The sequence below is a fragment of the Leuresthes tenuis genome, unplaced genomic scaffold, assembly GCF_036924035.1.
Source record: "Leuresthes tenuis unplaced genomic scaffold, fLeuTen1.0.hap1 SCAF_20, whole genome shotgun sequence".
NCBI classification, from domain to species: domain Eukaryota; kingdom Metazoa; phylum Chordata; class Actinopteri; order Atheriniformes; family Atherinopsidae; genus Leuresthes; species Leuresthes tenuis.
Window position 1 is genome coordinate 15165218 of NW_027325374.1, and position 230247 is coordinate 15395464.

Genomic DNA, 230247 nt, shown 5'->3' on the forward strand with positions numbered 1-230247 from the left:
TTTCACGGTCTCTTCCAACAGTCCATAACAGCAGACAAAACAGGTGGACCTCATAGATTAAGTAAATAAAGAGGGTCCTAAATAAAAGCACAACATTTTAAAAAAAATTAACTTCCCTTTTAGGCCTAATTTGTCAAATTAGCAGGTATATATGTGTGTGTAGCTTTCTTAGAAATTGTGATGTGATGACTCCTGAAAACTTCTTTTGAGACGGATTATAGTTTTAGAAGATTTGAGTGGTTCTGCAACACACTTCCTGGAAAAAGGGAAACAGAAATTTTGGCGAGACTGCTGCAAGTCATCAGAAACAAAGATATCATCCCGTAAACAGAATCATTATGTGTGTTTGAAATGTTGAATGTAACTAGTTGCCAAGAGAGGCAAAATGCTAACAAATGTCAAGCATGTACTCACAGAATATAAGTATGGCGCAAAGCTGTCTTTAGCGGGGATTTTTACTACTCCAGAGTTTGTCGGATGTGAAACTGAAGCTTTGTAAGAATATACAAAAATGCTGTGACCTCAACTTGTTTGAAAACCTCAGTTTAAAATATGCTGTTTTGTTGTATGCATTTATGGCTTAATCTTTATTATGCTTTTGCTGACTTAACAGAGCAGTTCCCCATATGGGACTGAGTGTAAGGTCCTGACTCCTCATCTTTTGAATCTGGTGCCTTCTATCGGCCTGTTCTTTGTCCTGATCTACCGATTCTTGAGGAACTGAAACTATTTTAGTTATGTATTGTCTATCATTAGAAGTAGTTGTAATTCCTTATGAGCAGCTTAACAGTCTTAAATTGCGCTGTCACTAGGCAAAAAAAGCTAAAAAGAAAAAAAGCCGCCTGTACAGCCCTTTGTGAAGTACATTTGTATATTCAGCACTTTGTGTTGTTCACAAATTTGTATCAATTTCTGCTGTCAATCTCTATCTGTAGGCTGATTTGCAAGGTTGGTTTCGGCCTTGTAGTTCACCCTTACTGGTTTGAAAACTCAAGTCAATGCACCCGGAGCTGAGGAGTTAACTATAGTTTATTAGAACCATTCTTTATATTGTAGTATTATATTGTACTATCTTTGGTCGGGAGTGTTTTCAAACCTGTTCTAGTCCTGTCTGTTTTCATTTGGTGTACATTTCATTTTGATCACTGAACTATAAATTACTTTACTTGATACATTCGTTTTCAACATACTTCTTCTTTTCTTGAATGAGCTGGATTTTAACCACAAAGCTAATTCTTATAAATCCCACAAGAGGTAGTTTTGCAATACAGTCAGAGGTCAGAGACGACAAAGCTTTTGTTCACTTCCTACCATCTCCTCCTTCCCTTTTTTTTATTGTAGACACCAGAGCAGGGTGCTGAATGTGAATCTATGAGAGCTTTCTACAGGCCAAGGAATGTTTGCCCTGTGTTTTGATACCATCAATATTCACTTTTCTTTATCATATCCATTTTTCTTGTGTTTTGGTTCAGTGATCAATACGCAGTCTGCAGGGGTGGATTTGGAGTAACATGAAACAGTACCACAGGGTTAAAGGCTTGCTTCATATGTGCCTGAACATAAAGTATGAAGTTAAGTTGTGTTTAAAAAGGTGACATATCAAAATACATTCCTGCAATCTAATGAGAGCAAGATCATATAAAACCAAACACTGCAAGCACAACAATGGCAGACATATGCCGGTGAAAACCAATAAAAGCATCTTCAAGTACTGCACATAGATTAACGCCTCTATATTTTATTGTACAATATTTTTCACATGTACATGATGTTCATACAGTTTTAGTTTACGGTCAACATATTTAATTACAAATCAATGCAAAATGACGAGAACAGTAAAAATTCTAACATTTCAAATTGACTCTTGGAACAGTACCACCCCCATCACCTAAGACAGGGACATTCTCTTTTTTAAATCCCCCATTCAAGAAGCTATATACATTTCAACATCTACCAACAGATTTAAAAAAAAAACAATCAAACAAACAGACAGCTAACCGCTCATGAACAAGGAATTGTCATTGCTGTATTGTAGATTATCAGCCATTTTGTTCGGCCATTTTTGATTGGCTTTGTATGTATTAATTTGACCAATTTGAAATTGAATTGATTGGATTTGATCAGATTATGATTACGTTACAATGAATTGGATTATAACAGTCTTGAATTGGATTGTGTCTTTGAAGCACTTTGAGGCGAGATTTGTTGTAATCTGGCGCTGTATATACATATAATCAAATTAAATTTAATTTAATTTAATATTATTTTCACTGTTCTTGGACCATCTACAGTCAAACGAAACAAACTGTTATGAAAGTCCACCTTAAAAACTGAAACGTTTCCCCACTCCCTCAGCTCAACGCTTTTAAGGGGTTTTGCCCTGCAACAGAGACGAGAAACTAGCTTGTGCTGGTGCTAATAGTGGTGACACAAACTGCTTCTCTGAAAAACTGAACATTAATGAAGCATATATGACATGGAAAGCATATGGTACAAAATTTAGATGTTGGATTTGGAAGAAAAAGTCTCAAGGAGGCCCATCAGACAAACAAAAGGTCTTAAAACTAAAACTTTTTTTTGTTGCTTATTGACATTCCTTAAAGTTCTACGTGAGACATTTTTAATCCACAGTTTGCACGCAGGCAGACAGGCTAGAGGCCCACTACATAATGTTGTGTTTTTTTGTTCCTATTCCACAAAGAAATAAGGACTCCATCTACTTCAAAGAAATCTGCGTACAGTAAGAGGTGTTCAGGTGTTCATTGCTTTCTCAGTGAGTAAGTCAACCAATACTACAGAACAAAATATTTTGTTGTATTGGCACAATGCTTTTCTTAAATGTGTGCAGATTAAGGACAAAAATAAACACTGTTCTTAGGAGAACCTTCTTGTTTTATCGTCGGTGGAGTTGCTTACTCTACTCCGGGTTGCAGATACCCCACATCTAGAAACAAACAACTCGACTAACACAGATGTGAGCGTGACATGACTTTTGCAGTCTTCGATATTTGAAATATAATACCAAGACTTGTCAGTTAATATAGAAACTTCTACAATTATTTAACATAAAATAAAGCCACATCAGGCCTAAAGCACAGCCCTCCTTCAACAAAAAAAGGCTACTGAGTCCTAAAACATACAATTTCAAGCACACACAGTCACACATTTTACATTTGCTAACATCTTCATCTCCTCGGTGCAGTCTCTCTGAAATCAGTTCAGTTGTGTTAATAAAGTCAGACTTGCTGAGGATCGCCCCACACTTCCAAAGTGCCATCAGGCTGTGATTCCACACTGTCAGTAGACTGTTTGTGCCTCACTATGAGGTTGTGTGCGGAGGATCGACTGATTTTATGTTAAATCTCGTTCGCCCTCTCCTCCATAAAGATAATTGTTGGTCCCAGCTGGTTGGACATACTCTTCGGTTTTCTCCCAGTCTGAGACCCAGCCTCCTCCCCCTCCGCCGTTTGGATCAGATCCCTGGTTCATGGCTCCATAACCCGCTCCACCAGTAGTGCGATACAGTTCCTCTGTCTCATTTGCAAGCTCGTCCTCATCCAGAATGCCGCATTTCTCATCGCTCAGCTCCTCTGGCTCGGCCCAGGGTTGTTTCTCACCAGATGCAAAGAGACCTGTAAAATCAATTACATGATTCAGTTACAGACAGGGCTGACGGCAAATACACAGGATTTGTTTTCTAGAATTGATTGTGCTGAATACAGCACACTGACTTCATCAAATTTATTGAAAGGGTAGAAAATACACACACCATAGAATATAACACCTCCATAATGAACAAGTGAGGCGATGAGAAATACACCCTGCCACTCCTCTCGTGTCTATCAATGAGAAGTGACAAAAAAAAAACACATTGTTACTTTAGAAATAACATATTGTGGTGTCAAAATGTATTGACAGATTTGCACATGATGACTCAAAGAACATAGAGTCAAGTTCCTGGTATACTGAGCTGCTCTCACTGCATAATTAAATTAATTTTCACCTCTTAGAGGAAGCGACACAGTTGTCTTAAATAATTTAAGACACATAACATATCACTGACCAAACATCACCATGAAATAAGAAGTGCATCTTCAGACAAACAAAAACATAAATTTCCATCTGGATATAAAATGTCTGTGTGCAATGTACAAGCAAACACTGATGAGAGCTAGAGAACATGGATATTTAGAATTTGCTCTCACCTTATGTTTCGTCATGGCACCAACTATAAGAGGGCAAACCATACCAGACAGAGTTCCCACACCGTTGGAGATACCCATGAGGATACTGGCATACCGTGGTGCAATGTCCAGGTGGTTGACATTGAAACCTTATGGGGGAATGATAAACATCATCAGCTTTTAGGTGCTAAAACAATAATTGATTCTATGATAAACCTCCAAAATCTTTAAAAATTTGTCATAAGTATTTACTATGAGGAACACACTGTATATCACCTGATATGGCAAAACCAGAGAAACCCACTGCCAGGACTAAGAATGAGATGGCAACTCCCTTTGTATGTGAGAAACCGACTACGAGCAGCAAGGTAGCCTCCATCCCAAACCCTGATACGGTTAAGGACATACAGACAAACACAGTTAGTTTAATATTTTACTTTTTGACTGAAGGCCATTTTTTGTTCTCTTTTTAATCTTGTCATAAATTGCAATTATGTCAAGTTGCACAGAGATATGCACGCTACATGCTTGCACTACACTTTGGCATCAATTTCTCTAAATAGATCAAAAATAGCAGTTAGAGGCAGGACTTCTACTTTGCACTGAGTCATCATTTGCTCTGTGCGAACGTTTTCACACCAAAGCTCACATATATCTATGATAGGGTTTATATGACTAAGCTGTTTCACTGTGTGAGTGTGTACTTTAAAACTTTAGATAGATTACTAGATTAGATTCATGTAATGTCAAATCAAAATAATCTTAGATCTCAATGTATAAACAGAACCCCTCATTAATTAGCACTCGGCAACAGCACAGAGGATAGATTCCCTTTTAAGGAAGAAACCTCAGTAGAGACAGACTCAGTGAAGCCATCATCTGTCTCAACTGGTTGAAGTGCACTGAAAAATTCTGTCATATATAGAAAATGCAGTTTCAGTCACATCTTAGGTATGTGCTAATCTGAGAACAAGTTTGATGTCCAAGAAGTCAAAGAGGGGATTTTAGCCTAATCTTCATTTCTGTTATTTCTTACCTCCACAATTCATGAGTTTCCTGACATTGGTGGTGGTCATGATATGGTTAGAGCGCAAATAATCAGCAATTTGGCCACCAATAGGCACGATGATAGTCATAACCAGATGGGGAAGTGCAGAAACTATGCCGACCTAGATATGAGAGGGGAAAAACACAAAAACCATTTTGTATGCAAAAACAACTACTGTGAGACCTCTGGGGAAGGTCCATCTACATCAATAACAAGGGGAGTAGTGTATTGTTTTATTATATGTGTAGAAACAAGCTTCTTCATGTGGTACGCTGTATCAATTTTTGGTTTCTGTTACCTTGCTAATCTCAAACCCAAACACTTCCTCAAAGTATGCAGGCTGGCTGATGAGGAGCAAGTAGAAAGTCCAACTTCTGCAGAAATTAGCCACAATGATGGCGTACACTGGCATGGAAGTGAAGAAGGCCCTCCACGGTGTGTTGAACTTCTGCAAATCAAAATGTGTTGCTTACTTTGGCAGTTTCGATCAGAATTTCCAATGCCTCTGAACTCTAACAGAATAAATGACTAATTCATTGTTTGAGGTATTCATTTCAAACAAACAAGCATCAGAGACTAGAACGTAGAGGTCAGTGGGAGGGTGGTAAGAATTTTCTTTTATTATTTTTGCTTGAATGCAGACACAGAGAATATGAAATGACTACTGTTGGTCTGTGGTAGTTGCACTGTGACTCAGTATGTCATTTAGTACCATCTCTGCACACTCAACTTAAATGTGGTCAGTTTGTTATTTTAGTGTTTAGAATGGCACAGTTTAAAAAGTTACCAGCACAGTGATCCTCCACACCGTTCCCACGCTTTAGAAGAAATTCCAAGCATCTATACTATTTTATTCACGACAGTTTGAGGTGATTCAATGCCTGAAATACGTTTTATCAGAGAGCTTTGCTACCTGCACTGACCGTTATTGACTGTTGGGATGAATTGCCTATGCTCTCCTCGATATAGTTCCTCTCCTCTTCAGTGATGGTGGGATGGGCTGCTGGGCTTTCATATGACACCAGGATCCAGAAGCAGTACCACATGACACCAAAAGTTCCTGGGAGAGGAAAAAAAGTCATGTTTGGATCTAAACTGGAGGATAGGTAAAAAATAACTAATTTTACATGGTGTGACTTTGACTGTAGCAGCTGCTTTGGAGCACAGATTAAGAACATGTTGAAGCCTCAAAGTGGTATTTTAAGTATGTCAATTTTTTTTATTCTACTCATTTCTGCATGAATGTGAACCAAACCATCATCATATTTTCTCTGAAATCCTAAGACAGATAGACAGATAGACAGATAGATAGATAGATAGATAGACAGATAGATAGATAGATAGATAGATAGATAGATAGATAGATAGATAGATAGATAGATAGATAGATAGATAGATAGATAGATAGATAGATAGATAGATAGATAGATAGATAGATAGATAGATAGATAGATAGATAGATAGATAGATAGATAGATAGATAGATAGATAGATTTAATACAGACTCGAAGACCACATCACATAAAAACAAAACAAAAAAACCAAAACAATCAATGATAAGATTAAAAGAAAAAAAGAAGAACAAAAGTACAAAAATGCAATGCAAAAATGTTGAACATTTTGCAAGGTCCACAAGATTTCAAGCACGGGTCGTGTGCGTGAGAACTTCATTTATTCTGTTTTATTTACAGTGTTGGTCGGCTGTGGTTTTCCTGTCCTCTGCAGTTTCATGTGTTAGCTTCTACTGTGTTTCAAAAATGTGTGCGCAACAAAAGTATCTACATTTTGATTAGCTCAAACATATCCCCAACTCATGATTGTAGTTTTGTATTGCATGCATCATTGTTGTGACTGTGCACTCTATGTCTCTCCCATAGAAAATCTGTCATTTAAGTGAGGTGAAAGTCATTTTTCAAATAATTGCTATGTCGAAATTTGATTTAAATTCCTCAAAAAAAAAAAGAAGTGTCAGAATGAACGTCTGTGCATGTAAAGGTCAAAGGTCTCTTACCATAGACATAGAAGACAGATGACCATCCTGAGTACTGGACTAGGATTCCAGCAAGGGGCATGGCAATCACAGCACCTGCGTAAGAACCTGAAAAAGGAATTTAAAAACTTTTGTTTTGTACGTGGTTTATGTTTAATACATTGTGCACATAATGTAGCTTAATGTGCTGCGTCTCTCTCTCTGAACGGAAAAGTGAAAAAAAAAGTAGCAATTCCTCACATTTGAGAGGCTGAAACCAGCAAACGTTTGGCTTTTCTTGCTGAACATAACAAAATAAAAACTGTTGCTGAGTCACTCTCTTCAATTTGTTTGAGCTCCATGATGACTGCATATTGACAGCAAAAAAAAAAGATGATAAGAGATGGGTGCGGTGATGCTGTACCCACCACAAAAAGCTGTTGTGGCCAGGCGACTTCTTTCAAGAGGTGGGGCCCATTTTGCCCAAATACCGTGACAGGCGGGATATGAAACACCCTACAAGATAGGCACATTTAAGCCGTGATACAGTTTGCAAATAGAGATTCTGTAAATTTTCCGGTATTATGTAAATAAGAGGAGAGCTAATCACCTCAACAAGACCCTGAAATATTCGGACAATTATAACACAGCCAAAGTGCATCCGTGCTGCTGCAGGAATGAGCATATTCAGGCAGGATGTGGCCACAATAGCAAAGCCAAACACCCTGCAAGAGAAAAGAAGCAGAGAAAGTGGATTTTAACCAGGGGGAACCTTTGTAAACCATGCACAGTATAGAGGATTAACAAACCTGTTTGCTGCAAACTTTTGGCAAATGAACCCCCCAGGGATTTGGGTTACTATGTATCCCCAGAAGAAAGAGCCATGGATCATTCCCACTGTTTCTGGATCCCAGTCGAACTGTGCTTTCTGTTGGGACAGTAACTCAAAATGTTTAATCTGCACATGTTTTGTTAAAGATTCCTGCAGTGCTCAAAGGTAACATTGGGACTGTCAGACAATACAGTTTCAGATGATGGACATTAGTAGCAGCTAAGATGAAGGAATAAAACAAGAGAGGTGGCCCTATACTGACACCTACTGAACACTCACCAGAACCCCACCACATGTCTTATGACAGTATAAACCCAATTTCCTGAACTACTTTGCTCAAAGCAGCCAATTCAATTTTTCACCACCTTGACCTGTTACGTCATGTCAAAATTTGTGTTGTGAAAGGCAACACAACTTCATGAACTTCAATCTCAGACAAGCGTTTTTGCTTTCACAACAAAGACTGCTCTAGAAATGGTACATGTGGACATTAGGGTCAACTTGAAGTGGAGCCACTCACCACAATGACCTCCTTGTTGTCTCTGAAGACGGTGTGGCTGTTTACCATGCTGACAATGGCTACGCCCAAGTTGCATCTGATACCAAAGGAGATGCAGAAACCAAGACCAGAGAGGATGGCGATGATGTAGCGCCTGGGCAGGCCAAAGCACGTACAGTCCACCACGGGCATCTCCTTCTCCTGCACCAACTCTGGTCGGCCCTCCGCCGACAGCTCAATGGTCTCGCCATTTTCCTGTTTCTTCTCGAGCGCTCTGTGAGGAAGAGATCGTAAAAAGTGAGTGAATTAAAAACGTATCTTTGACTTTTACAGTTTAGTGTCGAGTCGAGTCACTTTGAAGATCCACTGTCACACATGTACACTCTCATGTGAGTGATTATATAAGTCATTCTTTTAATGTTAAGGTTTTACATATCAGGACATAATGAAAAATATTCTGGTCCTGACAAGATCTTAGGTAAGATTAGGCAAATACATCATCAGATGAGTAAATATACGTGTCATTTTACACCATCTTTATTAATTTAACAAAAGAAAAATAAAGACTGAAGTGAACTCCACGATTTAATAACTGGTAGAATCACCTTAAGCTGCAATAACTTGAAAAAATATTTTCCTGTCTCACGTTATAAGTCTCTTACATAATTGTGGAAGAATTTGGGCCCACTCTTTTTAAGTTTATCGAGGCTTGAGGACCCATCTTTATGTCCTGCTCCCTGAAGGTCCCGCCACAGTATTTCAATCAGGTTGAGGTCTGTACTTTGACAGGGGCATTACAACACATTGATTCTTTAGCCACTCTGTTGCAGATTAGCGGCTGTGCTTGGGATCATTGTCCTATTTCATGAACTTCAGTTTCAGCCAAGCTTAGATGCTATTAGATGGCGTCACATTTGATTTTGAAATACTTTGGTATTCAGAGGAGTTCATGGTCGACTCTGTGACTGCAAGGTACCCAGGTCCTTATCTGCAAAACAAGCTCAGACCATCACCTCTAAACCACTGTGCTTGACAGTTGGTATGAAGTGTCAGATGTAGTGCTGCACATTGTCATTTTATCTAATATCTCCACTTTGGTTTCATCTGTCTAAAGGACATTGTAACAGAAGTCTTTTTTTATTTGTTCAGATGCAGCTTGGCTAACCTAACCCATGCTGCCAACTTCTGCTATGAAGTTTTCTCCTGGCAACCCTTTTAACAGACCATACTTATCTAACAGATGTCTGTAGAATCTAAGATGTAAGTTTTTTTTTTGTTTGTTTGTTTTTTTCAATTTCATTGAACATTTACATTACTCCTAATTGCTAACTGCCTTGGGGGGTGTTTTACCTGTGAATAATATCCCTCACTGTAGAATGATCAGTTATCAAGTACATTTGATCAACAGCAGCTGGCTGCTACTTACGATTTTTTTGAAGTTGTATTTTTCCCAATTTTAAGACAGGTGATTTTATGAAGTCCGAAAAAAGATTTTTGAAAAATGGAAAAATGGAGGTTGAATTTTTAAAATTTTGGACAAGAAGATAGACTTCACTTGAAACATTTTTTTGAATGAGAACAATATGCAGATCCCTCTCTATCTGCTGTGCTTCACCTCTGCCTCCAAAGCTCCTCTCTGAAAGGGAGGCTATCCTGTATACACAAGCTCGTAACCCCAGTAGTTGTTAAAGGGAAGCTTCAAAGGGATAAATGCTTTCAACATTAAATCGACACCATTCAGTGTTACCATCACATTGTAAATCAGCTACAATACAAGACCTGACCCTTACCTGCTCAATGTTTCTCTCAACATAAACAACATTTTTAAAAAAGTTTGACATTTGGACATTTCAGAATCCCTTCCTCCACCTGCATATTAGTGTACTTTTTGCCAAATGCATTTTATTTCTAACAATTACTGATCACTCAGAAAAGTCAGAGTTTATGTTCGGTTTCATTTTTACTGCTGCTGTCTACTGTTGATTTTCTTTCTTTCAGAGGATTCACTCTGCGAGTCTGAGCTTTATCAAACTCCTGCTGCTACAGGGAAACCAGATCGTGCTGTAAGGGGCTTGTTCTCTGACAGCATTTCTCAGTGAAATTGTGAATCTAGATGTTGAGACATTCTCTCTCCCTGTCTCACCCTGTCAGAGCCTTAACAAGACACAGTCAGCATGGGTGTCTGTTAGCTTCTCTCCACCAGGGCTTGCTGAAAAGGCTTTGAGTTATCCGGTCTTCTCATGATATTGTCATACTGTGGATTTTTTGTTTAGCTGACTTTCATCTCCTGGTAGAACAGGCTAACAATGAGTACAAGAGTACAGGATACTGTCCATCTCTTTACCTTGCTGCAGGTTGAGAAACCTTGAGAAACCGTGACCTCTGTCAACCTCTTGCCTAACAAGCATCAAATATGTATCTAAAAGCAAAGTCATGAATTAAACATGACATGTGCACTGCTGAGTTCTCCGATCCGACTGGAATACTGCAGGTCCAGCAGATGGAAGAGAGTTTCTTTCATATTGCTGCTTTTCTTATTGTGCAGATTTTGGCCTTCATGTGTACATCTAAACGCTATAACCATATATCCCAGCGGTGTTTATCTAGCAAATAGATTGTTTGGATATTGTATGTCACACATCAATACATAAGACTGATATCATATGAATAGAAATAATCTGACACAAACAGCAGTTCCTCAGTGAAAAGAAACACACGACAACAACACAACAGCAAAAACCTATTGTAAAAAAAAGTTAAAAAAACAAGCCATTTCTGTGTATTGTCTACATGGTATGCAAACCATATGTGTTGTATTGAACCAACCAACAAGTTCAATGTTTCATCCACTATAAAGTCCTTTATGTGTTTGGTGAAAGTGAATTAAATCTCCACTGAAAATTGTCGTGCTGTTACCTACCATACTGACACATCAGTTCAGTATTCACCAGTTCAAGCTTTAACAGGAAAACTAAAGGTCTGTATGAGACTTTACTTACATAATCTCATGTCTGTAAACAACATATTTTCCTTCACTAAATTGTGATTACCCATCTTTCGGAGTACAGACAGTCAAGTGAAATACAAGTTTGCCATATATTAACAATCTTGATGCCAATTTGAGTTTTAAAGAATGATGTTGTTTTTGATATCTTGGCTGGTTTGTAGAAGCATAAATAATGGATTAATTGGTTCCATTTTATAAAAAGGACACAAATCATACAATTAAGTGATCTATGAATAATGTTACTAGCTGTTTTACAAATTCCAAATTAGCTAGTTTAAAAAAAGACGTTCATTTGGAATCCACGAGCTTATCTGTACCTGTTGTTACATATTAGAATTTGAAGCCATTTTAAAAAATACAATGGGTCATCAGAGGCAAATTTCAAGTATCTGTTTCACACACTGATCAGAAGAAGCACCACACTTTTCTGGGTAGACCTGTGGTGATTTTTTTTTCATCAGAGATGCAAACACATAAATATTTGCATAGTTAGATTTTCTAAAATGGCTTCAGATTTTAAATAATTCAACAGCAGGTACAGTTCCTCATACAGTCAAGGTCATCAAAGGAACAGATCTGAAACATATAATTGTGGAAACCAGCTAATTTGGTGGCATGATGTCAGTTCATGTATGAAGTAACAGTCAATCGATGTTCATAAACTGATGGTCTATTAGGTATGAGATAATCACTACATTTAAACGTTGGAGCTCACGTGGACGCAAAACATCAGATTCATCTTTGTGTTGACAAAATAAAAAACAAACTGTGTGTAATGCTTGAAGAATCAGTAGCCTTAAGAATACGTTTATCATGTGGCACAAATCTTCATACCCTCTCTGCACCTATGTTGTAAGCCACAGGGTTAAGGGGAAATCGGTGGTTTCTACTTCCATTCAAATCACCAAAAAGCAGTAAACAATAATGTTTGCAGTTGTCTTGTTTTATAAGAAGTTCTCCCTTCTGAAATATGATATGGATACTATTAACATGCACAGTCACAGAAAATAGATTGGGAAATAACAGCTTCACAAGTACAAAACATATGAGTTCTTATAGTTAATCCAGGTCTGCTTACATTGGTTTCAACAATCTTCAACAGTGATCAAGTATTCATGATTCTCTGTTTAATTATTAAAGGCTATCTCTGGCTCACTTGGACTATTTTTGTCTGGGTGGGACTCTCTCTTCATCCTTCCTGTCTCCTCTTCATCTTTATTCTGCCTTTACTGGCAGCTCCCCAGACTCACTCACAGTCTCACACACAATTCACTACATTTATTTCTTCTTCGACACCAATTCATTTTCAGAGATCAAGAGGATATCCAACAAGAGTTTTTTTTTCTCTCGGCTAAATGCTTATTTGCCTATACCATAGGTGTCGCAGTGACTTTTCGTGGCTGTTCCTGTGTTAAGGAAAATCCGTTGTAATCCTTAAAAGCTACCTGACCTCCTCCCAGATGCTCTTGTAACACATCGATGAAAGAGCCTTAGCACCTAAGCAAAGGAATTCTGCAGTGGACCTTGACTCATCTGGAAACAACCATAGGTTTGAGTCGTGATGACAAGAAAGAAAGTTAAACTTAAACTACACATTCTGTTCAGGGAAGGCACCTGGTTTTCCCTCCGGATTAGTCTCTTAATTAATACGTCAAGGACAAATGCCAGAGCAGTTCAGCTGAGAGGTTCGGAGTTGGTTTAGCAGCTTGGAATTATTGATTGTATAAGAGAGAATCAAATAACTGCCATAGATTGTTTGAAAGGGTAAAATCTCTCCAGAAACAAAGACTTGCTCATAGCAGTCTTGCTAAGCCCTGTGGAAAGACAAAATCTGCCAGATTTGTTATGTGAAAATATCACTCTTGAAACTTCTGATAAACCAAACATGACAAGGCATGCACTCTACACTACATTCTTTTCTACAAAACTCCAGTTCCGTATACCGTAGATGTAATAATGAATTATTACTGAGAACTATTTCTTCAGGTAAAGGCTTGTAGAAAACAAGTGACGCACACGGTAGTTGATATTTATGCATGGATGAAAATAGACTGTTTTATATCAGTGGCATCATACTGTGTTGTCCTCTTTCTTAGTTTTAAGATCAAGACATCAGGTTGCTTAGATTATATGGTTTTCTGCGGCAAAGCGAAGAATACAGTAGATTAAGATTTTTCCAGTCTACATAGCCATCTTCCAGTCTAACCCTCCTGTGTGCCCGTTTAGGGCGTTGCGTGCAGAGGACAGGACGGAGGAAGTGGCTGGTGGGCGTTACGGACAGAGGCGGAGGGAGCACCTGAGAGCACGTGCGTTCAACGGAAATGTCAGCTTACTGCCCACTGCGGGCTTTCTGTCGTAGGTCGAGTGGCCTAATCCTGGGCTACTTAGAAGGAGAGGGAGAGGTGGCCCAGGTGTACGGTCTGCAGGGATTTACGTGGGCCGACAGCTTGGAAGAGGAGAGGCTATTTCTGGAGAGGATTTAAGTGTTTAGATGCTGCATCAAATCCAGAGAAAGAGAAAGGGGAGTCCATCAACTCCCCGTTTCTTTCAGATCACTGATCGTGCTCCTGGGTGTAACTCACTATTTCTAAAGTCCCCACCCCACACATTTAAAGTCAACAGGACTGAGTGTATAGAGGTCACTACAATATGGCAAGTTATATAAAAGACATGTAAGTTTTTATGCCATGCTCTGATTTTGATTCATCGTCGCAAATTTGTTCCTCTCATCTAATCCTGCATAGAAGTGCGCAGAAGACACGTTTCATTCTTTGAAAAGGCTTCTCCGGTGGCAGTGTCAGTGTCAAGGTTACTGTCCAGGAATGTCGGCTGAGACAGGCCGCTCAGGCCTGCTCTACACTACACTACACGGTTACTCTTTGGAAAAGTGAATAAACCACGTTATCAAACGTAATTGAATTTGTTTTTAGTGAAACACAACATTTGGGTGCTCAATAATAAAAGTCCAGATAACTGCCACAAGGCTTCTGTAACTTGATAATGTGACAGCGCTGCAGAAAGCTTGGAAGAAATTGATCCAGTTATCGATCCAATGCTTCACCTTACACTGATAGAACAGTCCGGGCTTTATATGAAACTTAATTCTGTTTTTGTGCCAAGGAAGCAGATGAGGATAGTATTACTTAGCGCTGCGTGCACGAAAAAGACTTCAGAGATTTTTTTTTTTTTTAGACTTCAAAGCTTCTGTGCGCTCATAATTCTAGCTGGAAATATGTTGTTAAATTCCCACAATGCCTTATAAAATGACTGATTATCCGCCTTTCTTATGTGATAGATTAAGTGGTCTATAGAGACAGATGTGCCAGATTAACCAGACCCGTGGACACCTTGATCTTCTCCTCTGCTCTGATCTTCTCAAGAAAATGAGTTAAATCTATGTTTCAGCGGCAGTAACTTCCCTCCAGATGCCTAGATTCATTGCCAAAAATAAACTATCTTTTTATAACATCAAAAGGCAGCCGGAAGCTGTTTTCTAGCGGAACTTTGTCCCACAGGAACGTTACATACCCGTATATTTTCCCAAGAGTCTTGGCTGCGACGGCCTTAAACCTGTCCGGCCGGATCTCCATCCTTACGACTCCAGGACCGGAACAATGTGCAGTCTTTACGCGCCCCTGTTTGAGCGCACAGCCTTCTCCTCTCCTTAGTGCCTCTCACTCACATGAAAATATGATTATACTTAGTCATCAGCGTCCTCAAGCCGAAGTTCCGGGGTCTGCAGTCGGCAACAATGGTTGTCCTGAGATTTATATCACTTCAACTACCTATAATAATCCCATCAAACATTCTCAGTCCCTGTTTGCCGGAATCCTTGTGGTCCAAATTAACTTCTTTACACTCTTTGGTGTCCGTGAAGATTGACAAGGCGCTGTGGGCAACTTTCGACAGGATTCATGGCCAAACGGTGTCTCTGGCCATGGTCCTGAAAACAGATTACTGCTGCCTGCGCACTAATCTCTCCAAGTGTATGTAGTGAGTGGAAGGTAGCATGTCACTTCCTTCCACGCAGACCGGCTTTTTAAGCAGCGACTGTTCAGGCAAAGGCTATTTTCGGACCACACAAGCCTTGAATGGAACGAGCAAGAGTAAACACTATCCGATCGAAGCATATTGACAGAGTTCCCTGATATGCTTAAGAGGAGATGCGCTGACTGACCTCAGTATGGACAGTCGATTATCTGCGCGTTTGTGTCTCGAGAGTAGGCTATTTAAAAAGAACGATAACTCACAGTAATCACTTATGTGTGATTAAGAGCAGCTTTAAAGCCATTTAACAAGAAGACTGGGATTTTATGGTGAAGAAAGGCAAATTCCAGATACCATGGTTCTACTTTGTTGTGCGTTTATTACAGGGTCTCCCTGTGCGTCATACCAAAGTCTAAAACTGTAACCACTTACAGATGCGTGCGAGAAGATCTTAAAACCTTGACTCTGACGATAATTTGAGATACGAGTCATGATACCGAATTGTAACGAACGGCAAACTGCGAGATGCTTTTATTTTCCTGTATAACTTAGAGATGTGCAAGCTAAATGGCGCCTGCGCAAAGAGTCTTGTAAACATTCCCGACACATTTCGATATTTCAGAAAAACTTAATTAAATTCTTTATCAGGTGACGCAAAGTTTTACAGAGAGGATGAGATTTGAACATTTTCAGTGTAAAGGCGCGAAAAAAAGGTGTCAGAATTATGTTGTTTTGCTTATGGTCACAGATAGCTTAGTCTATCTTGGTTTGGGACATTCCATCAGAATATTTCCCAGGTACAAGTAGTGGGGGAAAAAAGATTGTAAAAGTCTCAAATTCTATTCTTTAATTTGGAAAATAAAAAGTTGTATGTGAGATGAATAGAGGAAAAATAAAATACTAAAATGCTTTAATCTGGTGTTTTAATAATGCAAAGATTAAAAATATAAGCTTTTTCTGAAGGCTTGGAATGGGAGCATGAGCGGTTCAGTTGTTTACAGTCAGCACTTCACACAACCAGATGTCACTACACACTGGAGCTTTAATTGAATAATACCCCATTGGCATTTACCTAAATATGACATTTCATAACATTGTTACATAGATTAAATGTTTTATTATATGTAATTAAATGGTTTCACTGTGATTCCTATTCTTTGATCTCACATGTAGTTTCTCTCCGTAAATATTCAGCATCTAATAATTTAACGTTACAGCAGCAAACAACTTCTTAGAGACAATGGACTGGGAGCTCCCAGACTTTTTGAATTAAAAATAGAAATATCCATAGTCCTTATCTGTAAGTATGCATAAAATACATTCCAGGCTGTAACAAAACAATGGGAAAATGATACAACTGGATCAAACTCATCTATCAAACCCATGTTTATGTCCAAATGCGTAACGGTGTATGTATTGCACAAAATAATGGATTTGCTTTTTTATACTTCACTTGAAGATTGGGTGTTTTTTTTTTCAATAATAATATTATTAAATGGAAAATAAAGCATGGTAAACAAAATACTGAAAGGACTTTCTTTTTTTTGTAGACTTTTATAACACATCACACTGAGAAATGCACACCTGAAAATGATAACCGTTACTGACAGAGTAATTCTATTAATCTTCTCAAGATTCATTCTTGCCTCTTACAGGGACACATCAGAGCAGAGCATAAAAAAAATCCAGATTTCAAGCCAGAGTCAGTTTGTCTCTTGTAATTTCTAAATCAAGTCCGTTCTGTATCTGTATGTAAATGTCTCTGGGCATTTCATGAAATTAAGCAAGTTTATAGCTTTTTAAAAAGACTACTTCAAAATATGTGCTTAACTTTTTAAATTTACATGAACAGATATGTTCTTTATTAACAAACCTCTGATTAGTTTGGTGCATTTGACTGCATTAAATTTGGGTTTTCTCCAATGTAGAGAACCTAAATAAATGAGTCAACTACTACAACACTACTTTTTCCCAAACTTTCAACACTCAAAACATGTAAGGGTTTTCCGGGACATATTTCTCTTTATTTAGAGCAAACTTGTGTGGGTGTCTATGCAGTGTTATGGCCACTAGTGGTCAGAAATGCATCTATCATGGCTCCAGACTGAGAGTGTCAGCTTTTGAAATGTGTTGTTATGTTCCCATCTGTAACTTGATACATAATTTCTGGGTCAGATTTCCACATAATTTAGATTAGTCTTCCAACAGAAAAAAAGGAAAATAAATATTTTATTAACTCTATGAATGATCCCATATGACTTTCATAGCTAAATTTTCAGTTATAATTGTCTACACAGACATCAGGGGACATTTCTGTTATCATTAGACAGTTTATTATCTAACTGAGAGTGTTGATCAAATACAGGAAAGTTCTCATTAACTGTATCTGACAAACATACATAAAGCACTAATGACAAAACGTAGTTCGAGCAGATGTCGTGGTTAAGACAGCGAGAGGCCGACAGGCTGTGATGAACAGCAGTTAGGGACAGATATGAAAGCTGCGTCCGTGGAGTCCCTCATTTTCCTCTAAATTGCCTTGGTGTTTAAAACCTTTTCAGCAAAATCAAAATGCAGTTGGATACATGTAGTTGCTAGAAAACACACATTAAACACACATCTAATATTTAACAGCTACTTTTCCTTTAAAAGCCGTACGCTGTGAGCTGAACATTCAACATCAGATGCAGCTCTTCTCTAGATCCTGAGCTGATATGGTTCTCAGAGAGCGCGAGGAGAGGAAGAGGGGAGGGAAGGGCATGGCAGAAGGATGAGGGGACAGGCAGGGGGGGACAGAAATTATGGATGGGGTGTCTGAGAGTGAGCCATATCCGCATTTCTTTACATCCATTACACTGGAGGCGGCAGAGGCGTGGAAAAACACAGGGGGAGGGTCCATGCAGTCTGTGGTTACATCTGCAGACAGAGATGTTGGAAACCGATTTCGTCCTGTTTATGAATCTACTGCATGTTGAGTATAAATACGATCCCATTAACAAGGGTAGCTAACTGGAAATACTTTGGTACCAGAAGTCAAATGAGAAGAAGTTAAATGATTAGATTTTTTTTATGATAACCAACTTAACGCTCATTTTTAAATAAGCAAAAGAAAATCATGCCCATACATGTTTCTGATCATTTCTGCAGTAAATCATTCCACAAGTCTAAGTCTTAACAAGCTTTTTGACTCGGCAACAGTTAAGCCCTACCTGGGTCATCGTTGAGCTGGGTGTGCAGGTACTGGTGTTTGGTGTAGAACTTGTTGTAGATGCAGTACACTGCAGCCATCAGAGCGAAGGTCCCGACGGATGCAGCGATGAACAGAACAATTTTGGCATTATCTTTGTCCACGTGTGCATCTGCGGAGGCGCAACACACACACACACACACACACACTAAAAACCATCAAAGCAGGCGTATTCTCACACAAATCTCGTCAGTCTGTCTGATATAAACAATGTGTAGAATGGATATAAATGTTTGCTGTTCTATTAAACAAAGGTTTGTTAAAAGTGACTCACATGTCCGTTTAGTATTCAAATGGGTGTTTTCCTCTTTGCTGAGAAGGTCCCGTATGTGTGGAGGAGGAGGGGCTCCTGGGGCCTGATGGGCACTGATCTGCTTAGACTGCAGAGTGCTCTGAGAGCTGCTCAGTGGAAGCATCAGCAGCAGGCACAGAGCTGGCAGAGCCGCCATGAGAGTCATCCACTGGGACAAATACAAAAAAAAAGGTGTATTTCTTGCAAAACGCAGCTAATTTAAAAAGAAAAAGCATCTTAACTGCATGGATTTGCGACTCATTTCTTTTGAAAGTTGCCAAATGTGACCTGTGAGAAACTTGTTGAGCTTTCTCTTAAAACATCTCTGTGATTCATTACTTCTCATAATAATACTGCAGCTGTTTTCCACATCGAGTAGCTAGGATACTCTGTTGTATTTAACAACGGTCCTCTGCCTAAAAAGAGGTCCCTCAGTCCTTGAACAGCACAAGCACATGCAGTTCTACAAAACAAAACTGTAAAAAATGTGAATAGATCTGTTGCGTTTACCTGAGATCGGAGCGAGGAGATCATCGTTCCCTCTGTCGGGTGTTGTCCTATCTGTCGAGTGTTGTCCTCTCTGTTCTCTGACTGACTAAAGTGAGACTGCATCCAAGACAACTGAACTCCCCAGACACATCATTATTTCTGAGGGCACACCTGTGAGGAGTCCTCTTCGCAAGCGTTTGCATGTAGACGGCGGATTACAGGTGTTACGTTAAGTTACGGAAAGAGGTTCTTAGAAATAAAACTTCTCACGTTTGGTAGAGGCTTTCCTTTCCCACATTCTGCTCTGGCACAATGAGTTGAGAGCTTTCTGAAATCATGTCATTAATTTTGTTGATTGAAAAGGTTTAATATAAATGGAGATTACAGTGAAGAATAGGGCTTCATCATTTAGACTAAATGAGAGCTTAAATCTTTTAAATTAGGCCACTCGAGCAACTGAAACTTGGCAAAACACTACACGAGTGCAACAGAGCTCCCTACTGACACACAGATGTACTGCTTCAATCTTATCCAACCGGCTTATTGTGTATTGTGTTTTAAGCAGAGTCCATCAAACGTGAATTCCAAGCAGCTGCCGTGTGGGCAAAAACCCGTGTGATGAAAACAGACGGCAAATGCATTGTGAAACACATTCATTCACTCACCCATTAACAATAAATCAGACAGATTAGAACTGTGCTGTATATTAAAAAAAGAATGTTTAATTGATTAGATTTCCTCCTGCTCTTTATTCTTCATTATAAATAGACTGTCTGGACGCAGAGATGTGCTGTTCAATGCTTATCAGCTTAGCAGTCTGATATTTGATCCTGGTTTGAAGCCCTTTTCAGTAACAGGAGTCTAAGTTTCTTTTCCATTCCCATACTTCGAACAGTCCTGCATGAACTCTCCAACTGTTCAAGGACTGACGGATACAACAGAGAAACGGTGAAATAGTAGAGCCCGATCGCTGCATCCACTGAGCAAAAACAACGTTTGCGAAAGCAAAAGCTGCAATAGGTCAGCTGCCTCGGCACATCTGAAAAACCTTGACGTTCACATTTCAAGCCACCTGCGCCCAGCCGCAAATATGAGCCAGACTTAAAGACACAACAAGAGACACTCAAATCGGACTTCGTTCTTTCAGAGAAAGGCCAGATTCTGATACTGACCTGCGATTAAACAGGGCTGTAGGAAAAACAAACCTTTAGATTTCCTCAACATGCCGTCCTCATTCCAGCTGTTCAAATATTGAAGTTGGCCCCAAGTCTTGATATGCTTCAGTTTTCCCAGGAAGATAATGGCGCAGATGGGCAGAGGTATGCACAGCAGGTACTGGAGATGTGTTTTGGTTGTGAACAGGAGAGCAGAAATGTTCTTTACACCCGCCAGCATCTCTGGAACTTTAAGCTAGCGATACAACCTGCTAATGTCGATCCTCGCCAATCTTTGTGGGAGAATAGTGTGAATATGACTGACCATCATGGCTGCTTTTTAAACAGAGGGGAAGGAAGCTGACCTCACTTCTCTCCTTAAAGTTCACTTTTCTCCCTTCTCTAAAGATGAATGTAACCACAGAGTCTGTAGCGTTTAGTATGAACCAAAATGTGCATGTTTGAAAAAGCAACGGCTGACTGGAGTTCCATAGAAAAGGATTAAATAGCATGCTGAAGGTTCTTTTATTAAAAAGAGTGGCAACACATGAAAAATTGCACATCTTTAAAAAATATCTTACTATACACACACTCACAACTACACAATATACACCTTTCAGCCAAGATACAGTTTTAAAACTATACATGAGCAGGAATGATTTTAATACTTTGTCCTCTAAGACCGATTAAAGCTGAAGGCACTTGAGATACAAAAGTATTCAGAAAATGAGTTCATTTTGAGGACAACTGAACTTGCACCTTCAAACGAAAAAAAATTGTATCTGAAAACTTAAATACATCAACTGACAAGCAATCTTACAAATCAAGACATTAAAGGGATAGTCCTTTAAATGGGGCTGTATTGATTTCTTAAGAGTAGTCAGTATCTTCCTAAAGCAGACTGATCAGAACAATCTCAGTTGATGAGCTTCAGCTAAAAGCTTCTCAGAACTGGAACAACCAGAAGAGCACATTTTTCATAACTCCAAACTGAGAGCGCTCTGACCGCTTCTGCAGGTAGAACCGTGACCACTCGCAAGTATTTCACAAAACCCCGCATTAAAAAACGTGAAACATCCCTTTATTACATCATATACTGCAATTACATGTGAGGTAAAGGAAGAACGCGTCAGGTCAGTGTCTCACATCGCCAGTTTCCTTCCATCTCAAGCTGCTTTTACTTTTTTTTTTGCTTATTCAGAACTAAAAAAAGAAGAACAAATGTGCTGCTAATTTGATCTGAAGATTCTTTTTACATGAGCTATATACATATTTACATTAAAAGTAAACTGGCTCATCAGCATCCTTGTAATGCTGGCTTTTCCCCTAAAAAAATGCACCATTATGAAAATGTGGATTTAAAAAAAACCAAAACATTTAGATATTATCCAAGTGCTGCATGTTTCATGAAATGCATGTTTAGAATAAACTGTGCGGCTACACCAGTGGGCCGCGTGGTAACATCTCTGTAAACAGCGATTGCATTTGGGTTCGACGTGTCTGAAGCAGCTTTAACGTTTCACCATGAAGCGCTGCTTGATTTCAACATAAGGAGCTGAATTTACTCATTACGGGTGTAACAGTCCAAGCAAACATGTACTTTTGTAGAGTCAGATTTTCAGAAAAGAAAAAAAAAAAAGATTCAAATAGAGGACATTTGCAGACTTTTGGCAGCGATGAGCTGAAAGTGTGTCTTTGACAAAACATGCTGTGAAACTGTCATATCTGAAACCAAGTAGCTGCACTGAGACTATGTACACATGAAGCCTGAAGTGACATATTCACAGCAACAATTTCATTTTTTAGTATTGGATTGTAGTATTTGTATTGATAAACATGGAGGTAAAAACAGTCTGTACCTTGGTTATATTCTAACATTAGCCCTTTATGCAGCCCCTCTTCTTCTAAACAAGCCTTCTGAGCTCCTCTTTAAAATATTTACATTAAACAAGAAGCCCGTAGCACAGCAGTAGGAAGTTTAACATGACCATTCAATATTGTAACAATGTATGAATGACAGAAAATAAGTGAAGCATACCAGGTCACCTTTAAAACACTCAATAAAGATAATAACATAAGACATTTAAATAAACCGGTGTGTGAGATAGGACAGGAACATACAGGCCGTTTATGGCTCTGAAACACAGAAACATTGCTTTAACTGACAACTCTGTTGTCGACAGCTGTGGCAAATCCACACAAAAATACATCACTTGTTCTTTTTTTTTTTTCCATAGACTTTTCAAAAGTTGTTCTTGCTTCAAAATGAATAAAATCCCAGATCAGCATGATCCCCTTTCATATGCATGAACTTAATTTAAGTAAATAAAGAAGGGAAAAATCTTTTAAATATCAAAATATTCAAGCTTTTGTCACACCTGTGCGCTAAAAGCTGCGTGATGATTGAAATGTCTTTTAAAATGGCCCTTTAAAAATCTTTAGTGCATACTTGAGGTCGTTTCTATGCGTCCAGTGTTCAGGAAACGGAAGCAGCAAACCCGTTCCTATGGTCCAGCTCAGACATGTCAGTCATGGGGGTTTCATCAGTGTTAACGATGCTGTACTGACCGGCCTCTGTGTCTCTGGATGCTGGCCTCCTGCGGTCCAGCAGAACAGAGTGGATCAAACCCACCGGGACGGGCATCATCGCAAATATGATCAACAAAGCCAAAACAGCCAGAGCCCAACCAGGGTACAGTAGATAACCATCAGAAGCCTGAAAAATAAGGGAAGAAGAAACGCAATTAAATTAATCAGTCAACATCTTCAACAGCCGAAACGGCATTTATTTTTCATTGTGTTATTCCTTTCATGCAGTAAAGCAGGAGTGGAGATGAAGCGAGCGGTAACTTGCTTAATTTTGCCGCTTTTGTGCATACATTTTCCGTCCTCAAGATGAAACGTGTCTTGTTGCTGAAGCTTTTCATGTTTTTCGATGGCTGAGAACATTGTGCCACATGCAAAAACAACAAAGCACCAATGCAACACCACATCTCAGATTGCTGTTCTGTCAGCATCAGAACATCACGGACGTATTTCTTCCCATTTCAGTAAAACTCCTCATACCGTTTTCTGGTTCCATGCCATGTAAGTGGGGCGCTGGATGATCATGCGGATAGTAGTGGCTCCCAACAGTCCCAGCATAGCCAGCAGGCAAACGTATTTCCACAGGTACTTGTAAATGACACTGGGGCGCCAGCCCAGCATTGCCTCTATGTCGTCTAGGAATCTGGGGGGGGGGTATTAAACACATTGCTGATCAAGACTCGTCATTCTACACACATGTACTCAAGTACGCAATTAATATTCACACCGACTTGACATTAGATACCCGCAGAGGGAAAAGAAACCTCACCTATCAGCTCCGTATAACCAAGACACGCTAAAGGTCTCGAAAACCACCACAATGATGAGGGGCAGCGTGGCAGAGTAATCGTCGAACATCGTCACAAAGTAGTTCCCACAGCGCTGGGTGAAGAGCAGGCCAATCAGAAAGCCAATGATGCAGCTGACAACTGCAACAACAACAACAGGACCGACATGTTAGGGTAAAACAGAGCACACCTAATGCTGAAAGAAGAGCACAGACGCAAAGCTGATTAAATAAAACGCATATTTCTCTTTTTATTGTACGAGTCTTACAACTGAGAATATGTCGCATGCAAATGCCAATGCCTCGTAGAGGAAAACAGATGTTTACTTGTAAGTTTGGTCTTGTTTCTTGCCAGAGTTTTGAAGCGGTCGCTGAGGGGAGCAAGGATGCCCTCCATAGTGCCAAACATGGTGCTGAGTCCCAGGTTGAGCAGCATGAGGAAAAAGAGTGCAGACCAGAAGGGGCTGCCGGGTAGGAGTGAAATGGCCTCTGTGAAGGCAATAAAAGCCAAGCCGGTGCCCTCGACGCCCTGCACATAAACGGAGCTGCCTGCTTTAGTTCTCATGTGCAGCACATTGAAAATGCAATAATTCAACACAGCAAACAGAATTTAGTTGCCTAAAACTCAACTTCTTACCGTCTGCATCTCTTTTTTCAGGTCACATTCTGTAAAATTTCCAGGGATCTTGTGCCCAGACTGTTGAAACCAGGCAGTGTAGTCCTCTACAGTCACGGATTTGGGATCAGAGTCGCAGAATACTGGCATCAGGCTTTGGTCCACGTAACTGCAGTTATACAGCTCTGATAACACTTTGAGGTTACTGAAAGTGACAAAAGATTATGAAATCAGAAAAATATACATTCAAACATTCCTTGTGTTGGAAAAAAAAACAAATCACGATCTGAGATGTTAGGGAAAATTAAGCACACATTTTCTGACCCTTGGGCTGAAGTACTTTCTAATATCTGCTCCGTTTACTCAAGCCCCGTCAACAGGGCTGTAGATGTCAAATAAAGAGGTTTGACCTCTCATCAAGCATACCTGGCTATGCATGAAATGACCTTGTTTTTGGCACGGAAGCCGAGGACAGCAAACACAACCAGAGTGGCCAGAACTGATGTGAGGAAGTTTATAAAGGAGACAGTGAAGGCGTCACGGTGGCAGTTGTTGTTCTTGGGATTGTAGGAGGAGTAGGCGATGACAGATCCAAAGCCGAGGCCCAGGGCAAAGAAAACCTGCGTGGCTGCCTGTCGCCACACCTGCACATTTGCCCAGATTTCCAACTGTGATGAGCAGAGCAGAAAGAAAAGGCGTGTCAGCGAAATAATCACATCTCATGCCTTCTCATCTCTCATGCTCACTCAGCAAAATATTTGGTCTCCGTGTACCTTTGGGTAAAACATGTAGGTGATTCCCTCCAAGGCTCCATCCAGCAGAAGTCCTCGGATCAGAAAGCAGATTAGCACCACGTACGGGAAAATGGAGGAGAAGTACATCACCTGGCACATGAGGAAACACAGATTAACTTGTGAGAGTTCAGTGCTCCTGTTCTCCTTAAGTGGTTCCCAATATCGCATCTTAAAATCATCTCATTTCTCTACTGAACACTGAACTCCTCCACACTCCTGCCCTCAAACTGCTCATTAATGATCTTTCTATGTCAACGGACTTTTATTAGGAGAATAAGATTACCAGGTTCACAAGCTAATTCTATTATCCATGGGCAATAATGCAAATAACATATTTGCAAAAAAGCTCGACTACAATTATGTCTTCATACGATTGTGCAACATATGACTCTTGCACTTACGTGAATGAATCTCTATAACCAGATGTTTGCATATGAAAACATTATGTAGCAACTGTTTGCACGGCGTAAGATTATCTCTTTACATTGACTCTGTATTTTGTGGAAAGGAGCCATTTCAATCTGCCAAATAAAGAAAAAGTAAAGACGACCTAAAAGCTACTGCGGCTCTTGTGTGTTGCAGTACAAACAGGGGAAAGAGTTTTTCTCCGAGGGACCCAACCAAATAGAGCTTTTAAGAAGGAATAACTGTGACGGAGGCATTAGCAGAAAAATCCCGACTCTCAGTATACTACATGTGCAGCAAGCATTTTGTCACTGGTAAGTCATACATTTTAATCTTAGTATTGATCTACAGAATTATTGTATGTAAAGCTAAAGCTTTCTAATAGTACTTAAAAATCCATTGGAAAACATGGATGCATTAGAAAGCAATGCAGTAACAGTGTTAGGTTTGGAAGTGCCTTCACGAACTACAACATCCACTAACGCAAATGTAACAATTTGCCTTGTAACTACTTGTCACCATTTACCATGACATAATAGTATCTGGCACAGTGAAATCTCCCTGAAATCTCTTGTTATAGACACTTTTACTAATTTACTACGAATTTCTTCACACTGTGGTGTTGTCAAACTTCCCCTCCAGTCACGGTTGTTTTTCGGAGTATAGCTCCCCGCCACTGTGCTCATTGTGGTGTGTAAATCTCTACACAAACTGGACTGTGTCATGCATCAGACAGAAAACAACACAGTAGAAGAGGAAAACAAGATCTGATGCAGGTCAGCTCCGATAAGCCACACATTCCATTACGTATAGTAACCCTGAAATTCAAATCCCACACATGACAGGGATTTGACCCAGCTGAGCAAATCCAAACAGAGTGAAAAAGGAACCAAGTTTGTCAATAAGTTAATGTTTGTCAGATAAATTAAGAGACAAAAGTTTCATGATTTTGTCTTTTGATAATATCATATAAAAAAAACAAGGTGCTGCTACGTTATGTCATGAATATCGTGACTGTGGATACATTTTTCTTTCAAATATAAACCATCCAGCTCCAGCATGCATGTCACCAGAGAGCAGATAAACTGACTGACACTAACCCAGTCGTAATTCATTTGTAATAACTGCCTAGTAGCTGTTTAAGTGAAAAACAGAAAACTGCAATTTAAACGCACTGCGTCTTTGACACTAAGACTAAATCTTTTGAAAGCCAGCTCCTATAAGAGATCGGACGGGTACCTTGACAGAGGACTTGATACCCTTGAACATTCCCAGGCACACGAATGTCCAGGCTGCCAGCAGACAGCAGACGATGTAAGGGTTGAAAGAGCCCACCTCATCAATGGAGTCTGTGATATCCAAAGCTTTGCGGAACCAGAAATATGAGGTGGGAGAGCTCTTTTCACATTCTTTTACTGCCATGGAAAGAAGAAAAAAAGAAGACAAATTAATTGTTTTACATGACGTACAAATCTCATGCATTTATGGTTTAATAACTGATCGTATTCTGGTGGTTTTTAACCCAAATGCGGTGTGTTTACCCGTTATATTCCCCTGTGTTGGACAATGTTCCCAAGGCAAAGGGTACTGGAATGAGTTCCCGAGATAGAAAAGACTCCATGCGAGGATCACATTGTAATAGAGAGCCACAAAGAAACAAACCTGAGGACAGATAAGAAGAGAAAAATATGTTTAGTTAAGTGTAAAACAGCTGTTCAGTGTCCGAATAGTTCTTATCAGACCAATAAATGTGCCGCTCCTCCACCGCCGTAAACAGGCAACACATGTCCCTCTCGAGCAGTTGGCAAAATGTGGCAAACAGGAAATTACTGACTGAGGCATAAGTATGTAGAACTAAAGGAGTCTTTTTGCTCTGCAAGAATGTGGCACTGTTTCCTTAACGTAATAATAAGGAAATGGGAAGCGTTAATCATTTAACAGTTGCTGTCTTACCACACAGCTGGAGTAGCCGATGCCCGCGAGCCTCGGGGAGATGTATTTCCACACTCCAATGCTGCCCTGTCGGATAGCCTGACCGGCTGCCAGCTCCAGGAAGAACAAGGGAATGCCCACAACCAGCATCAGCAGCACATACAGCAGGAGAAAGGCTCCTGAGGAGAAGCAGCCAACACTCTGTGAGCAATGGACAACCACAATCTGCTGCTCAAAACCAGAATTGTTTGGACAAGATGCACTCCCGGGAAAACAAATGTAGAACTCATGAGCGGATATTATTTGCATGAATGGATAAGCACAACAGCAACAGTGTCTCCTTGATCACGTGCCTCGCAGTGATGATGGCGCCAAACACCCACTCTCCCATCGGGTGCTCAGCACCCGCCACAACTGCATTTGGTCGTTTGCAATCTACAGTTCTGCAGCAGCCACCTAACACAGTCAAAAGCAATATGCACTCACCTCCGCCATTCTGATGGCACAAATACGGAAACCTCCAGACGTTGCCGAGCCCGACGCTGAATCCCACCTGAGCCAAAAAATACTCGATTTTACTGTTCCATCCTGCTCGAGCAGGAGGCTCAGAGGGGCCCCGCTGCAGCTCCTCACCAGCGTCCGGCTCTACACCTCCTGTCTTGTCATCATCAGCTGGCAAAGGCTGCTTCTCCATCTGGGAAAGAAAAAGGCAGCAGAATACAAAAGAAACGATGATGAACTGAGACCGTGGCTGGTTGTCTTTGATGTTTCATAAACCAATATAGACAAATGCCTTTTTAGCAACTGTGCAAGTTTCCCAACGTGGCGAGAGGTGGCCTTTAATGTGATACGCTGCAGACAAGTTTATCACTTCCCCATTACTTTGAAGTTTTAACAGCAGTCATTATATAGCCGCTCAGTTTCTGTTTCCACTTTTTTGTTTAGTTCTTTGAGAAGTGTCGACTGATATTTCAAACTTTAAAGAGGCTGTAGTAAAATGTTATTGGATTATAGAAGTTTTATAGTTTTATAGTTAATTTTGCCCACACAACAATGAGTGTATTATTGGCTGAAAGAGGATGCACATTCTCAAATTACAGATTTACACAGAAAATTATTTACACTGACAGGAACACAGAGGAGACATAAACATGGGATGCGGATGTATGTGTAAAAGTGCTACAGCACTTTATCCCATGATAATTCGGAACGTACGTTTGCTTCTCCGACGTGGAAAAGTTTACAAATAGGATTTGCTGTGTCATAAATTATTGTGTGTTGTTCCACTTCAACAATAAAGTGTCGTTGTCCATGTTGAGACTATTTGATTGACTGACAGCTGACAGGCGCCACCGGTCGTGACGTAACGTCGATGTGAAGTCGTGATAAGCTACGTGAACAACGTATTGTGTTTTATTTTGAAAGGGGGCGGAAGTTTATTTTGTTGATTCTGTGTCGGATTTCCTGTGCTGGTGCAATCCGCTCTGTTGAGCTTGGCGCGGTTCAGCAGCTCCTAGAGCCGTAGCTTGGACGGCGGGGAGCCCGGTGGGTCACTGTCATTGACGAGAGTGGCAGCGGCGGGTTATGCAGCCCTTACGTTCCCGGTAACAAACGGAAGTAAATTGAAAATACATAAGACCGATCTCTTAACAGGGTTCATAAAAGGAGAACATATATTTTACATATTTTCTGCTGTATATTGGGGGACAGGTTGGTATTTACTCAATATTTGGGGGGGGGACACGACCCCCCCCCCCCCAAAGAATGAGTGGTTACGCTCTAACACAACTTTGTAAGTTTCCTTCCAGTTATCCAACCAGATGGTGAATTACGTCAATTGCATTTGCTTTGTAGCCCAGGTTTAAGATAATCCCTACTTAGAGAGCCCAGAAGTCCAATAAGTATCCCCTCATACATTTCGCATGACTAAAATTACCTTATTAAATATGCTCGGTCATACGGCTTTTGCAGCCTACGAATGCAAACCACAGAGCAACGTGGCAAAGCGCATCCTCAAACTCCTGAGCCCAAAAAAATAAATAAAAAAATATGTGATAAGGACAAAAAACAGACACTTTATGTTAAACCACCTTACCTGCTGACCCGCAAATGTCGTCGCGGAAGAGCTGGACGAAGAAGACTATAAGAGGTAGAAAACCGATGATAATCTTTTATCCTTCCGTCTGCTCAGAGATAACTAGCACGTGTGTCGGCGATTTCAACTGTCACAAAGATGCGAATCATGCCGCGCGCGTGGTTCTTCCTCTATTTCTATATTTCGAATTAACTGTGAGAAAATTTGGTACTTAGGTGTAGTTTTTGAATTCTTCTAAATATAGACATGTAGTATATAGACGTATAGTGCAGCTACAAGGTATTCACCCGCGTATTTTAACTCGAAGCAGACGGATATCGCCAGTGAAGCTTGTTTCTTCCGCCTGATACAAGCAGCTTACCACACCCACTACTCCAGTGCTGCGTTCACGGGAATCATGTGGCACCGTGTATGTGGGTGTGCCACGGACACAAGTAAACCTGATAGCTAACAGTCTGTCATTGACTAGAGAGGTATTGCCCCTTCTAAATCACAGGGGACCCCTCCAACCAGTACTCATCACCCTTACAAGCATAGATGTCGGAATTTAAATTAAATTTGTCTGACTTCCATTTATCTCGTTCATATAATTAATGTCTATGCTTTTCGTGTGATAGGCAGCCTGCCTGACTACATACAGTAGCCCAGGGAGAGAGCAGGCAGTAAACCAGTGGATGTGGGTTACCCAGAACTGACCCCCTTTCCATGAGAGCGGCTAAGCCTTGAGCTGGACATACTGAGGGATGTGTGTAGGGGATGAGAAGTTAGCACCATCCAGGATGTTGTGTCCATCCTGCATACCTTGCAGCCACAAACCCGCTCCATGCTGTCAGAGGTGGAGAAGCTCATTAAGCTCTGTCTGGTCCGGCCCATATCTGTCGCGGCATCCGAGCGCTCTTTCTCAGCCTTGCGCAGGCTGAAAACCTGGCTGCGTAACACCATGATGCAGGAGAGGCTAAAACATTTGGCTATTATGAACTGTCAGTGGGTCTACATGATGAGATTAACTCGATTATAGCTATAGTTGGGTTATGCTCCTTATCTGAGCAAGGGTAATTATCCTTGGATATATGGCGGTGAATGAATCGAATCACTGGTACAAAGCATGTCATACCCCAGCACGATAGGTAGCGCTGTACTAATTTCAGCTATCGCTAATAGAGCCACTTCCGATTGACATCTTCACCACCACCAACAACAAAACTAAGGCATTCGAGAAAGATGGCGAACAAAGAGCAAGATGAAGCTACGTCCCTCTACATTTAGTTTGTGATGAACTGGTTATGGCAAAAACGCGATGCACAACAGCGCATTCTCCATTTCATTTTTTATTTCTTTCTGACGGCGGCGACAACAACAGTAATATCGTCTCCTTCGACTTCCGGTTGACAATCGTGGGAAAAAATCTTGAGCATGTGCAGAACGCTCGATCCGATCCATTGTCGTCTACATGCATGTTCAGTCGGCATTTGGATCGAGTTATCTCGGGGACTTAATTCGATCGCAAGTAACCCGGTCCGATTAGATTTCTTGTCAGATTAAGGTGTCTACATGAACTGAATAACTCAATCTTATTGTAATTTAGCCATATGGCACGAGTGTAACTGCATTGAGTGACCTTATGGATGAAAGCCATGTCTCCCTGCATAAAATTTTCATCATGAGGTCAACTGAGAGAAGGTCCACTTTTGGTAATGCATGAAAGCCCTGAGTCATGAGCGCAGACATTTCTTTTTTTCATTTGTGGTATATTTGATCGGCTATGCCTGGGTATGTTCAGTATCGCTACTAAATAAACGACACATTCAAGGATACAAATAATGCTGTTATGTTCCTTAAATGGCTTGATTTAGTTATCAAAGTTTAATTTTCTTAACAATAAAGATGCCATGTTCATCCATTCTAGTTCTCTTATAACTGCATGCTATTATAAAATAACTTCAAATCGAATCCTTAATCATTGATAAGTGTGCGTGCTTCCCCCGCGCCCCCTCTCAGAAAATAGTTTCGACGTCCATGCTTACTTGTGAAATAACCTGACCCTCACAAAAAATGTGAAACATACACATCGTTGTTGTAGTACTGACTTTCTCAAAAGCAACTGCTGAATGTTCTCTGGCATAGCTTTCACTACTCTTCTACTTACTTATTCTTCAGTATGTACAGTTTTGATTTAATTATGATGGGGCAATATTATTTAACATGGTTACAATACAGAGGAATAAACTATGTGCTAAAGCCTGCATTATGAGTCTTTTAGAGTACATTTACAGCATAACACAGCACATAAATAGATAGCCTACTCGACACATATGGAAAATCTTCTTCTTCATTTTTCTTCTTTTATTGATCACTGCCAGACGGATCATTTCTGACTTTTGATAAATCCGCTCTCACTTTGCTTTCATAAGAGCGCCGATGCTACTTGCAACAGAGCGGGGCCCCTTTAAGGAGTTCTGCGCCAGCCGACCACTGTCATTGCAAACTCTCCCCATTGTCACTGCTTTGTAGTGACTCGAAGTTGATCATCCCCCCGGGGGCTCCCTTTTGGCCAGGGCCCCCAAGCATTCACTGGCCCCCTCTGTTCGCAAGCAGCGCCTCTGGCAACAAAGTACCGCCTCCTACACGTTGGAATGAAAGGCTACCGTCTCTATTGGATTAAAAATGTCTCCACTTAAATACACATAGCCTACACATTTTCTTTTCTCCTACTTTTTTATTGTTATTTTTTCTGTCCAATCAGAGCGACAAACACCTCAGTCAAATGAGTCATGTACGTATGAAGTATGTAGTCATGGACAATTAAACTGATTCAGGTTTTATCAGATGCCCGTTTAGTATTGAAGCTCTATCGCACGGGTAAAAACGAGCCACGAACGCAGCATTCTGACAACACAGCGCTTAAAATGGAATATTTTAACACGTGTGATTGTTTGATGCCGGGTAAACACGAACTTTCAGTAAAAAAAAAAGAAGATGGGATTAGAGGAGTCACGTATGGTCATATCAAGAGACAGTTGTGAAATAAGCGAAAAGTTCCAACTGTAAGGACAACTTTTTTCTATTTGAACTAGGGACATTTAAGTTTGTCTAATATTTTTTCTCCGTGAACAGTTTCCATGCTTTATGTAGAAGAAAAAAAAACAAGAAGAAGAGGAAATTAAAGAAAAAGCTGATGTAATAGTCAGAGCTTGAAACTCTACACAGAAATATTTAGATTATGAATTATTTTTAATGATACTGACCGCGTGACACCAAACACGAGCACGCACATACTGTTTGCCACGTATGCCTGCTCTGGAGGTAAATATCCCGTAACCTCCAACTGAGAAATGACAGTGTCATCTAAGCGCATGGAAGTGCCGACATGAATTCAGTCATGGATATTACATGAATATTGCGAATAATAAATACCTTGTGTTATCAAATTGTTGACCTTCTTGAGAAAGTTTCCCAAATGTCCTTTAGCAAAAGTTAACTGGTAACCTCTCTCCCAGCTCTAGCCGACTCCGCCCAACATCTCCTATTGGCTCAAACTGGGGCTCGTATTCAGATTTATAAAGTCCAACACTACATCATAGTGGGAAAAGGGTTTAAACCCTTTCGCATGAATCGGATAATGTATGTGTGTATACTTTGTTTTGTTAGCCCGTTGGGACCTTCTCTAAATACTCACCTTTTTAAGACCAGCAGACTGTTATCTCTGGGGCCCTGGTTAAGTTCAGAAGTAAGGTGTGTATGCGTGCTTTTAGGGTTGATTTATTCCCCAGGACACACAGCAACAACAGCTAGGTTGTAAGAAGCTAAATCACTGCTGTCTGACATGTGAAATGTCACACAGGGGAACTGTTACATTCACACTTTTAGAATAGGTTCTATGATTTAACACTTTGGGGGAAAAAAGAAGACTTTTTCCTAGATTTTCCTTATGCACTATTTTCCAAAAATGTGGTCCTTTTTGGCAAATATGTGCCAGTGTCTGTATTCTTGTTGGAGGGGCCCAGGGTAAACATTTTTATCTCTAAGGTGAGGTTCTAAGCTGGGCGGGACAGGGTGACACACCTGTGCTTTGTCATTACTTTCAAGAGGGGAATGGTACACCTGCCGTCACACTGAGGCTCAGCAGGTTTTTAGTATCGCATCAGAAGCAGAGCGGTGGGAGATTTCAACCTTGGTAAGCTGGTTCAGTGTTTTAAAAGGATTTATCGGTAGTTTTGGGCACTTTTCGCACTGGGTACTTATGGGATTCTGTGCTGTAACTGTGTTCCAAACACTGAGGTGGAAGAGATTCAGAATTTCAATGTAACATTCCTCTTTTATGACTCTTGTTAGGAGAACTTATTGAGCTTATATAATTTAGCCACTGCCAGTACTGTATTTGTGTCACTTTGATTCTCAGAATATCAGGATATTCCCATTCCCATCTCTCTTCTCGTCTTTTTATTTTTATTTTAATTCTTTAAAGATTTTGCATCACATAGGCGCATAACACCAACAAATCGCTTGGCACAGATCGTGTAATTCCATATTTTGGCTGTTAGAGTATGACGTACATGATGAAACTTGTCTGAGGGAAGTGTCAGTGATGTTTGCTTTCTGTGAAAATGGTGAGCCCAGTGCTGATGGAAGCTGAGGGCCGGGAGATTGAACGGTGAGATTGTAATACTGTAGCCAGACTGGTTGAGCAGCTCACGCATTCACACAGCACGAAACTTGTGTCACTGAAGCAGACACTTGATAGGCTGACGCAGAGTGATATAGGGGAAGGGCATATTCAAATATAACCTGTTAGTTCAGAGACAGGCTATCAACAATGATCTAGTCTTTCTCTGAATTATGTTTTGATCTGCTTTCCAGCGTCAGATTAATAGGAAAGCTCTCTTTTTCCTCTCCTTAAAGCAAAGCAGCTGACACAGAGACCAAAGGATGACAAGCACCGCAAGACATCTTGTGAACGTGAGTCATTTCTGCTGTACATTCACGTTAATTAACCCTCTTCCTCAGAGAGTATGTGATATGTAGTGCTGTTTTTCCTCATTTCTCCATCGTTGCTTCTTCCTCGTTATTTGCAGCACCTTGTGACATTTCCGCTCCAGAACGGGGGTGTCCAGAGTGTAGAGGAGGCCCAGGCACGTTTCTCCTTCCTGGCTGAGAACAAAAAGTTATGGAGTCAACAGATGTTCCTGGATGTCGGAAGAGAGGCCATTCATCTCCGGGATTTACAGAGCCAGGTGAGAGCAGAGCCTGAAGGGTGTGTGGATAGAAAGATGGCCTATGTGACGATCAAATTCATTGTTTTTTTTCTTAGTGAGGGAAGGAAGGTTGAAAAGGTATAAAACACATCATCATACTCATAGGGTACATCTCTGTGGTAACTTTTGTCCCATTCTGTCGAAAATGCCCTGTGTCTGATCAGAAAGGCTCAGGGTGCTGTATTTGTTTAAAAAAATATGTGAGTGCAGGGCAGCTCAGGATAAGTTTCTTGTGTGGGAGAGAGTAACGATCTTTGGTGTGGACTTTTGTCTTTATTACTTTGCAGTGATTTTACATACATAAAAAAACGAAGTTAAAAACACAGCTGGGGAATGGTAAAAACTCAAAAAGCATTACTTCTTTTAAATATGTTCTCATCTGGGAGGTCCTGCTCATTTGCATTTATAATGACCTTCTGTTTCTATGCAGGATGAGCTGGAGAACTACCCCTTAAAAAAGGTCTACCGCTGCGACGCCATTGAAACAGAGAAACACTTCCCCTCCTTGCTTCGACTAGTCTGTCAAAGTGCAGATCAGGAGAAGCCGGATGTTCACTTCTTCAACTGTGAGACCGAGAAAGTGAGTATCTCCCCAGTGTTTCCTGGCTGACTCAGTGAGACAGTTTGCGTGGTATGCTGCTTCAAGTTTGACAAGTGACGCCATTTGTATTCACAGGCAGAGCAAATCTGTGATGACATCACACGCGCGGTTTCGGCTTCCACCATCAGAAACAAGAAGCTGTCAGATGCCCTCAGGTACAGTAAACATAAGGGTCTTCAGCTCTGAAAAAAAACAGAAAACAAAAGGGAAAACCACTGATTTAATCATGTTTCAAGCACTCAAGTGCCAAATGCCATGTCTCTATTTTAGTGTCTATAATTTTTTCTGTACGGGAGGAGGCTGATGGAGCGCCACATATTGACAGATATGCAACAGTCTCCGTTGAAACTGTTTGGTTTTCTCCTCTTTTAATGCCATCGCGTCTCATTTACCACTGAATCAGAGCCGCATTGTGTCACGAATCCACCTGTCCGATGGGAGGGAGGGAGAAACACAGGCAGGACAGTGTAAACAGCTGAGAGAGACAAAGACTCGTTTTACCGGTTTCTGCATAACTTAAGAAGGTGTGACAGAGATTAAAAAGGCCGTTGTGACAGAAAGCAGAGAGAGAAGAGGAGAGATGACCGTAGCAGCGAGAAGTCTCAGGACTTAAATGGATTATCTGCTTTGAAAAATTTTGCCTTTAATGATTGTGAAGGACAGATTCATCTGGTACAGTAAGTAGGGCCAGTGGTGGGTTTTTGTATTAAGATGCAGAATCATGTTGTAGCTACCTGAGGTATTTGCATATGAGTGAAATGTCAATCTAAAGTGATACATGACTTTTAAACTGTTTTGAGCATTCTAACCTATGTAAAGCAATTGTTTGTGGTATAAAGTAAACCCATGATCTGGCACGATCATGCTGTTTACTGTACTCCCAAAGAAGAATAAGGGCTGCAGGGTTGAATTTCATAGGCAACACATTATTAATAGAGACGTGCACTTTTTGCCCGGATGAACTGATCAAAGATATATGCTGCATCTAATCGAGGCTCTCAGAATGAGGATGAATCAGGCGGACATTTAATGTGTGTTTTTTCACATGTTTGACTTGTTATGCTGAAGGGCGTTCGAAGCGACAGTACTGAGTCATCGGCTGCACCATCAAAAACAAGAGGCTTGCTTTCACTCTTCACCTTATAGTCCAAAAATTTGACAAGTGTTGAACTTCTACTCTTGTCCTCCAGGCTTCCTCAGAGTGGAGGAGAGATGTTTGCCCCATATGAGATACCAAGCCACCCCATCCCACACGCTCCAAATGCCCCTCCAGTTAACCCCCCACCTTACCCTGGACCCAGAGGTAAACAATTTTTTTGGTATTTTGCAAAAGAATTTAGAAAGTTTAGGCATGTTGGGAGGTCAAACAGGAGAGAAGTAGGACTCAGCGATGGGTATTTAAGGTAAAGAGCTCTCAGGAACACAGGGGTCGCTTTGTGAATTTGTGTTTGTAAGGAGCTGGCACTCAGGGCCAAAAAGGGGGCAGGAATTCCGAATGCAAGACAGAAAAGGACCATGAATGAAAATGACTGACCTGAATCCTCTGCCTCCTTTCACAACAGCAAACGGCATGAACGGCGGCCCTGACATCACTTTCCTGCGAGCAGAGAGAGAAGTGGTACGCTCTCGCATCACATTTGTGTTTTTGGTTTGTTTTGGTTTCCCATGGTTCCCTGGGTTTGTTTTGGTTTGCCACATTTCAACTCTAAACAGCATGATTAAAATTGGTTCACCTTTCCTCAGGGGATTCTCAATCACTGTTTCGATGACATTGAGAGCTTCATGGCCCAGCTGCAGCAGACTGCTGAGGCGGCAACAGTGCTAAACCAGAGGAAGAAGAAGAAGAAGAAAAGTAAAAAGCAAAGTGCTGAAGGTAAAAAGGAGGTGGAAATATCCCCTCAAGGTGTCTCAACACTCCTATGTTTACTCATGAGAACTATTTTGTCTGTCAATGTTGCTGAACAACAGAGGATTTACTCACTGTAAAGGCACGCCCACCACCGGAGGAGGAATTCATTGATATCTTCCAGAAATTTAAATATTGCTTCTGCCTTTTGGTGTGTATCCACTCAAGTCTCATTTGATTTTTTTTTTTGGTCACTTTATCTTGCTATTAAATTCTTTTGTTGAACCTTTTTGTTTCTAGGGTCGGCTTAAATCAACCATCGCCAATCCTTCATCAGAGGAACTTGTACATCATGTGTTCAAACCTCTAGATATGGTGAGTCAGACTTAAAAGCGCTACCTCAGCACCTGCTGTTGTTATTGCTGTAAACATGAGATTGTATTTTTGATAGCAACATCGGAAAATAAATCTAGCAACCATGTATCTCATGGTCATGGGCAGAGTACCGAACAGGTCCAGCAGACACAGGCCTGTGGGGTCCAAAGAGTGAGGGGGGGCCCCTGCTTTCAGACCATGTCTAAAATATATACCGCCTGTAGAAAAAAGTTGGACCACCTTCAGCTTTGATTACAGCATGCATTCACCACAGTTCTCTTTTCATGAGTTTGTGCAATGACACAACATTGATTTCTGTCCAACGCTGCATTAATTGTTCACCAAGATCTTCTATTAAGGATGGTTGAGTCAGACCACTGCATGAAGTCTTTCCCAGCACTTTTGAAATGTTCTCTCCATGGGGTCAAGGTCTGGTGGACTTTCTTTTGTTTGATTTCACCAAATGTTTAATTCATCTCAGATCACGATATTTCAAGATTTTCTTCTCTGAAGATGATGGTTCACCATTTTTCTTCCGGCTTTTAATCATGCGTTTAGCAGTTCTTAACCCAGTTGTTGTAGTTCCGACAGTCTCCTTTGTGGTTTTGTGTCCTTGGTGCAGACCCCTCTAAAACATAAACGCAGTTAAATGGATTGTTGCCTCCTGTTAATCACAGCAGTACTTTTCCAATTTGAAGCTCCTAACTATTTGCTTTGAGAAATCCAGGTGTTGACTTTTTTTCTCTCTCTGGCAGTGGATGTCTCAGAGAGAAAATATAAGATGTAGATAAAGAGGTGTAAAATATATGGTAAAAATTACTCCAAAAATTAAAAAAAAGAGCAAAAACAAGCAAAATGTGAACAAAAGTGAACAAAATTCAATGTGGATGAGAATATAAAAGTTTTTTTAGTACCTTGAGGTACTTTTGGATGTGTCATGTCAAAATAATGGAAGGAACTCAGTGTAATTCTGCAATGTTGTTAGAAACCACAAGTTTTTTAGTGTTTGCACAGGGCAGTTCCCAGTGGGACCGCCTCACTGAAAGTTCACTCAATAAATGAAGCATTTGTTTGATCTGGTTTGCATGGCAGTATTTGTATGCAGGCATGTGTCTTTGGTGCACACTTCACAAACACTTGGTTTGGATTTTTGCTGCATTCTTCCAGATGGAAAGGATATGGTCCTGTCCCCTGACTGCTGCTTCAAAGTAGAGCAAATGTCTTTCAAAAATACTGTCAACCGAAGCGTAATCAAATGTATAAAATCATGTGACAAAGTAGTTATTCAGCTAACCGCAGCTCAATACATTTCCAGTTGATTGTGCCCCAACGATTCATTTAAGCAGAAGCTGAAAGGATTTGATTAAAATGTAGGCACTGCCTATATTTGCCTATATTCCCTTTCAAGGCAGTATTCATTCCCATGGCTGCTCTCAAAAGCATCAGATGTGGAATTTTAGGTGTGCCTCAGCTGATCTTTGAGAGATATGAATCAGGCCTCATCAAATAAAGAAAAGCAGGTGTGTTTTATTTGTGTGTACTGGCACACCTGAGTGGAACCATGCAGTGTTTATATCAGGGCCTGTGGGAGTCACCTCTCTGTTTTAGTTACGTTTGTGTGTAACTGTACCCGTTAGGCTCTTATTCGTGTCTCTGCCTCTGACCGCTGTCCTCTAAAAGAGAAAAGGGAAGTAAGGTCAACTCCATTTGGTTTGACTCATCCGTGCCTTTTCGTTGTTGAATGTCAGAGCTGTCTTTGCAGATTTGTGAGCATTAGCACTATTGTGTTTTTTTTTTTTCTGATCTTGGTGGGTTACAGATGGTGAAAACGACGGGGGGACCAGCTCTCGGAGCCTCGGTGTCCAGCCCTGCCCTCACCGACTCTGCTGTGTCCCTGCTGCGAGACAATCTTAACGAGGAGGAAAAGCAGCTGTGGACGTCTCTGGGTCCCAACTGGACGCTCCCTCGGTTAGTACCAAACATCACCGACAGCTGAGGCCTCTGTAATCATGGCCAACAGCGACGTTTTATACTTTGCAAGACATCTGTATTTGAAAGATGTTAGTGTATTTGTGTATTTTTGTGTGATCTTATCAAATCTATTTATTTCTCCAGAGTAAATGAAGGTAGATTTTCTAATTTCATGTATCAAACCATGGCTGCATATATTCTTACCTCCCCACAGCTGCATGTAAGCTTGGAAACACAGTCCTTATTAGATAATTCATCCTGATCACCTCTTGAAAGTATTAATGGGGAAATTTGGTGCCATCATGATGATTGTGTATTTCCAAATTTGGTCCAGTGTTACAATTATCAGGTGCCAAAAGTGTCCGCTTACACCTTAAAAAAAACTCAACTTAGGCATCAATATGTACACAAAGAGTAAAAAAAGAGTGTGTGGAATCTTGTTTAACAGTGATCGTGGTGTTGGTTTCACTGCCTCTCTGAGTAAAATCCAGCTGCGATGAGGAATGATTCAGTGACTCTCTGCTCTCTCAGCTCTCAGCTCAGAGGACCTGTTGCTCCATACACTCCTGTGTTCTTGGATGGCTGGAAGCCGGAAGCATCTAGGGCGGACGGGCAGGTTTGGGAGGATCCGATCGAGTCGCAACACAAACTTGAAGCCCTCCCAGTAAAACAAGAGGTATGGAATACCTGCATAAGATATGGCTTAGAGCTCATTGCTGTAAGGATAACACACATGCCACAGTAATGTATAATTAGCGAGCGCAACAAGCATGTATATAGTAAGTGCTGAAAACCTTTTTTTCCATTTGGACTGTGTCTGCACTGAAATCGTCACATCTTTTGTTTACAGTCCATTCAACCAATGTGGCTCAAACCATAACAAACAGCAACAACTGGCACCAGAAATCTTAAACTTTGGGCATGTTTTTCAAGATGTTTGCTCTCAAAAATACGACCGCACTAAATCTGGATGAAATTTAAACCCCTTTCATTTTCTCTCTGGTGTTCAAGGCTCCACTTTTTGCTGATCAATGTGAAAATGAACCCAAAGATGATCAAAGAGCTGTTTGTCTAATGGGCTTGCTTATAATGGAGAATCCTCACATCTCTATCAGGACAAACTATGCGTTTGTTTGCGAAACTGCCAGCACGATAAAGACTGGCATCTTGTCTATTTCCTTGCATTTTTAACTTTTTAACTTTTCTTGTGTTCACCCGCAGCTACAGGAGCCCCCTCAGCCCCTCGGGCCTCCAGATGAGGAGTAAGTCGTCTAAGATAAGCTAATCAGTCTGCTGCTCTCATTGACCTCGACTGCATGAAAACTTTCCTCTTATCTTTTCCGTGTTCTGTCATCTCAGGGATGCCCTCCCACCAGAGGCTGACAGACTTTACAGCTGCAGTTACGACTTCATAGCCAGGAACAGCAGCGAGCTTTCAGTGCAGCAGGGGGAGTCTCTTGAGGTGATAAAGTGAAATAATCTCGTCTGAGATTTTACAGCTTCACATGTTATTGTTGTTTCAAGGCTCCATCATGAAGCTTCTCTGTATTTCCGATCAGATTTGAAAGCTGGAAATGCTATTTGCACTTGTTGACACACTTTGACAGCGACTCCTTCATCCAACAGGTGATTGAATCATCCAAGCGCTGGTGGAAGTGTCGAAATCGGTTCAACCAGGTCGGCTTTGTGCCCTTCAACATCCTGGAACCCATGGCTCACATAGACAGCCCCGTCAGCAACAGACCTCCTAGTGTAAGACACAGAAATGCGGGCTGCCCACAGGTCACAGTTGTGCTCTCACCTGTGCATTCCACAATGAATTCCAGCATAACTTTCCCTCTGCCTTCCTGGTCCTGCAGGCTCCAGCTCCGCCTCCCCTCGCCAAGAATTTCTCTGCAGTGCCACCCAGCCCTCCTGCTCTGCACCGCGCCCCCTCCCACTCCCCACAGCACCCTCGGAGGTTACCAGCATACAACCAACATGTGCCAGCTGGGGATGAGACGGACAAAGGTGCCAAACTACATGTTTTGTTTCATATGAGTTAGATGCTGTGATGACCTTGACCTCATGGATTGATCATCTTTGCTCATCTTTATGTCCAAGAAATGTCAGATTCTGCACATGAAATTTTCAGTCTCACGGGAATATAACTACAGAAAAGCCGAGCATTACCTGGCACGTCGACTAAATGAGCAGAACTTTGTGATTTTTGCAACACTTCATCTGAGCTTTACGATCTTTTCTTTTCGCCCTTGATCTTTTCAGTCATGCTGGTGAACGACGAGCTGCTTCAGCGGCTGACCAATGGAAAGACCAATCTGAACAAACCGCTCATCATACCTCGTTCCTCGGAGACCTCGGTCCCTCTTGATTATCACTCCCCTCCAGAGGAGGTGGCCGAGTGGCTCAGAGGGAAAGGCTTCAGCGAGCCGTGAGTTTGAATTCTCGTTGCGCTTGTTTATTAATTGAGAGCTATTGTCTGAAAGTTGGTTGTGGACTCGTGTCTGTTTTGCATCCCCAGGACGGTGACTTGTTTGGGCGTGCTGACAGGCGCACAGCTGTTCTCCCTCAACAAGGACGAGCTACGAGCTGTGATTCCAGATGAGGGTACCAGAGTCTACAGTCAGCTCACTGTGCAGAAAGCGCTGCTGGAGGTACATTTCTGAGGATTATCTGCACTTTTTTAACCAGGTTTTATAATACATATTTATAAATACATATTGAATGTATGACATGATTATGAAGGGATTATTCTTATAGCCGAGTCATACAATACCGTTCTACTCAGAAGTCTCTGCCTCTGAAGCAGCTGTTTTTTTTTTTTTTGTGCATCTAGCAGATGTTTTTCATCTCCTTAGCTCACGTTTTTATTAAAAAGCCTCTCCTCAGTCTGTCTGAATCTGGTTCTGCTTGCTACAGGATGCCAGAAGGGCCACAGAGTTGGAGGCAGTCATGGAGAAACAGAAAATGAAGGTTGATCTGAAGCTGGAGAGCAGCACGTTGTGAGCGGCAACATCGACACCATGAAGAATTTCAAACGAAGGATCGTGTTCTTCGGGTACAAGTTACCACTGAGGAGTGGACTGTGTAATTATTCGTTGTATTTATCAAATAACAAACCTGCAACAGGGACTTCACTTAGACTTAGCATGTTAGGAGCTAAAAAGGACGCCATCACTTGCATGTTAAAGCTTTCAGTGGCCAATAAGAAATGTAAGTGTCCAATGCAGGCGAGCGCCGAGCAAATTAAATATTTGAATGTCAGAGTGGTCTTTCTGTAATTATTTTCCCTTGTTTTGCTTGTCAATCGTTCATCAATTCAACCTCAACTCCAAAATCAGTTGGGACACCGAATAAAATGTAAATAAAAACAGAATGCAAAGAATCTCACGGGCCAACGTTTTATTTACAAAACAGGATGAAAATATGTCAGACGCCGAAAGGGAGACATTTTACCGTCTCATTGGAAGTGTGAATGCATCTTGAATTTGACGGCAGCAAGACGCCTCAAAAAAAGTCAGGACTGTTTTCTTTGTTTTACTTTTCTTTAAACTACTCATTTATGAGACTGACAAATCATATGTTTTCATCTCGTTTTACACTGTCCACACTTTTGAATTCAGGGTTGTACTGAAATAGTACATTCAATAAAATTGATCAATTGATCTTTGCAACATACTATGAGTGCTAACAATTAAAACAATAACTAACATGCTCTGGAAAAAAAAAAGTCAGCAGACAAGTCTTTTTTAAATTTTTTTTATTGAGACTTTAAAGAAAGAATTCCAGCAGAAGAAATGGCTCCACACGTTAGGTAAAGCAGTGCATCCATTCAAATCTGTTTGCATTCAATTACAATTCTAGTCACAAGTAATTAGGTCGACGTTGGGCCAGAATTTCCAAGCGTGACTTTAGTTTGTGCAGTTTTAGCACTGGATTTCCCAAATGTCTCACTTCTGCACCTACCGCCTCACACGCCAACCCTAATTCTGGTGACATTATTTAACTTCCTGCTCAATAAAAATAAATCAAGACTGAGAGAACTTATAAAAACAAGAAACTTGCCACAAATACAATTCAAAACAAACCTTTACTGAAACTGACCAAACTCACAACCTTCACTACTGGAAGCATAAAATTAAACTTACATTTGTTTTTGTTTTGTTTTGTTTTTTATTTTAAAAGAAAAATACAAACGGAAAAAAAAAAAAAAAAAATAGTGGAGATGGAAGTCGGATACGAACACGAGCAACTTTGAAACCTTTTGTGGTTTTAATTTGAAAATTCAAGTGGGCTTCGTGAACTTAGCGATGGAGACGTTTACGTGGACAGACATTCGAGAAACTGCATGTTGTCATTACAAAAAAAGAAAGGAAAACTTTGAGGTGAGAGGAACAAAAACTACTCGACAGGACGAGGCTTTTCAGACCGTTACGATCTGTAGGGCCAAAACATATTTACACATTCCTTTTTTTTCTCTTAAAAAAAAAAAAAAAAAAAAAAAGACCATCGGCTCATAATAAAAGATTACTGATCAGTTACATTTTATGCTCCAGTCCAGTAGACCACTTTATGTTTGTTTTCCCCATTTGACTGATTAAAAAAAGGTATTGTAGAACAAGACGAAGGATGGATTGGATACAGACAGCCACCAAATTACAGATGTGGTTATTTCGATATACACTCCACTACTGATCAATAACCAGCCTCTCAAATCCAGAAGTAATCTCATGTATTTTGATACTAGAAAAGTGATTCCATATTACAGTTGATATGAGGGTCGGTCGCGATGACAACTAAAGCAAAGAAAGGCTGGAGAACACAAGTGTCAAGGCAGGGACAGTGTTTAACAAGAGGGGAATATAAATGGACACACAGGTGAAAGACAGGAAGAGACTGTGTGTCTTAGTGGATGGTGTTTGGTCATTAGAAGTCCCCCATGTCTCTGTCGTCTGCTCGGCGGGAGTCCGACCTGCCGTTCATCCTGTCTCGCTCCCGTGATCGGTCTCTGGACGAGCGCTCTCGGTCCCTGGATGACCTGCGACATAAAAACACATTACGAACTCAGGGACTCACAAAAAGCACCTGTGTCCAGGTAACATTGCTATCATGAGGACTCGTGTCAGTTTGCTCTGTGAAGCAACAGGCAATCAGCACCCAACGTGTGGATCTTAATCTGCTCGCTTCGGATAGAAAATCAGCCTGGTCATAACGGACAGAATCAATCTTAACGAGGCGGCTTAAACATTTCATCTGAAAAATATGTTTGTTTTTTGTTTTTTTTTTAAAAAAAAAACAAAAAAAAACAAAAAAAGGAGAACAACTCACAAGAAATTAACTGGAGCAGCTTTGAGGAAGTTAAAGTAAGAGTTAGGAGGAAATGTGCCGTGCTTGTGTACTTACTTGTGTCTTGAGCCCTGCTCGTGGCTATGGCTGTGACGGTGTCCACGGCTGCGTGAGCGGGATCGGCTGCGATGCCGCCTCCTCCTCTCCCTGGAGCGAGAACGAGAACGCCGCTTGTCTCGGGATGACGAGCGCGAGCGCCTCCTTCTGCGGTCACGTGAACGGGACCTGATAAGAGCACCAGAGAACACCTTAAAGTTAGAATCGATCTCACTGCTCATTTAGAAAATCTTTCCCCTCCCAATTAGTGTGAAACTGGCGGGAAAAATACGATCTAAACAGATGGGTAAGTTCTCTGCCTTACCTTCTATGCTCTCTGCTTCGTGATCTGGTCCTACAAAAACAGAACAAAAATTAGATTGATGATAAAATGCACACTGAACCTCCACTAATGCCACCAGGATTTATAGAAGTCTGTCCTCACCTTCTCTTCATCTTTTCCTCTTTCTCCCTCTCTTCTCGTCTCTTTAAGCGCTCCTGGTTCCTCTTCTCTTGCTTGTCGACCACAGTTTTCTAATTATTAAAGATGAAAACACACTCTTTAGTGGTGAAACAAAATTGGAAAACATTCAATCACCTGTCCTTTGTCTTTTCTGACAGCATGCATGGTGCTACATACCTTTAGCTGGTCCAGTTTCTCTCTGATCTGGATGAACCCCAGGTGAAGCTTTCCTCCAAAATGGTCAGCCAGACGACGGTCGTTGTCATGGAGTCCTAGATAAGCAGAGCACACCTCACACACCCGGAGCTTCTGCTGCTGAAAGCTGGAGGCTGGCATGGAGTTTCTGTATTCTTCCTGAGGCGGAACAAGAAGGGTAACAAAAGAGAAAGAGAGACATTGAAGGATAAAAGGAATGACAGAAGGAACGAAAACACATCACTGAGCTTTTAAATTCCTTCAAAGCACTCATTACTAACCTCTGCATCCTTCTTCCTGGTGCGGACCTTCTCCACTTCCTGCAGGACCTTCTGAGCTTCATCCACGTTGCCTTCAGCTCCGAGCTGCTCAGCCTTGGCCAGGAGCTTTCCGATTTCCTCATTCAACTCATGCACCTTCTCTGCCTATAACATAGTCAAACCATCACAGCTTAGGTCAGGTTATATGCAGAGCCGAAACATACATACAGGCAAAAATGCATAAAAATAAAAAAAAAGACACGAGCTTCTTGAGATCTTGTGTCATTTACCTTTGCTGCAACCTCAGCACTGATCTCTTCTTGAGTCTCTGCCAGACGCTTCTTGGCCAGTTCTGTCCTTCGATCACAGTCAGCAATGAATGACTCAAGGTGATCCACGGCCTTCAGATGTGAGAAAATGAGTTAATACCCAAAGACTTGCATATCTGACCAAGTAGAAAACTTCAAATCAGACCTAAGATTGATCAAATCTCCATTCTTGAGCTTTAAGTTAAAAAAGAAAGAAAGAAAAATATATCCGCTGAAGCAACAGTCCAGCTTTTAACACTTAAAAACAATTAAATGACAATTTCTCTCGCAAAGCAATCCACAACTTCATCTTATATGAGTTGACCTGCTTTTTAATTAAATTAACTAACAAGTCTACAACCAGCAAACACAATATCTATCGTGGGATATCACTCACATCAAGCTCAAAGAAAAGATCTCTCTCCTTGGAAGCAATTTCATAATCTGCCCGAAGTGCCAGGTCATGGATCTTTGTGCACTCCCCCAGGTCCATACGCTGTCATAAAAACAGAAATTAATTATTTTGCACAGGTTGAAGTTACTAGAAGCAGATATTTTTAGCTTTTTCTCAGTATTGTAGTGGTGATATATTCTTCAGAATCAAATGTGTTTTGTCTATATAGCATTTAAACAGCACCAGAGGACAGATATTGAACCCATCTTCAGTGGCCCACTTACAGTTCCAGACAGGATGTCATGTGGACAGCAGTTGAGAAGGTGACTTTTGCAGACTCGCTCGTCGGTGAACTTCACCCTCTGCCGCGTCTCATCCCCTGAAACAGTCCAGAATAACAACAATGAGGAAGATCTCACATACTTGATAGCAGGGGCGAGGTATCCAGTGCTTTCATATACATTACTGTAAATGCAAAGCATTCATTTGGAAAATATGTGTCAACGTAATTTAATTCAATGACTTTTTGCCCATCTAAAAGAATGAAAAACCAAATCTGATATCACAGACAAAGCTTTTATTACCGTTTCTAAACAAATGTTATTGGTGACAAACAATAGGAGAACAGTGCTTCTGCTGGGCTGTTGCTTGTCTATTTCTGTGTGAAGTTGAAGTAAAACTAAATGTGGTTTCTTTCTGCTTACCTTACCCAAGCCTCAATAAAAACACGGAACTTTAAGAACACCATTTAACTTACTATAAGGCTCAATCTCCACTATTTAATGCAGAGGATCAAAGGATTGTGCTTGTAAGGGTGGAGCACAATGCTAAAATAACAACATGACTGGAGCTTTAAGTAACTAGTGTCAAAAGAGCTATCTTGTATTTGCTGACATTTCACTGCACTGAAACTGACTATGCAGGAAAGATACTTGTTGAGACTGAAGCCAAATGTAAAGCTGTCATGTGAATGTTCCATTCAAATCCTATACAAGTATGAAACATCGAATGAAAATTCAAAACAAAAGGAAAAAAATCCAAGGGAAAAAAGTTGTTTATACACACTGTGATCTGCACCACATACTGTACCCTTCTGCATCTTCAAGACCTCAGCTGCAGAATTTTAAACCCGCTGTAGAAAAGTATAAATGGAAACAGTTTTCTTGCCCATACCTGTAGTAAGAAGTTGGGAGTCATACACAAAGTCAGATTGTAAATTATGTTTTTCAAAGTTTTTTTTTTTGTGTGGACTGCAACAGACTGCTTTCTGAAAAACAGACGTGTAATGGATTGCTCTACGTGTAACAAACTGAATTGCTCGCTGGGACAAAACGCGACAAGACGTCTTAGCTCAAGCTGTGCATCACTACTCCAAGTTGCAAGTCAAGTAATTTCCTATGTACTTGTGTGCCACTGAGGAATTACCAACTTCTGTTTTTGTATGATTAAAAAAATCATATCTACAAATAACTTTCCGGTAGGCAAACATATTGTTTGGATATTAATCATAACAGCTTTAAAAATTATGTGTGACTCACGGCTCGATGAACATGAGGCTTTTCTGCAACTCCTTTGCAGATTGATGTAGGCTGGCAATGATACACTGAACCTTAATGAATAAAATAAAGGGGCCACAATTGTTCAGTTTGTATGCAACAAATGTATGGGAAGAATTTGATATCATCACACATACACCCACAAACTCACAACACAAATTCACTCTTACTGCAGAGATTGAATTATCAGCTTGGTAAAGCTGATCCACGGGGCTGCAATAATATTCAAAATACTGACCGACAGAACCTCTTACTTAATCAACGGCAGGACTGCAGTTTACTGTCATTTTCTACTTGCAGTAATCAGCCCTTAATCTGTTTCACACATTGAAGCCTGTATACACATGGATCAATGGACAGCAACACGTTGGTTTCCGGCAACAAACACGATTTGACACGATTTTAATCTACACAAAGCAATAGAGCTGGTAAGTTTGTTCTGATTAACGTGAATAAACAAGAAACATTAAAAATTCTGTTTAAAAAAAAAAAACCTTGACTACATAACGTTATATACTATTATACTCAGTTCTTTATAAATCATCGTATGTATATACTCTAAAACTTTAGTTTGTCAGATGATTACACCTGTGCTTGAAAGACTACCGCGCAAACTTGATTCTGAACATTTTATTCAACTTATCCATTAACCTGTTAACTTCTCAATTAACAGGTACGATAGGCAACGTCAGGAATGTGCGTCCTTTTATTTACAGACGTGTAAATACTAAGAGTGTTTATCACCTAACTATTTAACAAGGGGTCAACACCAGAGATAACTTGGATATGGTCCAACGTTCGGCGTCATGGCGCCTGACAGTACCGTAACTTCACAATAAACATGAAACGAGCAGCAGCTAACTTAGCTTAAAGGCTAAAAAAAAAATAAAAAGACAAAACTAAACCCATGTAAATACAACATAGGAACAGTTTTTTTCTGACGCCTTGGATCTAATGTTACTGTAATTTAATCAGCCCTCTGCGGTACATCCATTCATGCAGGTCTGTCCATCACACGCCAACACAAGCCAGCCTCAGCAGAGCCTCCATCTTGGCTAGCTAGCTAGCTCAGTTAGCATGCTAAGGCAACTCACCATCCCTCGCTGTTCCCATTAGCTGGTCGAGCAAAGCTCTCATTTGAGCTTGGGCCGACATTATTGTGGATGTTCCGATGATATTTCTATACAGAAATCAAGCGGCTGATAACAGTTCCTCAGTTAGCAGGGTTACTCGAATATTTTATTCATCCAACCATCACCCCTCGAAGCTTTCCTCTACTTCGTAAGCTCGCCAGTTTCCGTCTCAAATTAAGGAAATGACGACACAGCGAATAAGGAACTACAGTTCCGATAGAGCTGCTGCATATCTGCAATCAACCAATCGTAATGCTCAAGGACAAGTCGCTCGACCAACCAGAGCGCACTGAACCCGATACTACAATATGTCCTTTTACCCAAACGTAGCCTCTCAGGTTGAATTATTTTTATAGCCTGTCGGACAATGATATCACCAGTAACGATATTATACAATTTGGATGAGGTTAAATTATATTACCGTTAGAATTAGTTGTTTGGTTTGAGGGTTGAATTTACAAATATTTAAGCCAGGACTACCTGTCAGATAAATTCAGGGTTTAAATAACAACTTCAGCTGTAGGCTTTAGTGATTTGTTTACGCAACTCAAGTTTGTCTGTCGGGCCTGCTGCTGCTTGTTATCAGCCACACCAGTGACCGCAGGGAGCAACAGCAAAGTAAGGAAAAACTTTTCTCCGGTTTGCGTTAATTATGTATGCGTATATATAGATATTTTCACACAGATGACGGGTATCTTTTGCGGTAACGTGACCCATAGCTCAACAAGTTAGCAGATTAGCATAACCAGTTGTCAAACTTTTCTTGACCAATCTAGCCAACAATATCTCTTTCCGATCAGAACAGTTTGAGGACTTGAGGTGATTTTGGCTGATTTGTTTGCTAGGTCTTGGTGGCAACGTCTATTGTTCATATCTTTATAATTTTAGACGTTTTAACTCTTATGATCATAGAGCAATTAACAGGGTGTGTTATCCTTAGCGAGGATGGCAGTCACGAGGTTTGCCACCCTCCCAGTGGTGGTTTTGTGTGGGTGTAGGGGTAGGAGGCTAGTTGAGAAATCTCTGGAGTCATTGCTGGCCCGTCTGAATAGACGCAGATCCACAAAGGGTGATACAGCAGAAATAGCTCGACTGTCACGCTGCTGCCTCCAGTATTTATCTCTGTTTTGTCTGGTTATTTTCATGCATGTAGATCTGTAATCCACTTCACACTGGGACCAGGTGCAGATATATGCCGTGTGCCACAGCAGTTGCATTCACTCTAATGAATTAACTTGATTTTGAGTCAACATAATGTCGAGGCATGGTTTTGCTCTTGTCTCCTCTCTTCTTTCAAGCAGATCTGTGTGCCAGTAATGCATTGAAAAAGCAGCAATGGAGACCACAGACCATACCACTGAGGGCGACCCCCTCAAGAGTGGAGACGAGGGGGTAGAAACACTGACAGCACCGTCAGCAACAGAACTGAAGAAGTCTTGTAATGAAGGCTTGGGTTTTGCTAAACTGACTCACTGGAGAACCGCAGTCTTCTTTCTGTCCGTGTTCCTCTGCCTCATTGTAGTGTTTGCCTTCTCTTTCATCATCCCCTGTCCTGTAAGACCACAGTATCTTGTTACCTGGAACAAGACTTTCTCTGAAGCAGGTGTGTGTCCGTGCATGCGCTTTTCACCCCTTGTGAGAATCCAAACTGTGAGACTTAACTGCAACTTTCTCATTTCCTCTGCGCAGCAACCTATGACTTCCTTGCAGTTGAGCATGCAAGCGATGACAAGGTGAGGGATGTCCTCTTTGTCCTCGAAAACACAATGGGCACGCAGAACAAATCATGTGCTGACCGAGGTATAAAGCGTTTGTCATCTTCATTAAATGAAAAAGACTGTTTGACTGGCTACGAAGTGACTGCGCTGTACTGTTCAGCTGTAATTCAGATGAACACCGTGTGTTTTCCAGGTCTGTCGTCACCGTGTGTGATCATGGTAGCAGTGGATGGCACAGATGGAGAGACCCTGTGGGAGAGGCCGCTGGATCCAAAGTTTTACTGGGCCCAGTGTGGGATGGACAAGGACACAGAGAGAGCCTGGCACTGTCTGCTATCCCATGCTGACAACATCACAGCCATTGACAAATACACAGGTTAGTGACTCGCTGCCCGTCTCCTTGTTGTGTATTATGTACATTATAAAGTATGGTAAGTAATATACAGAAGTTTACTCCTAAAAGAAAGTGTTATCTTAACGAATGGAGAAGCAGTTGAGCACTGTAAATGGTGTAAAGAACCACTGAATCAAGGAATAAGAAAGCCATGTTTTATAAACCTGGTCAAACCGAATGAAAAGCTCTTGGGTGATGTGTTTGATGTCAGGTGATGTGGTTTGGCAGCAGCCGAAGCCTAACGTTCTGCAGAGCTCGTTGCCTGTTCTTAGTGTCCCAGATCTGGATGGGGACAAGGTCAGGGATGTGGTTCTGGTGGCATCTAACAACACACAGGTGAGCTCCAGTCATTTTATTCCTTAAGTTTGTAAAAAGATTTATTTCCTGCCTTGCTTTTTTTAATCTTATGGTACAACTAATGTATTTAGTTTGTTACAACTTGTTTGATAATGGAGTATTTTTGCTCTGCCCCTGGTTATACTGTATATAGATGATGGGAAGTGGCAGTGGAATCATCTTTATATTGAAGCAAATCAGAATCCACTAAAAAAAAATGTCATCGTCACTGATGTCATCTGCAGACTCAGCTGGTGTTGCTCTCAGGGCGGACGGGTGTCCAGATTGGCTCCACTGTGATTCTTGACTCCATGAAGACGAGCGGCCATCTTCTCCATCGCACTAAAGAGGGTTCGTACTACATACTACTGCAAAAAGGTACGTGTCTGAAATCATTCGTCACATAATAATAATAATAATAATAAATAAATAAATATGTGCAGTCAAACGTGTGAAGTGGAAGATTTACAATCCCAGCACAGGGACAGATCCTCCAAAGCTAATTGCATCCATATCCCTGAAAACATGGCGTCTTCCTCGCCCCAAAAGTATGCAGCCTTCCGGTTCAGCCAGGACGTGATATTGGGATTATAGCACACTCCTCATAAGATTAATTTGATGCGTGCTTACTCTAAATATGGCCTTATTTTGGCCAAAGTAGTCAAACAATGGTGTTTACGTGGCAGTGTCTTATTCAGAGTGAGGCCATAGCCACTTATTTATTATGCCAGCTTTGGTTTTGGTTACCCAGGGCTGATACTAGGGCAAGGAACAAACCAATCACCAGTACGGCAAACTGCGTATGTGTACACTTGGATATTTGACATCCGGTGGCAGTAGTGAATAAGTGTGAACTCACTCACAGACACTGGAGTGTATGGACTGGCACTGGGGAGGATTGCTGCCAAGGCCAAAGCCGGGATGGACGCGGGCCTCAAGTCTGACAAAAACTTGGAGGAAAACGCCAGCGCGGAAACTGGCCTCGTCCCCATCTACGAGTAAGAAGTAGCCTGCACTGAGCCCTCCGTTATCACTCCCAGCATATCGGGTCACTGTGACTTTAGCCGAAGCCTTTTGAGGCCGTATGCAAATATTTGTTCTTACTCCATAGGTCTGAGGCAGCGAGTGTGTTGAGAACCAAAGAAACGGACGATTCATCCGACCTGCTGCTTGTGACGGGGACGGGGGTGGCGTTAGTCGATGGAAAAAAGTTACAGCTGCGGTGGAGAGTCAACACCAGCTCAGTCCTCAGGTAACTTGTCTTGGCCCGTTTTTTAAATCTGTCACATGCTCAGTTTCAGATATTAGAAATGAATGCGTGCGCTTGTGTGTCGCCTCTTCGCTGGTTGGCAGCTGTCGCAGGGAAAGGAAGGTTTGTTGTTGCTCATTGTGGGATCGAGGCCAGCCATCCCCGACGAGGCAGAGGCACAAGCTGATAAACAGAAGGCATTTTAACACTTGCATAGTTTTGTTTTGTTGTCTTCAAAATCTCCAAAACATTCTGCTCGGGTATCTAAAATGTAAATATTTGTGGCTTTTCTTGATATCTATCTGAAATATTGTTTTTAGGAGACAAAATGATTCATTGGAAGAAAAAAAAACAACCAACAGTCAATTTACAGCTCTAAACTGAATATAAAACTGTACATTATGTTAATATGTAATGACATGGAGTATGAGTTTGTTGCTATGACGCCAGCGTCTCTTTTCTCTTTCCATACGTCCCAATGACTCAATTCTGTGATTATTTCTGCTTCATATTGATCATCAATCCTGTAAAAGCCTTGGGAGTGCACAGTAAATATAACCGTTTGATGCTATGAGGCATATACCATTTCCTCTATTATTCTTTCAGCCAGCCGTCTTTTGGCTACTTTAACAATGATGACGTCCTTGATGTTGTGGTCGAGGAGGACGTAGGCAACAACACAAAGAGGGTAAGTACACTTTCTGCGTCTCATACGGTGAGGAATTGAGAGGAATTAAAGGTACCGCTGTGTGTCGTCAACGTAGATAATCATCCTGGATGGGAAGTCTGGTGGCGAGCTGTGGGATGTCAACCTTTTGGCTGCTGCCAACTCGCCGAGACCCGCCTCAGTACACACTGCCAACTACTTCTCAGTCTTCATGTTTTGGGGCTCGATGCGTTCAGAATCCAATTCATCCGTAAGCGCACTGCTTCCACCAACACGATGCATTCAACTGTTTGGTTACTCAGAGATTCACAAAGGAAACCTGTTTTTTGGCTTCTCGAACGTCTCTTTTCAGGAATCGTTAACGATGGATCGACGCGCTTACATGCTGCATCCTCTCCATTCTAAAGTTCTCCTCGAGTCCCCTAGTGTGATGGAGCACATTGTAACATTCAGAGGTGCTCTTTACTCTTGTATTTTAAACCCCTTCTGACTGAACATACCAGCACGCTTAAATGGTAACATGCCGCTTACTGATTGGAGGTGCGGTGAAACGCAGCTCTCAGGTATTTTGGTGACTGCGTTTGTTTGCTTTCTTTTATCTTAGCCACACTCATGGAGCGTGGACGCCATGCTGCCTACCTCCTGCTGATGGGTCCTGAACATTACGGAGCTGAAGGCACTGTGGTCCTCAGCAAGCACAAGCTGAAGCAGGACGTCCCTTTTTGCAAAGTACTCCATATTGGCGCTGGCGGGGGTTCAGAAACCAATGACGACATCATAGAGGCCTTCAATCGACTCCGCTTCAGCGACAACTGAAAGGGCCATCTGTAACATATTCAGTACTTCCTCAGATTAGTGTTTTTTTTTTAACTTACCTGGACTTTAAAACCAAAGCTTGAACACTAGTTATGACTTTCCACCTGCTCACCACCAAAGAAAATCCTTCATAGCTAGAAGAACTGAGCTGTCGACTTTATTCAACAAGGCTCTTCCTTTAATCTTTTCTAGCCAAAGTGGGCGTTGCCCGATTTTAGACTTGACCGCACGTATGCTGTCAGAAGTTTAAGAAGCTGCCGTTCGCTGTCAATCACACCACGCAGATTGCTTGTCTCCTGCTGAAAAACCAATAGAGCCTGCCTTGCTGTATTATTTCTTGCACTTTTTAGGTATCGGTGCAATGCTCTCTGAATGTTTAGAGGCTGGGTTATTATTTGGATCTATGCAACAGCGTGCCACACTGTGCTTTAAAGGTAGTGGGCGCATGCTTCTGCAGGGGTTAGTTCAAATGACTATAGCCTTAAAGAAATTGTCTCACAGTGATGGGGCCAGTTCAGCTGGGAAACAGTTGCTGAAACGAATGTAAAGCAGTCAAAAGTTTCGACACACCTGACCGGTTTTTCTAAATCAGTCGGTGTGTTTTGACTGGGATCATATGTACATACTGAAACTTGAAATGCAACAGAACCCCACAAAGTATACACTGAAAGTGACTGTTGTTATGTGAGAGCTGTGTCAAAGTGTTTAGATGTCGGTCTCGTCAGTGATGCTGTTGTCAACAATCAAGACAAATGTTGGTTTTTTTCCTTCCTCCAAGATGCTGTAACTGGTGCAGTCAGTTTCTAGGACATGTCTCAGGCCTCGTCATGGAGTAAAAGAAATCTTCAAGAGGAGATCTTTACCGGAAAAAGCTTTTAATCTGTGACCAAGCCTAAGCCGTGTCTGGGGAAAATGAGGCGCAACGATCGTCAACGCGTATTGATTATACCTTCGCTCTATGCTGAGTCTCAAAGGTTCTTGAGTTATTGCTGTTGGTTTGACAACTTCTTGTAAAGCTGTTTTTTTTCCCCTGTTTTTTTTATTCGGTAAATAAGTGAAAATTAGTTTTTTGGGGTTTTTTTGCTTAACATTAATATATTGATCCTGTGGAGCAGGCCTATATTGTAGCTGATTTTTCTCTGGCTTGAGATAAAATGTTTGACTGTGGACAAATAAACCATTTTAATATAACGACTTTTGTTTTCGTCTCAACATTTTATGTAAAACGCACAAAAAAAAAAAGAAGTTTCCCAAACAAAAAATGCAAAAACGTGTTTTGCTGCCATCTTGTGTATCGAATAAAACAGCAGCTGTCCGGGTTCCATGGATCTGTGGAAGTAAGTCACGTACAGCAGGGGCGGTAGCGTCCGGTTTAAATTGCAGCGCATCATTTTATTAGATTTTTTTTTTTTACAGTGACGCACGACGCCAGACAGATTCCTGCATACATTTCAGGGGTGGGAAGTCTGTCCTTTTAGGGAATATCGGGACAAATCATCTAGCCGGCATTTAGAAATGTACACATGGGATAGAGGGGAAGCTGACAGTCAGCTGGAGGGGCGCAGAGCCACGCGTCTGCACGGAACTGACACATGTGCTGGCGCGTCATCAGTATCCTATAGCGGGAACTTCACTGCGCCGAAGTTTAGATGAAAGTCCATACGGCGACATTGTCCTGTGAATTCTACTGAACAGAAAATAAAGCTAGCATCCCATTTCTTCTTGAAAGGCTGTCCTCCCCCTGCAAATAGTTTAAACATTTCAAAAGCAGAACTTTCTGCGACTCCACAGGAGGAGAAATTCCAAGATTCCTGGGTAGAAAAATGAGCACTTATAGTCGCCTATATAAACTATTACTTCTTCACCGGGGTGTCAAGAGGGGTAAAAGGGCAGTCCGTGTAAACTGCGCAAACCCACGTCTATTGATGATTAACAAAAAAACACCGAGAAATCAAGTACTTCCGCCTTGATGAACAAAATGAACATCTGTGCGCGGAACATGAGCTTAAACTCTTAAAAATAAAGCCACGCTGCTCATGACCGGCTCCATTCCAACCCATAACATTTTTCCATTACCCCCACACATCAGTTCACGCGGACCTGGGTGGAGGTAGTCTGAACTATGCGTGAGTCTCATTTCAATGTGACCTGTGTCCGCCATATCCTTATGATAGGACTGCACGGCTGCAATATCTCCAAACCGGAGCGCGAGCGTGTCGTGCGCGCTGCTTATCAGAAAGACACACTTTAACCGTCCGGTATAAAAGTCACTTTGAGCTCGAGCCAGCGACTGCGACAAAGGTAACGTTCACCTGCATGTCTTTAGAATATATATAGAACAGCCTTTATTGATTCGGAAACCTTACACCCTATCAAATATCAGGATATATGCGTTATGTGAGTAGATGTTACAAATTGCACTGTTGCTGCGTCTGAAAAATGTATGGCTTGGCTGGCAGTATTTGTTTCTTCTTCTTTCCCCCACTAGCCATTTTCGGAGACTGATATATGAACCAATCACCCAGATGGAAATGCGACGAGATAATTAATTGCCTTTTTAATTAAAAGAGAAAGGAAAAGGAAAGTGCTCGAGTGCGGCCTGAGAGGCTGTGCTGTTTCTGTTAATGTCGTTTAATACGCATTTATATGTAACAAAAGTTGGGTCAAATACGTTATGCGGCGTTAGTTTATTCGATAAGTCTACTGTATTTATGTACTTTGTCATGAGCTTTACAGTAACGCTTTATGGAGGGAGTATGTGACGACAGCGCCATATTTCTGCTTTGGGTGCCGCATGCAGCACCCCGAAAATCTCCCCCAAATTAATCCTCTGCGGAACCTGAACATTCCGAAATAGACGTCGATCCTTTCACTGCGCAGCTTACCGACACACCAAGGGCCAAAGATAGAAATCATTACTATATATATAGACATATAGATATACATTTACCGGTCTGCCTCTGCCTGACACACAAACACGACGTTGTTTTTGGACACGGGTGCTGGTAATTAGGACTTTTCTTTTCCATCTCAACGGTATTAATTGACGATATTCTCTTGGCAGAGGTGAAAATGGCTGATGGGATTCAGGAAAAAGTCGAGAATTACCGCACTGCCCCCTTCGATGCCAGATTCCCCAACCAGAACCAGACCAGAAACTGCTGGTCCAACTACCTGGGTAAGAGTTCAGTTCAAAGTTGTGCGAGACACTCATCCGCTGGCCCGGTAACTCTGGAGCTTCTCTGCTGTCAGGTTATTAAAGACGCAATCAAAGTTACAACGCTAACACAGCACACATTAGCTCTTCATTAGTGTTGGGCCCCTTAACTCTAAAGTGGAGCTGATCTAGGTCGAGTTTAATTGAGGGTCACTGAGGTGTTTTTTTTTAATACCCCTTTTGTCTCTCTATTAATAGACTACCACCGCTGCCAGAAAGCCCTGGATGCCAAAGGGGTAGACACCGCCCCTTGTGAGTGGTACAGGAGGGTCTATAAATCTCTATGCCCCTTATCTTGGGTAAATATATCCTATCATTTTTCAACTTTTTATTTTTATTCTTACGAAACAAAGCCACTGTGCAAAAAAAAGTTCAAGTAAGTTCAGGGGTAATGGCCCCCTGCTATCAGTGGGCCAAGTTTGTTTGGAAAGGGGTCAAGAAACTCCATCCTTCCCCCGCATTCCTGAGAGTCTGGCTCAGTCTGGAGAATGAAAACATGGAAATCAGACAGTCTAGACCTAGTACAGAAAATGGATGGATGGGTCACTGTTGTTTTCTTTCTTTGCGCTTATGCTGCCTGTATACATCAAGAAGGGCGGTACTTCCTGTATATTAATTTGGGGGGGGGGGGGGTCAAACAAACAATTAATAGAAAAAATGCTTGTAATCTCTCTCATCCCAGTCAGTAATGTGGTGGAAGGGGTTTTGCTTTTGACAGTGGAGTTATATTCCGATCACCTGCTTTGACAATGATTCATAGAAATATATTTTGAGTCACTTTTTCAATACAAGACACGACTACTTGTCACAAAGTGAGTTTTCCTCTCAAACTTTTGTCCTTTTAGACCCAGAAGTGGGATGACCAGCGAGCAGAGGGGAACTTTCCTGGAAAAATCTAAGTCAGCCCATCTCCAAAGCCGTTTGTCTGCAAAGATGTAATCTTCCCGGCAAAATGTTTGTGGAAGTGGCACTTTTCCACTACTAATGCTCCGTCCCAGGAGCATACATACAACTGAATGGTCATTCCTTACAAATACCACGAAATGTACTGCAGATTCTGCATTAAAAATGTCTCAGGATATATTTATGGAGCTCGTCTGTCTCGCCTGAATTTCCCTTTTTAAGGCATGCGCTGCTTTCCACTAGATAATAATAGATGCACTTTTGTTGGCTTAGTTCAGAAAGTGCATCGTGGCAACGAGGAGCGGCTCATTCGCTCAACGTTCACATTATGAGGAGAAAGCAACGATTCAGAAAACTGAAGATGGATCGATTTGAAGATTTTATTCGTTCAAATGAACCTACATCAAATATACAGATATAATAAAGATTAGAAAAATAAATATTTGAAAACATTGAATGTCAAACACAACAGTAGCCACGGTCTCAGAGCAGATTTGATAGAAATTGCAATGACTTCTTGTTGTTGTTGGGCGTGTTGAAATTAAATACATAAAACTGCATTTCATGTACAGTTAACTCCCACGAGTGAGGAGTGGGAATTCGTACTGGGAGTCTTCAAAAAACTCCTCCAAGGTTTTAAGCTAACAGCTAATGCTGAGGAGACTCTTCCATGCAACAAGTAAATACAGTAAATATTGAATGACAGAAAAGTACAACACTGACTATCAAATGTCATAGGGGTGGTGAGACCATGTTTATCCCTTTTCAAATACAACACTTCTCCAGTTGAGGTAATTTCATAGTATTTGCATATTAGAAGTTGCATGTTCTCTATTCGAAATCAAATAGTGTTTTCTACCAAAGTGACTAAAACTGCTTTAGCAGCTCAAGAAACAGTTGCCTCCTCAATAAAAAGGTCACTTGGACTGCAAACACGCTTTCACTGACCGACGCCTGTGCAGAAAATATATATATATATATGCTGACTGAATTATGAGAAGCCAAATACATGTTTTAATATACAGCAAAGCGTTGCATAACTTCAGTTCCTGTTTTAATTCAATTTAAATTTCTACTAAAGTTTACAGCTGTTTTTAATGATCATATTAGCCTTTGATATAAATCTTAGGAAGGTGAAAACCTCAGAAAGCAGTAAAATCATCAGGATTCGAAACACATTAGCCTACAGATGTATAAACTATCAATAGATATAAATTAGTGGCTGCATAGCATTTAGATTAGTTGATGCATTGGCATTTTCATACCCATTCGGCCATGAGCTAATCGGCGCAGAATTAGCCACATCCTGATGTGGGTGTATTCGTCTGGCCTGTTTTTTTTCTTTTCTTTTTGGGATTATTTACAAGCCACAAACAGCATTAGAATATGCAGCACAAAAGTCACAAGCAGCAGCCACAGATAAGAGGGTTTCATACGAGGCACAATAACAGGGCTGATAAAAGGCAGCCTCAGAATTCTCCTGGCACTGTGGGTTCAGGGTTACATGTATCTGTGGGTGTTTTCTCACAGCAAAGAACGAACAAGTCGTCCAACCATGAAGCGCAATCATGTATGCGCGTGTGTGTGTACAAACCCAATGCCCGAGCTCGGGTTGCCGCTGTGAGACCTCAGGTAAAGGAGGTTATTAAAAGTCCCCCTCCGAAAGGTGGAGGCTAACAGTCAGCCAAAGGTCCCCCCCGTTCAGTTCAGCTCTTCCGAGTATGAATATTAAATTCCGTTAGTACCTCCTCTTTCCGTGTTTCCCACCATCAGTCATGCAGGTTTTAGGCCGAAGAGCTAAATTAAATAACAAACAAGTGTTAGGTTTACAAACTGTATTCTCCAGTAATTTATCCAAGTCCGACCATTTCTCCGAATCACCTGGATCTGCGGTCTGCTTCTTTTTGTTGTGATGAACTATCTGATTCTCATTGGTCATCTTCACGTCCTGATCCTCCACATGATTACTGCAACACAGCAAGAACAATTAAACACAGCAGATGGATCTCAGATAATCTGCCGAACCTGTGAGGAAGAAAACACACAACTCAGAGCGAGTGGGTCTCACCCTTATGAGACCACAAAAAGGAGTAAAAGAGGAAACCAGGGAGAGAGGAGAGACTGGGACATCACAAGTCAAGCATGTGGTGCAGAAGGAGAGGGATGCCAGAGGGATATCTGAGGGCACTGGACAAATCGTCATTACAGGGTTTGACCACACGGGGGTGCTGACACGAGGCTTTCAAGGCTCAGTTACTCACTGTTGGTGAAGTCTGCTGCCAAGAGGGCTGAGGTGGAGAAGAGTTGCTCAAATCAACTGAGTTACTGGAGCAATGAGGTTTAACCTAACCCTCTTTGTTTATCAGTTCATTTGTCTACCTTGGATTGTCAATAATTTGACAGTGAACTGTAAAGAAAGCATGCATTTGGAAAAGAAGGCAACCACCCGAGATGGCATCTGAACAAAAAAAAGAAAAAGAAAAGGGTACCTGATGACTGTGTTCCTCTCACGGTGTGTGATGTAGACGTCATCTGTGAAAAGGATGGTGTGGTATGGTACCACTGGGTCACACGTCGGCAGAATGCCTCGTGACAAGTGGCTTACGCTGTCCAAGATGCCATTATACACCAGGAGGTCGTCCACCAGCAGCTGTGCACACAGACAGACAAACAGAGGTTCAAACGTAACAAACAGGACTGGCGTTAACGCCATATTCCACAGCAGAGTGTCTTACCCCAAACTCTTTCACGCCTCTTTGAGGTGTCTTAGAGTAGTTCCACAGCTTGATCATAGAGACCGTGACTGGCTGGTCAAAGATGACGTACACACGGTTTACCTACATGGAAACGACATGCACTCAATTCTCCGCCAAACTTTTAACGTGGGTCCAGTAAAGTGTTACAAACGGTCACTCCAGCACACTTCCTCACCAGTCCAGGAAGCACCGGAGCTAACCACATATGTCTGCCGTCGTGGGTATCGTTCACGCCGTCAGTTAATTTATCTGGCGTCCTTACGTCCCCGCTAACATTGTCCAGTACGTTCACACTGTCTGGAAAAGCTGCTATGTCTGGAAGTCACAGTGTTGAGGACTGATTAGAAAGTCTCTTTATCGATTTTCCGACATGAATATAAACATCATATAAAGCTCGAATACAATTCAGGTTTGTAAAAACACAAGGATTACATTTAGTACATCAAAGTCTCAGAAAGGATACTGTTGTCGCTGAGACTGATCTTCTCATGGTGCTGGTTGTAAAACTCCACGCCGTTCAGACCAATGTAGTATGGGTCTCCCCAGGTTGTTAACAGCTGCAGCTGAAAGATGACTGACAGTTGGCGGTCAAGGAATATACAGTAAGACAACTAGATGTTTTATACAGGTAAATAAGTGTCACGCAGCTGTTTGTTAACTTTGGCTTCTTTTTTCTTTTTAACCGGAAAGAGCAAAAAAAAAAAAAAAGAGAAACCATCTCAGACTCCATATCATTTCAGATCACATACAGAACTAAATTAACTCGAGATGAACTAAATGAGACGTGAAACACACACACACACACACACACACAATCATGTCTCTATCATTCAGAATAATAAAATTGTTTCAACAGGACAGGTAAGAAAAAAAAAGTTTTTCTGGTCTGGTGTTGATCTGAAAGCCAATTGGTCTTTGCAATCTGACATTTCTGACTTTCACATAAATGCCAGGTGACATCTGGCTGCAGGACTTTCACATAAATGAATGCCAGGTGGCATCTGGCTGCAGGACTTTCACCTAAATGCCAGGTGGCATCTGGCTGCAGGACTTTCACATAAATGCCAGGTGGCATCTGGCTGCAGGACTTTCACATAAATGAATACCAGGTGGCATCTGGCTGCAGGACTTTCACCTAAATGCCAGGTGGCATCTGGCTGCAGGACTTTCACATAAATGAATGCCAGGTGGCATCTGGCTGCAGGACTTTCACCTAAATGCCAGGTGGCATCTGGCTGCAGGACTTTCACATAAATGAATGCCAGGTGGCATCTGGCTGCAGGACTTTCACCTAAATGCCAGGTGGCATCTGGCTGCAGGACTTTCACATAAATGAATGCCAGGTGGCATCTGGCTGCAGGACTTTCACCTAAATGCCAGGTGGCATCTGGCTGCAGGACTTTCACCAGACAGGGGAGTGGCCTCTGATTTTGACCACTTAATTGTGTAACCACACATCTTTGAAAAATACATCAATGACAAAGCAGGCCTCTGGCACTACAATAATCAGGTAGGTCTGCAACAATAAGTTGCAACAGACTTAAGACTTCATCAGTTACCTGGCTTAGTTTGAAAGAGGGGAACGTTGTGCTGTCGGTGAAAATTCGACCTCTCAGATTAGCTGTTGTTAGAGATATGGTTTATTCACAATCACAGTTACAAGAGAGGAGATGATGCAAATTTTCAAGGCTGCAAAAATTTGGGGTAAGTCTTTTCTGTCTGTAGGATTGCCAGAAAAACTAATCAAACCCCCCCCCATTTAACTTCAAATGACTTTGAGGAAGATTTAGTGACTCTTGAGTGATGATGAAGTGTTCTACTTTGCAGCATAAAATAATCATCATCAGGACAGTGATCACATTCTAAAAAGATTCCACAGACAGGATGCAAAAGAGCACTACATGCTATATGGCTAAATGATCTTTTTATAAAAAAAATAAAACAAGAGAAGACTCTTAGAAAGTGGTAAAAGCTGTGATAGTTACCTCAGGGAGTTCTAAACACTGAACATACAGGGAACACAAACCCTGGTTTTATGCTTTTTTTTCCTGTGTTGTTATTTTAAAACTGCAAAAGATGGAATACAAAAAAGAAAATAGCTTGTAATATGAATTAAAAAAAACTGCAAAAAAAGCTATTCACTTTATAAACTATTCGCTATTCAAACAGCATGAAGAGCAACGCAGCATTAGTGTGACACACCCTCTACATGGTGAACCTGCCATTCTTCACAACAAGCTCCGTGTCCTGTTATAACCTCAGCATCAATACCATGTGACTCATGTCACAGCAGCAATTACAGGAAACGTGGCTGCATGTATGTTATTGATCCATGCATAAAATATGTTACTGATGCTTTCCTTCTCCGGAACAGTGGGTAAATATTAACTTAATTACCAGAACATATCTTCATTTTTTCTGGATTTATTGAATTCAACTAAGAATGTGAATGTCCATGTTGTTAGCAATGCAAGTGAGACAGGTAACGGAATGTTTCTTGAATTAAAATCTGACCAGAGAATTTGCAAATATCGTAATATTATCTTGGAACAGACAGAAGCAGTAAAAGAAGCTGTCCAAATAAGAACTGTATGCCGAGTCACTGCATAAAAAAAGGATACACCCACAAGGCATGATGGGAGCTTCATAGTCCATGCTGGCCTGTTCTTGTTTCTTAGTGCTTGCTCTAAATAAGAAACAACACAATAATAAATGAGTAAATGCCACTTTCTAATGTCCAAATCAAACACATAAGAGTTTGAATTCTGGTTCAAACCTGTGGGAGTCTTCTATCATCTTGTTTTCAGTGGGAGTCTGAAGGAAGTCAACGAAGAGGATCTCCTGGGCAAAGTCAAAGTGACAGTTCCCTGGTCCTTTCCTGATCAGAAATCCCTCCGTTGGCGAGATGGCAACATCATCCATGAACAAATGCAAGACTTTCACCTGAACCAAACATGTAGCCATTTTTTTTGTTCGTAAGATTTCTCCATATAGGACCTTCCTTGCTAAATAATTTTGCAATACCAAAACCACGTCTGTGCAATACTTCAGATGTCTTTGAAGTACTTCAAATGTCTAAGTTTATTATTCTGATAGCTTCAAATCTGTTTCCTCTTATTTACTGAAAAACAAGGACTGATCTCTAACCCCACTGAAAATAATTCGCACTCTCATGATAGTATTTCCTATTTCAATGTTTCATAAATGATTACATTAAACTTCTGATCATTAGTGTAAGGAAAATATATTTGCTTGTAAATTCTGCAGCATAATAATAAAATGATTTGAGGGCAGCAGTCAAGTGTCTCACCCCTCTGTATGAGTCCTCAGGTGACTTGTTATAATTCCAAATACGGAGGCCAGCGACGGTCTGGGCCTTGCTGAAGGTAATGTTCAAAACGTGGGGCTCTCCATAGGAGAAAGGGATCAGCCACATGTGCTGGTCGTCAGTGGTAATGTTATGGCCATCAATGAGCCTGGTGGATGAGAGAATGCAATCAAGACCGCAGCAAACACAGCAGTGATGTAATCTAAGTTATTTTTTTTACTTATTGACATACTTGTCAAGTGTGCGCAAGTCATGTCCATACTCAGGTAGGTCATTGAGGTCCCTTGGTGAGGCAGCCATCATACTGAGATCTAAAGGTAAGCCTCCACCATCTTTCCCCACAACTTCCAGTCCTGTCAGGCCCATATAATGGGAGTCACCCCAAGTCATCATCAGTTCCAGTCTAAGGCCTGGAGCAAAAGGAAACAGAGACTCTAGAATTAAAAAAATGTCCAAAACACACAATGAGACGAGAAACAGATGCGATAATACAGTATCATTAGTATACTCACACTTTCCAGTGTACATCCCAGGAATATGTTCCAAAGTCTCCTCAGATTGGCTCACAGTGGGATTGAGTTGAAGTTTCAACTAGAAATATAGCACACATTAAACATTAATACACATTAAAACAAACCCTGTGAAACCTGAACGTATTGATCAAAGAGCCTGTACTTACAGTGAGGTCTTCCTCTCTGAAACCGGCCTGTGTGAAAGGTCTTTCTTCACCCTCTCCATCTGCTGTGCGCGGTCTCTGCAGCTCCTCTTCATACACCGAGCTGTCAGGACCCTCACCTTCACTGAGGAAGGTTTCATCGTAGCGCGACATGGCCTCCAGGATCTCATCATCAGTAGTAAACAGGATAGTGTCCCCGAACTGGTCCAATCCTTTTGTGACATTAGAGTGAGGAAAAGGCTAAGTAAGTAAATGGTAAATACAAACAGAGTATATGATGTTGTGCATTTCTGGTCAGATACCTCCAGAAAGCGTTCCAGAGGCTTTGGCAATTTCTCCCCTGAAGATGCACCTTCCATCCAGCAGCATCTCCACCTCTCTCACACCACGGAATGAGTGGATGCGCGACTTGTTGTAGTTCCATACTCGGATCATGGCAACCTGGTACGGAGCTCCAAAGTCCAGGAAGATGGTGTGGCTACGACTAGGGGTGAACGGGGCTAGCCAAAGATGCATGTCATCCTGAGTGCGATTGATGCCATCAATCAAGTTGGTGACAACCCGTGGATCCTTACCATATGCTGGAAGAATGTTGATATCTGGAGGGTCAGCACGAATATGAGCAGGTCGAAGAGGCTCTCCACTAGAGCTGAACACCTCCAGGCCATTGAGACCCACATAGTGGCGATCCCCCCATGTGGACAGAATGTTAATGACCAACCTTTGGCCCTGCGGCAGAACCGGGATCTCAAAGTCATCCTCACGCTCTAAGAATGGATCATCGTCAGGGCCTTCACACAGCGGCCCCTGACTGGTAAGTGAAGACAGTGGACTCCTGGGTGCAGCGGAGGGGTTAACTGGGACTGTGGGAGGACCACGTCCCTGGCGCTGAAGGAACTCATCAAAGATGTCACCTTCGAAACCCATATTAGAGATGCGTCCACGCTGACATTGGTTGAACTTAGTGAGAGAGTCCCATGACTCCATGAGGGTGTCATCCTGGTGGCTGTGCAGCTGGGCCCGAGAGCTGCTCTGCCTCCTGCTTGCGTTCACCAAAGATATCGGCTCCTCTGGAAGACACACACAAGTATTAGATTCAGAACTACAAACAAACTAAAGTAATAAAAATCCTTTAGTTACCAAACTCTCAAGATGAAGACATAAAAAAGGTACTTCTTATAAACCAAAAAAGTCCAAAGGCCATTACGAGTGTCTGTTGTTTAACAAGTCTAAGAAATGGACTTCCATTTTTGTAAAATATTTGAGAGAGCCACATCATGAGGTATTTAAAACCACATCATCCAGACAAGAAATAAACATCCAAAAAAGTTTAAAAAAAACAACTAATGAAAATATGGTTGAAAATTCCCTCAAAAATGATCACTGAAAGCTGCTTTTTTGGGTTTACTTAATAAGAACATAGCATGAACTATAATTAAGGTAAATTAAAACTAGAGGTGTGCAAACCTTTGAAAGCAGACTATTTTGAAAGCTGGTTGATGCAGAGTAACGTCTCTGGTACACAATTATAACATTGGAACAAGGTAAGCACCACCTACCAATGTTTGCAGCTGACGTAGCTCTGTGATGTTGCTCCTCTGCCTGCCTGCCACTGACTGAGGCGTTTCTGAACGAGCTCCTTCGTCCACTGATGGGCCTCTCTGGCTTTTGCTCCCCAAGCTCCTCGAGGAGGTTGCAGCTCAGGTCCAAAGACTCAGCCTTCCACTGCCCTCCATTCATGGCCCTATCCACCCCTCGGCACACCCGGCCTGGGTTACAGGGCAGCTCTGGGAGCATGGATGAGGATGAGGCTGGGGATGCTTTAAGTTCTGTTGAGTGCTGAGGTATTAGCCAGCGTGGCCTCTCCCTGCTGGCCTCACAGCCTTCAGGTGCACCTCTGTTCAGGGGCTGTAGCCACTGAGGGGCAACCCGAGAGGAGGATGGCTGGGTGGTGACTGTCTGCTCCATGGGTGCTGGCTGCTCCACTTGCTGTCTGGGGGAAATAGGCTCTTCTGAGGCAGACAGGTCAAAAGAGTTTTTTTGTATGGAGAAGTGATGAGTGGAGGACGAACCAACCGCTGAAGAAGTGATGGGTGGTAGCGGAGTATGTGATTTCTCCTGCATGTCTACCATAGCCTTGTCTGCTGTGTCTGACAAGGGATTCAAACTCTGGTATCGCTGAGTGCAGTTGCCCTCTCCTCCGGTCCTGTCCTCATAGCGATGGGGGCTTGCACCCCGAAGATTGTGTCCTGAAGACACAGGGCTGGAGAACAGCGAGTCTGAGACCTGGAAATCCTGGAGATCAATTGTGGTGCTGTAGTCAAAGACTTGGTTTCCACAGCCCTTCTCCAGCTCACCTTCAAAGACCAACGTGCTGTTAAGATACAGCTTTATGTGGCGCGCACCAATGTCAAGCTCCTGCAAAAGAAATAGAGCCCTGATTTACCAGCATTCCCAGTTTGCAGAGATATCTAACAGTTTTTTCTAGATTACAACTTTAAGGACCAGTTTATGCTGCAACATGTCCAAACAATGCAGATTAACATCTTAAATCTATGCACAAAATAAACTCCAAATATTAAATTAACTGAAAGACCTTACGGGTGAATTGTATCACATGAAAAAGTCTTGAACTTTACATTATGTATTTGTATACTGAAGGATATTCAAGTTTTAAACCAAGCTGAATTCAAATGCAAAAAAAAAATGTCATGATTCCTCACACAGACTACAGATTAATTCCCCATTCTCATACAAGAGTTTGTTTACAGGCTAGCTGTAATTAGTCCGATCACAAACAACAACTCAAATCTGCTCAATCCTCCAGGCAGCAAACCCCCATAAACCCCATTCAGCTTAATATCTACTTCTCACGAGGGATTCCTTACCTTGCATGTTCAAGCCCCCGTTCGCTAATACAAATATTCAATCATTCCAGATGGTTAAGTGAACAACAGAGAGATATGAAGGGGTCTCTTTACCCTTCCATGAACAGCAGTGACGCTGAGAGGCAACAGCCCATGCTACACTAATCCTCTGGGGTTAATCTCTCAGTGTTCCACATTTGGACAAAGTGACAGGCAGCTCAGCCAACCACTGCTTAAAGTGAACCCCTGACGTAAACACCATCATCTCATAGAATGAGAACATAAAAGTCTAGGATCGTCTGCGAGCTGGAGACACCAAAATCAACAGCGGGATAAACCCAAAGATTTGTGAAACAGATTCCAGTGAATAAAAGGTCCTAAAAAACACATAACAACTCATAAACTGAAATAAAATGCACTTACATTGAGACTTCTGTTGTAGTTCCAGATTCTGATACAAGATATTCCAAAATCTGGGGAGCGCTCTGTGTTCCTTATGATAAAGTAGAGCTGGATGGGAGGGTGGGAGGGACACGTCCACATGTTGCGCTCTTTTGTGGTCTATTAATCCAAGCGGGCGGACCCAAAAAAGACAAAGAAGAAAAAAAAGCAAACGCTATGTCAATTCACAAATGTCAAGAACCGCCTTAAGCATTTCTCTCTGCAGTCAGACCCTTTGTAAATTTGTAAAGACCCTGAAGCTGTTTTTCTGCTTCAGGATCCCGTAAGTGTTGATAAAACCCGAAATGATATAATAAAATGAGCAAATCTACATAAAAAGATTTGTAAGCTGTTTTTTTTTTTCAGTTTAATCAACAACACACAAATATTACAGTTCGTACAGTAAAGCTTTCTTATGGCAGATATTTTATATGTCATAGCAGGAAAAGCACAACTGTAACTAATAACAGTTTTGACAGTAAACAGGCTTGCACAGATTTAAGTTAAGCAGAAATCATTCCAACGGGGTGCTGAGGCAGCAGAAACCCACCTTCACCTTTCCATTGACAAGCGCCCCGAGATTCCCTGGGTAGTCAGCATTCCTGATGTCTAGGTCATGAGGTGACACGTACAACTTCTTGTGTCTGAGGCAAAAGAACTGCAACTCAGTGAGCCCAACCAGCAGCGGGTTCCCCCAGTTTGACAGGATCTCCATAGTAACATACAACGCTGGGGTGACCTCTGTTGACAACTGCCGCCTCTTCAACAACAACACAAAACCACAGAGTGACACCCAGCAACATGAGGATTACTCATTTTGATCTGCGAGACGGTGCTACTCACTAACCGGCTGCCTGCTGTAGTCTGTTCTGGCACTCTGAGGATGGCTGTGGCTGGGTCCAGCTTCGAGTTTCTCCAAGGCTTTCAGCAGTTTTTGTTGCTGCCTGAGAAGAATTATGACACAGTCAGCTCATCTGCTTAGTGTGTTGTGCCTGACCTTCATATTACTGGCGGGGTGATGGTCCAGCACCATGGAAGCCACACCAATAAATAACTCTTCAAGGTAACATGGCGTGCGCATCATTTATTTTTACTGTCAGGTTCAAATGCAATTATAGAACACCGAAAACTGTGCGTGGTTACCGAAAGCACCAAGCATCTTTCTATCCTCGTGGTGTTTAAGTGCGAGTGTCAGCATACCTGGCGCCCATGAGCGTTATTCTTTGCATGGCCAGAGTGACATTACTCTCATCCTTGTCATGTGTGTTATGATGCTTTAAACCATTCATCATCTGGTGTCCCCGGCCCTGGAAGAAAAGGAACCAAAACAATCATATGGAAGGCAACTACATAAGAATATACCTGTTGATACCAAAAGCACACCTAATACATGTGTAGAACTACAGGTGAAGAGCGAGAGGAAGTACCAGGGAATAGACGGGAGATATTGCACATCAGCAATAAAACATCTGCTAACAGCACAGTAAAAGCAGCAGCCTGAGTCAAGTGAAGATGCAAGAAGTGTAGTAAAGACCAAGCAGACCGTGTTGCGACTGAAGATCTCGGCTTTCTGCACAGGCGTGTTTTCTCTCTGTATGGCCTGGCGCACCCTGTACGCAACCTCATCCGAGTCTCGCTCTTCAAAAGAAGTCTTTCTGGCTGCTGACAGGGGCCTCTCCACCCGACTCCTTGGCCCTTCCAAAAAAAACGAAACACTTTGGAGAATTGAAACACTTTTCATTGGACCTGTACAAAAAGGTTCATTCAGTGTAGGTCAGATCACACCTTTTTTTTTTGGTTTTGTTTTTGTTTTTTTTAAATGTGAACATTAAGCATTAACCACACTTTTCTAAAAGGTGAAAGGACTCACTCTGATAATCCCAGCTCTCTTTTGAAGGTGGCCTATCTAATGTTTTGCTCTTGACCAACATAGGCTTGGTGGGTATAAAGGTGTCAATGCTTTCTTTCCTTTTTGCAGAGAGAGAACGTTCAATCTTACGACCTGCAAAATAGAGAACATTATTTTAGAACAGGAGCAGAGGTATCCATCGATCCGTATCTCACGTGCTGATGAACAAAACAAGAAAACTGGACTGTAGCAGCTGATGCACTGACGAAGCAGATAAGGAATCACATGGTAAAATTTCCATAAAAGCCAACCTGTAGGTGAGGGTCCAAAGTCCAAGACGATGAGGTTTGCTGAGTCAAAATGACTATGAGTCCCACTTGGTCGAGAGTTAGAGGACTTGGAGGAGGAGAGAGGCAGCCCCAATTCATCAAGACTCTCGGTGCTCTCCTCCCTTTCAATCTGCTCCTCTACCCACTCTTCGTCTGACTCCTCCCCCGCTGAGCCACTGCTGGTCCGTCGCATGCTAACCTCCAAGCTCCGACGTAAAACCTAGTTTACGAAGCTCAGTCTTTACGTATGCATCAATACTCATCAGTCATCAATCCAAGCCCCAACAGGCACATACATAACAGACAAGAATGCTGACAGTTTAACTGTTGCCTTGATTTGAGTGACGACACCTGAAATCTGTCATAAATTAACACCAAAGGGTGTGGAACAAATTTAGATAATTCATCACATCTCGTGCCATCTTGACCACATGATACAAAAAAGTGCACATCATTTTTTTTGATTACCTTCACTTCCTCAAGGTTGAGTAACACCTTTTCACTGTGCTCCTGGTTTGCTGGGCCTCCCTGGCTCTCAGGCCTGGAGCTGAAGGAGTGTGAAACTTTGCAGGCGTCTCTTTGGCAGCAGGGACTACGTGGAGTTGAGCTCTGCATTAACGAGGACGATTGGATAAAGGGGGAAAATGGCAGAGACAGAGAGATGCAAAGCAGTTCAGACAGCTGCATCTGACACATAGCTCTGGTCACATACTGTCCTAGTAGGAATCTTCACTCTACCTCCATGTCTACACTTTCGTAGGGCTCAAAATCTTCTGAGTAGCGCTTTTCCGGAAATATATGCAAACTCGTTCCATTCTCAGTTCGAATTTTAACAGAATCCTACAAACAGCAGGAAAAAAAAAAAAAAAGGAACATGCGATCATCACATATACTGTTTTTCATTTAAGGCAAACTCACAAATTAGGACGCTGTAAGGCCATACCTGCACCCATTCTTTCCTCTGGACCTTTTCTGGGGCGGTTTGGCTCCTTTTCCTGTTGGTCTGATCCAGATTACGACTATCTTCAGTTAGCTGGTGGGCACTTCTACAGACATCTGTGGATGAGTCACAGCGCAGAGAGGAGCATGAGCACAAACAGCAGACTACAGCCTCGGAGGAGAGGGAACACACGGTCACATGCGCAGATGGTCCACAGCACATAAAGGAAGAACTGAAAAAAAATATATAAATAAAAATGGCTGCCAGCTACAACTGTCACTATCACTTATTCATTGGGACTGGGCACGGGATCACACCATGCAAACTACAAGCTGAGGAGCGGTGGCCATTAGCTAGGGCCCCATATGGTCTACAGATGACAGAAGCTACGAGAAATAGGATGGAATAGTACCTTTGACTTCAGGGATATAACAATATTTACTTAATTCTCTCCTATGCACAAGAGGTAAAAAAAAGAGAAACAACAAAACAATGTGGTTTTATACAACAAGATGTTGCTCAGAATGTAGGTGGAAATTAGTCTAGCAGCGTACCGGCTGTACTGGCGGGCTTCCAAGTAGGCACAGAAGGGACTGACTTGTTGTTGGGGCCCCTGAGGTGCTTCTTACTGGATTCAGCATTGGCTCCGTTAAGGTAAATCGAAAAACCTTGCTCAAGCTGCTCCAACTCAATTTCTCTGGGGTTTTTCACTCTGAGGCGCTTTAAGACCCTGAAAAGCAAAGATTAACAGATAACCATCCAGAAAGAAATTACAAAAAATATAACATATTCAATTTTATAGTTAATATATATTTTAACATATAATATTTTTTTCACAGGATAAGAAATCATTTACGAGACTCATGTATATTCTTTAATGAAAACCATTCTCCATCTTCTCCACCCTATTTCAAACACAGATATCCTTTCGCCTCTCATTGGAGGGAATCCAACCAATCAGTGTTGTTGTTGAGCACCACTTAAAAGTCATGGCGGAGTTGTGCAGCTCCTCAGTGAAATCCAATCTGACCATCTGCAGCCGCGTGTGCTCACACTTCACCTGTTTTTGTGCTGGAGGGCGATTAAATATTCATCCAGAGTGTCATCTACAGCAGAGGCAAGCTTCTCCCCTTGGCACGTCTTAGTCTCCTTCAAGACCACATACATCAATAAACACACATACACACAATGAAGGGTCAGAAAAGCTGCTACTTGAGGGGGGGGGCAGTCCTATTGGACATCATCCTTGCACATGTGCACACATTCACGACCTAAATCAACTGAATTCTGTGCACCACAACATCCATGCATGCAACTTGCTCCTCCAGTCTACAGTATCAGTGGCGTGTAAGTAATATGTCAGGTTGCTGAATGTGTGTTGAGTTCAGTGTTACCACGATATGCATCCGTGAAGGCCTGCAGAATAGTGATTGCAGAAGAATGCGCTGCTGAAAGAATGCATAAAACCGAGGGTCACTGCTGACTCAGCGCGACCCAAGATCTTGTCAAATGTCTGTGAACATAGGCTTGCTTGTGTGCTTCGTAAGAATCGAGTTGATCTTTAAAAAGGTGGAGCTACCCGGTGCTCATTCGGACTGACAGCTGCAGCAAAGTAACTGAAAGAAGAGTGTTCAGATCCCGCACTTATATGCCTCTGTATAATGAAATGGTAGCCATTTCTCAATGACGCTGAATAAATTGTCACACATATGAAATGCTGTGAAAAACAGAAAGGTTTAAAATGCAGGCAAGCCAGTCAAAAGCCTTTTGTTTAAAATAAATGTGCAATATTCAAGGGTAAAATCACTCTATGCCAGAGTTGGTTTAAGATTTGTGTCATTAGTAGCTTTGACCACCATCCTTTTACTGAAAACCTGACTAATTAGATCCTGAATTCACATTACATCCATCAACATTCACTCAGTTTAATAGCAGAGGGTAAGGGCTTCAAGATGAACAGCCGGTGTGTCTAATCTATTTTAGGAGCAGGGGTCACAAATGGTGGCAAACCATGGGGAAGTGCTGGTGAAATGTTGACATTGGTGTTTGCACAATCGAACCGTCTCCATATATTCAAATAGAGAGACAAATCTACCACTGATGCAATAGGATCAATGTGAAATGCCTAATCCTTTCCTCATATACTTGGTTCAGACACCACTGGACTAAACTAAAATGAAATCATCCCCCACTAAAGCACCGGATGCTGCCTGCGATCAATTGAACAGCTTAAACAGGAGTGTGTCTTGGAAGGAGGATCAGATGTCTGCCTAACAGTCACTTCCAGCTCATGCCATTCCTAACACAGATAATCATGCAAGACAAACACATAAACCGCAAGGCTCTTACTTAGTTTATAAAAGTCAACTAGCATCTGTCAGTGTCAGGAGCAGAGGAGAGGCAGGGAAATGTGAAGAAAACAATTGAAAATACTTGTTAGTGACAGAGTAAAGACACAGTGACAGCTCAGACACTGCTGTGAAATAAGGCAAGCATGACAGCGGTTAACGCCTACATGTTAAGAACAGTGAGTATTGTAGTGAAATGACAGATGATGTGACCTTAAAAATACAGTTTAGACGGGCAGTTATATAACCCTTCTCTTACCTTTTTATCCATTGTGTGCTGCAGATGATGTTCTGTAAGTACTATCCCATATTTTGAAGCGGGCAGACCATTCAAATATATTTAAAATCTGTGCGGTGCTTTTTCCTCACTGCAGGGTGACACAGATGAGAACACCAAGGTTAGCCTTACAAGAATGAGCTCGTTTTAGAAAAAAAAAAATGTCGCCACACCCGAAGGGGCGATTCAGCAGCACAAATATAGAATATGCGCTGTCTCCGTAGCGTTACGCGCCTTTAAACCTGAGATTTCTTGCAAAAAAACTATTTTCAACAAGTAAATACACCGTGAACCTAAGTAACCGCACAGGGGGGGTTGACGTGTGGCAGCGCGTGCCATCGTTGTTTGCCATTAACAGCTAACTAGCAGGTTACCGTTACAGGTAAGCTAACGCTTTTTGCTTATTTGCTTATAACGGTGAACAGTTGAACGCACAAACCGGTTCCTGTGGTTAGAGACAGAGGACAACGTTTTTTTCAGCTGTCCAACGAGGCTAACACTGACGCTAAAGACAAACCGAAAGGCTAGCATGGGTTAGCATGTCACTAGTTTACATGGGAAACACGTAAAAAAAGTGGGTCTTGCTTTTGTATTTTCGTACACGCTTTACCCAGACTCCGATAATTATAAGGAATGTACTTACTGTCGTTGCACTACTTTCTCAGCCATTGGCTTTGGAATTGCCGTTGTTTATTTATTTATTTTTCCTCTTTTTTTGTGTTTTCTCATGTGCCCACTGTTGTGTTGGTTGGTAACCAGGATAGTTATCCACCAATGCGAAGAGTCGCATCCGTGTTAGACACGCCCTCCGCCGGCCCTCTTTGCCCTCTCCTCCGACGTCAGTGCGAGCTCCATCACTAAACCTTTGTATTGCTGGCATGAAAGCGTGTTTTCAGTTTGAATAACACAAATGTTCATGGTCAAAACTTCAACACTGTTTTTATTCAATATAAATCAGTACATTTCATATAAAAAAACAAAAAAGAAAAAAAAAAGGAAAGGGGGTGAAATAAAACCACTGTAGATGTAAACTTAAGAAATAATGTAATGGTCATGCTCTTACACTGAACTCTTATCGCAGCCTTTTGATTAATCAGCATGTTAAATTAACACTCATTCCAAAAGCACCCTAATCTATGGTGATTGACACAATTTGGAAAAGGTTTCAAATGGTAATAATGAGGTTAAATTTCTCTGCAATGTTCCAAGTACAGCAAATTAACAAGCCATTAGTTTCTGTGCAATTTATTCCAACCATTACCAGCAGAAGTTAACGTTATTTGTGAAATGCACACTTTTTTTTTTTTTACTTTTTTGACGTTTGACAATTGAAACTAGTGCAATATGACAATATAAGATTTGTGAGGCAACCAGTCGAACTGTACTGAATGTAATGCAGATTTAAGTTACCCAGACCTAGCTTTATTATCATTAATATCGTCTCTTTTTTTTTTTGTGAAACAGAATTCCTTAAGTCAGATCGAGTGCATCTGAGAAAAAGCCAACATCATTCCGTTGGATACACTGAACTACAGCTTGAAAGTAGGTGGACATCAGTACGGTGGATGCTAGCGTTTAAAAAAAAGAAGCATAGCAGCCGCTTCACCAAACTAAGCTGCTCACTGTTACAAGAAGCACTTAAAAAACACTTGATGTAGATAAAAAGCTGGGCCTGTGACCAAGGAACCCAAGTTTGGTTTAAAATGATTCGTCAAACTAATACCATATGCAGAAATGAAACTGCAGTTTGTTTTCCTTTTAAAAAATAAACGCTCTCAGTGAATTATGAACTATTACTGCTTAATTGCATGGCAACACAATTGTGAAAGCAACGCCAGTGAAACCAATCCATCCACACTGCAATGCAAAATGTAACCTTACAATCTACCTAAATTAAGACCAATCCAGATAACGTTGATGATCCTTATGCTACGACAGTAAGAAAATATTTGCATGCAGGCTGCCAAAATGTCCCTTTTTCTTTATTAGAAACCAATTCCTTGTGCAACTCTCACATGCTTGAGTTAACTGGATCTAAACTGTAAAACCGTGGGGAAAGGTTATGGCTTTCTGTTGTTCATTCTTAAATACCGAGCTTTTTCAGAGCTAATTCTGCTGGATTATGGTAGGAAGGTGTACATTAAAATGGACCACATGTCCAATTCCTAAAAAACACATGGGAGGAGGGGGAAAGGTAAAACAATAACTTAAGTAGAAGTGCTTAAAACAGTTATTAGAGCCCTTTCAAAAACAGCAACAACAACAAAATAAAATAAAAAAAAAAAAGCAGAAATCCCATCCCAACATAAAAGGAGAGCTAAATGAACAGCTGAAATGATAATACTAATATTCATCCAATGATTCACAGATATACAGTTCACTTATAGGTCATTTTCTGGTCAGTGGCCTCCCCACGTCTGTGAGCCTCGGCTTCCCTCTGTTTCAAGTCTATCAGTAGTGGGAGTGCACTCTGTCTCAGTACACCTGCCCTCTTCCTCTTTTGCCAACAGGGCCTTTTCTTCCTCTTTTTTCCTGCGCTCCAACTCCCACTCGACAAAGGTGTCAAAGAGGCTGGGCCAGGCCTCATCCTCGCTGTAGTTGCTGAGGTCAGGCCCAATAGTCTGGGTGAAATTGAGGAACATGTTCCACGTGTCCCTTGAGATGCCGCGAATCCCTGAGGGGTTCTCAGCTAGGAAGTCCAGCCAGTGCTCCAGGATCTCAGGCATGTCCTGTGTGAAAACCAAACGCCACAAGGCGATGGCGATTTCGCGCTGCAGCGAGCGCTGGCCCTCCTCAGCGTCCAGGCCAAACTGGAAGGTGAAGCGGTAAAGGTCCTTGAAGTTCTCTTCACCCTGGGCCTCCAGCAGCATGCAGGAGAAACGTGAACAGATACCCTTGATGCTGTCTGCTTGGATGGCTTTGCAGCCCTCAACAAACTCCCTCCTGATGACATAAAGAAAACAGGACCAGATGTCAGAACAGACGAGCAGTGGAGAATTTCTCTCAACAACAGGTCTAGAATAACACGATTTACTAGGAAGTAACATCAAATTTGCAGAACCAGGCCAAGCTAAAACACTGCAAAGATATATCACTAAGGGTGTGTATCTCTGCTTCAGAAGACAATCCAATATACACCTAAATACATGGGGGTATGATACAGTTGAGATATAACAGATTTCTTAACAGCACAATGTATGTTTACATACATTTTAAAAGTCCAGTTAAGGTCAGAGTACCACAATAATTCCCTTTTTTTTTCTAATGTCACATAAATGTGCTTTGAGTTAGTTATCAGACATTTTGAATTTGTTTTTTTACCTTGGATGCAATGACAGCTGACATAAAAGCTGCTAAAACTGCTAGAACTAAGCAGAGGTTTCCGGCATGTGGGCGTGCCGATCGCCGTCTAATGATATGCAGCTTCTATCCACCAATCACGTGCACCATCGCGATGATGGTACGAACCAATGTATGGACAGAGTAAACCGACTTAAAACTGTAGCTTCAGGTCATCGAGCTGTAGACATACCAATGTAGTTACATCTTCAATTTTTAAAATCCTATTTTGATTCAAATCAGTTCATCCTCGCTCCCAATAAAGGTTACAGGCTGTATTTCTCCATCACTACAAGAACTAACAAAGGATACAGTGTTGTGGGCTTTGACTGAGGAACATATATTTTGTTATTTGAACGCAACAACAGTGCAGGCTTTTCAAAGTCAAATGTCATATAAAGAGCTTCAGTAAGCATCACTTGACAATGAAGCATGTTGGTTACCAGAATGTGGTATTGTCCAAAGCCTCTGGATAGAAAAGTGCTGAGTTCAATTTCAGAGAGGGGGGGGAACAGGGACAAGTGACCAAGCCACAGCAGGCAGCCCTATTCTCCTGTGACACCGACTGCAGCAGGGGGAGGGCTTTCAGAGCAGGATCCACTTCCTGTGTGCCACCTACCTGACAGTAAAGCTTCTTTTATAGTCGACGTGTGACGTCAAAATGACGGATTTCCGCGCCTATGACAAGGCGGCGCGTAGTCGTGCACCAGTCAAAATTTGTAACTTGGAGGGCGCGGAGAACGACAAACCGGATGGACCAATTCGAAAACAGGCTCAGCAAAGAAGTGCGTCTGTACAGGCACCTGTACGACACTGCACTGAAACAGCAAACCCATCTATTATTATCATTATATCCTGAAAGGCAACGATAGTTCTCAAGAGTGTCCATTGAAGCACCATATCAAACAAACAGCGAAAAGGTAACACAACACACTTAAAAGTCCTATAACAATATTCTAAGTACTATAATCAGACTATATTCAACTTCTGCCGGCTCATCAGCTATTATGTAAGCAGAGGTGAGAATGCTGATCACTGATGACAGTGCTACTCTTCCTGCTCTTGACGGGGGCATCGTTTTCTTCACCACTTTCGTTGTTGTAGAGTAGTTAGCGAGCCATCCCGGCAACCATACTGGGCCCTTAACTGTCCATTCATTCATGTGTTTGTGGCTATATTTGTGTGGAGCATTTTAAAACACCTTAGAAGAGAACATTTGGAGAAGGAGAGGAAAAACTGACTTGGTGGCACGCATTCAAAAGAGCTTTTTGTGGGCTAGAACTTGGTTTCAGGGTTACGGATAGAACACAACAGGATCTGGGGGAAGAGGTGCGGGTTGATAATTAGTTGCAATTGATCCGGTCAAGCTAAAGGGCTACGAGGTGCATTATGTCGGTGCAAACACATATGTGCACGTTCCCAACTGTAGCGCTGAAACAGAGAGAAACTGAAACAGAAGCAGGGTCCAGCAGCCTGCAACGAGCCATTTATTGGATGTGAACAATATGGTGGTTGTAAGAACCAAACAATATGTGCTCAACACAAAAATACGTCATACCTAAACTTGCAAACCACCTAAAAACACACGCAGGGAAATAATAGCTGTGGCGTTTGTCCAACTAAAATCAGCCTTTTACACAATACATGTAAACATGTTAGTCTGACTTAGAAAAGTTTGATTCAGTACAATTTCAGCATGACTAATGACTGAGACATATTACCCCTGCATAAAATGATTCAGTGTATTGCAAGCATACAGACCCAGTCATTATTATAGAACTGGTCTAATTCACCGTTCAACACGGTATTAATATGCTGCCGGCTGAATTAGTCAATAGTCTTGGTCCATGGCACAATAGGTCAACTGGAATAACACTAACTCTAGCCTAATACTGACCAGCTGTCAGGGGGCTCGTTGCCACCTATCAGAGGGGAGTTGAACATACTTTAATCAAGAAATTGATTCCCATCTCATGCTTGTATACTGGGACAAGGAGAGTAGGCTAATAAAATGGTCCAGCTGAGCTACAACCATTACCTTTACATACATATATATATATATATATATATATAGTGTCAGAAAAAAAAACAAAAAATGTTTTGTTGCTTAAGCTTATGTATTTATTATTATTTAATGGTATACTAAAATCCACGATTCTCACTTTTTTCAGGTCAAATATTTATATGCGATTAAAAATTCGATTAATTAATTATAAAGCCTCTAAATAATTAGATACATTTTTTTAATCGAGTCCCCACCCTAATATATATATGTTTATGCATTTTTATGCTTTTATCCAAAAAAAAAAGCGATCACTGATCACTGATCACGATCAGTCAGTGATCGGAGTTGGTTGTATTAAACTTTCTTCTTTGCGCACCCATATGGATCCAGGGTTTACGTGCCGCACTCTGTTTCTTTTCGGAGCCGTACAAGCAGCAAGTTTCACAAAACAAGGTGAAGACCATGTCCAGATTCCTGAGAGCAAAGCTAAATGTTTTACATTCTCAACACCTTGGCAGGATTCTCCAGAAAGCCATCAATAACCAGCATACGAGCGTGCATGTCAGCGCTTATATACAGCGTCTATAAGACTACTCTTTCTAATAATTTATAAATGTTGAATTCAACCAAGTCAGCCAAGTCAGAGAGAACTGCTTTCCTTTGTGACATCCAACAGAGCAGGAACCTTTGTACGTGTTTCAGGTCATGTGGAGAGGTGTCAAGAGTCGGAATTAATAACATGAGGAGTGTGTTTGGGAGTGGTGGCTTTGTGAGTCACAGTAGGTGAAGTAAGTCTACCACTGAAAAGATGAGTTTGTCCCGTGGTGGCTTTGTCACACAGGGCGAGTTTCGAGGCTCTTGGCTCTTTGTTTTAAAAATGAACAATATTATGGAGAAAAAAAAAGAAAAACTGCTATTTATGTGCCTCTGCGCATATGTGTCCAAAGAAGCTAAAAGCTGAGGAAGTTAAATGAATAAAACTGTCGTTTGGACCCCGCCTCGGTCTGAAATACCATTCAGAGAGAAATTCAGATTTCAAACTTAGCGACGTCACAGCTGAGTTAGAATCATCAAATTTAGCTGAAACATCTTATCATTTACTTAAAATAGAAACAGGAATATTTTTGGGTTATCTGGAATAAAGAGAGCAGTAGTCATGGTAGTGAGAAAAAAAAAAACACACTCCATTCCCCAAAACGCCATCTTACCTTGTAAACTTGCACATTGTGGCTGCTTGAAACTTCCAGGCAAGAACAAGCACGCGAAACTCTGCCGGGTCGACGCACAGATCAATACAAAACCTCTCCATGCCCTCCTCCAAGATGGCATCTTCCTGTTCATCCTTGTAGCAGCAGAACAGCTCCTCTATACGTCGCATTGACAGTCCTTCTCCATCCAGACATTCCTTGGCTGAATCCCCCGTCATGGCTTGGATGATGGGTGTCTCCACTGTGACCTCTAAGGGCTTGGTGCCGTTTGACAGCTCACTGGTGGCTTTGCTACATGGGGCACTGAGCTCTTCTTTGTGGCCCCCACCACCAGCACTGCCACCTTTCTTGTGGGACTTGGAACCGCTCTCCTTGTCTCCACTCTTACTGCCGAGTGAGGACGTCGGATTCTTACACTTAGTGACACACTGGCCCATGTCTTCCTCCCTGGTCCCTCGTCTGTCTTTCCTCCTCTCCTTCAGTCCCCGTCCGAACCACCAAGACACCTCTGCTTTGGCCTGCCAAGACGTCTCAACATACCCTCAGGCCTAAGGTGCAGAGCAATCAAATGTTGATTATCGCGGCGTGCGGCATTCAACTAAATCAGTCTTGCTCAGACTAAAAATATCAAAGTGTAAACATTTGCCAAAACATCTGAAGTGTACAAGGAGTTTTTGAACTTTTAAAAGGGCAGGAAGATGAGCTACCTGTGCCAGATCAGTCACGAGCGAGCTCCTCAAACTTAAAAACCCTAAAAAGTGAAGAAAAAAGAACAGTCTATATGTGTACATACAATCTTAATAAAGTGCAAATTGCCATAGAAACAAGGACAAATGCTAAAAAATGACCAGTAACCACAGAAACGCAGTGAGGTGGCTTTTTGTGGTTTCGTGTCAAGACACAAGATCAACAAACCTTTCAAATGTCACTATGTGTTTGTACCCCCCCCCCAAAGATTTAGCCACAAGCAATAAAAATATGACATCAGAATGAAAATACACCAGCGTGTTTCAGAACTTCAACAGGTACACATGACTGACCTTGACCTTTGTGACTTCACTGCATTTCAGTGTCATAAAAGACTTGTGAACAACTGGGCAATTGTGTTCATAGATAAATAAAGATCTAAAGGCCGGCTTGACAAAAGAAGCGCTACCAGCTTTTGTAGCGCGTAATCAACATAGTTTACTATATTCCAGCAGTAAAAGCAGCAGTTGCAAAACCAATGCTTTTTCAGTAGTTACGTTTATTACATGGACTACAGAAATATGCACAGGATTGAAGTGGATGGTAAACAATCCCATTACTTCTTTATAATATTTAAGCATTTTAAGTATTAATTTGGGTTCACGAAACCTTTTCTTTCTTTCTTTTTCTTCCATCAGACTTCAAATTAATGCAGTCTTTATCTTCAGGGAACTTTACAGACAAAGCAAGCAGTTTCTCTGGGAATTGTCCCTTTACTTCCACAGGGACCTGGTTGTGTTCACCCAAATTCAAACTTTACTGCTCCACCTGAATTAAGCAAACATTTGATTCGTTGCGACATAATCTGAACAACCTATTGTGTATATCTAAATGGCGTTTCCCTCTCTGGAAACACCATTTATAACTTATTAGTAAACATCACAGCATGGCGGACAAAAACCAGATAAGAGTTGACCTCATCCTGAAAGACGCCCCGTTGTAAATTCCTTTCAGACGCAGCGGACCGTGAGCGCAGATAGTTACTGTTTATGCATGTTGCGCAAGTTAATTACGTGGGTCACGTCTCTGGTGCAGTGTCTGCATTTTGTGAAACCTCTTAACAGATGCAATGATGAGACTTTTCCCTGTTGGGTTTAAGCCGTTTCTTTCTGGTGATGAGAGATCCCTGCAAGATGTCAGCCTCGAGCATCACAAGAAATGTAAAAACAAAATGCAGCTTGATGTACGAGGCATTTTCTGCCGTCAGTATTGCGAAGGCTGTGGCAGTGAGAGAGCGTGCACTGGAAAACGGTAACTGAATTTAGTCGGAGAAGACGCTTACTATACTCTTTAGTGTTTTAGTTTCAACCGATTCCCACTGTTCACTACAATGTTGGCCCTTTGTATCCAGGCACAACTGATTATGCCATCACTGGAGTTAAACTGAATCTGCTGGGAGAATTGTGGCTCAGATTGTCTCTCTACCCAAAAAGATCATAATAGGATTAACAAACCCAGTGATACTACGTCTGAATGGTTATTTAATTTTCATATTTTCCCAGGAACACCCCCATGATAAGTCGGGTTTCACCTGGCAAGTGAAATAACAACAAATGTGACATCAGATACTGTTGTCATTAGTTGACACAAAATTGTACGTGAACCAATCCAACTACTCAAAGTGGCCTGATGTACGTTATCTGTTGCCCCATCTATACACACACAATTCAAGAGATGATCCAGTGTATCCGAACCAGCAGAACAGCTGATGAGGATGCTACTTACAAACACTTCTTCAGCCGGCATCGTCTTTCAGTTCTGCTCCATCGTAGTGACCTTGAAATCACCAATGCTGAAAAGACACATTATCTCGTCATCATAAGCAGAAAGTGATAGCTCATCATTCTCAAACCTGCAGGGACTATTTTCGTCAACATGCTTTGGGTATGTAATTTGAGCCCAACTAAACTGCTTATCTTACTACTGTGTTATCCATCCAATCGTTTAAACAACAACAACAAAAAAAAGAGTAGTATTTCTACAAAATATATGCTGAGCACTCGGGATTCTAGCAGGCCTTTTACATCTCTGGGTCTGAGGTTTCCTGTCCGACATCACGTGCTCAGTAAACAACATCTCTGACACACTTTTTATGCTCACAGGCTGTGCTGCCAAAGCCAAAACTTCAGGATACCTCTGAAACCAACCTCGACCCTGTGTCGTGACCAGCGATCACGTAGAGCCACGAGTCTTGCTCTAACAATAATAAAAGTATTCAAGATCAGAGCAAATCAACCGCGCTGGTCGATGCGTGGGACATGTACAGGCAAGTCTCTCACGGGTCTGTTAGGTCAATTTCATCTCACTGACATCGAATGGACCTGTGAAAGCCTACTTATACCCAATAAACTGACATGACAATTTAGCAAGCCTCAAGTAACTTATCCAGCCATGACTTTAACCAGATTAGCCTGTCTTAGAGCTGTCCGAAGAGAAGTAGAATTGGAATACAGATCTGTAACATCTGCAACACTGCTGTCAACAGACGTCCTCGGCTACGTTTCTATGACTGATCTCAACTAAAGTCAGCTTTAACGTTGTTTTAACAAGTTGTGTTTGTTGGAAAGAGGCGAACACTTTAACAGGATCAAGCGAGCTTAACAGCACATGTACAACACTTAGAAATGACACGTAAACAGTGTTAGAATAATCATTTTAAATCGACAGTTGGAAATGTCATACATCTAGTCTGGCAGCACTTGCAGAGCAGCTATCAATCAACACTATATAGTCGTCACCGGGCCATTTAACAGCTACATCTGAACTGCCTGGCCCTGGCGACGTCGCCATAGCTAGCTAGCATCAGCTCGGTTCACTAAAAGTTAGCTCTCGGCTATGCTAGGTCTTTTTCGATTGATACAGCGGAAAGTAACATAAATGTCCGAGAAAAGAAACTTACCCTTGTGGAAAAATCCGATGAGAGGAATTTGGATCTACATCACTCCAGGAGTGCCAGTGAAAATGAAATAGTTAAATAAGTTAGCCAATTGCGTCTGGAAACGAACTGAGGCAAACTCGTCGCGTTTACTCAGATTGCTAGCTTACTAGCAGTCAGCGACAGAGAAAAAAAAAAGCCAAAAAACTTCCACATCAATGCCAAATTCTATTCCGCCATTACAAAATGAATAAACAGAAACCTAGCTGCCGCAGTTTGCCTTTAAACCCATTTTCAGTTGCGTTTTGTCTTTGAAATTATTGAAAAGACCAACTCGGACTACAGCAGCCCATTTCTTTGTGCTTCCCCCTTTTAGTCATTCAGTGTAGCTACATTATGGACATTTTCCTGCATCACTTCCTCCCTACAAGCAGCCAACAGCTGATCTTCATCTGAGTGACTGTGTAACATCATATTCCGTGACCCATCAGACTTTCTGACCTTCTTTGGAGTGTTGGGAAGTCCTACAGAATGTTTGAACAGCTATGTTTTTAGATATCTATTTTCATTGATGTTTTTCCAAGCATGTCAGCACCATAATATTCAGAAAGGAAGGTAAAATGTCATTAAGATGATATGATAAAAATGTTTCCCATGCTATTCCTATATCATCCTATATCAAGCGAATATGACACAAATGGGATAAAGCATTTCTGCTATGACAAAATAAATTCTAGGTGTTTGGGTCACAGAATTTGGCGTTATATATTCAGCTATTATACTTTTTTTTTTTTTTACCAAGAAATGTGATGAATAGATGAACAAGTTTATCATTGTTATTACTATTATTAGTAATAGTACCACCAAATTGCTTTTTTTATATAATTCCAGTGCACCAGATCCTTGAGTGAATACAATAAAGCTGCAAAATATGTAAAAAAAAAAAAAAAAGACAGTTCTTACTTATTTGAAATAGCTAAATAAGACCTTCAACAGTGAAATGTCGACATGCTGTTTGTCGTCCAATTAATAAGCGAGACACAAACTTTTTGTGTGGGCCAAAAGTGTATGTGTTTATTGCAGATTTTTGAGGGCAGCAATTTCGATTTTTTTTCTTTTTTTCTTTTAGGTTGATTGATAATAACAATAACATGAATAAATAACAAGAGCATTTTTCTTCTAAGATTACTGTCACTCCCCTTATCAAGAACATTAATTGGACATTGGATGTTACAATAAGCGTACTTTCTTTCCGAGGTTTACTAGAAATGGGGTCGTGCCTAAGTAAATGTGTTTCTAGTTGAATATCGCAACGTGCACGACAAGGGTTAATCTTTTGCTTGAGTCTTGTGAGGTTGTGTTCCTTTAAAAAAAAAATCGTGTGTAATATTTCTTCGGGGAAACGTCATCATCAGGCGACAAATGTGTTGTTGCTGCCCTAGCAAGACTGTCTCTGGTTTAACTACAGCCGGTAGGTCACGTTCAGTACCGTGTTTTAAATTAATTGCCATGGGCTCTCGTGCAAATCCAGGTCGTTAATGTAAAATAAAGTCATGTTACTATTATTAATGTTATTGTAGAGTTCAGTTTTTTCTCGCGTATAGACCCTCGGGCTTTCGGAGATAGCGCGTCATATGTGTGTAATTTAGCCCAGTGGGCAAACAGAGGGAGTACCAGTACCCTGACCGAAAAGCTTTTGTGTCTTCTTTAACTCCAACACATATTGACAAATACACACAAGAAAACTCAGTCATGTAACAGTTTATTACACAGACCAGCCGTGGTTTTAGTGGCTTCTAGCGGTGAATGATGGGAACACTCAAAGTGAGGCAAAAAGCCGCAGCCACTGTAGCCTTAAATGTCCTGGCTTCTCTGCATGCCGGTTGGATTTGGTTGGTTGATGAATCTCAGGCCCGGCTGAGGCATTTGTATGTTGAGTTTGTATCTTCTCTCCGTGCATGCGTGGGTTTTCTCCGTGTAATCTAGCTTCATCCCACATTTAATGTTAGCTCCATTGGCGTTTCTAAATTGACCTTGAGTGTGCATAATTTGTCAACTCGTTTGTCTCCTGATGGATGGATGACCTGCACCCAAGATCATGACCCCCATGATTCTGTAGTGGAAAATCAGTGCATTGGTCATAGAACATTACTGAAAACGACAGCAAAGACAGAACCCCCAAAACACAAAGAAAAAGCTGAAAAACCCAGGCTTAGTCTTTTTCAAATGTTAAATTCTTGTTGGATATTGTGGAAACAAGGTTTCATATTTAATTAAATAATGAGTTCTGCTTTTATATAAGTTTTACAGTCCCAAGTTTTTCTAAACACAAACTAATAAACTACTAAGAACATCAAAATGGCAACATCTGAGTGAAAACACAAGTAAAAGATTTATTATACTGTAGTATGCTGTGCAATAGTCAAAAAGTGATGTCTCGCTGATGGGTTTAAGACTAGCGACCACTAAGAGTGCGAGTGAGTGACAGAATCAGATCATGCAACAATATTATTCATGTTTGTAATGTCCTCACACTTGATTTCCCTAATCTCGCAGGTAGCAGCTGCTTCCTCCTATTTTCGAGTCCTGATGACGGCGTCTGCTCGCAGTACAGTGCTGTCTTTGTACATGCGTGTGTTTCGCATTGCCCGGACCTGGCAGGCACAGAGTGGTGTTAAAAGTGACACAGAGACTGAGAGAAAGTACATTGTGCAGGAGGCCCGGACTCTGTTCCGACAGAACCAACAGGTGTGTAAACGGCAACGCTGTGCTCACGCATTTGGAGAAACGATCATTTATAGCACGCTTAAAGACTAAAAACGTTTCTCTTTGCTTCTTTTTCAGCTCACAGATCAAGACTCAATAAAGAAGTGTCTAGAAGAATGCGAAGCAAGGATAGAAATAGGTATGAGCGAAGAGAATCCACGAGATTTCCATAAATCTTACGTTTCAACATGAGCTGGTAAAGGGTCAAAATAACACTTACTGGATTGCTTTTCATGTTGTATGAATTTCAAAATGCCATCATGGTTTTAGTCTTGTTCATCCCAAACCTGTAGTGCAGTTGGCCAAAATGAGTGAACCATCTGCCAGGTGCTGATTTGTTAAGCCGTGCAGCACAGCTGTTCTTTCACTCAGTCTTACGATATTCTGATTAAGGATGCAAATGTCTAAAAGCTGTGCAACTCTCTGAAAGCTGAACCCCCGTCTAATTTTTTCACTACATCAGATTCAAATCTAGCTGAGAGCCCCACCCAGGATTATGATGAAAGATTAGCCACTGCGTGACAAAGTAAGTTCAGCTGGAAGTCTTGAGTGTTTCAGCATGAGTAAGCAGAGGAACTGACCTAATGAAATAAATATTTTTGTCCAAAAGAAGAAGTAATTGATCCAATCTCCCAAATGGCCCAATCGTTAAACATTCACAGACCGAATTGTGCAACTGTAGGGCTTAAACGAATGAGTTTATGAGGACTGTTGATGGCATCAACAGTTAGAAGCGCTTTGAGTGGTCAGTTAGACTAGAAAAGCGCTATACAAGTACAAGTCCATTTACCATTTACCATCAAAAGAAGTAATGGGACACATAAACTGTTTGAAAGCAATACATCACCATCAAAGCCACCTTTTTAGTATGCATTTAAGGTTCTTGACTGCTTTTCAGATATGGACTGCGAATACAAACAACAAATAGCCTGGCAGCAAGTGGCCAGAGTGGCTAGTTTTTTTGGATAATATAGAAAAACTGTTTCTTGCATACCTCTTCTGTGCTTGATATGAATAAATTTTTTCGGACAGTGTGTGGAACCATTTTCATACAAACTTTACCATGAACTATTGGCACATCTAAAGGGACACTCCTGTCCATCTTATTAATGGGCCTGTGTGAAGTACTCTTGAGTAATAAGCGTCAATGTCTAAAGCAACTCAAAGGGAAGCGAGCATTTTTTACACCGTGTCTCTTTTACATCAAGTGATTATTTTCTTTGCTGCTATCTTCTCGACCAAAGACAGTCCAAGTTTGGACACAATCTGCGATTTGTTGCAACAAGATCCAAGTTGCAACATTGTGTGGTAATATGGACTGTGTTGCTCCGACCCAGTTGTGTAATGGTCTAATGCAGAAGTGACACTGTGTAAAAAAAAAAAAAAATCTACAATAAAGTTCTCACTGGAACCGCCACGAACATTTTGACTTGTTTTAAAAGGAGGAGCTTTCAGTTTAGTTCAGGAAACCTTCCGATTCTCCACACTCTCCACTGAAGATAAGACACTGGCTACTCTCGTGTACCTCAGAGAACCTCGCTTTCAGTAAAACCAAACAAAAAAAAGAAAAATGGAATGTCCCTTTAAGACGCACTGAAAGTCCACATTAGAAGCTTCAGGCAGCAGGACAGCATTGAACATCCACATGGTGAGAAAACAGCTTGAAATGTGCCAGTGTGAAGTTGTGTTCCTGGATTTATACTGAAATTATGTCTTGTTGACTCTGTTTTTGCATGACATATTCTGTTCATTTATTTTTTAAATTTCTTTTCCTTTCCTTTCTTTTTTTGAACAGCTCTACATTACAGGAATCCATACCCAAGAGCTGTAAGTAATAACCACACATTAGAAAGATTGTGTGTGAGCTGTGGTGGTGTTGAGACATTTTTATGTAGTTGGCTAACTCTGCTCTGTCGATCTTCTTGTAGACCTACCTTCCACCGCTGGGTCTGGCCACGCAGAAGGGCAGGAAGCTGCGAGCACAGCAGCGTCTCAGGAAGCAGGCCAAGCCGATTTACTTACAGTCACATGATGAGACCTGATGACTGATATCCTCGATCCTCATCTTGAGGGTCAAGTTACCAAGGACAGGAAAACGGAGTGCAGTCACCTGGTGATGTTATGGCCAAAGTGCTCACTGATGAAACAAAGAGTCATCATTCAGGGGGGAAAAAACGCCATCTTTCATTGTAATTTCTTACAGCAAACATGACTTCTGAGTGTCTGTGAGGAGAGTCACTGGGTTTAGTTCGGATGGGCTGCCGCCGTGGAGTGACTTCTGTTGCAGATCACGTTGTATGTTTTATTTATCACAGTATTTTGTTTAAATGTGAAATAAAGCGTCTTTAAGTGAGGAACAAACAAAGTGCAACGTCTGTGGTTTCAGGATAAAACCCACTGATCGACTGTAAAATCAGGGGGTCCAATGCTTTGCTCCATGTTTTAGGATGCTTACAGCGGTAAAAAAATAAATAAAAAAACATTTTCAATTTCCAAAATACTTTTCAATGAACAGAGCAACAGAAATAATTACTGGTTTCAACAAACAGGAAATAATAGATCAGTTTAGGCTTGAATTGGCTTCCATGCAGGTGACAGCTGTTTGGTGTTTCAGCCGCTTTAGCGTATGTTACACTTCTTTCCCTTGAAGTTTTGAAGAACAAGGACAACCGGGTAAGTTGTCAGAAAGACAAAAGAAAAGCCTTTAACTGTATCCGCATCACTGCCTTAACAGACTTCTGCACCTTTGCAATAATAACACACCTGTTTGCTCTGAAGAGCTCCGGCAACTATGACAAAGACTGGAGAGAGTTGTTGTTTTTGTGGTTTTTGGTAACGTCAGCAGATTGAGTTTGGCCTAGAATTGTAGAGTTTGTGCCTGAAACTCGAGTCAAACAAAGGACGTGCCGTATTTTCTGCCTTGAGGGAAATAATTTACGCCGTTGTCCTTTAACATTTTGGGCCAGATGCATAAATGTCAATCATAGTAAAACTATACGCACGTTCCATTAGTTTGACTTCCGCTCCCAGTTTTAACTGCTGACACTTTGGCAATGAGGCATTTGCACGCGAAAATAGTGTTTGCACCACATCGTAGACATGACAATGACAGAAACGGCAAAGACGAGGCCCAATTTTCCAGAATGGAAAATTAAGAAAACTCCTCAGTGAGATGGAGAAAAAGAAATACGTTTCAAAAACTGCGGATTAGAAAAAAGAACAACAGCATCAACTTTGTAAATCCAGAGCAAAGGACCCTGGTTATTAAAGATTGATAAAAAATAGAATCAAAGGTTATTAAAGGGAGAAAAGAAAAGCAATGGTCAGAAAACAAACAAAAAGGGCATTAGGGCTGCGGACAGGCAATTTCCTGCTTTATGAACACACATCCTGTAGTATGCAGTCAAGAAGGACAATGGTGCGTTGGCTTTTTTTTTGCTACATATCCTTTGGAAGTAGAACATCAATCAATCTTGTGCCGGAAAACCAGAACAATCCCGTCACGCACAGCTGCTGTTACTTATAGCGGTCACAGTTTAAAACAGAGGCTAACAGAAAAACGGGTTGGGAACAAAATCAGGAAATAGAAAAATTGCGCTGACAGTGTTTTGTTCTACGTTGCCTTTGTTCCTTTACACTTCTGCACATTCAGTGACTTTCTTTTCAGCTGGACTCATGTTAAAATTGTCTACCGACTGTTTACTCACGCTGCTGTGTTACTGAAAGTGAGTATTACAAAAGATTGCAAAAAAAAAGGAAGAATGGGTACCATAAAAAACTAATGATGTTTGATGGGCTTCAGTTACGTAGTAGAATTCAGGGAGACGGCCACAACTCAAAAGTACTTGAAAAGCCCTCTGCAGCTTCTATAGTCAGTGGGGACTAAAGTACATTTTATGTTCTGCCCCACTTTCCAGCACTAAGTGGAAAATGAGAGATATGGATCAACAACCACAACCTCTGATAATCTCAGTGGGGCATGCATTCTTAGTTCAGTATTGTTCTTTGCTCATACAGCACAATGCTGTCTTTGGCTGAGCTGTGACGCCTCCAAACTCAACGTATAGACTTTATTCGGATCATTTTTATGTTGCACTCTGCGCTGAGTCACCTAAACAATAAAAAGCCTCCTCTTTGCTTGTGCCTTCTGAGAAGATTCTTGGTACTTACTCCATGGATGGAGTCCACTGAGCACCAAAGTAGGGGAAGCGTGGATGTGCTGTTGGGTGACATCAGTACAATGGCTGACACACAGAGGGCACCACCTCAGGCCGTCTTGAGTGTGGCGTCTACAATCGTGAACGGAGTCCTGGTCGAATGAAATGGCCTTGGTTTAAATGTGGAACTTACTTGTCGTATGTAGACTGCAGTGTCCTCGCACTGCAGGGGACTAAAGGACTGCTACAGGACCCAGGGAGTGACGCACACAGAATATAAGGTTTGTAATGAAATCCTCGAGGGAGACCGTCTGTAAAGTAATCTCCAGAATGACAAGGAGGTCAGACAAGGAAAGAGAGCCTGTAACAACATCAGTTAGCTAAACCTAGAAGACAAAGTGAAGACATACTACACCCATTCTGGGCATCGACTGTCATTATGTCAACATTTGATATGAAACCTCAAGGAAGGCTGCACTAAGAGGACTCTTCCAATTCTAGTCAAATATAATAGGACCAAACCAAGATTTAACAATGATAAGAAAATGCTGAAATCAGTCTACCTCCTCTTTATCCACCAGGGGGCACACCACTCATAGAGTTGAATCATGCTCAGTTCAGTCCAGAGAGCCAAGAGTGGATCACAGCTGCTGCCACACATCAAAATCTTTCAAGTGACACAACAAATGACAACAACCTAATGGTCCAAAATTTGTCAAAACAATTTGCCACTGAATCACTCATTGTAACTTTTAATATAGGCCAAACCACAAATATTTATTTCCACTCCTCTACACGAGGTAATGCGTCATCTGTTTGGTCCTCTGAGGACTCGATTTCTCTCATCCCCACTCACCTGCTTCTGATGCACACAAAAATCTGGTTCGAGTGCAGTGATGTTGTTTCTCTCTGGATGAGCATCCCGAGAATAAGTGACCACTGACGAATAAGCAGAAGGGGTAACAGTGGGTACTCTCTCCATGTGTTTATATGTACAACGCAGCATTTATGGAGAACAGTGACTCCCCTGTTTGACAGAACGAGTCTTGCTGGAGTGACATTACATTCATCTGAACAATTCAGTTCTTTGTTGGAGCACAGGTTATGTATGTCTGAAGAATTAACACTTTTATCTGTTTATCTTATCCCAAGCAGCTGAAAATGACAAAACAACAATACATTCACATCTGTCCTAAAAGTAACATTCTCTTAATGATGATGATGATGAGTAAATGTATCAGTCCATAAGGAGCTGTGAGGAAACATGGGGAAAAATGACAAAGTCTGACGTCATTTGCATGTCTCCAGGTGTCAATTAGCATTAAAGCAGGTTTTTAAGTGAACAAAGGACGGTAACGATGTGATACAAACTGATGTATGTCATCAACTTAAACGCCAATTACTGTAGCGTTTTGATAATCAACCCTTTGATTTATGTTGTGCCACCAGAAGATCAAGTTTTACTCTGCAATACTTAGAATTATTTATAGTTTCCTGCTAAACTAAATACAATACAACAAGAAGATTTTTTTCTGGGAGTCCTGTCGTTGTGTCTGGACCCGAAAATACAGCGATGAAGGACTGGATATCCATGACTACACTGAGACAGAGACTGTCGTGTTGGAAATGTATGAATTAGAGAAGGGTTTAGATTACAAATAATAAGACAGAATATAACCGAACCTCGGCCAGTGGAGCAGTACATGCTGTTGCTACAAAAAGCGAGAGTCATAATAAATTTGACTCAATTTCCTCTCTTCACATGGTCACTCTAAATAAATATAGTACACTTTTAAGATTAATTTCACCATTTCATCAGGAAGAAAATGATTTCTTTTCCTGAAATGAGCGCTCAATCTTTACAATTTGCCGTGGTCTCATACAGCGGACTACATATTGTTCCCCATGGGGATCAAATCAGGTTTCACTGAGCTGAAACGGACGTTATGTAGACATTGTGTTTGTTTGAGTCGTTATCAATGCTGCTGAGACCTGCTGGGGACTCATCTGGCGGGTATTTTCTTTCCTCTCTCAAGCGTAAAAGTTATTTGAGACTTATTTGAATCAATAAACATTCTCACAAATAGACAAAAATACACTAGCTGGATTTCTGTCAGTTTCTTTGTCTTTAGCGTGATTGATGGAATGAGTTCAACAGAAAAGTAATGGGTTTTGTTACTGAAAGAGCTTTGTTCTACACTTATCAGGGAGTGAGGGATACTGCTGCCATCTATGTTTCCCAAAAATCATTTTAAAAGCAAACAAATTATTTGAGGGCAGTTTTGAAACAGAGATTCTTTTATTTCTTCTTTTTTTTTTATTAGTGGTCAATAAAAATGGTTTGATTTCGACTGAACTCTCATTATCAACTTGCTTTTTTTCCCCTTAAACTTAAACTTTCCCACAATTTAAGGATATACATGCAGCTTTATATAAACCTGACTATTTCTAAAAATGTGTCCAGTCCATCAGTAAGCAAACTTAAAAAAATCAAAGGTCTTAAAGCAGTTGGATGACCCATTTCTCCTGTGATGTCACACACTGGAAACTGGATCATAGAAAAGAATGCAGCTATTATTAAAGGACATCTGTTGTAAATATAGATATTTAGAGATTCACCTGAGAGTTGTGTCATTATGGAAATGATAAATAAGCTTCAGCACAAGAAGAATACAACAGCTCCAGAAGGAGGAGAGTGATCCATCATACAGCAGCCCCTTTAAGCCCTTCGCTCGCTGTGCATTATTTAGGGGCTTCAGAAAGACCCTGGGGGAAATATGGTGGAAGAAACAGTGGGAACATGGAAAAAAGGGAAACGGATAGGGTAAAGAATAATGCACGAGCTGGAAATCTAACGTTGTACTTAAGGAGCTACAATAAGGTAATTAGATGCTTGTAATTGGGGACATCCATCTCCTTGTCTTACTTAGTTAACCTGCTGCTTTGATGTAGATCACCTTATCAGCTATCCTGCCAACACTCGAACCATCATTAAATAAATATCAAGCTTGTTTTCTCTTCACAACGCAGTCAAAAGACACATGATGAGGCAAATTATAGTGCCCCGAAACTAGCAGGTCATCTCACATGGGGTAATAGTAAAAAAGACTCAAACAATCAACGACATATTGGACTGTTGAGACAAACAGAATTTTTCTATTCATCTAATGTTTGAGCATTTTTGCTCTACTACACCCACTGACTTTAACTTATCTTCATATTTTCTGATCCAAAATGGCCAACTACACATCTTTAATGAACTCTTTTTGAATTATGCTTCTTTATTAGATCGGTAGATTAACAGGTACATCGTGTCCTGTTCATGTACCGATTTCAAAGTTTCATTTGTACAATTTCAAACAAATTTCTTCATGCATCACACTTGCATGATGCTATTAGTCCTACATTTTATGGCAAAGTAATTCCTTCATATTCGTACTGGATGGACTGCACACTGTGGTTACTATTGTGTAACATCTGCATTAGCCCCCATTCAAAACACGTACATGTTTTGAATGACCACATGGGATTCAGTACATGAAGTGTCATCTTTCAATTCAGCAGCAGGGAGGAGAAACAAATGGTTTCAGCTGATCTTGAGGTAAATGTTTTCCATTAAGATGGTTTTAGTAAAGCCCTCTAATCAATAAAAAGTGCTAAACAAAATAATCAGTTGGAAGGCTCCTTAACTTTTCCATTTAAAGTCTTATATTTGGAGTAACGCGTTAACAAAAAGATGAAAGAAATCAGGATGAGATGACTAAGCCCTTAATTGCTCTTTCATGCTGCTGCAGACTTTTGTCTCATCTCCAGCTCTCTTGTTCACTCCTGTCCCACTCACTTTTTGTCTTCACTTGGCTTTTGTTTGGACTATATGTTTCACATTGTCTCAGCTCATAGAGTAGCTACTGTGCGATAGAAGGTGGAGGATTGAGCTGTGTGTGGGTTGACTTGAGTAGTGTAGCGAGTCTTTCTGGATGCTTACAGAATGAGGCAAACAGGTGCGTATACATGCTTGGTTAAGCTCTGTCTACTGGGACGCTGCATGAGAAAGTGTGCCAAGGAGTCAAGGTGAGGTCAGGGGCGACTGGATGATGATTTGCATATGATGAACATAACAGCAAAAGTAGGACAATCAGATGTTTTCGAGAGCACATGCTTGTAATTACCTCATAAAAGATGACAGAACATCTATAAGTCACTGTGTTGTTTCAGTGCAATAAGAGCCACTGTGTCCCCTGTTTCAATACAGAGAGCAGAGCGAGCGCGACAGTGTGTTTTATTCTTTGTCATCCTGAGTCATGTGCCTACAAATGTTATCCTGTGCTGTGTAGAGGTGTTTAACAATGACTCTGAGGTGCTGAGGTCCAACTCTAGTGTTGGGTCACAAGGTTCCTGAGTAACTTGAAGAAGCCATCAAATATTTAGCTGGCCTCCTTTTCATGATCATAGTATGTAAACAAACATATTATCTGTGTGATTGACACACAATCTTTTAGCCTGGCACGCCGGTGAAAGCCTAGACAGCTCAATAGTGTTAAAAGGAGAAGAGGGTCACAGAGGAGGATTAATTACCAAATTAATTCCAGCAAGATTTGATCAGACTACTGGGAATATTACACTTACACTACGGGCACCCTTTGTAAAGCACGATTTTGGTTTCTGCAAAGTAAGCCAGCTAGGCTTAGTTTAACTAATTGTGACTGACAAAAGGGAATGTAAAATTAAAATCCTTCTCAGAGCAGCTCCTTGTGCTTTCCATGCAGTGGCTGTAGTTTTTAAGACCCCCTCTCTGTTGAAAAGGGTACCCTTGTTTCTCAAGTCCATTACTTAATTCTACCTCACTCACCATGATGCTTCACATTCAGGGAAGCACATCATGCTGGACAGATTTGTTGCATAATACTTAGATTAGATTAAACAAATTTGATCAAACACAATAATTGTTTCCTTTAATTGAGGTGGATGCTTGGCGGTGAATGGAAAACTCATTAAGGGGGTAGATGAATAATGGAAGAGGGCATGTTGGTGTTGGACTAGCTTAGTTTACATCTTGCTGGGGCACTGATGTGGCTGCTTTTCAGGGGAGGGGGTTGTGGGTTTGGGGCAGACACAATGCAGGGGGCAGGAGGAGGAGGAACAGGCGAGCAGGAAAGAGAGCTACGTTGTCTGCATGACGGTGCGGTGAAAGTGAGGAGATAGCTTCGCTGATATCAGGCAAAAATGGAAAAAGGTTAGTCAGCCAGACAGCAACCTGCAGGGATGCAACTATGACCACCGGCTACCCTGACAGAAAACTCAACCTTCCTCATTGTAATTGTTGGAACAAAACATGGGTGGGACCTGCTACATGCAATAAGATAGGGTCCCCGATTATGCAACATTATCACAGTTTAAAGTCAGCTATATGCGAGACTGTTTGAAAAGTAAAGATTATTTCTTCTCTGATTCCTTTTCTAAAATGCGTGAGAGAGAGTAAACATCTGTTTGCAGTTGATTGTGGTAATTCATCAAGACCTTCAGGGCGATAAACTATGCATCACACCCTCACCCAGATGAACAGAGCATGTATTACCAGGCTAAGGCGATTCATGTATATATTTTTTTCATGGGCTGTGCGGATCCTGAAATCTAATGGTCAATTCCTGATGTTCAAATCCCATTTGTGTTGCTACAGTGTGTGGTTCTAGATTGGCTATATGGTGCTGGTTATACAACACAAGTATGGACACACATCTGATTTAATGCAGCTCTTTTTGTTGGGAATCGTGTTCCCATTAAGGACAGATGCAAGAGACACTTGTAGTTATGATGCATGAACCATCAAATCCAGCTGTATTAAGTAAAAATTTAATAGAAAATTAACCATGTGGCTTGTAATGTGAATGAAGCCCAACTTCAAAGGTGTGCGGTGAAAGTGACAAATGATGCTGACTGGTGGAGGTTGCTGCAGGTGTTGGGTTTCAGTGACCAGTGTTGCATGGTCAGTGTGGTAACCAGAGCGGGAATCTCCTTTGGATTCCACTCTCTACTGTGATCAAAAGTGTGAAAAATTCTGATGCAAAATTGTCACAGCCATGGGAAGAGTTGCATGGAAATTGACTAAACTGAATGCCAGGATTCTGACGCACACACCAAATACATGTCAGCCATGTTCAGAGCTACTGCACCTCCAAATTTGCCATGTTTCCTTCTCCAAGGTGTTAAGCAGTGCTGGGAAGTGAAAATTAATATCACAGGTCTTAAAGTGTGATGTTCTGCACATCCTTTACATATGTTTTGTTACGAGGGACAAGGCACTGATTCACTTCTCTAATTTTAGAATATAACTACTAGCTTTTGGAAAATCTTGTGGCAGAATTTTAAAGTCAGACTGCAGGGGTTGAGGGGAGAAGATGACATTGCAGCGTAAATCACACATTTATTCTAGGGGAACAGTAAGAATGATAGAAATTGTTATTGTTATTTCATTCCTAAAGTCTTGTCATTACGACATCAACAACACTTTTAACTGGATCCAAGCATGAAGGAAATATTAGTCATTCTCTTTCACAGAAGCACGCTCCCTTCAGTTGCTTATTTGGCTCATCAGCTGCTTCTTTTCAGGCATAGCATATACAAAAGCCTTTCATTCTGCCACTCTGTTGTTTTTATGTCTATTCAGAAAAGAAATGGGTCTCTCGTGTGTTGTTCGTCACCTGTGGATTAACTCATTTTAAACTGAGAGGAGGGCAATGGGTGCAAACGGAGAGAATGCGGGTGGCAGAGATGAGGTTCAGCCGGGGTTTGTTCTGTAGTAGCACCAATGCCAGTGCAGCATGTCACCCGGTCAGAAACAATGCATTCAGAGTGGCAGATGATTCATTTTGAGTGTGATTGCGAAGCACTGAGAGAGCAGACAAAGAGAGCGTGGTTGAGAAAACACTCACCATGAGTGGGAAGACTAATAATTCACAGTTCGGCATTTAAATCAGAATCAGATTCATCTTTACTGCACCCGTGTTGTCATGTGTACATTAGCATTCTGAGCAGTAGCATGATTTCTTTTTAGGCTTTTGTTTTGCCCATTTTAATGTTAGAAAACATTGTTTGAGTTGTTTATTTTCCCATCAAATAGAGAAGAAATTATGAGGTCATACATGAACAAATACTGTTGCTTATTATGTTTCCAATAGCTTGAGAACTCTGAGTTTCTGCACAATGCTGTATGAAAGACTGCACCGAGACTAAACAACACTTCAATAGACACGAGAGCCAGCGTTAAGCACTTTCATTTAATGATGTAAACTCTTAGGGAAAAATACTTTTTTTTTGTAGTATTAAGTTTTGGTACACCTATGTAGCTGTTTGTTTTATGTCCTCCACCCTCAGCAATTTCAAGTCGTTATCCCCGACAGCTCGAGGAGACTCGCTACAAGGTTTAAAGAGTCACAGCATTCACTGTCACAGTTTGCATGACAGTAAATGCATTTTTAATCAGCTCCTCTTTCGCTTCACAATTTACACAGAAATGAATTTTGTCCCTGCTTTTTTTGGGGGGGGTAACTTTTGAATCCTGTGTAGGCGTCACACCTGTTTTGTGTTTAGCTGATTGCTCCACCGTACCACTGCTGGCATCCACACCTGGTTGTAATCAGCCACGTCTCACTTTGCAGAGATACTCCCAGGTTTCCGTATTTTCCCTGTTCCCTGAGACGAGGGTTCCGGCCTTGAGCCCTCGTGTTAATTCAAGAGAGCGTATAACCCCGGTTTGTTGTTAGTTTTCCCCTTTTGCATTGTTCATGTTGTAATTCTGAGGTCTTGGAGACTGTTGCAGGATTTCACCTCTACTTTCCAAATATATTGCCTGTTTTTTTTTTTTTTTTACCTGTCAACTGTCCTGCGTTTGGGCTCTCATTTAGTCACCCACACAAATATCAACTCAGGAGTCCTCATCAGCATCAGCTGCCATCAGTGGTTCCTAATGACAACAGTGACCTTGCTTACAAGTCCTTATAAGTGCATCTATCATGTATATATAAGTAGAAATTGAAAGGTGTGACATTGGAAATGCAACAATAATTATTTAATTTAATAAGAAGTATAATACAGACTGATGGTGCATTAATGTCCGAGTACAGGTTTATCTTTTAATTTATATTGGGAGAACATTAGCATAAATTTGAATAATTTGTCCTTGTTTATCGAGTTAGACCCACTGAAAAGGTTGGAGTCAACAAATCTTCATTAAGCAGAGGTTCAAGCTTTGGCAGTTTGAAGGAAAAAAAAAAGGGGGGTGGGGGTGTTTTCATAGCTGCAACTGTACACTCAAAGAAATACTGAATTCTGTAAATTTATATTATGATAAAATCTACTCTATGTAGATTTTTATTTACGTGTTTCATTCTTAAGGTGTGCTGGTTACGTTGACTGCTGTTTGCACAACCTGTTTTCATCTCCAACACGTCACGGCTTCACAGCTTCTTGATGCAGGTTCAGTTTTCATTTCATTTGGAAAAGACACTATGAGACATGTAGTTATAGAGACATATAGTCTGCAGGTGACATCACAATCATTGTGGTATCTAACCTGGGCAACCTTGCAGCAAAAGGGTGAAGTGTGCTAACTAATGTGTTAGTGTCAAAAGATTGTGGTGAATCTGATCAAGCAGATTTGATACCTTAAAGTGCATTACAGAAAAGTTAGGAGCGAAAATATCTTAATTTGAGAGCAAAATCCCCCTCACGGACAATAAAGAACCCAGATGACAACAAATAAAAGAAGTCAACTAAGCATTTGATGTCAGTTTATAAGGCATCTCTAACAGGTTCTGCAGGCATCAAAACAAAGAGCGGGGAGAACTGGAACGTATTATGACTGATTTGAAGTTTGTTTTGGGAGTGAACAGCCAAAAGTCTGTGTCAGTAGACTGTGTCAGTAGAAAAAAAGAAAAAAAAGTGGTATTTGTGACTTTAATAGGCCGAAAGAATTTCTTTTGGGAGGTTTATGGACTGGATGTTTGCCTGTGTGGGCAGGTCAGTCCTGTCGCTTCACATCACTCTTCGACTGCCTCTTGGCTGCCTCAGATGTGTCTTACTGAAGGTCACTGCTGGTTTTGAATGGAAGGAAGACACTGTTTATGACCAATACATGACAAAAATCTAAAAAAAAACTAAAAAAAACTGACTTATCAACAACCAAAGTTTAGATAAACTATAATTTGCTGCGTTTTTATCTCCAAACAATCTTTGCTCAAACTGCTCATTGTTACAAAAACTGTTATAATCACTTGAATCGTTACTTAGCTGTATTGCTCAGGAAAAGAATGGGGTAAAACCTGCCCTTATCTGACATAAAATGTCACAGATTATTACTTGGTGTCCAGCTTCACAAATCTAGCCAGTCAATACAGGTCATACGGACACCAGGCTGTCCTAGATGCTAAAAATATCTACAGTTAATTACTGAAGTAATAAGATTAGATAGCTTGATTGGAGAGGAATAGACAAGAACTGCTGCAAAGGAAGACTAATCCTGCTTGGCAGCTGTGAGCTAAATCACAGATCCATACACAGCATTAATGGAGTTTTGATTCATTCAGCAGATAAGAAAGTTGTTATGTTTAACGAATAGCTACAACATATGAGCACTATTGCAATAAATCAAAGTGCTCTTTTTATAACTGGCAAACAGAAACACAGCGAAAGCACCCAGCTTTGCTTGCATTTTGATGAGACGTCTGGACGAGTCCATCTTTAGCCATCGGCTGAGGTAACCAGCGTCCATAAAAAGACAGTCAGGAAGGAGGCAGATGGCAAATGTTGGGAATTTGCAATGAAACGATAAAAGAACAAGAAAGGATAGGGAATGTTTACCTGTGCTTTTGAGTGGGGCTTGTGGGTGTTGATGATTCATGTTTATCCAGTTTCACCACTGCAGTGGCTGTAAGCCCCCGGTTGTTTCATATATGTAGAATTCCTGGTTGGTTATAAAAACAAAGATCAAATCTTTTGACACTGAAGTGTAGTCTGAAACTAGCATACCCAGCTCTGACTCATGGTAGGTAAAGAGAAGGAAAAACCCCACTGAGCCATCAAAATACAAAAAGTCCCGTTGGACTCTCACTTCTTTGACAGTGCTGGAGTTACTTTGCTGGACAACCGCACGCTCAGCAGTACTGTGGTCTATAAAAGCACAGAGCACTTTATAATTCCTAAGGGACAGCGCAGGAACAAACACAAAGTGACACCCATTTTTTGGATCTCAAAAAAATCAGTAAAAGAACTGGGAAGAAATTAAATCAGTCTGACCCACTAAGGTGAAATTGGTCAACTGCCACGAAAACGCAGAGCTTGGTGATAGTAGATCTTTGCTAAACAAATTTAAAAGCGATTTGAAAACATCATTCAATTGTAACTTAGTTTGTCAGGATGTTACTCTTGAACATAGACAAAGACACAGAAAAAAAAACATTTAATGGACAATACTCTCATTTTCTTCTCTACAAGTAATTTGCATTAAACTTTAACTTCATAGTTTTTAATAAAAATTACGTAAAATTGTAGTTTTGCTATTGGTAAGAATACATTAAAAAAAATCAGACATCAGATGGGGAAAAGACCACCAAGTCTGGGTAATTAAGAATTTTCTTAAAGGTTATGAAGAGAAGGAGTGAGAAAATCTACTGCATCTTATTATAAGTCCTAACGCCCTGTGGACACGCCGCTCCTATTGTGACCAAAAGTTCTACTGGTGAAGTAATAATTGCTCTGGCCTGAGCGCCACAGTTCACATTGTGTGTGTGTGATTAGAGCCGACATCCTTACCCCTGCAGATCATCTTAACACAGCTCCAATTACTCAGGAGTTGATTAGACGTTCCCAGAGGAAAAGCCTGCGATGAATACAGAGTACTCAAAGAAACAAATAAAGCGTCTAGAATATGCCTCTGATTATCATGAGAATAAAAAGCTTAGGCTCAAAAGGTCTCCATTTGAGACAGGTGATAGTCAAAACACAGTTTCTGTCATTCAAATGTATGAATATTTCAAGTTTAAGGGCTGTCGTACATCAAATAGACAAAAATGACTGTCCTGGACTTCAGGCATGTTGATGAACATCTGTCCCTCATCTTATTGGTATGTAATGCACTTGAGCTGAAGGCTAAAATGCTAATCACAAGAAACATAGACATTCAGGCAAAGAATACCAGAAATCTATTTATCTATGTATCGATCTATCTAGATATAGATATATCTATATCTATATATACAGAGAATGACTGATTATAACCAGCTCTGTAATTGAATGTGACATTAACTATGTTTTGTTTTTTTAATGTGTGAAGCTTAAATTCTTACTAAAAGCACCGCTAAACTATATTAAACAATACAAATGTTCCACTGCTTACAATTAAAACACTGCATGAATACACACCTCAGGGTCAGCCCCTCAAAATGAGAATGAAGGAGCATCTGTCTAGAAAAGCAGCTTCTAATATCTGTGCAGAAGAAAATCCATCACAGAGGGCGTGAACGTAACCATCTATCTACAAACAGAGGCCTCGAGACACCAAGATGCTAAGCAACAAAGAAGCAATTTGTGTTTACTAAGGGGTGCTACTCTCAGCTTTTATCGGCTCAAAATGTCTCTCACTTGATACGTTTAATTGCCTTTTCTGCCTTCTATACACATGTTCATCGCAGCTGAATGCATTCAGTTCACACCCTGATACTGGAAGCATCTGTGAAACACTCAGGAAAATGTACAGTACCATCAATGTATGGAGAGGTAAACTTCCACCATGACATATGGTTAAGACAAACAACTGTGTAACACTGTAGTCAACTTAACTGCTTTATGCCCAGTGTGAAGCGGATGTGCAAAAAAGATTGCAAATGAGAAGTAAATGACCACTCCTGAGATGCCCAGTGGAGAGGGCAGTCCCGGGTGACTTAGGAAAAGGTTGCACGTCTGCGCGTGTCACCGCTCTGCTGGTGCCCTGCCTTGGAGTCTCACTGTAAAGGCCCTGACACTAAGCCAGGCTGACAGCCCCATACACTGCCGTCTTTCCTTCCCACCCCTCCAAAAAGTCTCTGCTCCTCAACTATGTCAGCTCCAGAATCAAATTGTGTGGTTACTGAGTCCTATAATCATCCAAGACCAAAAAGAATAAAGGAAATCAACTAAAAGGTGCTTTTATTTTGTTTTTGTTCAGGGATGGATACAAAAATAAATCCACTCCATTCAACAGTCATGTCTTCCAAAAGATTGTTATAAAGCTTCAAATACAAACTGCATGCTATCCTCCCATATGGAAATTCAGAAACCCTCCCTGTGGGGTTGTCATGGGGGGGGTTGATGTAAAGTACACAGTGCTGAAACACAATCCAGCAGGATAGTGTGGTTGGAGGTGATAAAGCAGCTGAGGCGATGACGCTTAGAGGACAGTCAGAGGCCAGTGATCAGGGTGCCACCATGGTTCTTCCATGCCACCACACCCGCTTCTTCACCAGCCAATTATAGTAATTAGAGGATCGTTTCCAGTTGCTAAAAGATTAACCGCTTAATTTCCTGGCTGATAAGACACTGAAGGTCTTTTTTGACAAGCTTCAGTATCAGCTTGGAAAGTGAAACAGTCATGCAAATAGCTTTGAGACCTAACAACACACTCATCATGTCAATATTTTACTATTATTTTGTGAAAATGTGATGTAGGATTTGTCTATTATCCAAGTCGCTGGTGAATCAAATCCACGTCCGAGATAAAACTCTGTGTGGATGAAACAGTGGTCTGTGGCACTTTTCACATGGAATCAAATAAAAGCTCCACTGACCAAGCAGTTTTTCATAAAAAACACGAACCAAGTCAACATCATTTTGTAAACGGAAATGACAAATGCCTCTTAGCAAAGCGTGTTCTGTCTGTCATGCATTAATAGCCAGGCCACTGAGGTTACTGTACAGTGCTGGTGGCACACCCACTTGAGCTCTTGTGTGTGGTGAAGGAGCCAAAAATAAAACAAGTCCTCCAAAATGAGAGCATGAAGCATCACCACTTGGGATCTTTCTGTCCTCTACCGTTATTGCCTTCTGAGGCTCTAATGCAGGCTGCGGATTAGTCCGGAAGCAGCAGAACACTTGCAGGATTTACATATGACAAAAAAGTCACCCTGGAAAATCAACTGTAAAAAAAAAAAAAGACACATAATGCATTTAGGTTGATGAAATGAACACAGAGATGAGTATGAGAGAAAATATAGCCCAACTGTGCTGACCTCCTCTCAGTTATGTACAAAAACTGCTGTTACAGAATTATAGTGGAGTGTTATTTGAAAGAAAGAAAGCACATTGTTTAGAGAGGATGAGATGGAGTTACAGGTGAGACAAAACCTCAGGGGGTGTTCTCCGTTTCTAATCTTTCTGCCGTGCGTATTGTCAGGTTAATAAGAGCCTCTCTCCGTCAATGTAACGGAGAAGAGTGGTGACTGCCAGTTTGCACCTCTTCTGTCAAGGTGCTGTGGGTCTAAGCCAAATGTTGACATGAGGTTTCACCCAGGAGGGCGACTGCGGTAATGAGAGCACCCCGTCATGGTGTCTTCTGAGTTGGATAATGTTATGAGCATACAGCTCGAGGTTTAATGCTTCAAGAGTAGATGCACACAGGCTTAACGTTGCATAAGGCTGAGTGCTTCATCTCTCAAGTCTCCACTGTGATGAAACCATCTTCTTTTGAGCGTGACAACAAGTCAGAAAAGTCCCAAAAGGTATGGCAACTTTGGGCCTGGATGAACGTAAAGACATAAAATGTTTGGCAGACTTGCTTTGCTAGACCTTTCTTGCATTTATTTTTGCAGTAAAGCACCTTTTAATACTGTTTTGACAGTTGTGAAGGAGTAAATGTTTTTTGGTGCACAGATACCAATCTTATCTCATTCCCCAGGCATGAAAGACTAAAATATTGTCAAAAACCTGAAAGCCAGACGCATAAAACTCCGTGTAGTCTTGTTTTCCACTCTTTAAGTATGAATGAGTGTAGACAATCACTGAATTAATCATTTACATATAAAATCAAGATTGTGGCTCAGGTGGAAGAGGGGTTGTTTTCTAATTAGACGAATGATGGTTTGATGTCCAGGCCCTCCACACACTGAAGTGTCCTTGGGCAAGACACTGAAGTGTCATGTTGCCCCCGATGTGCTCCCCGGTGTGTGACAGTAAAGGAAAAGAACAGCACCACATATGCTGAGTGCAAATACATAATAAAAAAGGGCTCTCTAAGTGTTTATGTGAATTTAGGCAAATGAGAGTCATTGTAAAGTGTTTTGTTGAAACTTGATAAGGTTAATTTGTGCTGTGGGTCAAATGAGGGTAATTTACCGTTTGGGAAAAGCAGAAAATAAGAACCGTCAGTCAAAGTGAGGTTGAGACATGGACTGAAGAAGTAGGGAAAGGGAAATTTGTTATTAATTACATGGACTTGTGTGTTTTCAATGCAGTTTGTGAATAATAAATTGTACAATGCTAATCTAGGAGTGTAAAACTAATGTAAATAAAAGCAATTATGACTTTGTACTCGTTCCTCTACACGGTGGGAGGCTTGACATTGCTCTAGATGGTGTGTATGCATGTTCCTGAAACTCACCGCACATTCTTTAAAATTCTTTGTAAATATACATTTTTCAGTGGGAAAAGAAGCATGATTGGGTTGTGCCCTGTGGTGATATAAAAAAAACCCCCACAAAGTACCAAGCTTATTGTAGTCTGATGCTAAGGGGTCCAGACAAAGTGTTTTGTTTAAGTGAGATCAACCTGCAGATGCACATCTGAATGTCTGATAATCTCATTACAAAGAATACTTAAATTAGCAGGAACTGTTGTGTCTTCTCTGGTGTGGTAAATGTGTAGTTTGAGATGAATGACTGATGTAAATCCATGCACATTAAGTAATTCTCAGAAATAAAATGAGGGCTGCCTTTAATAATTTCACACAGTCTATTTCTCACTTACACAGGCCCACGGTTAGAGCTGTTAAAAAGGGAAAGCGACTCAGTAAGCTCGGCCTCACACAGAGACAAAGTGAGCGGTCTTATCTTAGGTTAGTGACACACACACAGGCACACACAGTTCAGAATCCATGACTTCTCAGGACATCAATAGCTTGGGGACTTACTATCACTTAACTACTACTTCCCTAACCCTATTTGAACTACTTTTATCCTTTTAACAAGATCTTCACCTTGAAATAATGATCTATGTTTTGGAATTAATTTTGTCCCTGTTAAAAAGACAGATACGAATAATGTGACTTTAGAAAAAGATTTAGGAAACAAAAGCATGAGGAATACCTGGGCCACACACACACACACACACGCACATACACACACAGCTAAATGTACTTTTCTTTCAGATTTTCACCAACAACTGATATAAAGTACTGGTAAAACTCCCTCACGCATATGGTGGCAGTCCAAAAAAGTTGCTGAACATCCCCTTCCCCGGCCATCCCTTTAAATCCGGCCTCTCTCAAGGGAACAATGACAGAAATGTTTGGCCTCTGGAACCTGTGAGCGGGGCCATTGAGTGCCGGATGCAGTGAATTAGCGTAAAGCCTCAGCGGAGAATACAGCTGACGCAACGACACTGCTGTGGCCTAGCTATCAGCTCTTGCCATGCAACACTGGGACACACAACAACTGATGCTGTCACGCTCAGGTTGAGGGATATATTGATATGAATGCAAAGTAAACAGCTGCTTTGGACTCAACCTTGGGGCTGTGCTGGAATTTTTTTAATTTTACAATCAATGACACACATCAAACAATTTATCTTCGAAAAGCACAATATGTTGGTCTCATGTTCATGACAGCTACAAAATACATATGCGTTACTGCCAAACATTCCTTAAATCATATTCCAAGGTTTTACGTCAATGTGTAACTTTTGTTTGACACCTCAGCTGTTAATGACGCAAATCTAAAATGAACAGAAAGGTTCCCGATCAAATTGTTTTTCTGCATCTGTCTGACTGAGTCACGGCATCCAAAGACGTCCTCACCTCCCATCCTCTCTTCTTCTCTTAGTGTAGTTGGACCTTCTTGGACGATTTCAGCGTCAGCGTTTATGATCACAAGTTCCCAACTTTTGTTGTCCCTCAAGTTAGGCATTTTCTCTTTTTAGGTCTTCGTGTCAAATGACTCCTCTTCTCCCCCATCTTAGGTAGCTCCTCCCCATTCTTTGTATTCAGGCTCAATAGACGTACAGAGTTTGAACATGGGAGTTTGTATCTTATACAAGTGATATAGACATTTGATTTGTTCTACACAACTCATCTATACATTTTAAGGCTGCTGAGTATTTGTCAAAAAAGGTATACAAAGAGGTACAATTTTAAAACTGATGGAAAATTAAGCTGGTTGCGTGTCCCTTCAAGTTTGACTTTCATATAACAATTTGAGCGGAAAATAGTGGCTTCCTTTTCAAGTCCAATAATCTCATAGCTGTAAAGACAATAGACCCGTTCATTTAAATAAATACAGTACATGGAACGAGCATGTCCTCTTTAATCCAGCTCTTACATAAAGCAGAGCCTCTAAGCCCAGTCTGAATGGCATCTCATTGCATTCTCCAAAAAGCCTCAAGCTAAAAGGGCAAGTGGTATTTCACCATATGCCTGCACAAACCCACCATATGCACCACTGGTTAATTCATTTTTCCAGTGCCACAGGCCTATTTTTCAGCTTCTCAATATGCCAGTCATAATACCACACGCAGAAAATTCCTGCATGAAATGTCAGTCATCAAATGATATCTCTGACTTCAAAAAGCTCGTTCCCATTTGGTATAAACCTGCTGTTTCTTGTGTCTATTCTAGTGACAGTACAGATGAGTGCGTGTAGGTGTGAAAGTGACTGTGCCTGACTGTGTGAAAGAGCATACGGAGAGTAAAGATAGGTCTTTATAAGTGTATGTGTTGGTGAGAAAGAGGAAGATACTAAAGCGGCGAGAGCGTGTGAGAATTCAAGGAGAAAGTATTAGTGATGCAAGGGGATAACGGGGTCTGCGATGCCGCTGAGAAAAAGGGTCAGCTGCTGGTAAATTTAGGGTAAAATTAGGGCTTTGCTGGGCTCGGCTGTGTGGAACTGACAGATGGAGGATGGGTTCCCAGGGAGCCAGACCTGCTACAAATATCTATGTGCACATACATGCAATCCTGAAAGAAGCTCAGAACAAGGAGACGAGTTCTAACGCAGATGTACACCCACCCACACAGACAAACAAGTACATGCAGCATTTTACATCTGAAGTTTACCAGCGACACTCAGAAGCTTTAATTAACCTTTGTCCAATGCAAAGCATAAAAAGGGATATTCAATAAGATAGCAGGATAAAGATGTCATGTTCAGTCCCCTCCCCCTCCTGTACTACATTATAACACAAGGTTTTAGGCCCCCCTCTCCTCGTTTAGTCTAATGTCACACAAGCGTTTAGCCCTTAAAATTAGAACAAGCTCAGAGGCATCTACAAAAAATGCCCAGTCACACTGCAGCTTCATCATCAAGGTTAATGGAGAAATTAGGTAACATATACAATAACTGATGAAGACAAAATGTGTCTGCTGACTCCTTACTGCTCTACTTGCCCATGTTCAGCCACAGTAAGCGAATTTTCAAGAAACACTGAGGATTTTTATAACTTTGAAGACTTTATTCATAACAATATCCCTGTCTAAAACTTGGCAGCGTGACACGAGCTGTTTTCTCATGCAGTGGTAACACTGTCAGAGCTCCAACAGCATGATTAAATAAAATCAGACGTTGGGTATCACACATGGAGAAATGAGGAGTACCTAGATTGTCAATAAGAAAGCAATTATGCTTGGTAAATGGACTCCATTTATGTAGTGTTTCATTAGTTTTATCAACAACTCAACCCACTGTGCATCCACCTGTTGTCCCCCACTTTGCACTTATTTGACTCAGTACCACAAAGCGATAATTACAATGCTCATCCACGCGTCACATCTGTAGACACAACAAGAAATCAAATTTAAAAATAACTTTAAATCAGCTCAAACTAGCTCATCCCAGAGCAACAGTTCCAGCTATTTTTTGTAAAGTTTATGACAAGTATAAAGTGTTCTTTGCCATCTTGCCAAACATTATCTCACTGCTGATGTTGGTGAATTCTGGACGTGAAAGAAAAAAACGCTTGGATGAGCAGAAGATGTAAATAAGTGTGATATTCCTGAAATTACATCTACCGTTCTAGTCTTGTTTAAAAATGCAGGATTTCTAACTACCGGTATGTTGATACTGTATTTCGAATTCCAAAAGTCTAGCCACAGGATACAAGATGTTTCAAGACATCACTGGAAAATCATACTCAGCGTAGAGAAGTCTGGTGTGTATGAAATACTGAGCAGTTGATTTGGAGTTGAGTTTTCAATTAGAAAAGTTTTGCTGGTAAAGACTTGCTTGCTTGTGTTTCGGTATCAGTCGTGACTCAAGCATAGTCACTAGAAATTGTGATAGATGTCCCACAGTAGAAGACTAGGAGGCTTAAGCGTTGGTGCGACGTGAAAAGAATACCAGAAGGGGAGATCTTCCTTTGGTGACTGATACTGTCCATCCAGGACATGATCGGACTGTCAGCAGAACAGTGAACTGACAATTACACAGAAAGGTATATTACAAAAGGGTTACAGCGCATAAATACTCATTATAAAGATGGATGCACGAGTGCACAAGTGGGTGAGCTCATGTGTCGCCCCACACCAAGAGGTACATCTGGTGTACACCTGAATGCCGGACCCCTACAGTGAAGGGATCTGATGGCTGCGTGCGCTGAGGGCCAAACAAATTCCCCTGGAGGAAAAGTTCACTTCAAATCAACACATCAGCAATAGGCTGTTTTTTCCAGAATGCCAAGGCCCCCACCCATAGGCAACAAAGGATCACTGAATGGTTAATAAGTATATATACTATGTGAATCGTATGCCATAACCAGAGCTCTCCACCAATGTCATTAAAACACCAAATAAGAGAATATCTACTACAGAAATGTAGCCCCAATCTTCCAAAAAGTTCAAGAGACTTGTAAAATCAACACTGGACTGTACTGGTTGGTATTACACCTTATAAAAACAGCTGGTTGGTCCTTTAATGTGTCACTTATCAGCATATTATACAATACAGTCTTATAGTTTCCACATACTGCGAGGAGAAAATGACCAAACAAGTGATAAAAATCCAACAGGTGCTCCAACTAGAGAGACTGTCATGTCACATTGCTCATACCGCGCAAACCATTTGATCTAAAAAGCCACAGGGTCATCATGGAAGGATCATCAGGTGGTCATCAGTAGGTGCATGGAGTGCTTTTTGTGACTTCCCAGTGAGCGCTTGATGTGATTTCTGCACTACTGAAGTCTGTGTGAGTACGACAGAGCCAGTATTTCAGTGCTGACTTTGGTTGAAAGTTGTTCTATAGGCCTCTGGGACATTGTAAAAGCAGCAGCAGAATACAAAAATGTATTGCAATGGCAATCATTTGGCACTGTTTTAGGAATTCAACAATTTCATAAACACTGTTCACCAGAATCAATAATGACACAAAGTGATAGTGCCTCCTGGAGCTATTTGGCTGATAACTTCTCTCACCCACTTTTCAGCCATTGAAAACGCATCACCGTGTTAAAAACACACGATAACTTTGTTGAGCTGCGAGTTGAAAAAGAGAACTATGTTTCCACACGCAAAGTGGTCAATAGACGTGTTGTAGGAATGTGGAACTCAGGCTAAATGTGTCAAACTGTAATGATTTGTCATGATTTAGGAGTAACAACCTCGTCTACACTATAAACAGACTGCCCACTGGAGTCAGTGATGTTTAACTGATGGTTATTTGGCCAAAGTTCCTGCTTTTGACTCCAACATATAAAGATTACATATAGCCCAGAAAAACTTTCACTTTTAAAACAAATCTAAACCAAATTTAGGCTAGATGTCTATTGTCCAAATAGATTTCTTTTAAACATCTTTACAATAAAAAAAAAAAAACTCAGTAAGTTGAGATTTTGTAACTTTTGTAACTTTTGTAACTTCTCATTTGATTGGGGTTGGAAAATAATCTTGGTTCACTCTAAAATACCTTCTTTTATAATTCAGTCATCATGGATGCCAATTTGATGGTTGTAATATATGCACTCATTATGCGAAAAGCTGTCGCTTTCTGGCTTGCTTTAAAAAAACCACATCACTCGGTCAGGGTTGGAAATAAAAACCAGTCCAGTTGAATTAGACAAAAAAACATTTGTCCTGAAGAAGAGTGGTTAAGTTAGAACAATTGCATCAATGCTAAAGGATTCTACAGCATTGATCACTGCAGCGATGATCTGTCATTTGGGTCGAGGCAGAGGTCAGGGTCAGCAGACGGAGAGGTTGCTGTGAGGACACTGGATCCTGAGCCGATTAATTTCGTACCCCCCATGTACCAGTGGAAAGGCGGACAAGAGCTTTTCTCCACATGCTGCCAAGGTGCGGACACACTGAACCATAGACACTCAACTGACACCTCCCCCAGCCTTTCGCTGCACAGCACATTAGATAATGAAACTTGTGTAAAAAAGGGAGGATTCAAGATACAGGCAAAAGTGTAGAGTCTGTAGGATTTGTCTTAGGACATTTGTCTGTAGGACACTTAATCTTGTAGACATTTATCAGGTGATTTGGGAACTATGAATAATTCTGGTGTCGGAGAATAAAGAAAAGACATAAGATAAACCTTTATTAGTCCCACAGAGGGGAAATTCACAAAATGTCATGTGATCCTTTCAGAAATCAATACTTGCCCACAAGCAGCAACAATGACTATGATTGTTAGAGCCAATACATTTCAACTGTGAAGATATAATACAAAACTAAGCTATAACATATATACTTTAATTGTAGCTATTCTTCTGCAAGTATAATGCATTGGTGCATATGTTAATGTCACATACACAAAGTTGTGTAACTAATCACCCAAGTTGGTATCATTAGAACTTTAAAAGTCTAATTAATCTTCTTTAATAACTAAAACAAACTAAAGGTCATGAGGAACAACAGTCAATAGGTACCAAAGGATCCATTACTTGAGTACAGGTACCCCAAGACACCCTCCAATGTTCTTTGTCCATGCCCTAAGTTGTTAAAGCTTCTTTGGCAGAATGACCAGCAAGGACCTGCTCAGTATAGGATGACTGGTCAAAACGTGAGGACTGATCAGTGTAAAGAGAATAGGTAAATACATTAATTAAAATGTATGTTGAAATCAATTTTAGTCAACTATGAATAAATCGTGACTCTGAATTTCATATAACATGGTGAATGTTTGTCATTACAACATTGTGAAACCACTTATAGCACAAGTATTTAAGTACCAGGAACAATAAGTGCTGAAAGGTTATTATTTATATGTAGAGCAACAAGGATTTCTGTTACTGCAGCACATTAACAGAAGTAAAACCAAGTGTATGCTGCAGCTTTTATTGAATATAACTGTTCTCAATGGAAATTAATGAATAAATGAGCAGGTAATGACAAGAAGTGACAGAGGTAAAAGAAAAATGGATTCTGTTTAAATGGATTTACTTGACAAGGAGCACATGTCATGTTGAGAATTGTTGCTGCAGCTGGCTGCAGTTTAATGTCATTTGAGAATTACTGATTAAGTAGTTCACTCTTGCAGTTTGTGGTATCCGGACATACAGTTTTAATGAATCCATCAAAGCCAATCAGGCAGGTTGCCTGCTATTCTTTGGTCACCTAACCTAACCTAAACCTAACCCTTAGGTCAAATCAGGGGAATATAAGCCTTGGTCACGAAGGGTTAATTCTATAATGTAAGATTGACTAATGTTAACGAAGGTGATCAAAATGTCTATCACATCAAATAAATGCGTGTTTCCTGGATTCGAAGAAGCACCAGCCGCCCACAGTGAGGGATGGAGAAAATCCATGTTAAGCACAGGTGTAGGGAAAAAGCATTAATAGTCTCTGTCCTCACATGTCGCCATGGCTCCTGTGACTGTGACAGTGTAGGTGTTGTGGAAGGCATTTCTGTGGTGTTGTTTTCTTGGACACATTTATTTTTTTTTAGCACAAATCTAACCGTGTCTAACCTGTCTTAAAATGAGCTGTGGGTTCGGCCAACATGGAGCAGGGAGGTTATATAATGCTAGAAACTTCTACTCTTTTATGACAGGTGATAGATAGCAGGGCATACAACCGCACATTTTTCCTGAATTTTCCTGGCGATAGCATGAAACAGATCTAAGACAAGCATGTTGAACAAAGGAAAATAGCAGCATTGTGGGCAATGTGAAAGCAAATAATGAGGTCATCGGTCAAAACGAAAGACTGACAAAAAACACAAGAACTCAAAACCAAACGAAGCTTTAATTTTAGCACTCTGGGTGTAAGATGTTATTACCACGCAATCCAACACATGCACACTCCACCACTGCCACACTAAACAACAACCAGCTGGCCCAAGAACAAGAAAGCCTTTTCACAACTGTTTCAGCCAGTAGGAGTACAGTAATATCACATTCCTAATCCCTGCTGACAAGAAATGAAGTTGCCGAAATAAAACGAACAGGAATGGCTCAAAAGCCTGAAATAGCTGCATCAGACAGGGATCTCAGAGAATAATGTAATTGGGGTGCTTAGTGACAAGCTGAACAAGGAGGGAGGGGGAGAGTTCATGGCTCTTCCGGGCTTCCACACAATAAAAAGATGCATTAGTGTGGGACAAATGATTGGTACGGTGAAAGGTACAGAGGCACAGCAAGGTTCCATGTCAGCATCTAACTGTGGCTTTTCAGGTCTAAAATAACAATGTGTAGGTTTCCTCATCTTTAAAAGTATACAAAAAGTGTGACATACTGTAAGAGCTTTGCATTAAGAGCTTGAGAGTCAAATTATAAAGTAGGTTTATCCCTGAATTTATCTTTAACCAAATCAGAATTAACTAACCATGAGAGTTTATTACATTTAAAGTATCATACATACCTAGGACAGCGAATATTTCCTATGTATATTCCCCCTCTGTGTGTCAAACCCCTTAAGATGATGTTTCTTGATTATGATGGAGAGAGATTGAGCTGTCAGCCGCAATACGTCAACAGAGCTCCTGAGCAGTGACCGCCTTAGGCTAGTGTCATTGTAAAAAATGAAACGCCACAGTCACTATCAGCAGAGAGATTATGAAAAGTTTATTCTTAGGGCCCTTCTGATTAATGCAAATTACACCTTACTGCACACGACTGGCAGTAGAGAGACCACACTATCACCAACTCCTCGTTCTCTTCACACCCAGCTGCAGTTAAAACACCTGCGGATGCCACCTGTCACTGCCATCTTTATTTCCAGTTCAACAGTAACAATGGTTCTTTTTGATCAATCTTATCAATTAAATGTCATCATTCTCCATCGCCAGCGAAAGAAACACACTGCACTTCAATTACACTGGCTAAATAGAGGGCTCACTGAATGGAGATACTGTAATGGTCTACATCTACAGTCTTTTCTTCTCTCTCTGTCTTTCTTTTTTACTTCATTTCTGGCCGCTCTTACTGGTCTGAAAATAGTGAAAAATGTGTTATACCTGTAGCCATGGAAGCAGCAGTGAATCCTACTTAGCCATCTCCCTGGGAGGCAAAGCCCTCTCATTTAGACACAGACGTGCAAAGGATATCTGAGCAGCCACCTGTGATTATGGCGCAGTTACATAACGAGGTTTACAGTCTGGATGTGTGAACCTTGTGATCTACTGTTCTCCAACCTTGCTGCACTATGGCGTCAAAGCCTTACATTATGCGGGTGCCAGTACGGTACCTGTTGCCGACACAGACTGAGAGACGCCTGAAAAGGCCGCTTTGAGCTCCATTAGTTGACGGACTCGGCCAAACACAATAGCCTGGTGATGATCGCACACAGGCTATTGCAAATCACCCTCAGAACTCTCAAATCAGAGGCTGGAAGGGAGAAAGAAAAAAAAAACAGGAGCACACAGAGAGAAAAAGACAGAGGGTTTCTGCACTGATGAATCATTAGTGATAAAGCTGGGCTGAGCCAGTATGGCTGTATTTAGAAACTTCTCACTCTTTAAACCCCCTCCCTTACTAATTGTCATCTCTTTTTGCGTTTGACTGATGACTGGTTCTCTGAAAAGATGTGAGAAAAGAGGAGCTGGCACTCAGCTCTGAGGATAATGTCACACTTTGAAGCTGTCAAGGGTGACAGTAAAGTACTCTATCGTGGCGGTGACTGAGGAAAAAGCTACAGCCTGCTTCCAAAAAAAAAACTGGTTGAGGCAGAAAAGAGAGACACTGAAGAATTTTACAGACATAGTGTCACAACAAGATTCTCCTTCAGTGTGGACACAGAAAGACAAAAACCGTCTTTGGGAAATGTCTATTTTTCTAAAAGATTTCGAGAAGAAGAGAGCTAAATACAGCTGACTAGAATCCTTCTAATAAATTTAAATACTCTGACTTGGGAGTCCTGGCATGGCAGCACTGCCATGTTGTCAAACACACATGTACACCCTCAGGTCAAATTGTGGTTGATTAGTTGCTGGTGACAAGTGTGAAAGGCATTAATCTGCAATAAGACACAGCAGCATGATAGTTCGGACCCCATAACATCTTTCATTAGAGTAACGGGCGGTCGCAGCTCAGAAAAACACATGGAGACTCAGTCATGTGGCAGTGAACAGCAGTAAATACTCTCACCTGCCGCTGCAAGGACCAGACACCAAATTTTTTAAATTGTTCGATAACTGGATCTATATCAAGAGGAAAAGCACACCGTCAACCCAAATTCAGTACAATCATATGAAAGTTATAGGTGCAACTGACTAAAACTAAATGTGTCACATGAACAGTAAGAAATATATATTTTCTCAAATCAAACAATAAGAAAATTCTTGGAGCTGAGAATTTGATATCTTGCTAACAGGAATAATATTGCTTACATGGTATAATATGATCTAAATGCTCATTTTTATGCTAACTGGGTTCAAATTAAATTACGTTTAGCAACCGAGTCCGATGAGGGGCAAAAGAATATACGCACATTAAAGTTTCTACGTCACATTAAACTAAAAAAGCGTGGTTCTTGAGCTAAACCCTAATTCACTCCATCTATTCAACGGTGCCGTAAATGCTGCAGTAATTCAGTTCAGTTCAGTTTATTTTTATAACGCTAATTCACAGGAAGTCATCTGAGCCCACTTTACAGAGAAATTAAACAAGTAAAGTGTAATTACGTACAGTCCAATACTTTGCACTATACTTACCTAAAAGCCATAATCGCATTCATCCCTGCTCCATACTCACTTAGTCCTCCTCTTTTGGTGTTGCTAATACCTATGCTGGTTACTTTAAGTGCAATTAACCTCTTGTGAGTAAGAAGTTAACATCACTTGAGCAAGCCAACACTTGCAAAAGTAATATTCCGAATTGCCTCCATCTACCACTGGTACATCATACTCAACATACAATATGCTTATTAGGCACGCAAGAATAAGATCTACTATTTAATCTCATAGAAACGCAAACTATTGCTTGCATACCGTCAATCTTGCTGCAATGATGTGCCAAGTCTGAAATAAACCAAAATGACCTCATGACTTGTGCGCTAATGCCAAAATGCCATCACTTTAACTGATTATAGAAGCTGCTAATATTACACACCCAATGTCTGAAAGGGGCTGGAATTGAAGAAACACAAACAATTAGTTTGTTCGCGTCAACTACGCCGATATTTTATGATTACCATCGACAATCCATAGTTAGAAATGAATGCGTCCATAGCTTGTTGATTTATGTGGGACAGCATCCATGTGCGGTAACATGACCCATAAAGAGTACAAGTGTAACCCCGAAGCACGTATGTTTCAACTCCTAACCTTATTATTTGCAGCTGGGAGGGAAGTAGAAAAGCTGAAAGGAAAGAAAGCATTGTGTGAGATCGTTGTCGATCTTGGCTCTCCAAGATGGGAGTTGGGGGTCTACCGCCTAAACCCGACAATCAACAGTGTTGAACATGTAGATCATCGAGCACCAAGACACTGAACATGTTGTCGCAGTTACAGCGAGACATCGAGCACTGATGTAATCACGCAGCGTGAAGTGATACGTTCAACTTCGCTCTCATGAATTAGCTGTGTCAGGAAAGCATAGCCAAATTTGCAAATTTATTGGAAAATTTGGACTTTTACGGGAAACCGTCATGTTTTGTGGTTTTAAACCAAGATATTCTTTTTCAGTTCAGTCAACAAGTAAAAAATGTTTCTTATAAATATAATCACACATTGTACTGAGCAGCACATTATGATACATAAGCAATGAACTCAAACTTGGACTTAGTGTAAAAAATCTTCATGCAAAAATTTGGCATTGAGGACAAGTTGGGATTTATGGTGCAGAGCAAATGTGAAAATACAGCTCTTGGTTTTGGGTGGGAGGTCAGTACAAACACGTAATGCTGCCTCCATCCACTTTTGATTACATATGATGGTGTTCTGATGATCTACTTGTGTTTTCTGAATGATGAGTCTGTGCATCAAGTTGTTGTCAACTGGTAGTGCCATGATGTGGGAGGGAGGGTGAGACAACAAGATAGAGAGAGAAATAGAGTAGAGGAGGAGAAAAGAGAGGGAGGGAGGGAGGCTGCAAATGGCAGCTTCTGTGACACCACACGAAGCAGGGGAGGGAGAGAAAGAGAGAGGAGAGAGAACAGCAGTCCAACTAGATCAGATTGCAAAAGATTGATAGAGAGAGCTGGGGGACATTAGAGATTAGACAGTTTTTTGTGAAGGATAGGCTTGATGAAAAATTTGGCTAAAGACAAAAAGGACCGAAAGTACAAAGACCAGCTGAAGAAACTGACTCAGAAGATGGAAATACAAAAATCTGAATTCAAAGCTTTGCACCTGTTTTGCAAGTCCGGCAGAAACTGAGTAGCACTGACTCGGCCCAAGGTTCTGCTGTGATTCATCAGGGCCAGAACTGCATTACATCTGCGCTGACAAAAGCTCCTGAAAAAAAGGGGGAGAGACAAGAGGACAAGCAAGGATGAAGAAATTCAAAGGTGCTCTGTGCCTTGTGCTGACGATGATGGAGTGGTTTTCTTCAGTATTCGAGTAGCACACAAAGAAGGAATAGCTGTAGTGGCAGATGCTAAGAATGCATCAGTTTGGTTAACAGGGACACTGGGAGACAAGATACCACCTTGCACTTCTGCAGCCTGGTGTAGGACAGGTAGAGACAAAGGTAAGAAAAGGAGAGAAACCTCACCTTCAACTTAGAGTCTGCTTGTCACATCAATATCTGTCAGATGTCATTGATCTGTGGTTTTATAAAAGTGGCAGGGGAAGGCTGTATCTTCAGTAGAGAATATTCGCACTGAAATTTAACAAGACATCTTATATCAGAAATCATTTTCAAAAGGCCTGTTCTGAAACAGCACAACTGTAAATAAGACTGAGTTACACTGAGCTGTCGAAGGCTTTGCAAACAAAATCACATACGATGGCTGTATTTAAGTCAGTTTTGTTCAAACATGTGTCACCTGCCATAGTTTGTCTCACTTCAGATCCACAGTGCTGCATCGAAGAGCCAAGACTACGAATATGCATTACAACATGTAGCATTTCTGCAGAGAGACGATTGCAAACGATTGCAGTAATCTAGATTGAGAGTAATATTTCTACAAATCTCGAATGCAGGATTGATTGTCATGAAGTTACACCTCAGATTGATTTGGACTAACCAAGAAGGCCTTTTACTGGCAACAAGCCTCGAGATCCTAAAGGGTTAAAGCATTCACATTACCCAGAAGGCAAAATAACTTCAGAGTGTTAACTGAAAACAAAACAAAAAGGCAGTAGATTGTGTGTTAACGGTCATGAAATGTTAAATGATCAAATAATTGATGTCCTCATTTTTTTTAAAAAAAGAGAAAAATGTGGTGAGTAACTTCTTTTCTAAACCTTTCTAAATGTTTTTCCAAATTACGACAGGCCAAATGGAATAAGTAATCTTAGGCTATTGTCTTGCAAATCTGGTAAGCTATCAATGTAATTTCCCTTTACATCTTACATTTGATAGAATGAATAATGACAGAAATAATCTTTTTTATTAAACAATCAATAACCATGATTAGTTTAAGGGGTGGCAATTTTATAAATATAGCCAGTACACTGTCTGCATTACTTATTTCAAATTCCAGTCCAGCAAATAGCTCATAACACCCAGTGTCCTGGGAGTAGAAAGCAGCCATCTGTACGCAGGTTTGGAAAAACGTGTTGCTGTGCCAGTGTTCTGCACTTTCTGTTAATATGTAGAAGAAATCCCTGATGTGCAGGTAAAAAAAAGACGCAGGATGAAGATTATGGCTGATACTCTTCTTTCGGCTCGATTCAACAATTTGCGCAAACTGGATATTCGGAATACTGCTGGCCAAAGCAAAACCACAAAAAAATACACCACATCTCCCCAAAAGGCACAGTGTTTGCAGCTTATTCTTCGTCTTGAATGACTTAAGGCGACTGTAATCTTTAAAAGCGTCTGTCAAGTTATATATCCTCTTGAATGTGTAAATCACAGCCTGCAGGTGTAATATTGGTGCTTCAGCCTTAGTGAGTGGGTACAAATACTCAAAAAAAGTTAGAAGGTACTGTGGTTGTGATCATTCAGTGGGAACCAGGTGTTTGAATAGGGAGGGTGGATGGCTACAGGTGCCGTGGATAAAAAAGAGAAATTCCACTTTCATGGAGTAAATCAGCTGTTACGATAATGTGAGAAGTGAGAAAGTTTTGTGTTCTGTGATGCCTAAAATAGCATGTGCACACAGAGGACAACTTATAAATCCAGTTTAACAACCTCCAGGCTTAGTCACTGTTTGAATCAAGTCATACTTTCCCCGACTTTTTAATCTGCCAGTCAAAGCCTTTGAAATGTCAAGCACAGATGAGAGCATTGCATCTAAAGGCAAGGGAAACAAGCTGTTAAACCAGTTCGCAAAAGTAACTTCCAATCAGATATCTCTGCTGTCTTGAGGGGGTTTTACATTCTGTAGGAAAATACTTGTAGGTCACTCGAGACCAGGTAAGGTCCGTGTGGTAAGCTAAAGGAAAATACAGTGACACCCGAGCCTCGGCTATTCCTTCACAATGGCCCTGGGAGGTAGGCCGGGATCGTACATCCTCAGTAGCTCAGTTTCCTGCATGCTTGTCTTGAGATGAAGTACCCTCTCCCACTAGACTTCATTGTTCCTCCTATCCCTTCCATTATTTTGCACATCCAATTATTCATTCTATTCATGCTAATCAGCAGCAAGCTTATCGTCTCTCCTTTAGTCGCTCCTCTCAAGCCCTGAGAACACACACAGCACACTAGGTCACCCGAGGTTATTCAAGAAATAATCAAACGAAGTGCAAATAATGTACTTTATCTATGTTGATGCATGTACTCCTGTTATGTGTTCATTCTACGTTTTCCATCATCTGGAGGACAACAGTATGTATGTGTGAAACAAACATCTGTACAATCCTGGCAATTCATCTATATTTTTACCAGTCATCTTTTGTTAATTCCTTTCTTTAAAAATGCTTCTTCTGTGCTGTCTTTTGAGTATTAGGTGTGAGGATATTTGCTTCATTTTGAAAAAATAGAAAGTAAAAAACAGAGCCGATCCAAGGTTCAGATCCATTGGTAAGAACATTTTTCATCTCGTCTCTACTCTGTGTTTCTCATAATAGGTAAATTTTTTTGTTACTTATATATGGCCAAAGAACTACTTAGTGCCACTTTAATTTCTTATTCATGAGAATGGGGGCGCTTAAGATTTATAGTTGTTTTATGGTCAAGTCTGTTACACGATGATGCAGATTTTTTGGTTTGTTAAAAATCTGTCTCAAATAGCTGGTGATATAGATCAATCCCTAAGTACAATCTGACTTAAAGAGCTTCATATGTGTCGACAGAAAAAGCTTTCTGCATGGTTTGGGATTTTAAAGCACTTATCTAATGACTCCAAGGATATTAGGAGTAGTTTTACTTTCATTTAACCAATTGACTGGACACCTGACACTGCACAACTACAGGATGATATAGATACTTCATACTGTGTAAGGCTACTCAGGACATGCCTGTGGAGACTGAAATGTATAATGTGACATGCAGAGACAATGTTGAAGCTCAAGATTAATTTCTATTATATAACACAGTCAGAGTAGTTACTATGTGCGTTCTCTATCTCTTAATACAGCTGAGCCTTTGTGTCCCAACATGGGAGATCCAAGAAGGGCAAAAAAGCCCTCTTTAACAGTTTGTGTAACGTACAGTGCTTGTGTCACCTAGATTTACACATTTGACAGCACATATAGGCCTCTGCAAGTGTGAAAATAGCAGATTTAGCTACAGCACGTTTTCATGATAGAGGATTTTGTTTGACCCAAAGGGACAAGTTTAAGATCTGTCTCCAGATCAGGAGAACTTCCATCTGAAAGCGTGCGAGCGAGATGGGATTTGGAGTGTGGCAGACGGCAGGACACTCGGGATTTGGGAACGCACATCAGTGAACTGCTGGGTCTTTAGGGTCCACATCAGACAGGCGGATGAGGCCAGGCGCTAAGAGATGTACGTACCCAGAGGGGCCTCAGTCTAGCTCCCATGAGTAAAACGCTTTGACCCCAGGGCTCTGCATGAAGAGCACTGGTTGTCTTGAGATGAAAGATCCCTCCTGCCTGACCGAGGCAATGATCTGAAAAAGGTTCTGACAAAATCCACAGTCACTTCTCTCTAAACTGACATACTGGTGCATACATCATGAACTGCCTTGTATGTCTTAAGGAATATTCATGAGAACTAAAAATTCCTGTGTGTAATTACGAATAATACAGGGCATTGGACAAGGGAGAAATCTACCTCCTACATGTATGCAGCACTGAGGAAAGAGAACATAAATATACTGCATCGTCACAGCATGATTAATAACACTGCACATTGTACAGAATAGGGTCAAATAAACAGTCCTTCTATCTCCATCTTTGTGTGCAGCATCGAGAAATGCATTTTCAATGAATCAGTGGCACACACTTATGTCCCTCAGGAATTTAGAAACATACATACACACACATACAAATAATCCCCTCTATTTCCCTGATAGAAATATTGTAATGAAAGAACAATGGCAAATTTGGGCCACTGGAGAACAGATAGAGGAGTGCGGCCAGTCTGTTAGATGTGTGATGACTGCACAGCATGCTGCTCAGAGACTATAAATACACCCAAGACGCACTAAAATCTAACATGCGATCGTCTTCCCTATTTTTGATAGGGCTAAAATATGACAGAGTAACCAAAATAACTGCATCTATACTGACACTGCAGCACTTTTAATGGAGATTGCAACAGGGAAAAATAAAGTTCGGACAACAGTTTTGAAAACATCTGCCATCGTGTCTATGTAGTTTGGTAGAAAACAAACCAAATGCAATGGCCTCCAATAATACAAACCTGTCCATCAGGAACGTTTCCTCATCCATTTATCTTATACTTATGTGATACTCTACTTTCCTACTTGCTCTCATTGGCGAATGGTTAAGGTTAGGAGTTAAAGATACAGGTTCAGGATTGGAACTTATATATTAAGTAAGTGAATGGTGAGCATCAGAAAAATTGCATTGTTATGAACTATTACTTTATTTTATTATTTTATACTCAGAACGCAGAATGATTGCCTAAAAAAACATTCTTTTATGTATGCGTTAGACATGTGGACAAACTTTCATATTTTACAATTTCTAGTGAAACTGTGAAATTTATGCTATTTATGCTTCTTTATGCTTCTTCAAGATTAGTTTTTGATGAATGGAAGGCTAGATTAGCAAATACCTACAGATATATATATATATAAAGCTTATAATTCTCTTTTTAGATATATAGAAAAAGTTCAAACACTAACTCAAAATCAGTATCATAAGCAACTAAATCTGTAATATCACATTAACTTAAATGCATTACAAAAAAAATTCATGTCAAAATCAACATTTAAACAACAGGGTGAGCCTTTTCAGAGGATAAATTGAATCGTTTTTTCTCCTTGCAAATAAAATAGCAAAGTTGCCTCCTCTTGGAGGGCGAGTTCCTTTTACACTCTCGAGATACTTTAAAGAGGAAATGGAGTGGTTCGATTCCCGTGACAATCCGTGCCGTTACTGGATAGTTAATGTTTTTTACATCTAACAGTACGTTTACTTTCAGTAATTCTGAGTCTTCCTTGCTCTGCTCATCATTCCCACATATGATTTACCACAAGAACAGTAATAATAGATATTATTCGCTAAGTATGACAAAATTTTTATAGGATCTTTACCTGTATTAGGATCTTAAAACTATTGCAGCATTAAGTGTAGGCACACTGGCTGCAACGACTATTAATTAATTAGTTAGTTAATAGTTGTTCTTGGTGTTAGTTCTTGGTGTGTTATACTTTTAAGCAGAACACCTGAACAATGTTTTACCATTTTCATTCATTAGCTTGCATGGCTAGTTTCTCTGCTTATGTTTAATATACATGATGGATGGTGTGATTGGACCGGCATGTCACTCATACATGTTCTCTCCTGACACTCTCAACAGGGCTTGGATTCGCGCACAAAGCTCCCACCCTCCTGCCTCAATGACTCACTAAAATGCAGCTTAGCCAGTGATCAAACTGCGAGGGGCCCTGATCACACACTTGGACTCCAGGCCTGCCCTTCTGCTCTAATTCTGCAGCTGGAGGTGCTGTCAGGAGCATGAGTGTGGGAAGGATCAACCGCTACAGCATTGTGTCATCTGAGGAGGAGGCCCTCCGCCTTACCACCATGCATGGCATGAACGGCTTTGGCAATGGCAAGATTCACACACGCCGCAAGTGCCGCAATCGTTTTGTGAAAAAGAATGGTCAGTGCAATGTGCAATTTGCCAATATGGACCATAAGTCACAGCGCTACATGGCAGACATCTTCACAACGTGTGTTGACATTCGTTGGCGATGGATGCTGGTCGTCTTCACACTTGTGTTTGTTGTCTCCTGGCTGGCCTTCGGCCTAGCCTTTTGGGTCATTGCTTTGCTGCATGGAGATCTGGATAACCCAGCTGGAGATGATAACTTTACCCCCTGCGTCCTACAGGTCAATGGATTTGTGGCTGCTTTTCTATTCTCCATAGAAACGCAGTCTACCATAGGTTACGGCTATCGCTGTGTGACTGAAGAGTGCCCAGTGGCTGTCTTCATGGTGGTCTTCCAGTCGATAGTAGGTTGCATCATTGACTGCTTCATGATTGGCGCCATCATGGCGAAAATGGCAAGGCCTAAGAAGCGAGCACAAACGCTGTTGTTCAGCCACAATGCTGTCATTGCCATGCGGGATGGAAAGCTATGTCTCATGTGGAGGGTAGGGAATCTTCGCAAGAGCCACATTGTAGAGGCCCATGTCAGAGCACAGCTCATCAAACCTCGGATAACTGATGAGGGGGAATATATTCCTCTGGACCAGATAGACATTAATGTGGGTTTCGACAAAGGATTGGACAGGATTTTCTTGGTTTCGCCTATCACTATTCTCCATGAGATAGATGAGGAGAGCCCTCTTTTTGGGATCAGCAAACAGGATTTGGAGACAGCAGACTTTGAGATTGTCGTCATCCTGGAGGGCATGGTTGAAGCAACCGCCATGACCACGCAAGCTCGCAGCTCTTACTTGGCTTCCGAGGTCCTTTGGGGTCACAGGTTTGAGCCCGTCTTGTTTGAGGAGAAGAACCTGTACAAAGTGGATTATTCACACTTTCACAAAACCTATGAGGTGCCGTCCACCCCACGCTGCAGTGCCAAGGACATGGTTGAGAACAAGTTCCTAGTCCCTAGCTCTAATACCTTCTGCTACGAAAACGAGCTGGCCTTCCTAAATCGTGATGATGATGATGAGGAAGATGTTGGCGGAGGGAGCAGGGCACTGGCGAATCTCAGTCCAGGCCGGAACAGCCGACATGAATTTGAACGCTTACAGGCCACCAGGGTACTGGATCAAAGGTCCTATCGTAGAGAGTCAGAAATATGACCCTTATCAATTGACCCGAGGTCAGGTTTCAATAACTTTATCCAAGCGTAAAAATGCAGAACAATGCAAAGTGCCATAGGAAGAGCTGACTACTGTGAATGAGTGGGAAGATTTATAACAGTTAAAGGGACATAACTGGAAAGATTTGGGGAGGACAGGAGAGCACAGCTTAGAAAATGTGGTAAGGAATGTCAACAATCAAGGAAAAGGCTAAAGAAAGACCTTCTTCCTACACAGAAACTTGAATCTTTTTTTCACACGGTCATTTTGAGTTAAGAGTGCTTAATGCTAGTTCATCAACAGCTATTATGACAGAACTTTATAATCAAATCTTAGGTGTAAATACATTTCTTAGGTAAGCTATGTTTTGTGTGCAGTATCAGTCTCCAAAAACACCTCTGAGAAGTAGAAGTTGTGATACAAACTTGTTCTAGGCCACAAATATCATTATTATGAGGCTCCTCTTAAGCTCATCTTGAAATGCTGTTATTTGCTGGACAAGCACTCAGTGACTTGTTTGCAATTCATGCAGCGCAGTTTTCAGATACACTGAGCCAGGATTAACACATCTGCCCATGAGCCACCGAGATAAACACAAACCAGCAGCTTCATTTCAGCATTGATAAAGGTCCCAAAATCTAAACCCAAGATGTGAAGGGGCAGGCAAAATGAGCTGCACTTTGAATAACAGAAAAGAAAGTATTAAACAGCTGAAATGAAACTGTATGAATGCTCTGTTTATAATCACTTAATGCCTCTTTGGAGGCCATTAACATCCTGACTTAGCTGTAGATACGGGCAAAGACTACAAGGAAAACTAACGCACAAACGATTAACAAACAACCTGAATAAAGATTCTTTCAAAATGTTCCAACATCCAGGTTTGTATGGATCTAGTTGAAAAACTAATAAAGGAGTTGTGGCAATTTGTGATCTCACGAAGAAATGCCCTTCAAAGTGTACCTTTACTTTTTCTAAATATATAACAAACACAGTTTAAACTAATACTTGTATATTGGCAACCACAATCTAATTTTGTTCTCTACACAAATTAGGACCAGATTAAACAAGGTGATCACACTTAATGTATACCTGTTCTTGTTAAATAAATTAATCTATGCATATTAACCATATCAGGGTCTTATTACGGTCTACGGGAGATTAGATAATGTAACTTATATTAAATAATGTATTGGTTTAATCAAAATTCAGTGCTTACAGACAAACAAAGAAAAAGTCGATTTCTAAGAGTAGCTGTTTCATCGAAGCGCTTAAAAATGTACACGGGAAGATTGCAAGAATGAAAGAGTAGCGGTGAGATCAAAATAAATTGGAAACAAAAGACTTTATCCATCCAGAAGCACCCATCTCAAATGCTACATGAAAAAGCACATAAAGTATCTGCAGCGCTCTGGTTTCTGAATGGTCCAAATTTAATAGTAAACCTACATTAATTCACCCTATATTTAAAGCAATCCACCATTAATGTTAGTCAAATTCACCAACTTGTTCTACTGTTATTAAGAGTTCATCTCCTAATAAACTATAGTTGGGTTGCAGACTGGTTACTGCATTCTCTTTTTTATCATATTTATAAAAACTGTAATCTTCTCAAAAACCAGAGAACACATCAGCCACAGAAAAACCATTTCAGACTCTTTTTTTTAAACCTTTGATTCTTGCAACTACAAAATCCCATTTAGATATTAATCAGTTTTTACTTCACACGGGCAATGATTTTCCAGGTCTTCTCTGACCAATTCAATGGTATTTAGTAAATATGCAAAAATCTTGTGACCCTGGGATAGGCTCCAGCTCCCCTGCAACCCTGAATTGGATTAAGCAGGTCTAGAAAACGGATGGATGGATAAAAATCTAGAATTTGATGCCAGTAACACACCTTAAAACAGTTTTTATACAGGCATATTCACCATTGTCTTCATCACCCTTTTTCAAGTGTTTGGGAACTGATTTTTACTAATTGATGGATTTTGAGTAATTTGTGCCCAGCAGATTTCAGCTGCTCAACAGTCCATAGTTGTTGCCGTCTGATTCCCTTCATCATGATGCTCCATACATTTTCAATAGGAAACCGATCCGGACTGCAGGCAGGTCGGTCAAGCACAGACCATGAAGTCATGCTGTTTTCAGTTTTTTGCAAAACGATGTCTGGCATTGTCCGGCTGAATAACCAAGGAACTCCTGGGAAAAGATGCCATCTTGATGCTGGCGTGTGTCTTTCCAATTTTCCAACGTTCTCTTCTGCATCAGCGGTGCTTTCACACATATGCAAGTCACCCATGTGGCCACTGATGCACTCCTATACTATCACAGACGGTGGCTTTAGCACCTTTTATCCAGACTGAAATCTTTTCACAACATTAAGCACTTTAGATGTTGAAAGACAACTTTATTTAGAGAAATATTTTTTCCGACAAATGGATAATCTTCAAGTTACCAAGTTTAGCAGAAAATAACTCCATCCTTGTTTGGAAAGACTAAAACGTCAGTGGACCTCTCCAAGTTTGTGCACAGCATCCTACGCTGTTTCTGTTTTCTTTTCAAAATACAGTGAAGTTGGTCGGTGAAGGCACTGAAAAATTGTTCCTTTGTCCTTGTGTCTGTCAGATAAAAGTTCAAACTAACCAACAAATAGCAGATTACAGTTTTTCTTACATTCTAAAATAACTTCCCAGCTTCTCTGGAAATGGGTTTTTCGAACAAACATCACACACATGCATTTAGCTGTGTAAATGCATTTTGTTAGCAATATGCTACGAAAAGTTGAGTCACAGGAGTGAGGCCTGAATAGAAGCAATAAACACTAAAGCACACCGTTCTTCAATCCATTGTAATAAACATATGTTAATGTTAATGTTAATGTTTCCCTTGTCATGCACTATACTTACAGAATCAGAAATGTGAAGATGTTTCCAAAGGTTCGAAGAATATTACCATGTTTTTGTTGCTTTAGCTTTTCATTGTACTTGTATTCGTTTTATTTCTCATATTTGATACCAAAGCAACGAAGAGTAGCGCAGACTTTAGCTTCGAAGTGATTGTTCCAATGGCAATCTTCCAGAACCAGCTTAGATATTTACTAAAAAAACTGGCTCGGCACATTCTATTTGGGTCTTGTCATTACAGATTTAAATAAATCTCGATCTAAATACGTCATTCATTAAAGCAAATCCCCGCTGAATTAAAAGATGTGACCAAATCGAGTAAAATCCAATTTAAGGTCGCATTTGCTATCATTTCATACAGATGTTCGACACAAATGTATTATGCATGACAACTTTCTTTCTTTGGCATGGACAATAGATCTTATTAAATGATCCCTTATTCTAGATGCCTGGTCAGAATTTATAATTCATTCCTCAACATGTTTATGGTGTGTCACAAAATACCATTCACCATGTCCAGTTTATCTATTACCTCGCTAAATATGGATGTCATTATCCTGTGAGACAATTTAAGTTAACTTTTGCACATAAAGGATTACCTATGTTTAAGAGGGAAACTATTAGAATATGGTGATACGTGAAAAACAAAGAGGAGAACCATAAAATGGTTGTTAAGTTGGTCACAATGACTAATATTTTCTCAATAGTCATTTAACTCTATTGATATGTTAGAGTCTATGATAGCACTTACTCATATGTTGCCCTTCTAGAAAACTGTAGGATGTAGGACAATATACATAGAATTTTTTGGCTAATAAGTGAAACATTCTCGCCCAATCCTAAACAGTTGATATGCTCATTACCTTCTGGGAAGGTTATGTACAGTAAAGTATGAACCTTTGCACCAACTTACAACATTTCAATGGATTTAAAGGTGAAAAGTCAACAGCTGCATCACTGAAATGAATAATTAAATCATTTCTACTGAATTTTTTTCAGATGTTGTATTAGCTTTGAAGTTGCCCACCTGAGCCCTTAAAAAAAGCACACTTAAAGGTTTTAGCGAAATATAAAGGTTTATAGGGTAAAAAGCGTAGTGATGTTATAAAAATCATAGGGAGCAGCCAGGCTGATCAAACCTGCTTATTTTTATACAAGGTTCTTTTTGATAGAATGCAGCAATCGATATTTATCTGTTTTTACCAGAATACATAACATGTAATCAGGCTATAGAAAGACAAAATATATTATTGTTTTCTAAATTTCCATCTGTTTAATTTCTGCTGTTTCCTTTCTGCACAGAAGCTCATGATTAAACAGGTATTTCTCTTGAGGGGATAATTGTGGAAAAAAAACCTTTGACCTCTGTAGAAGTCTTCCTATGTCCAGTAACATGTCTACTGGGCGTTTGATTTTCATTCAAAGTCATTTAAATTATTCAATTAAAAGATAATTACTGTGAAAAAACAAGACTACTGTTTTCAATCTTTCATTGAAAGGGATCTGCCGTGCATCCGTCTGCAATATTTTGGGTAATCCTTTTCGAACCACGAACAAAGTGGTAGCTGGTGTAAAACGTCATCACGAGGCGCAAAACTTTCTACGGGTTTCTGGAGTGTCGGAAAAAAACTCGCCACGTCAAACGATTTCCCGGTCTTGGGCCATTCATTCAGGAAGGCGCATCAATTAATCACTGTGACACACAAACAAGCAGTGGAGCCAGGGGTCTGTTTGGCCCCATAAAGCCAATAAAGAGGCCTGCAGCTGAATTTGTCACATCGATTACATCACAACACATGACGGATCACAGCTACTGTAAAATACCTCAGAAAGGAGGAAGACTTAATGCATTGAACAGTTACAGATTATTCTACAAGGTTGTCGAGCATGACACATTCAATGTGTGCTACACACATTGTGCTACAATTGCTTTATATCACATTTGGTAGCGTTACAGTTGAGATCTTTTAATAATAACATCAGTATCGCGGATTTGCAGTAATAACTCTCTGATTTACAGCTTTGGTTAAATAAGCAGAAGTGGAAAAGTGTTTGAGATTTAAGGGTTTTGAATCTAGTTTATCTGCTGTATTATTTCCTCAGGACATTTTGACACGTTAAATAGACCACTGCCTCAGCTTGAGGGTTGTGGTCTAATGTCTACTCAATGAAACTCCCCCTCTGCTCGCAGAGACACTTGAACAGTACAGAACAATCATCAGTTATATAAATAACATCTGTGTTTATCTGTCTGTTTTTCTGCATCACAAGTCAAAATGTCTGCTGCTGAGGTAGTGTGGTGTTATTTCAATCGGAGCATCTTTGCTTGATCCCCAACTTCCCAGTCTCCATGTTAAAGCACCCTTACATGGATCACTTTAGATATGTCTGTAAGAGAGTAACTTAGTTTGGTTGTAAAAACTGAAGAAAAAAAACGGAGGAGAAAAGTTGCTGTAGTTTTAAAAGCAAAATGTTTATCACGCTTGTTTGGAATTTGATTAGAAATGGATTTCAACTCACAGCCAAAAACTATCACGATGACAATCTAGAGAACAACGCCACCTTAGATTCAAAATATATAAGCCTGAATACGCTATCTTTGGTCACGAGTTCTTTCTAAATAATTGAGGTTGGTGTGACTCATGTCACCCACAAAGAGTGACAGATGTAGGATTAACACGCTGGCCATCGGTTGTGCTGAGCTCAGGCATCGAGTCTCAGCACTAACTGACTCTGAGATCACAAAGGCTATGCTGGAAGCTTTTGCCAAGTTTATTATGTAACATAGACTGGGCAGTGTGCATCAGGCTTTGTGAGGCTTAGTATCACACACACAGAGTAAAAGTGAAGCTTTCAGGATTTGTGGTGGACAGTGTCAATGACTGCCTAATACAGGCGAGCATAATAGATTTTTGGATTGTCTTCTGATAGCTGTGACACATCAAAAGTTTAGGGATAATCAAGGGCATGTCAGTATAAACTGCCTTCAAAGTGAGACATTTACTATAATCCCAAACACATGCTATCCAGATAGGACCGGGGGTGTAGCCTGTTGGGACGGGTAGACTTGACTTCAGATACTTTAATTAGTCTCAGCAAGCACAATCCCACTGAACTGTTGTTAAGCCATGTATATGGGAACTATTGTTAGTTTTACCAACACAAGGGTGAAGGTTTGAATGTAAAGCTGCTCTGGATGCTTTTTCTTACTGGTATAATGAACAAATTCATACGAAAGAAATGTCTGAAAATGACCTTTTTAATACTCTGTCTTTGAGACAAAGTCATTTTTAAACTTTGAGATGTGACGGTTTTTCATCATGAAGATACTATGTGTAATACACGCAAAGCAAAGCTAAAAAAGAAAAACCTGGATCCCGTGGGAACGTCCCTTCTGTGACTCCCAGGGAGCAGTTGATCAAGCCAGCTGGGGTCTGTACTTACACATTTGCTCACATGATGACAAACAAAAGCGATTATCTATAAAATCTTGTGGAACCAAAAGATGTGAAAGGATGCATGGGAATGTTGCCTGGCCAGGCTTTCATTACACCAGCCTAGATAAGATTAGTTATAATTAGTGCTGGAAAAAAACGCCTTGTAGCCTGAACAGTTGATGAGGGGAAAATGAGGGGAAACTGTTCTGAAGGGCCTATATAAAGCTCTTTGGTGTCAAACCACATGTGGCTTTTTTTCTGTGCTTCTCAGCATATTGCCGGTTAGTCTCGGTGATAGTATCACTCAATCAAAGATACTCAGCCGTGCTCAAATATATGTTAATATATGCCTGGATTGAGAATATTACTATAAGCAATTCGTATCCTCCTTAGTTATGGGCAGTTTAGTCTGAATCCAGTTCAAATTAAATCTAATTTAATGTCACCCTCGCGCAACAGTTTCATTGGTTCTTACATGTAGATTAAGATCTTTGTGTTATACAAAGTACAAGGCAATGCAACATAGTCTGAGTGACTGGTCAAGTACAGTCAAGTAAAAAACAAAGTATACACTCTTTCAGTTCTGAAACTTTATGTGTAAAGGCATGATGAAAAAAAACACATCTGGTCCTTGAGAGGTATTACATTAACCTAAATGCAACCTCAGACGATAAACAAAACATGACATATTACACATTTTTGTCAGTTAACAATAACAGGCAGAGTGAGAAAAACAAAGCACACTTCATGATGTGCCTCCTAATCGTTCTCTGTATGATGAAATTCTGGACCACTCTTCTTTGCTACGTTGCCTCAGTTCATTGAGGTTTTCAGGTGTTAATTCATGCACATTTGACTCCAGAATATTTCAGGTTACAGAGGAGCTCGAGGTCGACTGAAAGTATTCAGGTCCTGTGGCTGCAGAACAAGCCCAAATCATCAGTCCTCCCCCACCGTGCTTGACAGTTGCTGTGAGGTGTTTGACATGCTGTATTTAGATTACACCGAATGCGGTGCTCTGCATCATGACTGTCCTTCCATGTTCTTTTTAAAGAGAGGTCTTTCTCCTGCAACCCTTCCAAATAAGCCTTTTTAAAATTGTACTGTCATGAACTTTAAAATTCAACATATTAACTGAGGCACGTGGAGTCTGAGATGTAGATGTTGGGTTTTTTTGCAGTTTCTCTTAACATTTCCCGGTCTAACTTTGGAATGAACTTTGCTGACACGTTCACCCCACAGGATGACTGTCAACTGTCTTGAATGTTTTCTAAATATGAACAATCTTTCTCACTGTAGAATAATGGACTCTAAATCGTTTGGAAACGTTTTCTATAACCATTCCCAGATTACTTCTCTTCTGCTGACATCTTTCCTCTCTGGCAGTGTGTTAACACCCCCCTGAATGGTTTAGACCATCAAAACTTCTGCTTTTATACAGGTGCTCACACTTGTTAATTATCGTTTTCTTTTGATTATCAGCATTACTTGCTCCCTTATACCTATGAAAGCACAAAGGATATACTTAGTTTCTTACACACTGGCGCTGCATTTTGACAGTTTTTGTTAAATAAATAATGACTCAGTGCTGTTCCTCGCCTGAAGCTGTATTTACCTCATTTAAGACCTGGGAAGGACTAGAACATTTCTTTTGATGCCATGATGTGTAAAACTTTTACAACAAAAAGAAGGTGCACTTTCTTTTTCATACAATGCCAAAATAACACTAATAATATCTCGAAAATGAAGTGCAGTTCTGCTCTAAATGCAGTTCTTACGTAAAGAGATTCAGACTGATACAGGTGTATATTTGTGAATCACACAGATTTTGAGTGAAAACCCAATTGAAAAGGCTTCTCTGTGATATAAAAAGTACAAATCGGTCCTTCTGAGATGCACGGCGCGATGGGAATTCATCCAGTGACATGTTTTGTAGTCTGTTGACCAAATGGAAGAGACACAACAGCCTTGTCCTACTACCCACGCTTGTCATCTTGTGTAAAAAGCCCCACTGGTTAGCTGTTAACACTGCCTGTGTACACACCAGAGGACTGAATATGTACTGCTATAAATATTTTCTTAATCATTATTTTTGTAAGCTCGACCATATATCTTTGCTTGATGGCATCACCACAACGTGATAATCTTAACCCCTCTCTGACCGTCGTCCTTCTTTTAAAGAGGATATTTTGATGTGTCACTAAAGGGAAAACACGTGTAACTGATAAAAATTGGGCTGTATCTGCTTTGGTCTGCTTTGGTCTAACAATTTTAATTTCATGCCATGACATGTGTATTTTCTTATTCTACATGCTCTAACTTTGAAATACTCCAACTATTAAATGAAATATGACTTGTTTCATACAGTGGGGAGTATTCTCGTCACACTGTACATCATATAGGTGGGAAAAATTCCGTTTGTCAGATATTAATTTCCGCTACAGGATTAGATGATATACTGAGATGAAACATTACAAAGTGACAGCAACCATATATTTAAGAAAGTGCTAAACGTCTAATACAACCGTGCTTTTTTTCTTTTAAAATGATCCCTATTTTTTATACTGTTAACCAAGTTTTTTCTTTATAAATAACTCAGATAAAGTTCATGTTCGTTGCGGCTAATGGTGTAGATTTGACACAAGATGATGACAACCAAATGCTCATGTCTCTCACCATACTGGCATTTCATCCTTTTTTGTTTTAACAATCATCCGCTACTTTAGTTGCATCATCGTCCCCTAAGGCTGTCTTTTGGAGCTTTAACCTGAGAACGGATCCATGACCAACACTGAAAGTGCTGACATCTTTTGTGTCTCATCGTCTCTCACGTACAGTAAGTTCTTCTCAGCCTGCTCAAACTCATGAAGCAACGTGAACGAACACCCTGAGGCGACACGAGGGGGCCACTCTCATTTCCTGGCTCTTAATACTTGGCAATCATCTCAGTGTGCCTGTAGTCCCTCAGTGGGTCTCAGGGAAAGAAGAAAAAACAGACAGGCTATAAATAATATGATGAATTAATTCTATTTGCTTCGATTAGTTTAACAACATTCTCGTCTGACTCACTGTAAACACCATATCGATGGATATTTTATTGGTTAGCTATCAATTCAGACTGACAGATTTGCATGACTGAGACAAAACGGTGGTCAGAGGTCATGATTACAAGGTGCATTATTACAATAGAGTTCAGAGTAGAAAGAGCCAGTCAAATTAGTTTTGAATAATTGATGAACATCAGAAACTGATCATCAAAAATGATCATTCATTTTGTTTGTTTTTAATGATCTTTTAAGAAAATCAACAGACATGTTTGAAAGAGCCTTTTATAGAGACTTTGAATACCACAAATGAAATGCTACTAGGCGCCATTACATTGGGACAGGTCAATAACTTGACACTTAAATGACACAGTCACACAGAGGAAAAATAAAAGTCAGCAAAACTGGGTTTGTCCCTGCAGTGAAGTCATGAGAACAGACACTGAACTGCAGCAACAGTCTCTCTGGTCTCCCCTGGGGTAGACTCAAATCTGTCAGCACCATTTCTTAATGCAGCTCTCAGTGGAAGGCAAGAGAGATAAAATCCTCCTCCTCAAATACATCTCAACACACACTCACACACACACCTCCAATCGCACCCCCCCTCCAACACATGCCTACCTAAACCAATGCGCATCATCTCGCGCAGGCTTGCATGATTTCTGTCCCAAGACACAGACCTCGCTCTAGCCAGGACACCGTCTCCAGTATCAAGCAGAATGAAGGCCTTTGTAGTTGCAGACTCAATACAGGAACTTCACTGTAGTACTTAGGTGATTTTGAAAACAGTGTCCATTTTACCCTTGAGGAGAAGGGAAAGCCAAAGTGAGACAGTGACAGAAAAACTCATCAGATCATGCTTGAGTAGAATTTTTTTATGTAACAAATTAACACACTACAAATCTAACCTAAAAGTGGTTTGTGGGGCACTGTTGTAAATAGCTTTCTGCTTTCTTTCAACCAATTAGCTGTAAATAATGGGCAAAACCCAGCTGAAAAGGCCTGAACACTGTAGGGGTGGTTACATAAGGCAGCAAAGGATTTGATAAAATGCATTGGACGTGGGAATGGGTCAAAATCATTTTTAGTGGTGTAAGTGGTTGTGCTAAACTAATTTTTTCTCATCTCTATATCAAGCCAGTGTTAGCAGCTTGGTAGCTGGCAGTTCTCAAAGTCACTTTAAGGCAATGGAAAAAATGAAAATTACGAGCTAACTTTTAATGTCAGTCTGGTCTGGATTCATTTTGACATTTAAAGAAAAAGAAGGAAAAAAAAGAGAACCTAAACTTCAGAGTTTACCACTAATTCACCAAATCACATCAAAATCCACAAGCATTACTACCCCCTAACAACGTGAGAGCTAGACTTAGGATTGGCTATAATTTGTTTATTTGGCCAATTTTGTTGGTTGGTTTAGTGTTAAGACAGCAGGGCTTAGTATACTTTTTTGCTTGCTTTTCTCCCTTGCTTTTTGAGTTTTCTCACAACCACAAATGAAGTTTCTTGGGCTATGTAACTTTGTGTGGTAGCGACACCTTGTGACCAAAATAAGCCATTACTCTGCAATCTGCAGTTGGGCGGTTACCACTCTCTTCATCCAATCACCGATAAGAATACATTGATGCCGTAATATCAACCAATGAACGCTTACGTCTTTCAAAGCAATAATTATGCCCCTCGCATTGTGAAGCGATCTACGAAGCAGATCTGTAAACACATATTTTACGCTTCATTAAAGCAAAGAAAAAGTCAGGTAAGCATTACACTTAACCTTAACCAACTATTGATATATTTGGCTATGTCTACTGTGAAACTGTGAGTTTTTGCACGCGGCATGACATGTTAGTTTGATTTAACTCGTTAGCTAATGAATGGCACCACTAGCTAACGGCTAATACGTTATTAAATAGATTAATTAATGCATGGAGATCACTACAATGTACAGCTGTTTTAAATAGTTTTTTTCTCTATATATGCCTGCAGTATGATTTTTTATGTAACTAATTAACACACTACAAATCTAACCCAAAAGTGGTTTGTGGGGCACTGTTATAAATAACTTTTTTTGTTATACTAGCTCTGCACAAGACTTCTCTTACCCCTGCAATTGTGGCTGTCTATGGCAACTACCTAAATTGTTTGCAAAATTAGTCTCAAGTTCTTTTTAACCAATTAGCTGTAATATAATGGGCAAAACCCAACTGGCATTTTTGTTAGTTTGATCTAACTCGTGAGCTAACGAATGGCACCGCTAGCTAACGGCTAACACGTTAATAAATAGATCAAAGTCAGCTTGACAGTTTGAGATTGCATGGAGCTCATCATGAAACATCGTAATTACTGCTTCTTGAAAACACAATTTTTTTTTTCCACAGGTCTATGTGTTCATTTCTACCAGGATGAAGGTAGTCAATTTGAAACAAGCCATTCTGCAGGCCTGGAAAGAACGATGGAGTGACTATCAGTGGGCCATCAACATCAAGAAAAACTTTCCAAAGGGGGCAACATGGGACTACCTCAACCTTGCAGGTTCATGGTTATTATTTGACACAACACCTGTAATTGTATTGCCAATTTTTGTGTGGCTCTAATTGCTCTCTGTGTATTGCAGAGGCTCTGATGGAGCAGGCGCTGATTGGTCCTTCCCCCAACCCACTTATTTTGTCTTACCTCAAATATGCTATAAGTTCACAGGTAAGAAAAGAGGCGTTGTTTGAAGTCTTTTGTAGATAAACAGTATTTTGTAAATTGTTGATGTTATCCATTCTTGTCTTAGATGGTATCCTACTCCAGTGTTCTCACAGCCATCAGCAAGGTAATTTGATGTCTGATAACAGTTGTGGTAGCTTGAAGATCTCCAAGGTTTCCAATGACATTTCTCTCTTGAAACAGTTTGAAGATTTTTCCCGTGAGTTGTGTGTCAAGTCACTGTTGGAGATAATGGACATGTTCTGCCATCGCCTCAGGTACGTTTAATTATGTCACTATATCAAAGCTTAGGCGTACATTTTGTATATTTATTACTCCCTAATCAGATAGTCACCATAACTGTAACTCAAGAGTTTAGCTAATCGTCCAACTGCATCCTTTGAAGTTGACTGTACCAGACATCTATAATCACTGATTGGCTACTAACCATTAATGAACCTGTTAAATGAGCTATAAAGCTTTCGCGATGAAGGAAAAATGAACATCTGGTGTAGTTTATTTCATTTATAGTCAAGCAGTTTTTCACAATTAAATTTTTTATGTAAATATATGACTTTCTTAAGATAACTTAGAATAATGGCAGCCTTTTTACAGTCAAGTTGTCCTTTGTCTTCTGTCTCTTGCCTGTTCCTCACACAGCTGTCACGGAAAAGCAGAGGAATGCATCGGGCTCTGTCGTGCCCTGCTCGGGGTGGTGGACTGGCTGCTGCAAGGCTGTGCATGGTACTGTGAAAAACTGAGAGAACTGGGCCCATCAGCCAGCACAGAAGCCAGTCTCAGAGCCTGCCAGGAAAGGCTACAGTACTTAATGAATAGCACCAAGAACAGAGCTCTGGTCAACATTGCCCGGCTGGAAGATCAAGGTGTTAGAATAGGATGTGACACTATTTTCTTAGGTCTGTTGTGAATTGTAATTGTTTTATAATGTAATCAGATGCTTATTTCCATAGTGGTCACGCTTTGGTGAAATTATGTGGGATTAAATGTTCAAATTATTTAAATAACTTAATATCAGAGAGCAACCGATATAATGACAGAATGCCCTCATATGCTGGACACAACAGTTTTTGTCAAATCTTTAAGGATTGTGGTTGTATTTGGCATGTGATATTACAGTGTTTATGTTGCCTCTCCCCTACAGGTTCCTGGGGCAGTGTAGATCAAGCAGTTCTCAAAGTGACAGACGGCCTTGGCAGTGTATCTAACCAGACATTGAGGACCAAGTTAGAGGAAAGCTTGTCATTAGTAAAAAAGTGAGGGTTCCTTGACAACCCATAGCCATGGCTGTGAAGTCTCAAAGACAATCGCAGTCCATCTTCCCGGGGTTAACTCTTATTTCTTTCCCCAGTATTCCCCTGATGCTCACCGTGCAGTGTGACCCTCCAGATCATGCCTCCTTCCCATCAGTCCATGCTTTTATCATGCTGGAGGGGACCATGAATTTGACAGGAGAGATACAACCTCTGGTGGAGCAGCTAATGATGATCAAGAGAATGCAGGTGAGCCTTAAGTTTGTTGAGTATTACGCTTTTTTATTACCCTGACCAGTGCCAAAAGCTATGAAGCTATTCAAAAGCTTAGAATGGAAAAGGCACTACTGATTTCTAACTAAAGGAAGATAATTGATTTTTTTTCAGTACTTTAGTATTAACCCCAAAATAGTTCATTAATACACTTTCATCTTATGAAGACGAGGTGGATTGGATGCAGGATGGATTTGTGGTAGTAGATCTGAATTTTGCAAGAGTTCACGTTAGGCTTACAATTGTAGTCTGTCTCCCAGACGCAGCTTTCAATAGAAGGTCATTGAAATGCACTCAAATAATAAACGATAAGCACCTCCAGATAAGCTGTTGTTTGTGGTCATCCTGGGTACGTCGGTTGGAAGGAAATGATTACAATCAGGCAATTATTTGATAAATGTGACACACCTTTGCGTGCTGTCAGTTGGAAGCATTTTTTTTATTAAGCAAATTGTTTGTTCTCCTCAGCAAATTCCTGCCCCTCTTTTCGTCCTGGAGATATGGAAGGCTTGTTTCACTGGTCTCATAGAGTCACCAGAGGGCACAGAGGAGCTGAAATGGACTGCCTTCACTTTCCTCAAGGTGTTACAGAGTTACAAACAGGACTCGAGTCTCTTATCTTGTTTTTATCTTGCCTTTCTCTTCCTTTAATGTTGGCATTTATTTAATTTCTGACATGTATCCATTTTTCCTTTCTTAGTTGTATTCTGAATATAATATTTTCACTGAGCTCTCCTTTCTTGGCTCTGTTTTGAGTTTAGAGCTGTAATCCTTTTAGTACTTGGGGTGAAATTAAGTAAGGTCATACGTTAGTATTTTTAATGTGAGTTATAGACACCAATAAACACCCCATGTGTGTTTTATTACCATATTTCTGCACAATCAAAGCAGCCTTGAGGAATGCGCTTCTTGTTTGTTTGTCTTAGATCCCTCAGGTTCTACTCCGACTAAAGAAATACCCTCAGGCTGACAAAGGACAGGTAAAACAGTTTACTCACTGATGTCTTTGTAACAAATTACAGAAACATGGGCATTTCGTATTTCAAATGTCGTTTGTAAACCTTGACCGTCGCTTATAAATGTGTTTTTCCAGGATTTCATGGAGGATGTCAATGTTGCATTTCAGTATTTACTAAAGCTGACCCCACTGTTGGACAAAGCAGATCAGAGATGCAAGTAAGTGTGCAAAACTCTCCCCACAACCGTCTTTGTTGCTTTTAAACGTATTGTAACACAATGCTGTTGAGGGAACCCCAGAGATACCTGGGAAGCCAACACGAGAGATGATCATCCTTCATTTCCTTGTCATTCTTTACATAGTTGTGACTGCCTCGGCATGCTCTTACAAGAGTGTAACAAGCTTGGACTGCTCTCGGATTCAAATACAGAAAGCCTCACATCAAAACGGTATGGTCGCCTGCGATATCAGCGCACATGCATGATGCAGAGCATTTCAGGAATTTCAGTCTTATGCGGTCCTTATCTCTTTTTTTTTTTTTTTTTTTTTTCTGTGATTTTTGTTGAAAATGAGAATGAAATTTTAGTCCCCACACTCACACAGTACAATGCACCCCGGCCCCCATCCCTCCCCTTGCCCCTTTCCTCCTGTCCCTCTCCCCATGCACATTTGATTTAGGACCGAGGACAGGGAGTTCGCCCCAAGGCTAAAGACTGCAGAAAATGCTAACATCCAGCCTAACCCAGGCCTTATCCTGAGAGCTGAGCCCACTGTCACCAATATTCTCAAGGTACATGGTGCGAAGTGTGAAGGTAGTCTTGGTAATTACAAATCCAGATGTCTTACTGGTGTTTCACAACAGTAAACATAACTTAGGAAACAATCTCTGAGTGTCAAGGGTGAGAAGAGAATTGTTACATGCTGAGAAAAATGCCTTGTTTCGCTGAAAATGATTATAATAAACATAATAGTTGAATCTCCTTGTGTATTAGACAGTAGATGCAGACCACTCGAAGTCCCCTGAGGGCCTGCTCGGCGTCCTTGGACACATGCTTTCGGGAAAGAGCCTGGATTTGCTTTTGGCTGCGGCAGCAGCGACTGGGAAACTCAAATCCTTTGCCAGGAAGTTCATTAAGTGAGTAAATGCAATCTGGATGTGTAAGTAGTGCCCTCAGGCATCAGAACATTGGCATTAACAGTGGCGTATTGCAAAAGTTTGAGTTTTGCGGGGCTGGATTGTTAAGACAATCTTTCAAACTGTTTTCCCTTTTTTTTCTCACTAGGCTTAATGAGTTTCCCAAGCACATCAGCGGCGAAGGATGTGAGTTCAATTAGAAGAGATTTCTTCCTCCTCTGACATGATGTTTGTTTTAAAGGGTGTTAACTTTGCGGATATCTTTTGCCCTTTCCCATAGCCAAGTCTGCGTCTGTGCGGGCGCTGCTCTTTGACATCTCCTTCCTCATGCTCTGTCATGTGGTTCAGACGTATGGTTCGGAGGTATGTTCATGGCAAATTTATACTTGACCAAAAAGTTTCTTTAAAAGCTATGTTGATGTTCAAAGGCACAGTATTATGGATGGGTTTTAGAATAGCTTGTGCTTTCAGTTAAAGGCCACAAGATGTCCTGAGAGGACTGGGCATAAGTGACTAACATTATGTGTGGCATTTCTGTCAGATTGCTGGTACTCTTGTTTCATTAGAGATTGCTTCATCTGTTCGTTTTCCTTTTCCCGCTCCAGGTGATCCTGTCAGACCCCAGTCCTTCAGGGGAGACGCCCTTTTTTGAAACGTGGCTACAGACTTGTATGCCCGAAGAGGGCAAAACTCTAAACCCAGACCACCCCTGCTTCAGACCCGAGCCTGGAAAGGTGGAGAGTCTGGTGACGCAGCTTAACAACTCCTCAGAGATGAGACTAGTGTAAGTTTCAGGGTAGCCGACATAAATTTGGCTTGTTGACGCAACTCTGTTCAAATCTTTTCTGATTTTTATCACCCATTATAACCATTCAGATCACTGAGCAACTTTTGCATCACTTCATTGTCCAAGACTGAAGGTTTAATGCTAATTGGAACATTCATTTGTTTTTCCTTTTTTTTTTTTTTTTTTTTTTTTAGTCAATGATTTCACTTTGCCAGATTCCATCCATCCATTTTCTATACTCGCTTAATCTGTTGCGGGGGGCCTGAAGCCTATCCCAGCGGTCATGGGGCGAGAGGAGTCTTTGCCAGATTATTTTATTTCAGTTTTATTTGGTTAATTTCTTACACATGGCCAGCATTGCTCTAAGGGTGGATTTATTTTTTTTTCCCCTCTGTTTTAACAGTCAGGTGAAATGGCATGAAATTTGCCTCAGCATTCCAGCGGCCATATTGGAAGTTCTTAATGCGTGGGAGAATGGCGTGCTTTCTGTGGAAGCAGTACAGGTCTGTCATCCCCTTACAGTTTCCTTTTTTGTCCACCCCTTACTGAAAACGATTTTTGTGGTATTTCTTAGTGTCTTAGTGGCTCATGTGATGCTTAAACATCACAGATCCACCCTAGATGTTACACATCAAAGAATTTTCTCCTTGCTACTTCTGTGGTATGACTCATTACTCTGCTGAGCATGACGTATTCTGTGGAAAAGAGTGAATGAAAACCTACATCTGCGATGACTTCACAGATTTAACGGACTTCTTCTTTCTTTTCTATTGCATTCAAGTGCTTCAGTCCTTCTCACAACGTGGAGGGCTGTCATTTCAGTCAGAACCACTCCTCTTTTTCCATGTTACGCAACCTTTTAGCTACATCTTTCCTTCCTCTTTTTCTTGTTATGGCCGTCTCCGCGAGAGCAGAGGATAACTGATAACATCAAGGGCAAGGTGTGCAGTATGGCTATTTGTGCAGTGGCTTGGCTTGTGGCTCATGTCAGGATGCTGGGAAGGGATGAGCGAGAGAAGCCCCAAACTATGATCCGACAACTTGTGACCCCACTGTATGCAGAGAACACCCTGCAGTTTTACAACGAACGGTACAAATCAATTCAACCCATTTCAAATACTCCTTAACCAGATGAACCCTTCCATATCTGAACAAGTCTCCTTCAAAGTCTCCTATTACTTGCATTTAATACCATGCAATCTCTTTCCTAAAATATTAACAGGGTGATCATTATGAGTTCCATCATGGAGCACATGTGTGCCGACGTCTTCCAACAAACAGGCGCAGCTCTGCGCTCCCCAGTTGAAGGCCAAGAGCCGATCCCCTACCGCAACCTGCTGCCTGCCAAAGAACCCATCCATAAGGCCCTGAGCAACCAGTTCCAGGTGGTGCTGCGTAAAGGCTGGGTGGACAGCCGAGCTCTGCATCTGTTCGAGAGTCTGCTCAACATGGGAGGGGTCTTCTGGTTCACTAACAATTTGGTCAAGGTAAGAAGACTGAGTAAAAAGTGCTGACAGCGCAAGACTTGACTGTCAGCAGCACAAACTGTGTATAAAGACAGCAACTAACCCTTGTTTTCCTTATCTGTTCATGCATGGCTGGTCTCTGTTTTAATCATATTTTCTACAATCTACAAAGTGACATCAGCAGATATCTTGCTTTGAGCATCCACCAATTAAAAAACAAAGAAACTCTAAGCTTCGTTGCTAATTTTGATGGAAAACAAGAAAAAAACTTGGCGTTATGAAATGTTTGCCGAACTGTATGTAGTTGTTCCTGTTGTGGTCAGTCAGAAGGCCAACTTGCATCAGAATGCATGGGGGAAAAACAGTTCAAGTGCCGCTGAACAAAATGCATTTCTTAAGCCCAAAAATTGCTCAGTGAAACCTGAAGTGGGGCACAAACACACATGGGCTATAGATATGCAAGAAAGCAACAAAAAAAAAGACTAAAGGTCTATTCAAATTAGGCCCACGTGTTTGTGTGTGAGAGAACTGAATGATACTAAGTCAAAGAACATCGTATTAGAATTAAGAATCCATCTTATCAGAACTGGCTCAGCACACGGAGATAAAAAGGATAAAAAGAGCAAATCGTGTGAGTGGAACTGAGCGGAGCCAATGAGAAGGCTGTGGATGGATATAAGATACTACTTATGCTCACGTGTATTTCTCATGCATTTCCTTCCTCATAAAAAGATTTCCAACGCTCATATCTTTCCTCTCTTGATACATTTAAATCTTGTTATTCAGCTCACGATGTTTTTGTTCCATATTTTCTGTTTGCAGCATTTGTTTTGCTTTTATTTCTAAATTTTTTTTTTTTTTTTTTTTGCCCGCTACCGCTTTTGCAAACAAATCTTTGCAGGAGTGAGGCTAACAGTGCACCGTGTGTCATTCCAGGAACTGCTGAAGGAAACGCGTCAGGAGTGGGCCAATCGGGCTGTGGAACTGCTCTACAGCATCTTCTGTTTGGACACCCAGCAGATCACCCTGACACTGCTGGGCACCATATTGCCCAACCTGCTCACTGACTCCGCCCACTGGTGCAACCTGGCAGATCCTCCTGGAAAGGCTTTAGCCAAGTAAGAGAAATCAAACGGCAGAATCCCGGATGGCGGCAGTGATTAAGTTGTTTACACAACTTGTCTTGACTTGGCTCTCCCTCAGGTTGTCTGTGTGGTGTGCGCTCAGCTCTTATTCCTCTCACCACAAAGGCCCATTCTCAGCCCGTCAGCGAAAAAGGCAGAGAGAGGATATTGAGGTAAAACTGTTAACGCAAGTGTCGTGACAAATGTCATAAGGCCAGTTTATTGTGTTGCTCATAAATATATAGTGTCACTAAAGGAAATGACCACACATTGAAGTGCTGAAATATTGTGATATAATTCCCTTAAATGAATATTGAGGCTGAAAATAAGGCATGATATTTATAGTACGGTGTTGTCTTTTCTTTTTTTTGTATGTTTTCGGCCACAGGATTACAACAGCCTCTTTCCCCTGGATGACACTCAGCCATCTAAACTCATGCGACTGTTGAGCTCCAATGAGGATGAGCCCGTAGCCCTCTCCAGTCCAGGTCAGTCTAACGATGTGTGGATTCTAACACACACTTTAATTATGACCCATTTGATATTTGGCCTTTTGTCTGAGCTGGGGATTGGGCAACTGCAAGACCATTTTCAGAAGTACGCAGACTTTAAAAGATCCTGTTACCTACAGGCTACTTCTTATAAGCCCTTTAAGCTCTTTCTAAATCAAGAAGGGATACATTTGACTTTATAAACTCTGTGTCTGCATGACATTCACTGGTGATTGTCTTGCCAATCAGCAAGTTCTAACTTGAGCACTCCGGTCAAATATGAGGATTTTCTTTCAACGTTGCAGTACTCAGGAGTAGAGCTGAGACTAATAACTGTATTAGATGGTCTCGTATAGTCTTATTATCACTCCATCCACGTGACTCAGGTAATATTTTTTCAGATTATCTTTGGAAAGTCTCACTTTCCAGAACAAAGCGAAATCCCCAGACTAAACGTCTTCAGAGCAGTGTTTGGCATGGCTTAGGGAAGATTCTTGTAGTAATCACGATTGAAACAAAAACTATTGTTTTTTTTCTTTTTTTTCTTTGGGGGGGGGGGGTTTACTCCACAAAACCCACATCCTTTTGAAACTGTTTGTCATGCACAAACCAGTCATTACATTAAAACCACCAACGGTTAAAGGGAACAACCCGTTGGAAGGCTAGATTCTGCTCACAAACCTTGTTGAAGATGAAGCTCATTCCAGGGTATCCGCGGGGTATTAAAATGCCTAAAATCCAATCATTTGAATTTAAGGCCTTAAAATGTCTAAAATGATCTTAAAATTTCATAATATGTCTTTAGGTATGATTTTGAAAGGTCTTAAAAATGTATTAACGTTACTTTTGTTTAAAACAAATGCATAAACTTCAGTCTTGCTTTTAATTATTTTGAGTTTTGACACTATAACATAACAACAAAACGGAACTAAAGTACCTTTGCACCCCGGTCAGAATATATCGAGCACAACTCGTTGGTGTGTTGGCGCATGACATCTTTTTTCTGTTATTGCTTCATTGCGGTGTTTTGATGAAGCGGCGGCACAGCGCACCCGGCAGGTGTCTCTCGTCATTATGCACCGTTACCGACACGTAAACTCCGATCTGACTACTGCTGTTGCATATAAGCAACGTCCCGTGTCCCGGTAACGGTGTATTTTCCTTAGCTGCACCTTAAAGTAGCATTCACAGTTGTTTGAACTGAGGGAATGACTCCAAGACACATTCCTAACTTGTAAATCTGCAGCGTTCTTTCCCAGATCTGTGCTAAGCTCCTTGGGCTTTCTCTTTGTGCTAACCCACTGGGTGCAACCAAATCTTTTTATGTCGTTGTTACAGGCGGCTGTAGTCAGTAGTGATCACTAACAAGAAGTTAGGAGGCCATAACAAAGACATTTCAGGACCTGCTGAAGTAATCATGTGGTTTTGTGTAACTGTAGGTTTAGAGTAGATATTCTAAATAGATAATAGATGCATTTTACAATCATTTTACCAGGTAAAAACAATGATTAATGGAAATCATTGCTGAAATAACATTAATTCCTTCCTTTGATGATATCTGAATATTGAAATTAGTACTGAAACTGAAATGTGCCTCACAAGCATGTTTTTTAATATTGTGTGAGATAGTGGTGGAAGAAGAGCGGAACTCTTGCAACCTTTGAAATGCATGTAGGACAAACAGCACTGATAAGCTTCCTTATTCTTTTGTTTTGTGTATGTTTTCTTCTTTTTCTCCAGTGACTTTGTACAAAATCCTTTTTTTTAGTTTAGCAATCAGCTGTTTCTCATCTCTCGTGTTGCCTCACAGGAGACCGATCTATGAGCAGTTCCCTATCGGCCTCCCAGCTCCACACTGTCAACATGCGAGACCCTCTCAACCGAGTCCTTGGTGAGATTCTGCTCTGTGACCTGTAGATGCATGTGCATGCATACATGTTTATTGTTTTGCACAAGAAACTAACCAACTTCAGCCAACTCCACCTTCATAAATAGATTAGACGTGTCAGAAGTGACGAATTAAAGAGGAATCCACAATAAATGAATGAGAGACAGCCATTAATGCAGAATTAACAGGGGCTAAATAACTGATGAATGGATTTGAAGAAACATAAATGATGTATTTTTGGCTTCACAGCCAGCAGTTCCCATCTTCTATATCTTTAGCAAGCAGCGAAAGCGTTGGAGCTGTTTTCTCACCTCTGTGTTAGATAGCATTCTTAAAACAGATAATGTCTCGTGGAAGAGTGGTTCTACTTCTCCTTTTATTTCCTCCAGCAGAGCTCTACAGACTCACAGAGTCTGTGCCAAAGAGCGCTGGCTGGGTTTGGGTGGCTGCATCGGGCCAGCCACATGCAAAGTTGTTTTCATGCTGGGATCTTTCTCAGTTCGTTAACCTGGTGAAGTTTGGACTGACTTCATTGGGAGAATGTTTTATCGCCCCATCCCTAACCGAAACGCAAAGATAAGGCTTTGACTTATTTGAAAATAAATTACATGCAGGGCGAGTGGGCCTGGAAACTGTGAGAATCTTGCCGAAACTACGGTGGAACAACTAATCATTGCATTACTCATGAGGCTTTGCGTGAGACAGAGCCTCTGGTAGTCATTTTAACCATTAGATTAATGTTCCAAGAAAATGGGTGTTGATAACATTTGACTTATGTTTAGAAATATTTAGTTTGAATTTCTAATTCTATAAGATTCTTGTAATAACCATCAGACATAACTACCGTATTTTCCGGACTATAAGTCGCACTTTTATTCATAGTTTGGCTGGTCCTGCGACTTGTATTTCAAAATGTAGAAAGGTTTGGAGTGAGTGAGAAACTTGGGAGGGACTGGCGAAAATCAGATTAATTTCACTGCAATAAAGAAAACAAAGAAAGCTGATCGCCGGCTGAAAGGGAGATGAGTCCACAGGTGGGTGCATTTTTTGACTGATGCGACTTGTGCTCCGGAGCGATTTATAGACCGGAAAATACGGTAGCGTACCAGCTTGCTCTGGAAAAGGATGGATGGCATGTAAAACAGCTATGACAGTCCATGCATTCTGTTCTCTTCTTCCCAGCCAACCTTTTCCTCCTTATTTCCTCCATCGTGGGCTCCAAGATGGCTGGACCTCATACCCAGTTTGTGCAGAGTTTCATGGAGGAGTGTGTTGAGTGCCTCGAGCAGGGAAGCCGGGGGAATATCCTGCAATTCATGCCTTTCACAATGGTGAGTTATGAGCGGGGAGGAGAAGAAGCAAGGGAGGGCAAATGGAGGGGGGAGGCTGGATGGGAAAGAAGAGGAGTGACCGTTGCATCATTTGAAAGGGTTTGCAATTCATCCTTAAATGTTGGTTTTGCTCGCTGCAAAGTCTGTTTTTTATAGATTAACTACTTGATAAAGTGTGAGAAATCTGGAAAAGAATCAAAAAAGTACCAATCATTAATACTATTTTTTTTTTTTTTTTTTTAATGAGCCAGCACTACGCTTGAATTTATAATTCACCCTTGCATAGTTGTTCAGCTTATTTATGACTCACACATTTACAGTAACTTGTAAGACTAATGTTTCGCAGTATTTTCGAGAAGGAAACGTGGAACGAAAAGTGGTTTATGTATCTTGTCAGTTAAAAAAATAAAAAATGAAAAGCACATCCAAAGAACTAGAGCAAAGGTCAACCATCTAGCTTGAGCAACTCGATAACAACTGGATTCTTTTTTCATTACATCTGAAATTGATGGGGTTTTTTTTTCTAGATTTCAGAGCTGGTGAAGCTGCCTGCTCTTGCCAAACCTAAGGTCGTCCTGGCTATCACTGACTTGACTCTGCCGCTGGGGAGGAGAGTTGCTGCCAAAGCCATCTCTGCTCTGTAAACCCTGTATTTCAGTTTACTTCAGTACCAAACTGCCAGATTTGACAAATGTATTCCTTGTTGGCATCAGAAGCACATTTGTGGGGGTTAAATCCAAAACTTTATGTTTCTAACCTCCACGCATCTTCCTTTTAAAGTACTTTTCTTTGATGGAAAATTGTTGATACTCATGTCTCTGTAAAACACCCTTTTTCTGTTTGTCTTATGTACTTTTTCACACTTTAAGAATTGTGTAAGTAGCTTTTGGAATAAAAAAAAAACAAAAACAAAAGCTCATAATGAAGATGCTCTTTTTCCTGTTTGCGAGTATTAACTTAACCACGATGATTAGACAACTGACCACTGTGATCACGGCCCGAGTTAGAAAGATCACATGCTGTCACCGCCACCGCATGACACGACGCGCATGGGAATCATCCTCTGTGTGACACCGCTGGTCATCCGCCCCTTGCGACACTCCCTCGAGGAAATATGTCTGGACAAGTAGCAAAACTTGTGACACCAAAAACTTCTGTTTCACTTTTCATTGCACTTCCCTACTTTTATTTTTTTTTCTCCTGCTTCACCGGAATAAATCGCAAAGGCAGCATGATGTGTCATTGGTTTTGTCACGTCATGGTCACAAATGAGCAAATCCCTTTCCAGGAAATTTTTTTTTTTATTTTTTTTTTTATTCAAGGTTAGAAAAAAACACAAACGCGTAGCGGAGTTTACAGAGTCGTCACAAAAGGTTCATAGAATCTTTTATCAGCCTGTGCACAACCCATGGGTGCAGGCCTGTGTTAAATGCAAAACTTTTATCAAAAATAAACTTACTAAATAAATACTTAATATCCCAATTATATACACAAATGTATAAATAGAAATAAATAGAAAATAAATAAAGTATAAAGAAACACCATCGTAAAAAAACGTCAACACAAGGCATGTTTTGGAGTCAAAACATGTATGACACCTATTGGTCAGCTCTCTGTGTCCTCCTCCTTGCTCTGGTCCAGACTCCTGAGGCAGCGGACCATGTCCTGCCCGAAGGACTGTAGCTGCAGCAGAGTCAGGTGTGCTGCCACCTGGACCTCGTAGTCCCCTGGAAGATGCAGCTTCACAGGAGTTGGGCTCGGCTCCACTGCTGCTTCTGCGCGGGCCATTTTTTGCATCTACAAAGCACACAAAAACGCATTAGGAAGGCAGTAACAATGCAGTATTTCAGCAGAGGCAGAGATTTAGAAGGTTTATTCTACCTTAACGATCTGAACTGCCAGATCCCTGATGTCAGCTATCAGATCGGTCACTTTATCTTTTACTTCCAACCGAGGAGCGACTTCGCTCAGTAGGGCCTGGTGCAGCTGCAGACCCTTGTTCATCCGTTCCAAACCATTCTCCTGATAGGGAAGAAGCAAAGTAAACACATCACGACATGTTCTCTCTGTCTTTAATCCTCATTCAATTCACATATTCATCGCATTTCGATGGAAGACGCCTACCAGAGTGAAGTTTTCTGAAACCGCTTTGACCACGGGGGCAGGGGGGATGCCAATGATGGATGCCATCGTTACAAGCTTAACATTTTCAGAAGAGTTGAGCTGTAGAGTCTGTGGTAAAGAGATAACATGTCAATGTAAATGACAGTTAACAGCCCGGCATGCAAAAGAAAACCAAATACATGTAAGATTTATGTTACATATTGCGCACAGATGGTATTCAGATTCTATCAGTGTAGAAATGCTACAATACAGGTACAATTCATACATTTAAAACATTTTGAATCTTAAAGTAAGTAAAAACAGTAATATTGCTTTGTATAATACTGTATTAATTTCTATTGGGGCCACTTTTAGCACTTTGTAGCTGTGAAAAATTAACATTTTCATTAGTGAGCTATTTAAGCTATACTTTTATGATGATCTATGGTGGTTATTACAGAATCATGTCATTCTATATCAAGAATTCGGTGTTAGACATGTATTTTATAACCAGTAAAGAACAAAAGTACAAGTACCTAAAAGTTGTATTCGTATAATACTTGTGTAAATAGGTTGTAGGACCTTTTTAGCTGTAAAACAACTGCATGAAAACATATAGTGACTGTCAGGTTTAGTGATAGAGATAATAATGTTCTTTTACTTGTTCCCTCTAGTTTCATTGCATCTTAATCTCAAACAGAGAAAACTCTTTGTAGAAACAGCTTAATGCTGCTACCACCCTGAGGTATAAAGTGAACTGCGACTGCACATCCAACGGTGAAGAAATCGCAGAGCAGGAACTGACCCGTGGTCCCACAAACTCTGCGGACTCTCATGTTGATGGCACTGATAGCGTTGATTCAAATCAGTGTGACGCAGCAACGTCAAAATCTGATTTAAATGTGTTCAGCCAGAACGAGAAACGCGCCTCTTGTGCGCACATGGCAGTGTGCAACTTCACTCACCAATGCAAGATTGCAGGAATTGTGCGTGTCCGGTATAGAGAGCAGGATCTTTTGTGTCAAGCTGCGGCTTCTCTGCAGAATCTCCTGAAATTGCGGATCCTCAACGAGTGCGCTGCTGCCCGGCAGAGGTGCGCTGTTTACGACGGTGGCCATGTAGCAGGCGAAAACTGCAGGACAAAAAGCAACAGCGCCGAGGCATGAAAACAATCCTCTTTATCCACTCAGAACGACTTGTGTCTGTGTGTGTCTGTGTGTGGAGGATAACAGGCAGAACAAAGCCTGGCTCTTTCCTCAGCAGCCCGACTCAGTGCGCAGCAGAACTGGGCACGTCCCTCACCTCAGGGTAAGTACACTGACTGAGGCTGCATGAGTTGAGAATAGTCACTGTAATATGAAACCCCAGCCCAAAGTAACTGCAGTTGCATTTAGCATGTGTGAACAGACTAAAGTAAAGCACAATTTCTTCTATCCATTCCCTAAAATACCTGCTGCTCCTGTAAAACAAATCCTTCTGAAATACCAGCTTATTGGTCCAAAGGCTGATCTCCAACTACACCTCAATGCTGATTTGTAGCTTAACTTAACTGCCTCTGGGGATGGTCAGCAAAGATGAGAGGGCAGCATTTTACAAGCATTACTTCACTACTCACCAATCAGGGTGTACATAGCCGTAGTTGGTAAATGTCTTAGAAGTATTGACTTCAAGTGAGCACCGCTAATGATTTATACTACACTTATTGACATGTATATATAGCAGGTCCCTTTAGAGGGATTTCCCACTTAAGAAATCTTATGCTGACACAAATTTTCCTTGAACCTGCACATTACACACAGGCTGCAGCCTGAACGGGTCGCCAGTCCATCATGAGGTCAACATAAATAATCATGCATGTTGATACTTTCTGTCAGTTTAGAATCACCATTTCTAATTAATCTGACAGTCACAGTTTTTGGACTATGGGCTATCCATCTACAGGGAACCATGCCAACTCCACACAGTGGGAAATTAAACAGGGAACCTTCTTGCTGTGAGGCAACATTGATAACTCCAAGACCATTTTACTTGAATCTGAATAGGGCAGCTTGAATGAATGAATGAATGAATGAATGAATGAATATTTAATGTAACCTGAGGATAATGTTGTGTATTGATTCAATAGTGTTGGTCCCACTAAAGAATGAAAAGAGTTTTTATTTTTATTTTTTTAGGTTTTATATTTCGGATTAATTTCTTTGAAATAAGCAAAAATGTAGAGAAAATCAAACAGCAACAAACAAAAGAACAACAGAAGAAAAGGGATGAAGGTAGCCACAAAGCAAGTCTCCAAAGTCATACAACTCCAGAGTTTTCTTTTACTACATGTAACTCCATAATGTTTTTTCTGTATTGATGCAACACAACAAGAAGTTTATGAATGAGTGGAGGGAATTGCACAAAACCTTTTAAAAGAGAACTGGAGAAAAGAGGCATTTCCTTTGAAATTAAAACCAAAACTACTTAAACCCTTTAAGTGCTTTCTGAAATGTAGGATTTTTTTGAGAGGAACTGTTCCGTTACTGTGCTGTATGACGCCGTCGTAAACATTTTTGACCATTCTGTAATGTCTGTGGAGAAAATTGTTTGTGGCTTTTTACATAATGTAGGTATGACATATGTGTTGTAGGTGTGGAAATTACGTCTATTTCAGACGTATGCACATATAGCTGCGTTATCTCGACTGGAAAAACAGTTGACATTTAAAGTTGTTTTTTTTTTTATCTTAACTGATCCAAATAGGAAATTGCTGAGTAAATCAGTGAGTTCATTAGGCTTTGTATGCAAATGAAAAGAAAATATAAGAGTGTATGAGTGCCCCCTGGTGGAATCACAAACTAATCCTCACTCTCAGCAAGAAATTCAGAGCTTAAATTTCACTCACAGACCTCTGAAATTGACAAGTGTCGTTACACAATGAAAGACGCTTTTGTTTGCTTTCAAGGTGAGAGTTAGATTTAAGTAAGAGAGAGATTATCAGTACTGATAACAGACAGAGGAGCAGGTTGTTTGGCTTTGTCCAGATATAATAAAATCTTTCCTGCAGCTCCCCTACAAGTGGCTGATTATCACAATGCTTCACGGTTGTGTAATCCAAACAAAAACCAGCGACAGAATTATGCCAAAACCACAAAGTCAAGGATAAACATGCATAAATGACAATAATCATCAGCTTTAAAAGTGTAGTTTTCACAGCTTTTGTCAGTTTCTCCTTACTATTTTTCTATTGGCTAAATTGTTATTCTAAATGCATATGAGTAATATTTTTTTCCCACCTATCAGTGGGTATGGCAATAAATCAGTTCCCAGTCTTTTTAGGTTATCAACTAAGACCTAATTTCAGCGGAGCCAAGAATGTACCATGTAAGTGAAACATATGTAATCACTCTCTATGTCAGTCTTGTCATTAAGAGGATCAGTTTACTTCTTGCTCTACCGAGAGGCCACTTTTAATCAGTCGGTGTAGCTCTGATTAAGCGTTGTTACGTGTGATAAGCCAAAAAGTCCAATCTGATCTCTGAAATATCAAGCAATCCTGAGCATGAAAGGAGAGCATCAGTTCATACAAATGCTTTTTCTAAGTCTTCCTGGCGACACTTGTTTTTCAGTACACTGACCCATCTACGCACATTCACACACAAACACACATGGATGCATCACTTTTTATTGCACTCATTCAGTGCATCCTCCAACGAACACACACCCACGCACAGTCAGTGCGGTTACATGCGGGCAATCGGATCGGATTAATGGCTAAATTACAGTCAGTCAGTGGGTTTACATGATGAGAGTAACTCGATTATAGCTATAGTTGGGTTATGCTCCTTATCTGAGGGTAATTATCCTTTGTTACATGGCAGTGAATGTATCGAATCACTGGCAGAAAGCATGCAATACCACAGTAGATAAGTGGTGCTGTACCCATTTCAACTATCGCTAATAGAGCCACTTCCGGTTGACGTCTTCATTCGAGAAAGATGGCGAACGAAGGGCAAGATGAAGCTACGTCCCTCTACATTTGTGATGAGCATGGTTATGGCACAACGGCACATTCTCCATCGCGTGGTTTGTTTCCTTCTGACGACGGCGACAACAACAGTAATATCGTCTCCTTCGACTTCCGGGTGACGATCGCGGTAAAAAAGAACGCTCGATCCTATCCACTGTCGTCTCAAGGCACGTTAATTGGGCAATCAGATCGAGTTATCTTGGGGTCTTAATTCGATCGCAAGTAACCCGACCCGATTAAGCTGTCTACATGAACTGAATAACTCACGGAAATTTCATTTCTCATATAAATGACATTAAATCACTCATTTTGTGAGTTTCTCTTTCATCATAAATTCACATGAAAATCTGCGATTGATATGTTGAGTTACCGAAAGAGATTTGGGAGGTCATCTCGAATCAGAAGAATAGATGTAATGGTAAAATTCACCACAAAAAGTGTAAATATCAAAGGTTCTACAGCTCCAAAATAAACACATGGCTTATCTGTGATCCTTATTCATGTCACAGTTTAGGTTTCATGTCACAGTTTATGTTTAATCATCTTGTTTTCAGGTTATGTTCTAGTCATGTTTTTCCCCTGCCACCTCGGTTCACTCACATCACCTGCGTCATGGTTCACAGCTGCACCTCGTTCACTTGTCACTCCCACAGTATTTAGTCTCCTGGTTTGCTTTCAGTCATCGCAGAATCCTCACTAACCTTTCATGCCACAGCCACGATTGCCTAGTCAGGGTTTTTGCCACCATAGCCACAGTAATTTCATAGTCTTGTTAATCATAGTTCTTTTGTTATTTATCCATAGTCTTGTCTTGTTCCTCCACGTTTAAGTATTTTTGAATCCGGCTCTGCCGCGCCTTTTGTTCTTGCTTTTGCTCCCTGTTGTTTGGAAATAAACCTTTTTTTAAGTTAAAGAGCTGCATCTGGGTCCTACCTCACCAGCGAACCCTGACAATTCATGCATTTTATTTTAAATCACTTGTGCTGAAAGGAACTGACATTAATGCAGGCACCATGCGAGAAAACCAGTCCTTTAGATTTACTTTCCTCTGCTGAAACATTGTATTTTTTTCCCCTTGTTAGGTTTTTTTTCCATGTGTTTATCAGAATCTACCTGTTCAGAGTTTTCTTAATTTTTGAACATTTGGATAATTTCTGATAACATCCTCTGCTGTGGGTCTGATCCAAAGACAAGGAATTGTGTTTATGTTGGATAGCCAACACCATTTATCCAGCAGAGCATACAAGTCATCTCGGTGACTGATTTTGGTATTCGATTTCACTTGAGGTGAAAGTAATGCCGAGCGATTTTGTGTGTTGGGAAATGATTGAATGTTTTTCATCAGCACGGTCCGGATGATGAGTGTTGAAATTGAGTAATTTGAGATAAACTTTTCCTTAGATCAAGGATGCTGAAACAGGAAGTGACATAGCTCAGGAAATGATTTCACAGCAAACACGATGACAGACAAAAACTAACAATTTCCCATGAATTCTGAATTGGATACGAAACAACAGTGTCAGCCCAGTTTTACATGTCCTACATCATTGTGCAATAATATGATGCTGATTTGCACAGATTAAGACCTTCGATGTGATAGAACTGATTCATTATTTTGATTGTTTTTACAACAGATTTTTAAATATTCAGACTGAAATCTAACCCACACATTTGTGTCTTTCAGTTTAACAGTTATACGTGAGTGTGTCAAAGCTGTGTCTACAGTTCTGCTTACTTCAGTATTTAACAAACTATTACACAGAATAGCACAGTGTGTCTGGCCTTCTAACCAGACACGAACAACTGTGGCCCACAGGCCCTCGGGTTGTTTTTGTGGTAAGTACTTTATGCTAATTGACCTACGGTTGATCAACACAATTAATGGACATGCTTTTATCTATTTATTTATTCTTTATTTTGGTGTTTTACCACATCTTGGGGAACTGTGTCAATATTAGATCAGATCCCTTAGGTTATTACGTTGATCATTTTCTTCACCTCAAATAACAGTAGAGTAAAGGTTGATCAGGGTTGGGAGATTAGGTGACCGAGAGCTTCAGTAGATGAATTGTTCTGGTATTCGAGAGTACTGTGTGTTGTACATTTCTTATGTGTGCAAAAGCAGATATGACATTCTAATGAAAATTGCGAAAGGAAATATCTACTTCCACTTTCCTCACAGTCACTCACTGTCCACCACAGGGGGAGCTGCATAATACAAAATGAAGGCAGACTCCTGAACCTACGTTTTTTTTCCTCAGTCAGTTCTCATCCGTTGTCTCCAAATCAGTCCCTGCGGGGGACCAAAAATCTGATGAGCTTCTCTGAATTTGACAGAGGGATGGTGCTGTGGGGCCAACCCTCTGCTCTGTTACAAACAACCCAAACACACACAGGAATGGCAGCTTTCTGTCATTTTGTTGGTAAGGCGTATGGCATCCGTGCATAAAGCTCAAGTTGTTTGTCACTCTGCTCTGATGCAGCATCTGTGTCACTTACCTTTTTGCCCTAAAGAGGAAATTGACGGGTATCTCCTCAGGCCCTCATGAGAGACACCACATGATCTCAAAGCCTGGAGACATTTTCACCTGCAACCCAACCCTTAACGCGGCTGTGCTCTGTGGGATTGGATGTGTTACCCTATCCCCCACTTTGTGTCCCCTTACCTTGCAGTTGTAATGCTCACACCAGTGTAACGTGTCCAAGGCAGCAGGCGGGGCAAACTGAGCTGGCTTGAAATTTAAATTAACCTCAGCGACATTTCTGTATGCAGGGGAACAAAAGTGTTGTATTACCAGCACCCTCACTCCCGCCATGCACACACACCTGTCGTACATACTGTTGAACAAAAGAATGAACACATTTGCATCAGCTGAAAGAAATACCTACACTGGCGTCCGCTACTAGTTTTATCTGTTCTGGTGGTGAGGGTTCCTTAACAGTGGCTGGTTTCAGAGAAGCCACCATGTGAATCTGTTATCAGAGGAAAGGAAAGACAGGAGGAGAGAGCTGTGTGTGTGTGTGTCAGGAAATGTCAGAGAGAGAGGCTTACCATCTATTTTTTAGTACTGTTGAACCACCTGTTCGTCACAGGTGGCTGTCCTTAGGCTTCCTTAAGATCAATATCCTTGTTTTCTCTAAAACAAACTCCAGAAAACTGCAGCATTTAAGCAGGTTGAGTCAGAATGGATAAAATATATATATACATATAAATGAATTCATTAGCATTTAGCCTTTTATTACGCTTTTCTTACATAAATTTGTTGAGAGATGTGGAAACTACTTTTTATTTTCGTTCAAATGTTAAATTAAAACCACTTTAATGTTTATTTGCTGATGCCGGAAACACATTATTCTAGCTTAGCATCGAGGCTGGAAACAAAGGGAAACAGCTACAACTGGTAGCCCATTAGTTTAGGTTAGTTTAGAGAGCCGGAACGTGGAGAGAGAAGTAAAAGGTAACTAAATATATCAGTTAGCCCCTTTAACCTTTACTGATTAAACTCCTGGCGTCTGTTATAAAAGCCAAGCACTAATCTAGCACAGAACTCGAATTGTAGTAGGTACACTTTGAGTTATGTTCAGAATAAAAAATGTGAGCCAATGCATTTTCTTGAGAGTGGTATTAATCTTCATATTAACTTCCCAGGAAGAAAGTGAATAAGTGCATTTCCTTAATTGCCTCTCTGTTTAGTTAGACAAAGTGCTCCCAGTATGAAAAAAATGTATTGTGGTATTGGTATTACGTACTCGTACTGGTATTATGAAATATAAAATAGTATAATGTATAAATGTATAATGTATAAATAGTAGACATGTGTCATTCATTCATTTTCCATACCACTTTCATGCTGTTGGGGTTCACAGAGGGAGCTGGACCCTACCCCAATGTCTGATGTTCAACAAGTCCTAAATGAGTAGCTTTAATGCCTCTGTTTAAGACACTGTGCATGGTACAGTCCGCTTTAATAAACTGATAAATGCATTTAAAAAAAAAGCAAAAAATTAAAAGCGTACCCACTTCTTTGGGCACTACTACAATACAGGCTCCAATCCTCAGATCCACATTTTCTTTGGAACGTGTAATTGGTATGTGTCATTTGACTCTGCTGTATCTTTCAAATGTTCTTTGCTACATGTGCGTTGGTTTAAAAATGAAAAAAAAAAACTTTATGTAGCCCTCTTGGTTCAAACAAGCACATTTATCCTAACACACAACATTACTTTGGATGTTTTCTAAGTCACATAATTAAATTTCAGAGAAAGGCTGTCCTCTAAAGATGGGATCTTTGTCACGTGTGCTTCATCCGGTATCTGTTGATTCAATAAAGAAAATGAAGGGGAAAAAAACTGCCAGGATAAATGGGCAAAGCAACCTGAGACTAATTTTGGCTTTGGTCCAGGCCAGGAAACCAAACTACAAGTGTGAACACATTTTATGTGCTGGCCCCGTCTCCCTTCAAACCATAATGGACAGAATAAAGATGATTTCTTAAAGCTGCAAACTGATATTCTGATCTTGTTTGTGATTAATTCTATTAACATTTTATAGAGATTGATGATAGATTGTTAAATAGATTTGTTACTTTGCTTTAGATCCCTCACTTATAGAGAAGATAAATTAATTGAATACATTTGATAAAGTAAGTTGTTCCACTTTTAACGATTCAGGGTTTTTGTTGCTGCAATTGTACTACTTTTGTCTTTATGTTTTGATATTCCCTTTATGCACAGATAAAATCATCCTTCTATTGATCCATCCATTCATCATTCAAATAATAAAAGATTAAAATCAGTTAATGGATCTTGTTTTTTAATGGGCAATCAGATTTTCCAAGAGCTAACATCTCATCTGTTGTTTTTGTGATATTAGATTTATGGTAACAACAGTAAAACCGAGAAATGCATTCGGTTTTTTTTTGGTGTCCAAATTCTTGGCAGCCTGGCAACTTAGAAAAATGGAAAACTGGGGGTTTCTAAAAGTAGGTTAATGGTAAAGTTTTGCTCCGCAAAAGAAGCACACTAATAGAAAACCTAAGTCAAACTAAGACATTTTAGTCCTCGACACAACAATGTAGCTTTTCCCCAGTTTTGGTGTGAGGCTGGGTTGTTTCATGTCACGTTGAAACCAGTTCACATATAAAAATGTGAAAAATGCATGGATCTGACCCGTGGAAATTAATTGAGATGGCATGCTACTTATACATAACTCCAAGACATTCTGGTAATAGAAGGCAGTTTGAGAATGAGTTGGTACCGACAGAGAGTCCACTTTGTTTCTTGTGGGCCCTAGACCAAGGGCATTTGGCAAGTGCTATACCCTGGTAAGTGTAAGTCAGGCAGGAAAGAGGGGGCACATGATCCCCTGAGGCATTCTCCCTTAATTTCTCCTTAAGAACTAGGTCACACAAGATGATGGGTGCTGTCCCGGACTTTCTGTGTTTTTTTTATGAACATCATGAATAACTTATCAGTCTTGCTCTGCTCTAGAGGCATTAGTGTGTCGGACACAGGGAAGCCCTTGTTGACAAACCCTTTCCCACATTTCAAACATCAAATTTCATTATTAAGCACAGCATTGGGCTTTTCTATGGGAGAGGCAGGAGCACATCTCTGAGCATAACTGATATGGATTCAGTTATGCTTCCACGCTAATGCACTTCCCTTTCTGTGCTCTTAGTTTGTATTGATGATTTCATCAGTACAGATACAAATGCATCTTGCTCTTTGCAATATGCTTGGGTGAAATAGAAGATTCACATCTGTGGCTGCACTTTAAATAGTCCAGCAAGTCATGGCCTCTTAAATTCAATTTAACCCATGGGAGTGACTGCATCTGACAATGTAGTTCTCAGAGACAACCCGGGTGATTATTATAAATAAGAGAAGGCATGAAAAACAGCCCAGAAACAGAAGCTCAGTCTAGATAAACCAGCTTTACGATCATGAATTATCCCTCTTTCTTCCCTTAAATACTGTAGTTGAAAAGGTGAGAGTAGAAAATTAACTGTGTATAAGCCACATCCTTGTTTGGATTCTGTGTTACTCTCCATCCCTGTATACTTCATCACTTGACATGTAATAATTTAGATTTCTTTGCCTCTCAAACGAACCTTTTCCTGACATCTGAATTATATTATGTGTTGTAATTGTCTTGTCTGCCATGTCATTTGCATATGATGTTTTTTGGTATCAGGTAAGGACTTAAAAAACATTTTGCTCATTAGCATTTAGATAAGTGGAATATACGGATCTATCAAACCAACGCTCAGTATAGCTCTTCATAAACCTCCAACATTCTATGCATACAATAAAAAGACTCTCCAATTAACAAACCTATCAGGAAACTAAATGAAATAAAAAGGACCTCTTTGCGATGATTTTTGTGTTATATGATTAGCTAGCAAGATTGGATATATGCTGTGTTCTTCAGTGGGGACTCTGGCAGCTGAGATCAAAAACATGACAGAAAAACTGATGTATCAGTTGAGTGAAAATAGCTATTTTTGTATGCATTTGTCCGTTTGTTCAATAAAAAAAAACAACAATTTAAATTAAAAACGTAATTTTAATTGTATCATACTTGTCTATACCATAAGGATTTAAATGGAAAATAGTTGTACATTGAGTTTCTCGTTCTTGTTTTGCCTTGTCTCGCTGTTCATATTGCTGTCTGATTTTGCTTCTTGAACTGTCTCTAAGTGAGAAAAGCACATCAAGGTGCATGCACCACTGAATAAATCCCATTTGTATCTCATATCTGGAGATCCCAAAAAACATGCCATTGCTTTTACTCCCTTAGCGCACAAACAAGGCCATCAACTCAGGCAACAAAAAAGTCCTAATGGTCTGCTGAAAGATGAATTATTCATCTGGGATGGTTGCATCTGCAAATTTCTTTTGCAGGCACATTTATTGCCCAACTTGGCTCTGTAACAACAGCTGGACAAAACTGAGACTGATAATGACTGCGGATACAGGTTATACCTCAAGTCTGTTTGTCATGACATACCATTTAAGTTATCAAGTGTAGCTCCATTAGCCCTATACCACAGTGCTAATGGTAGAGGACTCCTCTGACTTGCCCTGCCTGCTGGGCAATGACTTGAGATACTCCAGGTGCCTGCGGGCGTCCTCCTGATTAGCCCTGACATAGTAGACCAGGTAGGAGATGACCATGGTGAACCAGCCGAACATAACAACCAGCATGGCCACATCTGTAGTCCTCTTCATCACTGCACATAGGTCTATGTCTGGTTCCAATAGGAAGGCAAGTCCTTGAACGCCTATTTCTTCAGGATCAGAAGTCTGGCACACAATGCCCGTCAGTGACGCTGGCTCCAAGTTCACACGTGGCAAAGCCATCTGCAAATTGCAGTCACAATGCCATGGATTGTTTGTTAGGTTGGCGCGAGCTTGCAGGCCCTCAAAAGCGTCAGGGTTAAAGTTAACTAATTTGTTTGAAGACAGATCCAAGAACTGTAATGAGGAGGTGAGGCCTTTGAACGCACCGGCTTCTAGCTGGATTAGTTCGTTGTGTGATAGGTCCAGTTCAACCAGATGGGTTAAGCCTGCAAACGCATTTGTTGGAACTGTGGTGAAGAGGTTGAAGTCCAGGTAGACACGTTGTGTGTCATTGGGGATGTCATGTGGGATCTCCGTGAGCTGCAGATTGCTGCAGCGCACCGTCTTACCACCACTCTCGCTCTCAGAGCAGTAGCACCTCTTGGAACAGGTGGTGGCAGCATGATGGAAGCAGAAGGTCATTAAGACCAAACTGTGCAGCAGCAAACACATGACCACCGAGTGGCGCAGAAGCCAGTCTGCAAGTAGGGGCATCGTGGGATACGGGCATGCTCCAGGAAGTACGACCTGGGTAGAGGGCTGAAGTCCACATCAACCACTCCAGTTATTGTTGAACCTACAGCATGGAAGAAACAGAAAGTTACAAAGGCAGAGGGGAAACCATGTTTTGAACACAGAGAAGAGCAAATTAAATACTTTTCAACTGCAAACCAAGGGGAATTAACAACATTCTACAGAGGCGGTAGTGTCACTCATAGGAGGTGCAGTTTGTCTAATTGCAGTGTGGAGGCAGCAAGAAAGCCGCACGCTCAGATCAGTTGTTGGTGGTCAGAAAAAAAGAAGCACTTTGTTGTATTTCCAGAAAAGTTCAAGGATCAAATGTTTCCTTCAACCCAGCACAATAAGCAAGCACAGAAAATACTTTGGTGTCACTGTGCCTCTTGTATAATTGACATCCCTGCAGTGCAGGGCTATTTCAGTACATAGACACTGGCATTAACATAGTGATGTGATACCATGTGGCACAAAATGTTCCAAGCCAAATGCAAACTAAATCTGACTACATTTTCAGAGTTTACATTTTTGTTTATCATTAAACTTTCCTAGCTGGGATCAGTTCATCTAGTTACTAGTTCATGAGGTCATTTAGTCAGAAGTGCAAGTAACACAGAGCTTGTCTGTCTGTCCTGTAAATTACACTTTATATTTTGTAGCTCGGCTATTGAAAATAGCAGGCGAACCCACCCTAACACACTTCATTAATAGCTGATCAGAGCTACCTCCTATCCTGTTACTAATCCTCTTAAGAAAAAAAATCTCCCTCAGTCAGTGTACTATCAGCGTCAGCCACCCAATCCTTTTGTTGAGGTAAATGCTAACAATATAAACAGTGACAAGGGCAACAAAACCCACAATGTGACAGCCGGTCTTGTTTGGGATAAAAAGAAGGAAGGAATTCAACCAGACTTTTTATTTCTTACAAATGGTAAGAGATGTACAAGATCCACTTACCAAGATTAAGAAATTAAATTAACCTCCAAGTACCTCAAAATATCACATGACTATTTGGGGGTGGAGGGTTAAGACAGTCTGTAAAGGCATTGTTTTTGTGTCAGTGTGTGTGTGTTTGGTCTCTCGTACTAGTATCGCTACAGACTCATCAAGGCCAAGCATAGAAACTTTCAAATGATTTCTTCTGAACTCAGTGTCAGCTGAGTGTATGACTAAGTGTAACAGCAAGGCGGAAGCAGCTGAACATCCAAATAAGTACAAGGTCTTGCACAGTTAACATAATGCTCCAGTAAAGGCTATAGTTTTCCCATCACATTGCATGCCAGCCTTTTATTTTGCTGAGAGATAATGGGGGAGCAGAGGAAGAGGGCTGGTGATAAAGGAGGAGAAAGCATTTCGGTAAGAAGTGAAATTGGACACATGGGCATGGGGTTGGGAGAGAAAGAACGATATCATGACGATTTAAGCAGAGGGGTAACATTACAATGACAACACAGAGAACATCGGTGACACTGATGAGATATCAGGGAGGAGGGCAAATGTTGGTAAGGAAGCTGAGGAACAGAGCTGGCGGGAAAAACTAAGCAGGAGAGCAATGAAGCAAGTCGTCTGTGGATGAGATGAACACCCAAGAGAGGATGTAAACCTGATGAGTAGCAGGGTGGGGCACCAGTAAAAAAGAAAAAAAAGAAGACAAACATGAAAAAAGGGATTTTCCAAATCCGCTCTACTCTTGTCTCTTATTGCCATAAACAGGGAATGCAATAAGTCGGATGGTGGCTCTGTTAGTATTCATAAATTAATGGACTTTTTTTCTATCATAAATTACCACCCTGCTTTTAATTTGCACAATAAATTCAGCACTCCTGCAGCCACAGGTGACTCTAACTTCATAAATTTGCTGCTCTCAGAGCAGCACTGACAAGTATCTGGCACCAGTTGTATGAGGTGCAATAATATGGACTCAAACCCAAACATCAGAGGTACTGAAGTGCCGCCTGGATTTATGATGTTAATATCTTCTGTGATGCTGTGCTTTTCTTATGTATGGATCTGACCTCTTTGTGGCACCCTTTCACAGCCATAAAATGGCCTTCTTGTGACATAGGCTGCTGGTTTTAATAGAGTAATCAAAGAGAGATGAGGATGGCTGTAAGGGAAACAGGAAAACCAAAGCATCCTTGAGATATTTAACTTCAAAATGTGGCTGTAATGGGATCTCACTGCTTTAAGATATATCCACTAATGAGCATAGGCCAATCTGGATTATTGTACTTGCAATTTTTGTTCTTTACAGCATAAACTCTTCAAGGCAGATTTCCTTTGCACCACCTTCCATAAGTACTGTGCATACACACACTGTCAATGCAGAGCAGTCAGCTCTGGCTTTTATAATGTGCCAGAGAGAGGAAAAGGTGTGCACTGGCAGTCACATAACACACTATTTATATTCTCAGCATAAAGTTGAATACTTCTTCAAGGTACTCAGAATCTTTACATTACCAGCAACAAACGCGTTGCCATAAAAGGTGCAAAAGTAATGATGAAATTTAAATTTGTAATCAACACGAAAATCTGGTTGAAAATTAACTCGAAATAGAGATGATGCCCAGTGGAAACCAATACCCTTATTAAGTTCTCCTTTCATTCTATATTAGTCAGCACTTATTTCTACCGCGAGCTAATGTTTGAAATCGCGGTTCTAAACTGAGCAATATGGCTCTCTTTAATGGATTAAAATGCACAGATGTCAATAAAATCACAAACATGCCGCATGCGTATCGATCAAATATCGCTCACACTCACGTCTTTGCCTTTGTTCCTCTGCCTCCCATGATGTGTTTTCGAACAACTGCTCCAACAGAATGTCGTCCACCAGATCTATGCTCCTCAGTCCGCGGCTCAGTCGGAATTATTGGTTCGCTTCCATCAGGTCCTCCCGCTGCGCGTTAAACTTGCGCCGAAAGCCGCTCCAGTGGCAACCACGACGCGCCAAATGCTCCCGATCTGCACCTCAGGGTTCGCTGAGTGCGTGCAGCCTTTTAGTTTCCATGCAACCAGAAAACTAGGCGACATTGCCCGAGCCAGCTCGAACTGACAAGCACGACGGCGCGAGGGCTAGACTACTCTGCTCCATGATGATGAGAAAAAAAGAAAGAAATGACTGATATTAACCCACGGACAAGTTTGACAGGCACAGGACGCACAATGTATTTACGCACAGAGGGAAGGCCGTGGAGGGGCATACAGTTGGCTGCATTTTATGTAATGGTCTAACTTAATGCATTCACATGCATCTGTTGATTGCCGAGCATGAAGTGGATTTGATGTGCATGATGCATCAGGTGCCTGTAAATGAGTACCCCTCCCACTCCCACTCAATACAAATACACAGAAATGATCTCATACACAGTGAAATGCTCACAAATGGAGCGGCCAGACTGGCAGCCTGCACTAATCATGCTTGATCTGAGGCTTGTTGTTTCAAACATGCAGCCTGGCTGCCAGGACTGTGGATCTTTGTGCGTCCCTTTTCCTGCCTGCTGCCTGCCGATAAGGAAGCCCAATCAAATCCACGATGAGAAAAGACGTGGGAGAGTCAGCCAAGCAGCTCGTCGTAAGGTCTTAAAGGAATTAAAATCAATAAAGTAGGATACTACACCTAAACTCTTTCGCTGGTACTTCCTGGCAGAGTACTTATGATCAACTGCTTTCTTTCTTTCTTTCTTATACTTTGAATTTCGTGTCATATATCTTTCTGAGTCAGTCCAGTAAAATCTAAGTTGCAAACACTGTAAGAAATCGGTGAATGAGCTTCTCTGGTGATCAATGTGCGGATGACAGAAATAGAAACACAAACATCTTTGATATTTATGACTTTAAATGCAAGATTTTAATGCATCTATAATCATATTTCAGTGCTCTTTGATCATATCATAGGCCATTTACAGGAAAAATGTCTCCCAACATATCCTTTTGTTGTTATGACAGTAATTAGGATGATTGCTTTCTTTTTTATTGTTTTGGTTTGAAGCAAGCTTTTTCTAATTTCATTTTTATTTTTGTCCTATTAGTGTCTAGTTGGTAGTAAAGCCAACATAATACACGTGTGTCACATAAAATATTATTTTCATTCTTGCTGCTCCCTTTACAGCCTTGTGATTATCATTCTGTTCTTGTCAATTAGAGGAAGATCAGATAGGTGGAAAAGCATATGACAGGGAAACAGCAGAAAACAGGATTACGTTCCTCATCGACAGAGGAGAGTGCACTGGCAGGCAGTCTTTCCCAGCTTTATCAGATTACCCCAAATGCTCCAGTGTAGTTGGCAGCTACAGGCTCTGCATTAAAAACCAAGCATTAGTCCTGTTAGACTACCCTTTCAAGTGGGTTAGAATTTCGTTTTTTTCCATCTAGTTAACTCTTTTCATCTAGTCTGTCAAATATTTCAAAACAGATTCAGGCATTCTCTGACACCTTTGCAGGTGACACACCTGCAAGCTGACATTAAGCCATGAAGGCAAAGTGCTGAGTGAGAATTTGCCTTAAAAAAATGCTTGTACAAAGTTTTAACAGTGTCACCTCTGCGTGCCCTGAGTTGCAGAGGAACAAAAGGACTCATATTAATAAGATCTTTCTCTTTCATTCTCATTTTTCGATCCTGCTTTCCACAGCTTGCTCACAGAAAGTCACCTACATGCATACCAGTAAGCACAATATAACCTTAAGTACACACGAACACACACACCTTTAGCTCCCAGCTTACACCACATCCCTGAGCAAGATCAAAGTCCCGCCATGTCTTTGTGAATACGACATTAACCTGTTTTATTTATTTATTTCCTTGCCTGTCTTGAACCTTTTTAATCAAAAGCTGTGAGAACAGTGTGTTAAAAGGATTTCCCTGCTACTGCAAGTTTCAGGCAGGTCACATCACTTCAGCCTGCCTGTGAAGAGTCCTGTCTTTGAAGTCTGATATCACTGACATTAAGGAAACAATGGAGTTCCCATATGAAAGTGTTGTGATATTCATTTGAGCCTTGTTGAATTCCCCTCTGACAGAGCTATGGATGGTTGAATCTTATTAAAAGCATTCAACCACAAGGCCTGGAGTCTTAAATCCCCAGCAAAAGCAGATTATTAATAGTTTTGTGGTCAACTGGCAATCTGGAAGTGGTTGATGTTGTTTGTAATTCACAATTCTTGAAAGGTGTTTCCATAAAGATAAGGCTATGCCATTTTTAAAGAACTTATGTTCATTTACTGATTCCTAATATTCTTTTATTGATCTGCTATAGACATCCTTTTGTGGTGGAAAAACATTGTTTTTCTCACATTGTAGTAGGATTCTTATTCAATATCTGTCCGAAATGTTGTAGTTTCTATATCTTTAAGACCTCCACTCTGGAATTATCTGCCTCCCCTGATTGGTCAGCTCTGCCAGGTGAAGAAAAGGTTACATTTTATTAACCCATCTCTATATAAACTATACATTTATTCAAGATTTTGATCCAACAAGAGCAGTATCACTTTTGACAGTTACAAGGCTCTTTTAACAAAATCATCTGTTTTGGCAGGCTGAAGAAAGGAATTCTGCTGTTACCGTTTGTCTTCAGGGTTTTAACAGGTTATCATCCAAACAACTGCCATGTTCTGCAGAGTGAAATTATTATTTCGGCCAAAGGAGTCTGGTGACTTTTGTTGGTGCAAGATTATTGAGGCTTGGACAAACACCATACATTTTATGTAATCACCCCACAAAGGCATGAAAAGTTACAAACTTTATTAATAGTTCAGAGAAATCATGAAAGATACATCCCATGTAGTTGATTATATTAAGTATAATGTATTAATACATGCATTTTCAGTATGGTTTCTTTGGAAACAAAGGTATACAAAACAGAGCTGAAGCTGACCTTGAGGTTTTACGTATGAAGAGTAATGAACTCTTCATACGTAAAATGAAGAGTTCATTACAGGTACCCCTGAGAATACACCCCCCCTTCAGGGGTGAAAAATACAACACCAAGCCCAAAGAATTGCGATACTGTGTACAGTGGTAATAAAAACAGAATGCAGTGTTTTTCAAATCACATAAACCAATATTTCCTTCACAGTTTAACATGGAAAATGATTAGTTCATCTGGAATTCGATGGCAGCGACACATCTCAAAAACGTTAAATGGGGCAACAAAAGACTGGAAAAGAAAGTGGCACAAAAAAGTAACAGCTGAAGTAACATGTTGCAACTAATTAGGCTAATTGGCAATAGGTCAGTAACATGATATGGGTATACCAATAACTAGTTTCTCAGGCAGAGGTACAGAAATAAAGATGAGCAGATGTTCATCAATCTGCAAAAAGATGCATCTGTATATTTTAGAAAAAGTTTCAGAATGAAGTTCCTCGTCGTAAAATTATAATGAGTTTTACTATTCCATCATCTACGTTACACAATATCCAATATAGATTCAAAGAGTCTGGAGACATCTCTGTGCGCACGGGACACAGCCAGAAATCAGTATCAGATGGCTGGGATCTTCATGCCCTTGGGCTGCTCTGCATTAAAAAACAGGCATGATTCTGATGGGGAATCCTTTCAGAAATAATTTGCTGTAAACACAGTTTGACGTGACAAACACAAATGCAGGTTAAAGCTCTATCACACAAAGAACAAGCCACAAATGAACATAATGCACAAATGCTGCCATATTTTTTTTAAGACAAAGTTTATTTAAGATGGACTGAGGCGTGGAGGAAAAATGTTCTGTGGTCAGACAAATCGAAATTTGAAATTCTTGGTCAAAGCATCCTCAGGGCTAAACAGGAAAGGAACCACCTGGCTTGTTATCAGCGCTCAGTTCAAAAGCCTGAATCTCTAATGGCATAGGGGTGCATTAGTGCCTAATGGAACTGACAGCTTGCACATATGAAAAGGCTCCATTAATGCTCAAAGATATATGCAAGTTTTACAGCAAGAAATGCTCCCATCTGGACAACACCTTTTTCAGGGAAGGCCTCATATATTTCAGAAAGACACTGCCAAAGTGCATGCTGCATCTAGTACAACAGCATGGCTTCACGGGTTCTAGACTGACCTGCCTGGAGCTCAGACCTTTCCCTAGTTGAAAAGATTTGGTGAATGATGACACAGAAAAATGACAAAGAATACCTGTTAAGCAGCTAGGATCGCATGTTCACAGACTGTTGTTAAAAGAAGCTACAAAGTGGTAATATTTTTCAAGAAATAGGGAAATGTCTCACTTTCAACATTTGATATGTTTTCTCTGTCCTTTATTATCAATAAAAATAAATTAGTTTATGAGATTTGCAAATAATTGCCCACATTGTACACAGCAGTCCAACCTTTTTTTTAAAAAATGGGTTTTATTTTTAGTTTTTTCCCTGAAAAATAATGTAAAATAAACGTATTTTATACGTAAAGCTCATATTTTCAGTTTCTCAGACTAATGAAAGAGAGCCTGAAAGTGGCTTTCCTGCTTAAAAGGTGTTCACTAAAGTCATTAACGTAAATTTGTGTGATAAACTATGTTTCGTGTCTTATAGCAAACCTTTTGTTGTGAGTATTCAAAGCTTTAACAAGGGTATAATGATAGTTATGCTTTGAGCTAAATGCTAGCATCAGTATTCGAGTAGTCACGGTAACAATGTCAGCATGGTTTATGCTAACATGCTTTGCATCGGTGTTTACTATGTTCACCTTCTTTGTTCGGTGCATGTTAACGTTTGTCAGTGAGCACCACAGTATAAAGAAACTAGATCTAAATCAGATAAGGGCTGTGACATTAGCTTTGTAATACTAGAAGATGAGAAAGCGCTTGCTTGAACTGCTCATATGTTAAACATACAGACAAAAAAGGGTTGAAATTACTGTTAAGTTTGAGAAACACGTTGTGGCAATATTTGCAACAGCAAGTGCGCATGATGGGGTGTCAGATTTTAGGCTTATTTACAGCCTCTTAAAAGTTAAGTTGTTATAGTTTGCTGAAGTTGGCTGCCAACTCAGGACAGGGGTGGCTGACGCTTTTTTCCACTGCCCTTTTGAAGTGATTAATTACTCTCAGTCCTTTATTGTTTGTCTCAGACGTATTCACAATGACAGCCAGGGAGGGGTGTTCACCTTAAAGGTCATGTTGTGGACTTCAAGGACACAGCTGGAAATGTGACGGTCAAAACATGTGCTGAAAGGAAAAAAACATGGACTTCGGTGTTGCAAACGCTACAGGTCTGACTCAGATGCAGAATTACAGCCTTGAACACAGAAACTCTTCAGAGGTTTATGGCATGTCAAAAGATGAAATATTTACAAATATTGAACATTCAGCCTGAAAATCTTAAACCGACTGAGCTATAAAAAAAAAGAGAAAAGTTGCTCACCATGCCCTATTTGCTGTTGGTCATTAAACTCCCACAGGGAGCCATGGGTGTAGTCTGTGTCAGCAAATACTGTAGTTCTCGGAAAATGTGGGTTGAAGTTAAGTAAACTGACTTAAGCACACTTTATGGAAGGACACACATTGCCAAGTCTAGCACTGACTCTCCTCAAAGAATAACCATGCAGGTTGAAACATTTTATCGATAAAGCAGGGGCAGAGCTAGAAGAACGCTAACACTCTCTCTTCTTGCTGCCTGTTTGCTTAGCTCATCATAAAGACTGGAAGCAGGTGGCAGCTAGCCTTGGTCCATCAATAAGAAAATGACTCCCGACATTCTGAATCTATCCGTATAAAAAGCGCAGTTTAAAATGTCCGTTGTCAAGAGCTCTCAATTGTTTTATATTTTATGGAACCCGTAAAAGGGAGCTCTGACATCCTTGTCAAGTGTTGTTGATAGGAGCCCGTTTACCCATCACACTTTGTCCTTATGTGTCAAAAGGCCGTCAAGCCACGGTGAACAGCCCCTCAGACAGATACCAACATAGCTGTGACACTTTAAGGTTCTCTATACCCCACTTTGCCGACAGTCAAGCTTCATCAGGCAAAAGAAAACACAGAGCCATCAATAAATAAACAGGAAAGCAGGTGGTACTGAGAGCCCTTCCATCTACTTTGCAGGGTGACTATTTTTGGATGCTAAGTACTTAGTATTCCCAGTTTCAAACTGCCCACTTGTGTTTGATAAGAGGAGGTCTATGCGAGTGTGTCACAGGGTTAGAATATTAATGGCATGGCTGCAATTAATGAAATGTGCAACTGAATTGAAGATTAACTGAAAATAATGCATTCTTATAATAGATGCACTTCAAAAGTTACTAAAAGTCTTGGCAGCAGTTGATGGAACATCCTCTACTTATATTGTTCTACTCTTTATTATTTTGTCAGGATGTATACTTATACCATAAACCTGCAGTGTGGAAGTTACGGACATTGGAATGATTATCAAAACCACCTGTGACATGTAATAATTGGAATTCATGCTTGTAATGAAACTCTTTCTCCTTTAAACTGGAATGCTTCACTTTCAAACCAAATAGGGTTTCATTTGGAGAATTTGAATTTTTCCTATGGAACTTCTTAGGTATTCCATCACATAAGCTTTGTCGTGCTATTTTCTGTAGCTGACTCCATCTCAGTCACTACAGTCGCTCCCCTATTGTGCTCTCGCAAGTCAGTAATTGCTTGTTGATGCGGAAGCAAAACATTTTCATGAATTTAAGAAAATGAAAAGCATCAGACTTCGAATGAAAACTACCAATTTGCTGTCTCAGGAGGCTGACACCAGGGATCAAATTACAGCCTCCAGTTTAACATCTTGGTTTTGTGAGGAGACCCCGAACGGAAGATATGCTTTAGGGCAACTAAAGCAAAAACCAATTTAAAACCACAAATGTATCTCTTTACATTCTTTTTTTTTTGTGAATTTGAAAAACGAATACATTATCTTAAATTGTAGCTTTCAGAGGTCCTGGTTTGTTTTTTAATACTTTGTATCAAGACTGGCTCCTTTTTCATCTGTCAAGGCTATTAGTCATAAGCTAAACTCTCTTCTCATCTTTACGAAGCCTCGTATTTAATGAATGGACATGAGCGTGGTGCTGATCTTCTTCAAACTGTCTGTAATAAGCAAATATGTGTTTGATATGCCACTCAACAGTACTGTGCTAATCTAGGTTGAGATTATAGTCATTACAGTGTTCTTAAAGAAGTTAAATCCTCATCTGTAGGTGGTCACAGTTACTCTCTACTTTGGTTGGAAAAATACAACATTTTAATGCCACTTTTTCTCTTTTCCAGCAGCGGAGGAATTAAAAACATTAAATTATGGAAATAACAGGTCCATTCCACAATGCAATGTCAGAAAGAGGGAAACTTTCATATACGTTGAAGGGGATAAATGTCTCTTTGTGGTTGAAGATATAAGGTGCGCAGTCAAACAGTGATGTGTGCTTGCACTTTGATTCATGTGTTGTGGGTTTACCTGTGTTCACACATTGCACCTGCTGGCAAGTGGCTCCATCCTATTATTATGCCAAGGTCAGATGAGTGGGCAACATAGCAGAGGAAGACTGATAAGAATGGTGGATTGGTTAGATAAATCAGGTTACTGCTTTTCCATTGATTGAAAGCCACTGAGTCAGAAATATGATGACCTATGTTTTCTTAGTATTGAATAAAATCCAACTTGCTCTATGTGTTGCTCCCTTGAAACATTAAACCTGTGACTATGTTTACCTCAGCAGAACACAGCAGTAAGAGAAGAAAAGCTTTGAATGATACATAGCTAAAAAACACATCAGCCACAGGATATCATTAAAACACAACAGCACTCCTCTGGGAAAATAAATCCATTAACCAAAGAGTAGCTTTTAGGCAACTATCATGTGTGTATCCAATGTGTGCAAATGTGTGTGACATATAAGAGAAAGAGACTTGCAGAGGACAGATATTGATAAATAAAGCAAAATTAGCACTTTGGTAAAAAGAGGAACATCACACAACGAGGAGCGCGCTCTTTTTTACTTGCCCTCTTTTGCAAGTAAGATTTTGCATCTATGAGCAGTCTGAATTTCAGTAAAGGTTTTTACCTTAAGAAAACAACAGGTGTCAACAATCTTTAGATTATTAAAACTGTGGGCGTCTTTCCCCTTTTCACCAAAATCAAGTCAAAATTAGATGTAAATTAAAACACTGCAACTTATTTTTTGATTGCAAATCCTGAATTGATTACGAAGCTGAGATTTACATAGTTTCTCTGATCCCTGCAAATTCTAATCACATTAGGATTCAAAGGACATGGTAAACTTTAAAAAAGATAATACGAAAACTGGTCCGTGATTAGTGGGTTGCAAATCAAGTTGGATTCTAATGCTGTTTTGCTCTGAAACAGTATGTAATTGTATAAACACACTAGTGGACAGTCAATAAACTGTTAATATAAGGTCTAAATGTGTATGGCTGTATCATCATAATGTTCTTTTTCTAAGCTATAACAGTTGTTATAATTGACAAATATAGTTTTGTGGACAGTTAATATCAGATTATTTAGGACATTTGCTTTGTGCATTTATTTCTAGCACATATTTAATTCTTTTTTAAACGAGATAAGCTGATTGGCTGTGAAACACAAGATGGGCGGGTCTAAACTGGTTTAGCTGTCAACTATTGGTTCTTTACTAGAAGAGAGGCGGTTTCACGTTCAATATTGGAGGAAAGCATCACGAGGTCCGTCGTCTGATTGGCGAACACAATCGGCGGGAGACGGTGAAACAAAATTTCGAATATCAAAGTGGTTACTTGTTTCTCTTAGCGACTAAAAGGTTCCACAGTTATTTTGAGGGTTAGCTAGTACTTGTTTATCAAATTGTTAGCGATAAATACAAGAAGAATGGCTGAACCGCTGAAGGTAATTTCACTGTCAGTTTGATATTTCCTGCTTTTACTTGTTTGCCGACTGCAACTCGTTGTAAAAGCATCTTAGTAACTGTTAACGGTAGCTAGCTAACATCACTTAGCTACATTAGCAGAAGTCTCGTTTACCATATGTAAGAAGTTGTAGTTCGTGATTTAAATACTTGCAACCGGACTGTGCAATATGCACTGATCAAAAACATAGCTTTGCTTAGTGGTACCCCTTTCAGTAACGTAATGCATCCCTTCTCAGACACATGGCACAGTTCCATATGTGATTACCACAAATGTTGTTCAGCACTGGGATCAATACTCTCGTCTAAAACATAAACTATACATTTAGATAAAGCTGCATTTCTTTCCTTGCCTATTACAATGGTGTAGCCAATATATTGCATGCATCTCAGGCTAAAGATTACTTCCATTTTTACTTCCGAAAAACAACAACAACAAAAAAGTATGATGTGTTCTTTTGGTTGGGAAGTCGCAAAATAAGATTTTCATTACCCAATATTAAACACTGTCTTTTATTGTGTATATGACAAATAAACATCAGCTTGTGCTTGGGTTCCAAATACTGTACATTAGATGCAACCTCTCATTTGGAAAGTAAAGGTAGATGGTGAAATGACAAAACAGCACTTATCGTATGTATAAGTTAATTTAAAGAGCTTGAATAAGGGCAATTGGACTTCTTCCCCTATTCAAGCTCTTAGGATTATCATTACCGATAATCTTCATCAACATAAACCTTCGGAGGTTCTGTTTAGTCTAAATTAGAATTCAGCTGTGAATCGTCATAGCGGTGTGAAGCTGTTTGATACAGTGATACTGCAGATCTTGTTTGTCTTTATAGGGATACAAACTCCTATCTTGACCTGCAGTTTAAATGAAATGATAACCTTGTATCATGTCCAACAGGCCTTTTTGGAAAACAAGCCAGTGGTAAAAACAGTCTGAATTTCAGTAAAGGTTTTTACCTTAAGAAAACAACAGGTGTCAACAATCTTTAGGTTATTAAAACTGTGGGCGTCTTTCCCCTTTTCACCAAAATCAAGTCAAAATTAGATGTAAATTAAAACACTGCAACTTATTTTTTGATTGCAAATCCTGAATTGATTACGAAGCTGAGATTTACATCGTTTCTCTGATCCCTGTAAATTCTAATCACATTAGGATTCAAAGGACATGGTAAACTTTAAAAAAGATAATACGAAAACTGGTCCCTGATGAGTGGGTTGCAAATCAAGTTGGATTCTAATGCTGTTTTGCTCTGAAACGGTATGTAATTGTATAAGCACACTGGTGGACAGTCAATAAACTGTTAATATAAGGTCTAAATGTGTATGGCTGTATCATCATAATATTCTTTTTCTAAGCTATAACAGTTGTTATAATTGACAAATATAGTTTTGTGGACAGTTAATATCAGATTATTTAGGACATTTGCTTTGTGCATTTATTTCTAGCACATATTTAATTCTTTTTTTAAACCAGATAAGTTGATTGGCTGTGAAACACAAGATGGGCGGGTCTAAACTGCTTTAGCTGTCAACTATTGGTTCTTTACTAGAAGAGAGGTGGTTTCACGTTCATCATTGGAGGAAAGCATCACGAGGTCCGTCGTCTGATTGGCGAACACAATCGGCGGGAGACTGTGAAACAAAATTACCAATATACAAAGTGGTTCCTTGTTTCCCTTAGCGACCAAAAGGTTCCACAGTTATTTTGAGGGTTAGCTAGTACTTGTTTATCAAATTATAAGTGATAAATACAAGAAGAATGGCTGAACCGCTGGAGGTAATTTCACTGTCAGTTTGATATTTCCTGCTTTTACTTGTTTGCCGACTGCAACTCGTTGTAAAAGCATCTTAGTAACGGTTAACGGTAGCTAGCTAACATCACTTAGCTACATTAGCAGAAGTCTCGTTTACCATATGTAAGAAGTTGTAGTTCGTGATTTAAATACTTGCAACCGGACTGTGCAACATGCACTGATCAAAAACCTAGCTTTGCTTAGTGGTACCCCTTTCAGTAACGTAATGCATCCCTTCTCAGACACATGGCACAGTGATTACCACAAATGTTGTTCAGCACTGGGATCAATACTCTCGTCTAAAACATAAACTATACATTTAGATAAAGCTGCATTTCTTTCTTTGCCTATTACAATGGTGTAGCCAATATATTGCATGCATCTCAGGCTAAAGATTACTTCCATTTTTACTTCCGAAAAACAACAACAAAAAAGTAAGATGTGTTCTTTTGGTTGGGAAGTCGCAAAATAAGATTTTCATTACCCAATATTAAGCACTGTCTTTTATTGTGTATATGACAAATAAACATCAGCTTGTGCTTGAGTTCCAAATACTGTACATTGGTGAAATGACAAAACAGCACTTTAACAACAATTTAAAGAGCTTGAATAAGGGCAACTGGACTTCTTCCCTTATTCAAGCTCTTAGGATCATCATTACCGATAATCTTCATCAACATAAACCTTCGGAGGTTCTGTTTAGTCTAAATTAGAATTCAGCTGTGAATCGTCATAGTGGTGTGAAGCTGTTTGATACAGTGATACTGCAGATCTTGTTTGTCATTATAGGGATACAAACTCCTGTCTTGACCTGCAGTTTAAATTAAATGATAACCTTGTGTCATGTCCAACAGGCCTTTTTGGAAAACAAGCCAGTGGCAAAAACAAAGAAAGATGACAAGCGGCTGTCAGTGGAAAGGATCTATCAGAAAAAGACGCAGCTGGAGCATATTTTGCTCAGACCGGACTCCTACATAGGCTCTGTAGAGCCTGTGACTCAAGTAAGCAATATCTGGCCATATTTATACAAATATGCATGGATGTAGGACCTTTGGGTAAATCTTGCAGGATTTAATGTGAATAATTTTTGTTTTCACTCCAGTGCTGCAGCAGCATGTTGACTAGGGGAGCAAAGTAGAACGTACAAACATCATTAACTGACTTCTTCTTTTAGCAAATGTGGGTGTATGATGCGGATGTTGGACTGAACTGTCGCGATGTGACGTTTGTGCCTGGGCTTTACAAGATTTTTGACGAGATCCTCGGTGAGTAAATGGCTTTCTCAATTTAAATGATATATGATGTTTGACATCTTGTGAAAGGGCCATCTTTGCTTAAACCCTTTTTGTTAAATTCCCCCACCAGTAAATGCGGCTGACAATAAGCAGAGGGACAAGAGCATGTCCTGCATTAAAGTCAACATTGATGTGTGAGTAATTTATAACACTGCACCACCAGTTCAGGTCTTAAAATGCATTGGAATTCTACCAATGTCTCTTTGCTTGTTGGCCGGTACAGCTTACCTTTATGTGTATAATATATATATATCATATCATATGTGTGTTTTCTTAGTGAAAACAACACCATCAGCATATGGAATAATGGGAAGGGGATTCCCGTGGTGCAGCACAAGGTGGAGAAGGTTTATGTGCCTGCCCTCATCTTTGGACAGCTCCTTACCTCCAGTAACTATGATGATGATGAGAAGAAAGTCACTGGTGAGACCGACTGTTTTTTAATTTTATGATAGTGCAGAATATTTTATTATAGTTTATTATTCTAGATTCAGGACCTCTTGGACATTGGGTCTGATTGCATTTTGCTCATTATTGAACTGTTTGAAATCATGACATGTGAAGACATTGCTGAGGTACAACAAATCTGGAGTCGTCAGCAACATGAGCAACATTTGCTCATGCTGTTTAAAGTGTAAATAAAAATGGCCTGAATCCGTTTGTTAGAGTTATTACTGATGATGACGTTAATAAGTGCATAGATTTTACTGTAATGGAGTTTGAAGTGAATCCCTGATCAAAGAAACGTCTTTTTCTCCAAACATATAACAACTGACATCCATACTCGTTCTTTAGGTGGACGTAATGGATATGGTGCTAAGCTTTGCAACATCTTCAGTACAAAGTTCACCGTCGAGACTGCCTGTAAAGAGTCAAAAAAGTTTTTCAAGCAGGTAGGAAGAACAATGAACCACCTTTGCCTTTTTGTTTACATTCCAACTAGTAAAATATGCCCATTAACAATTCTTGTATGTGATCCAGACTTGGTATGATAACATGGGCAGAACAGGGGATTCAAACATCAAACCTTTTGAAGGGGAGGAATACACTTGCATCACCTTCAGGCCAGATCTTTCCAAGTTTAAGATGAGCGTCTTGGACAAAGACACTGTAGCTCTGATGACCAGGAGGGCCTACGACATTGCTGGATCCTCCAAGGGTGTCAAGGTGTTCTTCAATGGCAAGAGGCTGCCGGTAAGACAATTAATATACATAAATGTGGTTGAAATATTGTCAATGAGGGACTTATGTCAAAGTCAGTTATAAGGTTTGAAGCTGAAATACATCTCAGATTGATTTCTTTAAGGTAAGAAAAGTCACAGTTGTTAGGGTCCATCCATTGGCTCTGTCAGGACTCTCCTTAAGTGTTTGGAGCCTTGGTGTGTAATTCAGAGACAAGTGGTAGAAGTAAACACTGCCAGCTTTTGAGCATTGTGATGCTTATAATATCTTAAGAAAAAAATGAAACTTCTGGGCTTTTCCATGATTGTGTGCTTTCGTCTTAACTTTTTTAAATAATATCTTTTTTTCCAGTGGAGCAAACTTTGTGTATAGCCTCATGTAGTATTATTATTGTGACAATAGGTGTATGCTTGATATATATTTTATATATATGTATATAAATATATTTTTTGTTAAGTGAGTAAGGGATAAATCTTGCTCTCAAACTCCAGGTTACAAGTTTTCGAAGCTACGTGGATATGTACGTGAAGGACAAGGTGGATGAGCTGGGAGGTCCCCTCACTGTGATCCATGAGACTGTCAATGAGCGCTGGGAGGTCTGCCTCACCATGAGTGAGAAAGGTTTTCAGCAAGTCAGCTTTGTCAACAGTATTGCCACAACAAAGGTAACGTGTCGTTGTATTAGACTCTTTGTAGTGCATGAATTGTGTAAAGGCGTAATTAATGAATTGGTTGTGGATTCTTACTTGCATGCCAAATGATCAATTTAAGATTTTAAGTGGTTTGTTAGAATACTGTGCCAATCATAACTTTCTTGCTTTGTCAGCCACATCTATAAAGAGGATCTATAAAGCATATTCACTCTGAAATACTAGACCGTTGTTTTTGGCAGTTAAGTACAGGTTTGGCTGCTTTCCAGGCCACTTAGTGTCACTGTGATTAAGATTTACCACATTTATTCTACAAATGGGTTTTATCTTGGGTTTTTTTTTTTGCTTTGGATCTTAGGGAGGCAGACACGTGGACTATGTGGCTGATCAGGTGGTTGGCAAGCTCATTGAAGTGGTGAAGAAGAAAAACAAAGCTGGTGTGGCTGTTAAGCCTTTCCAGGTACAGTTGATTTACTGTAAACTTCTTTCCCTTCTGTAAGAGAGATGGACAATTGAAGTGTTTCTTAAAATGCATACCTGTGTTTACATACTTCCACTCCTTCTCCATATAGGTGAAGAACCACATGTGGCTGTTTGTTAACTGCCTCATCGAAAACCCAACCTTTGACTCTCAGACCAAAGAGAACATGACACTGCAACAGAAGAGCTTTGGGTCCACTTGTCCCCTCAGTGACAAGTTCATTAAGCAGGTCCTTATGGAAGACTTTCACACTGCATTAGTCAAACTGTGTAATCATTCAGCTTTCTCTAAGTAATTGCTCCTCATATTCTGTGACTCTTAGGCCATGACCTGTGGGATTGTGGAAAGTATCATGAACTGGGTGAAGTTCAAGGCTCAGTCTCAGCTCAACAAGAAATGTTCTGCTGTTAAGCACACAAAAATCAAAGGTGTGCCAAAACTGGATGATGCTAATGATGCAGGTAATGTTAACCTTGCTACTTTTTTTTTCCAAAATCTTAATACACTTTAGCTTGATTATTGAAATGAGTTTCTAACCATGTTTTCTGACAGGTGGGAAGAACTCCATTGGCTGCACACTGATCCTCACTGAGGGAGACTCAGCCAAGACACTTGCTGTGTCTGGGCTGGGGGTGGTCGGAAGGGACCGATACGGTGTGTTTCCCCTCAGAGGCAAGATGCTCAACGTCCGGGAGGCCTCGCACAAACAGGTTAACCTCAACAGCGTTTTTCTTGTTGTCATTTGATGGCAGGTTACTAGTACTGTTTTGTGTCGGTGGACCAGGAGGATGGTTATATTTGTTACACTGTAATGATTTTCTACGCACACAGATTAAGGGGGTGGGGGTTGTTTACAGCTGGTAGAATCAGAGAAAACCTTTTAGCATCATCTGGCAGTAATGTAGACAGCTGTGAGGATGAATTGTGTGGCTTTCCTTTGCAGATTATGGAAAACGCTGAAATCAATAGCATCATCAAGATTCTTGGCCTTCAGTACAAGAAGAACTACAGTGACCCAGAATCCCTCAAAAGTCTGCGTTATGGCAAGATCATGATCATGACAGATCAGGTGTGTTATTTTGATCAAGGTCTTCTATGAGTTTGTTTTTTTTCATGCTTGTTTGTTTTTCCATCTGTGTACGCCACTGGCAGATCAAATTTAGGGGCTAAATTCAGAGCCTTCACTTGTTTATTTTAGAGCGCCTGGGATAAATCCTTCCCAGTGCAGAAAAATACTGCAGCTTATCCCATCATTGATAAATCTTCCCCTCAAAGTCAACAAAAAGAGGTTGACAACAGCAAACACCGCTGTGGCATAAAGAAAGATACAAATTTTGTTTAGCTTCATAGAACTACTGAAGCTTGAAGTAAACCTCAGCTTGGCTGAATAAGGGGGAGCCTTTGTTCATGTAATTCATTACTCTCAGCATAGCTGTAATCTATTGTAAAAGCATAAGGGCCATCATGAGGCGTGGAAGAGACAGCATCCAAGACTAAGCTCATTCTTGAACTGGAATACAAGTAAGATTGATCATAATGAGGTTGTCCCACTCTTCCCTATGGATGCAGTCCCACATGTATAAGATCAGCTGATGTGACGCTGAGCTTTAATCTTACACTAATGTGTCTGGACTGTATTTATGTTACTGTGACAGGATCAAGATGGCTCACACATTAAGGGTTTACTGATCAACTTTATCCACCACAACTGGCCATCACTGCTCCGCCATAACTTCCTGGAAGAGTTCATCACCCCCATCATCAAGGTACGTGGGTTCAAATAAAAGTCTCGTTTCAGTTTTAATTTGGTCATATAACTTGGATGTTGCCACCTTGGGCTGTTTGCCAGCCCCACCATAAAATGATTTTTAGTAGCTGATGTGGGAAAACGACAAGTAATGTGCGACAAAAGGGATTTCCATCAGGGGCAAAGGCTCACATTTTGTAAGCAAGCTGTCCAAATTTATAACAATACTGCCACCTGGTGCCCAGACCTCATAATACTCAATTGATTATCACTATGACAAGGCAATACCCAATTTGACATTTTGTTTCTTTTCTTTAGGCATCTTTCAAGAAATCGCAGATGTCTTTCTACAGTATCCCTGAATTCAACGCATGGAAGGAGAGCCAGTCTAACCACAAATCTTGGAAAATCAAATACTACAAAGGTTTGTTGTAAACCCCTGTGTGGTAGTAAAACACAGACAAGTAAGCAATCCATCATACTTGGTCAATGTAATGGATGCAGTGGAGAAAGTGTCTTTATATTGCTGTCGCTTATTCTGTCTTTGTGGTCTTTACCTATCCAGGTTTGGGAACCAGCACATCGCAGGAAGCCAAGGAGTACTTCTCTGATATGCAGAGACACCGTATCCCCTTCAAGTACTCAGGACCTGAAGACGATGAAGCTATCACCCTTGTAAGATGTTGCCCATCTGTTTAGACGTAGTTACTGGCTTTCTCGCTGAGATGTAACTACTTGGGTTGAGTATTTGAAGCTTGTGTCTTTTTCCTTTTGGCTAGGCCTTTAGCAAGAAGAAAGTGGAAGAGCGAAAAGTGTGGCTCACCAACTTCATGATCAACAGGCGTCAGCGCAGGGAGCACAACCTGCCCGAGGTAACAGCCCAGCAGTTAGTGAGCTTCATGCGCTTTACTGCTGATTTTGGTGAAGCTTAATGCTTATTTTCCCATCTGCTTGCAGGATTACCTGTACGGGCAGTCGACCAAGTCCCTGTCCTACAATGACTTTGTCAACAAGGAGCTCGTGCTTTTCTCCAACTCTGACAATGAGAGGTCCATTCCCTGCTTGGTGGATGGTGCGCGAAATGATCACCGAGAACTGTTTGTATTCTTAAGTGAAGCGGGTGGTCTAATGTGTGTATTCTGTGTGTGTCAGGTTTGAAACCAGGTCAGAGGAAGGTGTTGTTCTGTTGCTTCAAGAGGAATGACAAGCGGGAGGTGAAAGTGGCCCAGCTGGCTGGCTCAGTGGCTGAGATGTCAGCCTACCACCATGGAGAGGTGAGACGGCCTTAATGGAGTTATTTGTCAAAGAGATTAAAATGCTGATAGTGGCTGTATTGTCCTCAGTGCAGCCTGTTGTTTTGTTTGTTTTTTAAAGCTTCCACTGTATATTTTATATTTATATGATGCTCGATTAATAAACAAACACGATGAATATATAACATATATTGACATGATTAAGAATAGAAAATATTTCCTAACAAATACATTAGATCTTGAAGGAAAATAAAATTGATATAATGCCAAGTTGTGTCACATTCATGACATCACAGCAGTTGTGATAATCATAATCTTTTCCAACAATCTCTGTAGAAACAGCTCCTTTTCTACAGCCTGAGTTTTGTTTTGCACTCTTTTAATGTTGTCATCTTGTTGCCTCTCTTCTTCTTCTGTGGTTTAATGACACCTGAACAGAGAAATGGCAGCTAGAGGTTCTTAACTTCTACATTAGAACAAGTGTATTTTGATAGACTTATTCAAATGAGCTTTCTGGACGAAGTTGCAAAGCCCAAACACACAGCAGTACGGTGATTTCTGTAGGTTGTTTTGTTTGTTTTTCACTTTAAGGGGGGGGGGGTTATCAAGCTATTTTTAGCATTATATATGGAAAATAGAGTAAATAGTGCTCCCACTGTTTAGGAGTCCTCTCTTGTTTTAATCTCGGCTCTTTTTCATTTTCAGGTCTCACTGATGATGACGATTATTGGTTTAGCCCAGAACTTTGTAGGAAGCAACAACTTGAGCCTGCTGCAGCCTCTGGGACAGTTTGGAACCAGGTTGCATGGAGGCAAGGACTCTGCCAGCCCTCGATACATTTTCACCATGCTCAGGTCAGCAGGCATCAGGCAACCCACCAGCCACAGACCTCCTGCACACTTCTAGGTACATTTCACGGTTTACATAGTCAGTGATTAACTTTAGATTTGCCCAACTTTCTGTACTTTCAGCCCACTGGCTCGCCTTGTTTTCCCATCGGTGGATGACAACCTCCTTAAGTACAACTTTGATGACAATCAGCGTGTAGAGCCAGAATGGTACATTCCCATTATCCCCACTGTGCTGGTGAACGGTGCCGAAGGCATCGGCACAGGATGGGCCAGCAAGATTCCCAACTACGACATACGAGAGATCATCACCAACATTCACCGTATGCTCGATGGAGAAGAACCCCTGCCCATGGTGAGGACAGGCCTTGGACTTATAAATTCTGCCGTTTTGGTTCTTCTGTGTACAAACTGTATGATGAAATGGCTTTTTTTTCCCTCACTCTCTCTCTCTCTCATAGCTTCCAAACTATAAAGGCTTCAGAGGCACCATTGACCAGGTGATGGACAACCAGTACATGAATAGTGGAGAGGTGGCCATCATTGATTCCAACACCATTGAGATCTCTGAATTGCCTGTCAAATCCTGGACGCAGGTCAGTCACTAAAGCCTTGTCCGTCTTCAGAGAGACTTGATTAAAGACATATTAATGTGCTACAGCACTGTTTGATAAGAGACTCAACAATGGCCCAAATTAAACTCGATTGTTTCTATGGTCCAGAACTACAAGGAGAATGTGTTGGAGCCGATGTTGAATGGCACGGAGAAAGTTCCTCCTCTAATCACTGACTACAAGGAGTACCACACTGACGCGACAGTGCGCTTCTTGGTCAAGATGACACCAGAGAAGCTCATGGAGGCAGAGGCTGCTGGCCTTCACAAAGTCTTCAAACTTCAGAGTCCCCTCACCTGCAATTCTATGGTAAGGCGATCACATGTGAACACATTCACAACAGCCGACGAAAAGAAATGTTGGTCTGTTTCCAAACCATCAAGCCGTCTGCGTTGTTTATCCCTGCTTTTTAGGTCCTGTTTGACCACGTGGGCAGCCTGAAAAAGTACGAGTCGGTGCAGGATATCCTCAAGGACTTCTTTGAGTTGAGGATGAAGTACTATGTGCTGAGAAAGGACTGGCTGATGGGCATGCTGGGAGCAGAGAGTTCTAAGCTCTCAAACCAGGCCCGTTTCATCCTGGAGAAAATTCAGGGCACCTTGGTCATCGGTTAGTAGCAACTTGTAAAAAGCTTTTCCCATTCCAATCATGATGAAACCACTATTTAGGTGAACATTTTGGTGAGTTTTTGGTTTTGCTTGGTGAGAATGATAACACTGTCTGTCTGCTTGTAGAGAACAAGCCAAAAAAGGAACTGATTCGCATGCTGCAACAAATGGGCTACGACTCTGACCCGGTCAAATCCTGGAAACAGGCTCAAGAGAAGGTGGGACAGTCTGGATCAAATGGCATTCGGCTAAAAACCAACATAATGAACCAGTACAGTTTAGTCACAGGTTTAGTCTTGTGTTTATTCTTTTAGAATGAGGAGGAGATGGAGGATGAAGACGAAGAGGAAAAAACGGACAAAGACGATGCTGAAGGCCCCGACTACAACTACCTGCTGAGCATGCCCATGTGGTACCTGACCAAAGAGAAGAAAGATGAACTGTGCAAACAGAGAGATGCCAAGGTGAGTTTCATCTCTTATAGGCTGCAATCTTGCTAAAATTGATGGATGAATAATTTTATATCTGTATGCATTTGTCTTGTGGTAAATTTGTCCATTTCTGACCCTATTGCTCTAGATATCAGAACTGAACACTCTGAAGAAGAAGACTCCAATAGACTTGTGGAAGGAAGACCTTGCTGCTTTCTCAGAGGAACTGGAGGTAATTGCTGTTTTTTGCTGTAAAACTCATCAGGTACAGATGATTTGGTTTTTAGAGAGGACTGCACGGACTCTCTTTCTATTTCTTTTTCTCATCTTCTTTCCTGTGTGTAGCGCTTTGAGGCTAAAGAAAAGGAGAACGCCGCTATGCCTGTAAAGGCCGGGAAAGGCAAATCGGTGAAGGTGAAGGTGAAGCAGGAGACTCTGCCTACACCACAGGGCCGTCGCGTTGTTCCTCGCGTCACCAGCACAATGAAAGCAGAGGCAAACAGGAAGGCTGATCTTAAGAAAGGAGAAGGCAAGCGAGGCAAAAAAGTCAAGGTAGGGTTTTTCATGTGTGATTAAGCCAATCCCACAGTACAAGGTGTTCGTGTGCCGTGCTGCATCTGATTTTGCACTTTTAAGTGTTGACTTTTGTCAGAAGCTAAACTGGCGTGTTCCTCTTTGTCCTCATTTGTCAACGAAGAGTGAAGATGTCGTGATGAAGATGGAGTTTGGGGAGGATGCAGACAGCTTGGAGCCAGTGGAGGAAACTGGTTTGACTGCACGACTGAATAAGAAAACTAAAACCCAGGCAAAAGAGAAAGGTAAGAATGACTTCTCAGTTAACGGAAATGTCCCAGTTGATTCCACATCTGTGCTTTCCAGACTTCCTGTTAGAGAAACACAACACAGGAACTTTATAAACATTCAGCATCTATTATTTAGGTTTGATAAACTTGCGATGTGTTAATCCACTGAAAGTGAGCCTTCTCAGTGTTGAGCAAAACGCTGATTTACGCTACGCACTGGCGAGAGAGAGAAAACTTAGCAGTGTGGACATAAACCCACAGCTAACTGCTCAATATCTGAGCTGCTGAAACATTCCTTTAAGGATAGTGATGAGACTGGCTCCATATCTGGAGGAAAAGAAATCTGCACCTGTTTGCACATGTGTTCAAAACTATATGTTGGTTACATAATCCCCTCTGCAGCAGTGGGGAAATGTTCTGTTTGAAGCTCTCAGTACAAGACTGCGCAAACATTCAAACAGGTTGTCCATTATTTAGGTACTTGTATGTAAGAATGTATCAGAGCATGCTGTAAGCATCATTAAACATGTTTATTCTGTGTGATGAAAGACAGTAAGATTCTAGATTTAGCTTTAAACACTCCAATCTAGATCCTCTGTAATAAGATGTGAAACTATTTTTCTTGTTTTCAGCCGCTTCAAATACTGGAAAACAGACCACTCTCCAGTTCAAGGCTGTTACCAAGAAGCCAAAGAAGAGTCCGTGGTCGGATGAGGAGTCTGAAGGTGTGTCCGACGGTGAAATGGAGACCGAGGAAGTGGTTGCCCCCAGGGAGCGGATTGAACGTAAAACTAAAGGTGACTTTGCATGATGGTCCACGCCGGTTTCCCTGATAATAGCGGAGTTCTCATGCCAGATGCACAGCGCTGTACTTGTTCTGTTAGTCAGATTGTGAGAGATGGTGCAACATTCCAGACATGTTTCCGGACTCTGATTAGCTCTAATCACTTATCTCTGTTTTATCTCAAGCTGATTGCAGCAGCTGTTTGCCGCTAATCTTGTCATTTGTCATGACTAATCAGCGAGTCACTTTTGATTGAATTACTCATTTAAGAAAACAGCTTGGCTAAATCTGCCCTTTCTGTGTTCTATTGTCTAAGCCCCGGTGAAGTACAGTCTGTCTGACAGCGAAGATGAATTTGACGACTGGCAGAAGAAGACTGCTCCTAAACGGAAAGCTGTGGTCAGCGATGAGGAGAGCTTTGCTCTCGAGCGCAGCGCTTTGTCTGACAGTGACGTGGACTCTGAAGCTCCACCTCCCAAAGCTCCAGAGCCAACGTGAGTTTGACACGATAGATGGTTTTAAAAGCAAAAGGCTTCTCGTGTCACTTACTTAGAATTTTGTTTGTGTGCAGGAAAAAAGTGGCAAAGAGCAAAACAACGGTGAAACAAAGTGGCGCCAAGTCTAGTTGTAAGTATTGCTGTTAGTTAGCTTTGGTTGTGTTATGAGATGGAAAAATGTCGGGAAAAAAGGCTTCTGGATTGATTATTTGTTTTTTGTGGAACTTTACAGCTCAGTCTGATGATCAGGTGCCTGCATCCAAGGCTCCAGCTCCAAGGACAACCAAAGAGGCTGTACCTAAGAAAGCTGCACCGGCTAAGAAACCAGCCGCTTCCAAGAAGAAGGCCGCAGGTACCAGTTACAGAGAGCTCAGCGTGGTTTTTATAAAGCATCGCACCGGCTGCAGAAGCTAACAAAGCTACAATTTAACAGTCATTGGTTTTGATTGTTTCTTCTAGATGCAAAGCAGCCCTCTATCTTGGATGCTCTTTCTAAGCCCAAACCTGCTGCCAAAAAAGTCCCGTCATTCGACTCCAGTGACTCGGAGACTGAAAAGAGAGCTCCAGCTGCAAAGGCGAAGCCTGTTCGCAAACGGAAACAGGCCACCAGCGACGACTCTGACTGCAGCTCAGACAACCTCATGTCACGTCTTAAGGGCAAGATGAACGCTGGCAGAAAGGTCCGTTTTTACATTGATCTTTATTATTTGTCTTTAGACATAACAGGGATCTTAATTATTGTAGTTCACTTGTTGAAACCTGTGCGTCTTCTTTTTGTAGAAAACCAAGAAGTGGGAAGAAGACGACAGCTTCCAGGTTTCGGACGAAGAAGCAGCGGCTCCCGTTGCCGTGGCACCGCGGGATAAACCCTCACGTGCCCGGAAGCCTGTTGCCTACAACCTGGACTCAGACGAAGATTTTTAATTCTTTTTTCTTGAAGTTATTGTTAATATTTTTTCGTTTAGGATTTTGTGTGACGTTCTCTAATTCACACGTGAGACTGCACTGTAGTAAAAAGCATTTCTCATCCCCTAAAAGACTTTCAGGTTCAAGTTGAAGTCCTAAAGTTTATTACCGGAAGGTGTTCTTTTTAACATTCCTGTTGCTTCCGTTTTTGTCCTGTCTTGTAAATATTTTTATGGCTTTTTTTAGAAATAAAGTTTGTATCGACCCTGCGGTGCGTTGTGAATTGTGTGAACAGTTTGCCTCTGGGCTATAAATCACGTTCCCAACTTGAGTACCAAGCAGCATGTTTTTGAAGGAAGGAGGAGCTTCAGCTGCAGGTGATGCAAACTGTGACAGGAACAGATTACTGGAACATTTAGATGGGTAAGCAATGCTTTATCATCGCTATCGGTGGCAACTCGAGGGCTTTGCTTGTACTGGTTCAGGGAAACGATTATTGCTTAAAATAACAAAGCTTGAACTTTAAACCACTAACTGCAAGACTTGTGCGACTCATTAAGATGCCTCTGATTGCCAACTACGTCTACTATTGGATTTATGCGTGAGCTATGTCATATGTTCTCATGTTATCCCTTGTGACCAGGGAAACTGGTGGTCCAGCTTAAAACAGATCCTTCCTGCCATTTAGGAAGCTCTTTGAAATGCTCATCAAGAGTTTGCCTTTCTTGGGTAAACATCGCCTCTGTCTGGGACTGTGGATGCAGATTAGGACATAGAAGGAATTTCCTAAAGCGTCGCCGCCCTCTCAATTATATGCCACGACAAAACCTGAATCGCAGGCCAGTTGGAGGGAGCATGAAAGGAGTTCGCTTCAGTGGTGTGTGGACAGGAGCTTCTTACTTTCAGTGCCCTTTTTACATTTTTTAAAAATTTAAATCTTGCCTCGCTTTATTCCAGGACGAGCAGGATTTCGAAGGTGAAACAAAGTGGATCTTTTGCGTCTACGTGAGGTAGATCAACCGCATCAGGCTGAACCTGTTTTATCATTAACTGTCAACTTTAGTTCTAGAGGCTGAACACATATTTTCTCGCTATTATCTGATCAACATCACATGTTAAACCTTGAAACGAGGTTCAGATGTGTAGAGGCGTCAGCACAGGTCCCAAAGGCGTGTCCCTTTAAACATGCGGTGTCTCAGCTGGGATTCAACCGTTTCTGTTCATATCTGAAACGGCTTTTTGTTTGCAAGCAAAGACTTTTGGTGTTTCAATTGCTGTAGATTTATAATCTGATGTTTCATTTTTTTTTGGTTTCAGGTCATTCCCCATGAAGGCAACGAACCAGTCTTTGGCCCTCAGGCTTCTTTAGTCCCATGATGAGCCAGGAGTTGCATATGATGATGCCCACTTTGGTGTCTTTTTTGCTCTGAGAAGGCCAGGTGTTCAGCCTTCACTTTCCCATCGAGCCAATTCCAACACTGCTGCAGTCATGGGTGAGTGGGGCTTCCTCGGTGGACTCTTTGATAATCTCCAGGCCCACTCGCCGATGCTTGGTCGCTTCTGGCTCTTACTCATGCTTGTTTTTCGGATACTGATCCTGGGAACTGTGGCCAGTGACCTGTTTGAGGATGAACAAGAGGAGTTTGCCTGCAACACCCTCCAGCCCGGCTGTAAACAGGTGTGTTACGACATGGCTTTCCCCATCTCCCAGTACAGATTCTGGGTGTTTCACATAGTTCTCATCGCTACTCCTTCCCTGCTTTTCCTCATGTATGCCACACATCATCATAACAAGAAGACCACACGGCTCAAATTCAGCCAGAATAGCAGTCAGGACTACACAGAAGACCAGCGTTTAAGGAGGCTCTACATTATAAATGTGACTTTCCGCATAGTGGCAGAAATAGGCTTCATTGTGGGCCAGTGGTGGCTATACGGCTTCAAGGTGGAGGCTCAGTTCCCCTGCAGCCGCTTTCCCTGCCCCTACACGGTGGACTGCTTCACCTCCCGCCCTGCAGAGAAAACCATCTTCCTCTGCTTCTACTTTGGCGTAGGGGTGATATCAGCCATTTCCAGCTGTGTAGAGCTTCTCTACAGCTCCATGAAGTGGTTTTGCTCGCCGAAGCCACGGACACCGGAGCACTCCTGCACCTGCCAGAACTTCAGACATGAGGAGTTTGAGGAGAAACCAGCAGGAAAGACGGCGCCTGAGAGCGCGGCCAGTAGTTTGAAGCTGAAGGGAGGATCGGTGAGAGGCAGCAGGAGGAGCTCCAGCCTCGCTCAGAAGCACAGGAGCGGCAAATACATGAGCAGCAGGACTCTCATGGTGTGAGAGGCCCTCCGTTTGCTTCTTAAACTTTGAAGTATTTGTCTGTGGGCCCTCTCACTCGAAATTGTTTATCTGTTAATGAGTGAGAGAATCTTACTGATGGGAGACAAGGACATGCCTAGAGAAGAGCTCAGAACATCAGGAAATGAGCCAAGACGAGACTTATGATAAGACGGATATATGCAAGCCCTTGTTGAGCCGTTAGTTTGATGAAACCATGCAGACTATAAACAGATTAGGAGGAAAACATTTATTTTTTTTTTTAAGGAAAATACCGGAGACACGTGTTAAATACTTGTTCATTTCAAAGGCTTAACTTTGGCGCCCCCTTCTTAATGAAAAAATCCACCCTAAAGCGTCATCTGAACATTATGTGATGTGTTGTGATGCAGATCCTCGACTCCGTTTCTCTTTTAGCTGAAAACCATACCGTGGCTACGTTAAAAGAACAGTTTAACATTTCAGTATACATGCTTGTTTTCTCTTTTGCTGCGATTTAGTCACTCAGCTTGGCACAGACCAAGGCTGCCTCGGTTTCAGTCAGTCCGTCACTTCTTCCCTCTCTGAGCAGTTTGCCTTTTAAAAGACCGTTTGATGTCAAATCTTAGCTGATGTTGACAGATTTCATGGGAAAAAAAACAAACGAAAAAAGAAAACCTCAGCTCCGACAGCTCTGAAGTTCTTAAGTTAAACTTCCACAAAAACATTTACACATTTTTCGAATATGCCATTATTTTCTTGTAAAATCTCTTAAAATGATGAATGGAGCAATTTGTGATGGCATCTGTTGCTCAATCGAGCCGAGATTTTAAAGTTATTTCATCAAAATGTAACGCTTGCACTGATACACTACAGCAATTCACATTAGAATTGTATATATCGTTTGAAGTGTCCATGTCCAGGACACTACTGCCTTTGGTTCTTTATGGAGATTTAAATGTAATGCTTGATAGAGCCTTGTGAGGATGGGAGTGATTTTGAACATGGGAAACAGTTTGTCAGCTAACATAACCTGATTTATATGCGACTTCTATCACGGATTGAAAAGCAAACCTCTTGTTTGGACTATTTCGAGCACAAACTGGTTGTTTAAGGTTGTGCTTTCTTTTTTTGAATCACCAGTTCACTATTTAGCAGACATTGCACTGCATTGGATTTAGCCAACAGTTTTTCATCCTGAGGTTTTGTTTTTAACTCGGCGTTATAAATATCAGCGGGTTTCAACATTTAATAACTGGCACATCTGGGGTTTCTTTTGTTTTGTTTTTTATTTCCTGGAGCCTATGTACCTGATGTCTCTTTTCAAAAGTATACAGAATAGAAACAGTCGACCTGAATGGAATTTGTGTGCGTTTCTCACAGATACTGACAGTCAGAAAACAGGCTCAGCAGCATTTCTCAGCATTATTGTTGAATTATCTCGACTATGAAGCTGAAGATCTCACAGTTCTGCTTTATTCCGTTTTTTTGTGTGTTTTTTTTCACTCCCTTTGTAATATGTTTGGTGTTGAAAATGATTAAAAGGACTGATGATTTCCCATCGACTAAGCCACAATCCAGCCTTATTATTCAGACAGACCGAGTCATTTTCTGCTCTTGAGAAAACATTCCCACACTTTACCATCAGGATAAAGATGTCTCATGCAGCAGCTGCAAGAACTTGTTAACCTGGCTGCTAAGAATTGACTGTGCAGAGAAATATGTGCCGTGTTTGATACTAGAGGACTGTTTTTACATCTCTTTGCCAAATAAGATTAGTTTCTCTGTACTCAGCTCAAATCTGAGTTTGGCACGTGTCCGGACCGACATAATTAGTTATGCAACTGTTGCATAATATGCAGCTTGCACAAGACTGATGTGGAAATTTAGAGATGTAGAAGATATTTCATGTATAACAGTTTAAAAAAACAGCCTTTAATCATGTGCAAAAAGTACATGTACTCCTTTATCACACCTTCAGATACATAAAATTAGCTTCCTAGGTTTCTGATTGGGTGCAAATGATCAGAACGTCCTCTGGGATAAACTGCTGGAAGCTGATTTGTCCAAACTGCTGTTCCGTTTGCTGTTGACGTGTGTGGTTGTATCACGCCAAGATGGAAAGAACAATCAAAAAGGATATAAACCCCTAACCCTGGAAAAAAGAAAGAAAATGTTAAGGATTGTTATGTGTCCAAATTCAAATGATCTGAATGAAAAGAGAGGAAACCAGAACATCTACATGTGTAGTTTATCCGAGACTAGCTACTCCAACAAATCTAGCCAAAGAATCGACATTTTAAAGCAGTTGCATGTTTCTGAGGTTTCGTGTCTTAGATGTCATCACAGAATCTGCAGGTAATTCTTGAAGCTTTTGACGTGAAAGTGCATGAGTCTGCAATCTGAGGAAGATTGAACAAATGTGACCTGCATTGGAAGTGTGCCAGGAGAAAGCCCTTTTCTGTCCAACAGCAACATTAGGAAAACTACCATTTTCCTGTAAGTTGTTCGGCCGCAGTCAAAATAAAGAAATTTAGTGCCGACCAAAAGCGTCTTTTCAGGAGAACAACCTCAAACCGATGGTGAAGCACGGCGATGGCGGTGTCATGCTTTAAGCCTTGCTGGTTCGAGGACGGGGCAGCTTGTTGACATTGATTTCACTACGAATTCTACGATTAAAAAAGAAATGAGCTGAAGACAATGTGAGCATTCTAAAGGGGATTCCTGCAGAAGCTGAACCAGAGATGCACAACAAAAAAACCATCAAGGAAAAGCGCATCAAGAACAAATGGAAGTTTGTGGAAAGGTCAAGTCGAAGCGAAATGAAACAAAACTCTTGAAACTTAAGTAAACTTGATGAATTGTTTGTTGTGGCCCCTCGAGTCATTTATTGATGTTTCTGTTAAATAAATGATTGACTCTGGTCTTTTATCATAGGATGTTCTTAATGTGTAACCTTTTCAAAGAGGATGTTTGCTCCTAAACAATACCTGTAAAGGATTCTGGACTGAGGAAAAACCAAATTTGGCAGTGAGGATCTGAAAGCAGATTGTTTTAAGCAGAGTTTTTATAAGAACTATGTTTCCTTGGTACATCCACTTCTTTACAGAACTACTGTTGAAAGAGCCATCGTACAATCTATGATAATCCATATAAACTCTCAACAATTTTCTTGTTGAAAATGGAACAAATGCTCCTCCCGAATGAGCAGAAATTCTTAAGTAACAGCATCAAACTGAGCTTAGGATCAACCTTTGGGTCTCTCTTTTTTCTTTTGGGCAACACTAGGTGGCAGTAGTTGAACAGAAAAAGAAGCCCATTTGAGTTATGAAGCTCTCATCTGCAGTAAGATGACTTAATTAGCTGCCACATTATTCAAGTGACACTCTTCACACTCTCAGATCATTGCACAGGCATTTGTTTTAAAGCAGTGCGTGTCATTGTGACTGTCACACATAACACATCTCAATAGGAGCAGCTCATGCCGAGATCATACAATGCCTAATTTAGCTGTTCCACCTTGGAACTTTGTGCAAACTGAATGAGCTCAGTCATCTCTGCAGTATTTTGTCTTCCCAGAACTCGAGCAGTCACAGGTCCAAGTGACTCATCTGAACACAGAGTAATCGAAATACTCTGCAAAGAAGCTTATTTTTACTCCAACCTTCCTCCCAGAAACACACGCACACGCGTATACACACACACACACACACACACACGTACACACAGCCCTTCTGTGGTTCCCTGGACGCATCATATATGCAGATTGCAAAGCTGTGCAGGCTCTTTGATGTGCATAGAACAGAATTCTAGATGTGTTTTATATAACCACTCGAGAGGGAAGGAAGGAAGAGTCGAAGAGGATTACCATCAAAACTTTCCCTGTTTCCCTTTGTCTGCCTCAGTTTCTCATGTCTGTCTTGTCAAACTGGAAGCCTGTCTGTTTCTCTTTCTTTACCGACTCCAAACAACCTCACTCTTTCCCATTTCTTTGTCTTTCCATACCTTCCTCACTCTGGCTTTTCTGAATCCGGGGAGGCTTTGCTGCTGGAGCTTGTGGGTATGGAAATGTAGGTCATCTGTTTTCTGCAGCTCCCTTCACACCAACATGGAGGAGGAGATGGAGGTGATAACATCTTTCTCTGCATTTTTTCCCCTCCAACTCCCCCTCCTTTATTCTCCCTCCACTTTGAATGAGACACTTCAGGGGCTCCCTGCGCTCCACCTGTGTCCCCTGTGCGCTCTGTGGAGGCTCTCTCTGTACACACCTGACTGAGTGACAGCTCTGCACAGACAGTCTCTGAGCATCACGGGTTCTGCTCACTCGTGTAGGGGCTAAATTTGTTGAGATGCCTTCATTTTCGAGAGGAAACTCGGGGAAACATCTCTCTCACAGCTTGCTCTCTTTGCTCCAAACATAGCATGAAAAGCCCACTCGTCTGTTTTCACTCCTTGACTTTATGTTTATTTATGGCACAGCACGCCGTTCAAGTCAAACAGAGCAGTTGTTTTTCTGGTCTGAGTTTTATTAACCTGTGATGCAATGATGTTGATTCCTGTCTTTGAAATTTGGGATCAACAAACGAAAAAAAAACAGCACTCATTATTTGCAAGTGTTGTATTTTCTCCTTAATTTCTTTGATGGTTTTCTGAGAACACTTTGCAGTTAATAAAGATGGAAACAAACAGGCACAATGCTTTGGCTCGGGACAAAGAGTGGTTATCTACCACCTGGATGTTTGATCCCAAGCAGTCCACACATCAAAGTGTAAATGGAGAATAACACTGTACAGGCCAAGACTGCACAGATGAAGAATTGCTGAATGAATGGACGAATAGGGCTTTTAATGTATATCCCTCTTCATGGTCAATAAGACCATATAGTTACAGTTATGACCATATAAGATGTATATATCTTCATGTTGGACATTTAAAAAACATTACAAACTCTTCCTTTAACCTCCTAAGTGCAAATGAAATATACTAACCGTCATAAAGGCTTTAGATGTTTCCTGTATTTTGCTGAATGTAAGCTGACAGCATAACCCGATACATGTCAGAACTCATCCGGCTGCATCGGTCTCCTGTCACAACATTAATAAACACCAGTGACCCAGTGCCTCTGGAAGCCACACACCTGTGCCATCACACTGTCCTCCACTTTCTGTCCTGATGACGCGATGGATCGTGACTTGTTCTAACCCTTCTCTGTTGTTTTCTTCTTCACGTCATTCTGCTGAAGGTCGATCTCTTTCGTGTGTCTGAGAATGTTAATCTACCCTTTGTATTCATGACGCCCGTGAATGATCGGCAGTAAGCTTTGGCAATCAACTTAGATGTAACATTATTCAAATTTCTTGACTTGACAGAATGCACTAAACTTAGATGAATGTCGTCACTGTAGAGGGTAATCAGGTCCAGTTATGTAACTGTTACTACACGACCTTTGTGACCCGTTGTAGTGCTGAGGGGGCTTTGTGTTGTTAAGTGTGTGCTTTGTGACCTCTGGCCTGTCTCACTGCCGGCCACAGAGCTGATAGCTTACAACTCCCCCTCATTCAAAGCAGCTGAGGCATGTGTCTACATTTATGGCATCACCAAAGAGTTTGGGTCAGTGCACATCACACCTCTGCGCTCTATCTCCTTCTCCTCCTCCTCCTCCTCCTCCTCCTCCTCCTCCTCCTCCTCCTCCTCCTCCTCCTCCTCCTCCTCCTCCTCCTCCTCCTCCTCCTCATCCATACATCTGCACCCTCCACCCCTCCCCCCTCTTCCGTTTTTCCCCCTATATTCATTTACACAGAAATATCCTTGTTGCTCCTGCTTCTTTCTTTCATCTCTCCGTCCATCTGTTGTCTTCACATACTCCTGATTTCTCTGCCTGAGGGGGTGAGAGGGGTGAGGGGGGTTGGCACAACATGAATGCTGCTCCATCATTCAAACTCACTTTCTTTCCCTTCCCTTTAATCCTCCCTCTTTTCTCCCTTTTTCCTCAAAGAAAACACTGTGTAAGAGCCTTTTGGGCTCATGACCACAAAGTCATGTTGCACATAGTGACCGGGGGAGTAGATGAGCTGACTGTTCTGCACCCCGCTGACACAATAGCTTTGCTTGATGATGATGATGCTTTTTGGCTCCGCTCGCCCAGTGCAGCAATATGTTTCACGGTGTGGAAAATTTTTACCTTTTAGTTTTAGCTTTGTGTAGTCTAAGGAGCTGCTCTCAAAAGCAAAACACTGACTCTTACTGTCATGTTGAGACATGAAAACCAGATTGCAGTATTTTCTGAACATGCATACAGAGAGTTTTGGGACCAGCTGACTACATTTGGTTCAGATTTGTTATTTTCCATGTAGTGTGCAAATTTATTTGGCTGGGAAAAAAAAAGAAAAAAAGAAAGAGGACAAATTTACTGGTCTGTGATGATTTTACCACAGGAGGATGCAGGGATGTGCAATGATGGATGGATGAATGGAAATAAAGTTGCTAGGTTGAGAACTCTTCCATGGTTTCTGTTCACTTGATTTTGATGTCCTTGTGATCCTCGTGGGAGATTAGTGTGTGTGTGTGTGTGTGTGCGCGTGTGTGCTCAGTCAAATGTAAATGCTGTGTCCTGAATCTAAACCTGTGTGCGTGCGCGTGTGCTTGTGTGTGGTTAAACCCATGTGCGCAGAGCAGAGCTGTCCAGAGTGGTGTGCTCAGCAGTCGTGCTCGGCTGCACACTAAGTCGATGTGACAGGATAGAAATACCAGTACCGACCGCGCTCTCGCCCACCCACCATCACACACACCATCTCCACCCGCCACAGCCACCACCGTGAACACCTCCTCCCCCTCCCTCAATCTCCCACTCCCATCCCACTCCACCGCGTTGCGCCCACACCCCATTGGCTGTCCACTTCCGTCACTCCATGTCTTCTGCTCAGAGACAGAACCATAAGCCCTGCATGTGTTCCCTTCCCCTTCATTTCACTCAACCTCCCCCACCTCGCCACACCACTCCTAAAGACATTTTGTCCCTCTTTGCCTGTCTACAACAACATTATGCAGGGTCCTACTGTATTAACAGGGTCATGTGCGATCAAATGGGACATGTTATGTAATATTCCATTACACAACGCTATATTTTCTTACAATCATCCACCCACCATCTTGAGATGAGTTCCTTTGCTCCTCTTTTTCGTCTTGCTTTATCTTTTTAATATCTTCCTCCTGCTTGGCTGGCTTCCTAAACAATGAGCCAAGGTGACAGCCACAGTAGGGGACATGTCATTTGACATTTGCAGTTGTCACAGTTTGAACCCTGACCTCTGTTCCTTTACAGCTGGCGGGCTCAAGCTGATAGGACTAGGAGAAATTTAAATACCACACCATCTTTTCATCTTAACATCCTGGTGTCGAAGAGCAAGGAGACACCTTTCTCTTAACCTCCAGCTACAGTATCTGGGGAGAGCTGATTTATCATGCAGCACCTTGCTTCATATTTAGACCATTACACATTTTCACGCCTGAATGCCACATAATAAAAGGCCAATCTTTGGCCACTGAGCAGCTCCACTGGAGCATTTCACTTTCCAGTGCCTTGCTCAAGGACATTTTTTCTTCACTTGTTGAGTGAGAAGAGGTGCTTTCAAGATATGAAAAACTGGAAAAATAGCACCTGTGATTGTTATAATGTTTTGCATGATGTATATGGATCTTTTCTTCTGGGTATTCAGCCTTTTGCTGTTGTAGCTGCTGAAGGTGGAAGCATTTCTAATTCTATGAAATTGTGTTTGCATGTAAAATCTCAGTCTGCACAGTTACACGTAACTTACACTAAAGGTGCATGAAGATTGCAAAGTATCACAGATATTTAGAATATGTCATTCATAACAATATTTCCCTCTAAGCTATAATACAGATCACTGAGTTAACCCAGAGACAAAACCACTCCTGGGCTCAATTTAGAATCACAAATTGACCTAAGATGTATGTGGGGGGGAAGCCAAAGTAGGTGCAGAGAACCCACGCGTGCACAGTGAGGACATGCAAACCCACACAGGAAGACCCCAGATAAGATTTAACCGCCACACTTCCTCATTCCTGAATGAGAAATCTTTGCAGTTTTTGATGTCATGTTAGATTTCCTGTTAGGCTTAGAAATAATGTTTGCTGCTTGATAAAATGAAGAAAAGGCAAATGCATCTGCAAGCGATTCGCCGCTTATGAAATTCTGGACTGATACCTATTTTTTGTGTTTTTTCTTATCATCTTCCCCTCAATGCCATGTAAATATGCATAAAGCTGAAGAGGTTCAAATTATTTTAGCCCAACAGCCAACATGCTATTTTGAGTGAGCACAAATTCTATCTAAAAGAAATAAAAGTATTAACTACAAATATAAATTGAAGACAAACTTATATGAAAATAAATCTAGTCAGTTTCAAGATCAGTGTATGACAGTCATGACACACAAGATAAATATTTGCCACTACCTTCGGCTTATATTATCCTCCTTGGCATTAAGCTGATTGTAGTCAACAAATGAAATATTTGCAGGTATCTGTGCATCTCTAATATTGTCACCTTCAGCGGTCATGGTAACAAATTTCAGTGTGAAATCTCCTATGGATGCTTTCACCAGATATTTTTAGATATATTAGATATATCTTTTGAAAGAAACAGAAGCGGTTCGGATCGTCTTCTCTTGAAGATTATGGACGTGAAACTGCAGGAAGACTGACCCATAAAACTTTGAAGGCTGTCACTGTTGGAGAACAACAGGTAGGTTACTAGATTCGTCAAAAGTCCTGTTACAAACTAGATTATCCAGTGACTGATACTTTTGTTAATGTATCTTTCCAGGTAAGAACTGATTGGTGGTGACAGGTCTGATCTTTGCATTCTGTCCAAGGGATAGTTGCATCAGCGGCGATAAGTATTTAGGTCAGGAAACATCCAGGTGAATACAAGCATTGGACAGGCAGGGTAAGGGTAATCCCTAAGCAGACAAAACCAAAGATTTAGTTCAGTTTGCAAGATTTACTTAAACAGAGTCTCAAACACTGATTAATGGACTGTAGAACCGATAAACTGGTGATGAGCACAGAGTAGAGCAGGACTGATAAACTGTTGGGAGAATAATGAACCACTCTGCTGGGCAATAAGACATCTCAAAGCCAGCCAGCCACAACTAGGAAAATAACACACACAGAGGGGAACACAATCAAGAAACAACATGGAAAAAAGGGAGAAGACACAAGACTGGGGGAATTGTCAACTGTCAAAAGAAAATTATGACACACATGGATGTTTAGATTGGAGGTCTTGCTCCTCATGATGGCAGAAGAAAAACAGATTGGTTTTGGAACCTCATCTGGACGGAGGTAAAATGGTGCTCACAAACACCAGGCATGTGTTGGACTGCTACACAGAAGAAAGTAAGATTTCAAAGAAGTGGAGCAAGAAGTATGAAATGAAAATGATTATCTTTTTTAACTGTGAGTTATGCAAAGCTACTCTAATGGAGTCCTAGAATAATGATATAGAGCTGGAAATGAGCAAAATGTCTCCTTTAACGGCCACAAATGCATCCTCTTGTCATTTTGTTTTTGGCTTTGTACAAATATCTCTTTAAAGACTGATCACCTGTCCATGATTTCTCTCCACATCACTTTCCTTCCCACCATTCCATCTCTTTGTGGGTTGATATGCGCTTTCTCCCCCTTCTCTCCCGCCTCTTCTACCCCTCCTCCTCCCTTCTTGCAGTCTTGTGTATTTCTCTATCCTCAGGGAGACAGCTGTATGCAGAAGCATTGTGGATCAGTGAGCTTTAAGTCAGCGTCTCTAAAAATTGCTCCATTTTTCTGCAGAGCCTTTTTCTTCCAGTGAGTGAAACAGGCATCTTGATGCAATGCTACTTTTCCTGTCTTGGGATTGAGCTTATTAATTAGACCCTGATACATTATTGATGCAATATGAATTTCTTTGTACTTGTCATAGTTTATTAACTCACATTTGGAGTTTAAGTTATAAAATAGGCAGTTCTGTCAATTCTTAATATCGTGTAATGTGAGTGTTTTGAAACATAAATCATTTGTAATGTGTAATAATCAAGGACTGATGGATGCTGAGTTGTTCTCTCGCAAATTTAATCTACCAAAGTATAAGTTTCACAGCAGTACAGCCCCCAAGGCATCCATCTTGGATCTTCTCCAGTCCAGGGGAGACGAAGCAGGGGAGTGTGGTGGAAACTACATCTTGGCTCCCTTCCAGTCCAGTGGGCATGAAGCAGGCCTCAGAGGCTCCCAGGATTTCCTTTTGCGCCAGTCAGCTCTGCTCTCCATTAACCAATTAGAGGAGAGAACAGCTTAACTGGACACAGAAAAGATGGCGCACTGACTGTTGGAAAAGGGCTTAAATCAGGACCAACGGGAGTCACAAAAAAGCATCAGGGGAACAGAGGTGATGGGAAGAAGAGACAGAGAGGAAGAGCGTGAATAAACAGTGGAGCATTCATATAAAATATTGCAGTGTAGACCCCCTCGGCTCCACATCATCTGATTCATCTGTCGCACATTCCGCACTCAGATGTGCTGGCTTGTGATAGATGTTTATGATCTAATGTCAATTTTCTTCAGTGAATTTACTGTCAGTAGATGATGAATGCACTCAATATCACTGGTTATTCATCTCATATATTCTCTGCAATAGCTCCTGCGACTCCACAAGGTCTCACAGTCACCAATAGGTGTCATCATTGCCCAGCTTGTTTCCAGGTCACGGAGGAGATCAGGCTTCTGTTTCAATGCCATAGGTACAGAGTGTGGTTGCCATAGCTCTGCAAGTTAATGCAGCAAAGTGTGTGTTTGTATGAATTCATGTGTTTTATATGAAATATTTATGAATTGACAAATGTTTCCGTTGGGTGCCACTCCTTTGCTATAGCAGATACAACCGAGTGGCAGGTGAAGGTCAGCATGTGCACACCAAGTCAACTCATCTTCATAGCTCACCTTTATGTGTGTGTGCTTGTGTGTCTCTACTCGTCCTTGTCTTGCCCGTGTAAGTGACCCACATCAATTCAGAGGGCCCTCTGCCCTTTTGCTGTGGCTGCCTGAGAAATGTGATGTGACATGTGGGATGAGTAAGATGGAGTGAGGGGGAGGAGGACGAGGAAGGATAGGTGATGTTGAAGGTAGAGTCTCGAGGACATTTCAAAACATAAATCTGAGGGATGCACAAAATTGTGCTGCCAAACAGAGACACGGGAAGACTGCGTTTTGACAAACTTTGCTTAGAGCACACCGAGAGTTTCGTTAAAGTTAATGTTCAGCAGTGAGGAAAGCGTTCACTCAGCATTTTTAGGATGATTTGTAAAGGCAGTTTATCATGAACTAGGAAGTCTCAACACTCGTTTTTATATTGTAATTCACTGCAGTGGATTGGTCGAAAGTGAAAATAGCTGAATATCTTGCTGTGAAACAGGAAATGTGCCAAGTTTTCAAGAAGTATGTTTTTTTTTTCGTGTTTCATAATTCCAACAAAATTTATAGCCATAATAAAATGATACTTTATTGATAATAGCATAACAACGCGTGCCAGCTGATCTACTGTATCAGTCCAAACTTAGATATCCAAGGGATGGACACTTTGATATCCTGATTTTATTTTCTCTCTTTTCTTGATTTGTTATTTTTCTATGATCATAAACATCATTGTCAGCTACACTTTGCATTTAGTTGGCAGGGTACCCTAATTGGCCAATGTTAGCATGTGAAGATGCTCAACTAAAAAGGAGAACATGTTGGGTTTGGGGTTTCAGTTTGCACTATTATAAAGCAAACAAAGGTTCTAAACGGATTAGTATTTTTACGCTCATTTTCAACTTCAGTCCACACAAACTTCCCTGCTTATTGGATTTAACAATTTTCCCATGATCTGAGTTATGAGTGAGAGTGTGGCCTGAACTGATTAACACCTTGCATTATTGTGTGGCAGCATTGTTACATTGAGTAAAATGGGCCAAAAATGACATTTAACAGACTCTAGAAAGTACATGAGACACATTAATCCATAATTCAAATAAGCAACAAGTCCTCCAATAGGAAAGATCATATAGGTCGTTTGTAACTACAACTGTGTCCTGTAAAGTACCGGCCCTAAAAGCAGCGGGAGGGAAATATGACATATGAGTATGTCCAGATCAGACCAGACGTCATTCTCAGGTCGTGTTCATTTAACAAGCCCCCTTTGATGATTTGTCTTGCTGTGATATGAGATCATTTTCAATGCTAAAACCTGAATAATCAAACAAAAAAAGGAGCGGGGGGAAGGTACTTAAGAACGTGTTACATCAAGTGGGGTTCAAGCTAAGGTCATTAGCATGACAGTTCTAAGCCATTTGTAGACCAGAAAAATTGAGTACATTACCAAAACTGTCCACAGCTTTCCATTCAAGGACATCTATATGCAAGGCAAGATGCCATGAGATATATCTACTGCTTGGCCAGTTAATGCCTCAACAAAGGCAAAATATTCACTTGGTCCTCTTCCTCACCCATCTTAGATCCTATTAAGAACTTCTGGGTCTGTTTCAAATGTGAGATTTACAGTGGGGGGAAACAACTAATGCCATTGGAGCAGCATTTGGGATGCTGCGCTTGCAGCTCCAGCAAAGCTGACCGTGAACACAACAAGGAGCTGACAGACTCTGTGGTTGGAATAGCCATGGCTTTGACTGAAAACAAAGAGGGGTCAGGAATGGATTGGTGGCTGAATATTTTTGAATGCTATATACTCTATTTCAGTCTAAGAAATTCAGAGTGAAGTACTAAGTTGGGAGAAAGTTATTTTTGTAGTTGACCCTACAAATGATTCTGCATACTTGCATTTTCCTCTGGGAAAGACAAGTCAATTTTATCATTTCATTGTTTAACATCCAAGTTTGAGGTTCAATACGATTTGGGGCAAACTCAGAGCAAGGTGTTTGTTAAACAATAATATCGATCCTGAAGAATACAGTCTCCCTAATAACTGAAAACTCGTCATTCATGACATCAAGTCTCACACTGCTGATATATACCGTCCGGTAAGGGCAGCCACTGTTGGTAATTGCCAGTCTTTGCATTGTAACACCTGAGGGAGGCAGTATGCGCTGTACTTTTTGCCCTCTCAGAGCAGCAGTTTGTGAGAAATGTAAACATAATTTCTGAATTCTACACCTCAGGTGAAGGGAGAAGAAAAACAGCATCAGATATACATTGGCCCCTGCAGATTCAGATACAGCAGACACTCATGACTGCATTGGACTGCAGATGAGAAAAGGGGAATGACAGAGAGAGAGAGAGAAAATGAGAGAAGGTGAAATCTATTAGTGTGACAGGTCTCCTATAAAGCTGAAGACCTCTGGGGACACGCTCCAAGTGCTTGGCGCTAAAATAAAAGATGCAGGGAGGCTGGCTCGGAGACATACAAGGTGACACAAGTGACTACATTTAAAGGAAGTAGAGGAAACCAAAATGTCAGACATGTGCATGTTAACAAAGTGATTTGGTAACTAGGCCAGGCAAAACTCTTCAGAACTTTATCTACAGTCTGCGGTGTAACGTGAGTTTACTGTGTGTAGATATTCCACAAATGCATATGTGTGGAGATTGATGGCTGTGAATATACTGCATGTATTGGTGTGTGCATGTTCTCCCCTCCTCCTCCCTTTTGAGAGCTACCAGGATGAGTGCGTTCCAGATGTATGTCAGCTCCGATCAGTCACTGGAAACAGGGAGGGGGAGGCTGCGTCTTCATCCACATCACTCTATGGAGACTGTGCATCTCTCAAGCTATATGAGGAAAAACAAGGGTTCCACTGTTTTTGGGAGGAGGTGATAGATGACAGTCGAGGAAGGTGTTCTTTGGGGAGGGAGGGATGGATGGATGGATGGAAATAATATTCTTTCAGCAGTTTCAACTTCTCACAAGAGTTATTGCAATACTGCAAACACCCACTCCTCCTCCCCTTACTTTCTTTATTTCTCCCTTTCTTTCCCTCCTCTCCATATTTCTTCCTCACTATTTCTTTCCCTCATTGCCACACCCATGTGTACTTTGACACCCAACTCCGTCTCTGTGTGGCAGAGGGCTGGCTCCCAGCCTTCGGTGTCCTAGACCTCAGTCATGTGACGCTGACCTGATATGTTTTACAAGGCTGCAGTAGAGCAAAGGGGCCTCTGAGGAAAAGGGCTGCGTTCAACAGCGGCAGGAAGCAAAGCAAAACTCGGAGGGGAGACAGAGAGAATGTGTGTGTGTGTTTGTGTGTTCGTGTGTGAGTGAGTGTAGACTGTGTGGGTGGGGGATCAGGAAGCAGTATTTCAAGGGATGGAACTCCTCCATAAAAAGTTTGACATCAAGCAGCATGTAGTTTTCGAACAAGGCCGCGTTTAAGTGTGTTGCATTGTTGTCTGTCTGAGATGGAAAATATTTGATCAAAGAAATTTGGATTTTTTTTCCGTCTGACTGATCTGAGTTTTTCACTTATTGACATGCTTGGATGAGCTCAGGCTTAATCTCTTCTCTCCTTCACCCTCCACCTCCTCTTCTCTTTCCCTGCATTAAATCTCATGCATCTGAAGCCCTTCTCTCTTTCTCCTCCTCTCCACCTCTCGTTTATTCCCAGTTGATTTGACCTTCACTATCGCTCTGCTCTGTAGAGCCATAAGTCTGCTCTCGCTTGCTCTGCTGCCTTAATCTATGGCGGTAGACGCAGACGTATCCTGTTGCTCAGCCAACCTCCTACACACAAGCACACACATTGCACATATATGCACACAAAAGAGACTTCACATAGCAAAGTACATACATGAAGGATGACCATAGATAGTTATAGGCAAGTGTGGACACATAGAAAAACACACAGACTTACTCACTCACTCACGCACACACACACCCACACACACGCATCTGTGTCATTCCTGGGAGATTTTTGTCCATTAAATGAGAGCAGCCCAGTCCAGTCTCTCAGATCGCTGCCGTTCCCCCCTCTTTGTTCCCCAAATCAGGAACAGCTGTGCTCCTCCACAGTTGTAAGTCACTCACTCAGTGGAAATTTAAAAGCCATTAACCGAGCCCCTCATTGCTTCCCCACCCCTTTTCTTGCATGACTGTGCGTGTGTGTGTGTGTGTGTGTCTATCCCGCTCTGTCTCTTTCTGTTTAGCTTATCTAAATCTACACACAGGGAAAAAGGCACGTTTATGCACACTCGTGTGTACATGTTGAAAGTCAAAATACCCCTTCGACCCCCACGCAGAACATTTGAGACAGCGTTTCTTAAAGTGGCCTCTCTTGTTGAATCACAGGGTTTTTCAAGTAAAACATTCGGGTGAGGGCGCAGCCTCTGCTGAGATAGACCTGCTTGCCGGGATATGCCTCCTGCACCTTGAACACTTCACTGTGTTTCAGCCATGAGTGGCTCTGTGTGTATGTGTGTGTGTGTGTGTGTTGGGGGGGGGGGTGTCTCACATGAGGTCATGTTGTTTTTGAGTGTGGAACAACAAAAACAAGGCCCCACTGAAATAGCTTGCTGCTTGTCCACTTTCTTGGCTTAGCCAGCGAATTACTGTGCCAGGAAAGAACAACAAGCCCGGAGCCTTTCATAAGGATGGATGCAGGCACAGCTGCATGCTCGAACACCAGCAGCAAGCAGATGTTCAAGGAGACAGAAAGATAGAGCGACAAAGGAAGGAGGAGTTAATGGAAAAAGAGGGACCATAACATGAAGAGTAGACATTCGGATGTCAAGAGTCAAATCTATGGTTCTTTTTGCTGTTTTTCTTTTGTCTCCCCCTCCTCCTTTCCCCTCTCCTCTATCTCCTGTGGAGATCTCTCATTTCCTGCAGGCCCAATGTTGATTTCATACTGGAGCTCAGGGCTTAGGGTGGGAGTCTGTGAGATGGGTAAGGGGGGAAACATGGGGAGGTAGAAGTGTGGGGGTGTTTGGGTTCAGGCCAAAATCAACCTTCACCTCCACTTCTCTCAACTACTCTGGGTGGATTTTTTTAAAATGTGAGCATGCTTGTAGGTTTTTTTTTCCCCACTCACTCTACAATCACACGGGCCTCGGCACCAGAAAAGTTTTCAGTGCAGCTTCGGTCTTGTCAGCGCAAATCTAGGAAGTAACAATCAGAGCAAAAAAGAGCCCTGTTGTGTCATAATCATGACCTTTGTGGGTACGGATGCCACCCAGACTGGTAGAGGAAGCAATCTAGGTGGTGTGAATTTGAAGTTTGACGCTGATACTTGCATTAAAACAGCCTTCTACTTCGCATTTATATCTCTTCAGCATGTGATTACAAGGTTTATTTCACCAGTGGCAACCAGGGAGGGAAAAGGGCTGAAAAACGGAAGTTTGACTCTTGTGTCTTGCTGGCACAGCTGCCAATAACGTGCACAGTTTGACTCACAAGCATAACAGTCAGATAGCTGTGGCACATGGGCAATTTCTGTTCTTCACTTCCTTTCTCTCATTGTTAGCATAGATGGGGCCTTCTAGACATGAACAGCTGCAGCCCTCAGCTTTCACTTCCCCTTCTGTGAAACCACACATGTATCTGTTACCACAACAAGTTCCCCAAATGTGGCCTCTAGTGCCCCTTGTATGTCCCTCATGCCAACACATTTGTGTTCAGGAATGCATGTACAAATGTATATATAGTAAACTGCTGCCACTGTGCTTCAAATGCAGGCAGTCCAGGTGGTGAGTTTATCTTTGAGGTTCTCTCTTGTGTTCGATGTGTATTATAATCACACTTCCAGATCTTTGAGGGGAGTTCATTTTTTATTCTTAAAGCTTGTTTTTGAGCATAGCTTCCTGGATGCAGTTATCCACCTCCGTGTGCAGAAATGGTCTCACTCACTAAATGCAACATCCAACCTAATTTGGCATACTAACTTACACATGCATGAACACAGCCACACAGAGTGGTATAGCGTGACAGAGGCTTCACACCTCTCTTTCTCTCTTTCACTCAACGAAAGCATGAGAAAAAAAAAAAAACTCACTTGCAGTAATGTGAGAAGTCTGAGTGTGCGTGTCCTTGTGAGCAACAGTGCATGTGTGGTGCAGAATGTATGCCCTTGTTTGGCCTCTGCCTTTGTTATTTACTCACCTTCTATATCTGCACATATGCAGAAATAGACTGAGCTCATGTGCCCTCTCATACACTGGTCCCAGGTATGTTAGTGTACAGCTACCCAGTCAAACACACACCAGATAAACAGCATGTCTGTATCCTAACAGCTCTGTTTGTGTCGAGTTCAAGTACACACACTACTCCACATTCACTCTCTAGCCTTGAAAGTCTCTTTTAGTCATTTGTGATTGAACTCCATGACATAACAGCTCAGCCTTTTCATGGTCTCTCATGATCTTCTCTTGGGGTTTTGGTTAAATGAGTGCAATGTGAAGGTGTAGGCTGCAGCAGTGAACAATAGCTCTTGAATGATCTCATTCCTTCTATCAGTTATTTTTGTCATGAAGATGTGCCATGGATGACCAGAGGAGGAGGGAAACTACATCCGATGCTAAGTGAGGTGTTCCATTTAGCTTGTCTGTGCAATTTGCTGCCAAAACAGCCCCCGTTCTCTTGGTCCACTTCACGTCTGCCCATAGGCTCAAAGGTTCAGTTTTGCGATAGCAAGGCAGAAGCCAGGTGGCTAATTGAGCTGTTCCCAGGGCAGCCTGTGACAGCGTGCCACCCTGTGCCAAGGTGTTGGCGTTTCCCAGGACTCAGCAATAGATGCTTTCAGCCTACATAGAGTGTGTCCAATTGCCTACCCTCTGCCTCAAAGTAGACTCACAGTACTGGACACTGAGGACTGGGCAGTCACACTCAAATGGTGGAAAGATGCTGGGTCAAGTGAGTCTACTGATATTGTGTTGGAGGATTCAAGACCCTGACCATCTCTTTATTTGTATTTTGGTTAAATATAATCCTACATAATTCCTAATCCAGTTCAACAACAGTGTGTAGATACATTATCATTCCCCCACTAACAAAAAACAATTAGATAAAGACCTGCTATACGTCCTGCAAGTGTTGCAAAGCTTCATCTAACACTCAAGTGTCACAAGTTAGTTGGCCATTCACTAGCAAAGCAAATCTGAAACAATCTCATGAAAACCGCAAAAGAGAAGTGTGAATCAGACCCATTTCCACTGAATGGCTTGAAACAGACAAATAGGATGGGAAGTCTCACCAGAGGTTGGCAGTACAGACATTGCTGGCAGATATAATTCAGCAGAAGAAGAAAAAAAACTTAAGGCACAAAAAACGACAATAACCGCGTTGGACTAGAGGAAAAATGGAGAGAATTTTTATCGGGACTTCAATCTCTGGGAAAGTCAGGGAGATTATATCATATCAGGGAGGGCACCACGACAGTCATGTGAGTTTACGGTTTTCCGACACCGACTGGAAAGAGCAGGTGAGTCAAGTTATTTCAATCTTTGCAAAGTCACGCCCAGTTTGTAAAGTTGTTTTCATTAACCCATTTCCATTCATTATAGTTCTTTTTAGTTTGGAGGTAGAATAAATGGAAACAACTTTATGAATCACATATTTTTCCAGTCTAAGGTTTGTTTCAGATAGGGACTGCTACTTTTATAAATTGCAGCCTTAAACCCCTACCCTCTGACGACACTACAAAGCCTAGTTTATTTGCTTCAACCCAGTCAAAGGGAAGGTGACTGATTTATGTCTCTGTTTGGCAGTTTTCCCTGAAAAAAACGACTTCAGATTTGTTGTCTTTTTTTGGAGGGTCTGGTGTCTCCCTTGATTTTGGGCCAATCCCAAATCCCGCTCAGCCCTATCAGCCTTATTTTCCGTTTCGCTTGTTCACACATATGATCCTGATTCTTTCTTGGAGAGAAGGTGATGGGTCTACCTTCCCCATCAAACAGAGGCTTTTCATGAGCCCCTTCCAAACAGTGTTGTGAGAAAACCTATCAAAGTAAACACATCACAAGTGTGTCACAAAATGGGTTAATCCAACATAAACAGTAGGGATTTACAGTTGCCAGCAAAACAATTCAATTCCTATTGCAATGGCTCCCCCATGCAGTGGGGGTTGAAGAATGTTGCTGGTGAGTGTATTTTATGTATGGCCATTGAGGGTGAGAAGTGTGGAGCGTTCCATTCTGTTTCACCATCATAATTGCATAATTCATGTACGTTTCCCAATCAGTATCCATGACTTTTCTTGTTACTGGATACAGTTCATGTGTGTGTACTGGGTACAGTTTGATCATGTTCTCAAAAGGCACCTTTTGCATTTCCTAACTTGGCATCTTGAGATACGGGAACTCTTCTTTTAAATGCGTAATTCTTGGAAATGGAAGCTTAACAAAATGTGTTCTATCAAATTCTTGCACATTTGTAGAAGCTCAGCTTTAATTATATTTGCACTTTATCTGGATTCCTGCATTATTTTAGTGAAATCCGCGATGTAGGAGCATGCATGTATCAAAACACAAATTTCCCGTCAGGCTCTTTCAGTACACGAGATGCTCTTCTGTTTCTTCGTTGAGGGTTGTGGGGAGGTAAAAGCTGCAGGGAGATTCACCGGTTGCACGGGATCAGTTTCTTGATTGTAAACTTGGCCAAGAAGACCCCCTCAACACCAACACCCAAACCCAAATCTCAACCCTGAAAAGTGTATCTTTTGAAATGCTTTAGCTTATGGGTGCCCCCCCCTGAACCAAAATATCCCACCCATTCCAACCCATGTCCCCCCCCACCCCCCCTCGCCTTTCCTCTTCGTGTTTCCTGTTGAGCTGGCTAGACTCCTTCGACAGATTTACAACTCTGAGGTCAAAGTTTTCCGACGGCAGCAGATAAATCTTACACCACCACACTCCCCCTCCCAGCTTCTCCTTCACCTGATAAAAACACACAACGGCCGCCCTGCGCTGCCCCCACCTTCAACACACCACCCACTGCCTCACTCCACATCCTTTCAAGTATAATTTACCTCTTTTTTTTCTTTTTTTTTATAGAAAAAAGGGCATGTACCTCTCTGTGCATGAGCATATGTGTGATGTTCCAAAAGAGGTGTGTGTGGATGCTTTTGTTCATGTGTGGGTGTGCGTGGCTACAGAGGGGTAAGAGCTTTGCAGTTTTGTGGTCAAGAGAAGGAATTCATGGCATTGTTCTTAAACCATAAAGGCAGGCTCTTCATGTTCCAATTGTTGTTGGGGGAGGTCCAGGGATTTACTCCTCCCTCTTCTCCCGCCAACTGGTTTTAATGTTTTGGTCCCAGTGTGATACTAACTCTGTTTTCATCACCTCTCCACACAGATAAGAGGAGCAGGAGCATGGCATCAGTGCTATTCTATCCAACATCTCTTTCTAACTCATACACACCATCTCTCTTGCTCTCATTCCACCCACTGTAATATTAATTTCTCTGTATTTGCCTGCCTTTTATCACCAGATCTGAAACGGACATCATCAGCTGGGCAGACTGTGGAAAGACAGAAAGAAGAACTGAGAGAGAAGGTCAAACACAAACAGATATTGAGGCCATCTCTCTCCAACTCTATGTTTCTCCCACTTTTTTGGCCCTCTCCCTCCTTATCTGCTCTGATATGTGCTCTTGTCGGGAAGGCGAATATCAGGGTTGGGAATCTACAGCAGGAGCCTTTCAGTAATTCCAGTAAAATGCCCACATGACTGTACTTTCCTTGTGTTTGTCATTTGGTATGTTGGGATATCTATTCCCTGCTCTCTCATTCATTCGCTGCTGTGAGAAGGAGTAGTTTGAAATTATTTGGATGGGTAACGAATGCTTAGCGGAGCCACACTTGCATGCAAAACTTTGGTCAAAACTAAGGTATAACATTAAAGAAACACTTTTACCGCAACCTTACTGTGCTTATAAGGGCTCTGCTTTGCCTCAGTCATCTTTCGGAAAGGCCATGTGATACCCTACAAATTCAACAAGAGGCACCTATTGGCTGTTCTGCAGTTGCCAAGAACTCATGAAATCAAATAATTGATCCCCACAGAGCAGAAGATGGCTATAAGCTGATAATGTTGTTTTCACGTAGCTGTTTATTTCATATAGGAATTAGGAAGCAGCCGTTACCAGAGACAGTTTAGATTCATTATTAAGTAAAATAAAGAACACTGAGAAAACCTTTCTGTAGGTCAGATTAAAAGGTAAATTGAAACCCCAGTTTGCCAGCTGAATATTCCTCCCGAAGATTTCCAGATTCTGGAATTGGCATAGATGACTGGATGTGTTTTAGTTCATGGAATATTCAACAACAACAACAAAAAGAACATTTTGTGCATCCTAAACACAAAATGTAGAGTGCAAACTTTGACAGTAAACATCTAAACAGCACGCAGCATTTGGAAACAAGTTCCTGTGGCAAAAGGTGTGATGGGAACAAAGTGGTGAGGAGAATTTCCCCAAAAGAGAACCTTTCTTAAGCACTGGGGGCGGTTAAATCATGCTTTGGGCTTATGTTGCAGCCACTGACACTGGGAAAGGAAAGAATTGATTCAGTCAAATAAGAACACACATCAATTCTCCAGAAGGAACCTCAGAATCCATGAAACAGATTCATGGAAGAGGCGGAGGATGAAAATGTTGTGATGGTTTTCATAGAATAATAATTAAGAATAAATTTTATTTTATTTTGGCCGTGCGCAAAACAAAACAAAAAAGTTAACTGCACTTGGAAGTGAGGCGACTTTTTATCACCCACTTCCAAAGAAACAATGATGAACACATTATGAACACATGACTTACAAAGCTCCCTGGCATTATGTGTAATTACAAGATTATTGTTAATAACCTAGTGGCCTGTAGTTGTCCTGATACTTTTTCCTCCTTTACCCCTGCAACCTTGTAAATCAGCATTAATTGTCCTCTAATTATACCTTACAGTACAATCATATTCTTTGTCTGCACTAACAAATATTCCTCAGCACACACACACAAACACACACACACTCACATTCTTCCCATGATATTTGACCAATGACAATGACTGATCTAGTATTGAGCTGACAGCCACCCCTGATCAACATTAGCTTGGGTGATGGTCACAGACTCTTCATCACTGTCATTCACGATGTGCACCGAAATAAGTGTTGGTGGGTTTTCTGCGGCTTTGTTCAGTTTTGATAAATATTTGTTTGCCTTGGCACAGCACCACATTATCTTGGACTTCGGTTTTTGCTCTGCTAAGGTTGTTCAGGCACAAGTTAGGGCTGCAGCAGAGCAAGCAGCGTCGATTAAGTATTCATACTGTTGCAGTTGCAAACTGTTTACTTTGTCTGAGCTTGATTTTTTGACAGCAGTTTATATAGTGGCCAACAGGGAAAAAGAAAGAGGATGCATGGCATGCAAAATAAAGTATTTGGCTGCAAACAGAAGAACATGGTGTGAAAGAACAAATGTATAGTTTCTAACGCCAGTTAAATGATCACTATCTAATCTATGGTTGAGAAACTTCTAATCTTCACGAAGCTAACACAATCTTTTAAACAGAAGTACAGCCACAATTATACAGCTGCTGAGCAGAAAACAGCTTCCTTCTCAGAAGGGCCTCACATTGAAGATAGAAACTTTTCAATCACATGGTGATTTAACAAACTACCACAAAACCCATATGAATCAATTCGATCTTAAGAAAGTCTCCTGATGTTGAAACAGAACATCTAAAAGAGTGTAAACACCCTCTTAGCTAGAACACACCCAGTCCACAGGTCATCCTGTTTCACAAGCTACACACACACTCTCAGACTTCTATCTCTGAGAGGACCAACAGTGATTTTATGCTTTCCTGGGGTTATTGTGAATCGTAACCCTGAAAATAAAACACTTAAGCCCTGCCCTACCCTAACCATCAGAAGGCCTGTTAAGGATCTGACCCACGGTGAAGAAAAATATTCTTAAGACTCGTCGTCTAAAGCTTAAATTGGTCCTCACAAAGATAGACATGCAAGCACACACGCATATTTGCAAGCACACACTATCAGATTTGCAGGGAAGCATATCAAATATTACAAAACATCACATGCCTTGTGAAACACTCCACGCGCTGCAGCGTATGCTTTGTCAAGCAGTGACCTTGAATACTCAAGAGGCCCTTTGGTAGAGGAAGCTCCACAACACCCCCCCTCCCCAACAAGGCCCTTCACACATCAGTGCCATGGGAAAGACTGATACGATGGCGAGGGACAAGAAGACAGAAGAAGAGTTAGAGAGTTTAAGAAACAGGAGGGTTAGAAAAGAAAAAGGAGGGAGAAAGGAAGAAAAGTGATGTGGGAGTGGAGTGGTACCATCTGACGTCTCCCGGGAAATCTTATCACAGAGTAGTGGGGGGAGGTGGCTTTCAACTGGAATGAACAGATTTAACAGGAGTTAATGGTTATTTGGGGCTTAGAAAATGAACAGACCTGTTGTCTTCTCTTAAACTTGCTCTAAATTTCCGATCATCCTTTTTTCCCCCCCAGACTTTGTATATAAAGCAAAATCATGCTGCTTGTAAGGAGTTTTTTCAATGTGTCTTTTCACAAGACCTGCCACTGGGTCATCGTTTGCTCCAAACACTCCTTCTTCTCATTTACAGAACATGGCTCTACTACTCTATATCCCATTGTCCCACATCTCCTTTTATTCCCTCTTGTTCTGAGCATTTCTGTGTTTGTTCCCCTCCTGAGGGATCAGGAATGGATAGACAGAGGAGCAAGTAGGACAGAGAGAAAAAGAGTTTATGTAACACCTTAATCTGGTGGATTTTTTATTTTTTTTTGTTGGTTTCACACACCTTGTGCCACTCCATTGGTCTTATGCTGGCCATAATATCAAGTGACAGGCCAGCTTTCCACCTTGACAAGCCAGTGTCTTTAAAACAGTGAGGATGAGAGAGGATGATGGACATGAAAAAATAAGCAAATGTGAGGGTGGAAGGTGAGGTGAAAGATGAGGAGATGGGGGAAGAGAGGTTAGAATATCAACTACAACATAAAAAAAAGTCAAAGATATCTTGCCTCCAAAACTGTAGCTTTCGCGGGGTCAGCTCAACCCTCCAGCAGCACAGAGGTCGGCTATTCTATGAGAGATCCTGTGACCTTTAAGAGAGAACACTGACGTTAACTTTACATGATTTGTTTGCCCGCTCTTCTGCAGCGGCGAGGAGAGATAGAGAGAAAGAACTATACTTGTGAAACTAGGCCAGTCACTGTCTAGAAATGTGGACGCTCCCGTTTCAAACCATTCCCCAGACGAAGCAGCCCACCTGCCTGCCTTCCACCTGCATGCTTGGCCACTTCACTGTCCGCTGTGCTGCCTTCAATGTCCTCATCTGTTGTCTCTTGTATGATCTGTACTATTCAAAATATTCTTTGAAAGAACATCTATCAAGAAACATGATAACGCATTAATTATTTAAAGGACAAGTCACTTTGGGTGATTTGTTGCACCTGATGTGTATTTTTCTTTTTAAAGTTTTTGGGGTACTAGTGGCCTTTATTTTGACAGTGGTTAGATGGTAAAGAGGGCAGAAAGAGTGGGGCAATACATGCAGCAAAGACTACCAGGCCAGGACTCGAACCCGGGCCAGCTGCATCGAGGAACAACAGCACTCGCCAGATTGGACGCCCGCTCAACCAGTTGAACAGCAACCAGTTAATACACCCCAGCCAGATGTGTATTGATCTGCAGCAAAAAAAAGAAAACAAAACAAAAAAAACGTTCCCGCATGGGTACATGGCGAAGAGATGTTTGTGGAATTTCAAAGAAAAAATATTCATTTGTGATTTTCAAGTGGTTTTGGTCTTTTAAGGGAATTTGTTGGCGGTAAAATGAATATACAGTATGCAAACATTAATGGAAATGCAGAAAATAAGTCAGCAATGGAGTTTTGTACATTCTAAAGCTCTTCTTTGGATGTTGGCCGCTTTTTCCTCCGTTCCCTGTCATGATGATCCCACACTGCTACAATGATGTTGAGGTCCGAGCTCTGGGAGGATTCATCGCTCCATAGACTTGTTGTCACTGATTTTCAGTATGGTGTCATTTGACATACAAACCTTAATAACTTATCAAACAAATATTTCCTTGTCACAGCGCTTGAGACGTGACTCTAGAGTTTAATATCACCAGAAACTGATCATCTGTTTTTGACCGACTGACATTCAATAAAACAGTTTTGGGCAGAATTTTAATTGGAACTGTAACTTTCTGACTTTTTTCAGGCATTTCGGCTACGATCGCAATGGAAACATCACAGACTGAGACAGTGACAATTTATTTCATTTAATTTTTTTTTAGTTTTAGTTCTAGTTTTAGTTTTAGCTAAGTATCTCAATACAGTGTTATGCTGGTATTTTCAATTCATGTCTGGTTAAAAAAGCAACAGAAACACATTTAACACTCGTTATAGTTAGTAGCGTGAGCTGAACAGCAAACAGTGCCTGTGCTGGTACAGCTACTGCACACCGTCTTTGCCTGCCTCTTGTGAAATGAAGCTTCTGTTGTAATTAAAGCTTTTAACAGAAAGAGTTTCTTTTTTTTATATAGATAAAGTAATCTTCAAATTCTGGAAAATCTTCCTTGTCTGAGAACAAAACATTGCATGTGTGAGTCGGTTTCCAACGTAAAAAGTGACAATCTGAGCATGTGAGTGGCAGAAAAGAATGAGTAGGATTAAAGGAAAGATACAGTAACTCTATTCAAGCTTAAATCAAAAGATTGGGACCTTCGACCTGTTTTCATTACTCACTGGACCAAACCTCTTCCCCAACTGTTTATCTCTTTGGATTGTAAAGATGGCTTGCAGAGGGGATTGGGAGCTGTGTGCTGGGAGCAAACATAAAAACCTCATGTCTACATCTTCCAGCCTACCTATGCCTTCACTCTGCCTGGCAGTGCCAGCCCATTAGCATCACATAGCTCCTGGCGCTAATCCAAACAGGACAGTGCGACCTTAATCCCTTCATCTGTCTCTGAGCTCCAAACACATCTGGCCATCTCTAGATGCAACAGTCACGCCTGCCCCTGCTGATTCTGCATGCTCTGAGGTGGGCGTGATAATCCTTGGTGGTTTTTGAGAGCCTTCTCCCTACATCACTACAGGTCAGCCCTTATTAAACTGCACTCCCTAATCAGCTCTTGTATTATGTGTGGCTCAGACATGCTGCAGATTACAAGAAAACACAGCATTTTTCCAGACTCATTAGACACTTACAGTCTGCCGTCTGATTATGCTGCTTAGTACTCCAAATACAATAAATATATCATAAAGGAAGGTCATATAGACTGATGTGTTGGGGTTTTTTTTCTTTATTTTTTCTTCTTTTGTGCTTATGCATGCAGTTTCGTTAAGAAAACTGTTACATTTTGGTTATGAAATGGTCCACATATATGATAGAAAAATACCAAAATACCATAAAATGTATCCGGCGTTGTAGAAATATAAAAAAACAACACTTCCTCTTCCTTTCACCCCTGGCAGATGCAGACAAACCACACTGCCGGTGGCAGAGACAACAGGAAATAGCAAAGCTGGTGTTTTTGTGAATTAACTCATGGTTGTTTGTAGTGACAATGTGCCTGAATGTGGTACAAAAAAATAATAACAGAATGATTAATAAATGAATAAATGTAAATATCTGATTTAAAGTGTTATGTTTGGATGGTATACATTAGATACATACCTCTACTAAGCCAATTTTAGTTTAAGTAAGCATTCTTGAAAGTGTTTGTAGATGTCTGTAGATGTGCTGTTACTTGATGTTTTTAATCAAAAAAGAAATCTGCTTGTGGCTCATCTTACATTTAAACATCTGTCCTTTAAGCTCGACCACCTGCATCAGTGCAAGATTACCACCACACTGCTGTGCTTCTTTAGCTTCTTTAGATTTTCCTTCTCTGCCTTATTTGGATCAGATCGTCAGCAGGTTCATTATGGATCACAGGCGGACATTTGAGGATTATGGTTACTCCTCACTGGCTGTTTCTGTCAGTCTCTGTGCAGCCGCTCTAGTATCTGTAGCTATGGGAAATGCAGCAGAAGTCACAGATGAGCAACACCTGATCCAGAGCTATCATTGCATGTGGGTATCATTTCCCATTTGCTTGATGACTCATAGTGACAGTGGGTCAGAGTGCCAGTACAGAGACTGAAACTCATTACTCAAATGACGACATGCATGCATTAATAGGATTATATAAAGATATATATATAGATATATATAAGAATATAAAGATATAAGAATTCATACAAGAAAACCTCAGCTCAACAACCAATCCTCAGCATTAATGTCAGCATCAGTAATTTGGCATCCTCAGACTTAAAGACTTAAATTGAGTAATTTTCCAACCGAGGGCTTTAAAAGTACATGATAAAATCTACTCTTAAAGTTGTTTGATCTTGAAAAAAAAAAGAAGTCTTGGATTTTTGCTCATTAGAAACCTGTTCAACATGTTGTAATTTACCAAATTATACTCAGTTATTTGAAAGTTTTCCCCCAAATCAAGCTGAAATGGGTTTTGTTGTGAATCTATGTGACTGCACACATACACAGTCCTTAAGGGCACAAGATGGTGACTTACACAGGAAACCCCAAAGAGATGGAGCAGGAGATTTAGGTGGTGATGAAAGCCTTAACCTCAAACTTCCGCCAAGCTCATGTTGTTCTTCTCTTTCGCGGTGATGTACTTCATACCTAAATGCCTGAAATAGGTTGCTTTTTAGCATACTTTTCTTTCTCTCTCTTTAAGGAGCTCTGTAACAAACAATAAAAGTCTTTCCTTCCACGCCAACGGAGGGCGTGTTTTAAAGGACCCTTTTATTTACTCTCCGGCAGAGTTCACTTTATGCTCACCCCCTCTGAGACAGTTTCCTGCACAACCATGCATTGCATCCCACAGTTTTCATCACATCCAGGTTTTCCTCTGTTGTTTCCCCTGTTTTTGACACAGCAGGACATACTAATCAATAAGCAATTAAAACAGGCAAAGGGACATAGGGCTTAAATTGCTTACTTTGAGTGTATCTTATCTCTCTCAAAGTGCAGAAATGATGCCATGGGTGTGTGTTTGGGGAATACAACAATCATGAAAAAAAGAATAAAGCAGCTCACATATAATAAAAGCTCACTGCTTTGCTGTTAACTTATGTATCTGCACTTACAAGTATGATATGAGACATTTTTCTGACATTACAGTCTTGTTCACGACTCTCTTGGCGTTCCAGTTGGTTGAGTGTGTATGTTCCCAGAATAACATTCAAAGCCTTGGGTTATGATGAGTCTTAAAGGAAGGGAAGACGAGCAAGCTCAAGGTCAGACAATACTCAGCAGTCATCTTAGCCAGGAAGAGGTGGTGAAACCACCCATCCTGTGCGAAGGAATAGCTGCTCCTGATTTTAGAAGGAATTCACACGCAGCAGACCCACAGTTTTCCAGCCTCTGATATTTCATTGTCACTCAGCACTCCAGTAACCAAAGCCGTTTACAACATTATCCAACTGACATCACCAGACCAGCCATCTGCAACCATACTTGCCCTGACACACACACACACACACGCAAACAAACCTGAGGAGCATATCAAGTATGTCAAATAACAGTTTAGACTGTGTTGTCTGCTGAGGTAGTGGGAGTCAGATGTGTTTAGAAAAAAAGCTCCCAGCACCTAGTCTTGTTTATGCTTTTGAGTGTGTGTGCGACCTGTTTTGTAACAATGCTGACACCTCAATCTCTGATTCTCTGGTATTCTGACCCTGATAGACAGTCGGCTGTGGCAGATGTGTCCCATCAGCCATGAGCAGTCCACCCCAACATCTCTGATATGACAAACCTCTGATAGACAAAAGGCTGGCGGGCCTTCCTGGATGTCTGTTTAAAAAGGCTTCAGAGAGATAAAGTTTGCATGTGAATGATGAAAGCAGCTTCATTTCACATGATGTAATAAAGAACCAATTTTATGCACATTTCCAGGTTCATGATATTGGGACTTACTAAAATAGGTTTACCGGTATGTGCTTTAATGTTCAACAACACATTCTGGCTCACATACTGCTGCACCTCTTGCCACTGTCTACAAAAAGCACATTCTTTAAAGGCAGAGTCTGCTCTGACTGGTCAGTTGATTGGTAATTTCCAAGTAAGAAGCTCATTTTCTTTGTGAAGCATAGGAAACAAGCCACAAGGCAGGAATTACAGATGTGTGACCATGGCGACAAATGCTTGATCTTACACATGCGCTGGAATCCTCAAATGTTCGAGAGAGGGATTGCATTTATGAACACAAATATGAACATTTATAAACACCCCCTAGTTAAATAGAGTAGAATAGCTGGTGATACTATGTGCAAACATAGCAGCAAATCTTCTGGATCATTGAAGCCAGTGTGCGAATAAGCAGGAAGTGTTGCTGCTTTATTCTCCTTTCTGCTGACCTGTGGGTTGCATTCCACTTGCTCCTCGCTACTGTGGATACATTCAGATACATTGTTCCCATCCAGCCCAATCTCATGAAGAAATGTTATATAACAGAAAACATGGTACTCATGCTGACGTGGATTAAATCTGCAGTTTGTTTCTATCAACCACTTTCAAAGCTAATTATTTGACTCTGTTTCATGCTCACAAGTCTTGTGTGTTTGACCAGGGGGGCAGGAATCAAAGTACAGTAATACAGTAATACAGTAAGCAACAGTGTCAGGATGTTTTCCTATACTAAATGATCCTGTTTCTATACCTAACCTTAAGCAAATAGTTTCTAATCTGTTAAAAAGCAGCAACAAAACACTAGCAGTGGAGTGAATAAGATTGCATAAAATTACAATCATCTTCCAACCTCTCTGTTCTTTGAATGCAGACTGTTTCATCTGTTAAATGTGATGCAACATTTTATATCAGATTATTCAATTGTCGCGTTTATGCTTGGCTGTGGTGTTTCTTTGGTTTCTGTTGTAGGCGGGGTTTAACAGGTTTTCCAGGAAGCCCGGGGCGGAGTCTGGTTCAGCTGCTGTGCTCTCACCTGTTTCTCATCTGCGCTCGTCAAGAAGCCTTCTTAAGGATCTGCAGCAGCAACCCGTCTTCGCCAGATTTTCTCACTACTACAGTGATAAGTCGTCTGACTTCTGTCTTTTTTTTTTTCCTAAGAAAAATCCCACATGTATTTACCTTGCCCTCCTGTGTTCCCAGTGTCTGTTCCTCCATTGCTCGCCTTGCTCTGGATTTCCAAGCTCAAGGATTTAGCTCTTCACTGTGGATTCCGAGACACCTGCTTGCTCACTACCTACTTGCAGAGGGAACTTTGACTCAGGGAACTTTGACTCAGTTCCCTCTGCACCACAGCCAGCATCCTCCCCTCCTCTCTGGTACTCTACCTGAACTCAGTAAGAGAAAAACCCACACGTTCACCTGGATAAATTATTCTCTCCTATCCTCACTAACCATCTCCCTCTCTTTTCAGAGTCACCCGTTCCTATGGATCCACTCACCGGCTCATCGCATCACCTATCTTTAAATAAACCTTGTTTTTTACTCAAATCTCCCAGTCTCAGCGTCTGCTCTTGGGTCCAATTTGTGAGTCAGCTAGGCTTTAGCCGTGACATCGATGAGATGCTCTAACACTATGTTCCTACTTGGAGTTTTTTTCTTTCAGTGTGCAGCTGCATGAAAAAAACCCAGCAAAAATGAACATCTGTGGACAAAAATCAGTGGATTGACTTCAAGTGACTATTTCATGTTTTACTGTGGGATTGCGTTGTTTCAATGTCAATGTTTTGGAAAGAAATTACAATGATGTTTTTGGTGGAATTCCTGCATCGTGTCCCGGCTCCTTTGCTTTCCAGACAGACATTTCCAGGAGCAAGAATGCATCAGAAAGATGCAACTGCATCAGCAACGGCAGAAAAAAGTCTGGACGAAATTGTTCTCCAGCGTGTGTGAAAAGAGCTAAAGGAAAGTCAGGACCACATTCGAGGCATTTCAGGCTGTTTTCAGCTTCTGTCCTCTGTGAGAGACAATAGTTGGATTTCCGTTCACAAACTGAAGTGATCTTTTGAAAAGCAGCAAAAATAAACACTTTGGTTGCATTGCAATATAGGCTACACTGCTTATGGTTGTAACTTAGAAGAAGTAGTTGTGCTAACAGGAAACAAATCTACCATCCATCCATCCATTCATCCATCCGTTTTCTATACCCGCTTACTGCAATTCAGGTTTGCAGAGGGGCTGAAATCTGGGACGACGCCATTCACTTAAGCTTAGTCTTAGCCAGGTCAGTTGCGATTCCTAAAAGTGTTTCCTTATGGCATTGGGTCTTCTTTGAAACAGGGAAATACCAGATACTTTAAACTTTCTTTGAGTGTCAGTGGAAGTCTTTTCATTTTTGCTGTTTCCATTTACCTACTTGTTCACATCTTCTGAATGTGAATCAAAAACAGCAGTGGAAACCTGGCTAATAACTACCTTTGCTTGGTATTTAGCACTTTGTAACTTTGCAGACCATTTAATGCACAAGAAAGAAAATAAAACGCTGATGGAAAGGTAAAAACCCAAACAGTATCACATTTACTCAGGAACATAAACTCAGGGCATGTGTGTGTTTGCGTTCTGTTATTCTCTGTGTTTTGTATGTGTGTGTTACAAGCTATGATGTGTGAGCATGGTTTGATCTGCATTGATGCAAGAGATGGAAAAAGAAGGGGGGAAAAAATCTGTTTCGCTGAAGTCCAAAAACCTCTTCCCTCCTTACTTCTTTTCTCTGACACTTTGTTTTTTACAGGCTGCCATTTCCACTAAATTAGTGCCCAGGGTTTTAATTGCAGTTTATGAAGCTCATTTATGGGCGCGAGAGTCTGAGAGTTTGTGTAATGTGGCATCCAGTGAGGCAGGCAAGTATCCAAGCCTCCCTGTGGTTTTGCATTTCTATTTTTTTCCTCTGTTGTTTTCTTTCTCCCCATTCCTTTCTTTTTTAACACCATAATGTTGCTGGGCTTAACCGTACATGCTGCTGTTTTTATAGAGAATTAGCGCTTTGCCGCTCAGCTCTGGCTGTGTGGCTCCTCACTGGAAGTGTTGCCTTTAAATCAGCCCTCCCCTTTAAAACCGCCCAGGCACGTGCCAAGAGCCACACATTTAGTATACTGAAGCCAGCATCTCTTGCAACTTTAATCAAACTGAGATTATTATGATGTTAAATCACAATAATAAATGTGGCACCCCGTTTAGGATTGTCACACATGCAATTGGTTTTTATTACAACCAGTGAACCTTACAGAAGGGGGGCATGTTGTTTTCCTGATCCATGATCTTACTCTTTCTATATTTCTACTTGTCTCCCTCTTTCTCCTCCTTTCTTCTTCCACATCGTCCCCTCCATGGCACTCCAGTGACACCCTAGAGGCTAATTAAGCCTTAATTACATTTGTTGGAATTGATTTGTGATTTAGTCTTTCCTCTGTTGTTCCAGCTCATTGGCCCCCATAGAAATGTCATTAATGCACCATTATTTTCACGGGCGGTCTAATTAAAGGGACATACTCTCTGGGCTTCCTCTGATGAGATGCTGGGAAAGGGAACATGTTGGCGACTGGTGCCCTGGTGATCCAAAATGGTGGACGCAGTGGGAAGGGATGTAAAACAACTTTATGTATGAGTATAAAAGTGCTGAGCAGACAGTAGTTGGCAGGTTAGTTTGGGATTAATGACACATTCACATTCACATTCATTATGGCTACCCATGGTGCTCAGATCGTATAAAATAACAATTTCATAACAGTTCTAATCATTTTATGCTCACATTTTCAAATGTGGATTAAATTCAAATTCTGCAGGTTTGTTTTGAAAAGTAGGAATTGCTGTATGTGTGTCTGTGTGAATGGATGAATAAGACAGACTTGTAAAGCGCTTTATAGAACTTAGACGGTTCAAAAGGCATTACATAAGTGTGGACCATTCACCATGCGCACGTTCACCATATATACAGTTGAGTTCACATCTTGGCATGTTGCAAACATCCTCATACCTACCCATCTGTTGTGTAGATGCTGATCTACTATAGATGTATGGAACGTAGTCCTCTCACTCAAAGTGGGTAACTAAACAAGAACAGCTATGACTTTGTGGGGCCTGCTGTCTGAGTGTGCAGTTGGGCCTTTAGAGTTGCCATATGGTGTATAATTTTAACTTTGAGGTTATCCAGTTTTATCCAGAGTACTAACATGGGATTTTTGGAGTTTGGAAAATTATAAATAGTCCTGCAAGATCTTTTTTTTCCCTCTAAAATTGTCACTTTGCACAATGTTTTCCCATTGTGACATCAAAACATTTTTCTCCATGTTCTGTGCATCATAACAACAATAACAAAAAAAAAAACCTAACATTTGATGGGAAGCGATAGAAATGAAAGGTCCACAAACATAATACTATCACATAATTAGCCGAATCCCCTCTGAATAGAATGTCCGGCCTCTTCTGTCCTCCCTTGGCTGAGTAACAGAACATCAAGCTGCTTGCAACACAGTATGGCTAAAAAGCATATGTGACTTTCCAACAAAAATAAAAGAGCAAAATTTGGAGTTGGCAATGTGATTCTTTTATAACATTGGTCTTTCCTTGGGGAGGCTTGTGGGAGTGAGGCAGAGGAGGGGGAGGTGGCTCTGTGATGCATTCACATGTGGAAGCCCGAATCAGCAACTGTCTTTCCCAGCCTGCTCTGCTCTCATATGGTCAATGGTATCCTGCTAAGAGCGTCTCTACCTCCATTTCTCTGACTGCTCCACTCTCCTTCCTTGCTTGCTCACCAATCTACAGCGAGTAACCGCCTGCCACTCTTTTCTGCCCTCAATTTTAGTGCAATTCCATCAGTTGTCTGCATGTACCCTTTCTGTCTGCTATGATTGTGAATAATGGGACTCAATCCAGCATGCTGGCTGGCAGGCTGACGGGCGTGTTGGACAACTGCATCACAGTTGGCTCGCCTGGTAAGTGGGGGGAGTACAGAGGGAAAGAGGGAGGGCGAGAATGAGAGAAAAGGGTGGAGGGAGGGAACATCAGAGCTGGAGATAGAGCGAGAGAACAGGGAATGGGGTCACTTGAGTTTGTTGCTCATAGGATATCAAGCTGCTCTTTCTCTCCACCCCGTTTAGTAGTCTGGCTCTTCTACCTCCCTCCCATCAAAACCACCATTTTTGGGAGTGTTACTACAACAACAATGTCCCTCATAAGACATCACAAGACCTCAGAAGAAGCCCTGTTTTGAGTTCAGGCTCAATCCTGTCATGTAAACAATGTCAATAAAGTGCAAGTTAAGCTTAAATCAGTGCAAGTCTTGTGTTTCTTTTATGGAAAAGCTCTGCAGAATAGATAAAATGACAGAAACCAGCATAGCTAAGGGCTAAGAGCTCGAAAAATGATTTGCTTTTCTACAGGTTGTTAAAGGCAGTTTAGTCATGCATCCAGGAGTAAACTGTGTTGAGAGTTTGAATTGTAGCTTATAAGGTGTTCTCCTTTGTTTTTTTGTCAGGTCCCTGTGATTGCTGAGTCATCTGGAAAAAATCGGCTTTCTTGCATTCTTTATTCTTGGGTAATGCAGCATAAGAGAACTTCCATTTTTAGCTTCATGGCAAATTACATTAAGCCACAGTTCAGTGAGCCCTAATGCTTTGAAAGAAACTAAAATTGACAGAAAGGGATAAAAGTTTTGTGATATCGCTCAGACTCTCTCCCAGAAAGGGTCTCCTTTACATTTCATCCCCGCTGCTGAGTAGGAAAGGAATGGGTTAAACCTGTCTGCAAGCCCACATCTGGGAATCATTTGAAACATTCCACAAGGCTTACCACATGTTTTCAGATGGACTAAATCCTGCGAAAGGCTCGCCTGTCAGAGGTTTGGAAAAAAAAAAAGGTTGCTTTTTTACGCCATGAGGGGAAAAAATGAGAGAGAGAAAACTAATCTGAATCATGGAGTTTAATTTTGCAGGTGACTCTAGGTAGCAATGTGGGTGGGTTTGCAGGGATGTTTCTGTGTCTGGTAGTGACAGTAAAATGTGTGGAGAGAAGCCTGTCCCTGAGTCCTCCTGCATGTTGGTGGCAAGTTATTTGAACATGCTCAGAGTCAAAGCTGTGTCTTTTCAGCTATTTTCAAGTTCAAAAGAAGCTTTGAGGCTTGACTAACTGTTTCCATGAGGCTGATAGTATCTCGGCTGCACTCTTATTCTTCCCCCTGCGCATTAGTTCTTTATTCTTTACAGGACAGCGCCATAAAGTAAACCAAAGAGAAAACCATGAAGCCTTTCAACGCACCCGTCCAGACTCTCGAGTGAGCGAGAGACGAGTGACACATTCAGCTTCTGGTAAAGTAGCTGCTCTCGGGCATTCAAGTAATATCTTAATCTCAGTGTGATATATCCAGAAAGCTGCTTTCATTAAGCCAAATCAAGTTTTTTCAAGCCTTGCCCTGAAGTGCATTTTATGGTGGCTGCTCGACAGTTTCACCATTACTCTACTATGCATGACAAGCTAATAAATGAGAGCCACAACGTGATAAATGGTTAGCTTCTGGGAGTTCCACATCGGTATTTGGTTTTAAAAAAGCTAACAGCAGGCTGGATGAATTCATAATAGAGGGACTCAATGAAGGATGACCACCAAGTCTTGGCACCTTCTTGGCTATGTCCTTACACCACTTATCAGATCATCTCCAAATATATACTCAATAAAGGCTGGCAGGCTACTGCTCATTTTGACGTCAGGTCCTTGGCTCTCATATAGCCCTGGTATATTAGACACTGTAATTACCCACAGACATTTGGTGGGCTGGAAATGTTTCTCTCAGGTCTGAGTGACACCCTACACGATTGTGGAGGTCTCTGACACCCTGTCCCTTTCTCTGTGAACCAGGACATGACATGTGGTATGTGGCCTTGTGCTGAGGGGGGAAAGCATTGATCAGGCTGGCTAATATTACCTTCCCATGGAAATAGCACTGGACTTTCACAATGGACAGTAAATTGGGACCTAACTTTTAGAGATGGAAACTGAGCACCTGATAAAGGGCTCACTACGTTCCTTGTAATGAGAAACATGAGAACAACCTGATTAAGTACTAATACAATAAACCATCTATCTTTTAGTATAAGTGGGAAATGCAGGATTAAAAAAGCTGTGTGAGGCTTATTTGGAAAGAGGTTACATCTTAAAGGCATTGTTTAACAGCTTAGCTAAATACACCTGTAAGTCTGTATGTGTTGCTGATTATTAGATCATACATTTTGTTTCTTCTGTATTTTAATTGCCGTGGCAAATCATGCCGTTGTCAATGTATATGATAGATAACAGAAAGCTGGACTTTTTTTTCAGTAAGAAAGCGGGTGGGCCAGCGAGCCTATTTGCAACCACCAGCAGTGGCTACAGAAAATGCCCACAAACCAGAAATAATCAGACAAAAAATAACACATATAGTGTTTACACATCTTGCTTTACACTTGTTTTATTCTTAAGGGTTAAACAAGCTAACATAACATGCTGATTAGATTATCAGTTATTTAGCTCCCCAGGCAATGAATAGGTAGATTTTGGTATAGCTGAATTCACCCAAACTAGGTTTTCGGCATCTTCGGTCCATATGTCAAGCTAACTGGTTTCTTGCTGTTGCTCGCTCAATAATTCTTTCTTTCTTTACAATTTCAGGGATATTCTTTATTTCCCTATTCTGTTTAAGATCTCGGCATTCCTGGTTTCTCTGAACCTTTTGAGACCAATGACGTCATGGACTGAGCTTTCCCCGAAACACCACCAGTCTGTAGCAAATGTTCTGCTAACCACAAGCATAAACGTGCTGTATGCATAATAGGCTTAATCCTTTCAGCCTTTGTCAGGCTTGTCTAGTGTTCTTTGCAGCACTTTGAAAATAGTGCAGCATTAGAAATCCTGGATCTTCGACGCATATCCATATTCTAATTTCCTGTATCTGTGCAGTAGCCAGACTCAAAGTTAATACGTGTGCCCTACAAGTCTCTCTCTAAAGCCAAGCAGTCCAAGGGAAGCTTTGGAAGGCATTATATGGAACATGCATCCTATTGCTTTTCACCATGCTTGACATGTCCTTATTGCTTTGCAGTACATGTTGCAATGCAGTCTATATCTGGGCTGCAGAGCGGAGGTTAGTTATAACACATTGCAGAGCCGTTAAGATTCAGCTCCAGTAACTTCCAGCGTTAACCTGGCTACAAGCAGAGGATGCAGCAGGGCTAAGGAGACCCAAGAGGCCTCACTATCCGACCCAGAGGAAACACAGTGGTTCCTATTACAATTCAAGAAAATACAGTTGATTGAATGAGGGTGAGTCCATCCAGTCTACATGAACACATGCTAGACACATGCATGCCAAGCTCCAGTTACACCTGTCAGAAGGCAGTGAAATGAGACAGCTCCATCTCTCCAACCATTCTGTTATGACAGCAGCTACTTCCACCAGTACATTCTTTTAGCATTTGACGACTCCCTCAGTCCATGGTTGCTCACATGCCTCTGTGTCCCATGTCACAACCAGCCCCCTCAGTGCTGCATTCCTCACTTGTGTAGTGATGTGTGACAACTGACACGGTTTAGTGTCACTCATGGCTTTTGTATAAGAAAGCCTTGAAGGCAGCAGGAGAAATAAGGATACTGATGCTCACAATGTCTCTGTAGCACTTTCCTCTCCCTGGAAAGTATAAGATGGTACCAGGCAGGCGAAATATGTCCCTAGCTGTCTTATAGCCTTTGGTTGAAGGTAATTGACATATAATTCTGTCATTAAACCTTACTTTTAGGGGTGAAAAGTCATTAACTATTGCAATCATATGTGAGACAGAGAAGATAGTGAACTTTCTACAGAAACACAACTTCTGTCTATGATATATAAACACATGCATGTACACATTAGTGCCAAGAACAATTATGAGTCATTTTATAGCAAATGTCTTTAAAAACAAAATGACTATGTACTTAATCAAATATAGCAACAAAAGACAAAATAACTCCAGTTGTTGTCTCAAAATCATAGTTAAAGTAAAATGTAAAAACAAAAAAAGACAAATGCTGAAGATACTGTCTGTTATTTTAAAATGTCACGAGTCAAAATAATAATAAAAAAGTCAGAATGTTGACAGTAAAATTAAAATGTAAACAACTCTTTCAGAATTAAGATGAGATCTCTTTGGGCAGTACAGTTTTCTTTAAAGTTTGAATACTTTATGCAACCCCGTGGTAATATGTGTAAGACTTAAGTGATGAAAAGGGTTTTCTTGTTACTCTTCAAATGCACATCCTCATTTTTCTCCTGATCGTTACCTTAACTTGATTATCAAATTGCCAATAAATAAACAGATTAATAAATTAATTAATAAATTAAACAAATCAAACTAATTAGATGAGATATTACTGAAAGTTTCAGAATTAAAAATGAAAATGAAATCTCCCTCTCCCTGTTATTCATCCCTTAATGCATCCCCGAACTCTGTTCAGCAATATTAAGTATATACAGAAACAAACAAGTTCATAAATCATGTTGTATTCGTCTTATATTACAATTCTTATTTCTTTTGTGGACTGAAAAACAGCCCAAAGCTCTTTTTCATTTTTAGTTTTTATCAAATCACGTCACAACTTTTTAGGAGCACATACTTTTGATGGCATATTCTTTGAACTAAGAGGCTGAAGACTTTTTTATTATTATTTTTTTGGCTGCAGATGAAAGAGCCATAATTTCATCATTCTTAAATAAGCATAATTTGATATAAATGTAATGTAAAAGGGTAATAGCTAGATGAGAGCTCAGAGTAATCTGCTGTCCCTTCAAAAAGCCAAAGTGTGTAAAATAAAACTAAAATGTACACATAGCTGAGTTGCTTTTAGACAACTGCGTGATCTGGTTTTAATGCTGCACACAGCACTGCATCTCTTAACATTAGCGTTCCTCTGAGTGGTTTATTTTAACAGGAGAAGCTGACTGCCTGAGGGGTTCAGATGAAAGATATTTTAGAAGATTTAATGGTGTTCACAGCAGGACAGGGAGGCATAGTCACGCAATGGAGGAGGGGCCAGACTGCTTAAAATTTAATGTCAAATATACATATTTGAACAAATTCAGAAAACTCTACATTTCCTCTGCTCTCTTGCTCTGATGGCATGAAGTTAAATTACTTGAAATTATTGGTATCAGACGTGGTTTTAGGATGAAGCCGTCACTGTGCATACATGCTCTCATGAGAATATATTTATTAAATCGGCTCTAAATGTATTCTGGCTCTTTTTGTTTTTAATATTTGAACTTTTTTTAGCCTCCTTCTTGCAATATGACAGTAGTATTTTGTCAAAGGCTTAATCTTACCCAAGCCTCAAAAGCTTGGGTAAGTTGTATTTTTTCTTTTGG

The 230247-nt window shown here is 41.0% G+C and overlaps 16 protein-coding genes across 29 annotated transcripts; 8 read left to right on the forward strand and 8 right to left on the reverse strand.

Annotated features, from left to right (window-relative positions):
* Nucleotides 1-3135: 3135 nt before the first annotated feature.
* Nucleotides 3136-15129, reverse strand: LOC140278291 (vesicular glutamate transporter 1-like). Its single transcript, XM_072373267.1, has 13 exons — nt 15068-15129; nt 8554-8806; nt 8011-8129; nt 7812-7926; nt 7630-7717; nt 7244-7330; nt 6156-6292; nt 5531-5680; nt 5221-5353; nt 4461-4571; nt 4206-4333; nt 3770-3839; nt 3136-3632 (listed from the first exon to the last, which is right to left on the reverse strand). Exons 1-13 carry the CDS (start codon nt 15127-15129, stop codon nt 3352-3354), a joined length of 1734 nt encoding a protein of 577 aa, XP_072229368.1. The 3' UTR covers nt 3136-3351.
* Nucleotides 15130-17362: 2233 nt separating this feature from the next.
* Nucleotides 17363-19933, reverse strand: LOC140278330 (uncharacterized). The gene is made up of 4 exons (XM_072373314.1): nt 19576-19933; nt 19048-19234; nt 18736-18885; nt 17363-18442 (listed from the first exon to the last, which is right to left on the reverse strand). Exons 1-4 carry the CDS (start codon nt 19675-19677, stop codon nt 18207-18209), a joined length of 675 nt encoding a protein of 224 aa, XP_072229415.1. The 5' UTR covers nt 19678-19933; the 3' UTR covers nt 17363-18206.
* Nucleotides 19934-21767: 1834 nt separating this feature from the next.
* On the reverse strand, nt 21768-33439 carry LOC140278231 (sodium-dependent neutral amino acid transporter B(0)AT2-like). Of its 2 annotated transcripts, none has more exons than XM_072373185.1 (12): nt 33338-33439; nt 28315-28522; nt 27850-28007; nt 27438-27558; nt 27136-27311; nt 25471-25581; nt 25124-25365; nt 24719-24902; nt 24409-24610; nt 24064-24223; nt 23775-23937; nt 21768-23424 (listed from the first exon to the last, which is right to left on the reverse strand). In XM_072373185.1, the coding sequence occupies exons 2-12, from the start codon at nt 28520-28522 to the stop codon at nt 23185-23187; spliced, it is 1965 nt and encodes a 654-aa protein (XP_072229286.1). In that variant the 5' UTR covers nt 33338-33439; the 3' UTR covers nt 21768-23184. The 2 variants fall into 2 exon arrangements, with proteins under 2 accessions (XP_072229286.1, XP_072229287.1); XM_072373186.1 differs by lacking the exon at nt 33338-33439 and adding an exon at nt 29924-30302.
* A 1235-nt stretch (nt 33440-34674) lies between these two features.
* Nucleotides 34675-43353, forward strand: LOC140278046 (epidermal growth factor receptor kinase substrate 8-like protein 1). The gene is made up of 19 exons (XM_072372931.1): nt 34675-34879; nt 34996-35154; nt 35606-35755; nt 35852-35936; nt 36321-36453; nt 36967-37079; nt 37339-37394; nt 37520-37649; nt 37745-37833; nt 37923-37997; nt 39817-39965; nt 40500-40644; nt 41190-41230; nt 41280-41430; nt 41595-41720; nt 41828-41978; nt 42234-42399; nt 42490-42622; nt 42888-43353. Exons 1-19 carry the CDS (start codon nt 34850-34852, stop codon nt 42972-42974), a joined length of 2169 nt encoding a protein of 722 aa, XP_072229032.1. The 5' UTR covers nt 34675-34849; the 3' UTR covers nt 42975-43353.
* Nucleotides 43354-43805: 452 nt separating this feature from the next.
* Nucleotides 43806-49841, reverse strand: luc7l (LUC7-like (S. cerevisiae)). Of its 7 annotated transcripts, none has more exons than XM_072372738.1 (11): nt 49621-49706; nt 48509-48579; nt 47255-47349; nt 46974-47072; nt 46559-46669; nt 46290-46433; nt 45991-46167; nt 45796-45884; nt 45676-45705; nt 45372-45539; nt 43806-45006 (listed from the first exon to the last, which is right to left on the reverse strand). In XM_072372738.1, exons 4-11 carry the CDS (start codon nt 47067-47069, stop codon nt 44895-44897), a joined length of 927 nt encoding a protein of 308 aa, XP_072228839.1. In that variant the 5' UTR covers nt 47070-47072; nt 47255-47349; nt 48509-48579; nt 49621-49706; the 3' UTR covers nt 43806-44894. The 7 variants fall into 7 exon arrangements, with proteins under 7 accessions (XP_072228839.1, XP_072228837.1, XP_072228836.1 ...); XM_072372736.1 differs by lacking the exon at nt 49621-49706 and adding an exon at nt 48036-48102 and having other exon boundaries at nt 48509-48637; XM_072372735.1 differs by lacking the exon at nt 48509-48579 and having other exon boundaries at nt 49621-49841.
* Nucleotides 49842-50002: 161 nt separating this feature from the next.
* On the forward strand, nt 50003-164278 carry fam234a (family with sequence similarity 234 member A). 4 transcript variants are annotated; one of them, XR_011909231.1, is made up of 13 exons: nt 50003-50277; nt 50958-51262; nt 51349-51459; nt 51571-51753; nt 51983-52107; nt 52353-52485; nt 52973-53105; nt 53219-53359; nt 53963-54044; nt 54121-54273; nt 54376-54478; nt 54628-55571; nt 164264-164278. XR_011909231.1 is itself a non-coding variant. In XM_072374066.1 (12 exons), exons 2-12 carry the CDS (start codon nt 50995-50997, stop codon nt 54837-54839), a joined length of 1644 nt encoding a protein of 547 aa, XP_072230167.1. In that variant the 5' UTR covers nt 50003-50277; nt 50958-50994; the 3' UTR covers nt 54840-56030. The 4 variants fall into 4 exon arrangements, 3 of the variants coding, with proteins under 3 accessions (XP_072230167.1, XP_072230169.1, XP_072230168.1); XM_072374066.1 differs by lacking the exon at nt 164264-164278 and having other exon boundaries at nt 54628-56030; XM_072374068.1 differs by lacking the exon at nt 164264-164278 and having other exon boundaries at nt 50961-51262; nt 54628-56030.
* On the forward strand, nt 57011-59147 carry cox6b1 (cytochrome c oxidase subunit 6B1). Its single transcript, XM_072373869.1, has 4 exons — nt 57011-57140; nt 57904-58017; nt 58255-58355; nt 58902-59147. The coding sequence occupies exons 2-4, from the start codon at nt 57912-57914 to the stop codon at nt 58953-58955; spliced, it is 261 nt and encodes an 86-aa protein (XP_072229970.1). The 5' UTR covers nt 57011-57140; nt 57904-57911; the 3' UTR covers nt 58956-59147.
* On the reverse strand, nt 59326-75552 carry katnip (katanin interacting protein). Of its 2 annotated transcripts, XM_072373866.1 has the most exons (29): nt 75414-75552; nt 74753-74861; nt 73206-73294; nt 72700-72875; nt 72149-72261; nt 71944-72045; nt 71674-71814; nt 71188-71425; nt 70898-71029; nt 70571-70722; nt 70228-70334; nt 69875-69971; nt 69578-69787; nt 69010-69147; nt 67279-68137; nt 66022-66789; nt 65723-65931; nt 65556-65634; nt 65276-65453; nt 65026-65191; nt 64492-64658; nt 64337-64401; nt 62179-62289; nt 61891-62030; nt 61695-61796; nt 61449-61609; nt 61221-61247; nt 60841-60926; nt 59326-60756 (listed from the first exon to the last, which is right to left on the reverse strand). In XM_072373866.1, the coding sequence occupies exons 2-29, from the start codon at nt 74762-74764 to the stop codon at nt 60698-60700; spliced, it is 4884 nt and encodes a 1627-aa protein (XP_072229967.1). In that variant the 5' UTR covers nt 74765-74861; nt 75414-75552; the 3' UTR covers nt 59326-60697. The 2 variants fall into 2 exon arrangements, with proteins under 2 accessions (XP_072229967.1, XP_072229968.1); XM_072373867.1 differs by lacking the exon at nt 61221-61247.
* dcun1d3 (defective in cullin neddylation 1 domain containing 3) lies at nt 75684-85405 on the reverse strand. Its single transcript, XM_072373868.1, has 5 exons — nt 84969-85405; nt 83795-83861; nt 82030-82073; nt 81323-81870; nt 75684-77713 (listed from the first exon to the last, which is right to left on the reverse strand). Exons 4-5 carry the CDS (start codon nt 81757-81759, stop codon nt 77170-77172), a joined length of 981 nt encoding a protein of 326 aa, XP_072229969.1. The 5' UTR covers nt 81760-81870; nt 82030-82073; nt 83795-83861; nt 84969-85405; the 3' UTR covers nt 75684-77169.
* Nucleotides 86330-90153, forward strand: lyrm1 (LYR motif containing 1). Its single transcript, XM_072373842.1, has 5 exons — nt 86330-86415; nt 87501-87692; nt 87789-87849; nt 89506-89537; nt 89639-90153. The coding sequence occupies exons 2-5, from the start codon at nt 87534-87536 to the stop codon at nt 89750-89752; spliced, it is 366 nt and encodes a 121-aa protein (XP_072229943.1). The 5' UTR covers nt 86330-86415; nt 87501-87533; the 3' UTR covers nt 89753-90153.
* Nucleotides 118678-130329, forward strand: kcnj12a (potassium inwardly rectifying channel subfamily J member 12a). The gene is made up of 2 exons (XM_072373890.1): nt 118678-119168; nt 124542-130329. The coding sequence occupies exon 2, from the start codon at nt 124700-124702 to the stop codon at nt 126002-126004; it is 1305 nt and encodes a 434-aa protein (XP_072229991.1). The 5' UTR covers nt 118678-119168; nt 124542-124699; the 3' UTR covers nt 126005-130329.
* Nucleotides 137059-149711, forward strand: med24 (mediator complex subunit 24). Its single transcript, XM_072373102.1, has 26 exons — nt 137059-137144; nt 137767-137920; nt 138003-138085; nt 138168-138206; nt 138284-138357; nt 138740-138963; nt 139242-139353; nt 139449-139599; nt 140092-140205; nt 140550-140603; nt 140717-140799; nt 140944-141030; nt 141272-141371; nt 141574-141716; nt 141865-141902; nt 141997-142079; nt 142322-142500; nt 142907-143006; nt 143418-143593; nt 143726-143990; nt 144906-145087; nt 145173-145266; nt 145482-145581; nt 147395-147475; nt 148655-148803; nt 149331-149711. The coding sequence occupies exons 2-26, from the start codon at nt 137791-137793 to the stop codon at nt 149445-149447; spliced, it is 2958 nt and encodes a 985-aa protein (XP_072229203.1). The 5' UTR covers nt 137059-137144; nt 137767-137790; the 3' UTR covers nt 149448-149711.
* csf3a (colony stimulating factor 3 (granulocyte) a) lies at nt 150328-152571 on the reverse strand. The gene is made up of 5 exons (XM_072373304.1): nt 152522-152571; nt 151872-152038; nt 150928-151035; nt 150685-150825; nt 150328-150600 (listed from the first exon to the last, which is right to left on the reverse strand). The coding sequence occupies exons 1-5, from the start codon at nt 152535-152537 to the stop codon at nt 150409-150411; spliced, it is 624 nt and encodes a 207-aa protein (XP_072229405.1). The 5' UTR covers nt 152538-152571; the 3' UTR covers nt 150328-150408.
* On the reverse strand, nt 161456-165957 carry lrrc3ca (leucine rich repeat containing 3Ca). Its single transcript, XM_072374070.1, has 2 exons — nt 165539-165957; nt 161456-162836 (listed from the first exon to the last, which is right to left on the reverse strand). Exon 2 carries the CDS (start codon nt 162752-162754, stop codon nt 161960-161962), a length of 795 nt encoding a protein of 264 aa, XP_072230171.1. The 5' UTR covers nt 162755-162836; nt 165539-165957; the 3' UTR covers nt 161456-161959.
* Nucleotides 165958-174559: 8602 nt separating this feature from the next.
* On the forward strand, nt 174560-188561 carry top2a (DNA topoisomerase II alpha). Of its 3 annotated transcripts, none has more exons than XM_072373058.1 (35): nt 174560-174595; nt 177271-177417; nt 177591-177681; nt 177782-177845; nt 177989-178134; nt 178507-178604; nt 178693-178905; nt 179385-179558; nt 179902-180003; nt 180116-180253; nt 180347-180485; nt 180577-180734; nt 180968-181093; nt 181680-181790; nt 182090-182195; nt 182337-182446; nt 182551-182643; nt 182729-182843; nt 182924-183045; nt 183730-183878; nt 183996-184227; nt 184334-184468; nt 184595-184795; nt 184900-185095; nt 185221-185312; nt 185409-185558; nt 185674-185757; nt 185871-186077; nt 186223-186353; nt 186974-187125; nt 187429-187606; nt 187684-187739; nt 187842-187961; nt 188069-188289; nt 188390-188561. In XM_072373058.1, the coding sequence occupies exons 1-35, from the start codon at nt 174578-174580 to the stop codon at nt 188531-188533; spliced, it is 4719 nt and encodes a 1572-aa protein (XP_072229159.1). In that variant the 5' UTR covers nt 174560-174577; the 3' UTR covers nt 188534-188561. The 3 variants fall into 3 exon arrangements, with proteins under 3 accessions (XP_072229159.1, XP_072229157.1, XP_072229158.1); XM_072373056.1 differs by having other exon boundaries at nt 186223-186343; nt 186961-187125; XM_072373057.1 differs by lacking the exon at nt 174560-174595 and adding an exon at nt 176287-176400 and having other exon boundaries at nt 186223-186343; nt 186961-187125.
* A 1378-nt stretch (nt 188562-189939) lies between these two features.
* Nucleotides 189940-191458, forward strand: LOC140278136 (gap junction delta-3 protein-like). Its single transcript, XM_072373073.1, has one exon. It carries the CDS (start codon nt 190005-190007, stop codon nt 190845-190847), a length of 843 nt encoding a protein of 280 aa, XP_072229174.1. The 5' UTR covers nt 189940-190004; the 3' UTR covers nt 190848-191458.
* The last annotated feature ends 38789 nt before the right edge of the window (nt 191459-230247 follow it).

Coding starts and splice junctions, on each gene's coding strand:
- LOC140278291 (XM_072373267.1), bottom strand. CDS start 15,129: ATGGAGATCCGGCCGGACAGGTTTAAGGCCGTCGCAGCCAAGACTCTT. Junction 4,572..5,220: donor GAAACTCATGAATTGTGGAG/GTAAGAAATAAC, acceptor TAACCGTATCAG/GGTTTGGGATGGAGGCTACC. Junction 4,334..4,460: donor CTCTGGTTTTGCCATATCAG/GTGATATACAGT, acceptor TTCCCCCATAAG/GTTTCAATGTCAACCACCTG.
- LOC140278330 (XM_072373314.1), bottom strand. CDS start 19,677: ATGCAGTCTCACTTTAGTCAGTCAGAGAACAGAGAGGACAACACTCGA. Junction 18,886..19,047: donor TTTGAATACTAAACGGACAT/GTGAGTCACTTT, acceptor GCGCCTCCGCAG/ATGCACACGTGGACAAAGAT. Junction 18,443..18,735: donor CCAGCTCAACGATGACCCAG/GTAGGGCTTAAC, acceptor CTCTGTCTGCAG/ATGTAACCACAGACTGCATG.
- LOC140278231 (XM_072373185.1), bottom strand. CDS start 28,522: ATGGAGAAGCAGCCTTTGCCAGCTGATGATGACAAGACAGGAGGTGTA. Junction 24,611..24,718: donor TGAAAAAAGAGATGCAGACG/GTAAGAAGTTGA, acceptor GTTTATGTGCAG/GGCGTCGAGGGCACCGGCTT. Junction 23,938..24,063: donor TGGTTATACGGAGCTGATAG/GTGAGGTTTCTT, acceptor CCCCCCCCCCAG/ATTCCTAGACGACATAGAGG.
- LOC140278046 (XM_072372931.1), top strand. CDS start 34,850: ATGACAAGCACCGCAAGACATCTTGTGAAC. Junction 35,937..36,320: donor GTCAGATGCCCTCAGGTACA/GTAAACATAAGG, acceptor GAGATTAAAAAG/GCCGTTGTGACAGAAAGCAG. Junction 42,623..42,887: donor TGCAGAAAGCGCTGCTGGAG/GTACATTTCTGA, acceptor TGCTTGCTACAG/GATGCCAGAAGGGCCACAGA.
- luc7l (XM_072372732.1), bottom strand. CDS start 47,452: ATGCTTTGCATTTACAGTAATGTATATGAAAGCACTGGATACCTCGCC. Junction 47,073..47,254: donor ATGACATCCTGTCTGGAACT/GTAAGTGGGCCA, acceptor TTTTTATGACAG/CGTATGGACCTGGGGGAGTG. Junction 45,540..45,675: donor CGAAGCAGAGAGCATAGAAG/GTAAGGCAGAGA, acceptor TGCTCTTATCAG/GTCCCGTTCACGTGACCGCA.
- fam234a (XM_072374066.1), top strand. CDS start 50,995: ATGGAGACCACAGACCATACCACTGAGGGCGACCCCCTCAAGAGTGGA. Junction 51,754..51,982: donor AGCCATTGACAAATACACAG/GTTAGTGACTCG, acceptor GTTTGATGTCAG/GTGATGTGGTTTGGCAGCAG. Junction 52,108..52,352: donor TGGCATCTAACAACACACAG/GTGAGCTCCAGT, acceptor TGTCATCTGCAG/ACTCAGCTGGTGTTGCTCTC.
- cox6b1 (XM_072373869.1), top strand. CDS start 57,912: ATGGCTGATGGGATTCAGGAAAAAGTCGAGAATTACCGCACTGCCCCC. Junction 58,018..58,254: donor CTGCTGGTCCAACTACCTGG/GTAAGAGTTCAG, acceptor CTCTATTAATAG/ACTACCACCGCTGCCAGAAA. Junction 58,356..58,901: donor CTCTATGCCCCTTATCTTGG/GTAAATATATCC, acceptor TTGTCCTTTTAG/ACCCAGAAGTGGGATGACCA.
- katnip (XM_072373866.1), bottom strand. Junction 70,723..70,897: donor AGAGAGCTGGGATTATCAGA/GTGAGTCCTTTC, acceptor TTTTTTTGGAAG/GGCCAAGGAGTCGGGTGGAG. Junction 62,290..64,336: donor TCCCATCATGCCTTGTGGGT/GTATCCTTTTTT, acceptor GCCAACTGTCAG/TCATCTTTCAGCTGCAGCTG.
- dcun1d3 (XM_072373868.1), bottom strand. CDS start 81,759: ATGGGCCAGTGTGTCACTAAGTGTAAGAATCCGACGTCCTCACTCGGC. Junction 77,714..81,322: donor ACAATGTGCAAGTTTACAAG/GTAAGATGGCGT, acceptor TTATGTCATCAG/GAGGGAGTTTGTTGAGGGCT.
- lyrm1 (XM_072373842.1), top strand. CDS start 87,534: ATGACGGCGTCTGCTCGCAGTACAGTGCTGTCTTTGTACATGCGTGTG. Junction 87,693..87,788: donor TGTTCCGACAGAACCAACAG/GTGTGTAAACGG, acceptor CTTCTTTTTCAG/CTCACAGATCAAGACTCAAT. Junction 89,538..89,638: donor GGAATCCATACCCAAGAGCT/GTAAGTAATAAC, acceptor ATCTTCTTGTAG/ACCTACCTTCCACCGCTGGG.
- kcnj12a (XM_072373890.1), top strand. CDS start 124,700: ATGAGTGTGGGAAGGATCAACCGCTACAGCATTGTGTCATCTGAGGAG.
- med24 (XM_072373102.1), top strand. CDS start 137,791: ATGAAGGTAGTCAATTTGAAACAAGCCATTCTGCAGGCCTGGAAAGAA. Junction 141,031..141,271: donor GAAAGCCTCACATCAAAACG/GTATGGTCGCCT, acceptor GACCGAGGACAG/GGAGTTCGCCCCAAGGCTAA. Junction 141,717..141,864: donor TTTGCCAGGAAGTTCATTAA/GTGAGTAAATGC, acceptor TTTTCTCACTAG/GCTTAATGAGTTTCCCAAGC.
- csf3a (XM_072373304.1), bottom strand. Junction 151,036..151,871: donor ATTCCTGCAATCTTGCATTG/GTGAGTGAAGTT, acceptor TCTTTACCACAG/ACTCTACAGCTCAACTCTTC. Junction 150,601..150,684: donor TGGCAGTTCAGATCGTTAAG/GTAGAATAAACC, acceptor TGTGCTTTGTAG/ATGCAAAAAATGGCCCGCGC.
- lrrc3ca (XM_072374070.1), bottom strand. CDS start 162,754: ATGCCCCTACTTGCAGACTGGCTTCTGCGCCACTCGGTGGTCATGTGT.
- top2a (XM_072373056.1), top strand. Junction 183,046..183,729: donor CAGCCTACCACCATGGAGAG/GTGAGACGGCCT, acceptor TTTCATTTTCAG/GTCTCACTGATGATGACGAT. Junction 185,559..185,673: donor GCAAACAGAGAGATGCCAAG/GTGAGTTTCATC, acceptor CTATTGCTCTAG/ATATCAGAACTGAACACTCT.
- LOC140278136 (XM_072373073.1), top strand. CDS start 190,005: ATGGGTGAGTGGGGCTTCCTCGGTGGACTCTTTGATAATCTCCAGGCC.